Below are 253270 nucleotides of genomic sequence, written 5' to 3'. Positions count from 1 at the left end.
AATCAACTATTTCGTTAATACATAAACAAATGATATTATAGGTATAATAACCACCAGTAAATACACAACATATTTAACATGAAGGAATTAGCGAAGCAATCTTCCTTCAAATAAATTACTTCCTCGTCAGATATGCCCCTTTCTCTGAAAAATAAGATGAAATTTATGCATATACACATGAATTGCATGTACGTACATAGACACAAAAGTATATTGTACTTACAGGAATGCATGCATACATTATATCCATACAGGTGCATACACACGGGCGTACTCAGTATATAATTATATATATGTGGCTACTTTAAATATCATTGCATGAATAACATTGCTATTAGATAATACATGCATATAGTACATGCACACGTGAGTACATTGTGTGTCATATGCACGTAGAAAGAATAAATTATTTGTACAAAACAAAAAGCAAACCACTTTTAAAAATTTTTCATCTAATGATCGGTTGTTTTTGTTGGTCTATGTCGCACTAACAATGAACAATGAGCTATTGGTGCAGAGTTGGGAAACATTCCTGAGGATGATCCGAAGACATGTCAACACAATTTTGATCCTCTGCAGAGGGAATGGATCGCTTGCTTCGGTGACGACCTGCGCGTGAAGTCGAAAATTTAATGGTTAAAAAGTTTAATTATGATTGATACCGTACACCTTTGCCGGTTGAACAAAGTGATCACCCATCCACACACTGACCGTAGCCAGTGATACTTGACTTCGGTGTTCTAGTGGGAAACGTGTCCTAAAGTTCACTCTACTGCGAGATGATCTAATGATCGGTTATTTACGTTCTAGGACTCAATCTTAAGGGTTCCTAGGATCTCAAATATGTTAATTAATTAATGCAAACGATATTTTAAGTTATGAAATTAGACAAAAATAATTCGTACTTTCTCTGAAAAACATACCTTTTTTCGACGGATGCACATTTCTGACCCACAAAATAAAGGAGGTAGCCGCAATCTGGGAAATATGGTCCCAATAATAGTTTGGTCAAAAGAGCCGTCCAACGGGTATTCGCAATCCGAGATAAATCGTCACAATAGTGTGGTCTGAGTCCAAAGCTTAGACCCCTAATGTTAATTTTACTTTTTGCATATTTCACCATGTCTTGAGAATTTTTTAAATGAGTTAAAATAATTTTGCATACAAATATAAAATTCGTTTGCCCATAGATAATTCTTTGCAAAATATAACTTTTAGTAAATATTTACTTGTTTTATTTAATTTTATAATAGCCGAAAAAATTTTGAATGGTAAAGTACATAATTTTTTATATCATTTTAAAGAAGGAAATTTTAAATACCAAAATACAAAATTTGAGTGAAATCGATCCAATAGTTCCTGAAAAATCGAATTTTGAAAAAGTCGCATTTTTAGGAGTTATTCATTTCGTCCAAATCTTGCCTTTTGCCATTTAAAATTGTTTAACTTACAATTCAAAATTTTTCAGACTGTCATTGAATAAAGTAACAAAAAATAGTTATTTTGACTAAAACTTATATTTTGCATGGAATTAGCTTTGGACAAACGAATTTTCTAATTGAGTGCAAAAAAATTTTCTATTCACTTAAGAAGCTCTCATGATATAGTCTCATACGTAAAAAGTAATAATAACATTAAGGGGTACAAACTTCCGCTCTTCTGACCATAACTATTGGGACTATTTTTTCCCAGATTACGGCCATCCTTATAATTTGAGAGTCAAAAACCCAATAAACACCAAACAAAAGGTGTGAAGTACGTTTTTGTGTCTGATTTCGTAACTTAAAATATCATGTGCACTAATTAATTAGCATATATGTCATATTCTCGAACCTTTAAGATCGTGTCCTTGAATGTGGCGATACGATCATTAGATAAAAAGTTATTTAGAATGGTCCATTTATTTTTGCGTATCGTATATACGTATAGATACCTTAAGTAGAACATATAAGTGTGCATATTCTTATGTACGTTAATTCACATAGATACACTCATACATTATATGAATGTTTGCATCTATAATATATATATATATATATGTAAATGTGGGTATATTTGTACGTACGTATGTTTTGTACGTATGTACACAATTTATATATGTTCAATACATGTACGCAAATTAAATTAATCGAAGTGTTCTTCAGAAATCGAATTTTACATAAATAACTCTTTTTAGAATTGGACTACCTAGAAACTATTAGCCCGATTTCATTCGAATTTCTTATTTTGCCTTTAAAATTACTTTAAAAATGATGAGGAAAAAATTCGATATTTTGCAATGCTACGTGTTTTCGACAATCAGTAAATAAAATAAAAAATAATATTTATTTAAAGTTATTTTTTGCATAGATTATCTTTGGATAAACGAATCTTATAATAGTGTGCCAAAACTTATGATTCGCTTAAGAAAGTTCTTCAAATATAGCGAAATACTTAAGAAACTTTGTTAACATTAAGAGATCCAAACATTCATATATATGTACACATGTTTAATGCACGTACATACGTACGTATGTATGCGCTATAATAATATTGTAAGTACTGTTTGTCTACGATAGGTACTCTGTCCGCCATTCGTCTGGAGGGGTGGCGGGGACTATGGTAACGAGGTATGATTATTTCAAGTAGGGGTGCGGGGTCCCTCTTTAAGACTGGTTTCGGTGGGAGAAAAGGAGACTTCTTTCTTCGATCTATTGTATTAGCCCTAGAGTTAAGAGAAATGAGCATTCGCGCCTGAAACATCGTTTAGAGCGTGTGATTCCTTTTTTTAATCTTTTCTCTTTTTCAAAAGCTTCTGTTTTAGAAAAAAAATTTAAAAAATTTATATGTATGTATGGAATATGTATGGAAATTGTATAAAATTGTTTAAAGCAGCTCAATGTTTTATTAATAAATAACTCATCTATAAATTCATCATACATAGTAAATTGGTTATTAAGAAAAAAATAAATTTGCTAATAAAACAGTTTTTAATAAATAGTGAAAAAAAACTGTACAGGTTACAATAAAATATGAATAAGAAAACGTAATTTAAGCAAAAAAAACTTCAGATAATTTCAGATGGTTTGATGGGTGCTGATAAAAATCATCGTTGATAGTTTTAGATTTTATCCCAGTTGCGGTCACTTGCTTTCAGTTTCAAAAAAAAATAAATAAATAAATAAATAAAATATTTAAAAATTAATAATCAAAACAAAGATATTTAATATTTCTCCGGCACAGATAACGTGAACTATTTTTATTTTCAGCAAAAGTTTTATCTCCTTTTAAAATCAGAGTTATTAAGTTTAAGCTCTTCACTTTTTCCAGAAAATTCAAGTAATAAAAGAAATTAACTGCTTTAAAAAATGTGCAAGTTTAGAAATTAAACCATCTAACAATCAATACCGATTTTCGTCATCTGGGCCAAAATAAAAACGAACTTCTACCCTTCTCCAGCAGGCTCCAAGACGTTACGTTCTCTAGAATCCGCACTAGATCCTATCCAACCAAAGCAAAACTATTCCGATTCGGACTCGCTCCAGACAACAAATGCAACTGCGGCTCGATCTCTGATATAGATCACACTATTCTAGAATGCCCGCTCTTCGATCAGCAGCGCACCACCTTAAAAACGCAGCTAGGACTTGGGGCCTTGTCGTTTTCATACCTTATGGATACAACCATAGACATAAAGGAGTCACAGTATAACCCTATTGTAGTCCCTGGATACAACAGACAAACGCAAGCTACACTACTTTATGCATTACCTAAAATCGATCCGCATACTATAATCATCCACTTATCTCCGCCACCCTGGACATAAGCGAGCTATAAGCTGAAAACTGCATAAAGCTCCAAAACAGAACGCCAACAATCATTATCATCATCCCATCTATCGGTAAACTTTCACCTAACAATTTGCTGGTGAAAGCGATTCGAACGCTCGAATAGGATGCGTTTAACGCTGGGATTAAATTAGATTTCCGATTTCAAAGATAATTTTTACCCAGATATTTTATGATTTTTTATAATCATTTATCTAGATATTTTATGAATATATTTCAGACATAATTTTTTCTCTCACAAATTTATTATTTCATATAATGGATGGGTGATCGCGTAAAGCTAAGGGTGGTGGCGCTAGTGGTAAAATTGCTCTTTCAAGACTTCCGGGTTACTGCTTCCGATATATTTTTATGCCGCAGATTGAAATAACGCGCCATCATATTATTGCATCATATCTTTTGCAGTATTTCACATGTACCGAGTTCTTTCTTTGAGCCTTTAAACTTCAGCATTATCATATTAATATTATAATCATTAGAATATTTTCTAATTAGGCTAACTTAAAAAGATATTTTTGTTGACATTTTATTCAAATGTAGCCAAATAAGGGATAAAATACAAGACATGGCAAACCTTAAGAATTATTCACAATGAGATATTAACTTTCCAAAATTTTTTTTGTCCTTACGACCTCTGAAAATCAATACATTTCTAAAAGCTCTTATGAATGGTATAATTATGTTTAGATTTGAACTTAAATTACAATAACAAAACTGCATAGAATATTAGGCTTGTTCACACATCGCCTCATAGTCACAGCATAAGCGGAGGGATACACCGGAAATTTTCTAAATTTCTTCCGGTTTAAGGACGCTTGTTATTGTTAACATTAGACCACCCATCCATAAATGGATTAAATAATTAGTTTCGGTTTCTAGCAGAACTTACAATAAAATCAATAATAATCTTGCACGACTTTAAACAAAACGTGAACATTTTTTCTGTTCCAAATTTTTGTGTATTCTTAGCCATAATATGATTAGTATAATTATTGCTGTGTTTTCATTAACTTTTATTTTAATTACCTCGTAATATTTTCAAAATATTTGCAGAAAAAAATGGAATTTTTTTCTTTTAAAAATTGGTGAGTTATGACTAAGATTAGTGCATAATAAATAAAAAAGATTACTATAACTAAATCGTATATAATTTAAATAAGAATTACTATAAATTGTATGCTTATTTTTAATCCGCTATGCAATTTCTATCAGAGATTTGAAAATTTCCTGAAGCTTTTAGAATATGATCGGTTTTGTAATTTTTATAAAGTAGTTGATTAGTTTAGATGCATAATTAAGAAGCATAATTTCATTTATTTTCACTTGTCTTTTGAGTTGGGTAGAATACAAGTGGGTAATCGATATAATAGTTTTTTAATTGTTATTAAGTTGCAGTTAAATTTAGATACATAATTAAGAAACATTTCTATTTTTCGCGATCGCAACACTCGAATACGCCATCTGGGGAGAGACCGGTTTCATGCCTTTAGCCCTTCTCCCTTCCCTCTCCTCCTTTTTTCAGTTGTATAGGAATGTACTACGATATTTTCTCTTTTCTTAATATTTTTCCTTTTTATATAATAAAAATATTTCTTAAAATTTCCATGATACTTTTATTTAGAACTATGTTTAATGTTGTTTTCAGTTCCATATAGTTTCTCAAGTTAAAAGATTTTAATCTATATGAAAATCCAGAGAGAAACTAACGTACTTCCTTCCTCTATGACTTTCCACACGCTAATGGGGAAAGCATGTGAAGTGTTGCCATAGGAAAAGAGTTCTGCTCTACGCCACCTGCAGCCCATTTCGATCGCCAATACTTTAAATGCGAAAATTTCATCTTTTATTTTCTAAGACAAAAAGATATTTTTACTCTTATATCTATCTATAATGCCAAAATATATTCGACAATTTATTTTTTGAAAAATTATCTATTGTTTTTAGAAATAAAATTTGTTAAGATTAAGATTAAAAAAAATTCTAAAATCAGCTTTTTTAAAATTTTTTTTGTTAGAAATAGCATTAAAAAAGCAATTGAATAAGAAAAGCGTTTTAGAGTTATTTCTTAATCTTCTGTTTGACATTTGATCTTTTTAAAATAATTACTCCTTTAATAAAATGGTAAATAATAAGTTTTAGGGTGGGAAAAAAAACTTAAGCATTATTTTCTTTTCTGTTTTGAGATTCTCCATTAAGTATCAACTAAGTTATTCTAAAGATATTCACTTATATTTATTTGTTATTATTAAACTAGCGTTATTATGTTTTTATTCAAATAATACCTTAAATTATCTTAATGTATGCGATTAATTCTACTTCAAAAAGCTTTTCTCGAATTTTTGCGACGTGTAAAAAGAGAGAATTTCTTTTGAATTGCTTTAGCATAATTTATTTATATACAGAATGGTAAATCATAAGAAAAAAATATCCTGCGTCAATCAGAAAAACAATTGAGAAAATTTTGTTCTTAAAAATGTGTGCAATAAAAACTAGTTGATATTTGCATCGAGCTAAACTACTAACACTAATTTGTGATAAAAATAAAATCACGAATAATCTTTATGGCTAGACCATTTTCCATTGCTGTACAATGGAAATGTATAACTAAAAGTTCTAACTCCCAAAAGTTCTAACAAAGTTCTCATGACTTGGCACCCTTGTCTTCTGAGTTGGATTCCATATAAGAGAATAATAAAAAGACCGAAATATAAAGAAAGAAAACTTTTTTAATAAAATTGTTTTTGAATTAATTGTTTTAAAGTTGCTGGTAAATTTAGATGCATAATTAAGAAACCTTTTTTTATTATTTTTTTCCTTAATTTTACTGTTCTCAATATTCCAAGAAAAAATTATTTATATTTCTAGTCTTATAAATATGACATCGAAATATACTCGAAAATTTGTTTTTTAAAAATTATGTAATATTTTAAGAAAAAAATTGTTAAAATAAACATTAAAAATTTTCTAAAAAAAAATCACGTTGTTTTAAATATTTTGTTTAAAAATTGTATTAAAAAAATTCTGGACTGAAGAAAACTTTTTAGTTATTTCTTAAACTGTTGTTTGACATTTGAATTTTTGAAAATACTTATTGTTAGTATTACAAATTTTAGGGAAAGAAAAAATCAAGCATAATTGTTTTCTGTTTTGAGATTTTTTTTTAAATATTAGCTAAGTATTAATAATTTGCTAAGCATTATCAATTTTTAAATATTAACTAATATATTCTGTTTTACCTGTATTCATTGGTAATTATTATACTAGTCTTTTTTTGGTATTATTCGAATAATATTTTAAGTTATCCTCATTGATGCAATTAATTCTAATTCAAAAAGTCTCTTACAAATTTATGTGGCACTTAAAACAAATATTTTTCCGAATTACTTTTTCATAATTTATTTACATACACAATGGTAAATGATAAGGCAAAAAAAAAAAAAAAAAAAAAAATCCAGCATCAACAATAACAATATAAAAACAACTGAGGATATTTTGAAATTGAAAATGTGTTTAATTGAAAGTATTAAAAGTACTTGTGACGAGTTAAACTTTAAAAACGAATTTGTGATATAAAAAAAATCACGAACTGCCCTTATGGTTAGAACGAGAATAGTGAAATTGTGTAACTAATAACTCTAGCATGAAATTCTTAAATAAAGTACAACTACTTGGCATCCTTGTCTTCTGAGTTGGGTTTAATGTAAGAGGGTAATAAAAGGTGAAAAATTAATTGCAGAGAATTTTTTTCCAAATCTCGTTCAATATAACACAACGATTGAAAATACCATTTTCAAAAAAGAGATAAATTATTAAATTTGAAAAATAAATATTGCATTGTTTGAGTTGCGAATTGTAATTTATTATAAAAAATATTATAAAAGAGAAGATAATAATGTTTTTTTTTTAAAAAAATAACTTGCAATTATTAAAATGTATAAGTTTGCAATTGGGTATAATATAGCCTACGTCACAGGTTGTGTTGTTCCTACTAAATTTAACCCATGAACGGCCTTTTCTGCGAGCCTAACTTCAAGCCACAAATAAACAAACGAAGTGTTCGATCGTTTAAATAGCTGCTCGCCAGATTTTATTGCATTATAAGGAAAAGTTATTGAAACTAAATACAACTAAATAAACAACAACAACTAAAACAAATAACAACAACTACTAATAACAATAGCTAAATAAACAACAACTAAATTCCATTCGTTTAGCATTGCGTCATATGTTGTTCCTACTAAATCGAAGTAGTTGTGTTTTTTTCATATTATACCCAATTGCGAAAAAAAAAGAAAGTGACTAAATGAATATAACAACAGTTTTTAATTAGTTATTTGTAGAAAAAAATTATAACGAAATCATGTAAATATTAAAGGAGTTATCAAATACCTGAGTAAAATTTATATAAAATTTTTAAAAGCTTGTTTTATACATCTGAGAATGTATCCAAAGATTTTTTTTTATCGCTAAATAGTGTCAATTTGAATTAAAAAAAATTTCAAAATTTCAGGAAATTGACTTGCATAACGAATAAAAGAAATTGAATAAATTTTCAATACATCGTAGTAAACTCGACATTTAGTGATAATCGATATACTTATATTTATTTTATTTAATGACCAGACCAATCATATAAAAAATCATTATTATTGATAAAGGTTCAATTCTAAAAAAAGGACACATAAGTCATCTCTGCTAGAGTTAGCTAACTAGAAAAAAAATTCAAGTAAAGAAGAGTTAATCACTATATAGAATATATCATACAGTTATATTCTATATGAGTTTTACAATATTTCATTCATGTCAACAGGGTGCTCTACAAATGGGGATCTGAAATTTGTAAGTAAAACAAGCACTATATTCTTAGAAGAATAAATAACTGGTGTTCATTTAGCATATGATACGAACATGCATGAGTAGTGCCTCTTAATGCAGTTCCTAGAGAGTTACGGGTGCGTGTAGAACACTTGAATAAAATGCTAGTTATTGAATTAACTGCTAAACGTCAGTCCTGAGATACAGTTGCAGATACATAAATTATAGTTTTGAAACAAATATTTATCACTCTAAACACAAACCAGCAGGAAAACTTCATGAAATATTACATTTTCACGTGCTTATGTAAAAACTGAGATATGCTTTTATCCTGACATTATATGTAATTAAATTAAATAAGTGGCAATGAATGATTTAAGAAAACAAACGTAACACATTATTAAAAAAAGAAGGAAAAAAACGAAAGCATTTACGCATGATATTGATTACTTTTTTTTTCAAACCTCTTCTTAACGTACTTTATGAATATTCAACTAATCATCTAAATAATAATTTTCTAAGAAAAATTACGATCGCAACAGAATTACATAATTGGGTATAAAATATTATACAGCTAAATTTCTGAAAGAAAATATAGAAGGAAAAAAAAATCTATGCACAGAAATAAATACAAGTATATGTACCTTTGTACTATGTTAGCACTTTGTTGTAAAATATCTTGATAAGTATGAATACTCTTTAATTCGTTAGAATCCGGAAGAAAGAAAAAGAGAGTACATATAGTATATTTATTTGATTTGAATTAACTCGCATGAGTCTGAAAAAAAATACGCTTGCAAACCTTTCTTGCAACGATTTTTAAAAATAATTATTAGACGATTTCACCACTAATTTAAAAAACATATCATCAAAGAAAGCTCTTATTTTATTAAGCATTCAGTTAATCCCTTCACCTCAGTTAAGTTCATTGACAGTTAGATTTTTATTGGATGTCATTGATACGTGACACCGATATGGTTGACACTGAGATATGATCACACACAAAAGTATCAAATTTAAATTAAATAATTGCCATTTTTGAAGAAGATAATTCAGTTGTTCTCTAATCCGGGCAGTTAATATATATTTTACGAATCCTTATAAGTAATGGAATAAAAAACGTGTGTAGGGATCAAATTAATATTTAGGAGAGAAAGAACGCACACGCTGCTGAACTTTGATCAAAAGCATGATATAACGAGGTTAATAAGAGAAGAAGGATTAAAAACATCTGAAATTATTTTTATCGAGAGCAAAGTTTTAAGGCGTTTGTGATAGAAAGTATATTTCAAAAAAATCAACAGATATTTTTTGTCTCTTCCTGACTCAAAGAACATTTGGTTAGAAATTTTTTTTTTCTCCAGATATATCAGATATTTCAATATACATATTTCAGATATTTCAAAATACATATATCAGATATTTCAATATAACATATATCAGATATTTCAATATAACATACTAGAATAAGTCATTAGTAAAATAATAAAATCATAGGAACCCGAGTATTTTAAATTTTAACACTGTAAAAAAAGGATTTATCATTTGGATATTTTCGCCATTACAAATACAATAACTATTTGCACGAATTTTATTCAGATGTTGACAAAAGACAACCTGATGAATCGTCAAATTTTCTAACAGTAATGTAGAAGAATCATTTTTCACTTAAAAAAAAAAAAAAAATAATGGTAAGAAGGGAAGCAGAAAATAAATTAGTTTATTGAATCAAAATATACAGGCAAGTTCATCATAATTCCAAATTCTGGACGTATCAGTTTTATAATAAAGCATTTACTCTGGTTTTTGGAGTGGTTAATAATGGTATAAATATTTTTCTTCTATTCTGAATAAAAATTTGCGAAAACAATCATATTTTGCATTATACGTGAAGGGAAACCACGAAAATATCTTTCAGATGGCTTGATTCCATTTAGAAGTTCAGTAATCGCAATGAATTTTTTTTTATAATGAATCATTTTTCAGCATCTTTGAGAGACTTCTTTGTGACTATAACGAGATGTTCTTCAAATTTTTGTAGTTTTTAACCGAAAATCAAAGTAACTCGCTATTTTAGTATCGGAATAAAACCATATTTACGTTATAAAAATAATTATGTTTATAAAAATAATTAAGTTATAAATAAATTAAAGTTAAGTTAAAATAATTAAGTTAATTTATTATTTTAATTAATTAATTATAAATGAAGTTAAAATAATTAAGTTAATAAATAATTAAGTTGTAAAAATAATTAATTATAATCAAGATTAAATTGAAATTAAAATTATCAAATTTCGCGTTACACGCTATGAAAAACAGACAAAAATATTTTTCAGATTGCTGTTATTGGTATGTAAAATAAAATAATTTGCAATTTAAGTATCGGAGTAAAATTATAAATAAACATTTTTTCATTATTATTATCCTTAATAGATAGGGTACCATCTTTCTGAACAGAACGAAAAGCTCTTCTTATTAACTCAACCCAGAAATCAAAGTGTGAGCTTTTTTATTTTGTGAATGTAGTGAAACACCCTTATTATGCTGAATTCAATTCAGAGATCAAAGTAATTAACAATTTAAGTATCAATATACAATCATATTCATAAAAGTTGTAAGAATAATTTATTTTAATGAAGATTAAATTAAAGTAATCAAATTTGTGTTACATGCGAAGGAAAACCACGAAAAAGTCTTTTAAATTGCTTAATAGTAATAGGTTTCCAGCTTAATGTTGATTATCGCAATAAAATTATTTTTTAATAATCAATAATTTTTTTATCATCTTTGATAATAGTAAATGCTGTGAAATGCTCTAAATTTTTTTTTGTACTTTTTTGAATTTTTGTAGGCAACCCAGATATCAAAGTTACTTGTAATTTAAATACAGGAATGAAATTATATTTTGAAAGACTTTTTGAATGAAAATAATTAGAATTTACATTACGCACAAATGAAAACCATGAAAAAGTTTTAATAACTAACTAACTTAACGCTAACAGGCAATTATGAGACTCTATCTCAGCAATTATTAACATTTTCCAATTTATTGTTCTTCATGAAATTAAATGCTTTGGGCAGCTTAGATTGCTTATAAAACTGTTCTATTTTATTTTAATTATTTTATTTATTTTTTAGTTATTTTTATATTTTTATATATTTTTAATAAGCACTTAGATTGTTTTTTTAATATTTATTTCAAGTATTTGAATTTCAGAACAATATAAAAATCAATTTTTTAAAATATATTAATTTTTTCATTTAAAATTTACAAATTATAAATCTTTAAAAAAAATGTGTTCAGGTTTTTCTGGCACAGAGACAGAATGTTATTATTTATCATAACAATTTATGAAAATCAAATAAAAAAAATAGAGACCGGTGATGTGTCCAGTGTCAAAGTTCATCCTAACATCTGTTTGGTACAGTGATTGATCTTTCCATCTTTAAGTCTTTGTTTGAGTATACCATAGAGTTGAAATACTGGGTAGAGAGAGTAGAATAACCCCCCACCCGTGGACAAGATAAAGTCACGTGACTGTAGCCCAAACTTGCCGTTCACTGAGACCGCTTCGATTCCCGTCCATTCGTTTAGCATTGCGATCGTCTGATGCAATTAACTGTCTGTCTTTTTAATTCAGAAATAAGAATGGTACAAAAGTCCTGAGCATTTTGCTGCACGGAGAAGTTTTCTAGGGACTGTCCGATAACTTTTTACAAGAAAGGGCGACATTTTTTTTAACTTTTTCTATTTTAAAATTGATTTTAAAATTTTTCCGATACTCAGTCATGCTCTGATAATCATGTTTTATTTGCTTTAATAATCAATTACGCTCGTTTTTGCTCACTTTTTTTGCATTTAACATAAGTTTTTATTGTTTCTTAAACTTTAAACTTATAATGTTTAAGTATATTTCAATATATACTCTATTTTTAGCTGAAATAGCTGCGAAGCTTTGTTGGCTTCCTTGGCGAGATACTTTAGCGCCAAGGAACAATTGAGTAAACTTTCGGTTTTGTTTTAGTTCTCTTTAAATGTCGATATCATTTCTGTATATTCTGAAGATTTTGTATATCTTTACCTCTTGATTACTAAAACCCAATATTTATCTTGTTCTAAAATGTTTCCTTCAAATATATATATTTAAATAAAAAATATGGTATATAAGAAGTTGTTTTTTTAAATTACATAGGAATGCTTAAAAAACAAATTATTTGTATATTCTTATATGTTTGATGAATAATTAAATTCTATGAAATATTTTTAATATTTAAATATAAAATAGTGTATAGTAGTTTTAGTGTTAATTTTTAATAAAATTGTATAATTCTGTTACTACACATAAAATGAATACAAATTATGTACTATTTAGAAAATAAATTAAGGTACATTTAATATAATCATTAAGTACTTGTTTATCTTCTTTTTATTTAAAAATAGTTGCTATATTGGAAATACTTTATTTTACTAGTATATTAAAGCGTAGAATTAGTTTGATTTAGTGCAACAAATTTAGAAAACATAACATAGAAGTGGCTAAGTTGTATAGGAGTAAATTAGTGCAGTAAATTAGCGCATGTGATGCATTGGTATGGAATAAACTGCTCAGACGGCCAAGGCTAACAGCTGGCTGTGGTGCAAAGATTTAACATCGTGAACTTTTCTTGTAAAATTTCAACTGTTTTTACCTTTGTATAGATTGTATATATTTAATTTGCAGCTGGCTAAAAGATATAGTTTTAAATGGGCTTATTATTTTTAAGAAAATTGCATTTTTTATGGAGGGGCATTGTAATTTTCTTAATGTCCATAAAATGATTATGGTTTTTTTATTTGTAAAATAAAATATTTTTAACTGTTACTTTTTAAGTTACTGGTTTTCTGTATAAAAATTATTAAGTATACATTGACCTATAATAGTTGCATAAATTTACCTCATAAAAAGTTGCATAAATTGCAATTTCTATCACAAATAAAAGTAAGATATTTTAATTATAAGTTCGTCATTAGTTTCAATCTACATTTAGTACAAAGTAAAAATTCTAATTGCTTTCTCTTTTATTTAAGTATTTTTTGTTTAAATTTCGAAAGCTTTTCTACTAGTCTCTTTGTGTGTACCATTCAAACTTCCTAGTAATTTATGGAATTAGATTGTACATGAAATACAAAGTAAAATTTCTAATTAAACACTTTTATTATTTTCTTTGATTAGTTTAATGTTTCTAATCTTATATTTTTCTCTATTCGGAGCAGAAAACTTTTATATTAGAATAAATATTTTATTTCATATTTAGACAAATTGTTGAGTAAAGTTAAAATGCAACAGCAGTTTATTTTTGAAAATATCTATTTTAAGTGTCAGGAAAAAACGAAGTCAAAATTCTAAATTAATAATGTAAATAATCTTTATTGTATAAATAATTTAGTGTATTCAATATATAAATAAAATTATAAACGTAATTAAATTTAATCAAAAATATGTTTTCTAACTAATCTATTCTACTAAAAACGGGTTTTATTTTACTCGAAGCTATTTTTTTCGAAATTTAATATTACCTCTCGAGCAGTCTCTTGGTGAGCATAAATAAAAATGATAAAAGTGTTGCAGCATTAACGTTATTTCTAAGCATCGAACTTTTTTCAGACAATCTGTTTAACTTTACAATTTGTTTTATCTAACAGTGATAAAACTTTTAAAGCGTAAAGATTAAATTTATTTTTTAAACGAACTTATGTTTCATTAAAAAAGAAAGGCAACATTCTCAAATTCACATTTTAAGCCCTGGTAGATTTAAAAAAAATCCTGATTTTTTTATCGAAGTTATTATTTTTTTTAAAAAAAGTAACAATAGTTAAATGTATTAATAGTTATTACAATATATATTGTTAATTTTTTTTTTAAAATAGGTCTTTGCAATAAAAACATAAAAAATTTTTTTTTCTGAATATAGTAATAAATATAAGTGATGCAGAATATCGTTTTTTATTTTTATATAGTGAATAAATTTTAAGGAATAGTGTTAAGGGTAAAGACGAGAACTACTGAATTTTTTTTAATAAAGGCAGTACTTTAATTAAAAATTATTTGTTAAGAAAAAAAAACTCCTCATGTTTTAAAAACCCATTTAATAATATTAAAGAAATGTGATCAACGAAAATATTTTCTTTCTCTCTTTCAAATGCTCCGATTATTTGCGCATCGGTAATATCGAAATAAAGCTGTTTAAAAACTTAGTGCGCCAACATTTGTGATACTGCGCCAAGTATTGCACTCTTTCCATCACGTGATTGTAGCTCTTTGCTTGCTATCTGTGGCGTGTCTTTTCGGAAGGAATAAAGCGAACTTGGTTCCTCTACCTACTATTTCAACTCTATGGAGTATACACGAGCAAAGGAGGGGATACAAGCTTCTATATTCATTGTCTACGAAGTACTTCGATTGGTTTGAATAAATTATCAAACTGAGCATGCGCGTTATTAAAATTGCGCCAAACAAAAATGCTAAAAACGCCATTCTAGCAAACCTGACAAAACGATTAAGCGATAACGATGATGTAATTGACCAATCAAATGCCTCTATTTATTAAAAAGGCGGTCAGCCAAGCAACAGCCTTTTTTCCCCTTCGCATTTTCCCTTTTCCCTAAAATTTCGCGGTTCCCATTTTTGTTTTGTCCCATCGTGTCAACCCGCCTATAAGTTATCTCTTCTGTCTCGATGTTTGATATAGCATTGTTGTAAACTGTTGAAGTAATTTTCAAGATGGCTCAATATTTTCGGTTTTTAATAATGGGACCGCCCGGTTCCGGAAAAGGAACAATTTCTTCTCGTATTGTAGGCGACTTTAACTTGTCATATGTATCAAGTGGTGATGTTCTACGTTCTCATATACTACATAAAACTAGTAAAAATATTTTAACTATTGTTTTTTAGTTATTTATCTGTTTGTTTCCCCAAATTTCTTGGTACAATGTAAAACATGATTTTAAGAGCAATGTTTCATTAAGAGGGGAGTGAAAAGTAATTAATTCTCATGCGGGATTGTCATAACTACGGTAAGTTGGCGACGAGTTCCGTTTGTTCGCTGTGGAAGGAAGAATTCAATTTGACTTAGTATTTCGAAGTAATCTGTACCTGAATACGAAGATAAATTTACAGAAAGTGTGTTTGAAAGTAAATTGTTAATACTGTTTTTAGAATGGATGTTCTCTTAGTTTTCGACCACTTCTGATCAACAAGAAAGAAAAAAACTTCAGCAAATGAAATATCAAAAACTATTTCATTTTCAACCTCTTTTTCTATATTAATTTTCTTATCAGTGGATGACAATGTAAATGTTTGAAACAGATTTAACAAGTGGCTAATAGCAGGGTTTGTTGATTTAAATCAAATGATTTTTTTAAAGAAAATTATTGATTTAAATCAACAAATTTTTTTTCTTCATACATATTGATTTTAAAAGTTAAAAATTAGTGTTTTAAATTATTGATACTTTTATTATTTTCTTTTCTTAGTTTTAAAAATTATTTTAAATGAATTGCTGTATTAATTAATTTTAGTTAACAAAATTACTTTTCTTCTCAGTGTATGTTAAATTCCAACACATTTGAAATTACAAATTTAAAAATCTTTTGATTCTTGAGATTGAAAGTACAGATTAAAGTAAACATTTAATGCTGTCGTAATATAGACTTGCATAGCTGTAGAAAGTAATTAATAAACATGAATTTTTTTCAAAAAATAATGTTAATTAAAATTCTGTCTTTTGAATGAAAAAGCATGGAATTAAAATCTACATTATATTTTATTGGTGGAAAATGTATATTTCTGAAGCTTGAGGATATATAAAAAGAAATTACCCTAATATGCCTAAAATAGAAGGAAAAAAAAAATAGGCTGATGAATTCAGATATTTTTTTCTTGATATAGTGTCATTCTTCCCTTTCAAAGTCTATTTGAAGCAGTAGGGTTATTAACTGGTATTTTTTTCTCATAATATGTTTACAGTATCTTTGACATTTATCTGATTTTCTATAATGTAATTTTGTGAAAAAAAATTCCATTGAGTACATCGATTTTTTTTAGTTTAACTTATCTATTTTGATATGGAATTAAAAATGAATATTTTGATATAGAAATGTATAGATTAAATATTTATTTATTTTTTGATGAATGACTTCATTTATAAACACAATCTGTTACATTTATTTTGTCATTTTAAAAATCAAAAGAAAAAAAAGCAATCACAATTTTAAATTAAAATTATGGTTTGCTAATTGGAACTTTGTTTTAATAGTTAAAGTACAGGGGTCTGTCCAAGCCAGTACCTTCACAAATTCAACTTTAGGAAAAACGGTAGAACAATTTCACAAAATACTTTTTCTTTGTAATTTTATTTTTGTGTCTCGTAAGAAACGATAAATCCATATTTTTACCATATTTGTGTTGATTTTTTAGTGTAATTTTTAATTTTCATAAATTATGTCTAAATTTTCACAAAATAGGTACCTCTCAGAAAAACCTGGACAGATCGGTGAAGTATTCTTTAAATTCTCTATTTCATCTAGTCTTTAAATATCAATCATGTATTTGTTTCAACATGGTTGCTATGCATTGAAAGCTATGTATTATAATGAAAAATTACTTTGCTAAGTTAGAGCTTCTAAAATATTGTTATAATATAGTTTTAATATTAATTTAATTTTGATTAAACATTTATAAAGTTTTTTTAATCATAAATTAAAGTTCTTACAGTGTATTTGAATAAAAAAAATAATTCTGATTTAAATCAAAAAAATCCTATTTAAATAAAAAAAAAATAAAAAAAGTCACACACCCTGGTCAATACTCTTTTGGCAAATAAGAAGAAAGAATTACAACAAGTCATTGCAAAAAATTTGATATTAATGTATTTTTACCTACTCTCGCAATTAGTAGCAATGTTTTTTATAAGTTCTCCAGGTTTTTTATAATTTGTTGATTTTGTTTATATCTGTCTGAGAATATTGTTGAATTTTATTTTAAAGTTTGTAAAAGATTTAGTGCATCAATATTATTTTATAGAATGTTTAACCTATTTTTATTTAAACAAATCTAGAATTTTGTTAATGATACAGACTATGCTCCTTTGTATGATCCCTCATTACTCAATCCTTCTTTTATAGTTGCCTATGCACAAGATGCTTGCTTTTCCATAAGCATAATCTTATTTTAAAGCCTATTAACATGCTTGAATTGTATATTCCAATATAGCATAGCAACTAAAATTTTGTTCTAATTTCAAGAAAATCAATCCAAAAAAACAGGTGTCAAACAGGGACAAATCGGTGTCCCTCTTATATATTCATAACTTTGCTATTTAAACGGTTTAATAAATGTATTTATCATATTTTGCTTGTTTGAAAACTATTCATTCTTTTTGTGAAGTATAAGTTTATTTATTTTGATGTTGAAACACACAGAATTCTTATTCTTCTTGATGCATGTTATTTATCAAACATGGCTGCTTGTCACCAATATAATAAAATATGTTTTGAAAGAAATTGAAAATTTTAGAGGAAGTTAGAAAATAATGTCAAAGTTATTAACTGCTAAAATATTTGAGATTCCAAATATAACTTTCTTTTGAATTATTCAAAATTGTGTTGTGATTGTAAAGGTAAAAGAACAAGGTGTTTAAATTTCACTTAATTCTTCTGATGAAGGTAAATTTCAAAATCTGGAAAAAGCACTGACTTCTTAAAATGTTTTTAATGTATTCTATGTAATTAACTGACTTAAGAGAAACCGAGATATTATCAATTATTATGGCAATTTTATAATTCTTTAGTATAGAACAGTGGTTCCCAACGTTCTGTGGACCATCGTCCCCCTCTTCGGGTTGGCTGGCACATATCGCCCCTTTCTCTTTTTGCTCAAAAAACCATTAATTGTTGCTTTTGAGCAACCAAACACTGAAAATATGCTATAATATTTGATTTTAATTTAAATTGTAATGCAAATAAGGAGGCGCATTTATCTTGTCATTTTTATTAATTAAAAAAAATGTTGCATCTTTTTTTTTTTTTCAAAAAGAAATGATATTAAGAATTTTTTTTCTTTCTGATTTGTATGGAATAGTATAGGTCCCAAAATCCGGCACTCACGGGACCAAAGAAATTCCGTATTTCGGAATTTGCCAAATTTCGGATCTCTTCCGGAAATTCCAATATGGCGCCCATATATTACGATAATTCAAATATGCTGTTAATTTCAGAAAAATCAATAAATTTAGCTAAGTTTCAATTGTAGATTGTGATGGGGTGAATTTAAAACTGCCCCATCTTTAGAAATTTCATTAATTAAAATAATAAATTTCATTAATTGAAATAATGATCTCTATGATATAATCAAGAAGAAATAATTCAAGATGAAATAATCCGAATCCTCCTAAAAAGAAATAATCTCTTCGGTGGGAGATCGTCGTTCTCGTTTTTTATTTTACATAACATTTTGTTTTAACAAAAGACGCTCACCTCGCTTAAGAAAGAAAAAAAAAATCTAGCAAGCAACGTAACAATTAATGCTAAGAAACTAACAATGAATAACTACAAAAATTAAGCAAATAACTAATAGCGATAAAAAAAAAAGTAACAGTTAATAACTAATAAAAAGATAAATAAATCGAATAAAAAAAAAAGCAGCAAAAGGAATAGAATTCATTTTGTACACCAAGTGAGAAAGAAATATTATTTAATTTAATGCTGCATTTTTAATTATATTGTTATACTATTTAACGCGCCTATAATAAAATTAATAACTGAAAAGTTAATTATTTATTAAATCATAATTATTATTAATCATTTTAATTATTAAATCATAACTACAGACACTTAAAAGTATAGATTTATTATTTTATTAACATGTGCATGTATTTTAAATAAATTGCTAAGCTAATTAGCACATTGACTTGATTTATGTGTTAATTTATCAATAAAAATTAGTAATTAATATGATTGCTTTGCTACTTTTTGTAAAGTAAATTTTTTTTTTTTCTCTTACTAATTGACAGTTTTATTTAATAGAATGTGTAAAGCCCATAGAAAGAAATTATTGCCTTTTTAGAATAATAATGCCCTTTTTTCTGCCTAGAATGCACTCTGCAGTACCGAGGTAAAATATTGTTAGCCACTAGCAGTTTTAGGGCTCTGATTATCTTTTTGCTGTTGGATTAACAATGGAAAATGTAGATGATCTTTTGTGTTACTGAATGTTATGCAGGAAGTTATTTGTCTAAATCTCAGATTCTCGTTCTGAAGGACATAATTGTTAACAAAGCTCATTCTTTCAGATAGCACATATAAACAGCAACTCTCTTGTTGTTTCTTGAAAATGCTAAAGCCTCCTCTTATTAAAACTATAAAATTGAGAATTGTATAAATTTGTAAGCATTGAGATGATCTTATGACTTTGTTTAATTTATTATTTTATGTACTTTAACTTCTTAGTTCTATTTGCTTTTAGAGGAAGGATTAGAAGCAAAGAATTACATTGAAAAGGGGAAACTTGTGCCTGATGAGCTTGTATCAAATCTTGTTTTAGAGAAAGTAAAGTTGCTATCTGATAAGAACTGGTTACTTGATGGTAATTTCATGTTCTTTTAAAGCAAAGTTCTAATTTATACATATGTTTTTATCTTACTTTCTGTAAAGGAAATATATATATATTTTTCTACCGTGGAAAGTTCCATATCCTGAATCTTTAGGTTTTTAGCAAGTCCAGAAAAAAAGTTTTTTCCGGATAATAGGTCTTTAAGGTAAACAAACATCAGTGTCGTGATGTACTGTGAGGTGGTGGGTTGATAGAAGCAATGGTAAAATGCGAATTTTCTTTTAGAAAAAAACAAACATATTTGATATAGTGAAACTACTACTCAATTTAATTAAGTATTAAAAAATGAAGGTAATATAATTAAAATGAATTATATTTTTAATTACTTACCTTTCACCTTTTCTCTTTTTTTTTCAAATTATTACGATTGCAAAAGCAATTAGCAAGAAGGCAAGAATTCTTTTCTAAAAAATAAAGACAAAGGATGAAGATTTTAATATAAATATATTTATTTACAATAATTTCTAATTGCAAAAGCTTTCACGTAATATGTCTGAAATGGACAATTACAGTCAAATTTTTTTTTAATTTTAATGCAATCAGAATCCCTCAAAACTCCCAGAAAACATTTTATTACTTTTCTAAGAAGGCTATTTATTTAGTTACTTTCAATCAAGAAACGCTTACTTTCGTTTTCGCCTGAAACGGGGAGTCACGTGATTATTCACGAACTGACGTCACACGTGTCCATCTGTCGTTCACTTACAATAGCTGTGCTGTGAAAACCAATACGTTCTTGCTTTAGTTTGAATTTTCTAATTAAATCCATCCATTTTAGATGGTCTAAAGCTACCTGTATAAAAAATAGCGCCATAATATCGCTTAATAAAAATGTGGATTTGATATAACGTATTTTTATAATGTTAAATTTCAATGGTACCCACTGAAACATTGTTAATACTTGACGAAATTTTCTAGCTCGGAATATTTAAGATTTTTTAGTTCAATAAAAAAAGTGTATGGTATTGCTTATAAATGATGGGTTACAAATACAAAATAACTTCGTTTTTTCATTTTTTTAACTATAATCTTAATTTTAATGTATACTTCAAGTTCATTTGGAAGATTTATTTTCATCTTAAGTGAAAGAAATGTTTAAGAATTTCTTATGTACAATAAATAGTTTTAGATTTTAAAATATAGGACAGCTTAAGTTATTGATAATTTTTATCTATTTATTCTAGCGTGAATGTAATGTAATTGTATGTAAGCGCATGTAATTGTCTTCATAGCAGTAGCCTCTTAAAAAACTTGTGATCCCAGCAAAACTTTAAATTTATATATGTATATATATATATATTCCTGCTGATTTTATTAACTTTACTTTCATTACCTTAATCTATGTTATAAGAGTATTTGAAATCAAGCATATGCATTTATTTAGTTCTTTATTGCAGAAACAGGAATAAAATTTTATAAATGCATATAAAAATAATTTTTCGCCGTAGCAAAGTTCCTATTTACTCAAAGAATAAAAATATTGAGAAAAAATATCAACATTACTGTTTATTTTTTAATTTAATAAAGAATGTGCATTAGAATTTCTTTCCATTTTGTATAAGTTAATTTTTTATTTTTGTTCTCTAGCTTTAGTGAAACAAAAACTTCCAGCTTAATGATATTCGCTGAAATTTTGTGGATAAATGAGTTAATTAGATATGGATAAATGAGAAATTTAAGTGAAATTTTTAGTATAACTAGATTATGGTGATGCTGATGGTCAGATATATTTCAATGGACTAGATTCTTGAAAGTGTTGATACGTTTTCCGCTATACCGTATGCATAACCTAAGATTTTTTTAAAACAATTTTAATAAATTTTTTTTAATTAAAAATGTATAATGTACTAATTTCACTATTTTAGAATTCTTCATTGCAAGCACTGACAAATAGCTTGCAAAAATAAGGAGAGAAATTAACAATAACCATACTTTATTAATACTATATTGCAGAAAAAGGAATTAAAATTCATAAATTTAAAAATAAATATAATTTCGAACTGTAACGGAATTCCTATTTAATCTAGGAATAATAAATATAAGCGTTAATGTGTATTTAAATATTTAATACATAGTGAAACAAAAAAAAAAGGATAACATAAACTGCATTAGTAAATATTTACTTAAAAAGAAAATCCTTCAACTCTAGTAATAAATAAATAAATTAAAGAGGCAACATTAAATTACATTATTTGAATTTTTGATCATTAGCACATAGATTGTAATGATGATGGACTGATATTTTTCAATGGACTAGATTTATGAAAATACTGATTTGTTTTAATGCAATAACTAATTATAAAATCATCCATCCTATATCAAAATGTATAAAATTTCTAACGAATCTGCGACTTATTTTAATTAAGTAATTAGGTTGTAATAAAGCATTATTTTAAATTAAAAGTAAGTGGAATAAAATAGTATTTTCTATGAACTTTAGCACCACTGATTTCCGCCGAAAAGAAATGTTGATTCGCTGTTAAGAGCTACATAATCATTTCTTCAGATATTTTAATGATAAATAACAACGTTTGAAGTTTTAAAATCTTTCCTTCATTTTGCATACACTCTCAGAACCGTAAATTTGATTCACAAAATTTTTACTGATAATGTACAAAGGATGTTCATACGATATACGTGATATCAAAACTAAAAGAGCATTGAAATAGCCTTAGCTGATGGAGACGGCACGTTTCCCTTCGGCACATTTGACGTCATAACCAATCAGGGATCGTTTTTGATTGCATCACTTACGGAGGCCTTTTGAGGCAATTTAAATGTTGAATAACTAAATAAATTAACATTTGTCGAAAAAAACAATCAGATTTTCGGTTTCAGGAGAGAATTTCCAATAAGTTAGGTATGAAAATTAAAAAATTTATGATATGCTGTAATTGTCCATTGCATAAATAGGAATTGTTTGTTTTAAAATCGAGTGAATACAAATCACAATGTTTTATTTTGAAATCTCGTGAATACAAATCACAATGTTTGATTTTAAAATTGCATGAAGTTCCAGTGTGAATCCAGAAGTGAATGTGAGTCCCAGTGTTGGAATTTAAAATCTTCTGAATATGAATCATGATATTGAATTTTAGAGATGAGTGAATACAAACCATGTAATTTAATTTTTAAATTCTGAGAATACGTATCGCAATGTGTAACTTTCAAAGCACGTAAATCAATGTTTGATATTCAAATCGTGTGAATATAGTGATATTATATTATTAAAATGAATGAATAGAAATTGCGATGTTAGATTTTAAAATAATGTGAAAATGATTAGTGATAAGTGATCACGTTGAATAATTTTTGAATCGTGATAGTTAAATTGCTTGTTTTTTTTTTTTAAACGTGTGGATACTCCTGTTAATTTTATAGAAGTATACACAAAATTTGAGACTTTCCGCAGGTAGGGGAGAGTCGGGTAGCCCCGCTCACCTAAGGAGTATTGCTTATATTTCTGTATAATACTGAGTAATAATCAACATTTTTGTATGTTTCTATTGTTTTATCATCTAATTAAATAATGCAAAAAGAATAAACCAAAAAAAGAATATTTAAACTTAAAAAAATAGAAATAAAAAAAAAACGTGTTTTTCAGTTCTTTTCAAAATGTGCCGGGTAGCCCCGCCCAGTTACAAAAATTGTGTTTTTTGGCTATTTTTTCAGGTGTAAATGAGAATGACCAATGTATTGACAATAGATAAACCTCATTTATCATTTTTATCACAAATTATTTTATTTATTACATATTTATATACTTTTAGTGAATTCTATAATTTAATAACAACAAATGTCATACTTTTTATCATTATTAATGTATGTTAATATATTATAATATTAATATATATTTATATTAAATATTTAATGAAAATAATTTAATTTAAGTAACAATAATTAATAACAATAGTTGTTTTTCAGTATAAACTTATTTGGTTGATCTCTTCTTATAAACTTAATATAAAATACTTCTTATAAAATTACAAATTCACTTTGTATTTTGATTGCATTCAAATGCTTCTGTAGATTGATTCGTTTTCAAATAAGTGAAAATAAATAAGTAAGCAAATAGCTTATAATATTTATGATTTTTTGATATTAAATTTAGTTTGGTTATATCAATTACATTTTAAAATTATTTAATTTTTCATTTTTAAATATATAAATTTATGTTTCATATAATATTAAAACGTATATTATTTTGTTAAAAATGCATATAACATTCAAATTTGAAGCAATAAAATACTAATCTTTGCAACCGTACATTTATCGACGAAATAAAATTGGGCGGTGATACCCGTCATTCATGTGAGCGGGGCTACCCGAAATCCAATTTTTTTGTAAATTTGTAAATACTCGAACAATTTTTTACATACAAACTTCTTTCTTTGTGCAAATTAAACTTAAGACTACATACTTTAATGCTGTATGTATAGAAAAAATTATTTTTTTAGTATTAAAATGAAGTTTAATCGAAACATTCAACCAATTTTTCTTAATTTCATGACTACTGTATTCAACATATTTTCAAAACTATTGTTTACCATGTTACCATCTGCATAAATACTTGAAACTTTGAAAATAATCTTTTTTTAATATAACAATTAATGTCTGATGGCCCATTGACTTGAAAAAATATTCTATACGTATGAAATTGACAGTGGGCGGGGCTACCCGACTCTCCCCTATATATGCGCATGGCCTGCAATTATATGATCTACATCTAGATGGAAGTTTATTTGGTTTTAATCGCTAGTCAATATTCATATGAAACTATGGGTGAGACTTAATTAAATATGAGCGCTTGTTTGGTAATTTATAGTAGTATGGTAAAATATCTATGTATAAAAATGAATAAAAGTAAGCAGACAATAATTTGAGATTTCTCTGTGATAAATAAAGATAAGTTTTTCTTTTTTTTTTTCATTTTGTTTTAAAGAATCAGCAGAGCAAATGATCAGTTAATGATAACATTAAAAAATGAACATCAAGAAATTGCAGAAGTAAATTGATCCGATTTAATAAAAAATATACTCTAAAAAATGAGACAAAATTGAGTAAATCTTTTAATGAAAACCTCTGTAATGAAAAGCAAACTAATCTTGTCTGCCGTTTTTATATAAACATTAGTAATATTCATCCTCATTAATAATTATAGTTTGTTCTTTTCCCTAAAGTTTTTCTTTAACTGCTCTTGTCCTTTCAACAACTTTTTTAATGTGGTAATTCATGCAGAATAAACGTATAGCTATGGTAGAAGCAGCAAGGAAAAGTATAAAGAATGTATTTTTTAATAACACTTTTTTTTTTAAAAGATCGGAAAAGAGTTTTGATTATTTAAAAGTGTCAGTAAAATAAGCCCTTCCAGTAAACACACATCCTTATATGGGACTTAGTACTGTATATTCTTTTGTATTGTATTCCTTTTGATATGTTCACAATCACTTTCTAAAGCCATTTTGGAAAAAATAAATTGCTTTGAAAACTTTTATCATTTTATGGAACATATTATAACTCTCACTTTAATAAAGTTTTAAAAAAATTTCTTTTTAAATTTATAAATTTATCTTTTGAAACTTTAAAGTCTTTTTGAAACGCGCTTGTTGTAAAAATTTTTTTCTCCCTTTTCTTCGAATTGTATATCTTTTACGTGATAGATTTACTGATGTGAAAATTTAATTTCAGGATTCCCCCGCACAGCAGCGCAAGCTGACATGCTATCTGCTATATGTGATATAAAAAGGGCAATTAGTCTAGATGTTCCTGATGAAATTATTGTTTCCAGACTTAAAGGACGTTGGTTGCATTTACCCAGTGGTAGAATATATAATCTTGAATTTAATCCTCCTAAAGTTCCAGTAAGACTTCTTTAGTGTTATTTATATGCATTTTAGTGATAAATGTATGTGGTTCATATATGTTGCTAACTAAGTAATTCACTTAAACATTTTTTGAAATACTTTTGAGTAATATTAAAATTACAGTAAACATTAAAGTAAAATGAACTCGCAAATTTGGATAGATGCTCCGTTTTTAAGTTTTGTTCTACGGTTTACAAATATTAGGAGGTAATACTTGTGTTATTACAAAGGTTCTTTTCTTTTAATATACAGTACAGAACCTCTTATCCGGAAATCCAAAAACCAGAAAACCGGAACGAAATTCGATACATTTTCCTGCCATTTTTAAAAGGAATAGTTTTTTTTCCCTCCTAAGATTTAGGATTTTTCTTTCTTTTTTATAAGATGTTTACCATTATTGCAGAAATAATCATTCATTCCCTACACTGTCAAGAGAAGTAAGAGTTTTGTACTAAATATTATCAACCATTCCCTTCCTCGCCCCCTACATAGTTGTTTCTTTTCAATCATAGCTCAGTGAGAAAGGGTGACTCATTGAACACCTGTTTTCTTATCATCTGACCCTTAAGCAGGGGGAGTCATCATGTCTGTTGATTACTTAGTCAAGGAGAGTTAAAACAGGTCGGCCTGAACTGCACAAAAAATTCTACCCCCTTCAATCAGTGACATCGATTATCAAACTCTCCTCCTTACCAAAATTCGTCATGGGAGGGAAAAGAAAGCAGGAAGTACATTTCAAAGGGACTAGTTTAAAAGAGTAACTACAAAATTGGCTGTTTTTTGCCAAAAGATATTCTTCTCAATATTCTCTCGTTCCTTTCTTCTTTTTTTAAATTCTGCCGATTGTTTACATAAGTATTATGTTGATAGAAACTTATTTTTATAATTTTGAATCGAGGTTTTTTTTTCAAGCACATGTAATAAATAAATAAATTAGAATGTGTTTTCTTGTAATTTATATTATATTGAGAAATGTTAAATAAATATGTTTAAATGGGCCAGAATTCGACGGATTTATATTTTTAAGATTCTTCTTTATGTGGGAATAGCTAATAAGTTTTGGTTTAATTAGAAAACTAATTAAAAATATGTACCTCTAAATCTTATTTTTCAATTTTAAGGATTTGCCCAAAGTGGGAATCAAATACTGTTTGCACCTATTTACTCTAAAATAAGTTTATGGTGAAGTATTTTTAACAGTTTTCATTGTAAAGCGTGTATTTTAGAATTTATAAAAATATGTAATTTTTAATGGTCAAATACTAAGATTGAAATTATTAAAATGGTATCTTTGCCACATAAGATATTATCGTTTGATTTAAATTGAAAAAATATTAAAAATAAGAAGAAAAAAATTTTATTAATTTTTATTTATTTAATTTGTTTATCTATTATTTTTTCACACGATTTCATCCTCGAATGAATGAATTTTATTAATAAATGCGGAGAATTTTTGGTGTATAATAATTTGTTCTAAAAGCGTGATAAAACATGTTAAAATAGTACTAAAATTCTTAAAAACGGTTCCAAATTTATCGTATTTGTCATTTTTGTGTGCGGATTTGAAACTCATATTATCATCTTCACTGTTATATAGAATATCTTTCGTTATGTTAGGAATATTGCATCTTAGTTCAGAATTTTTCAATTTTAAGATCAAAAGTTATTCAGAATAAATCGTTGTGTACATCTTTTTCTATTATAGATTTATTCCTGGGCTAAGATAAGGGGATATTTAAATGAAGAAAAAAATTAAGACTTTAAAGAATAATAGCCATAATGCCGTAAACAAGTCAGTTCTACCTTTGAAAGGGTTAACAGAAAAATACCACATACATACTTTATGAAAATCGATTATCTTTATGAAAATTGAAAATTATCACTATCCAAGCCTAACACAATCATTGACAAACATTGGTCAATTAATGGTGCTTTAACGGTTTCATTGGATTACAATGATTCTTCATAACTTTTTTTAGCGAATATTGAATGGAATTGAGACATGTGAGTTTTTATATATATATATATATGTATGTATATATGTATGTATATATATATATATATATATATATATATATATATATATATATATATATATATATATATATATATATATATATATATATATATATATATATATGTGTGTGTGTGTTTACTGTTGGAAAAAAATTTAAAAAATCACTAAACACAGCTAGCTTTGATATCGTATTTCTCTATAAAAAAATTATTGTGATTTTACACATTTATACTTCACAGAATTAAATGAATATATTCAAAATTTCAAATATCTAGCATCATAAAGGGTAACATACATAACAAAATTTCAGAATTTTATTTTTATCTACATCAAATTGATTTGCACCTTCTATCTTCTTTTTGCAAACTTAAAACACATGTAGATTTAGCAACAAATTACGAAAAACGTAAAAAAATATCTAACAAGTTTATTATAATGAGTGTTAAAATATGTCGTGTAAAAGTAGCACACGTAACGAAAGAATCGCCCATAAGCTGAAACGTAATTTGCCTTTTTCAGGCAGACACTGCAATTGTTTATTCATCGACGTTGATCATTTATGTTTTGACGTATAATGTGCTTTTCGGAATTTTATGTTATGCAATATTTTATTTAATTGTGAGCATACGATTATTTTAAGAAATTTCTTATTTAAAATTTTTTACGAAAAACGTTCTTTTACGAAGTGTTCTTTTACGAAAAATGTAAAAAATATCTAACAAGTTTATTATAATGAGTGTTAAAATTAAAATATGTCGTGTAAAAGTAGCACACGTAACGAAAGAATCGCCCATAAGCTGAAACGTAATTTGCCTTTTTCAGGCAGACACTGCAATTGTTTATCCATCGATGTTGATCATTTATGTTTTGACGTATAATGTGGTTTTCGGAATTTTATGTTATGCAATATTTTATTTAATTGTGAGCATACGATTATTTTAAGAAATTTCTTATTTAAAATTTTTTATAATATTTAATTTTTTAGTATTTTACAATTTATACAAGCAGAAATTCGAATTAGAACCATTCGAATTCGTGGCTGCAAAAATTCATGATTTTACAACTAATATTTTCACGTTTTAAAGTAAATAAAAAAATTCATTTAGAGGTAAAATAACTCTTATGAAACTTATTTCCTCATCAATAACACTTTCTGAATATTCCTGATATATTTCACTAAAATGGGCAAACTTTTCTATTATACTATACCATAGTTTATTGCTTTTTGACATGAAGAAGAGTTAGATATTTCTCTATGGGCTGTCGCGCCACTGAGTTCAGTTTTTAGTAGGGGAGAGGGGGGCACGGGTGAACATGGTATGTTTTACCAATATGATTTGAAATAAAAAATCTGAAAAAATTTTCAATTGATGGCAATACTAGTTCTACCTCTCTGCAAAACTTTCAGAAGAATGAGACATTTTGTTGTTCTATTCTGACAATTTCTTTGTATCAGCTGGTGTTGTATATATTATAATCACTCGTTTCTTCAAGTGAAAGCATAGTATAAATCAACTAATAAACTAAAATTAACTATTGCAGTGCATTATATGAACATTCAGGTAAGTTTATGACAATAATTTTTTTTTTTACTCAATGAAAAATTCTTTATTTTTCAAGTTATGTTTAAGAAGGATGATGGGGCAGATGTGAACAGTTCACATGTGCCCCTACATAGTATTAAGATTATTATCCTCATAATATTATAAGTTTAAAAGATATGCATACATTTAAAATTATTATTATTTAATTTTCCATAATTAATTTATAAATTTTTTCTTAAAGAAAATTTTATTTTTATAAAATTGTTGATCGCGCATCACGCTTATTAACTGATACACCTGAGAAAGATAGAATTGCTAAAGCTGCAAATGAAAAGATAGAAAAAAAAGAAAAAAAATTCATGACAGTGTATTAGAGAAGAAAGAAAAAGGCCCATTACAACTCCTGAGGAACATGAAGTTGCGAAAACCCCAACAGCGGAAAAATTAATGTACAACTGAAAAATTTTTTTCTTATTGCCAGTACTGTTGTACAATTTAAATTCACATAGTAAGCTACAACCCCTTCAGTATAATGCGTATCTATATCTGTTATAATAAAGATTTTTTTCTTTGAAATATGATGATTGTTTTGTGTTTTTAATCTTGTTCATATGTGCCCCAGGCATGTTCACATGTGCCCCCAATAGGGGCACATGTGAACAATTGAAGTCATTTTTCTAAAATATCATAAAGTAGAGAAATATTTTATTGAAAAATCTCAAAAAATTCCATAAGACAAAGAAAAGACTATTTAAACATATGGACTTCTTCACTGTGAGAAATTGATGCTATTTTTTGAAAAATGAAGAAATAAAAAAAATTGTTCACGTGTGCCCTCCTCTCCCCTATATCATGTAACATATCATGTGAACGGAAAAAAAAATCAGAGAGCAATATTATTTTTTACCAGATAGCGGCCTAATTGCGAGGACATTATGGACATGGATATAGGTCCATAATGTTCTTTGCGACTCAGTCTTCAATTTTCCCTTCTACAAAACAAGCATGAATTTAATGATGGAGCCTAAGTGGAGTAATAAATATTTAAAGAAGCAGTTAACAGTGTTTTCATCATAGAAAAAAAATGGGTGAGAATTTCTCACCCTTTCTCAAAAACAGGGTGAGATTTCTAAAAACTAAAAAAACACAAAAACTCTTGAAAAAAAAATCATTTCTTTAATTAAAATACATTTTCAACGTCTTCTATTTTTTAAATCTTTGAATATTTTTGGTGCATCATCATAGAAGATTTTGCCTTTACAAGGTATTTGTCCATCTTACATAAGTGCATAAAAAATTTTAACGTCTTACATGAAGAAACCTTACCTGCGGTAAATACGTGGTTGCAGAGAAATGTATTCTGAAAGGGGTTCCGTGGTTGTGTTCTGTTCGAAAAGTTTCTGAACAATACTGGTAAATAAGGAGGCTAGATAATGGGGCAGATGTTGAAAATAATGAAAGATCCAGGAAGAAAAGTGAAACGGATTTTATTCTAAATGGCGTAATTCGAAGCTTTTTCCAAAGTGCGAGAAATTGGCGAATTTTGAAAGTGATTTATAGAATGCGCGAATTTCTCGCGGTAATCATTTTTTAATGCGAGAAAAGAAAAAAATATGCGAGATTCTCGCGTTCTCGCGCTTTAGTGAAAACACTGGTTAATAAGTAAAATTATAAGCAATTTTTTAAGTAATAGTAATTATTGAAAAATAATAGAGTGGTAGTTTCTTTTGTTAAAACAAAATGTTATCTAAAAGAAAAAACGAGAACTATGATCTTGCTCCAAAGAAGAAACGATTATTTCTTCTACATAGGATTCGGATTATTTCTTCTTGATTATATTATATAGATTATTATTTTGATTAGTAAAATTTCTTTAGATGGACCAGTTTTAAATTCACCCCATCATAATCTACGATCGAAACTTGACTAAATTTATTGGTTTTTCTGAAATTAACAATGGATATTTGGAGGCCATATTGGAATTTCCGAAAGAGATCCGAAGTTCGGCATTTCGTCAGTCCCGTGAGTGTTGGATTTAGGGTCCTATTACTTCCTCTTCTGTTCGCTCAAATTACAATTGCCGATGTTCTGCAGCAGATCGCGATACCGGCGAATATTTCGTCGACTTCGTTATTAATTTTTTTTAATAGTCTTTCTCTCAGAAAATTATTTTATCTTAAATAACTTTCCTTGAAGCGCCGCTGCATCGGAAGCGCCGCATGTTGGAAAAAAACAACTTTTTTTTCCATAGCGCCGCGGCGCTTCCGCCGAAAAATACGGTACTTGTGGCGAACATTAAAGCAGATGTTTGACAAAATAGACGGAGAAGAGAAGCAATCAATAAGAGAATTTTGGAAAAACTACAATATCATGAATGCTGTAGAAAACATAAACCTTTCTTGGAATGAGATAACAGAAAGATCTTTGAAAGGAGTATGGAAGAACATTTGGCCAGATTTAAGAAGAGCGAAGACATTGGACACTCTGTCGATATGGATGAAATAGTGGAATTAGGAAAACAAACCGGTTTAGATGAGGTAAATGTGGAAGACGTCGAAGAAATAGTTCAAGAAACAGAAGCTAGTCTTTCTAATGATGAGCTCCAGGAATTAACTTAGCAAGAAGAAAACAAAAATATTGATAGTAGTGATCTCGAAGAAGAGCAAAAAGAACTTTCAATAGCGTTTGTAAAAAGGAGTTTGACCACTATAACTGAAATTATGGACCAATTTGTTGAAAATGATCCAAATTTTGACAGGAGTTCAAAAGCAAGACGGAGTGTTATAGATGCTTTATCCACTTATCAACAACTTCTAACAGAACGCAAAAGGAAAACACAAACTACATTAGATGCCTTCTTGACAAAAAGGCAGAAAATTGGAAACACAAAATAGACTGAATGAACTGACTGACTTAGAATTTTATTTGTTTTTACAAGCACATATATTCGTTTATATTGTTTTTATTTTTGTAAGAAATAAATGTTTGGTTTTATTTTTATTAAATTTAATACCTGACCAATTTTCTATCCATCTTCCCCTAACCCAATTATTTACATGTTAAGATAGCCTCGTTTAGCGCTGCTTCGCATTACGCTCTACTTTGATGGAACATATCCTACACGTTAAGCGGGGTCTTACTGTACATTTTTAATCTGAGCTCTAGTTTCCAAAGTGAATCACATGTTGAATTCATCAAAATTTTAAAGCAAACATCTCATCCATACTTCGTAGTACAGTTTTGTATTTTAGTATTAAAAGCATTTTCGTGCTTTTTATTTATCAAAATTTTACTTATTTTTCTCAATCCTTTTTTTTCTAAAAACTTGTTGATAAGTAATTTTTCCTTCTTTTTAACATATCTCTAAGTTCAGCGATGTTTACCTAACAAACAGGACTATTACGTTTCATGATTTATCTATTCTTCCTTTCATTTTACACTTAAGCTACGCTGTAGTATTTTAAATTAAATTCAACTAAAATTCACAGTTGATATGTTTAGACTTTTTCGTTACATTTTAGTAGGCACTTATTAGACATTTTCTTCTTTAAAAATGGATACAGTCAGAATTGCTGTAGACTATCAATAATCATGATTTATCATATTCATTATTTAAATAAATAATACAGTAGGGAACCGATTATCCGGAACGATCGGGACCATCGCTATTCCGGATAACTGATTTTTCCGGTTTTCTGAATCGCTACAAAAAGCCGTTTTTTTTTTTGTTAAACCCAACTAAAAAAAAATAAATAAATATTTGGAAAGAAAAAACGATGAAGTAATACACTAATGATTATTTCCAAAATGATGGTAAGGTAAACATCTTTAAAAAAAGAAAGAAAAATCCTAAAATCTTAAGAGGAAAAAAAAAATTTAAAAAAAAAAATTGCGGGAAAATGTATCGAATTTCGTTCCGGTTTTTTGGTTTTCCGGTTTTCTGATTTCCGGATAACGGGTTCTGTACTGTAATAACATTTTGCGAATAATAAAATGTAAAATTAAGGGAAATATTTTCTATTTAATATTGCTTTAAATTAATATTTATTTTTTAAAACTTGTTTTTTTTTTTTTTTAAAATTTAATATAGTATTACTTACACAAAAATATTTTGCTTAATTTATTCGCTAAATATATTGAGAGTGATTTTATGAAAGTAAAGGCTTTATTTTGGCGAACATATGCTGGTAAGTAAAGTGAACTTCGCCGGTAAGTAAGGTTGCAACAAATATTTTAAATACCTCCTCTGCTCCACTCTTCTGAAGTTTTGTCCAGATGTGTAAGTGTGGAGGAGGTCAAAGGTTGTTATTCATCTCACAGTTTCCCCCTTTAGCACAATTTATGCTTGTTCGATAAAACAAGTAATTTTATTTCTGTTCTTTGATTCTTAGAAATCTCTGAAAGTACTCCCTACAGGGACTGCAGAACTCCTATTTTTCCTATTATCTCCATGTCCCTGCTTTTTTTCCTGTTATCTCCTACTTTTTTTTATTTTTTAAAAATTATCTGTCATTTCTGCTATTCTCCCTTTGAACATAGTGACAGCCAAAGAAACTGGAATAATGACTCAAGGTCAAGTATTGCAACTGCACCCGTTTTTCAATCCATTCATTTTGAACGTGGTGTGAGGAGGGGGCAGAATTAGCATAAATTCTTTTTATTATGTCAGCTTCTGTGTCTGCTTGCCAATTTATGTTTAACTGGAGTGGAGGAGAAATAAAATCGCTCAGCTTAATGAGGAATAAGATTGTGATACACATGTTTTTCCTTCTGATTTCGATTAATGTTTTAGCAAAATGTTGAAACCCAAGTTAAACTCTTCTAGACAGTAATCGCATGCCAGAATCACGGCGATATCGGCGCAGAATTTTAGAGAGTTTTTTGCAGAAAGATTTTTCCTTTGGGAAGAAAAAAATTTTAAATTTCTTTTCTACAGAAATTTTCGAAAGATTTTTTTCTCTAGCGCATAAGAGGAGGGAAAAGAAATGCTTACGATTTTCCTCTTTTCATTTGAGAATAATGAAGTAAAAAAATTTGTTTTGTTTTTTTCTCCAGAAATTTTCGAAAGATTATTTTCATTTTCATCCAGAATTATATTCAAATGATGTCTTTCTTGCGCAGCGCATAGGAGGGAAAATAAATGCTCACGATTTTTCTTTTCTCATTTGAGAGTAATGAAGTAAAAAGTTGAGTTTTTCTTTTCTCTAGAAATTTTTGAAGAATTAATTATTTTTTTTCCCCATCCAGAATTATATTTGATCGATGTCTCTCTCGTGCATAGGAGGGAAAAGAAACGTTCGCGATTTTTCTCTTCTCGGTTGAGAATAATAAAAAATAAAGAATAATGAAGTAAAAATTTTTGTTTTTCATTTCTCCTGAAATTTTTGATAGAATTTTTTTTCCATCCAGAATTATATTCAAGTTTTGTAAATGTTCGGGATTTTTCCATTTTCGTAATGAAGCAAAAAATGGAGTGGATGGTTTTGAGTCCTGGCGCAGACAACGACGAAGTAGAAGAAAGCGACGAGGAAGATGGAGCCATCTCCCCCCCCTTTTTTTTCTTCTTTTTTTCCAATTTACCTTTTCTGTTCATTTATATTAAGCCTGTATATATTTTTATTTCATTATTTTTTTTCTTATTAATCTTATGTATATTACTTTATTGTATTTTCTTTTTAAAATTTTTTCTAAATATTTTTTTTATTTGGGTTTGACAATAAAAAAAATGGCGCTTTGTAGGGATTCAGAAAACGGAAAAATCAGTTATCCAGAATAGCGATGGTCCCGATCGTTCTGGATAATCGGTTCTCTACTGTAGCAGTCATCAGTGCTGGCACTATAGCACTTTTCACTCGGGCGATACTGAAAACAGCGCTCTTAATTCAATTTCTGAAAAGAAATCTGAATTTTTAAAAAATACTAATATTTCCCCTTGAAATGTCTTACTGACGTAGTTGTTACAATGCTGTATAATTTTTTTTGAAATTTCGATATTTCTGCTAGAAAATTATAAAATCTATATCAGCCCTAAAGGTTGATTTAAGAAACACGAAGAAGACAAATAACAATTAACAATTTCAAGGTTAAAAAAGAAAGCTGTTCGTTAAATTAAAGAGAATATCAACTCCTATTCAAGAATAAATATCTATTACATGTAATATTTTTAATAATATATATTAATTTAAAAGCATAGAATTAAAATGTATTTTTTCGTGCTTTAGTAGACGCAGATAAATGCTTCAAAATCAATTGTTTCTGCGGTTTTATTTTTGATAGAAATTTTGCCAGAGTTTTTCTTGTGACATTGTAGACCTCAAGCTTTTAATTTTCTAAAAGAACATTCACCACTTGCTACAGCTAGTGGGTTTGGAAAAATATCTTAAGTTTTTTTTATGAATGAATATTATGAGGTCAAATGGAGACATATTATCTTAATCTTATTATTTCTTTCTTATAATTGTGCACGTTTAAATAATATATTAAAGATAGTTTCCCTTCAATAAATCAAATTTTGTTAAAAATTATTATAAACATTAAAATTTTTCGTTTTGTTGTTGTCAACTGTTGTAACATTTATAGGTTTCTAAACATTTGTATGCATTTATTAACGCATTCTCCTATTGGATCATTCCCTAAAATGCCTATCAATGATTCGCCAATTAACAAATTCACTGTTATTTATTGCTAATTCATTGTTAATACGCCTTTGATTAATCCACTTGTAATAAAATGCTTAGGAAATTAATACTGTAATATAAACTAAAAATGGCTGCTTATAAAATACAATTACAAAAGAATGGATCGTCATCATAGTGATAGAAAAATATTTATTATTGCTATCATGCAATTTTTGCGGAAGATTAAATATTCTCTATCCAGACTAATACAGGTTTATAAAATTATAAAGATAAATTAATAAGTAAAAACCTCCATGCAGCATAAATTACATAAACTAATAAGTAAAAACCTCCATGCAGCATAAATTACATAAACTAATAAGTAAAAACCTCCATGCAGCATAAATTATAACAATAAAACATTTAGATAAATCAAATGAAATAAGAACTTATTGATCCGCTTAGCAAAAATATTTGTAGAGAAAAGAAATCTTAAGTCTCCCAAAAATTTTTTTAATAACTATTTTAAATACATAACAAAGAAAAAATTGTGTAAAATATTTTAAGAATGAATTGCTATTTCTCATTTTTAACATAAATTTACTAAGATCTTGAAAATTATTGAATCTTTTCTAATTATCTCAAAAATTAACCTTTCTATCTTGTTTCTAAATCGAACCTTCAAAAATTCTGCTGAAATTTGGATGCAAAACTGAAATCAAAATTACATTGTGAGACATAGTAGTATTTTCGATATAATTAATAATTATATCAACAAATTTACATTATATTAAGAGAGCGTTTGACACACAGGTTATGCACAGTGTGTGAGAAAAAAAAAGGAGCACTTTGAATAACTTTTGATTCACCTTACAAGTGCTCAATTTTAATAGTTTGAGGGGGTGATTTTAAATTTGCTAATTAGTGCAGAATATATTTTAAGTTACAAAATCGGATACAATAGAGTACCGTCTCTGAATCTTTTTTTTGATGAATTATGATGATTATGATTCCTGACCAAAGTATATGGGGTAGCTGCAATCTGGAATATATGGCTTTAACCGTCTGGTCAAGAGAGCGGTTGAAAGTTTGGATCCCTTAATATTAATTTTACGTATTGCGAATTTCGCCATAGTTTTAGAACTTAAATTTATTAAAAAAATTGCACATAATTGTAAAAAAAATCAATAAAAGCCAAAAATTTTGTTTTTATACTTATTTATTATTTTTTATTGTTTCATTTAATAATAGTCAAAAATAATTTTTAATACATATTTATTATTTTTTATTATTTCACTCAATAATAGTCAAAAATAATTTTGAATTGTGAGGCAGAAAATTTTTTATGTCAATTTAAAGAATGAAATTTTATATGGCAAAAAAAAAAAAAAAAATTTGAAATAAATCTGTCAGATAGTTCATTTTAAATTGAATTTAAATATCTGGCTTTTTAAAATTTTGATTTCTAAAGAAATTTTTCAGAAATTAAAAAGAAAAAAACAAATATCTGAACAGTCTAAAATAATGAATGGCATATCGAGACATAGTGTTAAAAAAATCTGTCATTAGCACTGTTTTTTCTTTCTTTTATCTTTGATTAAAGAGTAAATCAATGACAAAAAAAAATGTTCTGATTGCTCATCCAAATTCAGAAATGATGCTTCATTAAAAATAATTCTATGCACTATACACACAATATTGAACACACTAAATTAAAAAGAATGGATCTAGGACTAAATTAGAAGAGACCTAAAATCACATGGTTATTCTTTAAGGTTATTCCTTCCTCTTTTTGTGCCAGGCATTAATTCTTTGGGAATATTGGCATGAAGCTTAAATAAAACTTTTACACAGAGAACTTTTGACTATAAAGAAAGTTAATTCTAAGAATATATAATGAAAAAGTAAATCCTATAAATATACTTTTCAAACAAACAATATTTGAAAAAAGGAGGAAATTAATAATTTAATGACTGTAAACATCCATATCTATAATCCCTTAATAATGTACTTAATCATATAATCCCTAAAATCCCTTCCTCCAGCCCTGGCATTTATTTTAACCGTTGTAAAGTTACTTTCTAATATTTAAGTATTTCTATAATTCAAGTGTTATAGCTCTTTTCTACTATTATCATTTAAATAAAGTTTTCTAAAGTAGCAATACAGATTTAAAAAAAAAAAAATTTCTCTAAATTGATTCAAAAAATTGAAAAAAATAATAATAAAATAAAATTTAGTACAATCTTAGTATTCTGAATCTCTCCTGGAAAAATAATGGGAATGAAAGAGCATTTGACTGAAAATAAAAATAGTTTGAAAAATAAAAAAAAGTGGATGTTTATTCGCAAGTGCTGATTAAATTAATTTGGAATTTGTTTTGTTTAGGGTTAGTAAAAGAGCAATAATGAATAAATTCTTTTTTGAGTTAATCTGAATGATTACAAAATTTCATTTAAAAAAATGTGAACCTATCCATAGGTAGCTTTGATTTGAACTAATGGTATAGAAAAAGAATGGCAAAAATTTTAATTCATTCTTTCTTTAAATATTTTTTTTCTTTTAAAAGAAGGAAAGTTAATGTAGTTTTTTCGCTATGTCATAAATTTCTTTATACAATCTTTCTTTTTTTTCTTTTTTCTTTTAAACAAACTGTCTTGTAAAGTTAAACTTTATTTAATGGGAGATTTTGGACAAGTTGCATACAGTAGTTTTTTAGGCAAGTGTTACTATTTTTTATTGGATGTTAGTATTTCTTATTAACTTTTTTTATTAGGACCTCTCAGATAAAGTTGAGAATTCTTCATAATCAATTTCTATGAAATATATTTGTGTTGTATCAAAGGGAAAAAATTTTGCCTCTAGTCTAACTTTTTGACCCCTTCTACATATTATATTCCACAAATTATCTCATTTCATTCAGGTCTAAGAGAAATACTAGTGTTATAGACTACAGCATTGGTTCTCAACGGGGGCGATACCGCCCCCCTGGGGGCGGTGGGACTATGCTGAGGGGCGGTGAACTTGTTTTGGGCAGTAGGGGGGCGTTGGGTATGTTTTGGGCGGTAGGGGGGCGTTGAGCATGTTTTGTCATTCAAATTTAATTTTAAAATTTACAAATAAAATTATTAAATTAAGATTAATTTAATAAAAAAATTTATAATAAAGAAAAAAAGATTAAATGAATATAATAAATAAAGATTATCCTATACACTATTTGAAGCAGCAATAAAACGAACTTATACGACACCTAATCTTCGATCCGAACTTACACAGCTCAGCGCATGAGCAAGTAGTTTTTGCCTCTGACTCATTCAAACCATTTGGTGGAAATTGCAGTACATGCGCTTTCAGTATGAATATTTGATTGGACCCGTGTTTCTTATAATTGTTTTCGTTAGCTTTCTTTGCGGTTTTTCCCCCCAGTTTCGATTAGATCTCATAGTTTATTTGGCCAGGTACGTACGCAAATTAGTTCTTTATAGTATCATAAATTATTTATTAATTTTGAGAAATAGTTGATTTTCTTTCATCGTTTGTATTTTGCTGACACCAACAATGTCGGTTGACGAAAAGAAGTGTCATCAATGCAGTGTCACGTACTTGAAGTTGGGATTTGTTCAATTACTGTTGAACTCTCAATTACCTATGTGTTTACTTTGTAATAAAGTTTTATCTAATGAGGTAAGGAAATCTTACTGTTAGCAAGAGCATTTGCAAAAAACTAGATATAGATTTGTCATTTTTTACGAACGTGTTTTTTCACGTTTCTGAAGGCACCTTCGGTCTCAGGGTTACTAGTAACGTCATCAAAAAAATGCGACGATGGTTTGATCCCTTCTTATAATATATCAAAATTTGTTGCTAAGTCTGGGAAAGCTCAAACCATCGGAGTAGAGTTGATACTGCCGGTTGTCAAGGAAGTTTTAGAAACAGTTTTACATCATCCAATGTAATAAAAAACTATCCTGTAAGCAACGATTCAGTGCGGCGACGAAATGATGAGATGGGTGAAGACGTTGAAATTTCTTTATGCAAACTTTTGATGTCCAACAAATTTTCCCTTCAAGTTGATGAATCTACCTTGCCAGATAATGCAGGCTTTACTGTAGGCATAGATCCGGTTTGTAAAGGAAGGGAAAATTATTCAAGATATGCTTTTTGCAAGAAGCTTGATTGTAGATATCAAAAGTAAATCTATTTTTAGTACTGTCAAAGATTATTTTAAAGAGAAAAACATTCCTCTTGCGAATATTATGTCCATTCCCACCGATAGGCTCCTGCAATGGTGGGTCGACATCGTGAGTTTATCGCCCTTTTGGAAAGGGAGGTACCAGATATTTTAGCTGTTCACTGCGTGATTCACAGACAGTATTTAGTAAGAAAAAATCTCAGTGACTGTTTGCATCAATCATTGCAATATGCCGTATCTGCTGTGAACAAAATTCACAGTAATGCTCTCTAAGATTAATTATTTAGACAACTGTGTAAGAAAAACGATGAAGAATTCGATCGCTTGCAATATACACCGAGATTCACTGACCTTCCAAAAGCTTCTGTCTCAATAGGTATTAGAATCTTTTCGACTCTGTGCTTGAGTTCCTTGAAAACAGAAATGTAGCTCTAAGAGACAGATTGCTAGAATTTAAGAAAGGCTTTGGCTGATTTATCTGAAAAATTTAATGGCATTAATTTACAACTTCAAGGCGACGAGTTCAATTCGATCCCTACAAAATAAGTTATTTTCGCCTTTCTAAAAAAACTGATTTTGTTTTAGCAGAATTTTGGTTGGAATGAGTTCAGCCATGCAGGCAAAATTCTCTCTGATGATGCACATGCACAAGAATATTGTCAACACCTTGACTCTTTGCACATGGACTTTTCTGACCATTTTAAAGATGTTTTGTTCCCTCGAAGTCCCTCAATGGGTTTTATGAACCCTTTTGTAAATATTGAAACAGCACAGGTTCAGATTTACGAGGAATTGGTCGAACTTTTAACTAATGAAACTTTGAAATGGTGATTGTCTCACAGAATTTTTACTTAACTCTAAAAAGACTGAAATACCTATATTGCTCAAAAGCAGTTAAAATGACTGCATAGAATAACTAATGAATAAAGAAAGCATAACTAATGTATAAAGAAATTTGTTTAAAATAAAATTTAATATTTTTGTTATTATTTTCAGTTATATAACAAGTTATTTGTAAATATTAATAATAAAAAAATTATATGTTGTACAAAAAGTCACAAAATTCTAAGAAATTGTGTTATCATTGTTTTTCTAATTGAAATTATAAAGCAGTCAAAATGACTTCCATGGGCAATCTTGTGTTAAAGGTACCAGTCGTCTCTATCTTGGACTGTAGACTATCGTTAAAAATTTTTTAATTGCCTTCCTTGCCTCTTAACTTGTCGAATGTGGATTCAGTGCTGTTACGGATCTTGTCACAAAAAGAAGAAATCGACTCGAAATTGTGCAAATGTGGGTATTTGCATCTTCATCTCACTAAAAGTATTGAACCGAGCATTAAGGAATTGGTTCTGAACCATTAAGTACAATCATCCCACTAACATAGTTACTTGATACTACTTCCTTGTAAAAAGTAGTTTCGTTGATACTACTTTTTAGTGTAACAAAATTATTTTGGGTGTTATTTTAATTATCTAATTTAGAATAAATTATTCTTTTTAAGCATAGGCTTCTTAGTTGTATTTTTTTTTTCATTAAACGTATTTATTTTGATCATAACAAATAGACGGCGATTACCTGCCATGAGAAAATTATCGAGTTAATTTATTATTTTTTAAAGAACCAAACAAATTCAAAGGGTAAAAAAATGGCTTAAAAAATTTGCCTCTTATAATTCAGTACACATCCCTCCGTCCCCATGCTCAAAATAACAGGATTTTTATAAAGGGGGGCGTTGAAATATTTTTTGCTCCTTAAGGGGGCGGCAACGTTAAAAAGGTTGAGAACCTATGGACTACAGCTTAGGGAGAGAAAAAAATCAAATATGTTATTTTAATATTTTCTAGTAATAGTATGCTGCTATAATTTATTGTATTTGTTCAATAGTTGGTTTCTATATCATTATATTTTTAATGTAATGTACGTCAAAGTAATTTAAATTAGCTTTTTAATATTAAAGTTCTTATAAATGTAAGAAATAGAATCATGAGTCCAAATAATTCAGTTTCTTTAATGATTTCAATTTTCAAATGAATTAGAAGACTAAGTTAGGACTACAAATAATTACTTAATTTATTTGTCACAGAAAATAATTAAACATATATTTTATTTAAAACTATGTTATAGAATAAATGTTTATTTTGAAGAAAAATATTCTTAGTTATCCTTCAGCTATGTAATACATTTTATCTAAATGACCCCATATTTTTTAATAAAAAAAATGTACACTCACAGTCCCTTTCATTCTAGAAAAGACTGTCTTGGCTTCTACCAGCACTTTTTACCTATGAATAAACTATTTTCATAACTATGTTGTTTTTACCAGAGTAATGCATTTGAAAACAGAAACTTTTAATTAAAGCAAAGTTATTGTGAGTGTTGTTTAAAATGCTTCTTTATCAAAGGGGAAAGATGATATAACTGGTGAAAGTTTAGTTCAAAGGGATGATGATAAACCAGATGTTGTGCTGGCTCGACTTTCTAACTACCGAAAGGAGAATTCACCTGTACTAGAATATTACAGGTACCATATTTTTAGATAAATATAAATTCCATTATAAAACTTACTGAAAGGCATTTTATGACTTAAGAAATGTAGGCAATGACAACATTATGCATTATAGGTAATGTAAACAATTTCCCCATCATGTTATTAAAAACACAATTTTTTTTTTGTAAATGTTTTATTTGGTTTCTTGCACATTGTGAAAATGAGTGAGAAAAAAAGAACTTTCAATATGAAGCAGAAGATTTTATATATATTATGTTAGTGATAGATGAAAGAAATCAATAAATTATATTTTTAAATCTAACTTAAGGGAGTAAAATTTATTTTTACAGGTTGTTTCACATTTATTACATTCAATTCTCGATATATATCATTTATATTCTTTGATGTTTGTTTTAGTGATTTGTTTTTTAATATCATCAGAAATGTCTTTTACTTTTTTATTGGTTAATATGACTTTCGGTTTATACGAAATGATTTTTGCTACTCTTTGACTTTATTTTAACAAGGTTTGACTGTACATTAATTTTTATTAGCATTGACTGTACAAATAGCAACAAAAACCGGATTCTTAAAGATAATAACATTATAATGATTATGTTTAAGATTTCTCTGAAAATACATATTTATTCATAAATATATATATATATATATATTGAGTGTACTAAGAAAAAAATTAACACCCTGAAAAACTTTATATGTATTGATCGAATTTTAATGTACTAAAATACAAGCTTAAGGATTTGAGGGTTAGATCTTAAATATATTAATTAACTAGTTCAGACAGTATTTTAAGTTGCAAAGATTAAGAGACAAAACTAATTCTCTCTCAACAAACTTACCATTTTTCCCTACAGATTCAGAGTTTTGATCTTTATGTCATAGGTAGCTGCAATCTTGAAAATATGCTTATTATATAATAAACATTATAACTTGACAAAGCATTAACTCCTATAACATGACTAAGTAGTACAGTAGGGAACCGATTATCCGGAACGATCGGGACCATCGCTATTCCGGGTAACTGATTTTTCCGGTTTTCTGAATCGCTACAAAAAGCAGTTTTCTTTTATTGTTAAACCCAACTAAAAAAAAAAATATTTGGAAATAATCCTGAAAAAACGAAGTAATACACTAATAATTATTTCCAAAATGATGGTAAGGTAAACATCTTTAAAAAAAGAAAGGAAAATCCTAAAATCTTACGAGGAAAAAAATTTTTTTTTTTTAAAATGGCGGAAAAATTTATCGAATTTCGTTCCGGTTTTTTAGTTTTCCGGTTTACTGATTTCAGGATAACAGGTTCTGTACTGTATAACATATTTTGCCACGCTCATATCTGTGGAACTATGTTAGCAAATCAGAAATGTAATTTATAAAATTACAAATCTTCTCTATTGAAAAATAATTCTATTCAAAAAACGAATTTTTATAACTAATTTTTATTATTTAAATTAATATTTAAATATCTTTTTGTTAAAATTTAAGGTGTTAAAATTTTTGCTGAATTTTAGATTACGTAATTTACATAACAAACACAGGTCTTACTAATTTTGCAAAGGTGTGGAAAACTACATACATAATTGTTGAAAATATTGATGATTATGCCTAATCAGTCTAATCTAAGTTCATACGTAATTTACATAACAAACACAGGTCTTACTAATTTTGCAAAGGTGTGGAAAACTACATACATAATTGTTGAAAATATTGATAATTATGCCTAATCAGTCTAATCTAAGTTCATACTACTCATTTTCTCATTCTTCATGATATAATCACAAACTAATAGTTAGTGACATTTTTCTGGTAATTACGTACCTCGTTGCAATTTAATTAACTTTCCGTCATAGTGAAAGATTGTTATGACTAAATTTTTTCATGTCTGATGGTCAAAATACTTAAGTGCTGGCTATAGTGCAGAAAAAAAGGCTATAGTGCAGAAATATGCTTTATGTAGGAGGAGAATAGTTTATATCAAATTGTTAACATTTGTTGATGTAATCCTGTCGTGCATCACTCAGTATATATAAAAGCTGATAAAATCAAAAAAAAATTTTTTCCTGAATTTTTTAATACTACTTTAAATTGTACGGTTGATATGCTATTGTTTGTTACGCTTAATTTATGATTTGAAAAAGTGAAATGAATTAAAATATCATTATTAGTTCAATTCATACAGATTGTTAGATGAATTTAATCTAATTATCACAATTATCTAAATAGCAAATTATCTAAATTTTTCCAAATTATTCGTCAGTTATTGTGCGGCTAAAAGCAGCCTCATCAGATAACCTCCAGATCTGGTGTGAAATTATAAGAAATGCGTTTAGTTTGATATTCACTATACCAGGATTTCTGTGGTCAGGAAAAAATTCGAATATGTTAAAGGTTTTCTCATGGCACTTATGGCATTAATTTTTAAAATACATAATTTGAAAGCTTAAATTATGTATTTTAACATAATTGTCTGCTTTACACTTCTAAACTATTTAAATTATTTATAACTAATAATTTGGAATTTAAAAAATAATTTTGAGCTGATTTGTCAAGCATCTGCACTCAATGTTTGGTGATTTTTTTTCCTCGACAACCTTTTTTGGCCTATTCCTATTAGCACCACTTTTGTCACATGCCAAAAATGCGATCATGCATTGTGACCCTAATAAATTCGAAGTTCATTTGCCTTACAGTCATTGTTTAACACAAAACATGCATTTCATAAATAGCTGCAGATCTGTAACAAACGTTAGCTCCCAGGTAACTATTTCGTTACATGCATGCACCAATGTTAAAATAAAAATCAAGTATTGCAACAGTACAAAATTCGAAGGTTACTTGTATTACTGTCAATTTTAAGCAACAGCTAGGTATGACGGGCAATGGTACTTAACCTGAAAAAAAATGTCACTAACTTAACTATTAAATTAAAATATAACCTACTTCACAGGCATTTATTAACACAAAATTATAGTTCATAAATGAAAAATACTGCAGATCTATATCAAATCATTACATCTAGACTACAGTTTTGTAAGCATTTGCACACATTTTCAGTAAATGTAATGTTTCACGCTCTCTCTCTCTTTTTTAACATTCCATAAACAAAACAATCCACAAATCAATATTAAAATATAGGCAACAGTTTTATTATCAACAATTGTTACCAGTTTGTTAAAATTAACCACAAAAAAAAACAGAATATCCCTTAGAAATTAAGCGTATAAAAACCCACCTAAAAGTGAAAGATTATTCCACTTTCACAGCTATAAATCTTCTAATTGATGACATCATCGATAACAATCCAAGAATATCCAATATTACAAACACACACAAAATTTACCAAAAATAGATACTATAAGGAAAATTAGGAATAAAAAATAGATATTATAAGGTCATATTCCATTTCCAACTCTTCAAAAAACTATTAAAAAAATCATGTAATGCCCCTATCCCCATTAAAGTCTAAATACACTAAAATATCCTTAATTGTAACAAAAGCATAAAATATATACATCTTTTCCTAATAAAAACTTCTTAAAAATATATACATCTTTTCCTAATAAAAACTTCTTAATCTACTAAATCTTAATTCAACTTCTAATCATGCCTAGATCATTAATAACTCACTTTGAAAAATCACAACCAACTAACATGCTAACTCAAATTAAAAGGTAACTTTGACTAAAAACCCAATTGCACCCACCAAATTATTCATTCTGCAGAAGAAAAAAAACTACTCAAAATTCAATCTTAAAACCGAAATGCAATAAATAAATTTCCATAGAAAATGTTATGTACAAAAGCAAAGCACCAATAAATCATTCAACACGTCATTACTCTTTCTTATTTTCCCATCCAAATAGAAGATAGTCATAATCATTATTACAATGTCAAATATCCGCTTCCTATACATTCTCCCAGAATTTCATTAACTTCTCTGTGATAATTATAGGGTTGTTCGGAAAGTAATTTCGTTTTTGGAGGGGAAATGAAAGGGAATTTTCGTATAATGAATAAATATTTTAGTAAATTATTTATTGGCCATTCTGGCCATTAGAAAATTATTTATTGGCCAGTAATGATGCTGTTCTGATCCAACACCTTTTGCCATCTTTCTGGTAGTAGCATGATTCCACGCTCATAAAAGTTTTGGTTCTTGCTGGCAAAAAACTCATCCAGGTGATTTTTGACCTTTTCATTTGAAGTAAAGGTTTTACAGTCCAAAAAATTTTGTAGTGACCGGAACAAATAATAATCCGAATGTGCCAGATCTGGAGATTATGTTGGGTGTGACAGTGTATCCCATTCAAGCTGTAAAAGCTTTTGGGGAGTGATCAAACTTGTATGAGGCCTCGCATTATCTTGGTAGAACACTATACCTTTTTTGTTGATTAATTCTAACCTTTTCTGTTGAAGAGCATCATTCAGTTTGTCCAGTTGACGACAGTAGACTTCCGAATTAAGTGTTGTGTTACCCGGTAAAAGCTCAAAAAGACTATACCTTTAAAATCCCACCAAACAGACAGCATCACCTTTTTTTAATGGATATTGGCTTTCGAAATGCTTTGAGCCAGTTCATCTTTGTTCATTCGTTTGACATTGCTATAGACAACCCATTTTTCATCCCCAGTAATGATGCTCTTCAAAAATGGATCATTTTCGTGACATTTGAGAGGCGAATCACAGACGTCAACTTGACGGCACAAATTTCACTCCGTCAGAACATGGGAAACCCATATATCGAGCTTCGAGGTTAAACCCAGGCCTTTCAAGTAGCTCCGTGTTTCAAGTGGTCATAAACAGTTGAATTCGATAAATTTAACCTCTTACCGATCTCACGTGTTGTGTTATTCGCCGTTTTGCATCGACTAATGCCTTTATCATGTCTTTATCAGTGGGCCTTCCAGAACATGGTGCATCTTCGACATCAAAATTGCCGGATCGAAATTTTGCAAACCAATTCTGTCACTGGCGTACTGTCAACACATCTTTTCCATACACATCAGTGAATTTCTTTCTGGTATGAACAGCATTTTTACCTTTTCTATAGTAAAAAAGTAAAATATGACGAAAATGCTGTTTATTGCTCTCCATATTTAAAAGGGCACCAACCAAAAACTACTGTGTTGAATTAATTGAACTTTTTCACTCACAAGCCTTGCTATATCAGCTCTCAAAACATATAATGATAATGCGGCTTAAGTGTGAAGTTAGGTTCGAAAAAATACAATTAAATTCTCTGTCGGAAAAACGAAATTACTTTCCGAACAACCCGATACAATATAACTCAAGCTAGATTATTATCAGCTTGGCCAGAGAAAAAATCTGCAAACATCGGGTGCAGATGCCTAAAAAATCAGTTCCGATGTTTTTTTGTATTGAATTATCTTGAGATTAGAAAGTTCTAAAGTTATATGAAAAAACATTTAATTTACTTAGCAATAGAAATATGCAAAATGGCAAAATACGTATTATGTAAAATGAACATTAAGGGGTCAGACTTCCAACCAATCTATTGACTAAGCTTTTGAGACCATATCTTTTGATTGCAGCTATAAGTGAAATTATGAAGGTCAAAAATCCAAATCTGTAGAAGAAAGTGTGTTTATTCAGAGAAACTATATTTTTTCATTTGATTTTGTAACTTAAAATATGATCCACAACCAGGTTATTTTTTTTGTGCGCACAGTATTTAACTTCTTTAAAGCTCATAGAACTTATTGATAGTAGAATGCTGAAGCCTGTTTGATAAAATATTTCTTTTTTTTTTCATTTCGATCCAGGAAGAAAATGCTTTTACAAGAATTTACTGGCAAAGAGTCTAATGAAATATGGCCCCGAATCAAGTTATATCTTGAAAAAATTATGAAAGATGCTACATAGTGTGATTACTTTCTCTGTGGAACATATTTTTGGACTGTCGGGAGTTTTTTGGGGTTATTTTTTTTATGTATATTACTACTAGGTATTGTGATTTATTTCATCCCTCATAATTACTTCAGAAATACTATTTAAAAAGTTATTTAATTGAGGGGAAGAAATGCATTATCTTTAGTTTATTCAATCTTTCAAGTCTTGTAAATGCTTTTTTAATATCAATAAGATCTATTTAATTTTACATGCAATGTTATGAAATTAACTTTTTTTTAACGCATTGTAATTTTGAATATCTATATGCATTGGTTTAGTAAGCCTTGATGCACCACAAAATTAATGTTTTAATTGGTTTAGCAGTATTATTTTAAAATGATCAATTTTTATTTTACTCTAATTTAATTTATTCTATTTTATTCCAATTCGATGACATAATAAAACTTTTAATTTATGTTTTAACCGTTTGAGTGCTGAAGAGTTTTCTTATATATATGCTAATAATGCAGAATGAAATGCGTAGTCATTTTTTTTGGCGAACAATAGAAATGGTTATAATTAACACTAATTATTATGTAACAAGTAATTTTTACCAACAAAAATATTTTTTATTCTTATTAAATTTTTGGTACAAAACAAGAGAATCGATATCACGCTTTTCCGCATTTTCGGCACATAACAAGCGAAGCGCGATAGCACTTCGCCTCACTAGAACGGTTAATCTTACAATACAAGTGTTAATGTTGGTAATTTAAAAGTTTTCATTTGGTTGATTATGTGATAAAGAATCATTGTGCTTACATTACTTGACATTTTTACATTACATTATATACACACACTACTGTTTTATACTTCTTTTTTAATCCTTATTTATTGCTTAAATAATGTATTATGAACATGAACACCATGACAGTATATAAAGCTTTTTTAAATTTATTTTTTTAAACCAGCAATATATTATTTTAAAAAGGAACAAATGTTTATATTTATGGTAAGCTTTATGATGTTTGTAGAATGTTACTAAGATTACATGACTCTAAGAGTAATTTTTTTTTATTCATTTGGTATTAGATAAGTATTTTAAACTATCATTTTTAAAGATAGTTGTGTGATTCATTGTAGGGTTGATACAACTGAGCATTGTACTTACATTATATATATATATATATATATATATATATATATATATATATATATATATATATATATATATATATTTGAGAGTGTTATACAAATAATTACTTTTATATTTACCTATCATTTAAGATTATTATCTTGTGTTTTGTGGTTCAGAAAACATTTTTCTTCTAGGAATCTACATTGGTTTTTTGCCTTTATCAGATTTAGTTCAGTTGTGTTTCATAGTCAAATTAAGTTGTATTTCTAGATACAATATAGAAATACAACATAGAAACACAAATTGAATATACCATAGTATAATGCTTATAAAATTTTAAGCTGCTTATATTTTTAATTGCTGTGATCATCTAAAAAGGCCTTACATCTATTGAACTTATGTACTTATATAGTTTATGTACTTATGTCTTTATAATTATTTATGATAAAAAAATCACACACATGTATTAATTAATTTATTCAACATTGTCTTATGTTATATACAATCAGTTTTATTTATTTTTGTTTATTTATCGAACATTTAAATATCATTTGCTAGTTTTATAGTCAGAACTTCCGTTTTTCACACATTCCATATCAAAGTGCTTTGAAAAAAAAATCTTTGTCTGGTTATTTTAAGTTAAAAGTGAACATTTGTTAAAAATGAACATTTGAATTGAAAATGAACATTTAAATTAAAAGTGAACTTTAAAACATTTAAAATCTAACTGAAAATGAGCATAGGAGTTAATAACAATTAAAAGTAGTATTAGATAATAATCAGATTGATAAAATATATTTTCTAAAGTGGTTGTAATAATGAAACATTATTAGTAGATCCCAAGTTAAATTGTTGTTAGTATTAAGTTAATATTTAAATGCATATCTCACGAGCAAATCATTTTATCGTCTCAACAGTGTTAAATATAAGTCATGTCATGTTTAGCTAGTTTGCTGTATTTTCCAAAAATCTATTGTGATATTTTTAGATTATATAGTAAAACTGTATTAATATAAAAAGAAAGCAATTTGTTGGAAATCAGGAAGTTAGTGCAATATTAAAAGAAACATGAAATAAATTATGCGTGTATTTAATGTATTGCATGTTTATATTACTGATTTTTTTATTATCTCATCGTAAATCAATTTAATGGTATTTTTGTACATACAATTTGAATTGTGCCAAAAAATTTTTTTTATTAATTTTAATTTATTTTGTTTTCTTAAGATTACAGAAGCTGCTTGCTGTAAATCAACAAAATTTAAATATTATTAAAATGTAGTTAAAACAATATGGTAGAAAAATACTTTTTGTTTTTTTTTTATGCTTTTTGTTTAAATTTAGCAATCGTTTATGACCTTTGAATGAAGAGAGCTTTACGTTTCAAATAAAAAAATTGTCGAATTTTTAATTCAATGTCAATCTTTTTAATTTGGCGAGAGGCATGAAACCCCTATTCTGGCTTTCTTAACCTGATTTAATTTAACATAATTATATTTTATTTGAGCATATATAGCAAGGGTTATAAGGTTTTATGTTGGTCCTAACTTTAAATATCAACACTTAGCAGTCTACTCAATTAAAATAGGAATCGTAACCTTTTCTCTATAAAAATTAAGATACTAATATTGTTTTACTCTCTGTATATCTTTCATAGTCTGTTACAACATATTTTTCTTCCTTGCTTAAATACATGCTTGTGTAATAAAAAAATATTTTTGGCGTTTGAGTTTTCTCAGAGCTTAGTATTTTAAAATTAATGTTTCTGACATCAGTGTTTTCTGATCTGGGAATTCAAAATTTTTGTCATTAGCTGTGTGATTATAACATGACACATAATAATCTTTACAACTTTTCTGCATGTTATGTCATTCTGATTTTTATCTCCTGTTCAGAGAATAGGTCTGTAAATACCTTTTTTTTTATAATTTCTTTGCAATAAAAGTATATGAGCATGATTTTTGACTACTCACTGCAATTAAATACCTTTTATATTGTAAACTTTAATGTAAGCAAGCCTTTAATGGCATATTTTTATGACTAACAAATATTTTTAAGTCCATAAAATGTTGCATGTGATCAAATTTTGTCTTATGGATGAAAGTTCAAAAGCATAATAGTGATATATTTAGTTGTATTATCTTGTTTCTAAATTTTATATATGTATTAAACTGCTAATAAATTATTTTTATATTCAAATATCTTTGTCTAATATCTTAAATATTGTAATGGTATTACTAGAATTCTGCTTAGTTTTCTAAGATTAGTGAAAGTAAGAAAAGCAAAAATAATGCAGAGTCAAGGTGGCAATGATGATACTAGTTTATAGCAGGGTTCGTGATTTTTTTGATTTTTTTAAAAAAAATAAAAGGAATCAGATTTTTTTGATTTAAATCGGATTTTTTTGATTTAAATCAGATTTTTTTGATTTTTATTCAAATACACTGTAAGAACTTTAATTCATGATTAAAAAAAATTATAAATGTTTAATCAAATTAACTTAATATTAAAACTATGTTGTAACAATATTTTAGAAGCTCTAACTAAAATAATTTTTCATTATAATACATGGCTTTGAAAGAAATGCATGATTAAAATTTAAAGACTAGATTAAATAGAGAATTTAAAGAATACTTCAGGGGTCTGTCTGGATTTTTCTGAGAGTTACCTATGTTGCGAAAATTAAAAATTATATTAAAAAATCAACACAAATTTTTTCCTAAAGTTGAATTTGTAAAGGTACCGTTAAACGGTAGTAAATTTGGCTTGGACAGACCCGTGCACTTTAACTATTAAAACAAAGTTTCAGTTAGCAAACCATAACTTTAATTTAAAATTGTGATTTCTTTTTTTTCCTCTTGATTTTTAAAATGACAAAATAAATGTAGCAGACTGTGTTTATAAATGTAGTCATTCATCAAATAATAAATAAATATTTAATCTATATATTTTTATATTAAAATATTCATTTTTAATTCTATATCAAAATGGATAAGTTAAGCTAAAAAAAAAGTTAGAAAATCTATCGACTCATTGGAATTTTTTTTCACAAAATTTCTTTACAGAAAATCTGATAATGTCAAAGATACTGTAAACAAATTATGAGAAAAAAAATACCAGTTAATAACCCTACTGCATCAAATAGACTTTGAAAGAGTTTGAAAGGGAAGAATGACACTATATTTGGAAAAATACATCTGAATTCATCAGCCCTCTTTTTTTATTTTTTATTTTTTTTTCTTCTGTTTTTGGCATATTAGGGTAATTTCTTTTTAACATAACCTCAAGCTTCAGAAATACACATTTTCCACCAATAAAATATGATGTAGATTTTAATTCACGCTTTTTCATTCAAAAGGTAGAATTTTAATTAACATTATTTGTATTATTTTTTGAAAAATATTCATGTTTATTAATTACTTTCTACAGCTATGCAAGTCTATATTAAGACAGCATTAAATGTTTACTTTAATCTGTACTTTCAATCTCAAGAATCAAAACATTTTTAAAAATGTAATTTCAAATGTGTTGGAATTGAACACACACCAAAAAAGTAATTTCATTAACTAAAATTAATTAATGCAGCAATTTATTTAAATTAAATTTTAATACTAAGAAAAGAAAATAATAAAAGTATCAAAAATTTAAAACACTGCTTTTTGACTTTTAAAAGCAATATATATAGCTAAAATTTTTTTTTTGATTTAAATCAATGATTTTTTTTAAAAAAATCATTTGATTTAAATCAAGCTGATTTAAATCAACAAACCCTGGTTTGTAGTATCAAATCATTGATTTTTAACTCCAGCAATGTTGCTTAATTATTTTAAAAGTTTCCTACATTGTTCTTATTTCAGTAAGTAACTCACCTGTCTTTAAAATAAAGGTAATTTTGAGTTTTAATGTATGAAGCAAAAATCTATGGGACAAAAATTTTATGTATTTTTTATAATTCTCTGTCTAAAATAATAGACATGTATTTAATATTTTTTCTAAAATTAAGTTTTTTTCAGAAGAAGAAATTTTTCTTTTTGAATATTTCAAAAATATGTAAATATAAATGTTTTAACCAACTTCTTATTAATGAGCTAATCTAATTTAATATTGTATGTTAAGGTAGTTCATGTTTTTGATTTTAGAATATTTTTTTAAGTGGTTCCCAGGGCATTCCATTTTTTTCGTAGCCTTTTGGCCTGTAGAGCCTATTTCTGGTGTAGGATTAGCTTAAGATTCGAATCCTAGTTAACTTATTTTTTATGGATCTAACAGGAATGAACAACTGAGTTGTTTACAACCAGCTGTCCAGGCTGGAGGTTGAATGTGACAATTTTACAGTTAGACACATTGATTACTACATCTAAGTGGCCATGCATATTTTCAAAATACTAACTACCATAAATAAATTTACTTCCCTGTTTAATAATAATATTAATACTGTTAAATGAAAAAGAATGGATTCATGTAAAAAAATTGGCCTTACATAAAATATTGTAATATAAAATCAGGGATGTGATTCTTCTGCGGATTTCAACTTTTTTTTCAGATTTTTCCCGCTAATTTCAGCAAAAAAAAATTTTGAACAAATTAAAATATTTTATTTTTTAAAATATTTTCCGTGAAGCGAAAGTATTGAAGTCTTCAATCCTCCCTCTGAAGTTTTTCTAAAAATCATTTCCTTGAGATAAAACTGGTTGACCTTTACACAGGAATGAGATTTTTCCGCTTTTGCCTCTCGAATTTCAGCCTTTTTATCAAAAACTCTTGATTCTCTAAGAGTTTCGGATTTTTTTTTTTTTTAAAGTTCAGTCGTTAAAATAAAATAATTATATTTATTTACGATTTTCAAAGATGAACAGAAAATTCAATACTGCATCCTAGCTGCTAACCCTTCTGCATTTTTACTTATTTTCTCCGCTTTTACACTGAAAATAAAATTTTCCGTATTTTTATCCGTTCGCCGGATAACTCGTATTTTCGTAATTCAGACGTCGCTGCTTCCTATTTTCTGGAGTGAAAGCAAACAAAAAAGTAGAAGTGGATTTGCAGTGAAGATATTTATTTGCTCATTCAATTAATCTTGTACATTTTTATTTATTATGTCTAAATAAAAACAATACAAATAAGCCTTTTAGAAATCCCAAGTCCAGACTTTGCAAATATCTCGATTCTTTTCCACGCGATTTTAATATCAATCATCGATTTTCGTATTTACCTGATTCAAAAGTTGCGCATTGTGATTCTTATTTACGCTATTTAAATATTGTACTTTACGATTCTTATTGACGAGATTTAAAAATCCAATATGGCATTTTGTATTTATGCATTTTTAAAATCGCGATTTTATTATCAAACATCGATTTTCATATTTACCTGATTTGAAAGTGGAACGTTGTGATTCTTATTCAGGCGATTAAAATATCGTACATTGCTATTCTTATTTACGAGATTTAGAAATCCAATATCGCGATTTTTATTTATGTGCTTTTAAAACCCTATGTAAAGACTTGTATTCATGGGAGCTTAAAATCTAATGTCGTGATTTGTTTTTTAGGTTGTAATATCAAACATCGATTTTCGTATTTATACGTGCTATAAAAATTAGACATTGGGAGTCGTATTCGTGCGATTTAAAAATTATGCATCGTGATTCGTATGTACGTGGTCTAAAATTTATGCATCACGATTTGTATTGTCGCACTTTTTAAATTCGATATAGAGTTTCATATTCACGTTATTTAAAAGCCTCATATCGGGATTCATATTCATAAAATTTTAAAATTAATCATCAGGATTTATAATCACATGGTCTACAAGTTTAGAAATCGCACTTCTTTGTCCAATTTTTGTATATATATATTCTTCACCATCATTCTTGGATTTCCTTTTTTTTACTTTCTGACTACTCTCATCCCTGTAAAATGAATATTTATGTAAGCCTGTAGATAATAGCTAATATTCTTAAAAACACAACAGCCTAGACAAGGTTATCCCAGTCAGCTTCCACCTGCATAGTCTTTCCAATGCCACTGTTCTACAATTTCTGACACCTAACATGCCAAGATCTTATTCTATATTGTTTAGCCACTTGCAAGCTGGGCAACCTCTTTTCCTGAATAATTTATATAAAATAATACAAGCTGAGACACCCAAATGAAAAGACAATATTTGTGATACCAGAAATAGAGCATAATAGCAGTACCACTATTCAGTTGTAAAACAAATTAAAGGAGCTTGTCAACGGATTGCATTTAATTGATTAATCAGTTTGTATGCCATCACAGTGAATGTAAAGTTGTACAGTAGTGCTAGAAAGTGAGCATAATGTAGATATTATTAAAATAATAGCTGTTAGTGGTCAGCCTGTTCTAGGACACAGCTGTAAACAAATGGTTTAAAACATCAATATCTGAGCTGCAAATACCATGGTCAGTAATAAAACTATTGTTAAGTTGATGAAATAGTTCGATGTAAACAAAGGGTTATGCTTCATAATCTCTGTGCTGAACTCTATTTGAAAAAAAGGGAGAGTGTAGATAATCACTTTCTGCAAAAAAAGAAAAAAAAAAAGTACAACTGAACATTGTTCTGCTCAAGATTCATCCACTTGTAACGAGACTTTAAATGCTCTCATGCAAATTGGTTAATCAATTATACCAAATCTGCTTTGCACTCCTGTTTTAACTGTGAGTGGGTGGCGCTGCTATCTTTACTGTATACATGCCTATTTTTTCATTTGGGCAACCCTTATATCAATTTTGTTTGATTCACAGGTAAAATCATTGATAATTTAGTTTAGTCAATTATAACAAACTCGCCAATTAAAAAAAGCTCAAATATTTTTATTTGAAAATATACAAATATATCTAATTTTAAATAAATTATTCACAATAATATATAGTCTTCATCACAAGACGAATTGTGTACATTAGAAAAGTTGGAACGCGAATAAGCATTGAAAGAATCTACTTCTTCAACATCTGCTCGTCTTCCCTCAACTAATGCAAATACAGGATAGTCCAAGTTTCTTTTTAAAGGGGCTGTTATCTAAAAAATTAATCCACCATGAAACATTAATAATTTACAATGATAACACAATCTAACATTAAATAGCCTGGAGTGAATGAAAAATCCCATTAATTAATAACACACTATAAACATTTGTCTATACTAGTTGGGAACTACTTATGTGATTCCTTCCAGATTGATTTGCAATCTTAGATCCTTATACTTTTAGCCTTAATCCTTTTTAAAACTAAAAGAAAACACAAATATTTTTAATTCAAAATAGATAAAACTTCTTTGAAAAAAACGCGCTAAATAGCAGCAGAAATTTCAGAAAAAAGTATCAACGAAGGAAATAAAAATATGACCACCGAAGCCGATATCTTCAGGGGGTACCGGCCTCTGTAGCCATAAAAACAAAACCATTTCTAATCGAGGGAGAAGCAAATGCCTAAATTAACTCCCTCAGTACCCCGATGGTTTTGTATAGAAGTCCAGGAAAAAACATGAAATACAAATAACAAATTAAGAAAAGAAACTCAAACAAAATCATCAGAAAAATAAAAACTCACTTATTCACAGGTCAAACATCGATTTCATAAGCAAGCCGAATGAAAAGAAAACATTAAAAACTAAAGAAAACAACGCCCTCTATTACTCTGCGCAGATGGAGAATAAAATGAAAGAAGTCAAGAGAAAGAAATACGTAACAAATAAATAGAATGCTTAACTGGGGCTGCTCAGTTAAGACTTGAATTTCGCCCTGTTAAAAGAAAAAAAATATAAAAACCTAGACCTGTGAATAAGTGAGTTTTTATTTTTCTGATGATTTTGCTTGAGTTTCTTTTCTTAATTTGTTATTTGTATTTCATGTTTTTTCTATGCAAAACCATCGGGGTACTGAGGGAGTTAATTTAGGCATTTGCTTCTCCCTCAATTAGAGATGGTTTTGTTTTTATGGCTACCGAGGCCGGTACTCCCTGAAGACGTCGGCTTTGTTGGTTATATTTTTATTTCCTTCGTTTCCTTTTTAATACCTCAGCTTTTATACTTTATTTCAAATATATTATAGGCTATGCCTGCTACACACAATCGCTATTGCTTGCACTATTTTTTCAGATTTCATGGTTTCCTCTTTTTTATCTATTTAACCCCCAATTGGATTTCCAATAAAGTAAAGATATTGGAGTAGATAGATATTTTTTCATATAAAATGAAAATTTTACAATTTAATCACTCTAAAACTATTAAGAATTTAAACTAAGTGATACACATATTTCATCTTAAGACAAAGTATGTGGTTGCAAAAAAGTATAGTTTTAGTTGAATAAAATTACACAACTTCCTTTTTATATTAGAATGTTCTTAAATTCTTTCTGTAAATTTGTGTTATTTTATCTTTTTTCTTTATCCAAATTTTTTGCATTTTATGAAAGAGACACACGTTGAGGAAAAACTTTCTGAAATGGTAATAACATTTTTTAATATAGAGATTTATTCTACTTATTTACTCTCTTATACATAAGTTTGAGTCATTTCTGTTTTTATTGTAACTGTTAAAATTTTTTTATTTTCAAGTTCTTAACAGTAATCAATAGTGTTAAAATATGGCAAGTACTGCCCTTATAAAAACTGTTTAAAAAAAAAAAGAACAATTGACAACTCAATATAACATTCATTTAAAACTAATGTTAAAACGTGAAATGGTTATATCATAAGAGTACAAAAATGACATTTATTCATAACTAATAAATGATAAACAAATTATGTTAAAACCAGGCTATGCTTTCAAAAAAAAAAAAAAAAAATCAAGAAATTGACAAAATATTTGTTAATGCATGCATGTTAAACATATGGTGTGAGCAATGATTTTCATTAAACTAGGTACATCTATCCAGCAAACTGATAAGAATAGAAGAATGTGAATACCACATGTTTAAAGTCAAGATAAAATAAATACAGAATAAAAATAAGTCTTACTAAGATCAGGAAACCTAAAATTTATTAATTTGCACACATTATACTGATTTTTGTACAACATTACAATATATTCTTTTGATTACTAATGATGCAAATTTACATTTCATTAACTTTTAAAGGACAGTTCATGACAAGCCATAATAAGAAAAAATTCAAGGGGAGAAAATTAGAGGGCTTGGTCACTCTATTAAAAATAAATTAGAGATGTTTCATATGTTATTTGGCATGACATTGAAAGAAAAATTGTTTAAATGATTTCTTTAAAGTTTTTGTTATTCAATGGTCAATTTTTTATCAGTAATAGTATTTTATTTTAAAAATTCAAAAATGTAGTAACACCTAATCCCACTACAACTTAAATCTAAATCAAATTTATCTAAACCATCTAATAGAGTCATCAAGTAAACTACAAACATGTTACTGCTGGAACAAGAAATTATATGAAAATGTTAAGAAGCTTTGTGGTTAGATAGTTTCACTTTCAAATTAATCAATTTTTTTAATACTTAACTTTTTTCATACAAACAACATTATTTCAAATTAATTTGATAAAATTTTTTAAATAATAGACTATCATTTTTATGCAAAAAATAACATTAATAAAATTCAAAGGGGGAAAGAAAAACTTATGTATCTGATAAATCTTTTTCTCATCAACACATACAGTTTTTTTCAAGTCTTGATAGCTTTAAAAAAAAGGATTTTAAAAATCGCAAAATAGGTGGTAATAACAGCTGGTTAAAAAAAAGAGATTGGTGACAAAATTTACAAAGAAATCATGAAAATGGGAAGTGTTAAAAAATTATTACTCGAAGGCGTGATTTGAGAATCCCGTGCTAAAATAAATAACATTAAAAGTATTGAAACTTTTAAAATCATCTGAAATGAAAAGATCAGTTGCAATAAATGTCAAAAAACAGATGGAAAAAAAATAAATAAAGCACCACAATAAAAAGTAATTAGTCAAATGTGCAGTTTGAATTTCACATGTTGCAATATGAAATATATTGGTAATTTTAAAAACTGTATGCAAATAAAAGGCAAAAACTGCAGAAAAATAATCAAAACATCACATAGATTTACGATATACAATCTAGCATATAAAATATGACTACCCAAAGCAAGATTCGAATTTCATGTGTCGCAACACATAAAAATATATCAGGTTTTAAAATCCAAGTAAAAATTGGTAGCAATAATTGTCAAAAAGGAAAAAAAAGATTGAAACACCTTGATGGAATTGGTATGAATCAAGCACATAAAAAAATAATTGCACAAATAAACGATTTAAGTTGCATGTATCGTAATAATATCCTATTAAAAAAAATATAGATTTTAAAAACTATTGAAATACCACATGGATTTACAAGAAAATCGGTACAAATCAAGCACATTGAAAAGTGATTAAAACTAAATTGAGCAATTCTAAATGTCTAAGTCAAAAATTTGGCATTTTACTTTCTTGATTGGATTTTATTTCAGTCAAATATATAAAGGGAGGAAGAAACATATTGCATTACTTTATCAATTCTTTCACTATAAATCGAAATTAATAACAAAATCCCCACTTATAGAGGATGCCATATTGTCCTACTCTATTAAAAATTTATAGCCTTATCACATCATATTTCATTAAAATATAAGCTAAATAAAAATGAAAACACACCTTTTGGAATGAATGCATAATTTGAAATAAGTTCAATCATTTTGAAATAAGTCAAAACATACTTTGAAGATATAAATGTATTTAGAATCAACATAAATATTGACATACTTAATGGATTCTGCACCTATAGTTAATCTTATAAAAAAGAGTTATTACAGTCAAACCCCGCTATAGTGAACCTTCAAGGGACCGAAATTTCAGTTCACTATAACCGGGAGTTCACTATATCCGTTACGCAGGCAATTTAACTAATGGTTCCCAAACTCCTCCCTTTTATTACACATTATTCAATTAAATGAATGAAAAATATTATGTAGTAGCAAAAAATGTGCTATTTTTTATTACTCTTCTTCTTCAGCTAAAGATTAAAAAAAAATTTGTAATCTTTAGCTGATGAGCGATTCTCAACATCAGATATGGAAACATTTCCCGACTCTCAGATAATTTTTCCTGAATTTCTGTTATTCCGCTTTTTAAACCTGTCTAACCTGCCATTCGAGAGCATATGAAAGTAGTCTCATTAAATCGCTTAGCAAATTCATCGACATTTGTGCAGATACTAGAAGATTGCGGCTTTTTCGAATGCTAACCACGTCAGTAATGCTTCTTGAGCATCCTTGCGATCTGCTTTTCTCAACTTTTTTCAGCCATCTAAATTCTTTCCATGTGTTACAAACTGCAGATTTGGATAGTTTTTATTCCCTGCAAATATCAGCTAGATTGCATCCATTTTCTATTTTTCTGATTCTGCCCATTTTATCATCAATGGAGAACGTTTACTGCTCGCCATAGTTAAATTTGTGACACTTGCTTGCAGGTTGCTCTTTTTATTTTTTATAACTAAGCAGAGAGCTAAAAAGAGTTGAAATGAGGGCCTTATCAACACATATTAGTGTCCAACACTTTGACCAATAATGAATAATTACTCATTCCCTCTGACAGAAAATACATATTGATCCCACTGACACCTTACAGGTGCATCATCTGTGTGGGTTGGAAACATCTGCTTGGCTTGTTTAGGGATGGGAAAGTGAGACAAAAGAAGCAAACAACAAGAAATGCTTATCGCTACATTCCCCTCTATAGATGGGTTTAAAAATCGGTATATGCATTTATTTTAAACAAGAAATTTCAAAATTATTACAAAAAAGAAAACGAAGAAAAAAATCAGTCGAAGACAGGAAAAAGTTCATTATATCCAACTTCCTCACTGTTTTTGGTTCACTATATCCACAAAAAATAACATTATACGTGTATAGCAGTGCACGGGACCAAACTTTTCGTTCACTATATCCGGGAGTTCACTATAAACCGTGTTCACAATAGCGGGGTTTGACTGTATATGTAAGTAATCATATTTGCAATAAATAGAAAAATTAAAGACACATACTTCTGGAAACTTTTCGACAAAATATTGATATTCTTCTTCTCTTTTGAAATAAAAGCCAATAGCACAACTTGGATCCATCTCAGTGAAAGAGATCATTCTAATTGATGATGAATGAAATGACTGAAATAGAAGAATCTGAATCTGACACTTCAATTGTATAGGGTGCAAAATAAAAATAAAAAACATTACACTATCAATAACTTTTATCTAATGATCAGATATTTCTGCACTAATAATTAGATATTTATGTAAAACTTTGAACTGTAAGGATAAAATATTTATATCTTAAACAACATGATTTTAAAAGCAAAAATAAGATTTTTATTCAAAATTTTATACCTTAAAAACTTGAATGCATTTAAATGTTAGATAATTATTAAAATTTTTGCATAAATCTATCTTTGTAAAAGTTTGTTTTATTAATTGATGCAAAGAGTTTCTGATTTAGAGTAAATAAGTCTTCTGACAATAATGGGTTCATATCTTAATAGTCAATAATCAAAATTTGTCAACAAAAAAAAATGCTTATTCAAAGAATATGTTTTTGTATCTGACTAAGTGAAGTTATCTTTTGCCCCAACCAATAAGTGCATTTTAAGTGGATGCCTCAAATTATAAAGTTTATATGAATATCCATTGATTTGATAAAAAATTTGTCAAGATGCATTTTTTTGCTTGCTGTACGTTTCCTTCTTCTAATTGTATTTATGTGTGAAATTTCAGTTTAGGAAAAATATTTGTAAAAAATATTCTATTACTTAGATTTTTATAAATTTGGTAATAAAGTGTTTGATATCCAATTTTAAAGAATTCAGTTTTAAATTTTACATTACCTGTAAATCTTCAAAAAATTTATTCAAAACTTTTCATTACAATATAAACCTCAATATTTAAATAATACAAATTTAACAAACAAGAAAAAAAAAAACCTTTTCATTAAAATCTTCTTTTTCCATATCTACAACAGGTTGACATGCATGTGGGTCGAGATGAATTAATTTGTCATCTACATGGAGAGAAAAAAAGAAAGAATACATCTGAATCTTAAAATCTCAACAAAACATACAACTCATCTTTCCCAGCTCTTTTTTTATGTTGCTATTCTTCGTTGATTGAATGTAGAGAGAGCTGAGAATACGTATACTGTGCCAGGCAAAATTAATGTTACATATTTAAAGTAATAAAATAAAATGCAGTTGTAAAGCTAGTTTGATAGTGTATTAAAAACAGATTAAGAAGACAGTTTGATGGTATAAGAGTTATAATTGGCTACATTGCTCTACATTTAAACATTATGCAATGTACTCAAAATAGCAATATCACAGTGCTATAAACTATGTCTAATAAATTGAAGTTATGATTAGGGATCAGGACAGGGCGATACATCAGTAAATATCAATGTTAAGTAATAATCGGCGATCTGATGTCTAGATTTGATTTTTTTACAAAGCATTGCAAATTGCGATTGTACTGTGATGTGTATATTTCCTGATGCATCATAGACATTGATATCTATGTGCACAATGAAGAGCATTGTTCCTGAAAGTGCATTGATGGTTTCAAGCACATGTCGAGTAATTCTCCCAATCAGACATCAATGACCTCAATCTCGCGCTAAGAGCATTTTACTCTGATCTTAGATCAGTGATTGCTGTGGTGATTACCATTATCTTTCCTCATGCTTCTTCCATTGTAACTCATTAAGCAGAGATATATGTTTTTCTAACACGAATCTCTTAGTTTTTGAAACATGCTTTCTTTTATTTGTGCAAATTCTCTGATGTTGATTTTTTAACAATCAATCCAGTTATTTATCATTTTTAAGCACAATTTTTCATACATTTTAGTCTTAAATTATTGAGAAATAATAATCATAGTTAGGAAATATAAAAAAATGCAATGTTTATAAAAAACAATTGGAACTTACAACATGCGAATTTTTAATTATTTTTTTTCATTCAATGATTCGTTTGACTTTTTAATAGATTCTTTTTTTAAAAAATAAATATTGATAGCAATGTACTAAATTTACAAGGGGGTAAACAGATGACTCGGAAGATACACGTGCCTTTTGGTGACAGCTGTTCTTAAGTTTTCAAGCATTCTCAATCCACCAGCAAAGTTTTTATTTTTCTGTTAATAAAGATTTTTATAAAGGCTGGCTCAATGTGTATTTTAATTTTATATTTATAATTACTTACCTATTTAAAAACATAGTCTGCAGCAGGCAAATTTTTGCCACACGTCCCTTTCCTGCACAGGTTGTTCTACCCTTTTTTTTTAATTTCAATGTGTTGTTACATCACTGATGTGATTTATTTATTAAAAAAAATATTACTTATTGTTGATAACTAGACAAATTTCTGACACTTTTTTTGTTAAGTAACAGAGGACTGAGTTTATAACAAGAATATAATTATCTCAATTATCAATCAAACAGTTAAAGAATTCAAAATTATGCAATACCAAATGTAAAACATTAATGTAACAGAACATAGTAATGTATTGAAGTATCGCGATGCTAGAGTGATGATACATCGCAATGTCAAAATTTTAACGTTGCCCAAGATTACTGGCACATATTTGAAATTGAAACATGAATTAAATTTACTGTAAAATTAGGTAGCTTTTGTAGTAGTAGTTCCTTTAAAATAAAAGTAGGTAGGTAGATTTGACATTTTCATGAAAACATTTTTTTTGAAAATTTAAAAATTTAAGTTAAGTCAGAATAGCCTGCTAATTACATTTTCTTTATTGCTCTTAAATATTAGAATATTGATTTCACTCTCCCCCTCTCAAATACAAACATACACACACACACATATATATATTTGAGATAATTAATATCGTTTAATTTTTTATATAAAAATCACCTCACAAAGTTTATTATCCATAGTGTTAAAGTATTAACATATTTTCAAATGAAACTGAAATAAAACATATTTGAAATATGCAAACATGATATGATGAATTTCTGCAAAAAGTAAAAAGCTTCCAAACTGCACTATAAATAATGTGTTAAAACTTGAAATTGCAATTTACATCTAAGTATTCTGCTTAATAAATTCAATTCTTATATACTAGACTAGTATTTTCATTCAAAAACATATTGTTTAGATCAGATATTCTCACTTTGCAACAGCATAGCTGCTTTGAAATTGAAAGTTCTACTTGGTACATTTAATTTTATCCAGCAGGTATACACTATAAAGCAAATTGAATGGCAAAGTAGGTAAGTCGATCTAAAGTCAATCAGACATTTCAGTCTACAGGATATTAGATTTCATAGTTTAAAGATTCTTAATTTTTGACTATCACCCACTGTAAGCAGCAAAAACAGACTTGAAAAAAAATTAAAATGAATTTAACGCATTTATTACAAATTCACAATTTGTCATATTTTTTATTTTAATTATATTATATTTGTTAAAAAATTTGCTTGGTTTTGTTAAGTGCAAATTTAATGAGAAGGGCGATGTTATTCTGATGTGAAAAAAAATTATATTTGGCTGACATTTGGATAATGCCCAGTGTAGTCTTTTTCTTAAGTTTGTTCAGAAAAATCCTTAAAAATGGCAATAAATGAACTTAAAAATAATAAAAATGCCCTTTAAAATAACAAAAAATTCCTTTAAAATAAAAATATTATTCTTGTAAATGAACAAGAATTTTAATCTGAAACATTATTTATTTCTAAAATTTCATATAACATACACTACCCTATAATAATGAAAGAGACACTATAAGTTTTTAACATTTTTTAAATTTCTCAAGAAATACTTAGAAGATTATTTTGTAACTTTAGAGCCTTTTTCTTTTTTGTAACTTTAGAGGCAATTTCTTTCAATTAGTTCATGCAATATTTTATACTTAGCAATTAAGTTTTAGGCTTTTATAGGTTTCAGGGACCGACAATAAATTAATATGCTTGTAACCTGCAGATTACTTTGATTGTTACTTGAATTAGCTGCATAAAATTTTATAAACCTAACTTAAATATTTTATGGAGATATGAACATTTTCATAAAAAATTATTTTTTTTTGTCTTACATATTTTTGCTATAGCTTTAAAAATATTTAATAAAATTAAAGAAAATTTTTAAAGTAATTAAAAAATTATTGTTTTAATTTTTAAAAAAATGTTCATTAAAAACTGTGTAAGATATGACAGTTTAAAGTAGTCCTTTTATACAGTGCATGTTTAATAAATTTGTAGTGAATTGTATTTTGAAACTAATGAAAAAAGTCTGATTTGAATGTCTTTAAAATTTAGTTAGTTTCAAGCAATTATCTAAGTAGTTTTTGTACTTCTTTTAAAGAAGTTTAAAATGATAAGGGGTTTCCCAGAAATTTTATTATAAGATAAAATTTAATAACTAATGATAATACTTTACAGTAATTGTTTGGACACCAAACTGTGATGGTATAAGGAAAGAAAATGTGCAAAAGGAAATTTTTTTATGGAGGATGATAGCCCACAATGCCAGTGTTATTATTAATAAAACTTGTTTAATAGAACAAAATGAAATTTGGATAAACCCCTTTTTATCTTGAAATTTTTTTTAAAAAGTAAAAAAATTACAAAATTGCTTGAAACTCTTTAAATTTTTAAAATATTCAAATCAGACCTTTTCCATTAGTTGATAATTATGATTCACTAAAAAATTATAAAAAAAAGATTTTTTAAATTGTTTTCGCACATATGCAGCATAAAATATCTACTTTAAATAGTCATATCTCGTGCAATTTTTAACGACTTTTCTTTCAAGTTCTGAAACAATAATTTAATAATTGTTTTTTAATTGCTCAAAAAACTTTGTTTAATTTTAAGGAACATTTTTAAAGTTGAGAAAAAAAAAATTAAGACAAAAATAATAATTTTTTTTATAAAAATGTCCATATTTCCATAATATTTAAGCTAGGTTTATGAAATTTTATGCAGTTATTGTAAATAACAACCAAAGTAATCAGTATAAGTTACAAGCTTATTGCTTGATTTCTGGCATAGGATGATCAAAAATACTTGTTTTCTTTCGTAATTTATTGTCGGTCCCAATATATTCAATTTACAATTATTAATGAGAATTATTTATTGAAATATATTTGTTTCAACTTAAAATATACTATATTTTTTTACTATATTGCAATTTCTTAAATATAATACATAAATATAAAAATTACAACTTAAAAAAAAAATCTAAGTACATCTAAACAAAAACAACATGTCATTAATATAAACATATAAAAGGAGAAAGGAAAAAAATTTAACTTAAGGAAATTTATTTGCTATTTTAACCCCATAAGAACTGTTCTATTATAAGTATAGATGAAGTTGAAATAAAATGTTGACTGAATAAAGTTGAACCTTTTCCTCTCCCCTTTTATTCGATTTTTAAATATTTTATTTATCATTCTGAACAAATGTTTGAAAATGGTGCATCAATAAACAAAAAAATTTCTTTAATTAGCAATTTTGAAATGATAATTTAATTCTGTACCGTTATCTGCTTTTAGATATTTTTTAAAATTAGTTCATTAAATTTTTATAAAACTGATTTATACAATGCGGAAAATTTTTTTAAAGATAAATTGCACAAAAAAGATAATTTTCAAAAGTTTCATAACAGAAAGGTGTAAAGCTAAATTACTTTCCTGAAAATTCTGATTGCATATTTCAATTAATGTAGCTTTGTTATAAAAAAAAGTCAGTTGAAATTTTAGATTATGCCCTCTATGTAACATTCATTCTGATTGGAAGACAACTTTGTATTTAACATGTTTCAAAACATACTACTAAATAAAAAAAAATATCCATCATCATAGGTAAGATTATAAAAATTACACTAATAAATTCCCTCCTCTGACAATTGAGTCTGGTTGCAAAGGATGAGTGCTGAAGTAAAAACATCAATACAAATTCTATAAAATATTTATAATTGCATCTTAAAATGACTTTTTTTCATTGAAAGCATCAAACACTTAAAACTTATTTTTAAAAAAAATTTTAAATATTACTCATCATTCAGACAGATAAAACACATAATTTTAGTTTTAAAAAATTAATATATTGTAGAGAATTGTTACCTTGCCAGCCAATGAAGTAAAGTGCATGTTTAGGCCGGCCTCCAATAATCCCAATACATTGTTCGTAAGTCAATAGATTTTTCAGACAAGGTATATAAAATGGATTTATTTTATCGTTTCCTAATCGAACTGAAACAAATAAAATCAAGCTCTTCCAGTATCCTTGAGCTGTATTAAAACTAGGTGGACCAAATTCGGAGTATGATGGGCATGCATCATCAAATTCTATACTATCTTTCACAGATTTAAAATCCAAGTTATTTGTTTCAGTTAAAATCATATTGACCTCTGAAGCATTTTGCATTTCGGAGGTCTGAGGAAGAATTTTGCTAGTTGCCAAAACTTCATTTTCCTCTGTTGTACCATTTTGAAGTTTGCATTTAGATGGTTTTCGGCATAAATCTTCAATATCTTGTTTAAAAACTGAAAAAAAGAGAAATACAGAAACTATTAAATCATTTTCACTAAAACAATTGTTTTTATAAAACTTTTTATTGCTTTGTTTAGTGCTTTTTATAAATATTAATTAGTTTTACAAGTTATTCGAGGTTAACTATGGATGATAGAGAATTTTATTAAGTTAAAATTCATTGTTATAAAAGTGCAAGATCTGTCCCAATTTTGCAATTATGAATCATGGAACAATCAATGAATAAAATTATAACTTAATTATTATCTGTTATCATAAATCCTAATAAATAAGTCAACCCCCTACTTTTGATTATGAGATAGCAAATTTCTGGTATGTTGGGTGCATTAGTTGATCGTCAAATAAAACCAAACATGGACATTTCTAAAATTTAAAAAATTATATAGTCAACAAAATTACCTTAAGTTAAAAATATTTCATACCAGAAATACTTATAAAAACAGGAAATTTTCACACTGCTCTTATAGACAAGATGCGTCAAATGATACTAGATGAGATGAAAAATTTGGAATTCATTGGATGGGAGTGAAGATTTTTAGTGGGACACAGCAAAGGAGGAGGATGTAGAATCCATTGCATAGTGGGATTCATACACAGTCCAGTCACATTAATGTGACCACCTGTCAAAATCCAGAATTACCACCTTTGGCAGAGCGAACCGCTGCGAGACGTGCAGGAAGAGAGTCAATTAGGTTTCTGAAGGTGTTCACTGAGATGTTGAGCCATTCCGACTCCAGTGTCGTGGCCAGTTGCGCTAGATTACGCGGTTGAGGATCCATGGCGCAAACAACCCGATCGAGGTGGTCCCACAGATTCTCGATTGGGTTTAAATCCGGTGAGTTTGCTGGCCAGGGGAGTACGGTAAATTCATCCTGATACTCTTCGAACCACGCACATGCACTGCGAGCTGTATGACACCTCGCATTGTCCTGCTGGTAGATGCCAACATTCTGAGGAAAAATCGTTCGCATGTAGGGGTGTACATGGTCCGCAAGGACAGATGCGTACTTGTGCTGATCCATTGTGCCTTCCACAATGATGAGTGCACCCAATGAATGCCAGGAAAACATTCCCCAAACCATAATGCTCCCTCCTCCAGCCTGCAGCCTTCCGACAATTGTTGCAGGCTGTTTGCTTTCAGACGTTTCACGCCGAATACGCCAACGCCAATCTGTGCGATGGAGCATAAAACGTGATTCATCGGAAAAAGCCACCTGTTGCCACTCTGTGGGCGTCCAGTTGCGGTATTGGTGTGCAAATTCTAGCCTTCGTCGCCGATGAACAGCAGTCAGCATAGTTGCATTAACCAGGCGTCTGCTGCGGAGACCCATGCGCAGCAACGTTCGCTGAACAGTGGTTGAAGATACACTCTTGGTAGCCCCTTGATTCATCTGGGGGGTCAGTTGCTCAACAGTTGCACGTCTATTCGCCTGAACGCATCTCCGTAGCCTTCGTTCGCCTCTGTCATCTATGGCCCGTGGTGCACCACATGTGCCACACCGCTTGTTTTGTATAGTGCCATTTTGCCATGCACGGTATACTTTTACCACGGCGGCACGCGAACAGTTCACAAAATCAGCCGTTTCCGAAATGCTTCCACTCTTGGCCCGAAAGCCAACAATCATGCCCTTTTGGACGTCGGATAAATCGCTAAGTTTCTGCATTACGCCAACGATTGAAATGCTTTCAGATGCCTTAGGACATCCTATATATACAATCCACTGTAATGTGCTGCCACCTGCCTTCTGTGATTGGTTATCTCACGTTGACGTCGAAAGTAGGTAGTGGTCACATTAATGTGACTGGACTGTGTATATGACAACACTACTGATGTTATTGAGTCCAACACAGATGATGTTCTGAAAGACACTGATTCTAATGATTCTGAATTCTAATAACTGGAATAACGCAAATTTTTAAAAAATTCGATTTCTTGGGAACTATTTGACCAATTGCTCAAATGTTGCATTTCGCTCTTCAAATTTTGTATTTTGCCATATTGTAAAAAATGGTATACTTAAAAATTCACATTATTTAGGACTATTAATAAATAAAATAATAAATGTTTACTGAAAGTTACTTTTTTAATGGAATTATCTTTCAATAAACGAATTTTATAATTATGTGCAAAAAATTTTCAATTTTCTTAAATCGTTCCAAAGATATGGAGAAATATGTGAAAAATAAAATGAACATTAAGGGGCCAAAACTTTGGATTGCTCTCTTGACTAAACTATTGAGTCTATATTTCCCAGATTGCTACGCTCTATGTTTTAGGGGTCAGTAATCCGAATTTGTTGAAAAAAAGGTATGTTTTTAAGAGAAAGTACCTTTTATGTCTGATTTTGTAATCTAAAATATCTTTTGCACTAATTAGTTATTTGATGTCAACCCCTCGAACCATTAAGATTAAGTCCCAGACTGTAAAGATCCGATCCTTTGATCAAAAGATATAAGCTATTCAGAATGGTCTGTTTTTTTACGCACTGTACATCTATGTTTGTGTTTTTGAAGCAGAAATGAGGTTTGAACAATTGTGATAAAAGATCAAAATAAGTTGGAAACAATTGTACTTAGCACATTTTAGGAAGATCATAATCAAAGCATTTAGAAAATATGCTATTTATATCTATACTAAATATTCTTCATCTAAAATTATGTTTTATATAATGGAAGATTAAAACTCAGTTCCTTTCTAAATTACAGAAATTATATATTTGGTACATTTAAGAATTATTAAATATTAATAAGATAACTAATAATACATATTAATTAAATATTAATTATAAATCAGCACACACTATTATGGTCTGTAAATTTAATTTATATATTTATTAAAAACATTGTTAATTAAGCGATTATTTTAAGAATACTATGTTTATTTTTAAAATTATTATTCTTCAAAATGAAGCAAACCTTTAACCTGTCTCAGCCAGCTATTGTTATAAACAAATTTTGTACAGATACAAATGGTAGTACTTTTAAAATTTAGTGATAAAATTCCTAACTGAACGATTTTAGTATTCCAGCATTTACAGCAAAGAAATAAAAAATTGTTCCCATAGAGTTAGCATAACAGTACCCAATATAATTTAAAAACCTGCTCTAGGCAATACTCACTTCTTTTAAATTTCTTATGAAACAAAAATACTTCATTTTTGTTTTCCTGATAATTTTTCTATTTATAAAATAACAATTTGAAAATTATAAAAAAGAGGAAATAATATTATATTTTTAGTAAACTTACCAATTCCATCTAAAGCAACATGCATACAAACATCTTTTAGTTGTGGATAATATTTTCGACATAAATGAAGAGCATCTCTAAAAACCAGAAAAACAATTAAGTGTGAGTAATTATGTCACTAATTATGTGTGACTCAGAAAATTTATTAATTAACAAAAGAAAAAAATAATGATTTTGAAAATTTATGCATCTGCTGCATACACATACATACATATATATAAAATAATAAAGATACAAAAGAATTAAAGAAAAGAGAGATTGACAAAGAAAATTAGGAAAATAGCTCCCTAAACTCATTAGGGGCATGGCTCACTATACTTAGCTAAAAAATTTGGAAGCTGTAAGAAGCATAGTAGAAGTTATAAATTATTTAAGTAGCATTACAAATTTTAACTAAAGGAAAAAGCTCACCTAAGGACTTGAGCTGCATGTGTTGGTCCATACCAGTCTCCTGCCTTTCTACCATAGTTTTCTCCCATTGAGACTAAACGATGCAAAGAAAATGGACTATTATCCGAGAGTGAGTCTCCAAACCAGCGCAATATCATCTTATAGACTTGCTTAGATTCTTCTGGTTGATCTGAAGCTATTCTCCAATCTATGTGTATTAAATATGAACATTTTCAAGATATTCAATCAATAATTTATGATTATAGTCTGGCCAAAAAAGTATTTATATGTTGATGAAACTTACAATATTCCACATTTTTGTTAAATAATAAACTAGTTTTACGTAAACAAATAAATATATTCTTTGAAATGCTCTAAAACTATTTTTTTGCTCAAAGGGTGTTTTCGGAAGTTCTTTATCCTAAGAAAATAAAAAAAAGCCACAATTTATTTAAAATAAAAAAGCCACAATAAAAAAAAAACATAGATCAAAAATGCTTTTAATTTTCTCAAAACTGTGGTTTTTCATCTTGACATTTTGTACCAGAACTAGAATAGAATCTACGTGTTAATAATGCACAAAACTTAATAACTGTTACAAACTTACATCAGTTATAAAGTAGCAAATTATTTGCTAAATATTGTTTTTTTACATGATGACACAGCCTTAAAATATGAGCTTTTGTCTTTAGAACCTAAGCCATTTCTGTTTTTGACTTTTTTTCATGAATGATTTCAAAAAAAAAAAAAAAAAAAAAAAAAGAAACTTACCTTTTAAAGTGGTAATTTTATTCAATTAAGAATTTTTTATTACATGTATAAAAATTATTGTTCCTTCATAACTCACTTAAATATTGTTAGTTAAAGAGGACTATGTTCACTGGACTCATGTTGTTGTAGAGAATTCAGATTTTTAGAAATAGACAAAAACTTTACAATTATACATAGTATAATATATTTTAAAGCAAAAATACAAAGTTTTATAAGGTGTATTACGGCAGTTTGATTTAGAAAATCATTAAAAATTATAAACATACCTCGATGAAGAAAGTGACATATTAAAGCTTGCGCCATCATCATTTGACCACATCTTAACATACAACCCCATCCAGAGTCTGACACAAATTCAGTTCCAGGAATTGCTGGAAAATTTATACGATAAGTGAGCCAGATTTTACTCAAAAGATCAAGTTTCAATTGCTTTGAGACATCTGGTGAAAACTGAGTACCATCTAAAATACAAATTAAAAGCCAAGTTAAGAACAAAGTAATATCGAAGTTTAAGAAAATAATGTTATAGTTTATGTATAAAAAAGTGTTGATAACATTTCAGTTATTACATAACAGCTTTTGAATGTTAATTAGTTTTATAAAGTGAATATGTTTCCTGTAGTGATGACATCACTCATTTTTAATTTTGAAAGATAAAAATTTCCTTTTCAGATCTTGTTGCTACTTTGGTTAACAGTCTAGGAGAGCTAATTTATCTCAATAAAGTTCCAAAAAACAGGTGCATAGAAAAATCTGAAAAATATTTGCTGAAAGTTATGATAAATGAAGCAATAATCCTTAGCTCTTAAAAAAATATTTATGAAGTATGATGAATTATTAGCCTTCTTTGAGCAATATTCATCATGAAACTTTAGTTATTCATATAAAAAGCTTATTTTGAATTCTTTTCAATCTTTTTTTTCAAATTCTGAAACCTCTTTAGTAGATATTTTTGTTAAGACTCAGGATTTTAAGCGTCAGGCAAGGTTAAATATTTAACATCTTTTATTTTGTTAAAATTTTCAGGATATGTTTTTTTCTTCTGTATAAACTATAAGACAATGTTTCAGTTTATTTTTGCAAGAAAAAAAATTGAAGTTTTGGGAGGTAAAAACTGAAGATCTGGAATTTTAGGAAAAACAGATCAATTTAAATATGCTAAAAACTTTCATATTGCATTGCACAAAAAATTGCCCTTTGTGAAATGGGTAAACTCCTGCATTGACCATTATTTTGTGTTCTACTAACTATTAAATCATAAATACTTACAGCAGACTTTTGCCTCAAAGGTCATTCAAAAATCTTCATAAAAAGGCTTTGACTATCAAAACTGACTTGTGTCAACAGTGAACCACAAAGGTATATATTTCAAGGAATTCATACAAAAAATCAAGATACAGTAGAACTACATTCGGCATGATATTAAAGTAGCAAGAAACTTAAATGTGATTAAGGCCCAATATAAATATCTAAAGTTAATATTCACCTCCAAAATGAGCTGAAGTCTTTATCTATAATTCACTGAGGGGAAGGGGAGAAAGAGGACAAAATTTACATGTTATTATTTAGACAAGCAATATGTTTACTATGTCATTTTTTACACTGAATTGAGTGAAATCACACCCAAGTTGATTGAACTAATAGTTAAGATGTTATATAAGTTTTATATAGAAACCGGAGAAAATTCTGACTGTCATCATTTCTGACATTTATGCATCTGACACTGCTAACCAAGCAAGTATCCTAATACTTTTTTAAAGCAATTGATATGAACACTTCATTTCATTGACAGTTAAAAAACTATTAAAGTTTTGGTGCATAAAATGTTCAGTCATGTGCTTTTTTACCTCCTATTAATGCGTCTTTATTACAACAAGTAAAGATTTAAATTCTATGAATTATTTATGCTGAATCATTTCAAACCGCATTCTGCCCAAATGAATAAATATCTTTTAAAATATTTTGAAGTATTTTTTTAATATTTTTATAAAATATTTTTACAACTGCCTTCTTCTTAATCATAAAAAGCAAACGATCAAAACTGTGCATAAAACTGTGCATAGCGCTCAGCACTGATAGTTTTTGTTACAAATTTATTATTTAATGTAATTTGATGTTCAAAAATTCATTGAAAAAAGTTATTACGGCATTGGTTTCTCAAAATAGAAAGATATTTTGCATAAGTAGTAAATATTTAGCACCTATAACATAAGAGTCAGTTGAATTTAAAATTAGCTCTGCTTAACACCATTCAGGGTTCTACTCAAATAGATGAACAAAATTCTCTTTCAGACACATTTTATAAATACTAAATCAGCTCCCAAAAGAAACTAATAAATATATAAGCATTATGAATTAAATAGTAATTAAAATCTTATTTATGCAATTAAATAAAATAATAATTCTAAAAGTAAAATATGCAAAATATGACAACTAGATAGGATTGTTCTCTTAGTGACAATATTTTTTCCTATATATATATATATATATATACACATTGTATATTGATTAAAATATAAAAGCAAATTTTTAAAAAAAAGGCAAATAAAATAAGATTTGACCCTTTATTATAAAGAAAAAGTTAAAACACAAACATCACAGAAAGAAAAACGTTCAAAATTTATGTCATTACTAAATAAGAGAGCTTAAAGCAAAAATATTCTTAAACTTTTAATTAAAATTAATAGGGATTAAAGTGTTTTGAAATCACCAGTTTTAATATAGATTCAGCATCTTTGTCACCAATAAAAACACCATTAGAACTACCTATTTGATGTTGAAAGGTTATTTTTGAGTAATAAAAAAAAAAACTTTGTTAAAATATAATGAATCAGTATCAGGGACAATCGCCATACCGCTTAGGTTAAATCAATATCATAATTGCATTAGCATCATAATTGAGAGCAAACTTTTGAAGAGAAAGTCTTTAAAAATTCTTTACATTTGGCTTGACTGCTTAAGTGTGAAGTACAAAAAAAAAATATCCTAGAAACTTTAGGATTGAAAAATAAACGAAGAAAGATTTATATAAAAGATATTATTGTATGAGTTGTTATCATTATTAAGTACCTTTTATTGACTGCTTAAAAAAAAAAAATTTTTTTTCTCCAAGGTTTAAGAAATTTTAAATGGTTTTTCTACAAAACATTATGTCAGTAGACAGGGTCAAGTACAAAAATATAAAATCATAAAACATTATTTAAGAAAAAGAAAGTTTAAAGAAAATAATTAAATAGGAACTTGGGGTACAGCTGTTCAAAACATAACACCTTGCCATCAATGAATCACTTTCCAGAAATGAGAAATTCCTCTAAGTCCATATTTCATAATAGTACAAAATACTCTAAATACAATGTCATAAAGTTATAAAAAAACACTAAGTAAAATTATAAATTTTTGCATAATTAAATACTGTTGCCAGGAAATGTCTGTTACATATTTACATATACAGTACAGAACCCGTTATCCGGAAATCAGAAAACCGGAAAACCAAAAAACCGGAACGAAATTCGATTAGTTTTCCCGCCATTATAAAAAAAAAAAATTTTTTTTCCTCATAGGATTTTTCGTTCTTATTTGAAAGATGTTTACCTTACCATCATTTTGGAAATAATCATTAGTGTATTATTTCATCGTTTTTTCTTCTTTTTAAGATTATTTCCAATTTTTTTTTTTTAGTTGGGTTTAACTATAAAAAAAATGGGTTTCTGTAGCGATTCAGAAAACCGGAAAAATCAGTTATCCGGAATATCGATGGTCCCGATCGTTCCGGATAATCGGTTCCCTACTGTATTTTTTTATCCTATTACATTTTACCACACTTATTTACATTTTTTAAACTATACAGTTTATGAATACATGAATTTACCAGTAAAAGCTTTTATGAAAATAAAAATAAAAAACATAAACAACGATTTATAATGTCATATCTTTGGTCGATGAAGCAAAATTTTCTTTACAGGCCTAGCAGAATTCTCCTACATTTGTGCTTTTCCTATATTTTGAAAAAATATCATTAAAAAGCTTTTACATTTATCATATTTTTTTTCAGAAAATTTTTAGATATCAGCAATTTTTAGCCATATGAGATCATAAAATAATTTATAATAATTTTCGTTGAGTTTTTTAAATTTTTTTTTATATTCTGAAATTACCTACAAATGTATCGATAATTAAAAATAAGAAACATTTTCAATATCTTCAGCTAAAGTTTTGTGTCAATGCGATCGCAAAAGTGGTGTTAGCACATCCCTTCCTTTACATATGAAGCACAGAAAAAAAAATTCTGGTAAAAAACCATAAGTCTAGTTAATAATATATTAACCAAAATATATCGAGTTTAAACCATTCGTTTTGTTATTTTCCGGTTCATATAGTAAAGGTTAACCAGAAATTCTGGTTTTAAAATTAATTGTTCTTATTAAACACATCTATTTAAAAAATACAAAACTGAAAAGTAACTTTAAATGAATAAATGGTTTTTATGCCAGGGTCTCAGGCAATTTTCATATAGTTATAAATCTTAATTAAAAATTAAACACTTAAAACTGCAATAGTATATTACTTCAAGTGAAGAAACTGACAGTTTCATTAATCTATTTATCGGATTTGAGCAATGCTGGGGTCCCACAAAATTTTTATAAATATTATAGGATCTTCCACATCAAAAAATTTTAGTAACCCAGCTCTAAGGTAATATGATAAAATTACTAAATTCTATCATGCATTACAAAATCATATTATATTGTCTATTTTATTAAAATCATTACCAATGCACTTTAGTAAAAATTATCAAGCCTTTTGGTCTTCCCATAAAGCCAGAAACGTAATAAATTGTATACAATACACAATAAACTCAAGTCATGTATTTTAAATCAAAACAGTTGTTTCAAATAAAAGGTAAAAAAGAGAAAATGTATTTAATTTACATTTTAGTCTTAGTTAGCTTAACATTAAACATGTGTATTTGTTTATAACAAGCTCACTATAACAACCATTCCACCTACTATTCTGAGTTGTTGTTATAACTTACTTTTACTCTACAAATATGTACATAAGTTCTATTTCTAACTTTGATAAGCTTTTTATAATTTTTATTAATATAAAAGGTATCCAAAATTAGCTTTTGACATGTTTGTTGATGAAGAACTCAAAATACAAAAGATATCATAGAAGTTATATGGGTACGAAGATTTTTCTCAAAAACAACACATAAAGTCAATAATATCTGATGTTCCTGTCGAGAAACTGCGAAGAACAATCTAACTTTAAAATTTTAACTGTAACTGTGGCGTGGCGGAAGTTTTGTAAACAGAAGGGGAATGATCGCCTCAGAGAGAAGAGGTTGATATGTTATGCTCATTTCAAAAAAAGCTTAATGTTTCGTTTTCAATTATGTTTCTTGTTACGTTTTGTGTTAAATATTAAATGTTTTAAAAAGAAATAGTTAATTCCTTTAATGGCAGAACTTGTTACTTTTTATTATTGACATCTTTTTATTTTTACAAGAGTAGCGATCCTTTTTAAAGCGAAAGAAAAGCTTTCCATCTTCTCACCCGGAAAATTGAAGAACAACAGAAATTGCAGGTAAGGTAATTTTGCCTTTACCTTTAATTAAGAATTATTATTGAATTTATTTTGAGTTGATTGACAAATAATTTTTTACATGGCATCCCTGCCGGGACTGAGAAGACCGATTAGTTTTTCTTAAAAGATCGTGTATTTATCGAATTGATATATAATTTAAAAAGATGTCGGCGGATGAGAAAATTAAGCATTTAAAAAGAAAACGAGGTTCCTTAAGAACAAGCGTAACTAATACACTGACTAAATTAGATGCAGAACTCTCGAAAACGGAAGATATAAATGCCAGTGTAATCGAAGAAATAATCGAAACATTAACAAACAAATTTGATTCTTTGAGTTCTGTTGATAGAGAACTAGAACCCCTCCTCAACGATGATGAATATCAATCAGAATTTGAAAAAACAGAAGAGTATCAAGATAAGGTAGTTATTTCTAAACTAAGAGCAAAAAAGAAAATAAATGAAATGCAAATGTCAGTAAAGAATATGGAAAGCAAAAATATAACCTTACAACGTTCAATAAATAAAACAGAAATAAACGAATCAGCAGCAGAAAAGGTGCGCATTCAACTCCCGAAACTGAGTATCGCGAAATTTTATGGCGATGTCAGCCAAAAGCTAACCTTTTGGAATAGTTTTGAAACAGCGATACACAATAATGAATTATTAGATAAAGTGGACAAATTTAACTATTTGAAGGCGCATTTAGGTGGGTCTGCTTTAAATACGGTTGAGGGTTTTTCAATTTCAAACGCATCATATGATTCCGCAATTGAATTATTAAAAGATAGATTTGCTAAGAAAGATTTTCTTATTCACACACATATGAGCGCTATTTTAAATATGCAACCGTTAAAAAGTTCAAACGATATTCGCGCTTTTAGAAAATTTTATGATAATTGCATGACACATATACGCAGTTTAGAATCATTAGAACTAAAACCGGTAAATTATGGAAGTGTATTGTGTCCTATGTTGCTTAAAATATTACCCCCAGATTTAGTATTAGAGTATAATAAAATCGAAAATGAAAATGTATATTCAGATATAAAAGAGCTTTTAAATTTTCTTTCAAAAGCATTAAGTTGTAGAGAACGCTCAATTCAGATGAGTACAGTAAGTGACCTTGGAAATAAATATCAAGTGGATCGGAGAAATCCGAGACATATCAGTCGGCGCCATAATGAAGAAATAAATTTCTCCCCCTCTAGTAGAAAGTTAAATATTCAATCACGTGAAAATGAGAAGCCGAAATATACGGCAACAGATTTATTGAGCTCTGAGATGAAACAGAACAAGAATAAAAAATCTTTCAGCGTTTTTTGTGAGGAACCGCATGATTCAGCGAGTTGTAAATTAGCAATGAGTTTATCGTTAGAAGAGAAAAAGAATATTTTGAAAAAAAGACGAGCTTGCTTTCGCTGTTTAATTATGAATCATTGGGCGGATCAGTGTTATTCAAAAATTGTTTGCACATTTTGTTCGAAGCGCCATGCATCAATAATGTGTTATTTAAATCATGATTTAAAAGGGAATGAATCCGACAATTTTGATAATAGTAATAAACTTGTTGAAAGTAGTGTTTTAACTAATAATTGTTGTTCTAATGAAGTTTATTTACAAACTTTAATTGTATATGTTCATGGCCAGAATTCTAAAAATTTAGTAAGAATAATTATTGATTTGGGTAGTCAAAGATCATATTGTAGTAAATTTATTGCTAAAACAATGGGTTTAAATTGCATTGGGGAGGAAACTGTCACCCACGGACTTTTTGGAGGTATTGAAAATACTGAACAACATAAGCGGTATAGTGTTAAGCTAACTAGTCTAGACGAAAAATTCAGCTGTGAATTTGACGTGATGGATCAGAAGCAGATTTGGGCTCCTATTCCTAAAATAAGTGATTCCAACTGTAAACATGAATTAAAAGGTATGGGTATTTTTGCAAGTGATATCGAAATAAAAGGGATTTCTTGTTTATATGAAAAAAACCCAAATGAAATTCACATACTTATTGGGGCAGATCTTGCAAGTACCTTGCTAACGGGGAATATTAAACATCTATCAGGAGGGTTAGTAGCTGCGAATACGTGTCTTGGGTGGACAGTGCTGGGAAAATCTGTACGAGAAAACGCATTTAATACTCCTCAGTTATTATTAACTTTACATGTAGATTATGCTAAAATATCGGATCTCTGGGAGTTAAGATTCTTTAGGAATTCACGATATGAGTGAAAAACAAACAAAAACAGAAACACAAGAAATTGTTCTAAAGCATTTCCAAGAAACATTAACCAGAGATCAAAGCGGTAGGTATCAGGTTTGTTTACCTTGGTTGGAGGGTCGTGTAACATTGTCGGATCATAAAGAATTGGCCAAGAAAAGGCTTAGCAATACCGTACAATCGCTTAATTGTAGTAATATGTTAAAGGCGTATCAAGATGTATTTGATGAGTGGGGAAAAGAAAGCATTATAGAGCAGGTTTTGTCAGATCATAACAATATAAATAATGCAGACTCCGCTGAGCACTTCTTACCTCATAGACCAGTCATCAAAGAAAATTCAACGACTAAAATTCGTCCTGTGTTTGATGGATCAGCCAAAACACGTAATTCTTTATCGTTAAATGAGTGTATTGAAAAGGGGCCAAATTTGATAGAGCTAATACCATCAGTTTTAAATCGTTTTAGATGGGGTAAAATCGGTGTTATAGCCGACATTCGCAAAGCCTTTTTACAAATAAGCCTACAAGAAAGTGATAGGAATTTTTTGAAGTTTTTATGGTGGAGAGACGGTGACCCTCGCAAATTAATTACTTACAGGCACTGTCGCGTTGTTTTTGGTGTTTCATGCAGCCCTTTTCTGCTAGCTGCCGTTTTAAACCACCATTTGGAAAACGTACCAGAAAACTTAAAGCAGTTGGCTAAGAAACTAAAAGACTCCATGTACGTGGACAATTGTGTAGCAAGTGTTGATTCTGTTACAGAACTAGAATATTTTCGATCAGAATCTCAGAAACTGCTAGCTTCTGCGAAATTTGACTTGCGTGGCTGGATAGATAATGCACACACTTCAGAGAATAAAGTTGAGGAAAATTTACAAGTTACGAATTCCGAAAACTTTAAAGTCCCAGTTTTAGGGCTTTTGTGGAACTTTAAGAACGATACGTTGTCTTGCGATATTAACGATATCAGTATCGATGATAAAAGCATAACTAAGAGAAAAATATTATCATTGGCACATAAGGTATTTGACCCTATTGGGTTCACGTGCCCAGTGACTCTAATACCGAAACTACTTCTCCAAGATTGTTGGAAAGCTCAAGTCTCTTGGGATGCTGAACTGCCGAAAGATATCGTTCAAAAGTTTAATAATTGGAGAAACCAAATCTCAGATTTGAAAGACATTGAAATTCCTCGAAATTACTCATGCTTGGATTTGAATGACACAAAATTGACTTTGCATGTTTTTTTGCGACGCATCCAAACTTTCTTATGCTACTGGAATTTTCTTGAGAGCAGAACGGGGAAATGAAGTGACTTGTCAGTTACTACAAGCTAGATCACGAGTGGCACCATTAAAGAATGTGTCTATCCCGAGATTGGAATTACTCGCCTGTAACATCGGAGTGAGACTAGCAACATCTGTAAAAAATGATCTGAACTTGAAGGATATCCAGACATTTTATTGGTCTGATTCCATGGACGCATTGTATTGGATAAAGAAAGAAGGTCCATGGGTTGTATTTGTGACCAATAGGGTAAAAGAAATAAGAGCTTTGTCCCAAGTTATTGAATGGAATTATGTTCCAGGAATTCAAAACCCGGCCGATTTACCTTCTAGGGGGTGTTCAGTGAAGACGCTTATCAAGGGAAAATGGTGGCAGGGGCCACCATGGCTGAAAGACTTTAGAGACCGCTGGCCTAATTACAAATTGATTCCAGATGAAAAGGTGATAAACTCTGAGAAGAAGAAAATTGTCGTGTCTTCCTTGAATAAAGAAAATGACGAATACTATCATCGCATTTCTTCGTACAAAAGAATAATAAGAATCACTGGTTGGATTTTAAGATTTTTCAGAAATGCTAAGACACCTAGTGATAAAAGGTCTGGACAACTATGTGCTGAGGAACTGAAGAAGGCCGAACTTAAAATTCTGAAGAAAGTTCAGGATGAAGAATTCTTTGGAGGAACAGAAAACCAATTGAAGTCTCTAAAAATTATAACAGACAATGATGGTCTCCTAAGGGTTAAAACCAAAGTTTTCATGAGAATAGATGAAGAGGATTTTAGACTTCCACTACTTTTACCATCAAATCATCACGTGGTAAAAAGTCTAATAATCAGTAAACATCAAGAGTTAGGACATGCCGGAGTACCATTTTTAATGACTGCCTTAAGAGAAAATTATTGGATCTTAAAGAGTAGAAGAACCATAAAGAAAGCCATAAAGATATGCGTTGTATGCCAAAGGTTCAATTCAAGACCAGCTAGTATTCCTGAAGGACCATTACCGGAAGATCGAGTAAAGGAAGAGTCTGTTTTTGAGATAATTGGTTTAGATGTGGCGGGTCCTTTGTACCTTAAAGAAAGGCAAAAGGTGTGGATACTTCTAATAACATGTGCTATCTACCGAGCAGTTCATTTGGAACTTTTGACTGCTTTATCCACTGACAACTTCTTATTGGCTCTAAGAAGGTTCATTTCACGAAGCGGAAGACCTTCGAAGATCTATTCGGATAATGGGACTAACTTCGTCGGATTTGAAAAACTGCTGAGAAATGTTGATCTCGAGAGATTGAAAGGTGAAATCGCTCCCATCACTTGGAAATTTATACCACCTTCAGCTCCATGGTGGGGTGGTTTCTGGGAACGTTTAGTAGGTCTTATGAAGCAGATTTTGAGAAAAGTGCTGGGAAGAACTTCGCTAAGTTATGAGGAAATGGCTACTGTTTTGTGCGAATGTGAGTCTTCTCAATTCAAGACCACTTACCCATGTTTCTGATGATGCAAATGACTTGAATCCAATTACACCAGCAATGTTTTTGCAAGAAAACAAAAGTAATGATGTTACAGATCTTGACCAATGCAGCCAAGCAGATGGAAAAAGTTTAAATAAACGTTTGGCATACCGGTTAAGAATTTAAAAAGATCTACGTTCGAGATTTCGAGTGGAATACCTAGGACAACTACGAGAAAGTTACAGAAAGAAAAATAACGTCCGTGTTCCGAAAGAAGGTGACATAGTACTCGTATGGAGGGACAACATCAAGAGACTTAACTGGCCGATGGCAAAAATATTGGAAACATATCCCAGTCAAGATGGACTTGTTCGTTTAGCGAAAATAAAGACAAAGTCTGGTGTCTTTATTCGCCCTGTTCAGAAACTGTGCCCTATGGAACTGGATAGTTGTGATACTATTGTCAATAATACTCCAAATGATTGTGTCAACCCTAACCCTTCAGTGACTGATAACTATAGAAAAACTGATTCTGTGACCACTCGAGCTGGTAGGGTTGTGAGAGTGCCTCAACGTTTTGGACAGTAATATGTGTTGAGTTTCAGTGATCGACATCTCTAAAACTCAAGAGGGGAGTGTCGAGAAACTGCGAAGAACAATCTAACTTTAAAATTTTAACTGTAACTGTGGCGTGGCGGAAGTTTTGTAAACAGAAGGGGAATGATCGCCTCAGAGAGAAGAGGTTGATATGTTATGCTCATTTCAAAAAAAGCTTAATGTTTCGTTTTCAATTATGTTTCTTGTTACGTTTTGTGTTAAATATTAAATGTTTTAAAAAGAAATAGTTAATTCCTTTAATGGCAGAACTTGTTACTTTTTATTATTGACATCTTTTTATTTTTACAAGAGTAGCGATCCTTTTTAAAGCGAAAGAAAAGCTTTCCATCTTCTCACCCGGAAAATTGAAGAACAACAGAAATTGCAGGTAAGGTAATTTTGCCTTTACCTTTAATTAAGAATTATTATTGAATTTATTTTGAGTTGATTGATAAATAATTTTTTACAGTTCCAAAGGGAAGCCTATTTGCTATGGTTCATACATTCATAGTGCATATATTCACAGTAAATTAATACATTTTCTTTCTAAACTTTAGAGCATTAGTATAAGAAAATAAAACTAGTATATTATTAGTACATTAGTATAAAACAAGTGTCAAAACCCTAGGGCAACTAGGACACAATAATCAAAAAGAAAAAAAAAGGATAAAGAAATTCTGCATAAGCATTACAATAATAAGCAATAAATAAAAATTGTTGGTTACTTACCGCTTAATTTGTTATGATAGCAACGTCCAAGAAGCCATGCTGCAGAATCAGTCTTTAGATTAACCTCTCTTTTAACTCGCCATCCTGAAAATGAATTTGATTTTGAAAAAAAAATTATGATAATTAAATCTTAATATGACAGTTAAGTAACAAGAGTCAAGATAAAAATAATGCATTTAACACATCAAAATTCTATAAGTGGATAAAGAAGATTTTATTAATAATAGATAAGATGCTTATCAGTTAGCATAATATTAGTTACAAACACTTCATTATTAATAAATTTCTCTTTCACATAAAGCAGTATATCGAGTTTTGGGAATGGTTATGAAACTGTTTAGCAACAATCATTATATTATAAATCTATAATTCACAAATTTGAAAACATTAAGTGTGATTAGTAAATCACCCAATCACGGCCAAGTACTTAGCCCCATTTTTCAAGGCTCTATCTTTTAACTGGTTAGCATGTGAGCAGGTACCCATCGCTCCTAACTTCTATACTATAACCAATGGGATAACTACAGACTAAGGCAAACAACGTTAAAAAGCACAAAAATAATTATAAAATACAGACAGCTGTTTCGGATGCTCAAAGGGCAACCTTCACCTGTGCAACAGAAAGAAATGAGAGAAAACAGGGTAAATATAAAGAAAGGTGACGTCACAAGAGGGTTTAGAACAACGGCCAATAGGAGGGAAGGGTGAATGGATGACGACGAATAGGAAGCAAGGAACAAAAAGTTGGTTAGGTAGGTTTAATCATAGACTTCCAAACAGGAGAAAGATAAGGAACGCTGGATGGGTCATTGACCAACAGTTTGGAACTTTTGAAAACATGATAAGACTAGTAAAAATCTAAATCAAAAATTGAAGAACAATTTTGAATGACTTTAGAAGAAAAATTAAAATTATGATTAGAGTCCCAACAATGTTTGGCAATAGATGAGTGTTTACATTCTTGTTTTTTGACATAAGCTTCATGTTCCTTGACACGGCACTTTAAGGCACGCTTAGTTTGGCCAATATATGAAAGGCCAAGGCCGGGATAGCCTGGTCGGTAGGGCGCTGGGCCCATATCCAAAAGGTCGTGGGTTCGATCCTCGCCGGCCGAAGACTCCCCGTGTAGTAAATGGTGACTGATGCACGTTAAATCTGTCGAGTCTCAAAGTCCTCCATGTTCCCACAACAAATCAATACCTCTGGGGGTACTGATCCAGGAGTTTCCTTGTCTTCTGGATTGGTTCAAAAATACAAGGCTACGGAGTTGAACGTTAGTAGTCGTAAACCCATGAAATTGGGTCGGCTGTTCAACGACGGTTATAAAATAAAATATATGAAAGGCCGCATTAGCAATTAATTTGGTATATACCGTAGCTACTTGCTGACTTATTTTAGGAAAATAGGGTAAAATGACTAAATTGTTAGAAAATTCTGTGGAAGGTTTATCGGTAAGCGATTGTTCAGTTAAGTTTTTATAAATATTATCAATAATGTTAGGAGAATAACCTCTGTCATGATCAATGGCTTTAATGTAAATTAAATCTGCATCAAGAAAATCAATGTTAGAAAAAATATTAATAGCATGGTAGACAAAAGACCGAAAAGAGGCAAGTTTTTGGTTGGGAGGGTGGGAAGATTTGTAATGAGAGGAAAGAGAAACAGCAAAAGGTTTACGAAAGACAATGGTATGGAATGAATTATCCTTTCGAGTCACAAGAACATCCAAGAAAGGAAGTTTTTGATCAGTCTCTAATTCAAAGTTGAACTGAATGCAAGAATCAATGCTGTTCATAACATTAAGAATTTGGTTTAAATTACAATTATTTTCATCTAACAAAGCAAAACTGTCACCAACATATCTTTTATAATAGGGAAAAGTTAAGATTTTGAATAGTTTACTTTCAAAGTAATGCATATAGATGCCACTAAGTATAGGGTTCAAAGGATTTCCCATGGCAAGACCATTGGTCATACGTTCATATATTGGCCAAACTAAGCCTGCCTTAAAATGCCGTGTCAAGGAACATGAAGTTTATGTCAAAAAACAAGAATGTAAATGCTCATCTATTGCCCAACATTGTTGGGACTCTAATCATAATTTTAATTTTTCTTCTTCTGAAGTCATTTAAAATTGTTCTTCAATTTTTGATTTAGATTTTTACGAGTCTTATCATATTTTCAAAAATTCCAAACTGTTGGTCAATGACCTATCCAGCGTTCCTTATCTTTCTCCAGTTTGGAAATCTATGATTAAACCTAACTAACCACCTTTTTGTTCCTTGCTTCCTATTCGTCACCTTTCTCTATATTTACCCCGTTTTCTCTCATTTCTTTCTGCTGCACTGATGAAGGTTGCCCTTTGAGCCTCCAAAACAGCTGTCTGTATTTTATAAATATTTTTGTGCTCTTTAATGCTGTTTGCCTTAGTTTGTATTTCAGCACAAAGGTCGCCCACTTGTGTATTTAATGGGATAACTTTCAGCCACAATAGATTTTAACCTTCACTTTGGTACAAACACACCAGTTCAGTTAACTGCCAGGAACAAACTCTATACCCACTGTTCTCCACCAGTAAAGTGAGCCACGGCTTTACTAACTGTGTGACTGGTGCAGCAAAAGGGAATAGAAATGCTCGCACTTGCTTTCTTCAGCACTATCGAATCAGAACTGAAAACTGAAATCAAACTGAATACTTCGTAAAGTTCAGGTGCAGTAGGAGTGAGGCTGAGAAATACCTCATCCATAGCACAACTGTTAACTAATTCTTTATTATAAAAACATTAAATGAGAAAAACTAGATGCAAAGAAGAAAACATTTTAAACAACAAAACTAATCATGATAAATAACGCAAAACAGTAGTAACATCTCTTATATCTTTGACTTAAAAGGTTTGATTATTAAAAAATTAACTCATTTTTTAAAATAAAAAACTATGACATTTTTAGTTTAGATTAACTAGTCTAGTTGCATATCATGGTCCCTCATTAGATAGCTTTCCTATATTTAAATTTCCCAACACACAAAAATAATGTTCTATACACGAATTAACCTGAAGTTCAAATATTAGAACATTCTTAAGTTACCATATGGTTTTGCTAATTCAACCGAAACACAGTAACTTTAAATATTGATGATAGCATGCTTTTTTTAATCAAATTCATAATTTCTTATATCTTAGACTATAAAAATTGTGTTTCAGCGCAGTAAAATGCTTTTAAAGTAGGGCCAAATAAAAGAAAGTAAATAAAATTGTGATAATCTAGTGACTTTATTAGTGTTGGAATAAATGTTTGCAAATGTTGCAATTCCTGACTAACACATATAACAGAGTTAAAATATTTACTATGGAATAAAACATGCTGATAAATACAACAAAGAGAAAATGTTTTTAAAAAATAGAATGTGTATTAGAACAATAGACTTTCAAATCATACACATCATACTGAACAAAATCATACTGAAAAAAAGATGTGGCATAACAACAAAAGTAAACAGAAGGCAATTAAAAAATGGACAATAATTCTTATTTTAAGAATAAATATATAATTTGGGTTTTCAAGAAATTTAACTTCTTTTAGCTTTTAAAAATTAATTTTTAAATATTAGGCCTGGACTTTAATCATTTTGAACAATGCTATAAAAAGCACAGCTTCTGTTTTTTTTTTAATTCTTTGAAACTTTATTGCCAAGCTCAGTTTTTTTTCTTCTTTTTTTAAAAAAAAATTAAATAAAGATAAAAACAAAATTTAACAAAAGTTTATAACAAATATAATTTTTATTTATTTCTGAAGAAATACAGTTTTACCTTAAAATAAGATAGCTTTTGTTGACTTACCGAACCAATCACCAAAAGCTAATTAATAATTAAAGAAACAAACTCTAAAAATACAATTATTAAATTTTTTTTGTTAGAAAAAAAATCTAATGTTTTTGACAAAAATATTTGTAAAGCTTGGCACCTTGAAAAACAATCGCTATTAAAAATTTAATCATTAAAAATGGGAGATATTTTCCATCTAAAATTTCAGAAAAAAGAAGGATCTCAACTAAACAAAGTAGGAAAAAAAAATTGAGAATTTCATAGGATTTCTAATTTGGTTAATTTTAAAAATTAGCATTCATTTCTTGAGACTAAAATAATACAATAATTAGTTTTTAACATTAGTGTATAAAAAATACTTACACTGAATGATGCATCAATAAAAAGGGCCTCAAAAAAATCGTGTCAAATATAGAGTTAGACATAAATCACAATTTACAGATTTAGTAGCCAAAAAGTTATGTAACAAATAAATACTTATTGATTCATGTGATAATTTTAACTAGATTAAAAACACGTTATTTTTTTAGTTAGTTATATTTATTTATTAAACTCTATTATTATGATAAATTAGAGTTTTATTATAACAATGCATTTATATTTATTTTTTTAACAATAAAAATAACAGTAAATGACAAATAAACACTACTTAACAATGAACACAGAAACACCCACTGAAAAGTAAATAATTATAAAGCACATTTAGAAAGTAAGCACAAAATATATTATATGAGTATGTTACATTTATACATATACTAGATGATCTAACTCCTAATAAGAACCTCGAAAAAATTATAAATTACCATATTTCACATTATTCCACATAGAACGTAACTTTGTTTTCATCTGATTTGGAGAATTGCTTTCATTCTTTCTAAAAAAAGAGTTATTTTGCTTTCCTAAAGAAAAAAACTCTTTAAATTCACTAGAATGAGTAGCTTCATTCAAACCATCAGAGTTTCTGGGCTTGAGAAATTTATCGTAGTGAGTATTTCCAGCAAAAGCATAGTCAGAAACTGAATTTGATTTGTTTTCAAATACATCATCTGTCCCGGAAGTTAGTTGTGAATTGGCTGTTAAGGGAAAATGAAATGAACTACCTTTCTTATCTGATTTGTAATTCGATTGAATTGAATTATTTAGTTTTGAAGATTTTTCAGTTGGATGATTGTCACATGGCGATGGGGGAAATCGCACATTATCTAATGAATATGGTTTTTTAAAGGTTTTCTCATTATCACATGATGGCGATTTACTGCTCAGGGAATCAACATATCCATCAGGACGTTCCAGCAATTGATATTCTGAACAATTGGAGGCAATATCTGTTGATTCATTGTAACAGTATTCATCACACAGAATATTTTCAGCTTGATTCGAATGAAATGGAACACTTTTAGTGTCAGTCAAAGGTGGAATTTGTTGTCTGGAAGACCTTAAAGTCGTCATTGAATAATAAAGATATTATTTTTAAAACATTCATTCAACAGAAATTGAACATGCCCATGACCCATACTTCTTCACACATGACATTACAATATTTACCATTAAAATTCGTCTGTTATGTTGATGTTGAGAAATCTCTGATGATAAAGGAGAAATATTAAGGTATTCGGTATACGCTTCAACTTTACTCTCTAGAATAATTTTTCTTCTGTCAGGGCTTCCGTGGAGCGGTCACGTGCTCTATTCTACCAATTAGAGCCCCTGAATTAGACCGGCCGACTTATCATTTATTTTGGAGCAAAAGCTTTTCCTCCAATAATGAACAGCTACAAGATTCGGTAACTTATCGCTGAAAACGACTTTAACCTCAACTAGAGTGCCTAGAGTAAAAGAGTGTGGACAAGGAAGAAACGATTTCTGATTGGTGGAAAGAAAAACTTTACCGCCGGAGGCGAGAGTGGAAAATTCGCCATTGGAATTACACGGAGTGAAAATTATCTGCCTCAAAAAATTTATGTTCTGCATTAATAAAGGCATGTAATAAGTTCATTACTTACTTTTTTTCAATGAGAAACTTCACTGTTACAGTAAATGTAAAAATCATGGCGGAAAATTTGGACAGTTATTAGAATTTATCCTTATTATTACTTACTTACGTGCATATAAAGTTTTGTTTATCTCATTGTAAAGAGAACAAGGTGATGAAATAACTAATGATTACATAAGAATAAATGTATTTACTTCTAATAAACATAATTTCTATCTAAATTACTAATAAATTTTAAGATTTGAGCATCTTTTTATCAAAACTTCAGAATTGCAGAGTTTGGCGATATTACTTTGAAATGTTGGCGCGTTACAATGTTCGCCAAGTAGCATTTGCTTACTTTTCGTTACCAACTTGATTAAATACTAGTTTGTTTTAAATTTCAACTAATTATCGAAATTTTTGTTTACAATTTGTTGAAATAAGCCATACCTTTGTAGGTGAACATGCGATAATTTTTTCCAGGAAAAAGTAATAAATAATAATAAATTATGTTATTCGTTTTATTGATTATTATTTCTGAAATAAATAACATAATCATTATTAATTTTTATATTTTATTTAAGGCATTTATTTAAAGCTAAAGTCTTTTCATAAGGCTCTTTTTTTTTTCATTGACGTTGATTTTTCAACAATGTGAGATGCTAATTTTTCTTACAATGTTTCTTAAAAAATCTGTAATATCATGTGCTTTCCAATCTTAAAGTTTATATTATTAATATACTTCAGTTCCTTAGTATATACTCTTAGAATAACAGAACCTCAGAATAACACCAAATGAGCGAGTAGCGCCAATTTCGGTGTATTATCTGGCAACCCCTTTGGACAAAAATATGACGGCAGCGCATGCGCTCTTGGATATTGTCATCACTCTTTTCAATACAGGCACTCTAACCTCAACTATAGGATAATCGGTAAAGAAAAGCATGCAACGATTAACATTGTTTTTCGGAAACTTCTTTTTTTATGCGTATCTACCTATATGCTTCTATGCTTCTTTACTCTCTAGAATAATTTTTCTTCTGTCAGGGCTTCCGTGGAGCGGTCACGTGCTCTATTCTACCAATTAGAGCTCCTGAATTAGACCGGCCGACTTATCATTTATTTTGGAGCAAAAGCTTTTCCTGCAATAATGAACAGCTATAAGATTTGGCAACTTATCGCTGAAAACGGCTTTAACCTCAACTATAGGATAATCGGTAAAAAAAAAGCATGCAACGATTAACATTGCTTTTCGGAAACTTTTTTTTTATGCTTATACAAATTCACTAGAAATTTTATGACCGATTTAAAGTTTTAAATAAAAAACTGCGCATGTGCTATGTGCCAATTACATAATTTTTTTTAATTGTTGTTGTTGTTACTTTACGTCGCACTAGAGCTGCACAATGGGCTATTGGCGACGGTCTGGGAAACATCCCGGAGGATGATCCGAAGACATGCCATCACAATTTTGATCCTCTGCGGAATGGGTGGCACCCCCGCTTCGGTAGCCCGACGACCTGCGCGCGAAGTCGAGCACTTTACGGTAGCACAGTTTAACGAGGACCAATACCGCACACCCTCGGTCCCTACGCAGACTGATCCAAGTGATCACCCACCCGCACACTGACCGTAGCCAGTGATGCTTGACTTCGGTGATCTGCTGGGAACCGTGTCTTAACGATCAGTCCACTGCGGGACTCATTTTTTTAATAAACGATTTAAAAGTAAATTTGGTACTAAATTTTATATTTCAGTTAGATCTGAGTTTTTTAAATTTCTTTTCAGATTTTTTTTAACACAACTAAAAAGGGAGAAAAACATGTTTTGACCTGAAATATTTTTAAGTATGTTTTTAGAATGAAAATAATTAAATTTCTCGTGCAATATTCTAAATGTAAACGTCTACAATCGTGAGAAGCAAGAAATTTTGTTTCAAAATCAAGAATTGATTTAAAATTAGTGTTTTTAATTGAGACATTGAATTTTCTCTAAAGCATTTAAAGACAAGACGAATTAAGATTTTTAGCCAATATTATTATATAAATAGAATTAGTAGAATAAATAGAAACTAGAGTTTGATGGGGAGGAGAAGAAACGACGCATGATAAATTTTTAAATAATTTATTTAAATAAGCATCTGATTTCAGAACACATTTTCAAAACATTTATTCATTTGGAACATTGGAAATTGTTGGAATAGCATCAGGTCTAAATTTATTGTTTCCATCTTTTTTATTTATTTCTCGTTGAGTTTCTTCAAAATGAACCTGCAAAAATATTTAGAATACTTTTTTTTATTTTCATACTTAAATTAAATCAAATTTAAAAAAAATTAGAGTTTACAATTTACAAACATACTCCTATGAAATTTTCTAACACAGAAACTAATTATTTCAGCAATTTAAAACAAGAAAAAAACTTGATAGACCCAAAAACATATGAAAGATCGTATATTAAATAGATTTCTTATGATAAATGAAAACCGTTTGAATTTTAGGCGATATATTACCATGAATAGCTAAAATTCAGACTTAAATAAGCCAAGATTAAAAAAGTAACCACTTGATCTTAGTGAAATATAATGGAATACAATAAAAAACAGGTAAATATATATTATTTTTTTTTTAAATTTTTTTTTTTTTTACAAAAATAAATACTTAAAAGTTATGACAAAACTTGGCGATCATGAAATAAGTTTGGCGAATAATTATTCAGCCAATCTCTTGCCTTTATTTATTAGTTTCATTGCACATAAACACTTAAAATTGTTAAATAAATCAATAAATGCTGTTTAAAAGTCATATTTTAAATAAATATATATTTAATAAATGCAATTTTCAATGAAAATTGCCATGTTTGGTACTTAGTTAAAACTGTAAAATTCAAGTAACCCTGCAAGTTATTCGCTTATTTTTTATTTTTTTTAACTAAACGAAAACAAACATTTAAAAACAAATTCTAATAACTTAATATCGTTTATATACTACGTATATAAGTAAATAAATCTAATAAATTATAAATAAATGAGTATTTACCTCACATAAGCGAACTCCACTTCCAGGCTGCCAGTTGTATCTTCGGCAATTTATTATCCATTTCTTCTTTCTTTTCACATTTGAAGGAAATCTGAACATGCGAAAGTTTTTTTTTCGAACTGTTTGTGCAATTTAATGCCGCACAACCCATATCAATAATTTTTGGTATCCAAATGGTCTTCAAACTTTCACGATAATACTAACATAATGTTAACTTGCGAACTAGTTTGCTCCAATTTAGTTGATAGTTCAGCTCTCCTAGTATAGTAGCCTTACTACTAATGAAATCAAAATCTCACTGCGTCAATTTCTTCGCTAAACATCATACATTTACATTTGTGAGAAATATGTGTTGCTGAGGACAAAAATAAAACAGAGAGAATTTATTTTCGATTTCAAAATTGGGAAGTCGAGCAATTTTTTTTTTCTAATTAAAGAATTCATTTAAAAAAATTTCTATGCTTTGAGTTTTGATTGATGCTTGAGTTGACCTTAGATCGTGATATTAGTAGTGACGCGAATAAGATTAATAATAATTGTTTTACATTGATAATAATTGGATAATAAAATTAGAAAGCACTCTATTTTGCAGACATAATGGTGTGAGCAGACGACGAGATTATATCTTTTCCTTACTTTGTTTTCCGTCTTAAAAGTTTATTTTTCTTTTTTCGTAAAAGAATTAAATTAAGAAAGTAATTTTGTAAAAGAATTAAATTTAAGAATTAAACTTAACAAATTTAATAAGGAAGGAAAATAAGTGTAACAGCGACATCGATACCGGAGAGCTGCCCACACGCAGCGTTGCAGGACAAAGACTGACTGTTATATTTAAATAGTTTTAAGGAAAAGAATAGGTTAATTATTAATTGGGGACTTTTCCTTTACAGACACTGTGGCTCTATGGATTCTGTTAATTTTTCCTTGTAGACAGTCTGGCACCGTTCAAGGCAATTTTTGGTTTCGAGGATGATAGTTGATGGCGAATTAAAACTACTATATGTGTGTGTGTGTTTTTTTTTTTTAATTTTTTAAAAGTATTTATTTTCAGCATGCTCCATAACAAGAGTTATAATACATGCATTGAAGAATAAGAATAACAAATTTAGATCAAAAATACAAAATGAAATACAAATATAAAATATAAAAGCAGACAAGTAAAATCAAAAAGAAAGAAAAGGAATATTATGAACAAACTTTTGAAAAATTGGTAGACAGTCAGTATTGATCAGAGTTTGACAGTTTGGTGGCCATTGTAATCCACTTGTGATTACATATTTGAAAAGTTCACTACGATGAGAGTCTAATTCAGGGCAGAAGAATAAAATATGTTCAATATTTTGAATTTTATTTTGGTCACAGCTGCAGAGTGGAGAATCTACGTGCTTGAATCTATGTAGGTATTCTCCACAACGAGCGTGTCCGGATAAAATTTGTGTTAATTTGAAATTGGGAATGAAATGTTGGGTCATTCTTTCTTGCACTGATGGAAAAAACTTCTTTGTTATATTGCCGTTTTGTGTGGAGTCCCACTCTCCTTGCCACATATCCCTGGTCTTTCGAAGAATATCATTTTTAATAAAAGATTTAGGCAATTTACTGAAGCTGATGGTGAGATCTGATTCGGCTGCCGCTTTTGCAAGCTCATCAGCCTTATCATTTCCGATAACTCCAGAATGGTCCTTGACCCAATTAATGGTTATATTGATGTTTCGTGTAGAGAGTTTCCAAATCATGAAACGGATATTTTCAGTAGTATCGTCATGGCACTTCCTATCTTGAATTTTAGATATGCTGACTTGGCTATCTGTGAATAGTATGATGTTATTGAATGATAAGTCATCCCTGAAGTTCATCCAGTTCAAAGATTGGAGAATGGCAAAAGCCTCTGCCTGGTTATTAGAACAATTAGGGTGAAGCTTAAATGATCTTTCAGCAACATCACTATCATTGTAATACGCCACGAAAGCGCAGCCTGTGCAATTATTGATTTTGCTTCCATCTGTATAGATGAGAAGATGATCATCACTATCTAAATTATTGTTGGTAGAAGCAACCCTTCCAGGGTGCAGCCAATATATTGGGGCAAGATTTGACTCCGTATCACTCAATGTATCTGGTTGCACCTTAAAGTAAATGTCTGCACATTCCTGTATTTTAATACAGATTGGTACAAGTCCAGCTAGGACACAAGAAGCCTCATATGAGATCGTACGAAATCCTTTAGTAATTCGTAGGACTATTAGTCTCTGGATCGATCTTAGCTTGCGCCTGTTATAATTGTAGCGGATGCCATCAAACCATGCTGGTGTAGTATAAGTTAGCTGAGGCAAAATTGCTCCATCATAAATAATTTTTAAGGCCTTTGAACCCATGCCCCAGTTCACCTTTGCCAATCTGGCAAGGGTATTGAGGGTGTAGCTAACTTTTTTGAACATATTTGTAATGTGTGCATTCCAGCAAAGTTTCCTATCAAGAATCACGCCCAGATATCTCATCTCACCAACACTATTCAACATACTGCCGTTCATATATATTTTAATATCTCTTCTAATTCGTTTTTTTGATAAAAGCAAGATATTAGATTTTTCTGAGTTAAATGTTATTTTATTTTCGTTTGACCAGTCCAAGATTTTTGACAGACAAAAATTACCGTCCGCTTCCAATTCTAGTTCAGACTTTGCAGCAATAAGCATGAGCAGATCATCGGCGAAAGCAACTATGTGAACATTTTGTGGGAAACCCAACTTCAGCAAGGAGTCATAAAAGATTGTCCAAAATCCCGGACCGCAGCAAGACCCCTGAGGGCAGCCCATTGTAACTTTTCTTCTGATGCAATTCGTTGAAGTACGTAAGCAAGCCGAACGTTCGGAAAAATAGCTTCTAGCAACCAAGTAAAGATTATTGGGACATTTAAAATTTCTCAATTGATTCAATATCGCCGGCCACCAAGCAGCGCCAAATGCCCCTTTTACATCCAAAGAAACAGCTAAAACCTGGAAATTATTCCGTAAGTTTTCTTTTACAAAATTGGTAACATTCAAAACAGCATCAGTAGTTGACTTTCCCGGTGTGAATCCAAACTGATTTGAGCTTAATTTATCATTTGAGTACAAAAAATGCATAATTCTTTCAATAAGCAATTTTTCGAGTATTTTTCCACTGACAGGAAGCAAACTAATTGGTCTAAATTTTGATGGGTTGAAGGATGTTTCTTTACCAGGCTTTGTAAAGTATCGAAGGCAAGAATGTTTCCACTGGAGAAGCTCTCCTCTAGATCAGCATTCATTATAGATTGCTGAAATAAATTAAGGATAGCGCCTAAAAACTTCAGACACAATTCTACTAGATATCCCATCTTCTCCTGGAGTCTTCCCCGGGTTCATGCTAGTAATAGCAAACTTAATTTCCTCTTCAGAGAAGTTCAAATCATCTTGAGTATTCATGGGAATATCTATTAATGTTCTTAAATTAGCTTGGTACGAATTGTCTAAACTGATATCGTCCAGAGGCACGAATTGTTTGGCAAGAGTCTCCAAAGTTTCGTCAAGATCCGATGTATAAAAGCCAGTTGGAGTGTGAACAGTTGTTAATGTTGTTGGATTTTTAAGCTTACCTGAAGCGATCTTATGTAGAATAGTCCAAGGTTGTGAGCCAATATCTGTGCAAAAATTCCTCCATGACTGAATTTTTGCAGCCCTGAGTTGTCTACCATAAATCTGTTTACAGCTAAAATAGTCAATTTTCCTAGCATCTCTTAGAGTCAAATTGTTAAAAGTCCTTTGGTATAGTCTTCTTTTGGAATTAGCAAGTTTTCTCATCTCCGTAAGTTCATTGTTCCACCACGGAACTGTTCTCTGTCTATTTTGTTTAGAATTCAGTCTCTTAACTGGCATTGACTTGAAGCAAGCATTCTTAATACAGTTGATATATTTAGAAACAAAACTATTCAAGTCACACACTTCTTTTACAATACTGATTAACTCTGTATCGAGATCCTGGACATGAGTGTGCTTCAATCTTGGATTAAAATTGATCAAAAGTTTAGTGAATTCCCCCTGTAAGATTTCATGAAAAGTGGACCAGTTTGCTTTATCAAAGTTAAATTTTAGCGTAGTATAAGCAGTGCATGTAGTTGAATTATTATTAAAATTGATGGAAAATTCAATAATTCTGTGGTCAGAACAGCTTTCCTTGTCCAAAACAGACCAGGAACGAATACATTGCAGTAATGAGTTAGATGTAACAGTCAAATCAATAAAACTCTGTCCATTTGGTGAGCAAAAAGATGGAATATTCATATTGTCATTAACAATCCAAAGACACTTTGAAGATAAAAAAAGATTCCAAAACTTTACCACGAGAGTTTGTTTGTGAATCGTACCATGAAAGTGAGCGAGAGTTTGTGTCCATGGCCAATAACAAATGTTCACGAGCACAAAGGTCAGTGATGAGATCAATTTTTGAAACATCTAGATTGATATCTCTATGATAGTCCACGTACACACTAGCAGCATAAAAATGAATATTATTAATGATGAATTCTACAAGAATCATATCTTCACTGGAATGTTGACTAATTAGGATAGCATCAATATTCTTGTTAGCAACAAGAATAGCAGCCCTTTTTAGACCAATGCCCATTTCAAAAATTCTAAAAGATCTAGAAAATCCAGCCACCTTGTTATTAATACAATAAGACTCCTGAATAAAAACAATGTCAGTGTTATTGTTCTGGATTATAGCAGAAAGATTAATAGCAGCCTTACGAGATTTCTGAAGATTGATTTGTAAGCAACGAATATTAACATTATTTGCACTAGTTACCATAGTCGATATTCTGCTTTTTTCTCTCAATCTGTTTTAAATATGTAGGGCATCTTCTATCCAAGGCCGCGTGCTTAATATCAACTCTCATTCCACCTTTGACATACTTATTATAGTTTATGCAATTAGAGCAATTTAATTCATTCCGCGATGAGCAATCTCTCATTAAACGAGTACCAGAACAAATTGGACAAGTGGTCTGAGATCTACAATTAATTGAGTCATGATTAAATTTGTTGCATTGGAAACATCTCTTGACACTAATGTAATCTGAACACCTGCACATTGACCACTTCAATTTGATTCCATATTCAAGAAAATATTTCCTAGCTCCAGGAGAAACTTCAGCAACTAAGAATCGTCTATTTATATTTTTTTTCATTGCCCTAATAAACTTGACATTAAAAGTTTCCCCTTTTAAATGATCTTGATTTTGATTTTTAACAATCATTTCAGCATTATTTATGTCTATTTCTTCCGGTATATCAAATATAATAATCTGAGGTAGGAACTTTTATTTTGTGATATACTCATTTCCTCGCCCAATTGTTCACCAACTGCGTGGCAAAGTTTATCTAAATCCTGTTTATTTTTACAACTAATCAAAATCTTACCTCCATTTAGAGACTTCATTCTCTCCACTCCAATTTGAGAATCTTCTGGGTTAACTTTTCTTTTGAGACGTTCCCCCAATTCCTCCGAAATCTGCTTTTTCAATTGCGCAATCACCGCAGCAAACATCGGGAGCATCCGCGGCCGGTCATCGGTAGGGCACTGCGTTGAACTCGAGACGATCTCCTCAAAGGTTCTTCCCGTTGTAGGCTTAGTATTTGTAGCAGCCATTGTGAGCTTTGAATCTTTTAGTTGATCATTCAAAGACAATATCATCGATTTATAATCATTTTTAACTGCATTCAGATCGCTTATTGCCTCCGGAACGCTTTGCTTCAAGTCTTTTCTCAAATTTCCACTAATTTCACATACTTTTTTCAGTTTTTCAACAGCCGATAGAAATCTCGCGTCTACCTCGTTCGCCATTCTCCCGTGTGTGTGTGTGTGTAAGTGTGTGTGTGTGTGTGTGTGTGTGTGTGCGTGCGTGTGTGTTCGGATGCTCTAAATTTTTTAATTATGATAAAGAAAAACAGTCCAATAGTTATATAAAGAAATCTGTTAGATTATTGGAATTATATTTGTACTAAAGTATAAAATCCAAAAAAAAAGTAGTTTGAGACTTTTTTTTCCGGCGTATTCAAAAATTTATCAATAATTCTTTTAATGAATTAAAGAAATTCAAATGATAAATAATTGTTGCTCTTGGATCAAAATAACTACAAACAAGTGCAAATTTGAGAAATTGTTTGGTTTGGAAGTGAGTCATGTTTGAATGATTTTACCTTTAATGCTTTAGTGCAGAAAAAGACACCGGTGTTTCCTGCTCTATTTCACAGTCATAAGTTAGTAAAATATGAAATATGATAATTTTTACAAATTTTGACCTAAATTAATACGAAGTAATGAAAAAAGTATGAAAAATGTGTTTATTAAAAGTTGTGCGTTAAAAGGTTAACCCCTCTCACCTTCCGAATAATTATAACTATCAAAAAAATTTTGTAAAACAAAAAGTTTTGGTCTCTCTTTTTTATTTTCATATAAATAATCTTTCATGTCAATAAAGTTATGTAAATAAATGTCCCTAAAACCAAAATTTTCAAGAGCATTTCGCATTTAATATAAATTTTTTAAATAATTTTCAAGCTTTCAAAATTTAGAATATGACTCTCATTAATTCGAAGCAAATAAAAAATTTACACGAAACAATGTTAAAAAAGGGAAAACAGGAAATGCTTTATTTAGTAAATTTATCATAAAATTCATCCCTTTCAAATCATTTGTATAGAAGATCGGAAATAGTATGGAAAATAACGGTAAGACAAATGGTAAAAATAAAGGATTATTATCTAAATAAACTTGACATACGATATACAAAATTTAACTAATTTATAGTTTAATCGCATAGGAAAGATGTGCCCCTAAATTTTTAATTTAGTGACTCGGAGAGTATAGTTTTGTTTTTTGAATTAGGGATTTTATTTTGACAACAAAAAATAAGTACCATTATTTTTATTCAACAAGATGAGATTAAATCCAAGACCTGGAGCAGTGAAGAACTTGCTAATATACCCGATTGCCCAAAACGTGTGGCAGTGGCATTGTTCCGGCTGGTTACAGGACATGACTGCCTGAGTGAACATCTCCATACAAATGATATTTTCGACTCCCCTTTTTGTTCATTATGCGATCTGGGAGAACCTCTGAATACAGCTCATCTGCGTCAGTGCGGAGCACTTCGTGGTTCTGCCGACTCCGAGACCGCCCTGTATTGGAGAGCTAGAGAACGCCTGGGGCTTCAATGACTTCGGTCAATATTTGTGATCGCTTGCTCATTGTTTCGTATTGACTTGTTTTTATAAATGTAATATGCCTTGCCATTGGAAATAAAAAAAATTAAAGAATTTTTTTTTTATTGAACTGAAAATAAAGGACATTCATTTTAAGAAAATACATGAAAATACATCTGAATGTGAAATGACTATCGAGAGCTAGAGATATAATTATTGGAAAAGCTTGAAATTTTGTACTAAAGATGCTAAATAAAACTATTTTATTGTTTTGTGTTTTTTTTTTTTTACTCTTTATAAAATTATTATTTTTGCTTTACATAAACTTTTCATTCGCATTGAAATGTTAAGGGTCATATTCTAAATTTTTTTGATTAAAAATTTAAAAAAAATACTATTAAACGATGAATGTCATTAAAAATTTGGGTTTTAAAGGATGGGGCACTCAGGGAGGGAGAGATTATTTTAATTTGGAACAAATATGAAACTGGGGAAAAAACTCTCACGTTCCAAACTTTATTCATATGAAAATTAAAAAGAGAGACTAAAAATTGTGGTTTAGGAAAGTTTTTAAGAAAATTATGGTTATTTGGTAGGTGAGGGTGGGTTCGTCATGAATCTCAGGGGCTGGAAATAAATTGATAAGGAGGTTGAGAAAACATCCATCCCTGCTGTTAGAAGTCTAAATTGCGGAAATATTTAAGAAGTTGAGCAAGAAATCTGAAATAAATAATACCCTAAAAATTTTAAGTACAGAATCTCTAGTTTTCAAATATCCCATCGGAAATTTTCTACCTAACAGTGATGTAGCCCACCCTAAACAATGATGTAGGGCATACCCGGTATGCCCTACATCATTATTTTTTTAAGGTCAAATGCCACTGTCCAGTATGCATTTACCCGGTACTACGAACACTGATGTTTCTCCAAATCTATCCTCAGTAGATATTAAAACATCGAAGAAATATTATAATATCAACGAATAAATTAATATCAAATTGGATATTACAAATATTTTGGATATTCACCAAAGCGACGATGTGATTGTTGACAATCACCGGTGAAAGTAGACATGATTTCAGAGAAAGTAGATTGATTTCAGTTATTCATGGTAACATATATATATATATATATATATATATATATATATATATATATATATATATATATATATATATATATATATATATATATATATATATATATATATATATATATATATATATATATATATATATATATATGCATGCATGAAATAAAAACTCTGATATTTGTTGCAATGAAGGTATCAGTTAATGAAGAAACAACTCAAAATCTGACAAATCACAGTACAGGAATACAAATGTAATAGTCAACAAGACAGGTTAGATTGCGGGTGGAAAAAAATGGCTGAAAGACGAATAATAATAAGTTTGAAAAAAAAAAACATGAATAAATTAAATAAATTTTATTAGTTTTTGTAACTTATTATGAATATAACGTGTTGCTATTCTTATTCAAGTTTAAGAAATTTGAAATAAAAAGATGTTTTATTATGCTATGAAGAAAACTGTAACTTCTAATTCAAACATTTCAATACATTTTTATACTTTACTGAAAAGTAATTAAAATTTCAATCTGATAAAAAGACTTTATTGTAGTAATTTTTAAAGGAATTTATTGTTGTAGTTTTAAGCTTTTCGATCGAAGGCAACTGCCATTTATTAACTTTGGAAATTGATTAAATGCTGTAACACTTGGTTTTCAGTTACACTAAAGTTTCTTCTAACACGCACAATATAAGCAAATGGCTATAAATAGTTTCCATTAGAGCCTTAATGATATGATGAAATGTGGTATCATTCTTAACAGGAAAAAAATAATGATCTAGAGGCAGCAAAAAAAAAATTAAAATGGAACGTTTCAAATAAAGTGACCTTAAAAGTACCATTTGAGAATGCATAGGCTTATTTTGATTGAAAAATATGGTCTTGTTGATTCAAGTTACGAATTGTTTAAATTCACCTTGGAACTATTTTAAATATAAATAATTGTTTATTAACTTACTTATAAAACATCCACTATTAATGTAGTACTCATAGCCCTAATACCAAAGTATAGAACTGATGGCATCTAAACTTTAAAAAAAATATTTCCAAAATCAAAATTCGTAATTTACTTCGAAAAATGTTTCATCAGCTTAAATAATTCTGAAAGACAGTAAATAAAAAAGAAAAACACATTGCAAATTGTAAAGAAATTATTTATTAAAATGACTAAATCCTGTTCAAAGAATCTAGAAAATATATGAGAAGCCAGCAAAAGTAGAAAGCATATTTATAAGAAAAATTTTAAGTATATTAATGTGTTAAAATACCATATCTAACCAAATACTTCAAGGGATAAATTTTTAAATTCTTGTATGACATTATAGCACTTTTATTTCCTTGCAACAATAATTTTGTCTGTAATAAGTAAAAAATATTTCTCCAACTTCCTCTAGCTGCAGGTTTTGAAATATTCTCAATGAGAAATATTGAAGCCAATCTAAAACTTTTCTGAAGGAGGTGGTTCCACAGCAGCAACTTCAGGACGTGCTATAAAAGAGACGATGAATTAGAAATTTCGAGAAAAACATAACAAATAGATAATAAATTGCATGGAAGTGTTATAAAATGAGCACTGTGAATTAAAATGAAGGAAAAAATTTAAACTTGGGGGTCGCAAATATAAAATTTAGGGAAAAACATAATGTTATTCAAAGCTAACTCAATCACTACTGAGAAAGACGACAAATCCAGTTCCATGACAATAGGAAATAGAGGGGAGATTAAAAGTGATCATTAGAAACACCTCCAAATTACCCGAGGCAATCGGTTTTAATATTCTTTATACCATTTTCTTTAGCAGTGAATTGACAGATTTTAATAACGAGAAAAAAACAGAATAAAACATAAAATGAAATCTATAAAGCAAACAGCGAATTCAAATGAACTTACATCAACGGGAAATTTTTCAAGAATGATTTAAAATATTTTTGAAACAAGATTGCCAGATTGCAAAGCATGAAACCAAAAGCGCAAATTTAGGTAAAAGCGTAAATAGAGGGATTTTGTATTAAAGTGCGTTCTTACTGCAGTACTGAAGTGCGTTTGATTTGTTAGTTATCAAGGATGGGCAAGAAAATGGATGTGCGCAAGGTAATATTATACTGGATAATTTAAAGAAGTTGACAATTAATAATTTTAGAAAATTAACATTTATTTAGAGAAAAAAAACATGGAATAGAAAAGAGAAAGAAACATGAATTGCCTGTTTTGCACGTAATTTTAGCCACGGATTTGAGTGAAATGGATTTGCACATGGTAAATATTATCTAAATTAACAAAGAATAATTTTTTTTAAGTAAATTTATTTATAATAATATTCGGATTTTTATTCATTTTTTCCCTTTTTTTCGGATTTTTTCCCCTCAAGTTTCTTGTTATTTTCATTATTATTTTTCTTTTCCCCCCTTTTTCATTGTTCTGTAATTTTTTCCATGTTTTCTCTATATTTTAAACTTATAGATATATATATATATAAGTTTAATATATATATATATATATATATATATATATATATATATAAGTTTAATATATATATATATATATATATATATATATATATATATATATATATATATATATATATATATATATATATATATATGTTGCATACGCCATGCAGCGCCACCTGTAGTTAAGCAGACTCTCTCTACATTCACTCACGGAACGGCTACGGGGAGAAAGCTCATTAAGATGTTCCAGCTCTAATTGTTTTGTATTGCCATTTCATTTAAGTGTTTTTTGTCATAATAAATGCTTTAAAGCGCAACCCCAGACTGCTTTGAAGCTTCATCGACACTCCCCGTCCGTAACATGGGGGCTCGACTACACCTGCTCAATTAAGCTAAAGTCAACATCAGTCTAAAACGAAACAAGAATCCTCCTACAGCTAAGTCGGCAAAACGAAACTGCCGCCATTGATCATCAACAGCAAAAAAAAAAAACCGCCGTTCCTTCAAATCAACACCGTTGGAAAAATATTTGGAATCATCACGAAAAGGATAAAATTAACGGATTTATTTTTAATTTCAAGAAATACAGGTAGGAGCAACTTTATTACTAAACATGTATAAAAATACGAGAAAAGAAGATCTACTACAGACCGCATTTGAATTAGGAATAACTGTACCGGAAAACGCTACGTTAATTACTCTAAAAGGCTTAATTGAGTCAAGTGATGTATTCAAAGCGAAGGTAGATTTCGTTAAAAATCTAGTCGCATCAACCGTCGAAGAACGAAAAGCCCGTGAAGATAACGAAAGTGCTAAGATAGAATTAGAAAAAATTAAACTCGCACAGCTAGAACGCCAAATCGAATTAACAAACCTTCGAAACACTCCTAGTGCCAACCTGAACTCATTTAGAAATTAGGACGAAAGTGAAGATGGTTCCGATATCGAAAGTATTATTAGAAGCGTCCGAACACTTAGCATGCCTGTGCCGACAAGATCGGAGAACTACAGCTTATTTTTTCAATCTCTAGAACGTTCGTTTACCACAAAAAGAGTACAGGATGAAATAAAATCTAAAATATTGATAAATATTTTAGGCGAAAAAGCAAATCACGTTTTATTAAACATTTCAGAAAATGATCTCCGAGAATATGAAAAAGTTAAAAATGCCGTTTTGAAACAATTTCAGCCAACACCACACGAATGTTTAATGAATTTTTGAAACTCTCAGCGCATGCCTGATGAATCGCACACACAATTTGCATCACGATTAACAACAACTTTCGAGTATTATTGCAAAATACGCAAAGCAACTGACTTTAAAACATTATCCCAATTAATTATCGCCGATGAACTTTATTCAACATTAGATTATGAAACTCAATCGCATATTGCCATAATTCAAGGTGAAGAATGGTTAAAACCTCCAGAACTTGCTCAAAAATGTGATATTTTTTTTACGTCAAAACGAAAATCGCTAAGTGAAACAAGATATCAACAAACCTTTAACCATGGACAAAATTTCAGAAGAAATCAACAGAGTCCAAATCACTACCGGCGTAATACAACGCCGCGTCCACAGAACTCTTATTATAACAGCCAACGTATCCACGGTAATAATAATTTCAGACCCGATGGCCCAGAAAAAGTCACCAAAATTTTAGCGAAAAGTTACAGTCACGATAAATATTACAATGAACTGCAGTATGAAGATGTGCTTCTTAACGGTAAAAAAATAAAAGCAATGATTGATTCTGGATGTAATCTGATTTGTGTTAGAGCAAATAAATTAACCGCTACAATAAATAGTAAAGAGAACATTATCTTGACGGGAGCTTTCGGTTCAAAGCAAGAAGTTCAAATGACAACAATAAATTTGGCACACCCAAAAAACAAAATTCCTATTGCACTCAAAGCTGCTGTTTGTAAAAATTTATGCACGGAGTTGATCATCCCCCCCAAAGTACACTGAAGAGCCAAAAAACTGGTATACCTGCCTAATATCGCGTAGGGCCCCCGCGAGCACGCAGAAGTGCAGCAACACGACGTGGCATGGATTCGATCAATGTGTGAAGTAGTGCTGAAGATAATTGACACCATAAATCCTGCAGGGCTGTCCATAAACCAGTGGGAGTAAGAGGGGGTGTGGGGATATGTTCTGAACATCACGTTGCAAGGCATCCCAAATATGTTCAATAATGTTCAAATCTGAGAGTGGATCCAAGAGCACTCTTCTGAATTTAGACACTTCCGCTGGCCACCAAAATCCCCAGAAAAGAACATTATTGAACATATTTGGGATGCCTTGCACCGGGATGTTCAGAAGATATTCCCACCCCTCTTACTCCCACTGGTTTATGGACAGCCCTGGAGGATTCATGGTGTCAATTATCTCCAGCACTACTTCATACATTGATCGAATCCATGCCACGTCGTGTTGCGGCACTTCTGCGTACTCGCGGGGGCCCTACACGATATTAGGCAGGTATACCAGTTTTTTTGCCTCTTCAGTGTATATGAATCAATTCAAATTCAAAGTGAAAGTCAGCAATTGGCAACCTGCCAAGATTCGAACTGTGTTAGAAGCGAGAAGAAAGAAAATACTCTCTCAAAAGTAGAGGTGAAAAATATTTTTTTTCCCAAAAAGAAGAACCCTTTTTCGACTCCGCGTATGGATGGGTGATCTAATGTAAACAATAACAAGCGTCCTTGAACCGGAAGAAATTTAGAAAATTTCCAGTGTATCCCTCCTCTTATGTTATGACTACGAGGCGATGTGTGAACAAGCCTAATATTCTATGCAGTTTTGTTACTGTAATTTGGGTTCAAATCTAAACATAATTGTACCATTCATAGGAGCTTTCAGAAATGTATCGATTCTCAGAGATCGTAAGGCCAAAAAAAATTTTGGAAAGTTAATATCTCATTGTGAATAATTCTTAAGGTTTGCCATGTTTTGTATTTTATCCCTTATTTGGCTACATTTGAATAAAATGTCCCCAAAAATATCTTTAAAAATATCTTTTTAAGTTAGCCTAATTAGAAAATATTCTAATGATTATAATATTAATATGATAATGCTGAAGTTTAAAGGCTGAAAGAAAGAACTCGGTACGCGTGAAATACTGCAAAAGATATTATGCAATAATATGATGGCGCGTTTTTTCAATCTGCGGCGTAAAAATACATCGGAAGCAGTAACCCGGAAGTCTGGAAAGAGCAATTTTACCATTATCGCCACCAACCTTAGCTTTACACGATTACCCATCCATAATGTTGGATGAAACTGTCTCACCAAAGGTCACCGACCTTGCTCACGAAGATCGGGGGAGCGTCTCAATATGCGAGATGTTTCGAGTTCGAAAATTTCTGATGATCGTGTTTATATTTTTAAGATTGAAAGTGATATTACGCACTACGATGAACCAAATTTGGAACATTTATTAGATCCTGATATTCGGAACACTATTTCAAATATGGTTAAGAATTATAGGCCAAATAAAATTAAGAACACTAATTATGAAATGCAAATTTTTCTTCAAGATGAAATGCCAGTCCATCAACGTCCGCGCCGCCTATCTATTTTCGAGAAATTAGAAGTTAATAAGCAAATTAAAGAAATGTTAAACAAAGGTATAATTAGAGAAAGCACTTCAGATTATTCCGCTCCAATAGTCTTATGTAAAAAACAAGATGGCTCAACTCGCATTGCGATTGATTATCGATGTTTAAATAAGAAGTTAATTTAAGAAAGATTTCCACTCCAAATAATGGAGGACATTTTCGACAGACTACAAGATGCTTCAGTCTTTACAAATCTGGACTTAAGAAATGCTTTTCACCACGTAGACATTCATCCTCAAAGCAGCAAATACACTTCGTTTGTGACACCAGATGGACAATTTGAATTCAACAAAGTTCCTTTCGGCCTTTCCAATTCACCAGCAGTATTTCAATGATTTATACAAATTGTTTCTCGAGAACTCTTAGAAGACGGGACATTGATTTTATATTTGGACGATGTAGTTGTTCCATCAGACGATGAGTCCGAAGGTCTTCAAAAACTCCAGAAAGTTTTCAAAGTAGCTTCCGACTATGGACTTGAATTTAATTTCAAAAAATGTAATTTCCTGCAAAGAAAAATTACTTTTCTTAGACATATTTTAGAAAATGGTTCGATTAGTCCCTCAACAGAAAAGACAAAAGCTGTTTTAAATTTTCCAAAGCTCCAAACAGCTAAAGATGTTCAATCATTCATAGGCCTAACAGGATATTTTAGAAAATTTATTAAAGATTATGCAATTATTGCACGACCACTAAGTGATCTTCTTAGAGGCAACGTTCCTTTTCATTTTGGCCCAGAACAGCAACAAGCTTTCCAAACGCTGAAACAAGCCTTATCAACTGATCCTGTGCTACACCTTTTCAAGCAGGGCTCACCTTTACAGCTTCATTTCGATGCATCGTCAAAAGGAGTTGGCGCAATTCTTTTAATGCAATCTGATTTAGATGACAGCCTACATTCCATTCATTATATGAGCCACAAGACATCTCCACGAGAAGAAAAATATTCATCATACGAATTAGAAGTTTTATCTATAGTGCTAGCACTTAAAAAATTTCGTCATTACCTCGTAGGCACCAAGTTCAAAATTTTCACAGATTGCCAAGCTTTCCAAAAGACTATGTCAAAAAAAGAACTGCCACCTGAAATTGCTAGATGGGCAATGTTACTAGAAGATTTCGACTACGAAATAATACACAGACCAGGAAAACAGATGAAGCATGTCGACGCTCTTAGCCGATATCCTGTCATAACAATCCAAGTTGACGAAACAACCCAGAAAATCTGCCACGCCCAAGCCGAAGATGAATACACACAAGGCATAAGACAACAAATCAAACACTCTCCAACTACAGACTACAAGTACAAAAACAACATTCTATACAGAGTAGTAAACAATCAAGAACTCTTAGTCATACCTCAGGATAAGCAAAAACAAATAGTTCAACTACAACACAACAAAGGCCATTTTGGTATCAACAAGACAGAAGACATAGTTAAACAACAATTTTGGTTCCCAAAAATAAGAAAGACTGTTGAAAACGTAATTTCCAATTGCATTCCATGTATACTTTCATCACGTAAAGTAGGAAAACAAGAAGGTTTCTTGCATCCCATCCCAAAAGGAGACATTCCTCTAGATACATACCACATAGACTTTCTTGGTCCCCTACCCAGTACAAATAAGAATTACAAATACATTTACACCGTCGTAGATGCTTTCACCAAATTCTTATGGATTTATCCAGTTAAATCAACATCAGCCAAAGAAGCCTTGAATAAACTACAACCGCAACAAATTACTTTTGGAAATCCAAGAAGAATCATCTCAGATAAAGGATCCGCATTCACCTCAATAGAACTCAAGAAGTACTGTGATGACGAACAAATTGATCATGTCACTATCACCACAGGTCAACCTCGCGGGAATGGACAGGTGGAAAAATTTCATGCTGTGATAATCTCAGTCATCACCAAGTTATCCCTTGATAACCCCAGCAAATGGTTCAATCATGTACCAGCAGTCCAACGTGTAATCAACAGCACTGTTTCTTCAACAACAAAGTTTACACCCTTCGAGCTCCTAATAGGTGTTAAGATGAGAAATAAAGAAGACCTGCACATCAAGAAAATCCTCGAGGAAGAACGCATACATATTTTACTTGAAAATCAACAACAAAGCGAAAAGAAGCGAAAAACAATATACTTGAGATGCAAGAAAAAACCAAGCACAATTATAATACTAGACGAAAGACAGCAACGAAGTATAAGCTCCACGACAGAGTTGCCATCAAACGAAACCAATTTGGGACAGGTTTGAAACTTCGACCAAAATTTTTCGGTCCATACACAGTGACAAAAATTAGACCCAACGATAGATATGATGTTCACAAGATCGGTATAGGAGAAGGACCAACTGTCACATCCAGATCAACAGACTTAATGAAGCCGTGGGAAGATCCATAAACTTTTTCCTTTTTTTTTCATATGAACTATGAACTTTTCAATTGTGCAAGAACTTTTACACAGACTTTCGATTTTTTTTTAAAAAATTTATTATTTTCATTTTGGATTTTATTGCATAAATCAAATATTAATTGAACATATTTAACTGAATATTAATAACAAGTTTCTATTTTAATAATCGAAACATTCATATTGATCGTATTTTTCAGAAGTGAGATAAAAACATTTGTGGATTTATGTATTTGAGAATAACTTTTTATTACTTATTCAGGATATGTTTTGGTTTTTGCTAGCTCTATAGGTTGAAGAGAAATTCATTTGCTTAATAATTTCGAAAAGTGCATCTTTACTTTATTAAAAAAAATGCCATCTATATATTAAAATTGAATATACACTGGTGTGCAAAACTTAAGCAACAAGTGCGTTTTTTGTCATAACTCTACAAGAAATCATCCGATTGACATGAAATTTGAATATGATGTACATTAATTTGTACTTAAACGATGGTAAAAGAATAATGGCGCAGAAATTAATATAAAGCTTAAAGTAGGGTATGGAACAAAAAAAAAAGAGTTTATTTGACATATCGTGGCGTTACACATGATTGCCTGAAGAAGCGTAAGTACAACTGGCAGATGTTCCCTAGTATGGGATATGCCCTCCCCTTTCTGTAATTGTTGCTTGGCATCGTCTCTCCATGCTAAGCACCAGATTATCCAGGAGTTCTTGGGATAAACGTCTCCATTCCTCCTTTAACGCATCTTTCAGCTGATGGGTGTTACCAGGAGGATACTGTCGTGTCGCAAGACGTCTACCTAATGCATCCCACGCATGCTCTATGGGATTTAGATCTGGAGAGTAAGCTGGCCAATCCATTCGTGTGACATCTTCACTTTCCAGTAGCTCTTGAACATTAGCAGTACGGTGTGGCCGGGCATTGTCATCCATAAAAATGAAGTCTGGTCCTATGGCCCCTCGGAACAGACGCACATGGGGTAGGATTACCGCATTGCAGTAGCGGTCTCCAGTTACAGAACCTCGGTCGAAGATCTGAAGCTCAGTCCGCCCGTTCAACATAATGCCACCCCAGACGACAACTCCAGGACCACCGTAACAATCTCTTTCCGCGATGTTATTGGGATGAAATCGAGTTCCAACCTCTCTCCAGATCAACTGACGTTGAGAATCGCTTGTAGCACTAAAACGACTTTCATCTGTGAAGAGGACGCGACTCCATTAATGAGGTGCCTCGGTTTCGCGTTCTCTGCACCACTCTAAATGGTACCTCCCATGACTAACTTTTAAAGGTATGCAGCGTTCAGGACGTCTAGCAAATAAGCCACCTTTGTGGAGGCGTCTGGCCACTGTAAATCTTGATACTTCTCGTCCTGTGGCTGTGCACAGTTGCTGAGATATGGCGCTCGCTGAGTGAAAACGGTTTCTTTTCGCCTGGAGGACAATGTAACGGTCATCTCTTGGTGTTGTTTTCCTTCGACGGCCACCACCAACCTTCCGAACAGCTGTACCAGTAGTTTTAAAGGCATTCCAAACGCGAGAAACAACACTTTTGTTGATCCCGAACTCTTCAGCGACACTGGTCACACTACGCCCCTCCTCAAGCTTCCCAATCATTCTTCCTCGAGTAAAGTCGTCTAAATGATTTCTTGAAGACATGTATCACAAAACAAATCACTTGCACTTGCAGCGAATGTCTTTAACTACGGTGCTCTTCATCCTTTTATCACAGCTTTGACATGCTCGCGCCAACCCACAAGGTTTACGTACACTCACATCACCTACGACGTTTTATTTCTAAAATTTGCATACAAATAATCTTTCTACTGAATTACGTGCATATTATACTGCAATTTCATGGCTATCTTATACTCTGTTGGGGAACTGTGGCCGAAAAACCACTTGCTGCTTAAGTTTTGCACACCAGTGTATTTAGAATTAGTTTGGATTTAAATTTTCATAAATTTATTGTTTTATATTTCAATTCAATTGTCAAAATATTTCTGTCATCAATATTTTCTTTTTATTGTGATGTTCAATATTTACCTTTAAAGCAATTAGTCGGAGACCGACTAAGTCAGGATGACAGAGTGTTGCATACGCCATGCAGCGCCACCTGTAGTTAAGCAGACTCCCTCTCCATTCACTCACGGAACGGCTACGGGGAGACAGCTCATTAAGATGTTCCAGCTCTAATTATTTTGTATTGCCACTTAAGTGTTTTTGTCATAATAAAAGCTTTAAAACGCAACCCTAGACTGACTTCATCGACACTCCCCGTCCGTAACATATATATATATATATATATTTATTTATTTATATTTATACTATATATATATATATATATATATATATATATATATATATATATATATATATATATATATATATATATATATATATATATATATTACATAATTTTTTCAAAGGCTTTAAAATATACATTAATGGTTGTTATTGCGGAAAACCCTTTATATATTTTACTGACAACTTTATCAACATTTTAAAACATAACGTTTACAGATTTTTTTCTTTCTATGGTTACAGATTACAAATTAGTATTTAAGCGATAAAATAAAAACGCTATTGAATTCTTTCAAATCACAATTGAGGCAGACATGAGAACAGAACATCAATATACCTACTTGATTGCTAACTGAAAATGGGACGTTTTTCTAATAAACGTTTTTTGACTCCTCCCTGCATCATCCGTGCACTCACTTTCAACAATGGGTTACAAATTTTCTTTTTAATGACGCAGCTAAGTTAACTGTTAACCGAGCTTAAAGCCAAAACGTAAATATTTTCCTTTTAATGCTGCTTCATCAATGTTCTGAATATAAACAAAAACCGGTTTGGAAACATGCGAAGATGTTTTCCATTCTTAAACATACACAAAGCAGAGCTTGTTACGCAATAGAACCGGTTGTATGTAATTCCTTGCTTGGGAGATCATTTACTTATGAGGCAAACATAAACATTCAAACCAAAACAGTTAAAAGGCTCTGCCTCATTCACTTTGTGTATGATGATGTATTTCGATGACGTTTTTTCCCCTTCGTATAAACAGTAATTTGCGACCTCTAATGTCAAAGGTTTTTTGCCTTTATTTTTGATAAGGATTCTAAAAATATATATTAAAGTACATATACATTAATATCGTTCATAAAATTTGCAAGCTAAACAAATCGATTGCCTGTTAGTTGAACTGATCACGGTGCTATGAGTTTCACCAATTAAGAAACATTTTAATTTGTGAATAAAATTAACTATTTTAAGTAAAATAAATTTAAAAAAAAACTTATCCAATATCCCTACAACGGTGCGAATTTATCAGATTAAAAAGCTATCCTAATTTTAATTGATTTTTATATTAGATCAGCCAGGCTGTAAGAATTTATTCATAGAAAATTGATTTATATTTACAGTGTAAACATCTTATAAAGCGTTTTAATCTTGGTAAACTGGCAATCGATTTGCTTCAGCCTATGCATTATGGATTTGGGATATGAAGCATGCATTTCTTAATGACTGAAATTTTGTAACACTACCATACAGGTTCCGTGCTCAATATAAAGTTTCCGGTAAAAAAATAAAAATCCTTGTAAGAAATGAAGTAAAAAAGTATGCAGGTTAATATTTAAGAGAGGAGTAAACAATCTAACGAGCCACTAACGAGGAAGGAGAGATTGTAAATATCAAAACCTGTTCGATTGCCGCATGATTAACGGTTTTATTAAGCAAACACAATCGTTTAAAGTTTTTCTTCCACTTCTTATCCTTAAGTGATTCGTATGATTTCGATAGCTTTTTATTTCCTCCTCATGTACTCGAGACCTCTATTGTCTGTATTGTTTTAAATGTTTCTGAAAACATATATTAAGGGGGATCATTATGGATCATTATAGAAGAAAATTTGAGCCAGTGGCTTGTTATCGCATTTTTTACTGTGGCCACTCTTCCAAAAATGTTAAAAAAATGTTTAAAAAAGATTCCTAGAATGTCATTTCGTTTGTAGTACTTCTCAAAATATGGTGAACATTGCAATTTCAAAATGAAGAAAAGTTTTAAGAAGTGAGATAAAGTAGTTTTCAAAAAACTATCAAATATTTATAAAAATTCCATATTTATATATAAAATAAAAATAAATAAATGAGGTGCATTTTCGACGAAAAAAGTGGCGACAAAATTTTTAATCGTTATTTTCGACGTTTCGTAGCCGAATTTTTCCCTTTCTTTGGGACACTCTGCATATAAATAATTTACAATAAAAAAATGCTAATTTGGTCGAAATTTTAAGAAATAGCGAATTTTATCATATAAATAAGTAAAACAAATTTCTTTATATATTTTTCAAAAAAAAAAAAAAAAAGAAAAAAAAAAGAGGCAGGCCTCTTGAATTAATATTGATCATGTAGGCTTGTATTTAGTCATTGAATTATTTTAGTTTCTAATAGTTAATATCTTCATCTCTCTATCATAAGGATGACATCGTTTGATGATGTCAATGCCTTCCGATTACTAAGGAACTTAACATACATTTTTACATTTGTGGTATCTCCAATTGAAAAAGGATGTCATCATAAAGAAATTACCATTTTTTACCATCAATGTGGATAATCAATTTTCATTTCTTATCGCAAAAGTTGCCTCTCGAGAGGTTACAGTATGTCAACAATGTCGATAAGTAAAAGATGTGTCACTTTCAGTTTAGTTGATAAAATGAATGTCACTTTCAGTTTAGTTGATACAATGAAAGCGTAGATAAGTTCTGTACAATCATTTCTGTTAATTCTGCTTATTGACAAATATGCTAGAGAAAATAATTAACTACTTAAGTTAACTGTAGTTCACATCAAACCTTCACAGTTTCACAAAAACATTTTAATTAATATAAACCAAAGGAAATAATTCCCAAAAGTTTCTTCTGTATATTCCAAACACGATTTTTTATACACTACTTGAAAATTTAAGGGAATTGTTTACATCTTAAAGAAAAATATTCTTTACATGTTAAAAGGAAAATTATTCATAAGTTTTTTTTTTTTTTTTTTATAATTTCAATTTGCATATTACGTTAATTTTTATGAAGTTATTTCATGCACAATGCTTCCCTTGTACATTTTCCTTTACCTGATTATGATCGTATTTAAAATGTAAAAATTTTCTTTAAATCATATGTTTGTAAAATATCACAAACATATATTTTTTCTGATCATTTTTAACAAAATTATAAAAATTATAGTAAAAATTTTAATACTATTTACTTATATTTTATTGCATGTCTTGCTATTTCTATGACTATATCGTTCTGTCGGATTGTTTATTTTTATTTTTTATTTTTCAATTTCATTATCATTTTATTTTACAAAAGCTTTTATGATATAATTTTAACTTAACAAACCCTGAGAATCATTAATCTGTTGTTAGATTTATGTCCAAAAGAACTATGAAAGATAACAGATGTTGAGAATTTATTATGTAGGTACGTGCAACTTTGCGTATGTGTTGTTAGTAGATTATAAGCAATATAAATCGAAATGTGTCGGGAAAAAAAGTCTGTTTGTACAAAGTGCGTTTTTGGGTTTGATTTTGTAACATAAAACAACATTTGCACAAATAAATTAGCTTATTTAAAGTCAATCCTTTGAACCATTAAGAATTCATGTCAGTACGAGGAAATCCGATCATTAGAACAAAAGCTATTCAAGTTTTCTGTTTTCTATTCTTTCGTACACACACAGAGAAAAAAAGTATAATAAGAACTACCTGAATATGGTAAAATTTATCGTGTTTCTGGCTCCATGAGAACAAAAAGTTTTGTAATTTTTACCAAAGCGTTTTGGTAATGATTTTGGTAAAATGAACAATAAAATACGGTTCTATAATCTGTTATAAAATTTGGTAAATGTGATAAAATTTGGCAATTTTATCATGATACCTTATCCATTAAACCATTTATTCGGTTAAATGTAATTCCTTTTTGGTACTTTTTACTAAATGTGTGGTAATAAGAGCTATAATTTTGAAAACCAGAGTTTCCGGTAAAACCGTTACCATATGAACGGAATAATTTACCAAATGGATGGCTTAAATACCATAAATTTTTGTTTTATTTACCAAAATTACGTTTTTTTTCCAGAAAAGTCATTATTATAACAGCATGATAATTTTACCAGAATTTTTTTCTTTGAGTACATACGGATGCTGATGTAATATCTTCAGCACTTGGCTTTTATTTTTCTCAAGCATTATTTGAAGAAGCATAGTTCATATTATTTACAGTTATCTATTTTTTTTTTGCACATTAATTGTAAGAAATACACAAGAACATGCTTTGCTACAAATATCATAAGGTTGAACTCATTAATATAAATTTTACATTCAAATTCTGGGAATATTTCATAGCTATAACTTGATTTTCTTTGTGCAATTAAATTTTATTGTACTTAGATGACATTCTATAAAAGCTTTTTATTTTGTTTCTGTAAGCATATTGCTGTTTCTGATTTTTGATCCCCATCCTGTTTGTTTCCTTTTCTTTCCTTTCGTTTTTTTCTTCTTTTTTTTTTGTTATATCCTTGCAGATTTCTATAGCTCTTAACTTAATTTACTATATTATCTTCACTAGAAAATATTCCATTTTTAAATCCTTTTTTATTATTTTGTTTGTGTAAGCCTGTTTAAAAGTTTTTCTTTCTTTCTCATAATGTTTTGTCTATTGTACTCATTTTCATTATAACGATTTCACGGGATTTTTGTTTGTTAATTAAAGATAATTTATCTTCCCTAGAAGGCATCAAATTTACACACTTTTACTATAATATTATTCCTGTTTTAAATTATTCGTTATTTGATAACGAGTTCACTTTCTGTTTATGATTTCATAGCTTTTGTGATTATTAACTTACTATGTCAGCCATTCATATGTATAAGATAAAATCTCTTTCGGTTCAAAACTTCTCTGCTTTCTATATATCAGATAATTTATTCGTGGATAATTAATAATTAATGGGTAATTTAATAATAATAAATTCGTGGCTTTTTGATTGAGAAAAAAAAACACAAACACACTCAAACATAAAATAACTATTAATGTTTCTAATAATGTGGATAGGTTTTTAAAGCATCGTAAGCGACTAACAATTGCGTCTTTTTTTTTTCTTTCTTAATTCTTATGCAACTAACAAAGACCTTATAAACGACAAACAAAAATTTATTAATCTTATCATAAATGCGAAGTAGTAGATAACTTCTTTGTTTATTCTGAAAATAGCTGAGGTTTATTAGAGTTGTTAATTTCTGATTTGATATCTTATATTTAAGCTTTAAAGTTAAATTTAAAAATATTAAAGCTGGTAGGTTAAACCTCTGATAGGGTTAAATATTTTAAGTTTCCCCTAAAATTGTTGCACCTCAAAGGATAACACCGAAAATTTTCCCTTTGCATTCATATTTTTCTCTGTTTTATAACCGGTGTTTAATAGCCGATCCGTATTTGGGTATATGCCAATCAGTGTTTAACTCCATTGCCTTGTAATTGAGAATCCAACTCAGAAGACCAAAGAACTCCTGGAAGAAGCATTGGAACTAACTACTTTCTGCGGAGGACTCTATGATAGAATTAACCAGCATTACGTTATATTGAGACGAAAGCCATGAAAAATCGGTTCGGTTAGCCAGACGGCAAGGAGATTCTAACCCATTATTTGTCGACCCTTGAGGTTATTTTACGTTAGTACTGTGGTTGGTGCTAGTTGAGAGCAGAATTCGTATCGTCTAGCTCCGCTGAGATTCGAACCCGGGCCACTTAATTTGGAGATGAGAGCAACCACCACTCGTATTCATATTTAAACCGATTCACCGTTGCACCCGATTTTATTTTATTTTATAGCCGTCGTTGAACAGCCGACCGAATTTTTGGGTTTACGACTACTAATGTTCAATTCCGGAGCCTTGTAATTTTGAACCCAATTCAGAAGACAAGGGAACTCCTGGATCAAGTATTGGGAAAAATTTTGCCTTCGTGGATGACTTTTTGATGGAGCTAACCCGCATTTGCTTTACATGGAGAGAAAGACCACGAGGACCTCCCACGGTAAGCCTGACGGCAAAAGGGACTCTAACCCATGATACGTCTACCACTGAGGATATTTCACGTCAGCACTGTGGTCGATGCAAGCCGGATGTGGATTCGTATCGACCAGCCATCTCTGGGATTCGAATCCGATTTAACTCATTGGAAGGCGAACGCTCCATCCCCTGAGCCATCGCGGCTCTTTGCACCCTATTTTCTAAAATTAACTAACCCTTTTGATTAATTTATAATAATTAAAATTGGTCCCCCTTCAAAAGAAGAAACTAATGTTTAAGAGCACCTCCTATTCTTTTTTTCCAGATTATGACCTGGCTGGATCCATTTACACAGTTACAAATTTCTAGGAAAAAATGGTTAAATAATAATTTATTTAATTACTTCTTTATACAATATTCAAAGAAAATAGCCGAATAACCTTAAATAAGATGGTATTCAAATTGTCATCGGCGAAAAAAAGCCGGTTATTAACTACTTTCACTTCATACTGTTAAACAACCAGAATTGTATCGCACCAATTAGGCATAACTAATGATGCCACATAGCTCCTTGCAACTGTGTACATATAATATCCGTGAGGGCTAATCTGTTAATCTCGTAACCAACAGAACTTGGGTTCGAGTCCCAGCGTCGACACCACGATATTTCCTATATTCCCTTCAGCATCCAGGGGCCTGCACTTTTTCATTTGTGTCCTGTACTCTCCAGTGCCATTACCTAACATAAGGCTTAACTCCTATGCCCTGGTAAAATCTTTTTTTTTTTTGTGGTTTTGAAATCATGCTAATTGTAAATGATTTAAAAACCGTATAATTTAGTATTCATGGTTATATAACCATACTAATTGTAAACGGTTTCAAAACCGTAAAGGTAAAAAATGTTCTTTACCGTTAACTTAACGGTTAATCTGATAAACAGAATGCTGTCGGTTATTTTACCATAATTTTAGAATGAAAATTCAAACAGTGCATAACGCTTTCGGTGGAGAAATTTCCGGTCGTGGTGCATTTGCTTCTTTTTTTATCATATGTGGTCGAACTAGTTCGGTTACTAAAGCTGTATCAGTTTAAGAACAAAGCAGTGCAGTAAACTGAGCAGTTTTGAAATCAAATGTCGTTGGGGGAAAAATACTAATATCCCATGCCTGAAGAAATTCAATTCTAGAAGTTTCAGAATTCTTACTTTGACAGTTTCCGTCGTAAAACGTTACATCATCCAAAGCAAATCCTCCATCCGTGGCTTCTCCTTCAAATTCAACCTATAAATAACAAATGAATAACAAAAATAACATTATTTTTTGAAGTCATGTTTCTTTAAACGAAGTATAATGTTCTTTATTGTTGTACGTACGAGATTTCTGATGTAAATAGGCGTCCCTAATTTATCTTTTGTTCGAAAATCTATTGGGAAAAAGAAATAAAATTTTATGAAAAAAATTTTTTTTAGCCTCATTGTGTGCACTAAAAATTATGGTTACATCAAACTCATGGAAACGGTCCAAAAGTAAGTAAATAGGTTGTTTTTAAAGTTAAAATTAAGAGACGTGAGTAAGAGATTGATGAGATTTAACGGGCCAGTGAAAACACTATTTGGAAACACTTAAAGGCGACATCCTACTCCACTCGCTGTATTCTCCAGAATCAGCTTCTTCAACAAGAACAAAATATATTGAGTACAGGCTACCAATATTTGTTAAAGCTGTAAAAAACAAGAAAATAGAAAGTGGGTCCGGAGGTCGAAGCGAGTATACAAAACGTTAATTTGATTGATTGGTATCATAATTAGTTCGATAAGCGTCAGATATTAGAGGAACCTAAAAGAAAGCGAAGTAAAATAATGGTCCAATGATCGGAGCGAGTATTAAAATTTTTTAAATTTTGATATGTGATACTAAGCTAAAAATTAAACAGACTACTAAAACAATAAAATACTATGAAAACTCAAAAGATAAAGAGTGGGGCCGGTGGTCGAAGCGGAATTAGATTAAAATAGACCAAACGGGACAAAAGCCGAACATGTAACGGTGCAACCAGTGGTGGCATGTGAACAAAATTTTATCTATAAAAAAGATGGTATTAGACTATGAAAAGCTAAGAATGGAAAACAGGCTAAATTAGTTGATCCCCTACTAGTGAGGGATATAAAACTCAGAAAATTTATGTTGAGTTGTGTTAAGCATAGTTAGAAAAGAGAACGCAATATAGAAACATTGGAAAATACAAGCATGTTTAAGACATGATTAAAATTGGTAAAATTAATAATTGCTATTTACAATTGGTCAGGGATAGTAAATAAAAATTAATTAGGTATGGGGCATCGCTATGACGAAAAAGTTGTAAACTTAAGGAAAGATTAAATTGTTAAAAGCATTTTTGGTAACAGCAACAGATGATTTGGCCAGGGACTGTCCCGTTGATGATATTGAAGCAAAATAATTGTCAACCAGTAATCCAGAAAATCTAGTTAAGTGATGACCCTAAGCTTTGTATAAATATGTAACAGAACATTGTACAAATATATGTGGATACTTAGGAAATATTAGTTGTAATATAGTAAAACACAGAGACATGATAAAAAACAATTTAATGGCAAGTAAAAATTAAACACAAAATAAAAATATAAAGCCCTAACGTATGTAAGATAATGTAAAAAAAACATTACAAGAACCTAAGTGGAATTAAAATCAAAAACTAATGAGAATGTAAACACTGACTTTGATATTGATATATGATAGCAATAAAATGAAATTATCACCGAACAAGTTAAAAGAATTAAAATTTTTAATTATTAAAGAAATGATGACCTGGCTTGATCATAAGCACTTAACTGCGTTTTTCATCATGAAGATTGTCTACAAATTGCCATGGGGAATAGAACACCATTAATAATGGAAACGTGTTGTGACTTAAAAAATTTATATAAAATCAGAGGGAGGGGATAAAATAAAAAGAAAGATGCCGTTTAATCAGAAACAGTTGGGAGAAAGAAATATTAAAATTTTAAATAAAAATATAAACAGCAATATATTAATTAAAGGGCACAAAGTCAGCGGTAACAAATAGCAAAATTTATCATAGCGAAAACCTATACCCAATCGCGACATATTTTAAAAAGATACAGATAATAAAAGCACCAGACCACCGAAAATTAAAAACTTAATAAATTCAGATCGATAATCGCATAGGCATTTGCAATAAAATGTTTTTGACCAAGAATGAGATCGAAAAAATATTAAAATAAGTCGCCAAAGTTAGCGAAAAATTCCACTTGTAGTGGATGACACGTTAATATGGCGGTCTGATACTCTAAGCCTAAAAGAATGGAACATCGGATTTCAAACACTCAAAAATGGGAAAATTGGCCACCCGGAGGCCGGAAAAGACTCACCAGGAATGCCTTGTGGGATTACATGTTGAATTTAATTAACTTCGGGGTGAAAAAATGGATATTTATTTCTTTTAGAAGATGTTTTTGAGGACTCCATAGAAGTTGTTGTTTCGTTGGTGGGGATCTAGATCAGCTTTTCTCTATGGTATACTGCCATACAAATCGTTATGGTTACCATTGGCCTATGGTATACTGCCATACGAATTTCTATGGTTGCCATAGGCCAATGGTGATGTGCCATACAAATCCTTATGATTACCATTGGTCTATGGTATACTGCCATACAAATCTCTATGGTTACCATTGGCCTATGGTATCTTGCCATACAAATTTCTATGGTAGCCATAGGCTTTTGAGGTTTTGCCATACAAATCTCTATGGTAACCATAGGCGTATGGTATCTTGCCGTATAAATTTCTATGGTAGCCATAGGCTTATGGGGTTGTGCCATACAAATCTCTATGGTAGCCATAGGCGTATGGTATCTTGCCATATAAATTTCTATGGTAGCCATAAGCTTATGGGGTTGTGCCATACAAATCTCTCTGGTAACCATAGGCGTATGGTATCTTGCCATACAAATTTCTATGGTAGCCATAGGTTGCCATAGATTACCATAGGCTTCTCTATGGCAAATTTTCCTAAAGGATAATATTATTTTTTGTGGATATAGTGAACAGAAAGAAAAGAGGAAATTGGGTTTTTTACGAACTTTTTCTGTCTTCGACTGATTTTTTTCCTCATTTTTTGGTAATTTTGAAATTTCTACATAAAATACATATACCGATTTTTAAAACCATCGATTGAGTGGAATATAGCCATAAGCATTTTTTCTTGTCTGCTTCTTCTGTCTCAGTTTTTTTTATCCCTAAATGAAGGCCATCCCTAAATTTTTTGAACGCAAAACGAAGAGTAATAAAAAATAAAAGTTAAGACATTTTTTGTTACTACATACTGTTTTTTAACCATTTTTGCATTTCGTTTTATTAGTCATTTATTTAAAAAGCTTGTAATAAAATGAAACTGTTCGGGAAAATTAGTTTAGATTGTTTGCAGTATTGATATAGTGAACTCCCGGTTATAGTGAACCGAAATTTCAGTCCCTTGAAGGTTCACTATAGTGGGGGTTGATCGTATAAAAATGGGAACATTCATTCCCGATTCTGTTTTATGCTGTCATCTATATCTCAATTGAATGGATGGAATTGAATGAATTAATTTGTTCAATTGAATAAATTCAAATAATTGAATAAAGCCAAATCTTTTTTCTTAAGCTGCCAAATAATCCAGAAATGAACTCAAGAGCCAGTATTTAACAAAAGGTGCTCTTAAAACTACTCTATCACAGGAATGTTGCTTATTTGATCATTCATTAACGCATAAACCCTCGAATTCAAAACATTATAAAGAATTAAAATTACTCACCCTGAATGCTGTTAGTGTCGCCACAGATACTTGACCGTACATCCAGTCTGGTCGAGAAGTGTCAAACTTCTTGGTGGCCATTTTCCATATAAGAAGTCGTTGCTCCTTTTCTCCTTCAGGTGGTGCAAGTTCGACTCGCATGATACTTAAAGCTGTTGCTTCTCCACGGCCGAATGGAGCAAACCAGAAGCTCAAACAAAGAGCATCATTTTGACTTGCTGCGAAATCTGGGCTTCTTAATACTGGATTTTGGGCGGATGCTTGATTGAAGATGTCAAAAAATACGTATCCAGCTATAATTTTTTTAAAAAAAAGTGACGATTTTTGAGAAAAGTATTTTAAATATAAAAAAAATGATTGTTTTAAAACATTTTTAATTAATTTAATGAAAAAAATTTTTTTACTCGTTTTTGACGTTTTTAAAACCAAGCTTATTTTGCTTTCAAATTAACCATTTTTTCAAAATTCAACATTTTTTAATTTGTTTCATTAAATACAAAAAAATTTTATGATTAAAATTTAATTGTCATCTTTTAATTAACTGACGTGTTTGAACTGACTGTATGAAAATGAACTAGTACGTACAATACTACGTGGTGATGGACTTTGACCTAGATTCGGTACTTTTTGAGTGAAAGTGCTTTAAGCTCTGGCACTATTATAAAACCACTCTGTAAAATGAATTTTCTATTGTATATTCTGATCCCTGGATCTCTTTAGTTCAGATTGCTTATTTCCATTTCTTTCTAGCATATTTTTAGAGTGCTTTATTTAATTAAATTATTGTTTTATTACAATTGTTGAATCCCAATTTTATTATGCAATTAAAATTTAACTAGAAAAATAATTTCAAGAAGGTTATTTAGGAGCCTCGAAGGCTCAGGGGATAGAACGTTAGCCTTCCAATGAGCGAAACGGATTCGAATCCCAGTCGATACGAATTCCGCATCCGGCTTGCACCGACCACAGTGCTGACGTGAAATATCTTTAGTGGTAGACGGATCATGGGTTAGGGTCCCCTTGCCATCAGGCTAACCGTAGGAGGTTCTCGTGGTCTACCTCCCCATGCACCGCAAATGCGGGTTAGCACCATCAAGAAGTCCTCCACGAAGACAAATTTCTCCCAATACTTGATCCAGGAGTTTCCTTGTCTTCTGGATTGAGTTCAAAATTACAAAGCTCCGGGGTTGAACATTAGTAGTCGCAAAACCCATAAAATTGTGTCGGCTGTTCAACGACGGTTATGAATAAAAGAAAGAAGGTTATTTAAGCATATTTACTTGGAGCTCTAAAGGTATGGTCTTGTAGATTGGCTGGTCTGCTTATGATTGATGCCAAGCGCCAAGTGAGACCTTCTTGAGATTGCAAATCATGTCGATTGAACTTCGAAGTCGCTCGATGTGAACCAAGTTCTTGCAAAGGTGGAGGTGATTCCGTATTGTTCTTCCAGTCACACATATTTCTATCAAATGAGCATTCCCCTAATAGAAAAGTAAATTTAATGATTCACCCAGTGAATTAAATATTATACACGCAACACAATCTCACATAACTTGAAGAACTGAACATATAGGGAAGTTATTTTGTCGAGTTGCTGGCATTTAAATAAACTTATAAATTGCATTTACCTTAATTCCCCTCTGAAATTGATTATATATATACATTACAACTGTAAGTTTCCGATTGTTTAAGTAGGTATTTGGAAATATTTGTATGTCATGCACTTGATTTCTCGAATTACACATATAATGTTTGAAAGGGCAGGAGTAGGTTGAATATAAATGTCCTGGTATAGCTGTGACGTCAAGGATTTATAAAAACGCATTAAAGATTAATGAAATTTGGATTTTGAGTAATCATATAATAGCAGTCATGAGGAATATTGACAGAGAGGCAATAAGAAATATTTTGGACGAAAGTTATACATATAATCATAAAAGTTTGCTGCAAATTGGAACTAAAAAACTTATCAAACAAACAAAAAATGAAATCAGAAAAACATCCATGTCATAGAGCGAGTCATGGTAGATAGCTTTCTTCGAACAGATTCTCCTACATTATTGATCAGTTTTTGCCCTGTGTGAGTTATCAAAGTAAAAAAACTTATGGAAAGGAACATATTTTCAGGTTGTAGAAGAGTTCAAGGGGGAAAAACAGGACTTTCTGGAGAGAATGATGCTTGATGACCCGCAGCCTTATTTTTAGAAAATAGGAAATAAATATGTAACTGTGTATAGATAGGTCAGATGTGTTTTTTGAGCTTACACTATAACATATTTTTGGGACCAGGCTCCTTTTTTACACTATTCTACTTTGTATTTAAATAAAGATCTCTTTTTTATGTAAGAGGGTTGGAACTTTAATAGTAGCAGCTATTTATTTAAGGCTAATTCAAAAGATATATATGCTACCAAATTTTATTGTTCTTTAATGCAGTTCCCAGCTCGTGTACACTACCAGCTCGTTGCCAGTGATACCTTTGGCAGTGCCTATTCAGTTGATAATTGGAGTAGAACGGTCTTAAGACTATAGAGTCTGTAGAATAGTTCTGAGAAGAATGTTAGAAGTGGATCTTCATCGTAGAAATCAAGTCAAAATCACAAGAGCTTAAATCCGGGATGCATTGTTTATGATATAGCTTTTCCCTGACCCATCTATCAAACAGAACAGCCACAAGTTGCGATGTATACGCCCGAACTGCAAAATGACGATTGCTTATGCAGAAAGTGTTTCCTCCTCTTTATCAAAACCGGACTCAGTTTGTATTTAAAAAATAAATGAAAAACTATCAACTGTTCTTTAATGTTCTGCATTGTTCTTTAAAGACTGTTCTTTAATTTAGTCGCCAGCACGTGTACCACTCGTTGCCAGTGATACCTTTGGCAGTGTCTATTCAGTTGATAATTGGAGTAAAACGGTCTAAAGACTATAGAGTCTGTAGAATAGTTCTGAGAAGAATGTTAGAAGTGGATCTTCATCGTAGAAATCAAGTCAAAATCACAAGAGTTTAAATCCGGGATGTATTGTGGATGATATAGCTTTTCCCTGACCCATCTATCAAACAGAACAGCCACAAGTTGCGATGTATACGCCCGAACTGCAAAATGTCGATTGCTTATGCAGAAAGTGTCTCCTCCTCTTTATCAAAACCGGACTCAGTTTGTATTTAAAAAATAAATGAAAAACTATTAACTGTTCTTTAATGTTCTGCATTGTTCTTTAAAGACTGTTCTTTAATTTAGTCGCCAGCACGTGTACCACTCGTTGCCAGTGATACCTTTGGCAGTGTCTATTCAGTTGATAATTGGAGTAAAACAGTCTAAATTGCATTTGATTTGTTACAACACTGCATTACTACGCCGCAATACTTTTTCGAACCGCCATCTAGGGCGAAGAGTCTAAAGGAGGATAAAGTATGTATGTAATTGTAGTATAAACAAGATATGTGTAGTATAAGCAAGAATTTTCTGTTCCGTTGCATGACATAACGACAGCAGTCATGCCATCATTTAAGTTCTCATACTCCCATTTTAATTTGGTAGTAGAATTACATATTTACCACATAGCATTTTTCATAGAAAGTTAATAATAGTTTTCCTCACAGTAATTATGAGATAGTACATAATCTTTATGAAAAGAAACTTTATCTATCTCTATACTAAATGGCGGTTTTATTATGTATATATGTATAAAGTTTGTTTGTTGACTTATTCCTCTTGGTCAGCCGCAGGCTAGACCAAGTCAATGAGCTCGAAAGTCTTCAAGAAATCAAATACAAGTAAGAGACCAGAGTATAGGTTTTTCTTTTCCAGACCAAGACAGTGTAAAATGCGATCGGGAGAAGCCTGTGCAGAGTTACACCTCATGCACGTTGAATAGGTCTTTCGCCCAAGCTCAAAAGAGAGACACCTGATGTGTCCACTTATGAGCCTACTTATAGTGGACTGTATGGCTCTATCAGCCCCTATGGTAAGTGCCCCACCAGGAGTCTGTCCATTATACCAAGAGTGGGCCGGAGGGATGCTCCATAGTTGTTGGTTAGTGGTTCTGATCTTGGAGCAAATCTCAGGGAAGGTCAAAGGTTGACTTGAAATTGTGCTATCAGAAGCTCCCTGCTTGGCCAAAAGATCAGCATTTTCATTACCAAAGAGGCCTATGTGAGAGGGAATCCATTGAATGAAGATTTTACGCCGATGAGAGAGTTGTTTAATTTTATTAAGTATAGAGACAGATGTCTTGTCGCCAGCCTTATTCCAGTTACTTAAGTGCTGTATGGCACTACGACTATCGGATAAGATACAGATATTAGCGAATGATGTTATAGACCCAATAGCGTTGAGTGTCTCTTCGATGGCAATTAGCTCAGATCTAAAAACAGAGCAGAAGTCTGGATTCTTAATCGTAAGTTTTCTAGAAAAGTTAGGAGCCTTAATGAAAATTCCGCTACCACAAGAATCGCTGTCGTCTTTGCTGCCATCAGTATAGATGAGAATATCTGTGGCTGGTATTTGGTTAATTATTTCAAGAGCAAGTTGGCGTAAGTAATCAGGCAAATCTTCCTTTTTGTTAGTATGAGCTCCAAGATCAGGCTGGAAATGTACCCCAGGAAAGCCCTCCATGGGATAAAAGATTTTTCTCACGGAGTGACTCTCAACATTCATATTTAGTAAATCCATCAGGTGAAAACGAGAAAAAGGGCTGTCTCTTTTCAATCTTTGTTTGTTTGTCCAATTACGGAAATAATTTGCAGTGCGGTTAAAAACACCAAAACTGTAAAGTTTGTTAAAATACCTTGCCAGTAACTCATTCCTTCTTAGCTTTAAAGGCTGGATATCGCATTCATATAAAACCAAGTCTGTGGGGGCAACTATGCCTCATGCCAGTAATAATGCGAGCATCACTAGATTGCACTCTCTCAAGTTTTGCTAAGTTAGTGGCTGACGCACAGAAGTAAATCTGATAGCCATATTCCAGAATAGGTCTTATCAAGGAGGTATAAGTTGATCTAAGGATATAGGCATTTGCACCCCAATCCCTTCCAGCTATATATTTCAAAAGGTCTAGTCTCTTTCTGGATTTATTAACCACATGATCTATATGTCTATTTCTCAGGATCTCTGGATCTAAAGAGAGTCCCAGATATTTTGGGTGTTTTTCATGGAGCAGTGATTGGCCATTCATAGTGATGTTTGGCTGATAGTTATATAGACGCCGGTTAGTCGTGAAGAAGCTTGTAATTGATTTAGACAAATTAAAACTCAGTTTATGATTCTCAGCAAAACTCTGGACTTCAGAGAGGGTGTCATTAACATCAGATTCCAATTGGTCAACATCGGAGTCGGACTTCCAGAGAATAATGTCATCGGCATAAAGACCAACCTCGCACCTCCTGGACACAACCTCCTCGATGCCGGCGATAAGCAAGGCAAAGAGAAGAGGGCTCAACACTGAGCCTTGAGGGACTCCCTGACTCAACCTTAAAGATCCAGAAATAGAATCGCTAAATTTCACTCTGATCTCTCGATCCCTCATGAAGTCATGATTCCAGGAAATAATGCCAAAAGTGTTGAAGAGCTTAATTATTCAACCATTTCTCCAAACTCTGTCAAAAGCCATTGTCAGGTCCAGAAAAACAGCAATGGTATGATGTGAAGGTTTAAGATTCTGAGAGTCACGAACTCTCTGTCCAAAGTATAAGATTTGATCCACAGTGGAGTGTCCCCCTTTAAAACCATATTGTTCAGCTGGGAACAAGTTATTAGAATCGAGATAAAAAGTAAGTCTCTCCAAAATAAGTTTTTCCATAAGTTTGCAAGAAAAATTTGTCAAAGCGATGGGTCTGTAACTTTCTGCAGAACTGGTTTTCTTGTTTGGTTTCCTGATAGGTATAATCAGGGCTTTTTTCCAATCGCGAGGAAGTCTTCCAAGTTTCCAAGACAGGTTGAATATCTCTAGCAGGCTCTGCTTACCCCTATTGCTATGTCTGGAGATCATCAGGCCATGGATGTTATCTGGACCGGGAGATTTATTTGGATCTACAGTGCCCAAAGCATAATCAAGTTCTTTCATTGTAAAATCGTCACTAAAAATGGGGTTGCCTCTTTCAGAGCTGCGGCATCCGTGCACAATTTTCTTTGCACAAATTTCTTTATCTTTATCCATTGGTGTAAAATTTAGTTTACTTATCTTCTGATAGTGAGAACCCAGATAATTGGCTGCAGCTTTGTTGTCCGATATGGCCAGTCCATTTTCGCCTAAAATGACATTGCAGTCCTCCTGTTGTGGCTGCGTAGTGCTTAAGGATTTTATAAGTTTCCAAAGTTTGGTATTTGGGGTGTGAGCGTCTAAAGTTTTGCATAGTTCTTCATGTATAAAGTAATTTACAGTAATACAATTTGACCCATTTTGAAATTAACAATTTTGTTACATACATGGTCATAATAAATACACAGATGAATTTAGAGCCCTCTGTAAAATTCTCTCTCATATGCAAAAATATAAAACCACACAAACAAAATATAAATGTTAAAAAAATTGTTTTAAATTGTTTTACGTTATGCAGGAAAATATTTAAAATTAAAATATGTTTAATTAGTTTTTAACTCAATGATTGTCTTTAATCGAATACTGGCATTAATTTTATTTCAAATTAAAGCAGCCAAAATTTATTTAAGTACTTAACCAGGGTTTACATAAAATTGTAAAAAAAGAGAAAAAGAAAAATATCAAGCAATTTTTCAAAAAATGTTTTAAAAAAATTATGCTTACCTATCACAGCAGTTGCTTTCAAAGGATGCGCTGAAATGGAAGAAAATAACCATATGTCAAGTTTTAGTTAAACTTCTCAAATGAAGAAATTTTTATAAAGAATTTTTTAACAAAATGAGGCTTTACATGAGCAATCTCCATCAAAAAAGCTGATATCATCGATGGCAATCACACCAACTCTTCCGTCACCCCATATTCCTTCAATAATTATCTAAATTTGATGAAAACAGGAAAATAAGTCATTTTACTAATTACTAATTCGAATATTTTTAATACTTTGTTGCATATCTAAGGGTCTTTATATTGTAGTATATATTTTCATCGAATATATAATCAATTTATCGATTGATGGGTTTAAAATACAAGTGAACTTATACACAGAATTAAATTAACCTGCTATACTTAAAAAAGAAAAGTACAAATTATAGTATAAGTACTATCTATCTCGTTTTGAAATACATTGTGGATTAAAAATTCAGAAAAAATGCTTGGAATGAAAAGCAAGCAAACTAAGAATGATTTAAACTATACCATTAATAAATAATTTAACAAATGTGTATTTTTCAGACTGCCTCTACAACTAATTTAAAGATTTTAGATAGAGTCCAACTCAGTGCAGTAAGAATTGTCACAGAGTTGAGGAACAGCTACCCAAGTGAAATGGTTCTTTAAGGGGTTGACATTTTACCTTTGACTACGAGATTTAAGATAAACTCTTTTCGATACTTTAATAAATTGATTAGCCTTGGTGATCTTAATAGTACTTTCTAACTATGTTTTATATTGGACAAGCAACCAGCGTTCAAAGAGAAACACACCACTTGAGTATGTGGTTTTATGAATTTTAAAATTGTTCCAATGGTGACTTTTAGTTGTTTGCCTCTTACGGTATCATTTGAGAATATCAGTTTCAATGAGGATTTGAAATCCCGTGCTAGCAAACAGGAGGATCATCCTGAACTTCTAAAACAGTTGGTCTTAGAGGTCATTAATAATATCCATTCTGAGGCCTTGGCTATCTACACGGATGGCAGCAAATTTGAAGACGGAAGAGCTGGGAGTGGTGTTTTCACCAGCAACACCGAAGAGGAAACTAAATTTAGTATCCGTAACCCTGACTTTTGCTCAGTTTTTAGGTCAGAAATTATTGCTATTGGGAGGGCTCTTGAGTTTGCCCTTATTACTGATTATAGTTGTATTTAGATTTTGACTGACAATAAAAGTGCCATCCAATACCAAATAAATTGACTGAAAATATATGATAAACCTGATCAGGATTTTCTTGTACCTCTCTCTGAGCTGGGCCGGAGGAAATCAGTATACCTTCAGTGGCACGTTGGGGTGTAAGGTAATGAGATTGCAGATACTCTTGCCAGAAATGGGTGTAATTTTCCGATTGCCAACTTTGTTCAGCTAATTCTTTCGGAAATCCACTTGCTCCACAAAAGTAATTTACTTTCAAGTTGGCGCCTTCCACCAGTTTATAACTGGTACGCTGCAATTAGTCCGGGCGTGTCTCTGTTATGCAGCTGCCTCTACAACTCTCAGAAGTGGTCACTTGAAATGCATAAAATTTCAGAATGCGAAAACGATTTTTTCTCCTGTTCCTTTCCCGCTAGTCCTGCTCACCTTCTTAATTTTTTAGGAGCCTCCTAGAGGCAGCTGATGGTTTAGTAGGAGATTTTCGATGTTCCCAGGCGACGGGGTCTCTTGGACCTTGTGTGGGCTTTCCTACACCAGGGGGATGCGTAACAACAACACAAATGTGTTTTTTGGCTGAATCATTCATTATCTCTAATGTAATTTATTTTATTTGGTGACGAAAATTGAATTTTATTAAATTTTGCCAGCCCATTTTCATATTTCAAGAGCTTTTCTATTCATTTAGAACTTCACTGAATTGACGAAGCACCAGACCTTTTTATCTGCCTTGGTTCGACACCAGGACATCAAAAAAGGATGTTGGATTGAAACTATTTTATGTTACAAATAAATTATGTATAGATAAATTACCTATAGATAAATTATATATAAATAATGTATAAATAAATTCTATGTAAAGTTAAAACGTCAATAAAGCAAGGTACCGATGGTCAAAACCTGAATAATCGAATCAGTTGCGAAATCGATTAAAATTTCTTTCACACATTACGAGTGATACTAATAAATAACAAATAACGTTAGAAAGTTATTTGTTATAAAATACTTTAGATGCAATAATAAGGACTAAGATTTAATGCGACTAAGATTTAATAAAGTTATATTGTTTTTATTAGTTTTGAAACTTTAAAGAGCTTATACGATTCTTAAATAATGAGCTTAAATGCAAAATTTAAATTAATTATAGTCATAGACCGAAGTCATCACTTTGTTCACTCTACAACTGAGCAAAGCGAATAAATACACAAAGTTGACAGTTTAAGATACTCTGAGATCCATTTATTTCCAAGAAGGATGATGCTCTGTCTCATACAAGTAATGTGACAAAAAGTGATTTTCCAACAACATGAAATCTCCGAAATGCTATTAAAATAGCATTTTTCAGCATGAACGCCACCAAGCCAAGCTCGCCTACCATTGGCCTTTTGAGAATTAAGTCAGGAAGGTCGGCCTTTCGTTTGACAAGAGAGCATCGCAAGGGTGAAAGTACGTCTTAACTCAGAACCCCACCGAAAGATAGCAATACCACTCATTCGTAAGGCCATTTTCTCAATTTAGACACATATCTGAAGGGGAAGAAAATTTCTCCACATACCTGTACGGCTTAGTGACCAACCATTGGATTTTACGAGCACGTATATCGCATATAATTAGAGGAGTTGAGGATCAAACCCCGGCCCCACACGTCGGAGTCCGATTCTCTCTAACCACGGGCTGCACTCACGGAAATGCTCACGATTTCGGCACAGCTTGGCATTCTTGGCGAAAACTTTTAAGTCAAACCTGCTCTGTCGCCAAATTGTTTGCTTTTGCGTAGCATTTGTAAACAAGGGATAGAATTGTTTTCACTAATTTGTTGCAATTGTTTTCATTGTTTTGTGTTTTCATAAGATCATGTAACACAAATATTAAAACGCAAAATTCTCTTTGCAATACTTAGTGATAATTTTAATTAAATCTTTCAAATTTAGTTTTAATCTGAACTTCTAAACTGGAATTTAATTTTAAAATTTTATGTCTGTGAAGAGCATTGACCTGAGGTCGTATTCTGATGCATTGATTGTATTGATTTGTTTGGAGTTTTCTCAGAAGTGTTTTTTATTTTCAATTTCTTAGTAAAAATAAATAAATAAATAAATGCAATGGAAACTAGTGTTATACTTGCGAACAACTTTTTTTTCGAGTTTAAGTGTTGTTAATTATGATGAAAGTTGACATTGTTGACAATGTAATTTTCTCGATAAATCAACTATAGATATTTTCTAAGATGCAAGCAATCATGATGGATAAAACAAATCAGTTAGGCTAAAAATAGCATAAATGCTAAAGAACAAATAAAAGCAAAAGTTCTCTTAGAGCCCTAAAATATAAAATATATTTTACTTTTATGTATACTAAAGTGCAGGTTGGTATAATCAAACTGAAAAAATAGAGAAACTCTTATGTCAAGGCACTATAACTAATTTTATAATACATGCTTATTTAAGTTTTTAAAACTATATACAAAAGCATCTGAAATATATTTCATATTAACAAAATAGTTCACTGTTGCCTTCTAAGGATAAATTATTTTAAATGTATAATTTGCTTTAGTAGATCCATTTCCTAAAATTTTCCCCAATTAATCATTATTTGTCCAAAAATATAAATTTTTTCTATGAGGATTTTCTTATTATTTATTTTGAATCTACCATTCGTTTTCTTTTTCTTATATTATTATATAATATCTTATTTAGTAATGTTATAAGAAATGGCACTCTTTTCTTAGTCGTATAATTATAAAATAAAACTTGGTTCTTGTACTTTATCACTTTTGAAATAGCATTTGAATAAAATAATGTTAAAGTAAATTTGATCGGATTAAAATTAAATAAAACTTTTTTTTCTGAATTTTTATAACTTTTGAAACGGCAAAATATTGAAGTAGTTTCATTAAAATCTTCATCTTATTGAAAATGAATAAAATAATAAGGTTAAAGTAAAGTGCTGCATATGATAATGAAATATATATAAATAATTTTTTAAAACTTTTATAACTTTTGAAACTACAAACAAATGAAAAAAAATGGTAAGATTAAAGTAAAGCACTTTAAATGTATTAATTGCTTTCTCAGGTCTATTTTTTCAGACCTATCTTAATTTATTATTTGCGTAAAAGTATCGATTCCTTTGTGAATAATTTCTTATATATATTTCCACATTGAAAATTATCACCTTTTTCTGATTAAATGTTTAATTTGATGAAAAACGATTTAAGAAAATCTCCAGATCTGAAAAAGCAAACAAGTGAGGCAATTTTTTTTTTAAATGCATGAAGTGCTTCCTTAACTCATCTCTCAAATCTATTATAGTTCATTATTAGCGTAACAATATGTATTTCATTGCGAAGAATTTTTATTATGCATGTGGAATAAAAGAATTAATTTTATTTCCTAATTTCGCATCGGAAATGCTGAATTTAGCGATAAAAGCAATAAGCAATTTTTGCAATGTATTGCAATAAAAAAAATACCTTATATAAAATTTCCTTATATATGTAACATAGTAAAGAATGGTAAACTGTCTTAGGAAATAGATTAAAAAAAAAAGTAGTTTTTACACTTTTTCAAGAACAATAATAATAAAAAAAAGAAGTTGAAAAATAAAATTTTTACGAGAATCTATTTATAAGTAAATTCTGAGACATAAACATTAAATTAAGTATGAATTTTTCATTCGAAACGAAAACTGCTTATAAAAAATATAAGAGCGGTGTGAAGATAGAAGTGAATAAGAAAGACATTTATAAATAGAATAGAACTATCATTTTCCTACTCAATCAACGAAATAGGGTTGCACGCTGTAGCAAGATGTGACGCATAGATCGGTCGAGTTACCATATTCTCAATTTTGCGGCTTTTTCTTGACCTCGCCAGTGGTGCCGAAATAGTGAGCATTTCCGTAAGTGCCCACAGGCTACCACGGCCCCACTCTAATTTGATTAATCTTAAAGCTAATGATGGTTACACTAAATGATTATTTTAATGGATATTAAAAAACATTTAAAAAATAATTTATATACATGTTTTTTTATTTCTTCTGAATACCTTTTAGTTTTAAAAAAAAACGGTTCAATTTGTTCACATTTTGAAACAGAATCAGTAACGCAATATATTTGTTGATACAACTGTTTTTTTTTTAAATGCTTTTCTGTTTTACAGATTATTTAATTGTACAAAAAAATGTATGCCAAACATTTAGATTGATAAAATTATAAAGCATGTACGAGGGAAGAACTATTTTACGTACTTGATATGGACTACTGGGTGCAGCTCTTTCAGAACCCATGACAACTGGTGTTCTTGATGTTTGCCATCTTTGACCTTGATGATTGTGCAATCTCCAAAGAGTGGTTACTTTACCACCCGCTTCACCTGCTGCTGATCTAACATGAATTCTTAAACTTCCTAAACTTGGCCCTGCTGGATCAATTGATCTTTCATACATGAAATAATAGAATGATAAACATCGAGTTCGTCCAGTTGCAGAAAAAAGAGGGCTAATTAACCAAGCCCTTGTTCCCCCTCTTTGAGGTGCATGTGGATTACTTAGAAGATTCATGTAATAGCCTAAAAATATTTTCTTAAATATCAATATTAAAGACATTTAAATTATTATTTGGTGTTAATTGTGTCATTACATTTCAAAATATTATACAGATTCATAAGCGAAGTTGATAATTGAGTACAAGTTATTTAAATATCACGAAAGATTATTATATTTTTTTCTAAATTTACAAATCATCATTATGAAGTTAATTAAGCACTACTTAGAAATACTTAGTGCTAATACTATTATTTGGTGTTAATTGTGTCATTACATTTCAAAATATTATACAGATTCTTAAGCGAGGTTAATAATTGAGTACAAGTTACCTAGATAGAGAATATCACGAAAGATAAGTATATTTTCTAAATTTTTAAATCTTCATTATGAAGTTGAATAAGCACTACTTAGAAATACTTGTTTAAAAGTTCTTAGTAAAAATTTAACAATGGTTTACTTATTCTTCAAATTACAAATGAAATATAATTTCTTTGTGCTTTATGAAAGCTCTTAGATCTTACTTGATGCTTGCTACTTCACACTTATACATCTTAAATTACAATGATTGAATGTAGATAGAGATTTTGAGAAAACATAGCGATGACTTTAATGCATTACAATTAAAAAAATGATAATATTATTACAAGATAAACATCTAGAAGTAACAGGGAATGGAAATAGTACCTGAAAGTGTACTAAGAGTATTTCCTTATATTGTGAAGGGGTAACTGGAACCAATTATCGTTGGGTTGTTCTTAATTAAATGATTGTAACCTTTTAAAAGTTTCGTAACAGAAAATTCCTTCCACGAAAAGCAATCTGATAAACATATCTATTATAGTCCATTCCACCTTAAGTTGGCACTGGAGAGAAAGATAGGTAGACCGGATTACATGGAAACTGGGTTACTCAGTACGGGGATGAGGTAGCAACAAAGGGAGAGAAAGTGGCCAGTATTGGCGTTTAAGAAAGCAAAACGCCGATTTTTTTTTTAAAACCAAGAATCGTACTAAAATTTTGTACAGAATACGGAAAAGAGTACGATTTTTTAGAGCATTTCTCATAATCATTATTTTAAGATACTAGTTGTAAGCTGATTTCTTAATTAGTATTTAAAAAGCAGATTTTCTTATTATGATTTTTTAACTAAACGAAACTAATTTTAAACAGAAAAAAATATATATATTTAAAAATATTCTTTTTTGCTGAAATGTAAGTAAAAAAAAAAAAAGAAAGAAATACATAGATGCGCAAAAATACTTTGTTTTAAATATTTATTTTTATATTCTTATTCTTATTTTGTGTAGATTCATGTACATTAATTTATCCCACATTGGTGATTTGTTGGGGAAGGAAAAGTTAGCATAGGCTGGAAATTATTGATCATGTAAAAGATCATACTTATGTATTATAATACTTACTGTTTTTTTTTTTCTTATTATAATTTCTTAATTAAACGAAACTAATTTAAAAAAAAAAAATATTTAAAAAGATTCTTTTTTGCTGAAATCTAAGTAAAAAAAAAAACGAAATGCATAGATGCGCATAAATACTTTGTTTTAAATACTTTGTGTTATTTTATTTTTAAATGCTTATTTTTTGTAGATTAATTTAATGTACATTAATTTATCCCTCATTGGTGTGTTTTGTTGGGGAAGAAAAGGTCAACATAGGCAGGAAATCATTGATCATGAAAAATATCATACCTATGTTTTTTTAATATCTACTGTTCTTTTTTTTTTTATAAATAAAAAATTTCAGAAAAGTTTCTTTTTTTACTATAAATTTTTTTTTCTGAAATATATTTGCTTCTAAGAGACAAAAGAACTTACCTGAAAAAAATAATTAGTATTATCCATATGGGGGGTCGCGTACTGTTTGTTCGCCCCCCCCCCATGTTTTCAGCTGCCATATCCCACCCTCTTAGACTCAAAACAGGAACTCTTTGAATAACATGATAACCACCTATCCTGGTGGTTATCATGTTATTCATTTAATATTTTAACAGTTGACAGTTCCTTCTGCAAACTCTTTGTGGGGTAGCCCTGAATTGAATTCAATCCACAATTTCTCATTAGGCGAAATTCTACTTGGATGGGTAGGCGCATTTCTTCGAAAGAAAATACATATTTTGAAATATCAGAACTTTCCTTTACTTTTCAGGACTTTGCAGGTGAAAGGAGGCTTAAGAGAAAAATCCGTATAATTTGTTATTTAAGTTCAGTAGAATTAGTTAGTCTCAAAATATTTTGTCAGATACTGAAATATCTTAATATTTTCTACATAAGAGAAAGGATTTCTCAGCTTTTTGGGCTTTGTATTTCAAAAATAATTATTAAAATATTGATTGGTTTAAATTAACCTTTCGATGTTTAAAAAAAATTAATGATTCAAATTTTGCGTCTTTTTTGAAATTATTTCAATTCCTATACATTTTATTAGTTATAATTAACGAATTAACACTTCTATTATGGAAATTGTATTTCAGATAATATTTAAAAGTCCCTTTAATTGAAAAAACTAAAAATCTTAAATTTTTACATTATTTAAGTTCCTATAAAAAGCGAATTGTACTTCAGAACTAAACATGGCGCAAAAGACGCAAAATTTGAATCTTTACAGAGATCGAATAAAGCGAAAAAAAAAATTTTCTTTTGTCGTAAAAAAATAATAATAAAATCACATGTTGAATTAACTACACAGCAAATATGCTCAACTGTCATCAGTTTAATAATATTCACCTGTCTATTGGGGTGTTTTTTTTTTTTTTTTCAATTTATTCTGAGGGGGAAAAATTTTTCATTAAATATTGTACAGATAAGGTTAATATTTAGAAAATTAAATAATCAAATACAAAAAAAAAACGAAATAAGAACTGCACAAGAGATAGGACACTTAAGCAAAGCCAAGGCGAATGGAAAAACTGACTGACCAGTGTAGAAACATAGCCAATGAGCCAATTCCTTGTCCTTGAAAACTAATTCAGCGCCAAACTAAAACACCTTCTTCTTTGCACATTTGCTTTACTGAGAAGGTATTTATAAGCTAAATACATTTGAACATGAAAAACTTCTAATGAATGTTTCATGATATACTTTTCTTACTATGCAACATTTATTTATATTTGTGCGCACATTTAAACTGCAATTAATTCCAAAATAGCGAAGAACTACTTTTCAAAGGCGGAGTATTACATTTCCTACCTTTCTCTCCAGTGCCAACTTAAGGTGGAATGGACTATAAATAAATAACAGCATAATATTGCAAACGTTGAAGCACTTTTGGCATTTTCAGAAATGTAATTTTATTTAATAACCGTCGTTGAATAGCTAACCCAATTTTTTGAGTTTACGACTACTAGCGCTCAACTCCGTTGCCTTGTAATTTTGAATCCAATCCAGAAGGCAAGGGAACTCCTGGATCAAGTATTGAGAGAATTTTGCCTTCGTGGAGGACTTTTTTGATGGAACTAACCCGCTTTTGCGTTACATGGAGATGAAAATCACAAAATACTCCCACTGTTAGCCTGACGGCAAGAGGATTCTAATCCATAATCCGTCTACCAATGACGATATTTTATGTCAACACTGTGGTCGGTGCAAGTTATGTGCGGAATTCGGATCGACCAGATATCGCTGAGATTCGAACCCGGTTTACCTCATTAGAAGGTGAACGCTCTATCCCTTGAGCAACCCAGGTTTTTGTTTTTATTATTAATATTATTAGTCAACTCAGTTTTTTAACCATGCAAAATACATTAAAATAACGTATTGTTTTTAAAATCTTTGTAATTAGTATGTCGCCTACATTACCACATCATATCATTCGTATAATTGCTTTGTATGTTGACTTGTTTATAAATATTTATAAACGTGGAAGACTTTTTTGATGGAACTAACCGCATTTGCGTGACATAGAGAGGAAAACTACGAAAACTTTCCACGGTTAGCCTGATTGCAAGCGGACTCTAACTCATGATCCATCTACCACTGAGGATATATTAAGTCGGCACTGAGGTCGTTGAGAGCCAGATACAGAATTCGTATCTACCAGCTATTGCTGAGATTTGAACCCAGTTCACCTCATTGGAAGGCGAATGCTCTATCCCCTGAGCCACCGCGGCTCCAGAAACGTAATTAGAAGTTTTCAGTTGCAAAAGAGCTGGCATTTGTGATATATAGGAGTGTATGAAAACGTTTCTATATCATTTTGAAACGTTTTCGCCAAGCTATATATATATTTAAGTTTTTACTATCATTAGCCCTGCGGTAGTACTAATTCGTTTGAAAGGGGAAAAAAACAGATTTTTTTTAAACATCAGATAAAATGTAATTAACCTTATTTGAAAATATTACATTAGCTCACAAGGAATATAGTAAAGTAACTTAAAAGAAATTTATCAATCGGCGCCGACTACCGTCTTACCTTCTTTTGTACCTTTCGTATGATCTGTAGATGGCCCTGATACACTATAGCTGTACTGCCGAGCCCAGTCGAAGTCATCGAGAGCATCAATTGGTAAAGCATTTGTCCAACCACACGCATCTTCTTCAAACGTACAATCGCCTAAGAGAAATTCAAACCACTAACAGTCAGCAACTATTTAAACTGATTAAAAAATTTCTTCAAAAGAAATTTCAAGTCAAAAGTACTTCTAAAGAAATCATTTTTTGCTAAAAATAAACCAAATTCTTTAAAAATAGATAATTGCAATATTTTTCATAAATTTAGATAATATTTTTTTTATACTTATTAAACAATATTTGTCCATTAACCTTTACAATAATTTTTGATAAATATTTACAATATTTTTACCTAAATATTTCATTTTCATATTGATGGCAATAATTAGAAAATTTTAAGCAATTCAATAGTTGATAGAGACCCCACTAGACAGAATATTAGTAACAAAACTGCAAAAAAAATTATTTCGTTAAGATGAATAGGCTTTGTCAAGACATACTTAAATAACTTTTAAACTATGAAACAAGTATCTGTCCATTCTAAAACGACTACTCACAAGCATATGGAAATGCCTTTATCGGCATCTAGATTCTAAATTTTTCATTCTTCTTCTATTGGCATGATAGCCCTTTGTGAGTCAGAGCCTTCCCTAGAATCGCCCTCCATTCTGCTCTTTTGTTTGCGATTGTTCTCCAGTCAGTTGTTCTTAGGATTTTAAAATCCTCTTCCACACAGTCAAGTCATCTGATCTTAGGCCTACCACTAACTCTAGTTCCCATTGGTTTGTAATTGAAGATCCTAAATGTCAAGAAAGAAGGGTCTATTTGACAGAGCCGTGAGCTTTAAGCGACTTATTTTGATGCATTTGTGGATAACAGCTTCATTGAATGGCCTATATAGTTCAAAATTATGTGGATATTGTGCCTAGAGTGTTAACACCAGAATCACGAATCCCCCATTCCAGCGCCAAGTTGAAAAGAAGACAGGTAAGAACGTGGCCCTGTCTCACACCATTTACAATTTCAGAAAATTCTGTAAGATTGCCAAATAACTTTATACAGGAGAAAGTCTGAGTTAAAGTCGACTTAATAATCCGTACAAGTTTATCTGAAATGCCTAGCTCATAAAGAGCTCTGAGTTGTAAATCACGAATAACACTATCGTAGGCTGATTTAAAGTCAATAAAAAGATACGGTAATTCGATATTATACTCTCTGGATTTTTAGAGAATCTGACGCAAGTTGAATATCTGCTCACGTGTCGATTTACCCTTTCTAAACCCACATTGATACTCTCTTACTATGTCTTCAACCAGAGGGCTTAGTCTATTGAAGATGATAATAGAGAAGATTTTATAGATTTGTCATTAGAGTTCTTATTTTATGAACAGTACAAGATACGAGGACAATGTTTACAATAAAGATATAGAGTAATATCCATTTCATATAAAAAAATAACTAGTGGTCAGGTATATTGAGGATAAAATGTGCAAAACATGCAAATTTTTAGCGTTTTTTCAAAAGCCGCAATGTGAGAAAAAATTAAGAAAAATAAAGCGTTTTAAACAAGCGTTTCATACATTTGAAATAATAGTTAAGAGAGTTTTTTTTTAATTTTAAACTGATGATGTAATGGATCTTTTCTAGTAACTCGAACCACTTACGCAAGCGTGCATTTATGTATTAATGACGCACATTTTCAGAACATATATGGAGAAAAAAATTCTGATTAAATTACCGTATTGAATGGTAATGACATTTCTAGCAATAATAAAAAAAAAACACAATTCTGGAAATTGAAACCAAAATATACGAGATTTAGGTGTCTTATAGGTCTAGACAAAAAGTTTCTCCCCCACCTGAATGATTGATGGAGTAGGCGGAGGTTATATGTTGAAAAAGCACACCTTCTCACGGAGATTATTACTCGCCAAATCTTTATGACGCCAAAGACGACAAAGGGTCTCAAATGGAAATCCGATCTACATTGCATTTGAGCGACATAGTTGATTAATTCTTCCTTTAGTGGGAGAGTGAAAATTGCAGAATTTTTAGGAGGCGCAAGGGATTTTTAAGGAGAAAAGCTTTCCTATTTCGGGATTTAAACCATTCATTTTGTAAATTTTCCGTTCAGATGGTAATGGTTCACCGGAAATTCTGGTTTTCAAAATCATAGTTCTCCTTTAAACACATTTCGCTAGAAATACAAAACTGAAAAGTAAATTAAATCGAATAGATAATTTTTAAGCTATGCTCTTAGGTATCGTGATTAAATTACCACATTCATCACATATTATAAAACAATATTTTATTGTTAATTTTACCAAAAACCTTACCAAAGCACTATGGTAAAAATTACTGAGCTTTTTGGTTTCCCACAGAGCCAGAAACACGGTAAATTTTAACATATTCTGGAAGCTTTGACTATACTTTTCTTCTTAGAACAGATATTAAGCATTTATTGCATTATTACAACTTTATCAGTTAAAAATTTACACTGGTGTGCAAAACTTAAGCAACAAGTGCGTTTTCTGTCATAACTATACAAGAAATCATCCAATTGACATGAAATTTGAATATGATGTACATTATTTTGTACTTAAACGATGGTAAAAGAATAATAGCGCAGAAATGAATATAAAGCTTAAAGTAGGGTATTGAACAAAAAAAGGCTTTATTTGACATATAGTGGCGTTACACATGATTGCCTGAAGAAGCGTAAGTACAACTGGCAGATGTTCCCCAGTATGGGATATGATCTCCCCTTACTGTAATTGTTGCTTGGCATCGCCTCTCCATGCTAAGCACCAGATTATCCAGTAGTTCTTGGGGTAAACGTCTCCATTCCTGCTTTAACGCATCTTTCAGCTGATGAGTGTTACCAGGAGGATACTGTCGTGTCGCAAGACGTCTCCCTAATGCATCCCACACATGCTCTATGGGATTTAGATCTGGAGAGTAAGCTGGCCAATCCATTCGTGTGATATCTTCACTTTCCAGTAGCTCTTGAACATTAGCAGTACGGTGTGGCCGGGCATTGTCATCCATAAAAATAAAGTCTGGTCCAATGGCCCCTCGGAACAGACGCACATGGGGTAGGATTACCTCATTGCAGTAGCGGTCTGTAGTTACAGAACCTCGGTCGAAGATCTGAAGCTCAGTCCGCCCGTTCAACATAATGCCACCCCAGACGACAACTCCAGGACCACCGTAACAATCTCTTTCCGCGATGTTATTGGGATGAAATCGAGTTCCAACCTCTCTCCAGATCAACTGACGTTGAGAATCGCTTGTAGCACTAAAACGACTCTCATCGGTGAAGAGAACGCGACTCCAGTGATGAGGTGTCCAGGTTTCGTGTTCTCTGCACCACTCTAAACGGTACCTCCCATGGCTAACTTTTAAAGGTATGCAGCGTTCAGGACGTCTAGAAAATAAGCCACCTTTGTGGAGGCGTCTGGCCACTGTAAATCTTGATACTTCTCGTCCTGTGGCTGTGCATAGTTGCTGAGATATGGCTCTCGCTGACTGAAAACGGTTTCTTTTCGCATGGAGGACAATGTAACGGTCATCTCTTGGTGTTGTTTTCCTTGGACGGCCACCACCAACCTTCCGAACAGCTGTACCAATAGCGGATGTCTTTAACTACCGTGCTCTTCATCCTTTTATCACAGCTTTGACCTGCGCGCGTCGACCCACAAGATTTACGTACACTTACATCACCTACGACGTTTTATTTCTAAAATTTGCATACAAATAATCTTTCTACTGAATTACGTGCATATTATACTGCAATTTCATGGCTATCTTATACTTTGTTGGGGAGCTGTGGCCGAAAAACCACTTGCTGCTTAAGTTTTGCACACCAGTATATTTGAGTGAGTCATAAATTTCATAACAGTTCAAAATAATTTCAAAAGTTATTCATAAATGATCTAATTTGCAAAAAAAAAAAAGAATGAGAATTTGTATATTTACCAGAATTTTTAGCAGCCGTTTGAGGTGTGACTGAAAAAAAAAGTTCAAAAAATTACAAAAAGTAAAAAAGGCTAAATAAAACTTCACAATGTTTGAACATTGAAAATTTTATGACGTTAATTTTTAATTTTTAGAAAAAAGATGATTCCATATAAAGAATATTTTCTTAAAAAAAGGTGTGTTCTAATATTCACAAATAAGGGCAAAATATTTAGAAGTAAATATTTAGACGCATATTTATTATTTGCTAAGGTAAGGCAGAGATGTAAAATCAATGTGTATTTTGATGAATTTCGATATTATAATTTTCTTTTGAACTTCGTTGCACTGAATATTACTGAAAATTTTAAAAAGAAAAGATACACACACATACAGACATTCATTCATACAGACACACATTCCCTTTAGATCAAAGGGAAAAATCATTTTTTAAACAGTAATTCCCATTTTAATTATTGAATTTTAAATTAATTCCAAATGGTCTGCGTAACTAACGAGATGAATTAATAGTTAATGCTTAGTTTACGCATAATCTTTATAAAAATTATCACGAAATAGTATGGTAAAAGGGGTACTAAAAGTCTGTAAGGGACAATTGGGTTAATATGAGACTATCTTCTAAAATTTCTAAACCTATACATAAAAACACAAGAAAGAATTATAAAATAAAATTAAATAGAAATTTTTTTAATGGAAAAACGTAAAGGTTCTCTTCAGGACGCACTCCTTTACAATTGTAAAAATACGACATTTGAAAATAAAGAATAATTATCCTAAGATAAAAATTACTCTTTATAATGCGCTTATATCACTCCGACCTCTGTACTTACTCTGATTATATGTTATTAAACTCCGACCTCTGAACTTGATAACATATAATGAGTTTTTTGGAAGCAACTTTTCTAACAAGAATTTTCTTGAGTTCATAAATAAATAAGTATGAAATCATAAATAAATAAGTATGAAATAATTGAAGTTCTATTGTGGAAAAAAATCCTCAAGAAAATGCTTACTTGTGCAAGTTCCTGGTATAAATGATACACTATCGATCGCAATGTTCCCAAGAGAATTAGTCCCCACAACTCCTTCAAAAACAAGCTGAAAATGAGCAATAACATTAATTTATACAATTAAAAAAAGCTAATAATCCAGAAAATCCTTTCAGTGGTATAGCTTTAAAGTTGAGTCTCTAAAACCTTTAATTTGCATTGTTAATCAGTAATTAAATTTGTATTGATAATAAATTGTATTTAAATAAATAAATAAAAAACGAATTTTATTAAAAAAAATAAAGATTTAAGTCTTATTATTTTTTAATAAAGGAAAGGGTAATACTTCGAGCTAAGCACAAAGCATTACCTACGCAAAAAACAACACAAATAAAAAAACTTAAATTTACGCATTATAGTTTCAGTAAAGAACCTTCTTCAGTGTCTAAACGCCAAATAAATGAACGATTTTCTAACATTTATTTACTCATAAAAATAAAATTTCGTGATTAATGCAGTTTCTTTTTTTTCTTTTTTTCTTTTTTTTTTTTTTAAATATTGACACGAAACACGTTGACATGGCCGAACGGCTTAAGGCACTTACTTAGCAAGTCGGAGGTCTTGAGTTCGACCTTTCAAGTTCTCCCGATTTCGACCGAAACTTCAGATGCATTTAAATATGAATATAAGTAATTTTAGTTATTATTTACGGAGTGTTCTAAAAGTTTCTAGAACATTCTCTTACTCCATTTCCGTTTCCTTATTACACTGTATATAAGTTCATGCTTTTCAAGTGGAAACGGTAGTTACCATGTTTTTTGCATCCTAGATGTTGGTTAATAAATCTGCTTTACTTGCCAATGTAAATGTTATTCTTTTTACACGACAATTTACAGTAAAATCAGTAGAAATTCACAAATAAAATAATTAAATCTATACTTAATATTTAATTACAATCCTTAAAAATTCAAAAGAAATATGTATAAAATATAAAAAAGCAATGAACTTTGAAAATCAACAAAGATATTTTTCTGAATTTCATACTTATTATGCCATGCTTTTTTGTCATATAAAATTCAATAAATCCATAAAACAGTTTTTTGTAGTTAAAATCTTGAAACAATTTTGAATAGGGTTCTGAAACTAAGCCCATTGTGTAATTCCATCTTTAATTATATTATTATCATTTCGTAGTTATATCATTTTTACTCTGTTCTTTTAAGACTATATCTGCTTATTAAAACTGCTTGAATTTATCTTGTTTCTATAAGATTGAAAAGTCTACTAAGACTATTTTTTATTTTTAAAAATGAGTAAAAAAATCTCCAGACTCTTCCATTCATTTAATGTTTAGACACTGAGGAAGTTTCTTGTTTATAGAACTGAAACTATAGTATGTCAATTTATGTGTTTTCATTTGTGCTTTATTCACGTTGGTTTTTAGTTTAGTCTACTGATCCATTTTTGTTCTAATATGCCGTATTCAAACTACTAGCATGGTAATTTTCTCTCTCTTCTTTTTTAACCGAAGACATATGTAGTTTAGTGGAACTTGTTGAACTATGGTTTGAAAGCAATGGTGCAGGCTCTCACAGAAAAAAAATTTTTTTTACTAATTTACATATTCAGCGAGCTAGAAAAAAAATTAACTGAATAACTTTTAACTTAATGATCGGAATATCAGATTCAATCTTAATGAATTCAATTTAGAGTAGATATTATTTAAGTTCATTATTTATGTATTAAGTTACGATAGATATAAAAAAAATACTTTTCTGAATAACTATTATGGCCCTCGAAAAATGGGTAGCCAAGATAAAGAAAATATGGCACCCAATAAAATTAGTCAGAAGAGCTGTCTAACTTTAATTTTGCTTCTTTTCATTTTAATTTTTACTCATTTCTAAATCAGTGGAATAAAATGTGCAAATGAAAAACTTCGCATACAATTCTTAATATTTTTTTAAATTTGAAATGCACGCAAAATTGTTACATGCAAAATTTACACTCATAATTACATGCAAAAACATTTTCATTACTTATTTATTATTTAAATTTCTAATGATTTAAAAAACTTTGAACTACACTGTATATTTTTTACACCATTAAATACACAAACGTTTAACCAATTTCTTTCAAATATGGGATAATGTCATGTAAAATTACAGTGTTACAGGATTTAAATTTTTTTTACTAAACATAATTATAACTAATGGTAAAATATTTATGACGTTAAAAGTTTAAAATTTAAAATGATGGATATTTTTTATGGGACAGTGGTGACCTTTCGAGTTAAAAGTTTTATATTTAAATTAATTTTAATTTTAGCTTAGATTTTAAAGTCTTACTGATGATTAAAAAAGATATGTTAAGAATTCGATCGAAACTCATTTAAACTACTCGTGATATCATACCTGATAGGAAGTGGCTGATGAAACAGAAACTTGTGCTCTGTACCATTTGTTTCCAGATTCTCCACTTATTTCCCAAAGTACTCTGTCAGGAGCTTCATCCCCTGGAACACGCTTCAGTACCCTCAAACTCCCAACTCCGTTCCCAAACATATGGGTAGCAAATTTCATGCAAACTGGATTATTGTCACCTAACCCATAAATTACAGATAATTATATAAGTATGGTTTGAAACCAATGGTTTAAACAGAAATGCAAAATCATAATTTGTAAATAGTATAAGCGTTTCAAGGTTGAGTAATCTCTCCACACTTTTCCCCTTTCCATTACCATGGTCGTGGCAAATCTTTTTCTTCCCCACAGCAGTACGTTTAAGTAAGGAGTTGAATTATACTTGAATTGGGAAAAAGCAAGATTTGCCGAAAATATAGTTACGGAGAAGGGAAAGTATAAAGAGTGGAGAAATCGTGCAACTTTGAAACGCTTATGTATAAAAAGTATAGTTCTCTAATGAATTTATTTTCTTAATGCATCAAGAAAACTGTAAATAAGTTTGAAAAAATTGGCAATTCAAGTATTATACTATTTGTAATATACATTAGGTATGAGGTGTTAAGGTTTATTGTTATTATGTTTGTTGGGTAAATACCATAAATGTATCTCATAACTAGTATTGTCTTTCAATAGTGTTTATTGCTAATAGGCAGCAAAATTTTTTTTAAAAATTCAATTGGAATTTCTCTACAGATTTTTGCGTACATGTGCAATTTAAAATCTTAAATGGAGCGGATGGCATGAAACCGCAGCCCCAAGCATTTTAAAATATTGAATTTCATCAGTGCAAATATGCTGAATATCTTGAATATTTTTTCATTATAGGACAATCAAATTTTTTTAAAGAAAAGTTTATATTTTATATAAATGTGTCATTTTAAAATAAAACCATAGTATTACCAGTAGCCAAGAAATTAGGACTTAATAGTCTCGCCCGATCTCCTGGTCGCCTCGGGAAAGAAGCGTCTATGTAAGAGTAGCCACCTAAAAAGATTTGCAACGAAGCACATCTTTTAATATGTTATTGAAGTTGGAAAAAAGAAGAGAGATGAAAGTTACTCTTGGTTTGATGAAAAATCTGTTTTTAATACCTGTCTGTTCATCTCTGTTATAGCTGCTAAAGTCTCTAGATGGACCCGTTAAAAAACTTTTACTTGATCTACCTAATTCCCAATCAAAATCATCTTCCACATCATTCGTCCAACCACAGAATCCACCTTCAAAGGTACAGTGACCTGTCAGTGGACAATTCTTAAATTTAGAATCACGCATTCATCATTAGTTAAGGTATACCATTAGTTAGTCAAGATTAGTTAAAGTATGGCTTATGTCAATAATGCTAAAACTGACATTTTTTTCGAAATATCTTTTCCAGGAAACTACTTGTGATATCGCTTCGAAATTTTTGGTGGATGTTTGAGATTATATCAGTTGTATGCTGTGATACTGTTTTAGCGTTAAAGAGATTACTTTTTGACATATGAAAGTGTTTTGGTCAAAAATGATGAAACTTTTAAAAAAATTAAAAGTTCTCAGCTCATAATTTGTAAAAAAATCTGCCAAAGATATGCATTAGCACTTATCACAGTGCAAACATGTATATGCAATATTCTGTGAAAAAAAACTGAAACATTATCTTATTTAGATGCTGATGAAAGGTACATTAAAAAAGATCAGCTTTAGCATTATTGGTATATGCCCTACCGACCCTTTTTAAAATCACATAAAAGAAATTTTTATGCTCTATGATCTCGTTTCAATTTGTTTGAATTATTGACATACTTCCATGACACCTGTTATTTACATGTTTTCGGCTCATAATTTTTATTATATTAATATTTGAATTTATTTTATACAATAAATATAAAATAAAGAAATACCTCGATTATTGCAAAATAAAGAAATAGGACTCACCAAAGCAATTGTCCAAGTCCGGGCTTCCCATTTTCTGAAACACCATATCATCTAATGCTATATACCCTCTAAAAGGTCTTGCAGGATCATTGGTTGCTTTAGTAACGGCTTCAAAAACTATCTTAAAAACAAATTTATGTCAGTAAAAGAAAGTTCGTGTATTTTTCTAGACATTAGAATAACTGTGGAGGAAAAACTAAAAGTGGAGGAAAAAACGTTTTTTTGTGAAAGAGAAATATAATAATTAAAATGAAAATTTTAAAAATTAATTAGAATTATGCAATGAATTTCTTGCACTGAGAAAAAAAAAGTAGGATCAAAACTACCAGAATATGGTAAAAAGTACCGTGTTTCTGTCTCTATGGGAACACCAAAAAACTCGGTAATTTTTACCGAAGTGCTTTGAAGATTTGATTATTGATCAAAACATCAACGATTAATTTTGGTAAAATTAACACTAAAGATGTTTTATAATATGTGAAAATAGAAACGTTAGAAAATGCCTCTGATTTTTTTAATTTTTAAAACTAAGGGTTTTTTTCAATTTCCCAAAATAATAACGCAGTTGCATCACGTGTATGATGAAGCTAAAATTACACAAATGTATTTTTTGATGTTAATAGGTTAATTCAGCTAATCGAAAGAAATAATATAATCATCACAATTTTTCCGAAACAGTAAACTAGGATAAATGCTTTGCTGTAGTTTTAGCAATATTATAAATAAAAGTAATATTACAATTATTTTTTAAGCTTGGTATTAGTTCGTCACGTGTGGTACATATAATTTGCTTCGTTGACGGAAATCTTAAATCATGAAATATTATTTTCTTATGTCTGGAAATTTTAAAAATAAATTTTAAGGATTTTTTCTCTGTTTCCTCATTCTTTAAACTCTTGTTCTTTATTGGTTTCTTTCTTCCTGCCTGTAATATATCTATTGTAAATAACTTAAAACATATTAAAAAGGTAATTATAATTTCACATCTTCTTCTAAAAAAATGAAAAATATCATTTTATAAAGGTATCATTAGTTATTAAAGCAGATATAACTAATGATATATAACTAATGATATATAATGATATATACATATAATAACAAAATAATTTCAAAAATATCATTAGTTAGTAATTTAAAAAAAAAGAGAAGCTTTTGAAGTTTTAGAAACGATATACTACCTTAAATATAGTGTATCAATGAGCAATGGGTATTTTTTTATTTCATTTTATTAACTTTTATCCCAAATTTGTTAAATTAAATTATACAAAAAAAAGTTACTTAATTTTCTGTGTTTTATGTTTTATTTATGTTTGTTTGTTTTATATTTTCTATTTTGTGATGTTATGCGTGCGTCTGTATAATTTTAATTAATTCATTCTCTGAGACAGATATTTTATGTAATTTAAACTATTTATTTTTCATTCAAAAAATTAGCATTTGCGTTAAATATGAAAATTATTGAATATTTGGATTTCTGACCCTCAAAACATAGGGGTAACCATAATCTGGGAAATGTGGTCCTAATAGATTGGACAGGAGAGCATTTCAAAGTTTGGATCCTTCAATGTTAATTGTACTTTTTGCGTATTTCGCATTATCTCAATACTCTACCTTAAATACAGTGTTTTTAAGAGTTATAAGTATTTATTTATTTTTTGATAAATTTTTAAGTCTCGAATTATCTCGAGAACTTTTTAAGCGAATTGAAAAAATTTTGGAAATTCCATCGAGAAAAAAAACTTTTAGTAAATGTTTATTATTTTTTATTATTTTGTTTAATAATAGTCAAAAAATTCTGAATTTGTAAAGGTATGACAATTTTTACGTCATTTTAATGAATGTAATTTCAAATGGCAAAATACTAAATTTGAGCGAAATTGGTCGAATAGTTCCTGAGGATTTTGAAAAAGTCGTATTTTCAAAAATGGATTTCTAAGGTACTATTCGGCCGATTTCGTTCAAATTTTGTAATTTGCCATGTACTTCCGGATTGTGGCTACCCCCTATATTTTGAGGGTCAGAAATCCGAATCCGTCGAAAAATAGGTATATTTATTAAGAGAAAGTACGTTTCTGTGTCTGATTTCGTAACTTAAAATATTGTCTTCACCAATTAATTAGCATATTTGAGGTCACCCCCTCGAACCATTAAGATTGAGTCCTAGAACGTGAAGATCCTAACATTAGACCAAAAGTTATTTGGAATGCCGATTTTTTTTTCGCACTGTACATTATGAATAATTATATTAGTTGCTTTGCGAATCTAAAATTGTATGCAATCTGAAAATTGCAAAAAAAAAAAACAAAAAAAAACAGAGTGGTATGAATCGAAATAATCATTATGGAAAGATATTTTTATTACCAAATGATTTCCATCATAAGTATATGCTACTTCTCCTTTGGTCCAACTTCCTTCTACTCCTTCTCTGATTTCCCACAATGACGCATTTTCAGCAGTTTCCATGTCTTTTAGATGAATTATGAGTCTATCAGCACTTAAGCCTTCCATGATGTAAAAGAAACTAAGGCAATAACCCATTGGTCCTGTTTTACTGAGATTCCTACTTATAAATAATGCACTATCAATGACCCCAAAGTCATCATCTGGATCTACAGAAGATCCTCCTGCTCCTTGGGGTAATGGTCGAGCTCCACCTACCACTTGATGGTCTTGTTTCACTATTGTTGGCACCACTGGTAGATGACTATCTTCTTGAAACGATGTTTCGTAAAATACATAACCACCTAAACAGTTTGGGAAAAAATTTATTTAAAATTGCTTGTTTAATTTTGTAAACTTTTCAATGCTCATTTATATTCTGTTTATTCTTTCAGACATTTTAGCATTAGATGAAGTCAATTTTTAATGTTCCCTTTAAATTCCAGTCAGTGGCATTATTAAAAGGACATTATAGCGTTCGAACAAATTCTGTTCCACCTCCTTTGATACACTGTTAGAAATTTCTCGATGAAAATGGTTAAATAGCAATTTATTTAATTGGAATTTTACCATATTAAACCAAAGAGTCAAATAACCATAAAAAAAAGCTGATATTCAAACTGTTAAGTATGAGAAAAAATATTTATTGATTGTTTTTATCTTATATGATTTAACAAGAGGAATTCTACCCGCGCAAATTAGGCTCACGTAATAAAGCCGTTTTGTAATATATATACTGTAGCAATGTGTTAAATGCATACATATTAAATTATCTGATAATGCAGTCTACGCAAAATTAAAAGTTCCTAAATTTTTGATGTAACTACGCCATGGTTCCCACTTTTTCATAACAATAAATATTGCTTTTAAAAATATTTGTCATCAAAATTTTTTCCCCATTAATATATCATAAGAACCATCTTCACTTTTTTAAGATGCAGTTGGCCCATTTTTATTCCGCGCATTCAAAGAAAAGAGTTAATATTAACTTTGCCGATTTTCATTTTGTTTGATTTATTTGTTTGTTTTTATTTATTTATTTTTCTGATGTAATGAACGCCGGTTTTTTTGTTCTTCTTCAGATTATATTTTCCGAGATATTCAACAATTACAAAACATTTTAGTAATCCTGCACATACTAAGTATATTTTCGTACCAGCTATTAACTTTATTTGGTTTATTAAAGTTTATTCCTTTTTAAATTTATGATTTATTACAGTTTGAATTATTATTTTGAAGTATTTATATTAAATAAATGTATGAATTCATAAAGGTAAAAAAAGGAAATTTGTAGCAGATAAATATTTTTTACGTTTTTAATAAAATTACTGAAGTTCATCGATATTAGTTTTTAAAATAATATTAATAATTTTTTGCAAAATCAAATAAATATGTAATTTAGTAAAATTTTATAATTTGTATAAATTTCTTTAAAATGGTACTAAATGTTACTACAGTCAAACCCCGCTATAGTGAGCACGGTTTATAGTGAACTCCCGAATATAGTGAACGAAATGTTATTAGTTGTTTTGCTATACACGTATAATGTTACTTTTTGTGGATATAGTGAACCAAAAAAGTGCGGAAGTTGGACATAATGAACTTTTTTCTGTCTTCGACTGATTTTTTTCTTCATTTTTTTGGTAATAATATACCTATACCGATTTTTAAAACCATATATAGAGGGGAATGTAGCGATAAGCATTTTCTCTTCTTTGCCTCTTTTATCTCACTTTCCCATCCCTAAACAAACCAAGCAGATGTTTCCAACCCAGGCAGATGATGAACCTGTAAGGCGTCAGTGGGATCAATATGCATTTTCTGTCAGAGGGAATGAGTCATTATTGGTCAAAGGGTTGGCATTAATATGTGTTGATAATGCCCTGATTTCAACTCCTTTTTGCTCTCAGTTCAGTTCAAAAAAGCCTGCAGACAAGTTTCTCAAATTTAACTATGGCGATCAGTAAACGTAAGACGATCTTCATTGATGATAAAATGGGCATAATCAGAAAAATTGAAAATGGATGCAATCCAGCTGATATTTGCAGAGAATATAAACTATCCAAATCTGCAGTTTGTAACATATGGAAAAATAGGCAGTTTATAATTTCTGCTCAGGAAAAAAATTTAGTTGCCAGAAAAAAGTTGAGAAAAGCAGATCACAGGGATGTTGAAGAAACATTACTGAAGTGGTCCAGCATTAGAAGAAGCCACAATCTTCCAGTATCTAAACAAATGTCGACGAATTTGCTAAGCAATTTTATGAGACAACTTTTAAGTGCTAAAATGGCAGGTTAGACAGGTTTAAAAAGCGGAATAACAGAAATTCAGGAAAAATTATCTGAGAGTCGGAAAGTGTTTCCATATCTGATGTTGAGGATTGCTCATCAGCTAGAGATTTTTTTTTTTTTTTTTTTTTTTTGTACGCAAGACGGAGAGTTATCAAAAAATAACACATGTTTTTGCTACTAGACAATACTTTTCAGTCATTTATTTGGATAATGTGTAATAAAAGGGAGGAGTTAAGGAACCATTAGCTAAATTGCCTGCGTAACGGATATAGTGAACTCCCGGTTACAGTGAACCGAAATGTCAGTCCCTTGAAGGTTCACTATAGCGGGGTTTGACTGTATTTTATTGGTATGCTATTTCTTCAAAACAAGTCTTCAAAACAAACTATTTTAATATTAAAACGCCTTAAAAGGTTAAATAAACCATTTTATAGTTTAATTTATTGCAAATGAACCAGTTTATTTCTTTAAAAGGAAAGTACAATCCTGAGATTGGTTTCAAACAATTCGAAGTCTAAATCAGCCAACATTTTTACAATAACTTTTAGCTACTTTTTTGCATAAATTTAATTATAGCTGCGTGAAGTTGAACATTTGATGAAACTTTCCTCAAGCGAGACTGAACTAGTAGCCAATTAATGAGAAACTAATTAAAAAGCAACCAACATTTGGGCTATTCTAGACAACCAAAATTTTTGATGCAGACTGCCGCTACTTGATGTTAAAGGTCATATACTATCTACAAGCAAAAACATGCTAAATTCATTCTTACTAGCATTTTATAGAATTATTCATTTATGAGAATGAAGATTTTAACACTAACCTTGTCTGTCAGAGGTTGTATGATCAGCTCGTGGCCCTCCAATCCAAGCTGACAGTTCTCCCATTCCTAATCGCCATCGACTTCGAATAGTGGTGACTGCAGGTATGAGCCAAGTACACATGTCTAAATTTGGTCCTCCAACTCCAAAGTCACAAGGATCAGGAGGTTCTTCAGGCACTGTAATACGTTCGAAACGAAGTTCTTGCACATTTTGTACCAGAGAAGAACACATTACCTTACCCACCCAATCAAGGGTGGTCATAGAGCCAAGAACTTTAGTTGTGAACCGAGTGCTGCAGCACTCCCAGCGATCACACCCTGAGAAATTATTAACTCTTCAATCACGCCGAAATTAAGGATGTTAGTAGTTAAGATAAAGGGTGCTTCCCAGTCTGTATTGCGGCTCCAGAAGGAAATGTGCAACCAATATCCGTCAAAACTGAGTGAAATAAGATGCTTTACTTAGAAAAATGGAGATCAGCATAAATCTCCTTTTTTGATTTCCTACTACATCTCTAAAACAATTAGGCTAAAAATGTTTTTTTTTGCGCGGATAAAAAAGGTGTTAGTAAAATGAAAGCTGAGAGTGCATGCAGTGCATATTAGAACCAAAACTTTGAAAGAAATAAAATTTTAGGCGAAAATTTGACTCTCTTTTTTTTTTTTTTTTTTTTTGTGAAGTTACTGTGTATGTAATCAGAATAATTTGATAATAAAAAGGGTAAATATGGGAAGAGTAGCAATAAAATTCAAAGAGGATAGGGTATACTTTAAAGACTTAAATTTTTTTTTTTTTAAAAGTGGAATGAAGCCCAAATGAACGTCTAGAAATATTTCGGTTCTATAAACAAAAATCTTTCTCAGTATCTAAACTTCAAATGATGGTAGAGAAGTAAAGCGACAAACACGTGCAAAGTGGTTTAACCAGTAGAGAAAGAGAAACAATTTTTCAGAAGATAATAATAAAAAGAAGGTGAAGGCGGGAACCCTAGGATGCAACAAATTAAATTAGAATAGACTTCCAATTGCTGGTAACCTAAAAAGATCGTTAAGTAAATTATTAAAACTTTTCAATGTATAGAATGACTCCCAAAAATAAAGTTCGGTAGATGGAGAGTACTCTCCAATGATTTAAGCTGAAGAAAACTGAAACCTTAAATTAGAATTCTTTAATTCTCATTGGCTTCGCAGTCAGGAGCGGTTAGCGCTCCTGACTGCGAAGCCAATGACCGCGGGTTCGATTCCCGCTCTGGGCATGGGTGTTTCTCTCTCTTGTGTTGTCCTCTGTTGTGTGTGATGTGGTCCACCCTGTGAACGGGTTTGTGGCAGTGTGGCATGGGCAATGTTACTCGCCTCCGTGACTCTGGTTCACAGGTGCCCACTGAGTAACGCGAAATGAATAACACTTCTGGCATCTTCTAAGGCGAAACGAATAAAGTTCAGTGCCTGCAATTCAAAAAAAGAGAAGAAAAAAAAAAAGAATTCTAAGCTATGTGAAGCGAGGGATGATCAGTTAATGTTCTGAGTTTTTGACGGCAGATTTGATTTTATTCAACTCTCTCTCACACACACATTAACGCTTGCATCTTTAGGTAATATTCTATCTAGACCTTCATCAATTAATTTTTGATATTCCTCTGGATATTTCACTTTGTCTAAAACTACAACTTGACCTCTTTGTCTGTTAAGTAATAACAATTTCCGAGTTAGATTTCAAAGATTATAATTTAGAAAGAGCAATATTGTCAATATTTTTGGTTGAAGGTCTAAAATTCAAATTAACAGTATTAGCAATAAAATTTGAAGTTTATTCTTATTGAGGGGAACTGAGAACACTGAATTTAAAATCTCTCTCAATGGGAGCAATCAACTTGAGTATTAAGGATCGGGAGGGTGCCGTTTAAACTTCGGTAATTATTCCGAATCATCTGAAGTATTTTCTTACACCTACAAATTAACACTGTGCTATGTTTTACGCATTATCTAAAGCTCATAAAGCTGATACTTCTTTTAGACTTATTGTTTCTTGTATGGCACCGCTTCCTGTTAATTAACTAAGCATTTTGTTTTAATTTTGTCCTCATTTTCTAGTATGAATTAATTTACTGTCAGAAACTCGTATGATTTTGTTAATGAGCTTCATACGTTCAAATCTAATGAAAACGGTCTCTTTTGATGTAAAATCCATATTCACTAACGTTGCCGTTAATGCCTTAATTGCCTTATAAAGATATTACAAGTTCCACTTTAGCCAAGTTTAAATTTATGAACTAGTGAATCTTATTCGCATTTGTTTTGAACAGTCCATCTTCACTTTTAATGATAAATTGTATCAAATGATTGATGACTTAGCTATGGGTAATTCTCTCAGCCCCTTCTTAAGTGACCTGTATATGAACTACTTTGAAGTGAAACTATTTGATTTATTAAAGTTCCCTTTTTATAAGCGATATGTCGACGATTGTTTCACATTGATGGAAAATTCTGACATTAATCATGTTCTCAATATTATGAATTCTATAGATCTTTTCATAAAATTCAAATTTGAACAGGAAAATAAGTGTTTACTTTTCTTAGACGTTTATTACTTGTAAGAAATGTTTTTTTTTTTTTTTTTCAAATTTTTTTTTTATTTTTTTATTTATTTATTTATTTATAAATAACCTTCGTTGAGCAGCCCCCCCCAATTTTTTGGGTGTACGACTACTAATGTTCAACTCCATAGCCTTGTAATTTTAAACCCAATCCAGAAGACAATGGATCAAGTATTTGGAGAAATTTGTAATTTGTCTTCGTGAAGGACTTTTTGATGGGACTAACCCGCATTTACGTTACATGGAGAGGAAGACCACGAGAACCTCCCACGGTTGGCCTGACGGCAAGGGGACTCTAACCCAGGATCCGTCTACCACTGAGGATATTTCATGTCAGCACTGTGTTTGGTGCGAGCCGGATGCGGAATTCGTATCGACCTGCCATCGCCGAGACCGAACCTCGGTTCACCTCATTGGGAGGCGAACGCTCTATCCCCTGAGCCATCGCGGCTCTGTAATGGATGGTTGACCATGCAAAGCTAAGAGCAGAAGCGTCGTAAAACCTTCGGGTTACTACATCCTACTGCTTTTTATGCTTTAACTTGGAAAAATGCACCATCCAATATTATTATACTTGTAGTCTTTGCAATTTAACGCATTCTTCCAACCCAACTTCCAGCGAAACAAACAACAAATGAATTAGGAAGATTCCCCAAACTTGCTATAATGCTGCCCAAAAAATAACAAACGGCACTATTTTACCCAAATACAGCTAAATAAGGGATAGCACTCAAAAAATGGCTAAGCTTACATTTCTTTTATGCTGTGATATTAATTTTGTAAAATTTCTTTTAGGCTCACGACCTGATAGAATTTACAAATTACAAGAAACTCTTATGAATGGTAAAACTAAGCGAAAATTTAAACAAAAATCATATTAATAAAATTTCCTGGAATATTAAGCCTGTTCACACATCGCCTCGTAAGCATTACATAAACGGATAGATACACCGAAAGTTTTCTGAATTTTTTCTGGTTTTAGGAAACATTTATTGTTTACATTCAGTCAACCATCCATTGCGATATATTTCTCCTCAATGTTTACCAGAAACCACCCTAAATTACTCCTCTAAGGAAACCACCTGCGATTTCACCCCCCCCCCTCAAAACTTTCATCCTATCCCGCTAACCAAAAATTACGCTCACTTGTTTACCGCACTTCGAAAATTTGTTGAAATATTTATCTTCTCAATGAAGAGGTCTTTAAGCTATCGTTGCAGACCGCGGTTCTTCTACTATTATTGATTCCATCTTCAGAAAATTAATCTCGCAATCTTACCAAACTCTTGAGTTCAAACTTTAAAAATTTGATTGCTATTACCCGAAAATCAGTCCCCAAATTGCAAAACTTTTGAATTTTTTTCCCCTGTAAATAAATTCAATTTCAACAGCCTTAAAGACCCTATTACTGATAATAACAGCTAAAGTATTTATCAAATTTTGAGTCAATGTGGTTTAGCGTATATTAGAAAAACTAAACGTACCCTTAAGATTCGACTTGAAGAACACAAAAGATATGTCAAATATTAGGATATTAACCGATCTTCCGTCGCTCTACATAGTTGGAATTCTAATTATAGGTTTAAGTTTCTTCTTCTGCTATAATCAATCAACAATGCTCTTCATCTACCGAACTTGATTTTTTGGAGTTATTCCATGTTTTGAAAATTCTAATTATTTATTTAATGATCTTTCTGATATCCCACCGTTTTCCAATAAGTGGAAGTCTATTTTAATTTAATCTATAGCACTGTGAGGTTCCCGCCAAAACTTCTCACACCAGCTTCTTATCTTTACCATCATTTGGTGTCTCGACACTGAAGTAGGTTCTTGTTTATAAAATCGTAATTATAGTATGTCCAATTTTTTACAGTCATTTGTGTTATATTCACACTTTATTCCTTTTTTTAATCATTTATTTTGTTTCAGTAGTAATAAGAGTATTAGTAAATATGTCATTGTTTTTATTATTAAGAACAGACAATATAATATACATCAATAAGAATTTATATTAACTACAAACTAGTTTATGAAAAGTTAATTAGGTTTTTTTCTTCGTATTTTACTGTCAATAAATTTGCAATCAATAAATGAAGAAAATAAAAAAATTGAAATTATTCAGATTCACGCATGCTAATGAAGTATATAGTTATGATTACATGTTTATTAAAGATAAAGATTTTTTTACATATAATTATTTCATATTTTTTTTATTGTTGTCTTAATACAAATTGGAATCTCTTTATTATTATCTTTCATTGTCTTAATAATTCATTATTTTTGTAATCACAAACTCTTCAATGAATTCATTTGAGGATTTAATTTATAATTTTTTGAAGTCCGCAAATTATTTGAATGTTCGAAAATATTTTTCTCTTTTTATAATTTCCTTGATAATTTTAAGTTGAAAACAACAATTTTCAACAGTGGAGCTCTGAAAGTAAAAATAAAAGGAAATATAATGATAAACTACCCTTTCAAAACTGTTCAAGACAGCATTTTGGGTGAAGATTTTCACATAGGCGATGAAATGTTTATGTGCGCTCTATCATTAAATGTAAAACATAAGGTATTATTATTTAATACAATATCTTTTTAAAAAGTTACAATACATCACATTTTACTTGTAATTAATTGAGTCTATATCCATAAATTAACGGGATGTTATTATTTCGTGTAATTAATTAATTCAAAGAATTTATCCTTTTTAATCATTTAAAATCGAGTCATTTAAAAAGTATAAAGAATGTAAAAACAATTTATTTTTCAAAGTTTAATGTACGTCTGATTTTGTTAAAATTATTGAATAACTTTTATTCTAATCTGCAAACTCAATTCTAAAATTGTCAGAAATGAGCTAAGCAGACAATACAATGGTTTTTAAAAATTAGTTTTAGATAAAAATAAAATTGAGTTAAATGATAAAAAAATTAATCATGATAGCTGTAAATGGTATTAAAATTAGTTATAATAGCTATAAGAGGCAACCATCACCTACCATCTGCATCAAATTCTTGTCTCTTTATTCTAGTCTGTAATAAAAAGAGATATATTCATATTTTTGGTAAAAACCGAATGTCTAATTTTATAAAAGGAAATGTACAATAGAAAATGTTTCATTACCAATAAATGTTGAATAGGTAAAACTGCAGATTTTTCCTGAATAGCATATTTTTGGTACGTTGAAGGAATCATTGTTAAATTGTGTATTAAAACTCCATCTACAAAACTTAGAATAAAAAATATACCAGCTGTTGATAGTATCTTACTAATCAGCATATCCTTAGGGTTATTAATGTATTGGAGTAAATATTTTAAATATTGAAATATTTTGACGAAATCAAGGTATCAAGAAATATTTAGTATTGATAAATATTTCTTTATTGCATGCTTTTAAAAGTTTACTATTTCCTGAAAATAGTTTTCGTGTAGAAAGGTTCCAAAACCATCAAATCGTACCTAAAGGAGAAAAAAAAACATTTAGCAACAAATGTCAATGTAATGAGAAACATATTAATCTAGTAACCTAATTAAATATTAAAATAAGTTGGAACAATGAATAAAAATGAATAATAAATAGAATTATATTTTTTTTTGGAATTTTATAAAGATATTTAAAAGGTCTGGAAAAAAAAACGAAAATTTTTTATTTGAAATCAAAGCAGATGAATTTGCTTTTTCATTTTCTTGAGAACAGTCGTCTTACATCAAGAGTGATTAGTAATGATAGAATATCAACCATGTTCAAAAATGAAAGAACCTCAGTAGTGTTTAGAAATAAGAGAATGTTATAAGCATTCAAATGTGAGAGATATATCAACAGTGTTGGAAGAGATGGGATACTATTGTCACTCAAAAATTATGGAATATTAAGATACCTCAAATCTGAGAGAATATCAAGATTACAGAAACGAGAGAATATACCCAACAGTGTTCAGAAATTAAGAAATGCATATAAACAGTGTTTAGAGAGAAGAGAATATCTATAATGTGTAGAAAAGAGAGACTAGCAATGTTCGAAATGACAAAGACGGAGAACTTCATTTAAAAATATTCAGTTGTTCTTGTCTTTACTATCGTTCTCAGTATTGATAGAATATCAACGGTTTCCAGAAATGAATGAATCACATCAGTGTTTAGATATGAAAGAATGGCGTTAGTGTTTAGAAATGAGAAAATGTTATCAGTACTCAGAAATGAGAGAATATCAACATTTTTAAAAAACTATGGGATATAAATATCATTGAAAATTAAAAAATAAAAGATCGCTCATAATGGAAAGAATATAGAGGTTACATATGTGTTGTTATGTATTATTTCAGTACATATTAAATAAATGAGCAGGATCTAGCATCTCGCAAACACATTTAATAACAACTTAGCGAGATACACAAACACAAACTGAAACTAAACATAAATGTAAACTGAAACTAAAACTAAACAGTTAACACACAGTTACAGTTAATCTGGCTGATGCCACATCTCCCCCCTTTAAAGATTTAGTCTATTGGGAGCTTTCACAATTCTTCCAGAGCGAGTCACAACAGTTTTTGGAGATACATCCTTCTTCTGAGTTAACACTGTAGGATCTGGATCCGTTATTTCTGGTAAGCTCCTTCTGTTATCTCTTTCTGAAAGAGCTTCCTCTAAATCATCGTTTAGTGGTGGAATCTGTAGTTTAGATCCTGGAATCAAATGTTTCCTATTCCGTCGAAGCACTTGTTTGCCTTCTTTAACAAAGTATGACCTTGGTGATTCAGCTTTTCTCTGTACAGTTCCAACAGCCTTCCTATCAGTTATCCATATCTTGTCACCCGGATGTATTGGTTTCAATTCATGAGCATTGTGCCTCCGATCATAATCCTTTTTCTGTCTTTCTATTCTTTTCTCTTCTTTTTCTTCCAATATCTCCTTCTCTATTAGCTTTGGTTGAAGTAGTGAAATTGCTAAAGGTAAGGTTGACTGTAGTCGACGCCCCATCAACACCTCAGCAGGACTGTAGCCGTTCTTTAAAGGTGTTGTCCGATAACTCAATAAAGCCAAGTAAGGATCTTTAGACTTTTTGAATCTTAATTTAATTATCTTCACTGCTGCTTCAACAAAACCGTTGCTTTGAGGATATCTTGGACTTGAAGTAATGTGCCTAAAACCGTATACTTTTGCAAAGTTTTGAAACTCTGCTGTTCTAGTAACTTCAAACTGTGGTCCATTATCTGATCTTACAACATTTGGAATTCCATGTCTGGCAAAAATTGATTTGCAGTGTAAAATTACTTCTTTTGATGTTAAACTATCCAGTTTTGCCACTTCTGGATAACGTGAGTAAAAATCTGTAACTAATAAATACCATTCTGCATGGAGTTTAAATAAGTCCATAGCTACAATTTCCCATGGTCTCTGAGGAAAACTAGTTGGTTTCAAAGGTTCAGAACAGTTTTTAGCTTCCAGTATACATGAAGGACAGTCCCGAACTAATTCCTCTATTTGTTTACTGATGCCAGGCCAGTATACTGCTGAATTCGCTAAAGCTCGACATTTATTAATTCCCATATGCCCTTCATGGATTTTGCCCAATATTTCTTGTCGTAGCCTATTTGGCACGATTATTCGGTTTCCTCTCATTAACAAGCCATTCTGTATGGATATTTCATATCTTAGAGGCCAAAAGGGTAAACAGGATGGTACTATCTGGTTTTTCTCCGGCCAACCTTGAGAAGCGTAATTGATCAACATATTGCATGCTGAGTCAGTCTCTTGTTCTAGTTTTATCTGGGAAAGTCTCTCTGAAGACATCGGAACAGATTCTAAAACTTGATTGATAAAAGCTTCAACTTCCTCTTCCAATTCCAGATTTGGAGTTTCTTGTTGATGTGGTGCTCTAGATAGTGCATCTGCTACGCAAAGATTTTTCCCAGGAGTGTGGAAAACATCAAAAGAATATCTCATGAGCCTCATTTTGAGACGTTGTAGGCGAGGTGTTAAATCATTCAAAGATTTTCTAGTAAGTATTGGGACAAGAGGTTTATGATCTGTCTCCAAAAGAAACTTGGTACCCATTAGATAATTGGAAAATTTTTCGCATGCCCATGTAAGTGCAAGGGCTTCTTTTTCTATCTGAGCATAACGTTGTTCAGTAGGAGTTAGAGTTCTGGATGCATAAGCTACCACCTTGATTGTAGAATCATGCTTCTGACACAGTGTGGCTCCTAATCCATAAGAAGAAGCATCGGCTGTAACAATTGATTGTTTGTTTGGGTCATAGATGGTAAGTATAGGTTCAGATAACAAAATGTCTTTTAACTTTTTTAGTGCGGTTTCCTGAGGAGAGTTCCAAACAAATTTATTCTTTGTGGATAACATAGAAATCAAAGGCGCCATAATATCTGAAAATCGTGGAATAAATCTTGCTAAATAATTTGCCATTCCAAGTAGCTGTTTCAGTTCAGTTTTGTTTGTTGGGCTTCTGAAATTTTGTATGGCTTTTACTTTGTCCTGATCTAGGTGTATTCCTGAGTCATCAATGACTTGACCAAGATATTTTATAGATTTAACAGAGAAACAGCATTTTTGTTTATTAAGAGTGATTCCCGTTTCTTTCAGACGGATTAAAGTAGATGTTAGACGTTCATCATGCTCTTTTTGATTTGAACCCCAGACGAGTATATCATCCATGTGACATATAATACCAAGAAGACCTTCTAAAGCTTGTGACATTCTACGTTGAAAATGTTCTGGAGCAGATGATATTCCGAATGGTAGACGTAAGAAACGAAATCTGCCAAAGGGTGTGATGAATGTTGTGAGATATGAAGATTCTTCATCAAGAGGAATTTGCCAAAACCCAGAGTTTGCATCTAATTTCGAAAAGATTTTCGCCCCAGCCAAAAGTGATAAATTGTATTCTGTTGTTGGAAGTGGGTGCCATTCTCTTTTGATGCTTCTATTGAGTGTCGTTAAGTCAACACATATTCGCACACTTCCATCTTTTTTTCGTACTAAAACTGCAGGAGAACACCAATCAGTAGGTTTTTCTACCTTCTGAATAACATTTAATTCTTGCATTCTCTGTATTTCTAGTTCAGTTTTCTCCAGAAGAGGTATTGGAATTCGACGTGGAGAAGTTAGAGCATATGGTTTAACATCACTATTAAGTTCAACATGGTAACTTCCTTTCAGTAAGCCAAGTCCTTGAAATAACGAAGGAAATTCATGAAAAGGATTAAAACTTGCAATGTTGAGCACAGACTGAGATTGGATATTGGGACCAAGTCCAAAAAATTTTATGGCAGGTTTTCCTAATAAGCATGTTTGGAGTCCTTCTATAACATAAATTTCTTCTAAGCATTTTTTTCCATTATATTCAACATTTTCAAGCAGTTTTCCCATTAACTTCAAGGGTGTTTTATCGGGGCCAAAAATCACTTTATCTGTACTTTTTAGTTCTGTATGTTTGAGTACTGTGGAGGCAATACTGCTTGGAATAACAGAATAGTCTGCACCACTATCAATTTTAAATTGGATGCATTTTCCTAGTATTTTAACAGGAACAACCCACTCATCTGTGTTTTGTGTACTTCCCACTAGTCCTACAAAACCAGCATCACAAAGTTCATTGACTCTTTTAATAGTAGATAAACAAACATTATCCCAATGTCCTCTTTTCTTGCATTTTCTGCAATTTGAGTCCTTTGCTGGGCAGTTTCTTTTTTCATGTGGCTGTTTACCGCACCATTTGCAATTTTTTCGCTGATAATTAGTCTTCGAATCTTGATATTTACTTTTCGAATCATGAAAATTACTTTTGTCTGCATTAGTTGTTTTATTATATTTCTTCTTTTGACTAATAGCATTAACTGTAGAATTTTCAACTAGTAGTGATTGTTGTTTCTTAACTGATTCCGAAAGACGTACTTTGTCAATTGCAGTTTGCAGGGTAAGTTCAGAATCAAGTTGTAATTTTTCGCTTAAAGTTTGATCTTTAATACCTACAACTATACGGTCACGAAGCAATTCGTCATGTAAATTACCATATTCACACTTGTCAGCAAGAGCATATAAAGCAGTAATAAAATCATTGACAGACTCACCTTCTTTTTGAATTCGCCGATTGAACTGAGCTCGTTCGAATATTATGTTTCGTTTAACAACAAAGTGAGTGTCGAAACTATTCAAAACCTCCTGGAATTTCTTTTTATCCTCTTCCGATATACTGAGCGAAAGAAATATGTCCTCGGCTTTATCACCCATGACGTATATGAGAGCATCCACTTGTTCCTCTTCTGTTTTTGTTATTAGTCCAGAAGCAGTTCGGAAACGTAGAAATCTTTGCTTCCATTTAGGCCATTCCGAGGGAATCGAAAAAGGAAATGATTCTGGCGGCGTTATATGATATGCAGGAGCTGATGTCATGATGTAATTTCAGAATATCGAAGGAGAGTCAAAACTTACTGCGTTAATTTGTTTTCTTTTACCGCTGCCACCATGTGTTGTTATGTATTATTTCAGTACATATTAAATAAATGAGCAGGATCTAGCATCTCGCAAACACATTTAATAACAACTTAGCGAGATACACAAACACAAACTGAAACTAAACATAAATGTAAACTGAAACTAAAACTAAACAGTTAACACACAGTTACAGTTAATCTGGCTGATGCCACAACATAAATAAAACAGTGTTCAGAAATGGGGGAAGCTCAATAGTGTTTAAAATATATAAAATTAGTAACAATACCCAGAAAAGCGAGAATACCAACTAAGTTAAAAAATAATAGGACAACGGAGTACTTCGTTTAAATAATCCCTTGTTGTCTTTTTTTCTGTAGTTCACGAGCGTCTTGGCAATCCTAACTTGAAGCATATTGTCTTCCTAACTAATTACTGCTTAACAATAAATTAAGTACGTATTTGCAATTCGCATTTAGTTTGATGCTGTGTTTAGCTATGTTTTATATTCTTAACGTTTCTATTTAATCGATGATCGCATATTGTCGAAAATCTTTCATACAATATTGATAAATTTTTACTTAAGTGCTCCTTTAAAAAATCAAAAAAAAAAAAAAAAAAAAAATTCTTTAATACCAGTGAACTCTCGCTACTACGATATCCGATACAACAATAACTCCCTCTATTACGATAATGTTCCGTGGTCCCGCCAAACTTGCATATGGATTAATGTTATCTTCCTCTCAATATAACGATATTCTCTGAAGCAGTAAACCTCTGTAAAACGATTTTTTTTTCAAATTTCAACATTATTTTCCATTTTTTTTTACTGGTTTCCAAATAATGTAAAATGCCTTTTTGTCATCTTTTACCATTTTTTTCATCTTTTCTGATAAAAGGGTCACTTCTGGTTATGATCTTTCACCCCACTGTTATTTCTTTGCACATCAGAGAATGGCTTTTGTATTCAAATTTCATTCCCCCACTGTTGAGGTACTTAGACCACCCTAAGAGCTTCATGTTTTAGAATTGCCTCCTTCAGTTCTTAAGAAATCACCATTGTAACATCATGAGTCATAAATGACCACACACATCACAGTAACACCTGCGACCCTGAGAAGGTACTGTTTCTGTAGAAGGTGGGTGGAGCACGTTTATTGAAATTGAGGAGGAGAAAAAAATGCATACTGACCATTGGTCATCGTTCATCACTGTCACTTAATCCCTGATTTAAACTACACTTGGTGTTTTCATGAGCTAGCGCAAATTCTACGATCAGAACTTTTCGCATTTAGTGCTGCTAACATTTTCAGCTTGGTGAGTCTTCAGTGTATTGGATATTTTTTACTAGTGTAATGGCAGGGAGAAAGCAACTTTCATTTCAAGATAAACTTAACGTTATTAAAGATATTGATGATGGAATGAAACAGATTGATGCAGCTAGAAAATACGGATTATCTCAATCTACAGTTGCAACGTTTCTAAAGAAAAGAAAACAGATCGAAGATACTGTAAGTTCAAATTTAATTAATCCAAAGCGTAAACGACTAAAAGTCGCAACTAATGAAAACATTGATGCTGCCGTCTTAAAATGGTTTCAAGAGATGAGAGCAACAAATATCCCGATAAATGGTCCCTTGTTATGCACACAAGCACGTAAATTCGCAGTAATGCTAGGGAACGAAACTTTTAAAGCTAGCAATGGTTGGCTAATGCGTTTTCGGGATCGACATGGAATAACTTTCCAGGAAGTTCACGGAGAGAAAAAATCTGCTCCGATTAACGAAGCAAATGAATGGAAGCAAGAGAAGATGACAGATATTCTTCAAAAGTATAAACCAGAGAACGTTTATAACGCAGATGAAGCTGGGCTGTTTTTTCAACTCCTTCCCGATCGAACATTGGCATTTAAGGGTGAAAAATGTTACGGCGGAAAAAAATCAAAGCAGAGATTGACTGTTCTTCTGTGTGCCAATAGCACAGGGACACACAAGATTCAACCTCTTGTTATCGGCAAATCATTGAAGCCGAGGTGTTTCAAGAATGTGAAAAGTCTTCCAGTGGAATATAAAGCCAATAAAAAAGCTTGGATGACTTCTAAGTTTTTTTCTGAATGGTTGTTGATGTTAGATAAAGAAATGAAAAAGAGGAAGAAAAAAATTGCTTTATTAATTGATAACTGCACCGCTCACACCTCAATTCCAAAACTACACAACGTCGAAATTGTTTATTTCCCGGCCAACTGCACTTCGATTTTGCAGCCACTCGACATGGGCATAATCAAGTGTTTCAAAGGATACTACAGGAAGCGTTTGGTTGAATCGATACTTGTCAACATCGAAAATAAAGTAGAAGATCCTTTTAAAACTGTGAATGTCAAGGAAGCATGTGATATTATTGCTGGTAGTTGGTGGGAGGTAACAGAAAAAACTATTCAAAATTGTTGGAAAAAGGCCGGTTTGTGTGTCTTGGAAGATGAAATTGTTTCTAATAGTGAAGAAAATTCCACAGACAGTGATCTTTCAGATAATCAAGAATTAGTTTTGAATCTTCAAAAATCTTTATCCCAACTTGAGGAAAAAATGGGTAAAACATATGGTGTTAACGTGGAGGACTATTTAACTGCGGATGACGATCTCACAATTTTCGCAGGAGTTAGTGATGAAGAGATTCTCTCTGAAATTACGGATGAAATGGAAAATAATGATGAGGAAGAAGATGGTGATGATGATCCATGTGTATCACAGTCCGTATTGTCACCCCATGAAGCTCTTCAATCCGTAAAATCTCTAAAGACATTTTTCTCAAGTCTTCCATTTACAAATGAAAATCATTTTCGGGCATTGGACTCTATGCATACTTTGTTGGTTGACTTAACAGTCAGAAAAATGAATAAACAAACAAAAATATCTGATTTTTTTCAATAAAAATGTTTTTTTAAGGTAAGTTTACAATCTTATGTTCTGTATTTATATCCATTGTTTTTAATGCTTAACCGTAATAAACACTTTGCAAATTAATTTTTTCGATAAATCTATTTATAGTTAATGAATATATAACATTAAATTTCAAAAAATCTCATTGCGTCCCAGAATTATGTGGGCCCTCGATATAACAATATATCCCTCTACAACAATATTCTTATTTGGTCCGCAAAATATTGTTGTAGCGAGGTTTTACTGTACATTAATATTTCCTTATTTTCAAAAGTGATTAGGCAATATCAATCAAAGAGTTTTATTGTTGAGTTGTATAACTATTTCATAAAAATTAAGCATTTTTTTAAATATTTTATTTTTTTAGTACAATAAAAGAAACAATATAAATTCCCACATTATTACTACAATAAGTTGCAGTATTTGATATATTCTATTCGAAAATAAGTATTATAACCTGTCCTTGCTTATATACAAATACATAATTATGAATTGATTATCAAAGTGATCTTATAACTAATATACTCATTAAATAATTGATTTTACCTAGGTTGCGTGTTTCTTGTTCATAAACACTAATTAAAAAATTACTCAATCTCTTTCAGAAATGCCAGAGAAGTAATTAAAAAAGTTTTGAAACGTGCATCTATAGGTAATTTTAATATTTTTAAAATTATTATTTCTAAATTTTTAAATTTATTATTATAAGACAAAATAGCAGTACGTAAGATTTTGTAAATGCTTTAGATAGAATATAGTAAAAATTCTGTTTTATATGCAATATAGAACTATATCGTAAAAATTCTACTTTGCCGACAATCGCACATCATTAGAAACCTTTTACATAATGTATATAAAATTTTCACGAAAGTAGAAATTTGAAAAATAATTTTAAAAAATCTCGATTCAAGCAATATTTTTATTTTTAAAGTAGATTAGTTAATATTCATCCAAGAGTTTTATTGTTTAGTTGAAAAACTTGTACGCAAATATTTCGGTGTGAATCAATGGATAGCTTTATTTAAAAGACAAGTGCAGCAGCATGTGAAGTTTTGTAAATATTTTTAAGATAATATGATAATTAAGGAAACAATATTGTGAAAATTCTATTTTATCGACGATCACGCATCATCGACAACCTTTTATATAATTTTTATAACATTTTTACTAAAATAAAAATTAAAAAAAAAGCGCTTAAGTACTTTCATTTTTAAAATAGATTAGCTAATATTTATCCAAGAGTTTGATTGTTTAGTTGCATAACTTTTGAGCAAATATTTTGACGCGTTTCAATGGATTACTTCATTTAAAAGACAAGTGTAACAGTATGTAAAGTTTTGCAAATATTTATAAAATAATATGATAATTAAAGAAACAATATTGCGAAAATTCTATTTTATCGACGATCGCGCGTCCTCGAAAACCTTTTATATAATTTTTATAACATTTTCACTAAAATAAAAATCTAAAAAAAAAAGCGCTTAAGTACTTTCATTTTTAAAATAGATTAGCTAATTTTTATCCAAGAGTTTGATTATTTAGTTGCACAGCTTTTGAGCAAATATTTTGACACGTATTAATAGATTACTTTATTTAAAAGACAAGTGTAACAGTATGTAAAGTTTTGCAAATATTTATAAGATTATAATAATTAAAGAAACAATATTGTGAAAATTCTATTATAACGAAGATCGCGCATCATCGAAAACCTTTCATATAATCTTTATAACATTTTCACCAAAATAAAAATTTTAAAAATAAAGAAATCTTAATAAAAGTGATATTTTTAAAATAGATTAGCTAATATTCATCCAAGACTTTTATTGTTTAGCTTAATAACTTTTTCACAAATATTTTAATGCGCAGAAGTATGTAAATTTTTTCAAATATTTTACATAGTGATTTCATAATTAAAGAAATAGTCTAGTGAAAACGAAGTGATGTTTCCTCAAATAGTTAGAGCGAGAAGTCTCGCTGTTAGAGAGATTCTCCAATTGATTATCGTAACTGTTTAAAAATTTATACAGGGTGAACTGCCTTTGTAATCAGCTTGACATGAAAACGCGGTTGTATTCATATTTAATCGATGCAACTGAATATGAAGCAAAGCTATTTCAGCTCCATATTTCCGTATACTGAAGTTAAGCACTAGCAAATAAAAAGAATATCATTACAAAACTAAGATTTTTGCTTTATAGTATTGAAAGTACAGATTTGACATTAGATGATGGTTTTATTTAATAACAAATTATATTGTTTAGAAATCCTTGTAGATCATAAAGTTTCTAATAATGTCAGAAATCTATTTGTTTAAATGAACTAAACTGGATGTAATGACCTATTAATATGCACAGAATTTACATTTTTAGACTTTAAAAAGAAAAAAAATTAGAAAATTTTATTTCCCTTACATAGCTTTATATATTTTTATGAGGTCATATATTTTTTTGTAATAAAATTTATAATTTGAGACATTAATTGTCGGAGGAATATTCTAAAACACCTCAAGGAAAAAATATTTTTTTATAATTTGATATGATAAAGGTCAATTTGTGTTTTTCAAATTTATGACTCTTTATTAAAACGCTTTTTTTATCTCAGTTTTTCCAGAAAAATAATATCTTCTTCACCTCAAAATAATTGAATATATTTAACCAAAATAACAATGATAACATTAACTTTGAATTTCGTCAACAATCTTGCGTAATTTGTATGATTTTGAAAGTTGCTATTTTTTATGTAATTATTAGACAGAACAAAGAGATAAGAATATTTTAGTTATTTCTTATTATATATTGTAAGAGTCTAGTTTGTAATGCCAAAACGCAACCTGATTCAATGGTTTTAAATTTCGTATCAACCTCTAAGAAGGTTCATAAATCTTTTTGTAAAATACTTTACAAATATACTTCCAATCTCAGATTTAAAGCTTCTGATATACAGTGCACAGAAAAATAAATTAATCCCCTGAATAATTTTTGTCCTAATTATCGAATCTTCTCGTACTGGAACTCAATCTTAATGGTTCAAGAAGTGACCTCAAATATGCTGATTAATTAGTGCAGACGATAATTTAAGTTACGAAATCAGACCCAAAAATGCACCTTCTCTGAACAAGCATATATTTTTCGACAGATTTAGATTCATTACCCTCAATATATAGAAGATAGTCGTAATCTGGAAAGTATGGTTCCAAATAGTGTGGTCAGCACAGCGTATCAGGACAGTTTTTTGTTAATTTTACTTTTGCGTATTTCTCCATATCTCAAGAATTTGAATGCGAATCGAAACATTTTTGCACACAATTGTAAAATTCGTTTAGTCGCCGATAATTCGGTGTGAAAAAATTTTTTTTAATAATTACTTATTGTTGTTTTATTTTGAATTGCAAAGTCTATAAATTTTTACATCATTTTAAAGAATGCTATTTTATGAGACAAATTACTAAATTTGAACGAAATTGGTGAAATAGCACTAGAGAAATCAAATTTTAAAGACGTCGTGTACTTAAAATTTGATTTTTCAGAATTTTTCGACAGATTTCTTTCAAATTTAATATTTTACATTTTACAATTATGCTTGCGGCAGACCGTTTTATATTTCTATCGGTAATTTCATAGTTATCTAAATATCACTTAATGTGTTCTAACATTTGTTTTTTAGCTGTTTTAAAATCATAATCAAAATCATCATAAATTGTTTTTAAAAAATTAAAGAAAATGCAGACAGAAACATTTAAATATGTTTTTTTTTAATTATAATAAGTTTTAACATTTATGCAAATAGAAAACTATTATATATTTTTAATCGGGAATTTCAGTTTTTTCAAAATAAAATATTACTTAATGTATACTTGCATTCGTTTTGCCATCATTATGGATATCATAAAATTTTAGAAAAAAAAATTAACAAAAATAAATATTCGAAAAATAAAGGAAGTTTCAAAATTACAATAAGTTTTAACATAATAGCCAAATGCGTTCACAAAACAATTTGATTTTAATATAAATTTTAAAAATCGATTAGAAATGAAATGAATGAAAATGTAGAATGAAAATTGTCTACTTTTTACTGTTTTAAAAGACTTGTAACCCTTTTAAAATGAGGTATTTTAGTAAATTGAGATATTAAAGAAAATTGATGAATGCTTTTTTTTAAAGATATTGATTTTTATTAAGTTAGTTGTCTCTTAAATTATGCATACGTTTATTGAAATGAATGAGAAAATGTTTACAGTCGTTTGCTAATATGATAGATATGCAATTTATTATTAAACATTCTAAAACTATCAGTTATTTTATATAATTGTTAGTAACGAATAGCCACATATAAAACACTGCAACCGAAAATTATTTTAATAACTACATAAACGTATAAAACTGTGTTTCGAGTCCTAAATATAGTATATTATTCTGCCTTATTTGAACAGTGTAGTGGTTCAATTCCACTTTTTTTAAAACGAAATACAAAACAATGGTGTTGGACTTAACTTTCATACAAGTCATCTTATTTTGTTACTGGTACACCTCCAGCTTATTAACAGCTTATTACTGCTGCGAAACAGGGAACCGAAACAGGATAGGAAAAATAATTCAATTATTAGACATTAAAGCATTAAAGGAGCTAGCCCGCTATTCAAATAAGGCCGCCGTTTATTAAAACTATGAATGAAATAGAAAAGTTAAAATAAATTCTAAAATTTAATGTTATACTTACTGATACAGCAGCGTTCAGACATACTATGGAACATCCTAGTCGTCAATCAAAAAGGTAAATGAAAGCGTAATGCTTATTAAATGCAATAGGATCTAAATGCTGCCATTACAATCTAAGTAATCATGCTTGATTTGACAGAAACCACGGAAAATAATTGAATATGCTATTTGTTAATAGAAAATTTGGTCTTTTGCAAAATATATTGCTCTATGCATGAAGAGACACGATTAAAATGTGCTTCGAGTCGCAGAATGGAGCTAATTGAATATTCTGGACTTATGAGCCTGTAGGTCAGTATTATTTATGTAGAACAAGTACTTTATACGTGTGTTAAATATAGCATTTCCACTTAAATAGTAATTGATATCTTTTACGGATATTTGTTTCATAAAATTTTTAAATAGGAAATTTTAATTAAACTATTCATTTTTAGAAAGCATTAGATTTTGCCAAATTGTTATTTAAAACTAAAATATCGAAAAATGAAAATCCCATATTTAAAAAACAATTTAATTAATGTTTCATTGTGATGTTTTTTATTAAAATTATCAATTGCTAAGTATTTAAACTTAATAAGTTCTGTTTTTCTTTTATACCATTTTTCTGATATTGAACACGAGTAACGAGTTTGAAAGAGACATGCATAAAATGTATACTTCTTAGTTATTTAATTTTTTAAGATGTCGAATCAAGATTGAAAATTCAAAAAATTGTTATTGAAAAATATCTATGTTCTAAAGTTTTCATTCTACACTCACAAAAAAAAGTGGTGCAGTAGAAAATTTATTACAATACTATTGAATCTCTCAATATACAATTTTGTGGCAATTTTAATAGAGGATGTAAATTTAACCCTATGTCCAACCAATTTAAACCAAAGAGTTGTGTAATTATAAGGACTAACTTGTACTATGATTCAACTTGTTAACATACTGCTTAAATAAATTTACACGTTATTAATTAAACAAGATCAAAAAATTTTAAAAATGCAGGAAATTTATAAAAGTTTATCAAAAGCATTCAATACGTAGACAACTTTAGCCTACTGATTTTCACCTTATCTATGAACCATCATGTGAGCTAACCATTAAGGTTCAACCGAGATTCGAAGGCTATAAATTGTTTAACTTTCAAAAGTCAAATCTATTCACTCGAAAAGTTATACTTCACTCAATGACACAGCAAATGCAAGAATTTTTTGATTAAAATATAAGCCTGTTTTTTTTATCAGTAGAGGTACAATAATTTTAAGCATTTTTAATGAATTACCAGAAACTAAATAATGTTCTAGTCGTATCTTTATAATTTTATATGTAATTTTCTCAAAAATAAAAGTAAACATTACAAGCATTTTCTAATCTGCGATCGAAAAAAAAGTTTATAAAAGTATTTTGAATTTACATTTAATTAAACACCAAAAGATTTCAGATGCAAGAAAACAGAAAATATAAACGAAATCAGAGTTTATTATATTTAAATAGATAATAGATTTTAATGGATATTTAACGAAGTAACCCAGATAAATTTCTACAATTTCAGTTTCTCATGCATTTTGTGTTTAAGGTCGCTAATCAGAATTTCCGTAAACGTTATTTTCACTGTGATAGTAAATAATCCATAAATCATAAGACTACTAAGGGTAAAAAAAGTATGGCCAAAACTACCAGGTGGTAAAATTTACCGTGTTTTTGGCTTTATGAGAATACCAAGAATGTTTTAAATCCATCGTTGCAAAGATATATTTCAGAAATGTAAATGCATGTTTCAATTAATGATCGGAGAGAGTATTAAGAAATAAACAAAAATGCATCGAAAACTTTTAATTTATTTTGTACTTTACATAACTAATGGATATAAAAAATGAATTTCATAATTCAATTGGTCATTCCTACTAAGCAAGAACTATGAATAATAGAACTATTCCAGAAACCAAAAAGAGAATACTTATCAAAGGTAGAAATATTTTTCCCCATTTATCAGACCTCAGTTGATTGGTTTAGGTTTAACCTTTGATGGTAACCGTTACCACAATGTATGACCATTTCAATTATAAAGTAGTACAAATGATTGGTTTGACCATTTATTAGCAAGTCGGAAGTGCTAAAAAATAATAACTCAACTATAAAAATAGCTATAGTTTGGTCACTATTATTTGTTTCTTGTAATTATTCGTCACGAATTCAATGTTTCGTACAAAATAATCAATATTAAAAAGTATGATTTTAAAATGTATCCGTAATTGTAAAAAAAAGCGTTATGAAGATTAAAACTGAAGCTTACTATCTTCAGTTTGTATAAAAGAACTATTTTAACTGCTTCAAAAGTGTCCGATATATTTTTCTATGTTGTTCTATGATTTATTTGATACTCATTATTTGACTGTAAGATCCATACAGAAATAGAACCAGATAAAAATAATACATCTTTATTACAATTATAAATTGACCACGAAATTAAACAAAGACATGTAAATACAACATTTAATTACACTATTAACTGAAAATACTTTTGATTAGTAAAAGCGGGATTTAAAGTATTTGTTTCAGTCATTTGATACGGCTTTATGATACAATCAAACGTCATGCAAATTAGCTTAATTTAAGGACAACTGAGCCTCTTACTAATGTTATGAAGAAGTATGTTTTGGACATTGTTTTTCATTTTTTTAGTCCCACTTGTCATAATATCTTTTATTTGTTTGATTTCATCAAATAATTATACATTTCCCACAGTATAAGGTTTTAAAAGTTCTTGTACTCCTTGTGGAGTTGTCCTCTTTTGTTCCTGAGATATTTATTCACATATATTCCTTACAATGAAAACTCTGATTTATTTTTTTGTAAAATTATGTTTTAATTATGCTATGTTTAACTATGCTACGGTAATATTATATTTTAATTATGCACATGCTGAATTACAAAACCAGTTTTCTAAAATATGCTCTGGCATTACAAAAAAACGCACTCCCTCTTGATAATTTTATAAGTAGAATTTACTGTTTGTCGCAAATATGTCACGTGATTAATATTCTCAATATTGAACATTGAAAGAGATAGTATTTTTAATTCTCATGCACGTAGATCGTATCTAACTAATTGTCTGAAGTTGTAAATATTTTCTTGCAGTACCAAATTGCGATACACAAAACTAAAAGAAGATACACAAAATAGCCTTCATCAAAGTATAAAATTTTGCGATAAGCATAGAAACTTTCCCTATTTTTTTTTTCATTTTTTATTCTGAAATTTTATATACTTTGAACAATTACAAAGAATTTGTATTTTCTCAGACTTACATTTTTAAAAACAAAATAACATATTAAATTGTTCAAACTTTATTTGAATACTTTTCAAAGATTTCAAATTGGATTTTTTATTTGGAAGCTTGTAACGATAAGAATTTTACCAATAAATTATTTTACAAAATTTACCCAATATGTGAATTAACTTTATAAATCTGAATTATATTATGTAAAAAGTTTAAATGTATAAGACAAACAGTAAGAATTATGTTTTTCACGTGATTGCACTGTAATTCAAAGTTGTAGGCAATTTAACCCTTTCTCTCCATGATCCTTTTAGCAGTAATATTGTTGGTAGGTTGAAGTTTGATGAGATAAGAAACAAAAATGGTGTGCTAGTCACTGCTTTCAAAATATAAATTAGTTCAAAGTAGTGAGAAGGTTATTGACATTAATATTTTGTTTTCACTTTAAGTAAAAAATATAATCCTTTAGTTGTGATAAACTATAATGTTGCAATAATCTAAATGAGGTGAATGCCATTTATGTTCTATATCCTTTATTTCTCTTATCATTAAATATTTCTTGTCTATAGTCTTAAAAAAGTAATAATTTAGTCATTTTAATAAAATTACAATAAAAAATTATCTTAGAAAAAAGTTACGGAAAGCAAGGATTATATAACCGGCTTTTATAACATTTTATCTGTGTTCTAAGAAATTCATTTTAAATAACTAAAAAATCATTAAACAAATTTTTTTATCATAAAAAATTACTTATTTTTAGTTTATGAGAAATAAATACATTAGGGAGAAATATTTAAATCTAGTTTTTGAAAGAAAAAAAATGTCTTAAACTTGGAACTTACCTAAATCATGATAACATGTGAAAATTTTCTGGAAACTATTTAGAGTGGATCCAGGAAAAGGGCCAATCTTGCATCTGTTACCATAGCAACAAGTCATGGACTGTTGAAGCGCAATCGTGGAGGTGTGCCCGCGAATGATATTGCGCGTGCATGATCTGAATCCCAGTTTTTATGAATTATCGGCATTTACAGGAGGAGAATAAATGCTGTTACAATTGGACGAGCATATTATAGACTTTTCCCTTCTTTATTCGAAAAGGTCTAGTAAATGCCGATTAAAATTTCGTGACTAAAAGGTGATCTTATTTCAAGAACAGGAAATAAACTCATTGATACATTTTAGGACACGATACTTCAGACAAGTTTTCCGGAATTATCCTTTTGAATATTTTCTGTCACGATAAAATGTAACACGTTTTTTTTTTATTAGAATTTTCAATAACAAATAAGTTTTAATGATATAGTTATTGAGGTATAAATACTTAAACAATCTTTGTATTTTACTTCTTAACTTAAGTTTTTAGTTTGAATACTAGTTTGTATTTGTTTGCCAGGCAATATCAAAATTTATATTGCCTGACATGCCGATAGGGCAGCATCCTTTTTCTTTTATTTTTTTCACTTTAACATGCTTGGCTATCATGTAGATATAATCAAAAGTAACATAAAATACCGATTAATCGTCCCTCAAATTTTGACGAAATTCGTCAATGGGGAGCAAATTAGCGGCATTGATAAATTAAAAAAAGGAAAGAAAATTCATTATTTTAGATAAGACCTACATTTTATTAAATTAAATTATGTAAGAATTTATGAAATAAAGTTAGCATAAAAGCTGTTCTAAAGAAAATTATTAATACAAAGTTGAAAGTGCAATGTAAAAGCAAATGCGAGTGGATGCCGTTTTAAAGCAACATGCGAAAGTTCATACACATAGAATAATAGTTTATAATTCTGATAATAATACTTCTTTGTCAGTAATAATGATCTGCATTTACTTCATCAATGCTTATTCGTGCTTAATACTGCTTTGTTAATGATTCTTAATATTTCAAATTATTACTTAAAATAAAAGTGTTCATTCGGGCATGTTTTTTGCTGATTATGACCAGCAGCGGCAGATTAGGCATGAGCATCCGGAAGGGGGCTCAAAAGTAAATCAAAGTAAATTTTCAAGAAAATAAATATAGAACACTGAACTCACTGTTTCTTTTATGCTACTTTAAAAAAGCTATTACCTAATTAATTCTTATTAATAATTATTATTTAATTCAAATTTTCTATTAAATAAAATTTATGAAAGAATGATTTTTTTATATTTTTTTCTGCTTCAAAATTTAAATTTTGTTAAAAACATTAATTTTTGGTCAAAAATTTTTTTGTTTAGTAGCTTTAACTAAATTACTGAAATTTGATAAAATTTTTGATGCCCACATGCTGGAATATATTACGGATATACAAAAAAATATTTATACGTATTTTCTTAAAACTTTTAATGAGTATTTCCCTGGATGTTCCTCCCAGAAAACATTTTCGTGGAAGTCTCTGATATTTCATATTTTGTTGCCTCCTTACTCAAAATTGTAGTTTTTATATAGATGTACTGTTTGTACAATTTTCCTTCAAAAAAATAATTAAAAACACTAAATTTTTGTAAGAAAATTGGACTTGGCCCTTAAGTGTCCCAAGTTCCGGATCAATTATTTCTGCCCCTCCCCACGTCTAAAGTGTTTCATTTTTCCACAAAAAAGTCATTAAACTTTTTTTCCGATAGAAGGGAGCGTATTGCCCAAGAGCACATACTCGTATTCCTTTGCCCAACGCGTCACCCTGTTCTTGTTTTTGATTTGGAAACGAATAATTTAAAGATAAACCACGGTACAAGTTACGATGGAGGGAAAAAAATTCGACATCATCAATTTGCATATATTTTTTGTTAAAAACTCTCAACAATGTTTAAAGTAAACTCATTTCATTGCTGTAGTAGTTGCTGTAGCAGTAGTTCATTTACGTCGCACTAGAGCTGCACAATGGGCTATTGGCGACGGTCTGGGAAACATGCCTGAGGATGAGCCGAAGACATGCCATCACAATTTTGATAGTCTGCAGAGGGGATGGCACCCCCGCTTCGGTAACCCGACGACCTGCATGCGAAGTCGAGCACTTTACGGTAGAACAGTTTAAAGAGGACCAATAACGCACATCCTCGGTCCATACGCAGACTGATCCAAGTGGTCACCCACCTGCACACTGAACGCAGCCAGTGATGCTAACTTCGGTGATCTGTTGGGAACCGTGTCACTGCGGGACTCATTTCATTGCATTAACTAATTTACTATATCATGTTGTTCATGTTCTAAATCACTCATGTTCTTGTTTTTGTTTTGGAATCGAATAATTTAAAAATGAAACGGGGTACATGTTACCATGGAGGGAAAAATTATAGCATCACCAATTTGTGGGTATTTTTTTTTTGTTTTTTTTTTTTTTTTGTTAAAAACTCACAGATAATGTTTAAAGTAAACTCAGCTCATTACATCTAGCTGTATTATTGCACTAGTTTTGCGTGATCAGAAAAAAAATTTGTTCAAAAATATGTATTTTAAAGTCATTCCAAATTTGTTTCCTTTCAAATGAAAAAAAATTACTTTAAATTTAAATAAGACTCAGTAATCCTCTAATTTGAATGAAAATAAACCGTTTTATCATGATCAATTTTTCCCCTGCTTCATTGTGTTCTTTTGAACGAAATTTAAGGCTCATTTTTATCTGATTAACAAAACTATCTTGAATAACATTTATAAGCAAAGAGCACGTGTGCTCTTCGACATTACCTATTATTATTTAAAAATGAAAGTTGATAAAAGTTTATTAGAATATTCTATAAATTTCATCAGCTTCAGATAATTATATATGAAGCTTATCAGCAAAAGTGTTATCAATTATCTAACTAAATCATTTTCTGATATTTATTCTTTCCTGATCAGGGTATGAATGAGATTAATACATTTTTGTAGTGATTTCAACAATAAGATTCTTAATAAAAACGATACATTACCTATTTTAATGCAAACAGTCTTAAGTAACCATAAATAAACCAAATGGACCACTGATCCAAAGGACCTAATAACTTAAAGAAATCATTAGTCTGAATTAATTTTTAACTGGTCCGTTTATATCTCTCAATTAGATTTTTTAAATAAAAATTATACAGGGAATTTAAAGAAAAAATTGCTATACAACGAATGTGTAAGCCATGATGGCTCAGGGGATTGAGCGTTCACCTCACCAGTGCGGTAAACCGGGTTCGAATCCCAGCGAAGGCTGGTCGATACGAATTCCGCACCCGGCTCCCACCGACCACAGTGCTGATGCAAAATATCCTCAGTGGTATACGGATCATGGGTTAGAGATCTTTTGTCGTCAGGCTAACCATGGGAGGTTTTCGTGATTTTCCTCTCCATGAAACGCTGCTGGTTAGTTTCATCAAAAAGTCCTCCTCGAAGGCAAATTTTTCCCATTACTTGATCCAGGAGTTCCAATGTCTTCTGGATTTGGCTCAAAATTACAAGGTTACGGAGTTGAATATTGGTAGTCGTAAACCCAAAATTGAGTCTGCTGTTCAACGACGGTTATTAAACTTAATAAAATATAAGGAATGTATACAATTATGTTGAAATATGCTATTTAATGACCAAAAGATAAAACCATAAATTAAAAAATCGGAACAGCATACCATCACTTTACATCGAATGCTAGGTCGGAGGACCAGTAATAATTATTTTATCTGGGTTCGAAACAAATTTTAGTAGTCTTAGACCAACGTACTACTATCAGTTTTGAGCCCTGCTAATTATATTATAATTTCACTATTATTAGATATTATTTTAACATTTAAGTAAAAAACTAAACTACTTTGTGATAATTTAAATATAAGACTAATGATATTAAATTTCTCATCCAAAAATACTAATATGGGGTAGAAATCGAGAAAATTTAGCCACAGGTCCGAAAGACCCAGTAATTTAAAGAAATTATTAGTCTGCATTAATTTTTAACCGGTTCGTTTATATTTCTCTATTAGATTTTTTCAAAATAAAAATTACAAAAAGAATTTAAAGAAAAAATTACAATACAAAGAATATGTATAAAGTTACGATTATTATAAAATATGCTATTTTATGACCAGAAGGTAAAACCGAAAATATAAAAAACCTGAACAGCATACCATCACTTTACATCGATTGTTGGTTTGGGGGACCAGTAATAATTATCTTATCTGGGTCCGAATCATATTTTAATGATTTCAGACCAACGTACTACTGTCAGTTTTGAGCCCTGCTAATTATATTATTATTTCCCTGGTAAAAGGTCTTAAATAATTCTAAAATACTCGTGATTTCTCTAACTATAGACAATTCTTGTGTTTTAAAAGTTTCAAGAAACAATTTCAAATTACAGCATATAATACAACTATTATTTTGCTATCAAAAGTAAATCAAAAATTGAAAACTATTTTCTGATTATATCATAATTCTTACAATTTCATTACATCAAAATTAGTTTTCTCTCAGTATACCATTGCCCAAAACCAATAGTGAAGTAAATTGATCGAAAATTGTGTTGATAGATAACAAATATTAAAGAATACGGGAATTCTTTGAAAAGAAATATTGTAATGTGTAATCGTCTCATGGGGCAAACCACTATCATTTCTGTGGGTTGCATATTCTAATAGAAAATGATTCCAGAAGTATTTCTGGATGTAGGTAATCTCACGAGATTCTAAATCCATCTATTTATATGATGTGGGAATTGAACAAAGTAAATGAAACACTTTGAAGTCATTTGTGACCACTTATTGATCACATGATCATTACATTTTAGTTAGAAGATTGTTCATAATGTACACTCTGGGGATACGAAGTTGGAAATGAATGGGGGAATAATAGAAAAAAATGCAAACATTTCCGGTTATTTTTCTTTATTTCACCGGCAGCATTCCATACCCTAAGTGATATTACTTAATTTCCGAATAGTTCTGGTTTAAATCAGCAGATTATACGTATGGGGATAATAAAGTATTGTAAGGAAGGACACGTTGGAAAAGTAGGTTGTATAGTTTATTTTCAGCGCTCCCGTTATTCAGTAAATAGTTATTTAAGAGAACAACCTAATGGTGTTTGAATATATAATAGAAAGTATTATCCTTTTCACAGTCTAAACACAGTTACATACCTTGGCTATAGTAATGAAGTAATAAATTAAATAAATAGGGTTTAAATAAAGCTATATTATCAGGTATGAATAATATATATACGCACACACAGTGAAACGTCCAGGAAAGGCTACTTCTACGTAGGGTCCTCCTCCATGTAGGGACCTCCTATATCTACGAACACTTTTGGGAGACACGAAAATTTTTCTAAATTTTTATGATATGAAATTAAATGTTAACTTCTATTTAAATATAGATGTATAATTGTTAATTTATTTTAAATAGTTCTATTATTCAAAGTAGGTAAAAAAAAATTAACACATACAGTGAAGACAGAGAATGGTTACTCCCGAGATTCATTGTATGTATGTTACCGTGAATGACCGTTATCAGGAGAATGTCGACTTTCACCAGTGAATGTCAACAATCATAAAGTTGCTTTGGTGAATGTCTGAAATATTTGTTACATCCGATTTGATATCAATTTATTCCTTGATATTATTATATTTATTCGATAATCAGCTGAGGATAGATTAGGAGAAACATCTATGTTCGGAGTACCGGGCAAATATATAACGGGCAGTGGTACTTAAGTAGACCTAGTATATATTTCAAACATTTACCAAAGCGACTATGTGAAAGTCGATAACCAAAAATTTCGGTCATTCACAGTAATATATATATATATATGGGAGTTTGTGCAGCATTAGATGAAATAACGACAATAATTTAATAATAAACTTAACACTTAATAGAGGTAAAAGGATAGAAGGATAAGTTTAACGTTATTGGCATGTTTGATGAGAGCTGCCTTCTCGCAGTGGTCGCCAATCGCATGTGAAAGGGAAATTAGATTGTTAAATGGTATAAAGTTGAGAGTTAATTATAAATTCGGGACTTCCCCTTCGGGACTCTCTGGCGCCTCTCAATGACGAAGAGGATGATGAAATCTCTTAAAGTATTACATGTTGTTGGATGATGTAATCTGCCGAGATATTACACCATGTCGCTGAAACTCTGCATATATATATACAGTGGCGTACGCAAGGGAGGGGTTTAGGGGTTTAAACACCCCCCTTGAGCTCAGACAAAATGGCAAAAATAGAAATTTTAGTAAAAATTATGCGAGCTATTATTTTTTAAGACAATATATTTTTATCTGCCTTATGCCTACTTTTTTTCACACGGTATTTCTCAGAATACTGAAAAAACATTTACTATAATAGGGTTGTACTTTTGAAACCAAATTCACGTGATACTGTTACGGACTGGTTTCTTTCTGTCCTGCCAGTGTAGTTTTCGAGACTGGCTGTCATTCGCGAGATCTTTACGCGATGAGTCTGTAATCCTAGACGTGCTGTTGTCTTTGAGACAATTCGAGAATTTTGGAGATGCGGTGAAAAATTATATAAAAGGGGGAACGGAGTACAGTGGATGATGTAATATCAAATAATTAGGGGTCTCCTTAAAATGGATTTTTTTGAAAACAAATTTTAAAAAATTACGAAAAACAATGATTGTTTTTAAAAAAATCAATTTTGAATATATATTAAAATTTTTTCAAAATGTTATGATTAAAATTTAGTTCTAATTTAACAAAATAAAGTAAAATTCAATTTATTATTATTTATTTTAATTTTAAACATGCTTTCTGAAATGAAAAGATATAAATACTTTTATATTTGAATAAATAAAAAATATACGAGAAAAACAACTTAATCGAAGGGCCCCAAAAATTTGAATGGCGTATGTCCCCGCGTAAGCGCCGTCCCTGAGGATAGCATTTATTTCTGTGCCAGTATATATATTTACTGTTCTTGGATCTTTAGGATGTCAAAACGTAAGAATTTAACAATTTTTAATTATTTTGAGAAAAAAACACGACCTGAAATTAGTGAGGTGACAGCATCTAGTATCAATGTAAGTTTTTCTGTTGTACAGAAATGTGATACTTTCGTTGAAGAAAACGTTTCTAGCATAACAAAATCTGATGAATGTGAAAGTGGCCCTCAAAGTGTTACTTCCCACCCATATGACATTGGAGTTTTTTCAGAAGATATTACATTATGTTCTTAAACTTAAAAAATCAAATCAAAATTTAACCAAACAATGTTGTCTAAATAAAAAGTCAAAATTGTCTAGCTGTCTAAATTAGGGAAATAATAGTGCTTTATTACAGACTCGAATTTCTTTTAGTAGTTTCAGAAAATTATGAACACCCCCCTTGAAAAAATTCTGCGTACGCCACTGTATATATATTTGTGCGTGCGTGCGTGCGTGCGTGCGTGCGTGCGTGCGTGCGTGCGTGCGTGTGTGTGTGTGTGTGTGTGTGTGTGTGTGTGCGTGTGTGTGTGTGTGTGTGTGACGCCCGGTGACTGAGCGGTAGCGCTTCGCGCTGTCGTGCCACAGGACCCTGGTTCGATCCTCGGGCCGGGCAAGGTTGGCTCAGCATTTCATCCCTTCCGTGGGTCGATAAATGAGTACCAAGCATGCTTGGGAACTAAACACTGGGGGTTCCGCGTTCGGCTGACCACCTGACCGGAACATCTGCTCCTGCGCCCCAGAGCCCAAGGTCAAGAAAACGGAGATGGGCACAGTAGACCTTGGCTCTCTATGGGCTGTCACGCCGCTGAGTTTAGTTTATATATATACATATATATATATATATATATATATATATATATATATATATATATATATATATGTGTGTGTGTGTGTGTGTGTGTGTGGGAATCCAACCCCCACTACTGCAGCGCCACCCCACTTATGTCAGATTCCAGCTAAACGCTCAGACGGAGCGGTTGTTTTCATATCTATTGTTATTCTTTTTATTAAATTTGATTATTACAAATGCGTAGTTATTTCAACTATACCTGACGTCAACCTCCACATGGGGGCTCTGGCAGTTTGATAAAATATAATTAAGACAGACGGTGTTGATTAACCAACGATAATTTAACTAAGCACAGACGGTGTTTACCTAACTGACCAGACGGGTAAGTACAGCTTTCGATTTGAACTATCTCTCTTAAACTGTATTAATTATCATACAATGACATCTCTTAACGATATTGAGTCAATTGCAAATTTCCTAAAATCAGGAAATATAAAAACTGTGAAATTGCTGAATAGAATTATATTTAACGATGTGTTTGATCGTAACTCACGAAAGAAATGGCTATCCTTTTCTTCTTTTCCCCCGGACATAAATATTGAGGAAAGAAAAAAGTTGATATCTGATACTTGTTCCGAACACGAATTAATATGTGTGTTAAATGTGCTAAATTTAGATGCGAAACTGAAACTTTACATGAACATTTACTGAAACTGAACTGAAACTTTACAAAGCGAAACTGAAACTTTACATGTACATAATGACATTGAAACCCCACCCAAGTGCTTATCGAGTAGTAACAAAACAAAGAATGCAGAATTTGATTCTTCGAATTACTTTCTTTTAAAAGAAATATCATCTTCAATCAGGCGTTTCAATGCTTCTGATTCATATGGGATACATTTGTTTTTTAACGATGTTGAGGACGCGTTTAATTTTATTCTGGATTTAAGTGATGCGCAGAAAATAATATTTTGTAAAACTTTACTTGACGGTCAAGCTAAAACTTTTATTTTCACGCAACGTAATTTGACATCGTGGTTATTGTTTAAGAATGCTTTATTAAATGAGTTTAGTCACCAATTAAATGCCGCCGAAATTCATCGTCAATTAAGTAATCGTAAAAAAAATCCACACGAATCTTTTATGGAATATTTTTTTGACGTACGGGAACTCGCGTGTAATTGTAAAAACCCAATAGACGATTTTTCTTAATTTGATTATACTATTGACGGTATTCCCGATTCTCCCGCTAATAAATCCATTTTGTATGGCGCGAAATCTATTCCTGAATTTAAGGATAAATTGCGTATTTATGAAAAAATAGTTAATGATAGAAACAAAAAATCTTTTTTCCGTACAAATCCTCGATTTTCCCCTGAATTTCCCAAACGTGAGTGTAGTAATTTAGTACGTGATAATGTAAGAGGTTATGATTTTCAAAATGATTTTAAGTTAGATAAACAGAAAACTTGTTATAATTGTGGTGTGACGGGACATATTTCACGTTTGTGTCCTGATAAACAAAGAGGTTTGAAATGTAATTTATGTAAGAAATTTGGACATATTTCTTCTAAGTGTAATAATAAACCTATTAACCAAACTGATAACACCGTAAGCGCAATTACACATTCACCTTCTTTGATGTATAAAACTGTTAATGTCAATAATACTTCATTTAATGCTCTTATTGATACTGGAGCTATGAGAACAATTTTGCGGGAACAAACTTATCATAAAATAGGCTCACCTCCTTTAACTTCTTTTTATGGTACACTAGCAGCGTTTGGTAACGGACATATTAAACCAATAGGTAGTTGTACTCATGAATTTGTAATAGATGATCAAGAATTTAAAACAAATTTCTGTATAGTTAGAGATAATATTATGTCATATGATGCTATAATTGGCATGGATATTTTAACACAGGCAGAAATAAAAATTAATACCGCTGGCATCACTTTAGCAAAAATAGAAGATAGTAGAACGAAACCCGTTGAGCAATTTTCCATTTCAAATATTTCCATTAAAAATGATTTCGAATTAGAAATCGGATCTCGCGTTAGTCAAACACAAAAAGAAACTCTTCAAAATATGGTTTCAAATTATAAACCTACCAAAACTAAAACTTGCGAAATTCAAATGTCTATAAATTTAAAAAATGAAACGCCAATAACTCATAGACTACGTCGATTACCTTTTACAGAAAGTAAAATTGTTGATGACAAAGTGACAAAATGTTTGGCTGACGGTATAGTTGAACCATGTTCTTCCGAATATTCCAGTCAGGTTGTAGTGGTAAAAAAGAAAGACGGAACCCCAAGAGTTTGTATTGACTATAGAGCGTTAAATAAAAATGTAGTTAAAGATAATTACCTTTTACCACTTATTGACGATATATTAGAAAATCTTCAGGGTGCAACTCCGTTTAGCAAAATTGATTTGCGTAATGCATTTTTTCATTTGGAAATAGAACCGAACAGTCGTAAATACACGTCTTTCGTCACTCATAATGGTCAATTTCAATTTTTACGAGCACCATTTGGCCTTTGCAAATCACCCGCAGCTTTTCAGCGTTATATTAACACTATTTTTAAGGATTTGATAATTAAAGGTCATATTATTATTTTTATGGATGATATGACTATACCATCGAAAAATGAAGAGGAAGGTCTCGAGAGGCTTGCATCGGTATTTTCACTCGCTTCTGCTTATGGGTTAGAGATAAATTTTTCAAAGTGTACATTTTTAACTGGAAAAATAGAATTTCTCGGACATGTAATTGAAAATGGTAAAATGTACCCGTCTCCACAAAAAATTAAACCTGTACTTAATTTTCCCGAACCCAAAAATAGGAAGGATTTACAATCATTTCTTGGTCTAGCTAGCTATTTTCGAAAATTCATATTAAATTTCTCCATTATTGCGCACCCTTTAACTGAACTTTTGAAGAAAAATCGCGAATTTAAATTTACCGAGAATGAAATACAAGCATTTAGTAATTTAAAACATAGTTTGCCTTCTCCACCCGTTCTTAGCATTTACAATCAAAACGCGGATACTGAAATACATTGCGACGCTAGTATTCATGGTTATGGATGTATTTTAATGCAAAAATCGTTAGAAGATAACGCGTTTCACCCGGTATATTTTATGAGTAAGAAAACGTCTGATGCCGAAGCGAAATACAGCAGTTATGAGCTTGAAGTCTTAGCCATTGTGCAGGCTTTGAAAAAATTTAGAGTTTGCTTGCTAGGGAAACATTTTAAAATCGTGACCGATTGTAATGCGTTTGCGATGACATTAAATAAAAAGGATTTGTGTACTCGCATAGCACTCTGGGCATTATTGCTACAGGATTTCGATTATATCATTGAACACCGTTCCGGTTCTAAAATGTATCACGTCGACGCGCTAAGTAGATATCCCATTATGATAGTGCAGGATAGTCTCATTACGAAAATTGGAAAAGCTCAGGAAGAAGATAGTGATATCCAAACGGTTAAAGAACTTTTGAAAATTAAACCCTATGATGACTTTTTTCTTAAATCTGGCATACTATATAAATTTGTTGATGGTGAAGAACTTCTTGTCGTTCCTGAAAGTATGCAGAATGAAATTATACGAAATGCTCATGATCGTGGACATTATGCCTCTAAGCGTACTGAAGAATCATTGAAGCATCAATTCCATATGCCTAAAGTGAAAGAAAAAATAGACCGTTTTTTTAAAAACTGTGTTCCTTGCATTATAATAAATCGAAAGTGTGGAAAACAAGAAGGACTGTTACATCCGATCGAAAAAGAATCCATTCCTCTGCACACTTATCATATCGATCATTTAGGACCATTGCCTACCACAAACAAGAATTATAAATACATATTTGCAGTTATAGACGCTTTCACAAAGTTTTGCTGGTTATACCCAACAAAAAGTACAGATGCTACAGAAGTTATTTCTAAATTAGACTCTCAAAAATAAGTTTTTGGCAATCCATCACGAATTATTTCTGATAGTGGATCTGCATTTACTTCCAAACAGTTCCTTGAATATTGCAGTGCTGAACAAATTGAACACTTCCCTGTAACTACCGGTTTACCGAGAGCAAATGGACAAATAGAAAATTTAAATTCTACCATAATTTCTGTAATCTCCAAATTATCAATAGAAGATCCTAACAAATGGTACACTTATGTAAAAGACGTTCAGAAAGTCATTAATTCTACTTTTCAACGAGGCATTAACACTACTCTTTTTCAACTGTTATTTGGTACTGCTATTAAAACAAAACAAGATCTGAAAATTACAAATATGCTGAATGAGGAAATTCAAGCCATCTTCGTTAACAGCCGTGACGAGTTACGGAAACAAGCCAAACTACAAATACAGAAAGTCCAAGATGAAAACAAACGAACTTACAATCTTCGGCGAAATCCAGCTGCATTCTTCAAAATTAACGATCTAGTGGCAATAAAACGTACACAATTTGGACCAGGATTGAAACTGAAACCGAAATACATAGGACCTTATACGATAACAGAAATTAAACCAAATGATACTTTTGATGTCGAAAAATGTGCTTTTTTTGATGGACCTTCGAAGACCAGTACATGTGCAGAATACATCAAACATTGGTCTGATGATATTACTTAAAATGACATTTTTTTCAGAACTCTTTAGAACATTTTTATTTTTCCCAGAGATTTAATTTTTTTTTATCTTGAAAATTATTTTAATATTTTGATTATTAATATGTCTTTTGAAATCTTTTTCAGATGATGTATAAGTATTTAGAATCTAAAATGATATTTAGCTATTATGTAAGTATTTTTTGAATTTTTTTTTGATATGCCCACCTGAGGGCAGGTGCTTCTTGTCGGATGGCCAATGTGGGAATCCAACCCCCACTACAGCAGCGCCTCCCCACTTATGTCAGATTCCAGCTAAACGCTCAGACGGAGCGGTTGTTTTCATATCTATTGTTATTCTTTTTATTAAATTTGATTATTACAAAAGCGTAGTTATTTCAACTATACCTGACGTCAACCTCCAAATATATATATATATATATATATATATATATATATATATATATATATACAGGGTGTCTCAGTTAAACGTTTCAGAACTCCTAAGAGGGGTAGGGTGCATCCTGACCATATATGGCAACGTTACATTTAAAAAGTAACGAGTAAAAGTACAAGTAATTTTAAAAAATGTAACGAGTAAAAAGTAAAAAGTTCTTATTTTAAAAAGTAACGAGTAAAAAGTACAAGTAAAAGTACAAGTACAAAACAAAAAAAGTAACGATTTAAAAGTACATTTCTAGGAAATTGAAAATTTAAAGTAACCTAAATTTTATTGAATAATATTCTTATGTTCTGTAATGTTTTTGAAAAATTGTTGTTATTTATTTAATTATTTTTAATTTTGAAAGTTATGGATTTAAATTTACTTTTAAATTCGAAAGAATATTATAATATAATTTTATAATATAATCGTATAATATAACTTTAAAATCAAATATAGTTTTAATTTCAAACTTTTTATGGATTTGCACGAAAAAGAAATTTTATCTATTGATTTTAATTTTTAGTTTATTATTTTTATTTATTTAAATTACCAGTGATTTAAAATTGTTTAACTCTATAGAAACGCGTTTTAAAAGCACAAACATAAACAAAGCAAACACGGGGTTTCAGATAGCTTTGTGATCTTTGAGCTGGTAAAAAATAATTGAATGTGCAGTATAAGTTGAAATAGAACAGTCTACAGTTTTATTTGTAACAATGGCTAATGCTGAAGTCATGCGAGAAAATCATTTTCCGAACATTAGACTTAGAGATCTAAACTTAGAAATTTGACTGGGCTTTGTTTGACAAGGTCGGGCATAAACATAATTTCAGTAAAAAATGCACTAGGTAAAAATGTATTTAGTAAAAAATTTATTAAGACAAAAATGTATTTTTAGTGAGTTCAAAAAGAAAATTGAAAAACGTAATAACAAAATCCAACATTTTTTATTTAAAATCTATTAAATAAATGCATAAAACTCGAAAATGAATGAAAATAACTTGCTAATTAATATTTTTTATTCATTTTGCAAAATAATTGCATTTCGAAAGTGGTGTCACTGAATCTGCTGCGAGAATTTCTCAGAACGTGCTTAACCATCGCTTAACCACGCTGAATAAGCGCTCCACGGGAGGTCAAGGTATTTAAACTCACGAAGTTAGCTGTGAATGCTTATATATTGCACATTAATTTTATAAATTAAAAAAACATAAGCATTTTTTTTTAAATTTAAATTTTTTTTAAATTTTTTTTAGAAAGATTTCTGAGTTTTAGAAAAAAGTAACGATTTCATTGGACATTTCCGTTACAAATACTTGTACTTTTTCCCTAAAAAAGTAACGAAAGTACAAGTAAAAGTACGTACTTTTTACTTGTACCGGCGGTACAAGTAACGAAAGTAAAAGTACTGCCATATATGATCCTGACGACTCGAAATCATATAGCAATTTATTAAATATATTTTGAAGTATAATTCATCCTATTATTTTTATATTTCAGGCATTTAAACACTTTTACTCTGGTAATAGCCATCATTACTTTGCAAAACAATAGTCATGTCTTTATATAATCATTATTAAAACGATTTTTCACTTACGATCTCTTGTCTTTATGGTGCTTCTGTGGACATCACCGCTTCAGGAAAGCATTTCCGACACCGCATTGCTATATGATTTCGAGTCATCAGGATGCACCCTACCCCTCTTAGGAGTAATGAAACATTTAACTGAGACACCCAGTATATATATTAGATAGATATGTCTGTATAGATATATATACAGAGAAAGAGAGGTCACACTCTAAAATGTGGTTCTTTTTTGAAGAAAAAAAATGAGTTTAAATAAATTTGTTCTGAAAATTTCAAACTTTTGCCTGCTGGTATATATATACTACATTTAATAAAAAAAGCTATTATAAACCAAACTGTATCTGATAATTTGCAGGAATAATAATTATTTTTAATAATTAGAAAAAATGAGAGATTGATAAATTTCTTCCATTCATAAATTCTATACAAAATGAAGGAATGCCCTGCAATAAAAATACTTACATTAATATAATGCGTAAGATCCATATTGTTCACAGTAGAATGTTCTCCAACTGAAAGCAAAATTACTTCCTTTCTTTGTTACTATACAAACTAGATATGACCAGTAAAAGCTGTGTGATGCCTTCTACTGATTATATGAAGACATGACTATTGTTTTGCAAAGTAATGATGGCTATTACCATGGAAAGAGTAAAAGTGTTTAAATGCCTGAAATATAAAAATAATAGGATGAATTATACTTCAAAATATATTTAATAAATTTTATTTACCAAAAAATACCTGCTGAAATACGGCAGAAATGTTTTTATTTATCTACATGTGTGAATGGGGACACAGTGACAGAAGGATATTTTGTTTTTAAAGGATACCTTAAAATTATATTTGAATTCTAATAAGCAAATGATAATAGTTTATACGCGTAACTGAATAATATTGATAGTTTTGATTGCTTATTGTTTTTGAAATTCTAAAATATGTAATTGTGGCTCCAGGAACATGAAATGACCACTTGTCGGAGAATGACCCAGACATATATGCCTTATTGGAATTAATGTAAACAAAAAAAGAATGTTTATTAGAGATTGAAAATTAATGAATAAATGAAGTGAAATGAAAATTATTGAAGAAAATTAAAATTTTAACTAATTATTACTTAGATTAATAATAACAAAATAGAGAATAAAATATTTGAAAAGTAGTTAACAGAGCTTAAAAGTGATTACTAACAAAAGGCAAATGCATTTCAATTTCATTATGCCGTGTGTCATTTTATACCAACAAACTTTCTATAGGAAAGAAATGAAAAAAATCAAAATCAAGTATCAAAATATAGCTTTAGAATCCAAATTATGCACACAAAAAATTAATAAGTAATATGAACTCTTTGAAATTTTAAAAACTAGCTCAACCTTTACTATAAATCGCTTTTATTATTTATTGTTGCAAAAAGAGAAACTAACCAAAAATCAGTTGAAAAAATCTTAATAATTTATATAAAGAATTTAAGTGCGTTTTAATTTCACGACAAAAATAATTTATTACAGCAATATTTGAGAAAAAAAAAATACTTTTGCATTTCTTTATCACACATTATAAAAGTAAAACACTCGCACAACAGTGAGTCAGTTAGGCCTAAGGGATCATGGTGGTTGAGGCTCTCGTAATTTCGGCACCATATGGTCACATGAGGATAATATGGTCAGCATTGCGCAGAGGCCCCCTTTACTTCCCAGTACGTTGATACCTATTGATCTGAAGCAGTGCTTAAAATACAGTGATACCGCAGTAAAATTTGTAACAAATGCATTGTATACCACAAAAAGTCTGATCAAATAATAATCAGGAATTTAATGAAATTTATTCTGAGCAATATAAAATAGGTTCAATCACAACTGAAACGTCTAATAGATTTATCATTATTCGTAACCGTTTAATTGAACTAATTTAATATAACTTTAATTTAATTTTAATTTAACTTTGATTGTAATAAAAAATAATAAAATAAAAATAAACTGAACTTATTAAATTTTTCAAAGACATATATCAAACTAAATCAATAAAAAGTACTATAATAAGACACAATTATTTCTAAGCAAGAACTTAAAACAGTTTCTAACACAATCTAATATTTAAAATAGGGATGAGGGTTTTGCATTATTTAAATTTAGCTACTTCTAAAAATGTCTATTTTCATTGAAAATAATTCTTGTAAATGTGACTTTTGTAAAGGTGCAAACATTGGTAGACACGCAACCATTTTATCTTTTATAGAAGTTTCACAAAGGTTCAGCAAATCGAACATTGACCTTCATATAACTAAGCAATATCATTAAATAAGGTCAATAGAACAGGAATATGAACGATCAAGGAAACAGTATTGGAATTCGTCAAAAGTGCTCATTTTTTTTATTAGATATTTTCTCAAAATATCTATATTTTAAAATATTTGAAGTTAAAATATTTAAAATTAAAAAACATTTAAAGTTGTAAAATTCAAGTTTATTAAACATTATCAACGAATGAAAACGCTTTAAAGAGTTTTAAGACAACTTTTAAAAATTTAAAAGCTATTTTAGCTTCTAAATAAAAATTGAAAAATACATAACACTAACAACATAATTTTACTAAAATATTATTTTTAAAATTTGTTATTTCTTTAATTTCAGTTCTTATTTAGATGCTGTATTCTCGAACTTATTTTCTAACAAACAATACAGTGCCTGGCCAAATTATTAAACGCACTATAAGATGCTATGTAAAATCTTAATTATCAGGTGATACTATACAGCTTTATTATTTTTAAGCGACAGAAACCGGTTAGAAGTTGTTTATCTTCGTGTATCAATTGGTTGACATTGTAATGCAATACGTTAAAAATAAATGCAAATAGGAAGCATATAAAAAAAAATCTCCTGAATAAAAACCCATTACATGTATGTTTAAATATAAAAGTATTGCATATAAACTTGTGCAAAACATGTAATTATTAAAAAACTACAGTGTGTCTATTAATCTGGTCTAATTATTATAATATACTAATATAATACCTGATGTAATAAATATTCCATATTTATATAATATATCGTCTAATTTATCCTGTCGTCGAATTTATATAATACATAGTCTAATTTAACCAACTGATAGACGAACGTAAACAAGTACAAACCGGTTTCAGTCGCGTGAAAACAATAAAGCTGTATAGTTGATTATTAAGATTTTACATAGAATCTTCTGGTGCGTCTAATAATTTGGCCAGGGACTGTATGCTGCTGGATATAAAAAAACTAAAGAATAAAACACTTTTTAATTAGAAATTTAATTTAGAATTGATTTGGAAATTGAATTGAATTCGAAATATTCCGAAGTTTCACCCTATTAGCAACATCACAGAATAAGATTTATCGTTACCTATATTATTATTGCAGATATCAATAAGTACTACCTATATTAGTGATAATATCATTACATTCGCAACTTTCTTCAACAAATGAAAATAAGGATATATCTTAGTATGCAGCTTTCTTATTAAAGAACTTTTCATTATTTATTTTTTGTAATAGTCAAAATTTCACAGTAGATTTCTATTTTAATGTAGATATTTATGTAAACTCAATGAATTTAAGAGAAAAAAAGATAGAATTAAAATTATTTTTCTCTATAATTCCCTGCAGTTTGAATGCCTAAAGACCTAATGGTATTTAAAGAGAAATGAACTGCCGTTGGTTTTCATTAATAAGGGAGTTCATCTTTGTATTGAAGTCCATCGAAAAATAAATCTTGGAGTTATTTCTTTTACTTAATCTCAAATCTATGCAAGCAGATTAATATTTTTGCTATCAGTCAAATGGTGCTCACATTGTGAAAATAGTCCAACATTCGTGAAGAGAAAATATAATGAATTTTCTGACAAAAAAGTGAATGATCTCCAGGCCCTCTGAAATTTAACCTATTGGATAATTTTGAGAAAGGTACGTGCTATCGAAAACGAACGATGTAAAGCATACAAATTTGAACAAATATCGAAACGTTATAAAGTCTTCATTTTTTTATCTTATTTTATCACCGTCGTTGATAAAATAAAACCAAAAGACAAGGGAACTCCTAGATCAATTATTGGGAAAAATTGGAAACGTGGATGACTTTTTTGATGAAACTAACTCTCCTTTGCGTTACTTGGAGAAGAAAACCACGAAACCCTCCCAGAACTCTCCTGTAGAAACGTAAGATTTTGTCGTGCTGTGAAAAGTGACTTTGTGAAAAAAGTGAAATTTTCTAGAGTTAACTACTACTCAAGTTTTAAATTATCCCATTTGCTTAATTTAAGACCAAAACATATTTTTATTATAAATATACCATGGGAAACACAAATATCTTATTTTTCTAATACAAATTTCAAACATGAAATAATTGAATTACCAATTTTTCCTTTTTTAAAGGTTAAATTTTCATAGGTACTTTAGCCTTTTATAGGTTGAGAAAGAATTATTAAAGTAACAGACATATTGACAGTTTATTTTCATCATAATTTCTGATAAAAATGAGATTTTTATATTATTATAATACTTTCGTGAATACAAATGTCTTGATTCTCCAAATAAATTACAAAAACGAAATAATTGGGTTACCAATTTCTCCTTTTTAAAAATAAAAAAAAAACAAATTTCATAGGAACGTTAGACTTTTATGGTTTAAGAAAGAATTATTAAAGTAACTGACATATTTTGATAGTTTATTTCGATCATAATTTCAGATCGAAATAAGATTTTGATCTTATTATAATTCTTTGGTGAACACAAATGTCTTGATTCTCCAAATAAATTTCAAAAATGAAACAACTGAGTAATTAGTTTTTTTTCTTTTTAAAAAAATTTCATAGAAACGTTAGCCTTTTATGGGTTAAGAAAATATTCTTAAAATGGCAGACATTTTGCCTTCTTACCTCTCAAATTATTAGTTATACCACCAATTACGCAAGGGCGAAATAAAATAAACTTTTTCTTTTGAAGTATTCAAAAAACTTAATAATCTTACATTTCCGTTTCATATTATTTAAAATTCTTTTCACAATTTCTATTACTTTCTTTACATTTAAATAGGCAAAGAAGAGCTGCTCCTTTGGCCCGCTTTTTACCCCCACTTTTTTTTTTTAACGATGTTCAGATATTTGAGCTCATCAGACGTCACCTACATTTCCTGGTTATTCCCATTACAAATTAGATTCTACTTGTAATTTGAAGTAGATAGCTTAAAACTAGATATCTTTTATTGGAAGAAATCTTTGGTCCATTTAATAGGCAATTCATGGACAATCGTTTTTAAAGTATAGCCTGACGAGGTTATTTACTTTTACATGATGGTCTTTTTGTTGAAAATAAACCTGTTCTTAACATTATACAGTAAGTGGAGTTTTATAGATTATACTATTTAAAACGTGTTTTTATTGAATTGCATTTTTTTTTATCATACTAATTCCATAGTTTTCTAGTTTTTCTTTATTAAAAACACTTATAAGAACAATCTAATTATAAATAAAAGGCAAACAATATATGATAATAATTTATTAAATATTTACTAATGAGAGAGTTAATAAAAAGACGTTGTTATGCATGAAGTAAGATAAATTTTGATAAAATTTGTTTTGTTGTGAATACAAGTAAAGTGTTATTTTTATTAGTAAAAATTATAATTAAACTTATACCTGAAATGTGCTTCAAGCGAAACATTTACTCTAGTTTGTATTGGTTCTGATTAAATATCTTATTATAGATTACAAATTAAATTAGATTTGTTGCTTATTAAAGTCTGCTGCTTTGTTAAAAGTCAGCGACCAATGTATCAATTAAACAAAATTGATCAGCTCACACTTATAAAAAATGAATCTAATTACGAATAAAAGAACAACAACAATAATAATAATGACACAAATAAAATATTAGTTGCCTCTAACTCTATGAATTTTTAACAAAACTATTCATATTTTATCGAAAATCCTCACAATGAATCTAATTACAAATAAAAGAACAACAGCAACAATAATAATAATAGGCCATTAAATATTTACTAACAAGTGCGTTGTTAATCATCAAGTAAGCTAAATTTTGATAAAATTTACTTTGTTTTGTTTATAAATTAAATATTAGTTACCTCTAAAGCAATGAATTTTTATCAAAACTACTCATATTTTGTCGAAAATCCGCACAAGACTTGTATTTTTGTAATTTAAATTGAAATAAATCCAAGATTATCAATTGAATAATTAATCAAATCAGAATTAAACTAACACCTTATTGAATAATTAATCAAGTCAATTAAAAACTTAATAATAATTAAATTTGATTATTTTAGCCATTTTTTCATAAAGTATAGAAATTTTAATCTATCTTTTTTATTGTCTGCGATATGAATTTCAGTGCTTAAGCACATATAATGTAGGCCAAGCCAACATCATGCTATTTTGCATTTAGCAATTTTGAATAAGAGTCTTTAGGTAGAGAGATTAAATTTTATTATAAGAAACATCAAATGTCAAGATTTGCTAAACCGCAGCAATTTTACTTTCTCTTATTTTTGTTCGCTCTCTGAATTTAAATTACTGCATGCTTAATATTTGGGTCACGTGTAGGTCACTATTTGATATCCTATGTTTCTAAACAAAAATCTTTGAACAGATTAATAACTCATAGTAGTGTGAAATGGTTACAAATATAATGCTTGTTTTTTTTATTTTATTTTATTTTACAACCGTCTTTGAACAGTCGACCCAATTTTGGTTTTACGACTATACTATTATTTAACTCCGTAGCCTTGTAATTTTGAACATAATCCAGAAGAGAAGGGAATTCCTGGATCAGGTTGGGAGAAATTTGCCTTCATGGAGGACTTTTTTGATGGAACTAACCCTCATTTGCGTTACATGGAGAGGAAACCAAGAAACCCTCCCATGGTTAATCTGACGGCAAGGGGCCTCTTATTCAAAATATGTCTACCAATGAGAATATTTTACGTCAACATTGTGGTCGGTGAAAGCCGTGTGGAATTCGGATCGACCAGCCGTCGTTGGGATTCGAACCCGGTTTACCTCATTGGAAGGCGAACGCTCAATCTCTTGAGCCACCCAGGCTCTTGTTTTTAATATTATTATTATTCAACTCAGTTTTTTAACCATACAAAATACTTTTAAACAACGTATTATTTTCAAAACCTACGTAATTAGTATTTCACCTACATTACCACACATCATATCACTCGTACAATTGCTTTGTATGTTGACTTGTTTATAAATTTTTATACAATTAACCACCCAATTTACTATACTTTTTTAACCATATGCTACCACTAAAATAGGTTTTGGTGTATAATCGGTAGTAATTAAAACAAGTTAGCAAAAACTTTCTTTATCTATTTTCGTAAGTAGTGTTACATCTTTAGTAATTTTTATCGAAATATTAACGTATAAAAACATCTATAAAATTTACAACATGAAGTTACATTAGTTTCAACACCTGTCAAAATAGAGTTTCTTCAAAACCTTGATTAAGAGCTAGTTCAACGGTTAATGACAATATTTTTTAATAAAAGAAGAGAGCTTTAAAAATTATTTAATGTAGTGTTTCTTAAACAACGAAACGCCTTATGAGTTAGAATTGATCACCCCATTTTTTATAGCATTTCTGAAAGAAAACGGAACTTAAACATTTCAAACTGATCTAAGTGCTTATAGAAGGTTATTTTATTTTCCTACACTAATTATTTTTTTAATATTTTTAACGACTGAAACTTTCAATTAATTAAAACTTTCTTAATAAAAATGAGTATATTTGACATAATTTTAATTAATAAGAGTGTTATATTTAGTATCGAGCAAACTGTGAGACGTTCTTATGAGTTTTTTCCCGTGAAAAACTTATGTATGTTAGTTTTACCAGGAAATTCTACAACAAAGTTAGATTTTTTCGTAATACTTCACCCAATTCTCTCTCATCTTCTTAGTTCCCATTCATATTTTGATAGTTAATGAGTAGAACGCTGAGTGCCCACCGAAAGTTTATGGCCTCTTAAATAATCATGACCATGACTTCACTACTTAGCTTAACAGTAAAGCTAACATGTTAAAGTAAAATAAAACCATCGAAATTTATATAAAAATCGTTATGTTTAAAACCAATCAATATTTCATATCCAATCAATATTTTACAACCAATCAATATTTAAACATTATCAAATATAACAAAAGTTATGTAGTAAAAATATTTAGATTCCGATCGATCATTCCGACTCAACTATTTTTTTCAATATTTGCATTTTGTCTTTTAAATTTACGTACTTAAAAATGATATAAAAATTTGTATACCTTACAATTCCCATTTTTTTCAACTATTGTAAAATATAAAAAAAAAATGAAAAATAACAATAAATTATCTAGAATAATTTTTTACATGACATGTTTGGATAAACGAATTTTACAATTGTTAGCGAAAATTTTTCTCTTTGATTAAAAAGTTATTTAAATATGGCGAAATACGCAAAAAGTAAAATTAACATTAAAGATTCTAAGCTTTCGACGGCACCCCTGATTTAACTATTAAAATTGTATTTTCCAAATTTTGTTCAAATATTTTTAGGGTCAAGAATCCGAATCCTTCGAAAAAAAGTTTATTCAAAGACAATACATGCTGAAATATTGTCTGCTCTTATTAATAGGCATATTTAATGTAAGGCCCTTGAACCATTACGATTGAATCGTTGTATGTGAAAATCCAATCATTAGATCAAAAGTAATTCACTATGTTAACTTATTTTTTTACGCATGTACATATTACAGGTAAATTAAATTATTCAATACAGGTAAATTAATGGTTACATATACAGGTAAATTAAATTACTTTGAAACGCAATATCTATTATGGTCTGCGATGTATTAATTGTTTATTTACTTCGACCGTAATTTCAAGACTTGCACAGGAAAAAAAAATTCGACAATAAATATTTTATCTACGACCTATAAAAATATTATATACTATTAAGATATTATACTATAAAGATATTATCTACTACCTGGATAACATCTTTATCTAAAAAGTGATCATTAAACATTACTTGATTTTGGTAAATTGCATATAAGACCCTCTTTTAGTTGTTGAAAAGCAATTGCTATTATACTTCAAAAAATAAAAACGAATTTAAACGTTTTTGCAATTACAAGGTTCGTAAAAATATTTCTGAAACAGCCGGTTCACCTAACTGGAAGGCCCTGAGCCACCACGGCTCAAAATGAACTATTTTTTCTTCTTCTTCATAACAGCTGACCCAAGGGCTTACGATTACTAAAGTTCAATTCCGTAACCTTGTCATTTTGAACCAATCCAGAAGACAAGAAAACTCCTGGATCAGTATCCCCAGAGGTATTGATTTTTTATGGGAACGTGAAGGACTTTGCGACTCGATAGATTTAACGTGCATCAGTCACCATTTTACAACACCGGGAGTCTTCGGCCGGCGGGGACGAACCCACGAACTCCTGGACATGGGCCCAATACTCTACCATCCAGTCTATCCCGGCCCAAAGTGGACTATTTATAATTACTAAAAAAATTTAAAAAAATTCTTGGCGTGTTACTTCCTGGAGTCTCATAATGCGGGACGAGGGAAAATGTCCTTTTCGCCCCACTCTTATGACGACTCTGGACTTAAGGACAGAGAAAAAAAATTCTTATGTATTTGTAAGCAAATTTATAGGAAGGAAGTCTTGCACAGTTTTACAATGACTTTATAATATTCAAAAACCCGACTCAATGAACTTTTATCAAAATCTGCAGAAATTTTAAGAAGCATTTACACTGTAAGCGAATGACCTAGACGCGCGTGCGAATGTTTAGAAACTACAAGTAAAACAAACTGTTCGCACGTGCGCTAATCGCATTGACAAACGATCACCTATGAGAATCGCATAGAGAGTGCTCCGTTAGACTTCGTGCTCATTGAACCACTCTGTATTGCAGTTCAAGTACATTTCCTAACACTTTGTATTGTTTTATTTTAGGTGCAATTTCTACCAATATGCAAGACCATTGTCCAATCAACACAACTTTGAAAAATGGACGAGTTAAATTACAGTCACGAGGTGGTATTACGGCAATTTTTTCCTGCGATTCTGGTTTCATTCTTCGTGGTAGTAACGTATCACACTGCCAAACAGATGGACATTGGTCTTCTACGCTGCCGTCATGTGTTTTAGATGGTAACTAATGCCATTCGTGGTAATTGTTTTATCTCTGTTTGCTAATATATGAATTTAAATATAACTCTTGACCTATTTACAAAACACAGTTTATAAGTACTTGTAAAATCTTTATTCTTTGTAGATAGATAACTCGCTGTACAAAAATTTTCAGAACAAATTAAAGCATTTTACTCTAAAAATTTGCATCAGGCTATATTAAAAAGGCACTCTGTCATATGGCCCGTTAATAAAACATTCAGCACATAGTACAAATTTAAAAAAATTCTCCAACGCTTATGAAACAAAAAGTTATAGGTCTGAGGGCGGGGGGGGGACAGCACAACATGCAACACAACAAAGTTCCCGTAAAGTATATGAGATGTAATGCTTTGTTCCACACTGTAAATAAGGAAATGCTTCCCCGTAAGGAATTATCAAGATGAATATTTCCTAACATTTCTATGAGTATATAAAAAAGCTAGGGTATTCAAGCTTTATTCCCCATTTAGAGCACCAGTCTTTACCATTTTGTTTTTAAAAACAGTGTTTGAAATATTCCAGCTAAATATAAAAAATGGTGTATGACAAGAAGATTAACTGACCTGTCTTGTATTTAATATAGCTCAAGAAAATTCTGTTAATAAACACCAGGGAAAGCATTTTTAGAAAATACGTGCAAAATACCTGCAGATGATGTTGCTATATTACTCAGCACCAATCAAGCTCTTAAACAGGCTTTTATGTCGCTAAAACAAAATACAAAAGCAATTAATTTATCAGTAAATAAAAAAAGGACCAAATATATGCCATTTTTAAATTTAGGTCTTCAAATCAGTTATCTGGAAATGGGAGAAGGCAAGCTTTAAAAAATGGATAATTTCTCTTGTTCAGGAGCAGAATTTAGCAGCAATAATGATCTAACCTCAAGAATACATAAGCGAATCACATTTATAGTCTAAAAAAATGCATGACGTCCAGTTTTAGTTTTCTAAAATAAAAATTTAAATTCCTTTTATATAAAACACTTATAAGAACTGTTTTATTAAATGCATCTGAGACATGGGTATTAACATCGAAATATAAGATAGCGTTGGCAATTTTCTAGACGAAAGTAGCAAGAAGTATTTGAGGTGGAACTCGGGTTGAACAGCTTATGGCAAAGGCTTATCGAAAGTGCAAAAAATTATTTCTAGAGAAGCCTATAGGAATTTTATTTTTATTTTAAAACCGTCGTTGAACAGCCGACCCAATTTTGGGTTTACGACTACTAATGTCAACAGCCTTGTAATTTTGAACCAATCCAGAGGACAAGGAAACTCCTGGATCAGTATCCCCAGTGGTAGGATTTTTTATGGGAACATGGAGGACATTGAGACTCGACAGATTTAACGAGCATCAATCACCATTTATTACACGGAGAGTCTTCGATCGGCAGAGACCAAACCCACGACCTCTTGGACATGGGCCCAGTATCCTACCAACCAGGCTATCCCGGCCCTAGACTATAGAAATTAGCAAAAGTCAGACCTCGCCTTAGATGGATCGACTGTTTCGTAAAAGATTATGAAAGCATTATGAAAACCAAAAATTGGAGGACAGTCACCAAACGGAGATACTACTGGAAAAGACTTTTTGAGAAAGCAAAGGCCATTTCAGGACTGCTGTTTCATTGAAGAAGAAGTATATACAATTTTCACATGCTCACATTGCATGTCACAAATATTAGCATGCACCTGAATAACATTTATACGAGAACAGTATTTTACCTTCTTCTATTTCACAGGAACTTTTCAAGTTAACAAAAGTGTGATGAAAGGCTTTGATCTAAAGTAAATGAAATAATAAATTTATTGCTTTCTATTATTTAGGATTAAAGTTTTACTGATTAGAATTAAATAAATGCAAAAATGATTGTTTATAAGTATTTTTAATAAATGAACTAAAAAGCGAATGTCAATTTACAAACATTAAAAAAAATTTCATTATAACTTATTTTTGAATTGCGTTAGCAAGTTAATGTAACTAAGCAAATATTACATGATAAAAATATTTTACTGACTTCTAAAATTGATAAATAATTATAGATTTTGTAAATTTGGCAAAAGCTTTATAAATTACTAGAAAAATTTTCTTTCAAATTTTAGTTAAAACCTTTTTTTCTAACGATGGGTTTTAAAATGTACTGAAATGCGTATTCCTTTTGCAGGTTTCAACGATAAAAAATGCTCAACTAAAATAGAAAGTATAAATTTGACGGAAGGACAATTTATAAACATTAGCTGCCCATTCGATGAAAAAGTGGATAGAAGTCAACACTTTTGGATTGGAAATGGAAAACTAGTACAAACTTCTACATACAAGCGACATGCCGTTGAAATTTCTGTCAAAAACAGTGGATTATATACGTGCCTAGGTTATAACTCAGATGAAGTAAATATTTTAAGAGCTGTTAATGTGTCTTTAACTCTACCAACACAATTAAATTCCGAACAATGTGAATTTAGTTTTACAAACAGAACTTCTTACATCGAAGCTGTCTTTGGATCCGAAATATTCTTATCTTGCGAAACAAAACCTATCTTAACAATGATTTCTTGGTATAAAAATGGGAGATTAATTTTAAAAGAAACACATGACGTTTTCTTTTTGAATATTTCCAGCTTGCAGAGCATTCATGAAGGTGTTTACTCCTGTTTAGCATATCAATTAAATAATCCTAACTGTGCAATTGAGAAAAATATCACAGTTAAAATGCTAAATAGTAGTAGTTCCAGTAACGATACTAAATATGCGTGTGGTCAACCAGCTGTAAATTCTGTACGAAGGTGGAGACGAGTAATAGATGGTAACAGAGCAGCTCTGTTGTCGGCTCCATGGATGGGCATGCTATCTAAGAGCCGTGAACCTCCATTCTGTGGCTGTAGCCTTATATCTGATAAGTGGATAATAACTGCTGCACATTGTTTTCGAATAAAGAACAATAATGTTTATAATTTTATGTCTCAAGAAAAAATTAAAAATACGGTCATCGTAAAATTCGGAAAGTATCTCCGGCGTCAAATTGAAAAAGGGGAAATAATTAGACTGATACAGAATTTAATTGTTCACCCGAAGTTCATACTTTCTCCTAATGATGATAAAATAATCAATGAGCATGACATTGCTCTTGGAAAATTGAACGAATCAATAATTTTTCAAGAAAACGTCTTACCTATTTGTTTACCTCCACCTGGTTTCACAGCAACAATACCTACAGGAACTCTAGGAGTAGTAACAGGATGGGGACGAGTAACTGTCAGAGGTTCTGTCATGGCTTTGACACTGCAAGAAGCTTTCTTGCCATTAATTAATAACACCTCCTGCCAGCAAACATCGAATTACGCGATAACAGATAGTATGATATGTGCAGGTTATGCAGAAAGTTATCGACCTGATACTTGCACTGGAGATAGTGGAGGGCCATTTATTTTTCAAAAATCAAATATTTGGTTCTTAATTGGTGTGGTAAGTTGGGGAGAAGGCTGTTCTACACCTAGAAAGTTTGGAGTATATACTAAAGTTGAAAGTTATGTACCATGGATTGAATTAGTCACTGTAGAAAAATGAACTATGAACTAAAAGCATAAAAATATCCTCTCAATATTTAAGATTGACTAAGCAGTATGAAAAATGAGTACCCTCCTTTATTATTAGCAGTCTCTTATGCTTAAATATAATATGTAAGAAAAGTTGCAATCACGCGATTTGCATTGAACTTAGAAAAAGGTTCTCATAAGTATTTTTTTTAAAACTATCCGGACTACCTAAGAAGTTATGTCTTTTTATCATTCTAAAAATAAAGGATAGAGGGTGGAAAGGAATTATATTTATTTCAAACACTTTTATACCAAATTTTCTTTGAAATCTTTAGTTTTGACTTTAGATCCAGCTTCCCTTTCAGCGGCAAATGTTATAAATTGTTTTGAAAAAAAGTGGGGGGAAGGAAAGTTTAATCCTTTTCAGAGCATAACGGCATTCATCTAATAAACATCCTTATGAAAATTGTGGTTATAATGCAGTGTATTATAGACTGTTCATAGATTCAATATTCATTTATCTTCACATAGTCAGTAACCACCACTCAGGCCTAAAGAGAAGACATAAAAGGGCTGGTTCATTCCATACTCAAAGCTGAAGCTGATTCCCCACCTCATGACGTCACGCCGCGCACAGATCTCAAAAATAAGAACTAGAAGATATGAAAACTTTGCTGCTTTCAGTAAGAATGCTCGACACTTTTCTGATAATAGCTGTCAAACTTTACCCTGCTAGCAAATTATTTCTTTTCAAAAATATAGTATTCATACATTTTCTTAGTATTCCTTATAGTATTAAAAAAAAAACATCTCAAAGTTAGAAGAATATCTCAATGGTTGACGTTATCGTTTTCTTATCATTTTCTAATTTTTGTTTTTAACTTTTACTGTTAAATAAATAAAAGCATATAAGAACACTTTTATAGTAACATTTTGTTCCATAATAATATGTAACTCTAAAAGTGCCCTTATATTTGATTAATTGGGATGCCTAATTTTAATACATTTTCTTATTTATAATTGTAATAGCAATTTTTTTATATATATATTATCACTAGGAAACAAAACTCTTAAATGCTAATTACTAAAAAAATAATCTTTGAGCATATAATAATGGAAATATTACACTTGCTCAAAAATATTTAACATTAAAGCGTTATAATTAAAACTCATAAATATTTTGAATAATGATATTAAAAAATATCTTACTAAATTGGAAGCTTAACTTTTATTTTTGAAGTTCAGGATTTTATTTATTTATTTTTTTGTGACCTTGTACATTTTTTTTTCTTTTCTGTTCAAAGTTACGAGACGGTATCGATTTCAATGGCGAAATCAAAAGTTCTTAAGCGTCTAAACAAAAAACATGAAACATAATGCTTTTATTCAAAGCAGGATAAATTCTGATGTAGAGCAAGGAGTCCCAAAATAGTAAGTGCGCCAAAAACATCGATAAAGTGAGCCAAAGGGTGAGTTTGGCGAAGTTCCCTCTGACTGTAGGGGTTGCATCCCTTTAGGAATCAGTCAATTGGTTGCCTAGCAGTTGGAAGGTGAAGAAAGTTTAGATATGACGTCCTGGTAAATGATCTTAGTTTCTCCCCTCCCCTTTTTGTGTTACTTACTGTTATGGAATCAATATGTAATCAAGAAAATTTTAATTATTTAAATTAACTTTAATATGTGTAATAGATTTTTAACTCTAATTAACATGATACATACTAAAGTAGTATCAATAGTTGTATCAATGGTGCCGAGACACCGTACCACGCGGGTTAGGGCATAACGTATTATTTTTCTAATCTTAATTCATCCAGCTTAAATTATAAGTTTCATGCACGCAATGTTTTCTAAAATTCATTTATTTATTAATTGTTTTAGAGATATTTTAAAATTTTTTGAATTAATTTTTTTTTTAAAAAACCTACATTGAATTATGCACGTGTTGAAAATTGTATGTACGCGATTTCATTTTCTTGTTTCAAATGCTTGCAGGTCAAATAACGTATAATAGAATTATTTTATGCATTTTTTAAAAGTTAAGGAAATATTTATTGCATATAATTTGTTTAATTTATGAATAATTATGAACAGAAATAAAGCAGGTAGACGGCAACCGGAGCCGTACGACGCGGGTGCGGAACAAGGATTACGAAACATTTCAATGCATTTAATAGAGTTAATCCCAAAATTTAAATAAAAGGAAGATTCAATTAATAGTTTTATTACAAAAATAGATGAAGTAGGATGATAATTGGAACGATAACGATAAACTGACGGTATTAAAACTTAAAGTATGTGAGGATGCGGAGAAGTTTATTGAAAGTTATTCTACAGTTAATGAATATAATAATTTAGTTAATCTACTTAAGTCACATTTTGAGAAAAAAGTTCCATTAACAACATATTTGCAGGAACTCGCGATTTGTGCTCAGTACGATTCGTAAAGCATTTTCGATTTTACCAATCGCCTTCGTTGATTGGGCGGGGATATTCTATCCGCTCAGACAAATGGCGCTGGCAAGATTTTGTACTGGCATTAAGCCAGAATTGCAGAGGCAGGTTTTAGGAAAAAAACCTCGAACATTTGAAGACGTCGTTCAGTGTGCGATTAAGGAAGAAGATAATTTTAAAATTTTTGAGAATGAGTCGAGAAACAGGGAGGCATCCATCACTAACAAATTTCAGGAAAAGTTAATATGCGAGTTGACGGCTCAAATTTCTAAATTATCAGTCGAGGTAGATACATAGAAAAATCAGGGAAAAACAAATGAGGCGGAGGTAAACAATCTTACTTCCAGAAGATACCCCACGTCATCGGTTAGGTGCCATTACTGCGGGGTTCAGGGTCACATTCAGGCAAAGTGTTATAAAAAAGAGAGAGATCAAAGGCGAAACAGATCAAAATCACGAAAAAGGGTTGGATTTAGGAGAACATATTATGCTAACAGAAGAAATTTTGTTAATAATGCTGATGAAAGGAGAAATGTTAATACTCGAAATTATCGAGATTTAAACTCCGGAGGGAGGTATTAAAATCAGGGTCTGCTGCATCTCCCGGAAATTCTTGTGATTCAGACCAATTTAAATTGCCCGTTATTAGCGTAGTATCAAATCAATGTAAATTTAATTGTTTAATAGATAGCGGAGCAACAATTTCATTATTGAGTCCAAGATAAAATAAATAAAAATGGTCAAGTTAGAATTAAAATCCAATATAAATATAAAAGCAGTAAATGGTAGCAAGGTAGAAATAAAAGAACACGTTAAACTTATCCTAGAAATAGGAAATACATCGGTTGAACTAAATTTTTACGTTACAGATAAAGATTTTTCAAGAAATTATGAGGCTATTTTAGGGATAGATTTTTTAAAAACCAAAGATGCAAGTATTAATATTAAAGATAATAGCATTAAAATCATGGAAGGAAAAATTCCATTAAATTATGTATCAAATATAACTCATGAAAACAGTAAACATATAAAATTACGATTAAATCAAAAATTGTTAATTCAACTTGGAATTTCGTCAGTTGTTTACGTTGACGTACCAATACTGCATGAAAATTGTTCTAAAATAACAATCGATAAGAGTAAAAAATTAAAAAGAAAAGGGGTTTGTTTTGAAGATACCAATGATTTATTAGATGTAATTGATAATAAAACTCGTGTCGTTTTAAATAAGGAAACAGATAAAGCTATTATGTTAAACAAGCATACAATTGTAGGTTCAATAAATAATTTTGATGATTTGCCAGAAGAATTACCCGTATCCGGAGAATTACTCCCACCAATTCATGAATATGATTTTAAATTAAAACATTTGGACTCCAAAGCAAAACACAGAGTTGCCCAAATCTTGTTTAAGCATGAAAATGCGTTTGCTAGATCGACAATAGAATTATCGGAAGCTATTACTGATCCTCACGAAATTCAATTACTTCATAACAATCCCATTAAATGTCCTTCCTACAAAATACCTTTTCATTTGCGTGCAGAATTTCGAAAACAAATACGTGATTTGGAAAAGGCTGGGATTACTTCAAAATCAAACTCAAATTATAACGCTCCTGCATTATTTGTTAGGCAAAACAGTAAATATCGCCTCGTAATAGACTTTCGTAAACTCAATGAAATAACGGTTCCCTTAGATTTCGTAATTCCAACTTTAGAGGATATATTGTTCGAAATTTCTGGATCAAATAATTATATGAGTATGCTAGACCTCAAGACAGCCTTCAATCAAATAAATATTAAAAGGAAAGATAGACATAAAACAGCATTTACTACTCCTGATGGTGTAAAATTTGAATTCAATCGCCTTTGTTTTGGTTTGAAAAACTCGCCCAAGGCATTTCAAAAGATAGCACAGGAAGCGTTATGTGCTTTGCAGAAAAATGGAGCTCTCGTCTATATAGACGATATAATACTGTATAGTAAATCTATCACAGAGCATTTAACTCTTCTTAATGAAGTTTTGAACAGATTTTAGGAATTGCAATTAAAATTTAATCCAAAAAAATGTCAATTTCTCACAAAAGCGTGTAAATTTTTAGAGTTTGACTTAACACCTAAAGGATTGTCAATAGACAGCGATAAAACAGTTAAAATAAATGAATTTCAAGTTCCTAAAGATCAAAATCAGATTAAACCGTTCTTGGGGTTAGATGGATTTTATCGTCGATATATAAAGAATTTCTCAAAACGTGCTTTACCTCTAATTAACTTACTCCGTAAAGATGTACTCTTTGTTTGGAATGATGAAACACAAAACGCGTTCGACGATATAAAAAATGCAATTTTGTACCCACCTGTTTTAGTCCTTCCTGACCCGGAAGCCGAATTACAATTAACAACAGATGCCAGTTCTTTAGGGATCGGTGCAGTACTCGAACAAAAATATCCAAATGGGGAGGTTAAACCTCTTTATTTTTACTCGAAGAAATTTAAGTCAATCTCAAGCTAAATATAGCGCTACGGTATTAGAATTTTTCGCAATCTATTCATCATTAATCTTTTTTAGAACATTCTTAATAGGTAGAAAATTTAATGTTTACCCTGATCACAAACCTCTCGAAGGTTTTTTATCCTATAAGAATCCCTCGTCTAAAATTTTGAGGTGGAAACTAGCTCTGGAGGAATTTAATTACAAAATAATTTATATCAAGGGCAAACTCAATGTGGTCGCTGACCATTTATCGCGATATGAAATATGTATGAGTGTGATATGATATGATCGCGATATGATATGATTGTTAATAACTTAACAATAGTTTTTCCAAAAAAATCAGAACAAGTTAATTGACAAAGTCAAGATCCTAAATTGAAAAACATTATTGATAAACTAAAAGAAAATAACAATTCTGAATATCCAGATTATTTGCTAGATGAAAATGGAGTGTTAATTCATTTGTCCAAACGGAACAATGAATCTCCCAGGAAAGAGTTTAAAAAGCAAATCTGTGTACCCTCTTCTTTAAAACCAAAAGTATTAGAATCAGTCGATTCAGAAATAGGAGGTCATCTCAGATTTTTTAAAACCTACAATAGATTAGCTGAATTTTTTTTGGGGGATAAAATGTACAAAGACACGAAAAATTTTGTAAATTCCTGTATTGCTTGCTTATCCAAGCGTAGTGTTTTTAAAATGCAATCAGCTCCGACGCAGATGGTTGAACAAAGTACGTATCCCTCAGAGCGTTGTCACGCTGATATTTGTGGACCATTGAAAGTCACCACATCGGGGAACAAATATGTTTTATTATCAATGATTGATGCATTTTCTAAATAAATACATTTAGCAGCTTTACCAGACATGAAATCCGAAACCATTTCAAAAGCATTTTTTGATAATTATATAGTTCACAGTGGTTGTCCTAAAATTATAGTAACCGACAACGCCAAATATTTTTCAGGAAATGAATTTACAGAGTTTTGTAAGATTCAAGGTATCGAGAAAATTCATACCTCAAAGTATGCACCTTGGGCCCAACGGTAGAATAGAAAAACCAAACCAATCAATTGCAAATATTTTGGCAACAATTTGCAATGAGGATAACGAATGGGACAAGCAACTGTCACAAACTATGTTGGCAATTAACGAATGCTTACAAGCTTCTCCATTTTTTATAGAACACCTTAAAGACATGAGATTGCCCTACAGTTTGGGTGAGGGTGGAAAATTTCAATCCCATTCAGAATATGCAATTAAATTAATTCGGTCCTTAGACGAAATCTTTTCAAAGGTTTTAGAAAATTTAAAAACTCAAGAAAAAAAAATATTGGGAGAAGTGAAATCAGGAAAAATATCGAAACATTTAATTATCCAATAGGTTCCCTCTGTTTTGTAAGAACTCCTAATTTAAAAAAGTCAAGTTTATCGAATAAATTACTAACAAAATTTGAAGGGCCATATCACATAATGGAGCGTTTTTCTAAAGTGAATTATCGAGTCAGAAGTGTCGAATATAATCGAAAAGTTTTTAACTGTCTCGTGAACAGATTGTTACTGTATATTCGAAGATATTATTTGCATTTTACTCCTAAAAACATTGCAGACCTGCAGGCAAATTTCAAAGAGACAAATGAACCGGTTAGTAAATATAATTTGCGTCACCGTAACAATTAAATACAAATGATAAATAAATCCTAAATAAAATATTTAAATGTTCATAAATGCTTGTAAGATACTCTTTTTTTTAAGTCCATTAAAATAAATTTATTACTAACATGAGAGAAAAAAAATTTTTTTAAGAGATAGGTTAAGTTTATTTTAATTTTTTCAGTTTGATCACCTGGAAAAGTTATAACGAAACAATTTATTTCTTACTTAAGGTAAATTTGTAAATTGGTTCTAACACCCTGATCAAGTGTTTGAATTTATTTAAAATAATAAATTTATACAATATTCATTTAAATTATGGGGGAAAACTAGGATGCTCACTGGGGGCCTTTGGTCCCTGGCTATTTATAGGTCCCATTGGACTAACTGATATTTTTACATACAAAGCTATTGGTGTTACTTAAATTTGTATTTAGAGATTAGTGATGTCGGAAAAGAAATAGAGCGACAATTAGGACTACTTGCTAGCGCAATTGAGGTGACGTCTTGGCTTCAAAGCTACTGCTCCATGAAGTGTTTGCTGATCGTTCCCATGAAGTGTTTGGTAATCGCCCCCATGAAGTGTTTGCTGATCGTACTCAACTGTTTGCTGATGCTCCACGTACTGTTGGTGCCACAATGACTGTTCCCACTCACATGGTTCCTCCACCTATCCTTCAACTGGATTTCCCTGCTCCTCCAGTTTTATCATTTGGTAGGATTCCTCCACAACCACCTTCGTTGCCAAAATCAGCTGCATCTCAAATACATGCTCCACCCAGTATACACGCTTCACCACTTCCTCCGAAAGTATTCAGCAGCCTACATCTGACTTCAAGAGACGAAGCAAAATCTTGGACATTAGCTTGCGAGACCTAGCTCGACATTGTTTCCAGTGCCAGAAGATGTTTTCAAGGATTGTAACTCCTTGAACTCATGGACTTTTGCCTTGGACACTAATTAAATTTTTTCACTTTTAGAGAACTAGGTTCCTCACCAGGTGCGTCAATGAATTTCTCGGTAATCCCTCGTCTATGGCGGGGGAGGGATGATGCAGAGCAAGGAGTCCCAAAATAGTAGGTGCCCCCAAAACATCGATAAAGTGAGCCAAATGGTGAATTTGGCGAAGTTCCCTGTTGCTGTAGGGGTTGCATCCTTTTAGGAATCAGTCGATGCGTTGCCTAGCAGTTGGAAGGTGAAGAAGGTTTAGATATGACGCCCTGGTGAGTGATCTTAGTTTCTCCCCCCCCCTCCTTTTTGCGTTGCTTACTGTTATGGAATCAATATGCAATCAAGATAATTTTAATAATTAAAATTTAAATGAACTTTAAAATGTGTAATAGATTTTTAACTCTAATTAACATGATACATACTAAAGTAATATCAATAGTTGTATCAATTATTCCAGTACATTTTATAATTCATTTGATGTCACCTTTATGTTTTCTGAAATAAAACATAGAAAATTGTGTTTTCTCGATTTTGCGTTTTATTAAAGTTCTTGCAGGTCGCTATAGCGCAAGCTCATATTTGGCTACTACTGTTAAATTCTTGAAATCAGATGAGAAGAAAATTACATCAAAATGAATAAAAAAATATCTCACAAATGTATGTATTGGAAACAATGAATGTATTGAAATAAATTTTAAAAAGATGCTAATTACATGTGAAACAATATATTTTTAAAGCAAGAAGTTGATGCTGCGCCGCCGTGACGTCACTGACTGAAATCAGAAGCTCGCAGCGGCACGAGTCTCTTCAACGGCGTGACATAGCCCTTCTATTCTCTCTTTATCCCTGACCACCACTATAGTAATAGTAATCACCACTGCCAATACGTATTTTTTGAAACTTTGTGAAAATGATGTCATTAAAACTTCGTTAGATCAAAAATTAGTATTTAAATGAAAAAAGTTAACAAAAATTTTGACGAGCCATTGCCAACCTACTTTTTCATTTCAAAATGAAAAATAACTATATGAAAAGCTTCCTAATTCCCTCAAACAGATTAATTACTTTTATTTTAATTCTTCTCCAGGTAGTCGAAACCATGCAACATGGCAGCAGCAGATTAACTCAGTTCCTACGGATATTTTTTCATCTCAGACTTCTTTTAATCATGTAGGGATTATTCCTTTCACAAGTGCAAAGAATTTTTGAATTATTTAAAAACTTTTAACCCTTCTTTGCATGATGTATAGTATAAAGTAATTTAAAAACAGTATGCTAGAAATATTCATCATCATGGGAATTTCCGTGCTAAACTCCATGTTAAGTACAAAAAAAATAACATATCTTTATATCATTTTTATTCCTGATGATAATTAAGAAAAAGAAGAAGAAAAACATTATTATTCTCCTCTTGTAACACTCTTATAATTTCATCTGCATCGCGGTACTAGTCCTCAGAATTTTCGTCATCAAGGCCATCTTCTGATTTATTTATTTTTAAATTTAATAACATCAACTTATATATAATACATCAACTTATATATAATAAAATATTTTGCCATTTCCAGATTCAAATATAAATTAGCTTACTAAATAAATGCATAGAATATTGATAGTAAAAAAGGAACCATGAAAAATACAAAAACTTTATTTTTTTTTAAATGAAAATTTTAAAAAATATATAAATTAATAATAAGTACATTATGTGCAATACTTTATAATAAATAAGTACTTTATTAAAAACTTTAAACTGAGTAGGTACTATCCAGCATCTTTCGTTTTAAAATTATCTAAATAAATATGACCACTTCATATTTTTACTTAAACTGAAATATCTGATATCTCCATGAAATCCTTTATGTTAAAAAAAATTGTTATTTGCCCTATTCAAAAACTATTTATACTATAAATAAACGCCGCTAAACTGACGGAGTAAAGAGTCATTTTAAGTATAAGCACGGTGCGCCTTAACCAAAGTTAAATAAAATGCTCTTACACCTAGAAAATTAGAAGAGATTCTGAATTTACAATGTTCTTAGATAATAAAAATCGAAAAATTAAAATAATCTGTGGAGAGATTTTAAAAAAAATCCACTTTGAACATTTTTCTTCACGAAATACGATATTTCAAAAATGCTAGCATCTTTTTATACTTATAAAAAAATAATAATAATATATTTGTATTAAATATTCATAATTACCGTTTGCAATAAATTTTATAATTGTTAGAAGTTTTTTTAATTGTTAATTATAGTCGATGAACCACTATTTAAAAAACAAAAATAATAAAAACTTAAATCGACTTTAGCGACACAAGCACTGTGACTTTAAAAAATGGTAGCTTCCATTTGTGTGTGTACACGAAGTAGAAAAGCAATTGAACCAGGATAAAAAACAAAACTTAATATCACAACTCATTCTGTCAACGATTATTTTGATTTTAAGGAATTTCCTTTCGTTTGTATTAAAGGCGATGAAGTCTCGGATGCTCCTGCGCTTGGAGTTAACTGCAAAGATGTTCCTGCTTTTGTTCAGTATGTGAAAAATGAACGAGATGTACTGGATGTTCACTTAAAAATGGGTATTGACGCAGGAGGTGGATTTTTAAAAATATGTCTTTCTGTACAATGAAATGAGTTGGACTTCGAGTGCAGCGGTAAACATGCTCGATGAGGGGATAGCTGCAAGAAAATTTAAGGATTCTAGAGTTAAACGACTATTCATTCTAGCAGCCGTTCCGAGTGCACAAGAAAATTATAAGAATGTAGATCAACTCATTTCAACGTTGAATATAAGTCCTTTCTACGGCACAATTGCAACCGATTTGATGTTAGCGAATATCTTAGCAGGTATAATGTCGCACAGCAGCGCATACCCATGCACTTATTGTTATGCCAAGAAAGATGAGCTAAGCAGCTGTGGCGAATTGAGATCCCTCGAAAATGTTTCATCGTATTATACAAGTTGGCTGACTGAAGGAAAAGGTTCAAAAATCAAGGCGAAAGATTATTTCAATTGCATTCATCCACCGCTAATTGCAGCTATTGGAGGGAAAACATTCCTAGACATTATTCCACCTCCAGAATTACACCTTATGCTTGGTGTTGTTAACACTGTTTTCACGCATATGTTGGAAGAGTGTGAAAATGAATCTCTGACATGGACAAAAGCTTGTCACGTTCAGCGCGAAATCAGACGAGGATGTTCTGGGTTTAAGGGAAATGCATACAAAACACTTTTGGATAAAGAAGAACTACTGCGCCAGTTTAAAAATCTAGAAATACTGAAGTATGTTAAAGTATTTGAAGACTTCAAAAAAGTGGTTTCTGCATGCTTCGGAAATAATCTTGACCGAAATTACAAAGCAATTATAGAAGCTTTCAAAAAGAGCTACATGGACTTGGGTGTCAGCGTTACACCAAAGGTTTATGCAGTTTTTTTTTTCACATTGAACAGTCATGTGACAAAAACGGTGAAGGATTAGCATTTTTTGGAGAACAGGTGATGGAGTCCGTACATTTTGATTTCTCAAAGTCTTCCTGGGAAATGAATAAGGTTGCTGCAAATCACCCGGATTATCCTAAACACCTTTCGAGCGCTGTTTGTAGATATAATGCTTCATATGTTTAAATTGATGTAAATATAATTAAATTATGTTACATTTTCATATTTTATCAGCAGTAAAATGTTTAAATAATAAAAGTTTAATAGAATTACAACTGAAAAATCATTATTATATCATTTTTTCCTTTTTATTGATATAAAACAACGCCAACTTTTCAAAAATATCATACTTCTTTCGCAAAAATGCTCAAAGTGGATTTTTTAAAAAATCTCTCCACAGATTATTTTGATCTTTTGATTTTTATTATCTGTTAACATTGCAAATTCAGAATCTCTTCTAATTTTCTAGGTGTAAGAGCATTTTATTTAACATTGGTTAAGGCGCACCGTGTAAGTTTCATTATAAATAAAACGTATACTATCACTTTTCAAGGTATTAATTTAAATTAGTGTTATAATATCCAAACATTTTGAAAGATTTGTATTACTTATATGAATAAGTTCTGGTATAAATGTGCGATTTCTTTTATCTATTATATAAACAACTCTCATTAAAAAAAAAAAAAGTCCTTTTCGAAGTAACTTTATTCATTTTTCTATTTATTTTCTTTCATTTTTCTTTTTGGAATAGATTTTGAAATTTCTGGATGGATTTATTTTAAAACTACCCTTTAGTAACTAAGCCATTAAATATTAAGATTGGGCAAGAAAGAAGCAAAGCTTACAATAATTACAAATTTCTCATCACTTGAATGAAAAGGAAGAAATTTAATAACTAAGCCTTTGAAGTGAAAGGATTTAATCAATTAAGATGAGCATAATTTTTATTTAACTAACAATGGCTTAACAAAATGACTCTTGCTTTTAAATGATTAAGAGTAATTTTTGCTTTAATTTGTTGAATATTTTTACTTCAGTTTTTTAATTCTAATGTAAAAAATTACTTGTGCTCAAGTATATTTTTACTGTAAAATTAAAAAATTATACCACAATAATAATTAAAATGAATGATGTAATTGTATTATTAAGAAATAAGATTCTAAATAATTTAACTAGCTTTAATTAATTTATTTACTTTTATTAATTAAAAAATAATCGATGCTTGAAAGAAATATAAAAAAGAAGAATACAATAGATCGTTATGATATCTATCGAGATCTTGCCCAATTAATAAAAACTACTTTTTTTTGTTGAAGAGGCAAAATAATGTGCAATATATAGATATGTTAGATATGAAGATAACGAATGGCATTTTAATTTTTTTTTATCTCTGAAATAAAACCATTAATAAAATTAAAAACATATACATTATTTAAAATATATATTAAAGATTATGCCGAAATATATATTATGTAATCAATACAAATTTTGATCTGAGGTAACATTTAAGCACGCAAATCTAGAATTTTATAACCATAAAATAAGCTGTTGAACATTTGGAAAAAAATAGAATAATTTGGTAGAGATTAATTCCTCAAAACTATATGAAGTTAAACTACCTGTCTTTAGTTGACATATTTTTTAATATATCGTCTGGCTACTTTATGACATCTGGTGCGTATACAACAGATTTATTTCCATTTTCAATTATTTAAATTTTTAAATGTATGATTTCTTGTAATTTTAAGAGTTTTGGAATAATATTTGTTTAGATTATGAGATTTGCCTTTAAAAAAAATTATCCTATTCACCATATCCCCGCCGAAGTTTCTCTCAATCATCAGCAGATGCCAGTACAATAACAGTGATTTATAACTTCTTCTGAATAACAGGAATGTGTTGATTTATGCTTATCTGAATTGAGAAGTTTATTTTATACAATTTCATTTAAAAAAAAGGAAAATTGTTCTCAGGGGTTTAAGTTATCGATAATATGTTATGAAGAAAAAAAAGATTAAAAATGCGAATAAGGATGAGAATGATCATAATCTCCTTGATCGTCGTGTAAAATAAAAGTATTAAATAATAGTGTGAAATAAAAGTATTTCTAATTGGATTTCGGTAATATTTCTATGTTTGTGTGCCACTTAATAATATTCCTAATAATAAACGACTAAAACGACCTATCATGACTCATTTTGTGTTTTGTTTACTTCATGTTCAAGGAGACCTGTTAGATTTTAAAAGTATTCATCAGTAGTAATAGCCGATGTACGTGCTACGGAAGTGACGTCATCACTCAAAGTCAACCGGAGCTTATTTCTGCCCCAACCGGAAGTTGCTTATTTCTGTCAAACCGGATGTTGCTTATTTCTGTCCTCCTATTGACCGAAAGTTGCTTATTTCTGCCCATGTGCTTATTTCTGCCCGTCTTAAATCGAAACTTCGTCTGCAGCGTCATGGGGAGCTTATTTCTTTTTTTCTTAAGCCTACATTATTTTTAGTTTCGATTTCTGTTTTTAATATAGTTTCGTTTTTTAAATATTATTTTCATTTATTACTTTTTTGAGGGTGGCAACACATAATAATTTTAATATTAGTTTTTTAAGGATGGCAACACTTATGAGAGCTTCTTTCTGCCCGGTTGCTGTACTATAGTAGGGAGGGGGTATTTTTTAATTTAGTTTTTTGTTTTTTTCGTGGTGGCAACGATACCAATCCTGCATCACTAGGTTTCGTGTGACGTCACAACTACTGTTGATAGATGGCAGTGAGTCATTCTGACAAGATATAGCAAGATAGGTCTTGATCTGTGACGTATGTATGCTGAATTCAGTTCCCTTCACTTATGCTGTTAAGTTGTGAATCACGTGACTGCTTAATATTTTTCTCATTGGCTGTTAGAGTTACTTTTCTAAGTTTGGCAACGATTAGAGAGGACTTTGAACTTCTCCCCCCACCTTTTATCACAAGTTCCTTTGCTCTGGTGTGTGTTGTTGCTTTGTGAAAGTTTTATTTCTTAAGTTTGTTTTAGTTATGGAAGCCAATTCATCATTAAAAAGAAAGCACGTTGAAATTCAAGTAAGTACTTATTACTTTTCTTCATTCTTATTTTATGACTGTTTATGTAAAATAATAATTTATTTATTTAATGTTAATAGATTTTCATCCTAAACATAATTTTAAATTCTTTAACTACTTATTTCTTAACTTACCTATTTGTAAACTTAATCATATATTTTTTTACTCTTAAACTGTATTTTAGATTTTCATATTACTTAGAAATAGTTTTTTTAAAATAATGTTCAATCATTAATAATGTTTTTTCTTGGTGACTCAAAATATTTATTTTTTAGGATGTACCAAAGAGGAAAGGTCTTTTCCAAGAGGGTAGCTACCCTGAGCACTTCTACCCTATCGGAGAAAATTACTTCATTTTAGCAAGTTTGTACCAAACTAAAGCTGCTATACACATAAGGAAATTCAACAGATATGGAGATAATTACTACCCATCGACTGTTGGGTTGACGCTACAGCCGGATCAATTCAATGTTTGTTTTTCTAATGATGCGCCCACTTCAATATTCGACATTTGTGATATCAACATGCGATTAGAGGCAGTTAATCCAGACAACAAAAGAGAATTTTATCTCCTCATGGCAGAAGACGGAAGAATATCTTTGACACGTGAGACAACATGTCGTAGTGGACGAGTTTATAAATGGCCCTTGGATATCACACACGCCCAATGGCGCGCCATCCGTAGAGTTTACGAAAATGTGATCTCCAGTTACATAACTTTGAAGTACAAGCACAGAGACTTTTTAAAAACTTTTAAAATGGTGTCAAAACGTATACTGCCAATGGAGAAACCCAACAGTGCCCGCTATGAAGAAGCAGAGGGTGATATGAATCGTTGTTTTGCCATAGTGTTATACAAACACATAGGTGAAAAGAAAGGTCTTAGCCCACCTATGCGAATTTGCGACGAAGATATTGAAATCTCTGACTTAGTCTCCATCAGAGACTTTAATGAGTCTTGTATGTATCTCAATGTTGTGGCATTAGCCAGAGACTTTGAACTAGAACTTGTTGATAATCACAAGTTGTTCCCAGACCAAGAACCATTAATTGACTTTTTAAGTGAGAACTATTTAAAAAATATTCGATTGGATGAATGCATTGCTGCTGCAAGGAAGGATTTTTGTAGTTATGACTTTTAATTTTTTTAAAGTATTTAAATATATTTGTTTGAATAAATGTAATTAGTTTGTTAAACATTTTTGTTTTTTTCTTTCCATGTGTTTACTGACTTTTCATTTTTCAGAGGATTGTGAAATTTTCTTTTTCAGCAGGCATGAATTTTCTTTCTTTCACGTCTTTTCAGAGAGAGACAGTTTTATTGTTAAAAGTTATTGCATGATGTTTGTTATTTAAAAAAGAGATAATATTAATTTTTGTGGTATTTTGTTCCATACCAATATATTTAAATTTTAATTCTTTACTAAATTAACTTTATGGGAAAACTTTTTCTTATTCATAGAATTTTGTTATGGATAGTTTACTTTCATCTGTTTATAAGAAACCTGAACACCCAGGAAGTTTTGGTGGTGTTGATGCAATTTATAATGCCGTGAAAGGTAGAGTGAAGAAGAGTGACATTAAGAAATGGTTAGAAACTAAAGATTCTTATACGTTGCATAAACCGGTTAAACATAAATTTAGGCGAAATCGAGTGATTGTTGGTGGTATAGATGAACAATTTCAAATCGATTTGGTCGATTTACAATCATTAGCAAAATTTAATAATGGATATAAATATTTGTTTTCGTGTATAGATTGTTTCTCTAAATTTGCTTGGGCTGTGACTGTAAAAGACAAATCAGCCAAAAATATGTTGTCTGCTTTAAAAACTATTTTTAAAGAAAGAAAACCAGAAAATTTACAGTCAGATAAAGGAAGAGAATTTACAAATAAGATTGTGCAACAATATCTTAAAAAGATAGGAGTTCATTTTTTTACTACAAATAATGAAACGAAATCAAGTATCGTGGAGAGATTTAATCGCACTTTAAAAACGAAGATGTGGAAATACTTTACAGAATTTAACACAAAGAAATATATCAATGTTATTTCAAAGTTAGTTCATAGTTATAATCATACTAAACATCGAAGTATAAAAATGGAACCTACTTCGGTGAATATCGATAATCAGAAACAAGTATGGAATACTTTATATAAGGATATGATAAATAATGAAAAACCTGTTTTTCAATTAGGCGACATAGTTCGTATTAGTAAATCAAAACTTACATTTGAGAAAGGTTATGAAAATAATTGGACGCGTGAATTATTCGTCATAGATAAAATAATCACGCGAAATCCCATAGTGTATAAATTAAAAGATTTAATGAATGAGCCAATCGAAGGTACTTTTTATGCCGAAGAATTACAAAAAGTTGTTAATTCTGGTTTTTATCCAGTTGAAAAAGTCATTAAGAAGAAAAAAATGAATGGGAAGATGCAATATTTTGTTAAGTTTCTCGGTTATTCGGATAAGTTTAATGATTGGGTGACGGATGTTCAAAAAGTATAAATAGCAGAGCGCATTCCTTAAAAGGTTCATTTTAAAAAATGTCTTTCTACGTGACGTTACCTTCCGATAGCTCGATGCGTTTTTTTCCTGATAACAAAATCTCTCATTTCAAAACTCAATTACCTATGCCAGTGGATTTAAAAGGTGAATGGGAAGTGGGACTCTCTGAAATCATATATCCCCATTCTTGGCTGAACGTCAATGAAACTAACAATTATTTTCATTACAAGATTAGTAATGGGAATATCGTTTCGACTGTTAAGCAAACAATTGATGTGGGATGTTATGAATCCATGTTTGATATTGTTTCAGCGATACAACTTGCTTTGCCTAAAAATCCCAGTCGGTTTACAATAAGTTACAATAAACCTACGAAACGAGTTAAAATTAATGCAGTTCAAGGTTGCAGTCTTCATTTAGAGAAGTTAGGGGAATTGTTAGGTTTCCGTTCTGATACAACTATCACCGGTAATATGAAAAGTGAATTTGTTGCTGATGCATGGTCCACATTTTCGGTTTTCTACGTTTACACGGATCTTATTTCACCTCAAGTAGTGGGTGATACCCAAGCTCCTTTATTGCGAATCGTGCGAATCAAAGGACAAGATGGAGAAACAATCAGTCAGTATTATGATCGACCTCAATACTTACCCTTAATGAGACATTCATTTCAAACAATTCAAGTTGAACTTAGACTGAATTCAGGTGCTTTTGTTCCATTTGAAAGCGGTAAAGTGATGGTCGTATTGCATTTTCGAATGCGGCATTTTCTATAAATACCCAAACTTTTTTCAAAAATGTTTCATTTCAAGTTTAACTGTCAAGATGAAAGTACCTTATATCTGCTGCTCCAAGAAATTGGAAGACCATTATTCCTCTCAATCGGGAAATGGTTTGCCATATTATCGTGGTATATCCTATCAGAAAGGTTATGGTCTGGGCGGTATATTTAGACGACTATTTAGAGCCGCGTTACCGTACATTGTTCGAGGATCCAAAACAGTTGGAAAAGAAGCATTAGTCACCGGATCACGTGTTATGTCTGATGTCTTAGCAGGTGAAGATTTGAAAACATCAGCTAAAAAAAGAGCAAAAGAATCGGGGAAAAATCTAGCCAATAAGGCACTTGGAAAAATACAGTCCATGGTGGGTAGTGGACGGTATAAAAGAAAGCGCAAGTCTAAGAAAGAGATCATTTCATCAAAGAAACAGAAAGCGAGAGGTCGTGATATTTTCGACTCATCATGACGTTTGTTTTAAAAGGTTCCCCGGAATGTGTGAAATCTGAATTGGAATTGTTTCAGATGCCTGGCACACAGACAGTTATTCAAAGAGGACAGTGGGTTGAATTTCACCCGTTATCGAATGTGTTTGATGGCGGTCCCGTCGAATTTCACATTTCTGGGTCAGGTGATGAATTTATTGATTTAAGTCAGACTCAACTTCATGTGCAAGCAAAAATTTTAAAAGACGATAATACCAATTTGACGGCAGCGGATGATAACATTGGCCCAGTTAATTTATTTTTGCACTCCTTGTTTTCTCAAGTGGATGTATCTTTAAACGACCGCATTATATCGAATTCGAGCAACACTTATCCTTATATAGCCTATACTGAAACGCTTTTAAACCATGGATATGATAGCAAAACTTCACAATTGACTGCAGAGCTTTACTATAAGGATTCTAACGATGGACTTAAAAAAAGATCTAAATACTTTAAACTAAGTTCAAGTGTGGATATGATTGGATGTATTCATAGTGATCTATTTCACCAAAATAGGTTATTATTAAATATGGTGGATATAAAAATTAAACTGAGTCGCAGTAAACCAGAGTTTTGCTTGATTGGAAAAACAGGTTATAAAGTTATATTAGATAGAATTTCTCTTTTAATAAGAAAAGTACGCGTGAGCCCCGGTGTTATTCTAGGCCATGCAAAAGCTTTAGAAAAAGATACTGCAAAATATCCTATCAACCGAGTCCTTTGTAAAGTATATTCCATTCCGAAAGGAAATATGTCATTTGTGCAAGACAATGTGTTTGTGGGACAAATTCCTAAACGACTCATCATAGGGTGTGTCGAAAATGATGCATTTCACGGAACATTTGAGAAAAACCCATACGATTTTAAACACTTTAATTTAAATTTCATCGCAGTTTACGTAGATGGACAACCAGTCCCTCATAATCCACTAGAACTCAACTTTCCACAAAAACAGTATATCAGAGCTTATCAAAATTTATTTATGAGCACTGAACACATGAGAAGTGACAAAGGTAACTTTATTTCGAGAGAAGAATTTTGTGAGGGTTATACTTTGTATGCATTTGATTTATCACCGGATTTATGTGACGGCGAGCATTTTAATCTAATAAAACACAGTAATTTAAGAGTGGAAATGAAATTTGAGAAACCGTTAGACAAAACAGTGTGTGTCATTGTGTTTGCCGAATTTGAAAACATTATAGAAATAAACAAATCAAGAGACATTATATACGACTTTGGAAATTAAAAAAGAATGGATGTAAGAAAGATTTATGACATTTTATCAAAAGATCCCGCTACAGCATTCAGATTTAAAGGTGTTTATTCAATAGACGCGATACCCTTATTGCAAGAAAATGAAGCTATTATCGTCAACACGGATCCACTAGACCAGGATCTCATTGGTTAGCTCTATACATGGGTGAAGGAAAAATACTGGAATTTTTCGACTCCTATGGACATTCACCTGATTTTTTTGGACTTGATGTATATAACTTATTTAACATTTCCAATGCATGCTGGAATGCTATCTCTTTTCAATCTCTCACTTCGAATGTATGTGGAGCCTATTGTATTTTTTTCATTTATAAGCGTTGTCGCGATCACTCTATGTTATCCATTATAAGACATCTCAATGTAAACAGAAAAAATGATTTTGTTATGTATCAATTTGTCAAAAAGAAATTTGGTGTACGTTTTGCTTTCAAACAATAAAATTATTTATATTTTTAAAAAGGTTGTGTTTTTCTTTACATACCGTTTTTTTAATATTATTTATTTTTTAATTAATATTCCTGTTTGATTTTTCTTAAATAACAATGGAGTTTCCAATGCTTAAAAGTCCATTTACTTCTGTGCTGGCCGGTCCAACAGGCTGTGGTAAAAGTCAGCTAGTTAAAAGAATAATTGAATTTAAGATTATAAAACCTTTTCCGCAAACGGTAGTTTGGTGTTATGGAGCTTATCAATCCATGTTTGAAACCATACCGAATGTGACATTTCACGAGGGCGTTCCCTCCGATTTAAATAATATTTCAAATGCACTCATTATTCTAGATGATCTTATGTCTGAATTAGGAAGCAATTCCAAATTAACTCAACTATTTACGAAACATAGTCATCACCGTAATGTCTCCGTCATTTTTATTGTGCAGAGCATTTTTCATAAAGGAAGAGAAATGAGAGAAATTTCGTTAAATTCTCATTATCTTATTCTTTTCAAAAATCTCAGAGATCAAAGTCAAATCACTCATTTGGGGAGACAACTCTATCCAGCAAAAGTAAAGTTTTTTCAAGAAGTGTATCAGGATGCAACTTCAAAGCCTTATGGGTATTTATTAGTTGATTTAAAACCGGATACTAACAATAATATGCGCCTGCGCTCAGGTATAACTCCGACTGATAAAATGATTGTGTACCAGCCTCGTTAATCATTTGTTCATTAACCTCCGTGAAGATGTATCGTTTTAGATTTCGAAGGATTTTTATTTAGTCAAAATCGAATGATTATAAAAGAACTTGCTATTTTTGATATAAAGTCTGAATCTTTGAGTCATTGGGCATTTCAATCACCTTTTAAGTTTATAAACCTAACGAAGTACGGCAATATTTTAGGATCAAGAATAATACTCATGGATATAATTGGTGTTTAGATAAAATGTCATATAGTGCGTTATATTATATTTTAGAAGAGATATTTCAGAAGTATGAAATTATTTACATAAAAGGAGATGAAAAAACAAAATTTATTCAACACTTTACCACTTGCATTACTTTAGAAAATATAGGATGTCCAAAAGTCAATGATTTGGCTCCTTTTCACGTTAACTGTAACTTTAAACACTTGGATAGAAATCATTGTGCCATTATCAAAGCTGAATCATTTGGTCGTTTCCTGAAGTATAAATTAAATCTCACAACGATTGAAACAATCAAATGCGATTAGAATGTCGGACAGTAAGCACTGTTGTCTCGAGGTCTTAAAAGCTGTGGCTAAATCCAAATCGAAGCGGCACTTTTTGAAACATTGTTCATCTAAATCTATTAAACATATTTGTGAATGCGTACTTAATTTGTTAAAAGGTAATATTCCTCTTAATAAAAATCAAAAGAAAAAACTTTCACCCTTTAAAAGAAGTTTACGAAAAATTGCAGACAAAAAAGTACCTTTATTCCGCAAGAGAAAAGTTCTTGTTCAACGAGGTGACGGATTTTTAGGATTTCTGATACCAGCAGCCATTACAGCTTTAACATCTTTAATCAATGGATCACGCTAAAAAATTTATTCTTGTACCGGAAGATAGGTTACAAAATAATACTGTCGAATATCTATCTGAATTGGACAAGCAAATGCATGATATTTTAAAAAACAAAAATATTACTGAAAATGAAAAAGCAGATTTATATTTACAAATTCTTCAAAAGTATGTTAAATTTCCAACTTTTATGGAGAATAAAAACGAACCAGTGGATGAGCAATCAAATAAAGTGGAAGAAAAATCTGAAGAAGTGGAAGAAAAATCTGAAGAAGTGGAAGAAAAGACTAAAGATATTAAAGAAGAAGAAAATGCTTCGAACCATTTAATAGAAACGCAGCTCATGAATATTGTACCTAAGGGTCAAAAGGAACGAGCGAAAGAGTTTTTACAATTCCTACAAACTCATAAGAAACTGTTATCGTGGACTGAAAAAGGTGAAATAATGTATAAACATAAACTCTTACCTGGAACCAATATTCTTCATCTGATAAATAGTGTAATGAGAAATGAAAAGAAACAGCCCAAAGGACAAAAAGTATTCTTCGAAGCTTTAAAAGAAATGAAAACCCCCGAAGAATTTGTCATTAATAAAAAACTGTTACCTGTATCATCTTCTGCAGCACCAGTATTGTTTGCTAGAAAAAACAGATGGCTAAAATACTAAAATATTCTGTAAACCATTAGTCGTATTAATAAATGATTTTAAAATATAAACTTGTATTTTTTCTACTTTCATTAAATTCTTTTTTCATTCACACACACACAATACAAACAAGGAGACATCCGTAGGTCCCTCTCAAGGAGACCTTCCAGAATGCGGGACGAGGACCCTTCTCCTATGGCACTCCGCGGTTTTTTAAGTGGGCGTCGCCACTAGGCACGCTTTTTTTTGAGTGGGTCGCATCCACTAGGCACGCTTTTTTATGAGTGGGTCGCATCCACTAGGCACGCTTTTTTATGAGTGGGTCGCATCCACTAGACATTTTGATCCTTTAAAATCCATAAGGGAGAGTTGTGTAATCAGCCTCGTTAATAATCCTCTTGTCGTAAACCATACGATACTTCTTTGTTTCCGTCATGTTCACAACCTTCCTCTTCTTTGGCTGGCGGACAATTTTTGAAGGATTGCAGAGAGGTATTGTGGTTTCTCTGTCTAAAGAACACACAAGATGTTTAACTGAATCGAAATTCAGGATTTCAGAGTTTCTAAAATTCAAAGAGAAACCTCTAACTTTACAGCATGTTTTGCCCGACGCTGTTCTATAAGCGTAGTTTTTTGCTCCGCCTGTGAAAAAAAAAGCAATGCTTCTTTAAATTTCTAAGTAATTATATTAATAACTGAAAAATATGAAATTAAAAATATATTTACCAGAAACAAATGATGTAATCACATCTCCGTCAAGCTCATCTGTGAATTCGCCCAAGAAGTTTCCCAAAGGTGGGTCATTATCTCCTGTGCTTGCATAAATAATGGAATCCGTGTCATGGTATAGGACGGAATCACCAAGTTTATCCATCTCTTCATAGAGTTTTAATCTGGCCCACGCGGTTGTAAAAGACGCTATAAATATGTTTGTTGTTGTGTCTTGGTCGATAAATTCCTTCACAGCTTCCCACTGTATTGCAGCAACTTCGGAGCTTGGAAAATATATATCTTTAACCTATAATTAAAGCAAAATAAAATTTAAATTATATTTGAGTTAAATTATATTGAAATTAAACATATATTTTACTTAAATACACACAAAAAAAGATACCTTTTTCGTAGAATCAGCCAGCATCTTATTAAATTTCGGTAGGTCATTTACGTATGTTAAATGGGGTTTGAAGAGGTTCATTGCCCATCTGAAAAAAATAATTTTTTTTGTAACACAAGAGAAAAAAACAATTCAAAACATTCTTTCAACTAAAGAAAAAAAAAGAAAACCCACCTTCCCCAAAAATTGTTAAGAAATGCTTTGGATACTGCCCGTCGACCAGGATTTTTTTCAATTCTTGTTGGGTCCAAATCTATTCCTTCTCTGTTTTTATAATCTTGAATGTATTGTAGTTTATCTTCTGGACTCACACAATTTGCTGGCCAGCCACTACTCTCTTGTTTGATCTTTAGGAAGAGATCGATATATGAACGGCAGAGACGGTTGGATTTCTCCTTGAAGTTATACACTTCGTATATCTAAAAAAGCAAGAAATAATAAAGATAAATATACATACACAACATTTTTATGATTATTTGAAAACATAAGAATTAAAAAAAACTGAATAACCACCTTAACGATTCTATATCCCTTCTTAATGGCAAGTTTAACCTCCTCGGATACCCAGGTTCCAATTAATGAGCGTTCTTCATCTGTGTGCTGGCAGACTGTTTGAGCCAAATTGTCAGTGCACTTTCTACATAGCGGGAACATCAGTTTCTGATTAGATCTGCTCGGCAGAACAGGTAAGTACAGTCCTCTTGGTGGTAAGACTTTGCATTTTATTAACCCAAAGTAATTATTTACATCCTGAAAATCCGATGTTATGATTTCCGGATGACCAACTGGGTAGTCACAATATCTGTTTACCTGAAAAATAAGAGGCGATAATATTAAGCAAATAACATAATACTTATAACATATTAATAAAATTTGTTCAGGAATTTCACCCTGAAAAAAAAATTACTTACCCATGGGTATAGCGAGGTGAAGTCGACATATTTTGCTTCACCTTCGTAGTACAGTCGTATGGCATTAGTCCTACCGCCAAAGAAGGAATCTCTGGGTTTCAGTCTATCTTGCACTTCATGATTCTTAATGAATTCGTTCAGCTCTGGACAATCCTTCATTTTTTGAAACTGATGCTCCCACATCTCAATAACTCTGTAGCCTGAGGAGCACAACTTTTCGGTTAACTCTCTTGTCTTTTTTCTTAGGGCTGACATCGTTATTTTCTTTAAAGGGTGCACAGCATCTTCTTCGTAGCACTCTAGACACCCATGGTAGAAGCATCCCTAGCATTAAAAAAAATTATAATGACGTAAAACGCTCGACAAAAAATAAATATATATATGTATATATATAAGAATAAAACTTACATGGTATTGATAAATTGTATTTGTATCACTACAGAACCCATCAACACTGACATTATTGATTTTGACTTCTCCACATCCTGTAAGAGCATGTTGAATTTGGATATGCTCCTAACGAGCTACAAAATCCAGCCATCTAACAGCGTCTGCACTGAAATTGGTTGCATTGATATATCCATTCACTGGAACCATAGCAATAGTCCCTTCCACAATGTGTTTGCTTCTATAGACAGCCATGCAAGACGAAGCAATTGTAATATAACTGGGAGAAAAAAAACATAATTAAGATTTTTATTTAAAAGCAGTACCATTTCAGATTTTTTATTTAGAAAATTAAAAGAGCTTACCGAAAAGGATCGACCCCTGAAATTTGTATCATCTCCGATCGGAATACATTGCAACATCTTCTTAATATGTCTACATCGGAACTAAAAAGAATGAAATAAATTTTTAAACACCAATTCATAATACGGTTGCACTTTAAGAAATTAAAAAAAAAGATAATAATCACCTGCAATATTCCTTCATTTCTTTTTGAAAATCAAATTCATCTTCCTTGTGCTCATCATACCACTTTAAAAATTCAGTTCGATTATTGGCAGACATTGTGTCTGGGCAAAAAAAAGATCGGTCCGGCAGTGGTCCTACATAGTTTTGGTTTTCCACCGTGTTGAATAAGTGGGGGAAAAAACCTTTCTTAATCTCAGGAATCGCAAAACAAGAGGGTAATTTTGCTAAGGCCATCGGTAAAAAATTATATGAATCAATAATTGTGATTCGCAAATTCGGATGAGTGATGCTCATGACTTTTGAGCCGCAAGGAATAACGTCAGGAGTAGTGCCTTGCTCTAAAAGCCATGCTGTAATGAATTGACAGTCGAACCTAAAATCAAAAGCAATACTCATAAATTTAATATTTTTTAAAAATTAATGATGAAATTTGCATAGATGACTTAATAGACATACAACTTACCCCTTCATATTATGGGCGATTGCTGTATATTGTTTGTGGACTGGTGAGAACAACCAAGCACAAAATTCTTGGAGAGCTGTGTAACCTTTAAAAACTTTCTCGTTTCCCTGAAAATCTTGAGCTACAGCAAAATTCACCCTGTGTTCGCCTGAACTCTGGTCTGTTTCGAAGTCGAAATATATTAACTTTTCTGTTTGCTTTTTAGCATCAACTTTCTTCAAGTAGCAAAGATGATGTTCATTTTCAAATTTACCACAAGAGACGCATTTTGAAGTGTCGCAGCGATGAGCCTCACGTGGGCAATACTTCCTCAGAATAACTTTGGAACAACGAGGGCATTGGTATAACTAAAATAAATAAATAAATAAATAAATGAAATGTTAAGATTGTAGGTAAAAAATAGATTAAAAAATATCAATCTTACTTTATCGCAAATGGAAAATTTTTGCCTATTCTGTTTCGCTTTGTGCGAATCATAACACTGTTCAGATCTACACAATCGGTCGCAGTCCTTGCATCTTTTAGGGTTTTATGTAGGTTGGCACTCTAGTTTTCGGCAAACGGGGCAAACATATTTGCAAGCGTGATTTTCCTCGTGATCATAAGCCTTCTCGCATCCGATACAATAAAAATTGGACGCATAGAACCCTGTCATGGTTGTAATAGGACTATAATGCTCCTTATGTAACCATAAGTTAATTCGTCTCCGCCTTGGAGTATCACTCTTGTACGATAGCTGAAAAATATATAAGAACAGTTGAAATATTTATTTCTCATTAAAAAAAAGATATTGTTAACATAAAAAAATTTAAAAAAATAACACAGCAAAAAAAAATTACTTTTTTTCTCCTTTAAATGTTAATTAATGCTACTAGGTCTATTTTCTTTAATTAAATAAATAAAATAATAAGTTGATCATAAAACAGTCAAAAATAGAAAAAACAACATTATTTTATTTAAACAACAGTTTAAATTCATTGAAGTCGAAATCGAAGAAATCAATATAATAAAGTATATTCTTAAAATTTTAAAGAAAAGCTAATCTTTCTTTTTTTGATACCAAATTTAGAAGAAGAAAAAACAATATATAAATATTACGAAGAAAACAAGCATGTAACTAATAATTTTATATGATTAAATTATAGTTAAAAAACTTACCCCGTTTCCATTTGTGGAGGAAAATACCACTATTTGTGTGTCTAAAAATTCCTCAAACCTTGCAATTTCAGAATATTGCATGGACCTAGTGGAACATCGGCGTCTTCATGCAATTGTTTTGCCCTCATCATTAACGCTGGACGACATGCGTTGCGGAAAGCATTTGTGGATCTTGTATCCCCATCATTCAAAGCAATTGCCCTGACAATAGCCTTTGCACAACATAGCCCAATATCATCTCTTGGAATGAAGATAATTGATCGTTTTCGAAGCTGGTCAATCTCAGCGTTGATTACTCTCCTAGTACCGCCTCCTGCTCCGACATCCCGTTTCACCGTTATCACATCGACGGTAAATCCATCCGACAATTTTATTTTGTCCTTCGATTGTAAAACTTTGAGAACGATCCCAAGAAGCTTCTCTAGGGTGAAATCTCTGACTTGTTGCAAAGTGGATGATATTGGCTTATCCAATCCATCTGCCTGGATACAGAATCTCACTAGATCCGTGGGTCTCAACCCAACAAAAGTGCGCTCTTATAACAGCGTGAATAATTCTCTAGCAATTTCCATGGCTGTTATCAACGGTCTTTCTCTTAAATATTCTGGTATCCTATCATCATCGATTCTGGCACGGTAGGTAATTTCATTCGCCCGGTATGTATTGTAGTCACGCTGACGAAGTGGTACCAATATAATGGCATCGTTCAACTGATAAGAAAAATAAAACAATTAATGTAGCAGATATTAATTATTCATTTGAATTACTAATTTAAATAAGTATCATACATACATTGAATGGCGGAACTCCGGACGGTCCGGGGTTATCCTATAAAAATAAAGATAATCATCACTGTAATAAAACATTATTAAAAATATAAATTGTATCTAAAGCAAGAAAAAATTTAATTACCTGTAAACCTAACCCATCTTGAATAAAATTTAATCTCCCAAAAAATTGTGAGCTGTCTATATAACTCTGAGTAAGTGCTCCACGAAACTAATAATTGAAATAAAATTAATATTAAGTAATGAATAAAGTAATTAATAAATCAAAGTGTTTTACAAATATATAAAAAGGATACCTACAAGGTAATCATCACTATCATTGAGTGGAATATCTGGATCGTCAAATAACGTGTTTGAAGAGTCGTCGCACGATACCCGTGAACACCACTACAGAATAAAATTAAAATAAAAAAAAAAGTAATCATTAACAAAATCTTAATAAAACTATGAAAAAAAAACAATAAAAATGAATAAATTATGCTATATTAATACCTCATCATCAGAATTTTGCAAAGGTATTTCAGAATCCTCAAAAATAATCTAAAAATATGGAGAATATATTTCAGAAATATATAACTTATATTACAAATTAATAATAATAATAATAATAATAATGAACTTTTTTAAAGTTACTTACATTGCTTTCTGAAGAAGAAATATCAGATCTTCGTCGTTTATCCATATTCATAAATACACACCACGTGCAACCGCAAATAAGAAAAGCGAGCAACGCTATCGAAAACACATTCAAGTAAGAGCGAGGAAAAGAAATGCAAGAAAGTTTATTATAAGCTATGGCTTGCCGTTGCCAAAATTCGGAAAGAATTACTTCAAAAGACAGTTCAACCAATGAGAAAATATTAATCACATCACGTGCAACTGCGCGAGTGAAGAGAACGGAGTTCAATACCTGTACGTCACTGGTCAAGATGAATCTTGTCCGAGTGCGATCCCAACATGTTGATGACTCAACCTAAGTGACGTCGGGCTAAAACCGGTACTCCCCCTCAACCATCATACCTCATGGCTCGCTTCAGTGACTAATGCTCTTATCATCACATGATGAGTTCAATCCTCAGTAATAATTATATTTAAATTAAATAATAAAATAGATTTAAAGTTATTTTATTTCTAACATTCCCTCATAGATGGCGCCACTAGAGTGAAAATCATGATATCATTTATTTATTATGTAATAATTAACACGTGTATGATCAGTACCGTTGCCATCCAGAGAAAGCTATAATATCCTTTTCGAGGGGCAGAAATAATTACTTAATAACTGCCAAGTGAAAATATATCGATGAAACTGTAGGATGATATCGATATAAAATCCTTTTCATTTATACACATGCTCAGAATACAAAAGTTTAACTTATTTACACATATCTAACCAAGCATTCGTGGGTCAGTGGTTATGATATCCAACTACTGACCCACGAAGGCTTTTTGATTGGCGTGAGTTCGATCCTCAGCCTTAATTATATTTAATAAATAATAATAAAACAGAATTAAATATTAAAATACATTTAAAGTTATTTTATTTCCATCATCCCCACATAGATGGCGCCACTAGAGTAAAAGCATGATATCATTTATGTATTAAGTAATAAAAAGATGACGTCATTACTTCATAATATACAATATTTCACCCCAAACAAAGTTTATAAGTGTTGCCACAGCAAGAAACTAATATTGAAATTATTATGTGTTGCCATCCTCAAAAAAGTAATAAATGAAAATAATATTTAAAAAACAAAACTATATTAAAAACAGAAACCGAAACTAAAAATATATTAGGCTTAAGAAAAAAAGAAATAAGCTCCCCATGACGCTGCAGACGAAGTTTCGATTTTCAGGCGGGCAGTAATAAACACACGGGCAGAAATAAACAACTTCCGGTTAATAGGCGGGCAGAAATAAGCAACTTCCGGTTGGGACAGAAGTAAGCTCCGGTTGACTTTGAGTGATGACGTCACTTCCGTAGCACGTACATCGGCTATTACTACTTTCATCTTTTTTAAGAATACAACGAGGCTAGAAAAAATAATCCCTGAAAAATTCTTTGAAGACTTTACGACGGACGTAAAAAGTAAAAATTTATTTTCATTAAGTTAATTTAACTTCTGTTCCCTTTTTCCATTTATAGATTATTGAAAATGACGTTAAAACACAATTTATTTAGATTTTTTTATGATATGGTAGGTTACTTTAATTAATTGAATTTAATTCGATTATTTCAAATGCAAATTACGTATAAACTTGTCAATAGAAAAAATTTCATTAGATTCAAGACTAATGTGGGAAAGTCGGCATGTTTAATATTGTAATATGAGTAAGATTTTATTTTATAACCGTTGTTGAACAGCCGACCCAATTTTATGGGTTTACGACTACTAATGTTCAACTCCGTAGCCTAGTAATTTTGAACCCAATCCCGAAGACAAGGGAACTCCTGGATCACTTGGGAGAAATCTGCCTTCGTGGAGGACTTTTTGATGGAGCTAACCCGCATTTACGTTACATAGAGAGGAAGACCACGAGAACCTCCCACAGTTAGCCTGACGGCAAAGGGACTCTAACCCAGGATCCGTCTACCACTGAGGATATTTCACGTCGGCACTGTGGTCGGTTCGATTCATTGTAGATCTCGCCCAAACCTCAGCTGTCAAGATAAGGGTAATTGCTTTCAGGTGCGTTAAAGGGCTCCCCTGTAACGGGCTTGGCTTATTACTCCCTTGGCATGATATAGCTGTTTTGTCTTGGCGTTTTTCTGCTGAGGGAGATTACTATTTTTCCTGGTATATGAAGAAGGATTTTTCCTCTCCACAAGAGTGAGACGAAGTCTTAGCCATGAGAGGGAAAAGTCTTAGCAATCAGAGGGAAAATTTTCTAAGAATAAAAGAAGCAAACGAGCTTTACCTTGACTTATCACCATTTCATGAATAGCTTATCTTGTCTAGCGAATTGAAATGGATTTATGTAGTGTTTCTGCAATTTTAAATAAACTATAAAATTAAATAAAATTTCAATTATCAGAACATTTTTTCTAAACATTGAAAGTCGTTATTAACAATCACATTAAAGAAATATTTGAAATCTTTAAGAGTTTTTTTAATTGTAGTTCAATTTTTTTAATTGTAGTTTTTCATTGAGTACAATTATTACATCAATTAAATTTAACGAAATCGATCATAATGTTATTATTATGATTAATAATTTTAAACTATATAATTTATCATCTGTATCAATGAGGTTTGAAAATGTAACACATATAAGAATTTAACATAATATAGTAACTGCACCGTAAAAACACAATTAAAAATTATAAATTTTTTTCAAGATTTCATGTGATTATGATTGAAACTATTTCTATGAATTGATACTCAAGCCGTGATACAGACTTGCGAAATAAAAAACTAAATTAAATTCATGTGACATATTCAGTACAGAACTGAGAAATCATTCAATAGTCTTTAATAGTATTAACAAAATATTTTCCCGCAATTTTATTTATTATTATTAAGCACAACATTGTTAAATGCGGTTTTATAATTAACTCACTTTTTTTCCCAAACCCAAAGTTTTTTTTCTTCTTACTTTTTCATAAATCTTGATCCTGAAGCTTTTCTTTGTAAAACTTAGTTGTTCTTTTTCACAAATAAATTTTTACACAATTTATAAGCTTTCAGAAAAATCACCTTTTACTACAAAATAAATTAAATATAGTTAGTTGGTTTTTGTCATACGAAATGAAGGAATGTAAATCAATTTGGTCAATCCAAACAATTTTTTAAATTTAAATGAAATTATATTTTTACAAAAATAAAAAAAAAAATATGAACAGAAACCCTTTTTTACACATAGAATGTCCAATAAACAACGCCCGTAAACTACATTTTTAAAATTCTTTCAAAAGTAAAGTTGAACTATTAGTTATATTTGATGTCACAAGAAGCGAGGAAAAATATAATAAAAACTGTACCAATAATTTATGAGGTAGGAAACAATCAAAATATTGAAAAAAGTTTGAATAGCAGAATTAAAAGAAAGTTTTTTAAATCCAATTAAAATTATTTCTCAAGAAATAATTCAGTCATGTTTAGGTCATGAAGTTTCTCATACTTAAAAAACGTTTCAAGGACCAGCAATAAATTACAAACGAAAACTAGTATTTTTGAACATCCTATGCCAAAAAATAAAGCAATTAACTTGAATGATAGATTAAAAAAAGATTGATGATGGATTGATAGATGAAATAAAAGATTTTAATTTGCATTGATTACTTTGGTTGTTATTTGCAAACCCTTACATACTTATGGAGATGTGAAAATTTCAATAAAATAGAAATTTTTTTCTAGCATTTTTTTGGGCTATAACTTTGCAAATAATCAACGAAATTTTCGGAACTATTGTCAATTAATATTAAAATTGCTATTTTAAAGTTTATATTTAAAATTGTTAAAAATTTCTCAAGATATGAGCTTTTAAAGTTGTTTTTTCACTCTATGCATGCGCGGAATATTTTTAGAAATGTTTTTATATATTTAACATTTTCATCCATTTGACATTTTTATATATCTATTATATATTAAACAAGTGATTAAGAATTTAATGCATTCTTTAAAAAGTAATGATAATCACGCCTCCACTCCAAACTAATCATCATGTAGATTAAGGAAAAGATATGCCACGTGATTGCTATTTTATCATGGAAGCCAACTCAGAAGACAAGAAAACCCTTAATTTAAGAACTAATTTTTTTGTGAAAGGCCTTTAAGAACTGAGTTTGCGCTACTTGAGTGATAATTCTATTGATATTATTCTACTAATTCTATTAATATTATTCTACTAATTTTATTAATATTATTCTATTAATTTTTCATGTGTACTATCAAAAAATACACAATTGTAAAGTTAATTTTTTTTAAATTTGTCAACCATATTAAATTTAATGGCAATTAAATGAATACCAAGGGGGCCCTTGGACGACTAAATTTTTAGTGCTAAATTAAACCCTACAAAAGATCTAAAGTATCTCTAATGTTATAAAATAATCTTCTTCGTATTTCTTGAGAAATTAATAGAAATGTCAAAATCTGAAAGTATCTTTCCCATTATTGTAGGGCAGTGTGTATTATTGTTACTCAATAGTTGTATTCTTTGTTGAATAATTACTCGCACAAACATGCAGAAGTAGAGCGTCTATTAATATGCCATTTAAAATTAAGTTTAAAATAATGTAAAACATGTGAATACTTTACAAATTCGACCGCTGTCCAGATTTAGCTATTGGGGCCCCAGACCGCCACCTCGTATTTTGATAGTCAAAAAACCAAGTTCGAAAAAAAAAATTATGTTTCTTCAGAGAAAGAACCTTTTTCCGTAAGGTTGTGTAACACAATTAATTGTTTGATGTTTTTTGCCTCTATGAATCCGACTTTAAATCATGAAAATCCAATCAAAAGTTCTTCAGAGGGATTTCATTTATATTACACGCCTTATACATGTAAAAACATTATTTTTAAAGTGTAGGCGAAAATACATATAAATGAGAAAATATTCTATGAGAAATAATCTATATATATATATATTATGTATATATGCACACACTGGAATTTCAGCTAGGAAATTCTAATGCACGAAATATTCGTAAAGGTTCATAAGCACTAAAAATAGTCTTGAATGTATGCACACAATGTAATTTTTTTCAATTTTTGAATTTTAATCTGATTTAATTGTACAATCAATAATCTGAAGAATATGTAAGCAAATACTGTTAACTCCATTGCTCATAGGATTAATATTTTTCCCCTTTAAGTTTGGAATATTTGGCTTAAAAGTATAAACTTTATGCAACAATTAACCAGTATGACGACTTTTATTAAAGAATTAAAAAAATAATTAAAGAAAACGTCTCTTCCTTTCACGAACTTTAGTTATTCGCTTTACGGGTTTCAAGTTAAAACACACAAAATATGCAAAAAATACTATTTTCAAAACCGCTTTAAAATTAGCTAAAAAATGTAGGCTCTTTTTTTAACTATAAAGCAGTCACTTTAGATTAAACTATTTTTTATAATAATTACCAATAATTTTATTAAATAATTTTATTTATTACAAAATTTTATATGAATGCGGGTTTGGCCTATCGGGGAGCATTCATGGGTTTCGCATATGTGATTTCTAAATGAACGTTTCTAAGCGCAGATGAATATTTTCCTTTGCAATCATCTGAAATACACTTATAATAGATTTTCGCCCTGCGTTTCACCTTTATTCTAAATAAAAATTCATTAAATAAAACTAATTTGCCACCTCGAATTGATTCGACATACTCAAACTGAGCCATTTTGTTAGCATGTAAATCTTGGAGTCAACCTTAAAAAGTGATAAAGATACTGGTGTTATCTCTCCCCTCTTTTACAAACAAAACTGGAAATTCAACTCCTTATCAACCCATACCCAATATAACAGGTGCTCATAAAGAAAAATTTTTTTGTTTTGTTAATTTTTAATACTTTTTATTCTTGTACTGATTCACTCTTACTCTTTCACTTATTTTACACTACAATATTTTAAATCGTTAACTTTTTGACTCGGAATTCTTAAATTTTTCTCCTTTTATTTATCTCCTTTAATTTTTCTTTTATTTCTCCTTTAATTTTTCTCCTTTTATTAATAATTTAAATCAAAATAAGTAAAAATATTATATTTAGCATTTTAATAATTTATGGTTACGAAATACAACATGAAACACCGTTGTCTTTCTTGCGTTAAAACTAAAAATTTCCAAACATGATACTTCCAAACAATTTTCAAGTGTGCACTTATTTAGATTTAAATTAAGACAAACAATTATTCATTATTGAAATTACAAAATTAATTATTGATATATTTTTGAATAAGAATTATTGATACACTTTTATAAAATAAATTCTTCTGAATTACGCTTTAAAAAAAAATTTCACAAATTATTTCCTGATAATCTAAACAAATTTTTAGTAACTATTCGAGTGTTTTTTTATAATTAAAAAATTACCTAAATATATTTTTGCTTATAATTAGAGCGTCAGAAAAAAAATGTTTAAACGGACAGCATCATTCTCCAATCTGCGTCAAAAGATTATTAATACGCTACCTTTGTAATTTTTTGTCTACACTTTACGACGACGACAAATGAACCTACAGCAATGAAAGCATTCTTTTTTTAAAAAAAGTGAAAGCATTCCTTTATAAAACTTAAGTACCACGAATATCTTTTTATAAACATATTTAATTTTTTAATCTTTTTTAATTATTATTTTGTAAAAAAAACTTTTTTTAATCGAGTTCTTTAACGTTTATGAGTTTTTTGAATATTACGTAGTAAGGAAATTTTAATCATAAAGCATCTTTATGGTAATACCATGCTACTATTCATAAAGCATCTTTATGAACGGTAACAACTTCACGAAATAACTATCATTGTGGTACACTGATTTTTTTTCACAATCATTTTACGGTTTCAAAAAAAAAGAGCAAATGTTATAGTTTGATTATTCCCAGCATTTACAATTGGATCATGCATTGCAGTATGGCGCTTAAATTTCAGTTTAAAAAATGCATGCTTGCATCTTGAATTGCTGATGATACTAATTTTTTAGAAAATTATTTTTAAAATCTTAATCTAAAATTTCTTTACTTTTTACTAATTTATCCCTTCTCATACAAGAATAAGAGGTGAATAAGAAAGCTTTTCTCCCTAAAAATCCCTTGCGCCTCCGAAAAATTCCGCAAGTTTCACTCTCCAACTAAAGGAAGAATTAATCAACTATGACGCTTAAAAACCGAGGTAAATCGGTTTTCCATTGGAAACCCTTTATCGTCTTTGGCATCATAAAGATTTGGCGAGTAATGATCCGCAGGAGAAGGGGTTCTTTTTCAATAGAGATCCTCCACCCAATCCATCAATCATTCAGGTAGGGGAGAAACTTTTGGGCAAAACCTACAAGACAGCGGTTGGTTCAAGCCGGATGCGGAATTTGTATCAACTGAGATTCAAACCCTGTTCGCCTCATTGGAAGGCGAACGCTCTATCCCCTGAGCTATCGCGGTAAATGAATAATTTGTTTATAACAAGAGTCGTGAGTTCTTATCCAGCTACTTGTCTTGATGCTTGCTTGATATTAGTGGGAACTCGGTATTTGGCCCGAAGGGCCACCAACCGATTCATCGTATTCTGTAAGACATAAGCTTAAAAGACATATATAAAATTATAACATACAATAAAGAAGAGGGGTAGGAGCGAGCTCCAAAAAATCAAAGATACTGATATTGAGCACATTGAACTAATTCTAGTTTGTCAAAAGCATATAAGAATAAGATAAACAATTATAAAATATGAGCAGGGAAAGTAAGATTAGCTATGTACATTATTTACAAGATATTTACAGGGTTTGAGTATTGATAGTGTATATTAGTGTATCTCTGCTAGCACAGCGACCCGGCCGTCCCGGTAATTACCGCTCGTACCGGGTTGCTCACTGTGAAAATTAACAGAAGGGCAGCTCACCCAGTTGGGACCCTTTCGGGTTGCTCTTGCCCCGGGCAAGCTACCTCCTGGTGTTATAATCTATGTGTGTTTGTGTTGTTATGTGATGTTGTTCAATTTTTAAAGTACTTTGAAATTATACAATCAGAAGTTAAAAAGGCAGTAACAGGGCTATAATTAACATTATCCTCAATAATGTCTAGATTGAAAATATTGTTGAAATCTGAGGTGGTACACTTTGTTGCGTCGCTAAAAAATTTAGTATTTAATTTAGCTATAAACTCATTTATATTATCAATTTTGAGGTCTTTCCTAAGTGAGTCGTTGCTGATGGCTCTAGGTGCGCCTAACATCATTCTTAAAATTTTACCTTCGGCATTGGATAGCTTTTTCTTAAGATTGTTAGACATGGTTATTAATGCTGGGCAAGCATAGGTTAGGATTGGTCGTATGGTTTGCAAATAGATTAACCTTTTATTAGCTAGGTTCATTACTGAGTTTTTATTTATAATTGGGCTAAGCCCAAAATATGCACCTTTAGCTTTATTAATGGTATTGCTAATATGCTGGCTCCAGCTGAGATTCTGAGTAATGGTGATACCTAAGTATTTAACCGTGTTAATTGGACTTATGTTAGTATCAAAGAGGGTGATTATGTGAGTCGAATTTTTCTTATTATTGAAAACGATAAACTGACTTTTGTCAGGGTGCAGCTGGGTTTTCCATTCGATACACCATTTTTCTACTAAGGTTAATTTCTTTTGGAGGAGCTCAACAGCTCTGACTGAGTTCATGGATTTTGTGATTATAGCTGTGTCATCAGCGTATAATGCTACCATTTCATTATAATTATTATTATCTATTGGGAAGTCTGCAGTAAATAGGATGTATAACAAAGGTCCTAAGATTGACCCTTGCGGGACACCTGCTCTAATATTACAGTACTCAGAATAGGTATTATTAAGTTTAATTCTGAACTTCCTATTTCTTAGGTAAGAAATTAGTAAATGTATGATATCAATTGGGATATTCATTTTAAAGAGTTTAACTATTATGCCCTTATGCCATACTCGATCGAACGCTTTAGCGACGTCGAGTAGGATAAGGGCCATAGTTTCATTTTTAAATTTTCCTTGACTAATAAACTCAAGAATGTTTATTAGTTGTTTGGTGGTTGATAGGTTTGGCCTAAAACCATATTGCTGCTTTGGGATGTTGCTTAGGTGTTTTTCTAGCCTTTTCTGTATAATTTTCTCTAAGATTTTGGACATGGTTGGGAGTAGGCTAATTGGACGATAATTACTAGGGTTGGATGCACATTTACCAGGTTTTGGGAATAAAATTAGATCTGACTTCTTCCAGGAGTCTGGAAAATACCTTAGGTTAAGGCATGCGTTAAAAATGTTCTTAATAATGGGTATTATGCTTGGGGGAGCATTTTTAATCATTTCATTGGATATATTGTCGTGGCCGGGAGCCTTTTTGTTCTTAAGTTTTTTAATGATGTTTATGATCTCATCATCATTAGTATTTTCCATAGTGTTACAATCAATAGTAGTGTTTATAATATCATTGTAAGTTTGATTCACCAGCCTTTCGTTAACAGGGCAGGATATATTATTAAGGGAGAATTGATCCTGCATAACATTAGAAAAAACTTTCGCTTTATCCTGGTTGGTGTATGCTATGAGATCATTTTGTTTTAGGGGCATATTTATTGGAATAGGCCTCCTTAATATTCTTGCCATTTTCCAAAGAGAATTGTCATCTCTACTAAGAGCACTGATTTTATTATTCCAGGTTTCGCTCCTAAATTCTTTACAGAGTTGTTTAATATTCTTTATTAATCTGTTGTACTCCGTTTTGTAAATTGGATTTAGGGTTCTTTTGTAATATTTAAGCAGCTTGTTTTTGTATCAGATTTTGTCTTTTATGTATCTAGGTAACCTAAAGTTATCTAGATTTATTTCCTTCTCTGTAGTAGCCTGATTAACGGCCGTAATGAGTTTATCATTAAGTAGGGTGATATTGTTATCAATATCAGTATCAGTATTGATTTCAGTGCTCTCCGGGAGTGTTTTAGTGAGAATGTTGTGGTAGAGCCACCAGTCAATGTTTTTCTTAACAAGAGTCTTATCACATTTGGGTAAGCTAGTCATAATTAGGACGGGTAAATGATCGCTACTTAAATCATTGATGGTCTGAAGAGCAAAAGGATTATTCATATTCGTAATCATAATGTCTAGGATGTCTGGGTTGTATCCGTGGTGAACATGATAATGTGTAGGGTCTGTTGGGGCATAGATAGTTAATCCAAGAGTTTTTACAATACTATGTAACTGTCTTCCTTGTTTATTGGTGTTATTACAACCCCAAACTTGATTTTTAGCGTTCAGATCGCCTAGTACGATCGTATCCATATTTGAGTCAAAGTAAGAACGTACGATTTCCTCAGTTAGGTCATTTTTTGGTGGATTATATATTGTTGTGAGTTTAATATATTTGTTATTTATTTGTATAATAATTGAGGTCTCTTCTATATTACCATTAGTGTTTAGCTTATAGATAGATGAGCAATAGAGTTTAGACACATATATAGCTGTACCACCTCCCCTGTGGGAGATTCTATCACATCTGTATGAATTGAAAGAAGGGATGTTAAGGCGTTGCGAGGGTTTCGCATGGGTCTCCGTGATAGCGATGATATCGGGAGAATAATCAGTAATAAAGTCTAGCAGTTCAGCCATTTTTGTGGAGATACCGTTAGCATTCCACAGTATTATTTTAAGGGCAGTGAAAGAATTATTCCTGGCCATGATTAATATTTAGGTTTCCTTCATTATCCTCTTTGTTTAGAGGGTTGTTTTTTAATTGTTGGGTGACCTCTCTAATGAGGTGTTGCATGTTAAGAGATGCCTCTATGGCCTGTTGTAATAATGTCGTTAGCATTGGTTCAGAGGTATTGGATTTCTCTTTAGTAACGCTAGCATAAGTTTTGGGAAAATCACTAGGTGTTATAGTAGCATTACGTCTAAAATCGTGAGATTTCGTTTTTGTGTTATTTTTGATTTTATCTACTATATCTTTATATTTTTGGCAGCCAGAGTAGTTCGCGGGGTGATCCCCATTACAATTGCAGCACTTAGCTTTTTCGTGTTTGTTATCACAGTCTTTGGTTAAATGGGGTCCGGCGCATTTCACACATCTAGGGGGATGCCTGCAATTGCTTTGCCCGTGGAAATAATTTTGACAACGGTGACATTGTGTTGGTCTATCGTTCTTTTTGTATTCTTCTATGTAAACTTTCATACTTGAGAGATATTTAACTTGGTATATTTTTTTGTTCTGTTCTGTTTTATCCAAATCAACCACAAAAATAGGTAATTTTTTGGATTCCTGATCTTTCCTTCTCCTTTCAAGTTGTGTTACTTTAAAGGCTGTTAGTCCATGTGTAAGTAATTCATCGTGAATATCTTCAGTTGGGGTGCTAGCTGGGAGTTTTTTAATTACTACTCTTAGCTTGCGTTGTTCAGGTAATGAATATGTATGATATGCGTATTCACTTTTTTTAAGAAAGGTCTCGATTTGATTTCTTGTGGCCATGTCTTTAGTGTTTATAATAAAGTTTTCGCCACTAACTTTTCCTGTAAAATCGTTTATGTTTGAGCTGTTAAGCTCTTTTCTGAATTCACTCCATTTGAATTTATTATCTCTAATAATAAATGGGGGGGGAGCTGAGGTCTTTTTTGGTTTTTGATATTGGGCGTTGTCCAAGTTATTATCATTATCATTGCAATCCATTTGTTCATTGTTTTGAGTGGGGTTTGTTCCCAAAGTTCTGATTCTTTTAATTTGTTTTTGTGTATTTGATAGTGGAGGGAAATTTTCATCCGTGTTGATATTTTTGCTGAAGGGATTACATGTTGTTAGTTTATGCTCTTCCCAAAAATTGTCAATTTTTTGAAGGGTTTTATTTTGAATTTCCGTGCTCAGACTATAATCCTCGCTACTTTGTTTTTTGTAATGTCTAAAAGAGAGGGCCAAATCTTGTGCTTTATCATTTATTTCCTTTGCGGTAGATTCAATATTTCCATTATTATCATTAAAGTACATACAAAAATATATTAGTTTAAATGTGCTCTCCATCATATCATTAAATTCTTCCTTAACTCTATTTTTGAGTAATTCATTATCTAAACTTAAATTGGGGGGATCATTATCATTATCCTGATTTTCTTCCGTGGAAGATTGTGAATTTTTTCTTCTTTTGGATCTCTTATTCCTAACCGTGTTGGGGTCTAAAAGGATCCCAGTCAGCCCGTGCGGTTTCGGCGTAGCCGTCCCCGTCGGTACTGAAAGGGTTCCAGTCATCCCCGAATTCTGTGATCTAGATCCGCAGATCGTGACTCCCGTGTCCCTTGTCGAGAGCTCTGATAAGAGCTGGGGTGCAGGGGTAGTCGCAGAATTGCTAAGTCCAACAGGCGGGATACTCAACCGCTCGGGGGTCTGGCCCCCGCAGCACTTGAGCTGACCTGCGCCTGAGGACTCCAAAAGCGGAGAAATCTCCGCGTCGGTTTCCATCAGTAGCGTCAAAAACTTCAGCTGAGCTCGCGACCTACTCTCAGTTCGGTCACTCTCTCGGTCTGGTCTCCCAGCTACTTGTCAAAATGGCCAAGTTTTATATACTGTGCGCAAAGTAAACGCTCAGAATAATTTTTAATTTCATTTAATGATCGGATTTTTACTTACTCAACCTTAGTAGTTTGAGGACTCAACCTTAAATATGTTCGTTAATTAATACTGACGATATTTTAAGTTATGAAATCAGACACAAAAAGTACTTTCTCAGAATAAACTTATTTTCTTTCTTAATTTTTTCGACATATTAGGTGTTTTGACCCTTTAAATATGCGAGAGGGGGGGGGGTAGCCGCAATCTGAAAAATATGGTCATGATAATTTATACTAGAGAACGATTAAAAGTTTGGGTCTCTGCATGCTAATTTCACTTTTTGCGTATTTCGCATTATCTCTGGAAATTGCTGAGCGAATCAAAAAGTTATTTATCCGAATATAATTGCATGTAAAGTAATAATTATTATAATTTATTTTATCTAATGAAGGGAATTCGAATTGTTGCTAAGTATGCAATTTTCAACGACAAAATACAAATTGAACTTAAATGAAATTGGCGGAATAGTTCTCGAGAAATCTGGTTTTAAATATACGACTTTTTGAAATTTGCTAACTGAGAAACTTTCGATCGATTTCGTTAAATTTTGCATTTTAAAATTAAATATTTGTATACATTACAACTCAAAAATGTTTTGACTACTTTTAGATAAAAGAATTATAAAAATAGTTTTAAATGAAATTATCTTTAGATTACGAATTTTATAATTGTGTAAAAATCTTTTTATTCGCTTAAAAGTGAAAAGGTGCAAAAAGTAAATTAATATTAAAAGGTCCAAACTTTCGACTGCCCTTCTGCCTAAACTATTGCAACCATATTTTCCAGATTGCAGTAAGCTAACATCCATATTTTGATTTTTGAGTGTCAGAATTACAAGTGGATGGTGTTTTCAGCAGAAATGTTCAGCAGAGTGTTTGCAGCTGCTTACTACATGTTATTCTGATAGGCGATGTTTTCAATAAAAGAAATAAATTAGATGATTTCTGAGCTCAAATCTGCCGTATTTCATAAAATATTAATGTTATTATGTAATTCTGGGGAGTTAGGAGTGAAAATTTGTTTTAGTTATTTTGTTATTTATTGTTAAAAAAGGTGACATGGTTGCTAGATTTTGAATAACTCGCTGTTTTGTCAGTCTTAATTTGGCCTCTTTCCATAAGTTTATTACTGTTTGTTCTTGTTGCAAGCTGTGCACCATCTTACGTTAGTGTTAACACTTTTACCATTGTAAATACAACTAATAAGTAATCAAATACATTGTTTGCAAGAATCTCAAAACACAACGATGACAAATGGCTTTAAAATACAACGGAAACAGTAACTCGGAAATTTAGTCGGTACCGAGCTTGCAGCGTTCCCTAGTGTAGAAAACACCATCCATTCGCTGAAATGAGATACGTTTGCAGAGAAAGTACGTTTTTTGGGTCTGTTTTCGTAATTTATTATATCATTGAAATATTGTCTGCATTAATTAATCAGCACATTTAAGAATATGACTTTTGAATTCATTAAGATTGAGTCCTACTACTTGAAAATCCAATTATTCAATAAAAAGTTACTCAGGGTGTTCACTTTTTTATTTTGCGCACACCCTTTTTATGAAATTTTTTTTAAAAACTTTCTTTTTTTCCCCTTCATGTCATGGTGTGCACGATTTCATAAGTTTTTTTTTTAAAAAAATATCGAATTGTTCAGCTGTAGTTTTTTTTTTTTTTTTTTTTCTTCTTTATTTTCATGATCAGTTTTTAGTTACATTCCCTTTGACAAAAAAAAAGAAAAAAGTTCAAATTCTGTATTATTTTTTGAATTAAAATATACATCAAAACAATATTTTGAATATAATTAAAACCAGTTCAGTAAAAACTAAAAAAAAAAATTGCTCTAAGTCAGCTAGTTTAACAAGCTGATTATCTCTCCATATTTTAATAACTTTCACTTTCATAACTTTATATGTTAATAACTTTTTACAATACTTTAATAGTGACGCTTTCTGAATTCCTGTTTTCTTTAAAAAAAAAAAGCATAGGAAACAAATAAAAAAAATATATTTACTATTGATTAGTGGAGAGCATTGTTAAATTGAAAATTAATTACCAGTTTTAGTTAAATATATATATTAAAAAAAACATATATCAATGCTTCATCTTAATGTGTTACAACATTTCTAATCTTTCTTTAAAATCATAATTGGAAAGAAAATATAAAACACATAAAAAAATATTTGATTATTTATTCACATAAAAAAAGCTGGAGACAATAAAAAAATACTAGGTAAATGGTTATTTTAAAATTAATTAATTTAAAAATTGGTTTGTATCAGTACAATCGGTTGGTAACAGTTGTTTTTCAAATTTAACTTATTTAAAATATTTTCCGAGAGTGAGAAAAGGCAACTACAGTGACCTCTCACTTATGCACCACCTCTTTAATTTATACAACGATTTTTATAGGTCCCAGTACATTAGGTAGGAAAATAATGATAATCATCCTTCGTTTATGCGTCGCTCTAAAAATAAATGTTTCAATTATGCGCTGAAATTTTAGGCTAACATTTTAATTTTTTCTTCCTTTAAACACTTTTTTCTTCTTTTTTTTTTAAAAAAAAGGGGGTTTAAATTAAAAATTGAAGCAAATAAGCAATCATTGTTACAGATAAAAAGAAATATGTTGTTAAATCCTCACTTTTCTTCCCCCTGTGACCTTCACATTTTTGCTGTTTCTAGAAAGACATTCTTTCCACAATTTTGAATAGGGTGTCTTCTCTGTTACACCAACAACAATGAAAGCCCATTCATCTTTAAGAAAATGACCATTCCTCTTGCGCAGAGGTTAGTTTTACTCCCATCATGCCGTTTTCTAGAAGAAAGACACCTGGAATACGAAAGATGAAAGAGAACGCTATCACTTACTTGCGGTCAGATGGACATCTTGAGCATATATGGCAGTACTTTTACTTTCGTTACTTGTACCGCCGGTACAAGTAAAAAGTATGTACTTTTACTTGTACTTCGTTACTTTTTAAATTTAGTACTTTTACTTGTACTTTCGTTACTTTTTTAGGGAAAAAGTACAAGTATTTGTAACGGAAATGTCCAATGAAATCGTTACTTTTTTCTAAAACTCAGAAATCTTTCTAAAAAAAAAATTTAAAAAAAAATTAAATTTAAAAAAAAAAATGCTTATGTTTTTTTAATTTATAAAATTAATGTGCAATATATAAGCATTCACAGCTAACTTCGTGAGTTTAAATACCTTGACCTCCCGTGAAGCGCTTATTCAGCGTGGTTAAGCGATGGTTAAGCACGTTCTGAGAAATTCTCGCAGCAGATTCAGTGACACCACTTTCGAAATGCAATTATTTTGCAAAATGAATAAAAAATATTAATTAGCAAGTTATTTTCATTCATTTTCGAGTTTTATGCATTTATTTAATAGATTTTAAATAAAAAATGTTGGATTTTGTTATTATGTTTTTCAATTTTCTTTTTGAACTCACTAAAAATACATTTTTGTCTTAATAAATTTTTTACTAAATACATTTTTACCTAGTGCATTTTTTACTGAAATTATGTTTATGCCCGACCTTGTCAAACAAAGCCCAGTCAAATTTCTAAGTTTAGATCTCTAAGTCTAATGTTCGGAAAATGATTTTCTCGCATGACTTCAGCATTAGCCATTGTTACAAATAAAACTGTAGACTGTTCTATTTCAACTTATACTGCACATTCAATTATTTTTTACCAGCTCAAAGATCACAAAGCTATCTGAAACCCCGTGTTTGCTTTGTTTATGTTTGTGCTTTTAAAACGCGTTTCTATAGAGTTAAACAATTTTAAATCACTGGTAATTTAAATAAATAAAAATAATAAACTAAAAATTAAAATCAATAGATAAAATTTCTTTTTCGTGCAAATCCATAAAAAGTTTGAAATTAAAACTATATTTGATTTTAAAGTTATATTATACGATTATATTATAAAATTATATTATAATATTCTTTCGAATTTAAAAGTAAATTTAAATCCATAACTTTCAAAATTAAAAATAATTAAATAAATAACAACAATTTTGCAAAAACATTACAGAACATAAGAATATTATTCAATAAAATTTAGGTTACTTTAAATTTTCAATTTCCTAGAAATGTACTTTTAAATCGTTACTTTTTTTGTTTTGTACTTGTACTTTTACTTGTACTTTTTACTCGTTACTTTTTAAAATAAGAACTTTTTACTTTTTACTCGTTACATTTTTTAAAATTACTTGTACTTTTACTCGTTACTTTTTAAATGTAACGTTGCCATATATGATCTTGAGTAAATAAAAGGAGGTGGTCTGTTTAGTGACAGTAGTAATCAAACAACTTATTGTGCTGCATATTATGACGTCAAGTACTTTCCTTAGAAATTTATCATGTGACGTTTCACCCTCTCCCATAAAATTCAAATTTTTTGTGAAGAACTGTTCATTTATACATAACTTAAACTTGTGTAGTAATTAAGATTTGTCTCTTAACGAAATGACAAAGAGAACGAAATTGAGCTTATCTTTTAAAGCGGATGTCATTAAGAGATTTGAAGAAAATCCATCAACGACTAAAAAAGCTTCAGCTGATCATTTTAAAATTCCTGAATCAACTTTAACAGAGATTTTTTTAAGAAAGGATGCAATTGTTGCTGCTCATCGGGAATGTGGAATTAAATCCTCGAAGAGAAGTTGTATTCAAGGTGGAAAGTTTCAAGAACTGTAAAGTGTTATTACAATGGTTTAAAGAAGCTCGTGCTTCTAACATTCCGGTTAATATAGAATTACTTAGACAAAAAGCAGTTCATTTCGCAGAAACTTTGAAAATTGGAAATTTTTCAGCTTCACGTGGATGGGTGAAGAAATTTAAGATCCGACATGGCCTAGAAACTCGTACTAAATCTGGTGAAAGTGCAAGCGTTGACGAAAAGACTGTAGAGCAGTGTTTCTTAACCTTTTTGATACAATGGACCCCTTTTAAATTTTTTTAAGAAGTCACGGACTACCCCCCTGAGAAAAAAATTGCAAAAAACATCAATTTTTAGTATTTAATTTATTTTAGCTTTTAATTTTATGATTTCAATAGTATACAAAATATTTAAAATTAAATTTTTTAGTCTGAAGGTTGTTGCTGCTTTTCCTTAATAAATTGAATAGAGGGATGGTTTTCGACAAAGCTATGCGCATAACATGTTCAACATTCAATCGATAACGATTTTTTGTTTTTATTGTCACAACTGTGGAAAGTCCGGCTTCGTTAAGATACACTGTAGCTAACGGAATTATAGCTGAAATAGCTCGCTTTACAAGCAATGGGTAGGCTTCTTTCACAGAAGACCAGAACTCTCCGAGTGTTTTTGAATCGAAATTCATTTTTAGCAAGGACTTTGTTCTAAGATCAATAAGCTCATCTTTGGCAAGGTTCATATCATCGATACAGTCAATATCACAAAGAAAAGGATGACAAATCCACAACTCATCTTTTATCTTTATCTCATCCAAATTAAAATATTTTTTCAATGTAACTTGAAGTACTTACAGGTGTTCACAGATTTTATTTTTAAGTTATTCAGTAACAAATTATCTTGCCAAGATCCATTTTGAGAAAGCACTTCGTCCAGCATTTAAAAGTTTGCATATATCTCATTTTGAATTCTATTTTTTTCAAAGTGGCATCTTCAATTAGAATGCTTGTAATTTCTCAGTTGCATCCATAATGGTGATATCGGGTCATTGAATTAAAAGACTTATATTGTTCATGTGGTTAAAATTATCTGCCAGGTAAGCCAATTTATAGGTAAAATCTTTTTTGTTTAAATATTCGAAGAATGAGTTATCTTTCTCTTCTAGAGCAAGTGATAATTCGATCTTCAACATGAAAAATTGTTTCAAAACCTGCCCTCGTGACAGCCAGCGCAATTCCGTGTATTACAGAAGTACCTCATGTTCTGCGTCCATTTCTTAACACATCGTTTTAAAGAGACGATGATTAAGAGCTCTACGTCTAATAAAATGTACAGTTTTAATAACTTTTGATAATGCTTCTCTTAAGCTGGTTGGAAGAGTTTTTGTAGCCATCGCATGTTTATGTAAAAGCCAATGAGTAACAAGAACATTAGGAGACTTTTTTTACCAACAGGGCAAAACCAGATTTACTGCCAAGCTTCACATGTGCTCCATCTGTACGAAGTGAATGAAGTTTTTCTTTCCAGCCGAAGTCTTGTTCGGTAAAGAAAACATTTAACATTGCTAAAACATCAACTGTCTGTGTAGTTTGCAATTGAGACTCAAAAAATAAGAATTCTTCTTTGATAGTATCAAGAGAGACGTAACGAACAAAAACAAAAAGTTGACTATAATTCTAGATATCTGTAGTTTCATCCAGTTGCATACTAAAGGGAAATGGCGAAACTTTCAATTCATCGATGATCTTTTTCAAGATATTGCAAGAAATTTCAACTATTCTTGAATGTGTCACATCATTTGAAAATGGAATTGCCTCAAGTTTTTTTTATCTGTTCCAATCTACAAACTAATTCAACCATCTCCAGCGCACTTGGCTTAATTAACGTC

General features: G+C 30.5%; 7 protein-coding genes and 2 long non-coding RNA genes across 11 annotated transcripts; 4 read left to right on the top strand and 5 right to left on the bottom strand.

Moving 5' to 3' along the window:
* Positions 1 to 15299: 15299 nt before the first annotated feature.
* Ak3 (Adenylate kinase 3) lies at positions 15300 to 52223 on the top strand. Of its 3 annotated transcripts, none has more exons than XM_071187590.2 (5): positions 15300 to 15545; positions 20144 to 20263; positions 25979 to 26151; positions 42930 to 43048; positions 48820 to 52223. In XM_071187590.2, the coding sequence occupies exons 1-5, from the start codon at positions 15404 to 15406 to the stop codon at positions 48917 to 48919; spliced, it is 654 nt and encodes a 217-aa protein (XP_071043691.1). In that variant the 5' UTR covers positions 15300 to 15403; the 3' UTR covers positions 48920 to 52223. The 3 variants fall into 3 exon arrangements, with proteins under 3 accessions (XP_071043691.1, XP_087011422.1, XP_015904976.1); XM_016049490.4 differs by lacking the exon at positions 15300 to 15545 and adding an exon at positions 15552 to 15696; XM_087155296.1 differs by lacking the exon at positions 42930 to 43048.
* A 4619-nt stretch (positions 52224 to 56842) lies between these two features.
* Positions 56843 to 90433, bottom strand: Atg4b (Autophagy-related 4b). The gene is made up of 9 exons (XM_087155295.1): positions 89488 to 90433; positions 84861 to 84944; positions 73251 to 73445; positions 72235 to 72421; positions 71824 to 71900; positions 68147 to 68569; positions 62992 to 63068; positions 62063 to 62182; positions 56843 to 57068 (listed from the first exon to the last, which is right to left on the bottom strand). Exons 1-9 carry the CDS (start codon positions 90131 to 90133, stop codon positions 56907 to 56909), a joined length of 1971 nt encoding a protein of 656 aa, XP_087011421.1. The 5' UTR covers positions 90134 to 90433; the 3' UTR covers positions 56843 to 56906.
* Positions 90434 to 92827: 2394 nt separating this feature from the next.
* LOC147801230 (uncharacterized) lies at positions 92828 to 96822 on the bottom strand. The gene is made up of 2 exons (XM_087154444.1): positions 94972 to 96822; positions 92828 to 92929 (listed from the first exon to the last, which is right to left on the bottom strand). The coding sequence occupies exons 1-2, from the start codon at positions 96820 to 96822 to the stop codon at positions 92828 to 92830; spliced, it is 1953 nt and encodes a 650-aa protein (XP_087010570.1).
* Positions 96823 to 103144: 6322 nt separating this feature from the next.
* On the bottom strand, positions 103145 to 178225 carry LOC107437473 (MAM and LDL-receptor class A domain-containing protein 1). The gene is made up of 19 exons (XM_016049487.4): positions 178093 to 178225; positions 161007 to 161342; positions 160882 to 160915; positions 155290 to 155466; positions 152098 to 152480; positions 149737 to 149857; positions 148914 to 149057; positions 148723 to 148806; positions 147772 to 147959; positions 145382 to 145466; positions 144369 to 144398; positions 140353 to 140493; positions 135631 to 135950; positions 130309 to 130393; positions 130183 to 130212; positions 124695 to 124895; positions 123415 to 123707; positions 119785 to 119860; positions 103145 to 103499 (listed from the first exon to the last, which is right to left on the bottom strand). The coding sequence occupies exons 2-19, from the start codon at positions 161160 to 161162 to the stop codon at positions 103450 to 103452; spliced, it is 2598 nt and encodes an 865-aa protein (XP_015904973.1). The 5' UTR covers positions 161163 to 161342; positions 178093 to 178225; the 3' UTR covers positions 103145 to 103449.
* A 19549-nt stretch (positions 178226 to 197774) lies between these two features.
* LOC107437472 (uncharacterized) lies at positions 197775 to 206703 on the top strand. The gene is made up of 3 exons (XM_043056397.3): positions 197775 to 197942; positions 202586 to 202783; positions 204972 to 206703. The coding sequence occupies exons 1-3, from the start codon at positions 197897 to 197899 to the stop codon at positions 206369 to 206371; spliced, it is 1644 nt and encodes a 547-aa protein (XP_042912331.1). The 5' UTR covers positions 197775 to 197896; the 3' UTR covers positions 206372 to 206703.
* A 1162-nt stretch (positions 206704 to 207865) lies between these two features.
* LOC122272563 (uncharacterized) lies at positions 207866 to 215443 on the top strand. The gene is made up of 2 exons (XR_006227139.3): positions 207866 to 207918; positions 213376 to 215443. It is a non-coding gene; the product is annotated as an uncharacterized LOC122272563 (long non-coding RNA).
* Positions 215444 to 224173: 8730 nt separating this feature from the next.
* LOC147801229 (uncharacterized protein F54H12.2-like) lies at positions 224174 to 225445 on the top strand. The gene has a single exon (XM_087154442.1). The coding sequence runs from the start codon at positions 224174 to 224176 to the stop codon at positions 225443 to 225445; it is 1272 nt and encodes a 423-aa protein (XP_087010568.1).
* A 2897-nt stretch (positions 225446 to 228342) lies between these two features.
* Positions 228343 to 230004, bottom strand: LOC147801228 (uncharacterized). The gene is made up of 4 exons (XM_087154366.1): positions 229388 to 230004; positions 229214 to 229301; positions 228826 to 229117; positions 228343 to 228741 (listed from the first exon to the last, which is right to left on the bottom strand). Exons 2-4 carry the CDS (start codon positions 229292 to 229294, stop codon positions 228449 to 228451), a joined length of 666 nt encoding a protein of 221 aa, XP_087010492.1. The 5' UTR covers positions 229295 to 229301; positions 229388 to 230004; the 3' UTR covers positions 228343 to 228448.
* Positions 230005 to 230029: 25 nt separating this feature from the next.
* LOC147801227 (uncharacterized) lies at positions 230030 to 234990 on the bottom strand. Its single transcript, XR_015430132.1, has 4 exons — positions 233941 to 234990; positions 233749 to 233835; positions 230533 to 233659; positions 230030 to 230448 (listed from the first exon to the last, which is right to left on the bottom strand). It is a non-coding gene; the product is annotated as an uncharacterized LOC147801227 (long non-coding RNA).
* Between the last annotated feature and the right edge of the window lie 18280 nt (positions 234991 to 253270).

Source organism: Parasteatoda tepidariorum, chromosome 11, assembly GCF_982258835.1.
Source record: "Parasteatoda tepidariorum strain Cologne lab strain chromosome 11, Ptep-v5.0, whole genome shotgun sequence".
NCBI classification, from domain to species: Eukaryota; Metazoa; Arthropoda; class Arachnida; order Araneae; family Theridiidae; genus Parasteatoda; species Parasteatoda tepidariorum.
This window is presented reverse-complemented; position numbering and strand designations above follow the sequence as displayed.

Bases quoted from the DNA above. Each gene is read 5' to 3' on its own strand.
- LOC107437473 (XM_016049487.4), bottom strand. From the start codon at position 161,162: ATGCTGATTAGTAAGATACTATCAACAGCTGGTATATTTTTTATTCTA. The intron at 155,467-160,881 runs GTAGGTGATGGT...AACGTATTACAG, and splicing joins ACAAGAATTTGATGCAGATG to TGCCTGAAGAACCTCCTGAT. The intron at 144,399-145,381 runs GTAAGCATTTTC...TTTTTTTTTCAG, and splicing joins TATACCAGGAACTTGCACAA to TCACACCTCAAACGGCTGCT.
- LOC147801230 (XM_087154444.1), bottom strand. From the start codon at position 96,822: ATGCATTTTTTGTACTCAAATGATAAATTAAGCTCAAATCAGTTTGGA. The intron at 92,930-94,971 runs GTAATCACAAGT...ATATTTTTGCAG, and splicing joins GTAGTGAACTTTTCAAATAT to GTTCATTTTGAAGAAACTCA.
- LOC107437472 (XM_043056397.3), top strand. From the start codon at position 197,897: ATGATGGTCTTTTTGTTGAAAATAAACCTGTTCTTAACATTATACA. The intron at 197,943-202,585 runs GTAAGTGGAGTT...GTTTTATTTTAG, and splicing joins CCTGTTCTTAACATTATACA to GTGCAATTTCTACCAATATG. The intron at 202,784-204,971 runs GTAACTAATGCC...TTCCTTTTGCAG, and splicing joins GCCGTCATGTGTTTTAGATG to GTTTCAACGATAAAAAATGC.
- LOC147801228 (XM_087154366.1), bottom strand. From the start codon at position 229,294: ATGAACCTCTTCAAACCCCATTTAACATACGTAAATGACCTACCGAAA. The intron at 229,118-229,213 runs GTATCTTTTTTT...CTTTAATTATAG, and splicing joins TGGCTGATTCTACGAAAAAG to GTTAAAGATATATATTTTCC. The intron at 228,742-228,825 runs GTAAATATATTT...TTTTTTTCACAG, and splicing joins GATTACATCATTTGTTTCTG to GCGGAGCAAAAAACTACGCT.
- LOC147801229 (XM_087154442.1), top strand. From the start codon at position 224,174: ATGACGTTTGTTTTAAAAGGTTCCCCGGAATGTGTGAAATCTGAATTG.
- Atg4b (XM_087155295.1), bottom strand. From the start codon at position 90,133: ATGACGACTTTAAGGTCTTCCAGACAACAAATTCCACCTTTGACTGAC. The intron at 73,446-84,860 runs GTAAGTAACCAA...TTTGTATTTTAG, and splicing joins CTATCATAACAAATTAAGCG to ATGGTACTCAGTTTTCACCA. The intron at 62,183-62,991 runs GTTTTTTTTTTT...CTTCTATTTCAG, and splicing joins AAGAAGATTTTAATGAAAAG to TCATTTCATTCATCATCAAT.
- Ak3 (XM_071187590.2), top strand. From the start codon at position 15,404: ATGGCTCAATATTTTCGGTTTTTAATAATGGGACCGCCCGGTTCCGGA. The intron at 20,264-25,978 runs GTAATTTCATGT...ATTTAATTTCAG, and splicing joins TAAGAACTGGTTACTTGATG to GATTCCCCCGCACAGCAGCG. The intron at 26,152-42,929 runs GTAAGACTTCTT...TCTTTATCAAAG, and splicing joins TTAATCCTCCTAAAGTTCCA to GGGAAAGATGATATAACTGG.